At 39.5% G+C, this 266522-nt stretch overlaps 1 protein-coding gene across 1 annotated transcript; it reads right to left on the bottom strand.

Annotated features, from left to right (window-relative positions):
- Positions 1-52605: 52605 nt before the first annotated feature.
- On the bottom strand, positions 52606-216161 carry OCA2 (OCA2 melanosomal transmembrane protein). The gene is made up of 23 exons (XM_030476159.1): positions 215822-216161; positions 195075-195173; positions 194277-194465; positions 190639-190696; positions 189662-189734; positions 181153-181310; positions 179485-179567; positions 178940-179093; positions 164416-164487; positions 163468-163533; positions 162362-162418; positions 161182-161306; positions 156779-156917; positions 147788-147920; positions 137505-137652; positions 135815-135872; positions 134322-134430; positions 119604-119731; positions 115007-115066; positions 114337-114441; positions 102935-103028; positions 90691-90784; positions 52606-53203 (listed from the first exon to the last, which is right to left on the bottom strand). The coding sequence occupies exons 1-23, from the start codon at positions 216088-216090 to the stop codon at positions 53116-53118; spliced, it is 2559 nt and encodes an 852-aa protein (XP_030332019.1). The 5' UTR covers positions 216091-216161; the 3' UTR covers positions 52606-53115.
- Positions 216162-266522: the final 50361 nt, after the last annotated feature.

The raw sequence follows: 266522 nt of genomic DNA, 5'->3' as shown, positions 1-266522 counted from the left end.
GAGGACCCGCACCAGGGCGCACCGAGCGCAGCCCAGCCCATGGCGCACCCTCGCCTCCAGAGACCAGCGGAGGCACTTTGTGCACCCCGAGCTCCGCGCCGCAGCCTCCCCTCCCCTCGGCACTGTCCGGTGCCGCCGCTGCCACCGCCGGAGCAGCCGGAGCAGAGCTCCCGGAGCGGGCCCTGCCCTGAGCCGAGCGCGCCTCGGGGCGGGTTCTCCCCGCTCGGGCGGTGCCTCCCTCCCGGCACCGCCCCCGGTGGGTCCCTGCGCGCGGCAGCGGAGCTGCGGCTCCCGAGCAAGGCCTGGCGGGGGCTCAGGGCTCCCGCGGCTCAGAGTTGGGGCTCCGGGACGCGGGGTTTCCCCCCGCTCCGGGGCTGGAGGCTCCTCTCTGGAGCTGCTCACCTCGGGAAATGACCTAGATAGATATTCTAAGAAAATACGCTTTTCTTACTCTTTAATGAATCAGTTTCTGAAATATGGCTCCGTAAGTAGCATGTGTTTCCACAGACCCATGGGAAAATACCAGTATACCACAGAATTTGTCAATGCAATATGAGGAGTCAGGTTCTCCTTGAATTGTCCATTACAAAATAAACACAACCAATGCCATTTTTATTTCATTGCATTTTTTCCTTCTTCAAAATGAGCATCTTAAAAAGGCTCCAGGGAATTTGGTGCTATGTATTATTTATCCAGAAGAGTTTTCAGTTCTCTGAGTTCCTATGTCACAAGCCAGAAACCAAAAGGCAAAGGTGTTAACTATACTCCTGTTTCAAGATGAGACACTCTCTCCAAAGCTGAGACAGAACTCATTGAAGCAGCCCATGGGAACACCTGACCCTCTAGAAATGTCATTGTGTTACTGCCCATGCTATAGGTTTTCCTTGTCTGAGATGGGCCATAAAGCCTGAATTATTCACCATTTTCCAAACTTCCACTGAGCATATCTTTGCTAGAAATAACTTTCCATAGTTACACCTATTTTCAAATTTGTAAGGTCATAGCTATTATAGTGATGGGGACAATACATCTAGTCAGATTTTGTAATATATTCTATGCTATAAAGCTGAAACATACAGGGAAATTTAATTAGAAATCCACTGTTTCTTCATATGCTATTTTTTCACAGATTTCCTTTTTTCGGTTGTAACCGGTTTTCCCTGTCTTTCTTCTATTCTTTTTTTTCCCTGGCCCAGATGTCCACCAAAACACAGCACAAACAATGACAACAAACAGAGAGAGCAAGCAGAGCTCACTCAAGTATGCAGAGTTAGAAGCACAAGCAGTTGAGCACTGGCAATGTTTCTCTGAGCATGTTGCCCTGATTTCCAGCATTGTAATGAAGTAAAGCAAGTAAATCTTAATCATTAAATAATTCTGGAAATAGCTGAAACAAGCATAACGGATGCAAGGATGTGCCTTTGGCAATCTATACCTTTGCACTATACCTTTGAAAAAATGGAAAACATCCGTTTTCTGTGAGATGCTGAATCCATTGTTCTTATGTGGACACTTAACTGCTGTTGTAGAAAGCTACACTAGTCTTGCAAAATGGAAGAGAACTTAAAAATCTGTCTTTATGTTGTGATTTAAATATCATCTTAATGTCAGAACTCCAGTATATGAAGAAAAAGAAGGGGAAGGAAGATGACAAACGAGAAATCTAACGTGGTGCCTGAGCATCCTCAAGCCACTGCAAACAGAGCCATTAGAAAGGAAGCAACCAAATCTACAATGTCATATTTTTTTAACATCTACACAGTCTTCCAAGGGCAGTATTCAATTTTGGCAACTTTCTCAAAGATTTTTTTGTGCACTTAAATCTTGTACATTAACCAATGCCTTTTTGCAAGTTTGCACTCTTGCAGACTTTTAAACCAAAGAGGAAAAACCTGGGTTTAGTCCTGTATCTCCCTTATGGATTTGGAGTGAGGTTTGTTGTTGGGTTTTTTTGCTGTAACTCATACAAAACTCATATAAGACAGACTTACAAGGGACCTCGAAAGTTTATTCAGTCTATTTGTTTCTCCCCACAGCTGGGCTTGCTATGCCCATGAGGTTCCTAGCAGAGGTTCCTGAAGATCTCCAGCATAGGAGATTCAGCTATCGCCCAAAGCAATCTTGTCCAGAGCTTACCTACAAAAAGTAGTCAACAGAGTATTTAGTCCCTTAAAAAGGATACCTTAGAAGTGATAGACTGGCCTCCTGAAAAAATAATCTTTCTGGGTTTATCACAAGAAAGCTTTAAAAATCCAAATAATAAAGAATATATTAAAACAACACAAGTAACTGTAATGCAAAGGTTTCATAACTTTCCTGTTATCCTATATCTATGCTCTTATTTCTTTACTTCAACACAGCACAAGAAACATGGGAAATATAAGCCAACTGTCCAAATTACATCCCTGGGAAGAATAAAACACAAACATGGGGATCAAAGGGGGCAAAGGACCTTGTTACAAACATAAGATCTCACAGCCTGGATCTAACTGTTAGGTTTCCTTGCTGACACTAGAGCTGACCAAGGCCTATGAACTCAAGCTCAGCTCAAATCATAGAATCATAGAATCATAGAATCGTAAGGGTTGGAAAGGACCTTAAGATCATCTAGTTCCAACCCCCCTGCCATGGGCAGGGACACCTTGCCCTAAACCACGTGGTTCAAGGCTCTGTCCAACCTGGCCTTGAACACCGCCAGGGATGGAGCATCCACAACCTCCCTGGGCAACCCATTCCAGTGCTTCACCACCCTCACTGTAAAGAACTTCTTCCTTTTATCTAATCTAAACTTCCCCTGTTTAAGTTTGAACCCATTACCCCTTGTCCTACCACTACAGTCCCTAAGGAAGAGTCCCTCCCCAGCATCCTTGTAGACCCCCTTCAGATATTGGAAGGCTGCTAGGAGGTCACCACGCAGCCTTCTCTTCTCCAGGCTGAACAGCCCCAACTCTCTCAGCCTGTCTTCATACGGCAGGTGCTCCAGCCCTCTTATCATCCTCGTGGCCCTCCTCTGGACTCGCTCCAACAGCTCCATGTCCTCTTTATGTTGAGGACACCAGAACCGTACACAGTACACCAACTGAGGTCTCACAAGAGCAGAGTAGAGGGGCAGGATCACCTCCTTCGACCTGCTGGTCAAGCTTCTTTTGATGCAGCCCAGGATACGGTTGGCTTTCTGGGCTGCAAGCGCACACTGCTGGCTCATGTTAAGCTTCTTGTCAACCAACACCCCCAAGTCCTTTTCTGCAGGGCTGCTCTGAATCTCTTCTCCACCCAACCTGTAGCAGTGCCTGGGATTGCCCCGACCCAGGTGTAGGACCTTACACTTGGCTTAGTTGAACTTCATGAGGTTGGCACTGGCCCACCTCACAAGCGTGTCAAGGTCCCTCTGGATGGCATCCCTTCCTTCCAGCGTATCAACCGAACCACACAGCTTGGTGTCGTCGGCAAACTTGCTGAGGGCGCATCAATCCCACTGTCCATATCGCCGACAAAGATGTTGAACAGGACCGGGCCCAACACCGATCCCTGAGGGACACCACTCGTTACTGGTCTCCAACTGGACATCGAGCCATTTACCACAACTCTTTGTGTGTGGCCATCAAGCCAGTTTTTTATCCACCGAGTGGTCCATCTATCAAATTGATGTCTCTCCAATTTAGAGACAAGGATGCCGTGCAGGACAGTGTCGAACGCTTTGCACAAGTCCAGGTAGATGACGTCAACTGCTCTGCCGCTGTCCATCAGTTCCGTGGCTCCATCATAGAAGGCCACCAAATTGGTCAGGCAGGATTTCCCCTTAGTGAAGCCATGTTGGCTGTCACCAACCACCTGGTTGTTTTTCATGTGCCTTAGCATGTTTTCCAGGAGAAACTGTTCCAAGATTTTGCCAGGCACAGAGTTGAGGCTGACTGGTCTGTAGCTCCCCGGGTCTTCAATTTTCCCCTTCTTGAAAATGGGGGTTATATTTCCCTTTTTCCAGTCATCGGGAACTTCACCTGACTGCCACGATTTTTCAAATATGATGGACAGTGGGTTAGCAACTTCATTCGCCAGCTCCTTCAGGACCTGTGGATGGATTTCATCAGGTCCCATGGACTTGTGCACGTTCAGGTTCTTAAGATGGCCTCGAACCTGATCCTCTCCTACAGTGGGCCTAAGGTCTTCATTCTCACAGTCCCTGCATTTGCTTTCCAAGACTTGGGTGGTGTGGTCAGAGCATTTGATGGTGAAGACTGAGGCAAAGGAGTCATTAAGAACCTCAGCCTTCTCCAAATCCATGGTAGCCAGTTCTCCTGATAGCTTCTGGAGAGGGCCCACATTGTCCCTAGTCTGTCTTTTATTTGCTACATACCTATAGAATCCTTTCCTGTTATCTTTTACATCCCTTGCCAAACTTACTTCTAGCTGGGCCTTAGCTTTCCTAACCTGGTCCCTAGCTTCTCGGGCAATGCTCCTATATTCTTCCCGGGCCGCCTGTCCTCGCTTCTGCCTTTTATGAGCTTCTTTTTTCCCTTTAAGTTTCCTCAGCAGCTCCTTGTCCATCCATGGAGGTCTCCTGGCCCTCCTGCTGCACTTTCTTCTAGTCGGGATGCAACACTCTTGAGCACGTAGCAGGTGATCCTTGAATATCGACCAGCAGTCTTGGCCCGCCTGCCCTCTAGGACTGTACCCCATGAAACCTTACTAAGGAGGTTCCTGAAGAGGCCGAAGTCTGCTTTCTTGAAGTCCAGCGAGCTTGGGCACGCTCTTCTCACTGTCCTGAGGATCTCAAACTCAACCATCTTGTGATCACTAGAGCCAAGGCTGCCCTGGAGCGTCACATTTCCAACCAGTCCCTCCCTGTTGGTGAGCACAAGGTCCAGCATGGCACCTCTCCTCGTCGGCTCCTCTACTGCTTGAAAGAGGAAGTTGTCTTCCACACAATCGAGGAACCTCCTGGATTGCTTGTGCCGGGCCGTACCGTCCCTCCAACAGATGTCAGGATGGTTGAAGTCCCCCATGAGGCCAAGGGCCTGCGAGCGTGAGGCTGCTCCTATCTGTCTGTAGAGCGCTTCATCCACAGAGTCCTCTTGATCAGGCGGCCTGTAACAGATCCCCACTGTAATGTCCCCTGTTGCCATTTTCCCTTTGATCCTGACCCACAAACACTCTGTTACCTCATCACCCGTCCCCAGGCAGAGTTCCATACTCTCTAGCCTATCACTGACATAGATAGCAACACCCCCGCCCCGTCTGCCTGGCCTGTCTTTTCTAAACAGCCTGTAACCTTCCATTCCGACACTCCAGTCATAGGAGCCATCCCACCATGTTTCTGTGATACCAATGACATCATATTCCCGTAGCCTTGCACACATCTCTAATTCTTCTTGTTTGTTCCCCATGCTACGGGCATTTGTATAGAGGCACCTTAGCCGAGCTCCAAATGAAGCCGACTCAATGGCTGGGGCAGCTGGAACATCTCTACATTGCTCCAAGCACTTATTACAGGTGCTGGCAACTGACCAGGAGTGTTGGGATGGATCAATGCTCCCCTCCCCCAACACATCTAGATTAAAGCTTTCCTGACCAGCCTGGCAAGCCTCCTACCAAAACAGCTCTTCCCCTTCTTTGTCAGACCAGCTCCACCAGCCTCCAGTAGATCTGGCCTCCCAAATGGAGCCCCATGTTCTAAATAGCCAAACCCCTGACTATGGCACCACCATTCTAACCATTTATTAACCTGCCAAATGCTCCTAGCTTTTTTAAGGTCCTCCCCTTTGCCCTGGAGAATCGATGAAAAAACTATCTGAGCTCCAGAGCCCCTAACCACCTCTCCCAGGGCTCTGTAGTCCTTCTTAATGTTCTCCAGGCTACTGCTATCTATATCTCTTGCACTCACATGGACCACTAGAAGGGGGTAATAGTCAGCAGGACTTACTAGAGCAGGCAGCCTCTCAGCAACACCCCTGATCCGAGCCCCTGGCAGGCAACACACCTCCCTCGAGACTGGATCAGGCCGGCAGATGGGCGCCTCTGTGCCTTTCAAAGTAGAGTCCCCTACTACTATGACCCTCCGCTTTTTCCTGGAGGCACCAGTAGCGATCTTCTTTACTGGTGCATCAGCAGGGTGCTCATTAGGTGTGGTGGGTGCTTTCTCATTAGCCCCCTGCAGAACCGCGAAGCGGTTCTGGGTGGGGACATCAGATTTAGGAGGAAGCCCCTTGTTGTTCATTGTCCTCTTCCTCCTTTTTTTGTTCGTTTTTCTCGTGACTAATTCCCAGCTTCCTGGGTTGCTGCCCTCCTTCTTTCCTATATGAGCAGTGCTAGACGTTTGCAGCCCCTGCGCAGTTTGGGCCTGGAGCAAGCAGCCCAGCTTCCTCTCAGCTTCCCTGGCATCTTTTAGCTCTCCAACAGCCTCCCGCAGCTCAGCCACCTGCTGCAGGAGGACCTCCACCAGGGCGCACCGAGTGCAGCCCTGTCCATTGTGCACCCTCGCCTCAAGAGACCAGTCGAGGCACCTTCTACACTCCGAGGTCTGAGCCGCAGCCTCCCCTCTCATCGGCTGTGTCTGGGTGCCTACGCTGGCCACCGCCGGGGCAGAGCTCCCTGAGCGGGCCCTGCTCCTGAGGCGAGGGCTCACCATCCCGCTCGCTGCCCGCTCGCCCTGCCTGCGCCAACTGCCGCGCCACGCCCTGACTGACGTGCCACGCCCTGCTCACCGCGCTCCTGGTCGCTCGCGCTCCCTGGGGTGGGTTTTTCCCCACTGAGGGCTGGTGCCGTCACTCCTGGAGCCGCCCCCTGTGAGTCAGCTGCTCGCGTCAGCTGAGCTGCCGGCTCCCGGGCAAGTCCTGTCGAGGGCTTGAGGCTCCCTCGGTCGCTCTTGCCCCTCCGAACTGAGGCTCCGGGACGCAGTGCTTCCCCCCGCTCCGGTGTTAAAGGCGTCCTCTCTGGTGATACTCACCTCGGCAATTCACCTGACTACCTTAAAAGGTGTCGTCTTCGGTACCACAGCAGGCATTCTGAACACAGCCGTAGGTGCTACAGATACCCAGGAGTTAAAAAATCACTTGCCATAGATTGACAAATGTAATTTATTCAAGTGCAATGAGTGTGCCCCAAAAGAATACAAACTGAATGAGAAAAATGTGAAGGAAGCAAAGTGCAGTCAGTTGGACCCTGGTTGTGCAGGTAATTAAAATGAGCTTCCAGCATTCCCCAAGAATGTGACTCGTTCCATTAGGATATGGCTGTCATAAACTTGCTCCCCCTAGTTTTTTCTAAAGACTTGGTATCAAAATCTTTGAAACTTGTGGCAAAAAAACAATTATACTCTGAGGTGCTGTAACACAATGATAAATGAACAATGTAACTGCAGAATTACTAGTACATTTTAATAGCCAGCAGGGACATATTCAGCGAATCTTGGAAATGGGATTCTTGACATGCCATGGGCTTGCAAAAAAAAGGAAAGGTCTGTGTGAGTTTTTCCTGGGCTTTAGGAGGTTGTACTCCAGTCTTTTCCATCATCTAATGAGTCTGGCTCCAAGCTCATTGAAATAAATATGGCAGACAAAAACATACATGTGATAATTGCTACCACCTTAATTGGGGCTTAAACATTGCCTGCATGTGATCTCCACTTTTTTTTCAAAATGCAAGGGTTTATTTGGAAGGGAGAAAGACAAAGGTTAGAGTCTTTTGCTGATTTTCAAGTAAAGACACATGGAGATGGTGATGTTCATGTAAAAATACAACAAACCTTTCTATCATTAAATATATTTTGTCCATTTCAAAATGTATGCTTGCTGTGCAACAGGCCATATCAGTCATTACTTAAAGAAGCAGAACAGCCAGTAGCCAGGATAATTACATTGAAGATAAATGTGAAGATAAATATGAATCATTGAGCTGACTCCTCCTTCTGGCTCAAGCTCCAACACTTTTCATAGGGCAGTGAGCTGAAAACTAGTGGGCTATTTTTTCCATGGAGAACCACTGTCTTTAGCCATAGCCATTTATGGTTATTTGAGACTCCCTGGTGGTGTTCATAGGTGATAGGGAGTGAACCACATTTTGCTGTTGGCACAACACTTACCCGGTGACCCATTTATGCCTGTGAAGTTTTTATTGAACGCGCTACTCTGCATCTCCTGCTCTAAGCTTATTGAACAGAAGGAAATACAGGCTACACCTTATGTTGACATCGCACAGCTGATCTCACCAGCTTGGACCTGAGTCCACCTGGGACCTTCCACACGCATGCAGAAGGTGGGAACTGTGATCGGTGGGAGGGCTGGGCCAGGAGAGGGCAAGCCCCCTTCTCTGACCAACAGATCCAAACCAGTGTATTACAGAGGAGTGATAAGCTGTGTTTCTTCTGTAAGTATCCAAATGTGCATGGGCAGCAGTTTACATGCCTATTTGTTCTCTTGATGTGTGGCTCTGCTGAGCAGCAAGCATGCTGTGCCTGTGGAGTAACGTAAGCATATCCCAAAGACCCTTAAATTATCTAGCCTGCGCGCCAAATTAGAAACACTGAGCTTAACACAGGCTGCAAAGCTCACCTCGGAAGCTCTTTACAGTTCCAAGCACCACATATGAGACGCAGCTAGCTGAAGCTGCTTCAAGTATGACTAGGCTACAGTAGAAACAGAAATAAATGGACAAGGGGTGGCTGACAGTAGGCATGTGAGCTCCTAACTCATATACAGAGATCTGTTTATTGTACCATGGAAGCCTGTGGCTAAGCTAGGGGTTTATGCAACAAGACTGCCCTGAAGCAGGATAGGCCCAGGCATGATCCTCAGGGGCTGAGCTGCAGTGCTGCTTCCCTGGCTGCCAGCTGCCTCTGAAAGGCACTCAGTAGCATTTGCAGAAGAGTTCGCTGAGTGTTTTGTGACCTAAACTCTGCTGACTTTCAGGAAGTTTAAGGCAGCTGAGCACCCAAATGATTTTTAAAATGGAAATTAAATTCTAAGGAACATACCTTCTGTCCACACCATAAAATGAATGTACCAGATTTATTCTAGATAGCAGGGGCAGCAACAGCAACAAGAATGGGCTAGTTTCAATGTCAACATGTGCTGCTAGAATGCCACAGGAAGAGTCAGCTCTTGGAGTCAAAAGTTTGCGTTTTGGCAGCTACCTCAAATAAAACCTGAGCTGACCTATCTTCACTAATTTTCTTATGCCAGTTATCCAAACTAGCAAACATATATGTTTGAACAGTACGGATACATTTATACTAGTGAATTAGGCAATACAACCCTCTATATGGTTAAAAAGGTATAGTTTGGGACTGTTACAACCCAAACCAGTCAGTGTGATGAAAACAATTCCCAGGCATGGTTCGGGGGTCAGCACATTGCAGGGACCATCCCCAACACACTTGCAGTTTGCAGGCAGGCAACCCGTTTAGGGAGAATAATACAGTTCCACTGCAGAGATGCACGTGACTCAGTACCCATTGACATCAATGCCCAGGATTGTTCCTAAACATGTTTTATTTACCACTATAAATATAGCCTTTGAACACAGCATTTTCATTCTGCTCTACAAACATGCTAGAGATCTCCGACGTTTCTTAAAGTGTTTACTCCTCAAAGTTTGCACAGCTTTCTCACTTCATCTCTCAGTGCAACTTTGCTCCACCCTGAAGAGACAGTGCAAATAACTCCCTATTTAATTGCTGTTATGTGCCTCCAGCTGCAAAGACAAGTCAGTAGCTCACCCTTCTACAAACACTAAGCAATGCTCTTCCACGAAAGGAGTTCTTGTATGATATGATATTTGGGAGTGCTTCCCATGGATTAAAATTCTTTGACTTTGAATTCCACACAATGCATCAAAACAAGACTTATGCACACATCTCATGCAGGAACTACAGTTTACTCCTGGCAAGGTGTTGGTCCAGATGAGCTGCAGATTAGTGTTTCAGGTATTGAAGCAACTCACAATAAAACTAAAGAAGAAATTCAAGGGGATTTTTCATTCGAAGGCCAGAAGAACTGTTTCTTGGTGTGACCAAGTTTAGATGGAAATTAGAACTACAACATATTAGTCATCTTAAAGCTCCTAAAGACTCATGAAAGGCAAATTATACTGCCTGAAAATGTTAAAATCATCTCCTTCTACTTTATATGAAAACATGGGCATAAAAATGGAAATAATCCCCTCAGGACACAATCCAGGGAGAAACAACAACATGACCCTGAGTTATAAACAGGAAGAGATTTTCAGTGTACTGCAGGGGATTTAGTGGTGGGATCCCCATTAATGTTAATAGGAGACAGAGGGATGAAAGCCATGCACGGAAGTGGAAATTTAGCCTTTCATTTCAAACGTTCTGAAAACCAGGTAGCTTGCTACTGCCTGTGCATCCGGCCAGAAGCAGGGATGAAAACAGTTAATTGCTTTCTGATATTTGAGTTGTACTGAGGACACAATATAAGCGTAGGCATCTGGAAATAATGCTCCTTTTAAGAAATCTGGGAGGTAAGTGCCTACAATGCTGTACAGATACAGGAATCCCTCACTCTGCAGCTCTCTGGTGAAAACTAACGTGAACGTCATTTAGATTAGATGAGATTAACCTCCAACTTTTTTGCCCATGAAAACAAGACAATCTAAGTGCGCTAACATACATGCTAACCATTTTTATCAAGACATAAATGTTTCTCTCTGCAGGGCTTTTAAGCAAATTACAAGCCAAAATGAACATAAAGTGCAAAATCAGCTATTCTATTGTAAAGATCTTGTGGTTTTTTTATAATATCTGAAGCTTCTTATGCTTTGCTATGTTTAGCAACATAAACTATAAAACATTCTGGTGTATTCTTCATTCACTGCATTTACTTAGCTGAAGTCTGTCTTTTTATAACAGAAGAGCTGAAATATCAAAAGGAATGCTGGTCTACTGAAATAAATTATAGATTTTTCACTGTTTTGGAAGAAGTTTAGGTTTCATTCACTTCCTTCTTGTGCATCCAAAAATGGGGGGATACAAACAGTGGAAAATAAAAATTAAAGCCATTGGAGAGAATAATAGCAGTGTGTAACAACTGACTCTATATATGGTCATGTGAATACACAGCTGTAAAATATGCAACAAGCTCCAATGCTTCCTTTTCTCCCTTCTGATTAGGGAGTACTGCCTACCCCTACTGACATCACTTGAGGAAAGGAAAAAGGGTAAGTAAGTGCAACGTTTAGGTAAATGGTGGGTGAGCATCTGATAAACTGGAGGGCCGGGCTACCTTGGAGAAATCGGCTGAAAGGAACCAATGAAGTTTGACAAAGACAAAGTGCAAAGAAGTCCCGAACCTGGGCTTGCATAATACCAGTGCACCAGGACAGGCTTGGGGCTTACTGTCTAGAAAGTAGCTTTTCAGAGAAGGCCCAGTGGTCCTGGTGCACACCAAGCTGAGCATGTGTCAGCAGTGTGCCCAGAGATGAAGACCAGAGATGGATCCTGAGCTATACTAGCAATATCATAATCAGCAGGTGTGGAATAATTACCGAATATGATTTAGAAATTAAACTTATATTTAAAAATGTAGCATTGCTCACACATAAAGGAAAAACGGACTTTCAGGGTAAGATGCAGCTGCACATGGTATGCCAGGAATTCACTCCACAGCGGTTCCCGTGGCAACATTGCTTGACGGAGGATGGAGCAGAGTGGAGATTCTGTGGCCAAACTCTGTCCCAACACCAGCAGAGATGGGAACTAGGTGGTACTTAAAACTGATAAGCTGCATACTTGCTGCTCTGAGCCAACAGTCTGTCATCTTTTGACAAAGTGCTGTCGTTTGTGTGAACTTTGCTTCATTATAATGCATTTTAATACGAAAACACACCTCCACCTCCAATGCTACCTGCCTCCAAAGTGAGACCACCCCTCTTTGAGTGTGCTCTTTGAATTTTTTGTGGCATATACCTTTAAAAGCGAAGAGAGGAAAATTTACACCAATAATAATAAAGGTATGTATAACTAGAGTCACTCAAGCTCCACCTTGAAAGTGAAAAATAGTATAAAAATTACTCAAAAAGTGGGGGGCATTAGGGAAGACATCATCGTGGACGAGCCGAGGAAGATCCCATCAGCTGACTACTCTCGACTCCTGGGACCGGTTGACGGGCTGAACCTTTCTTCCCCCCCATAGGGACGCCTTTGGGTAAGACTGTATCCAGTGCTTCCCCGGGAAAATTAGGAATCTCTATATAGAGTTACTTTTTACTTTTATCCTTTAAAGCCAGGCTGTATTATTCATAACTTTGTCGCGCGGTTGTATACCTTATTATTTGCACGTGCTTTTGCAGACAGTGTATTTATCACCGGCAATCCACAAGAACCTGTATCTGTTGCTTTAATAAACTGCACTGTTTAAGTAGCTAATCATAAATTTCTCATTGAACGCGACCAGCTCCCTCAGTGTGGCCATGCTAGTTCGTGAGCACGATTAGACTGAAGGTGCAGTGCACTATTAGTGCATCCGGAATCGTGATTATTCAATATATTGAATGCGACCGGACTGATAGTGGCAAATTGGGCATCACTCAGAATCTAAGCCTATCCGCACCCAGCCCCTCTAATATCTGAGGACCAGCTGGAAAGCAAGGGGGTTTATTTTCTGCCAAATTATTTTACCCCTTTCACGCAACAGCAGGTCAAGGGATATTATTCTGCTTGCTGATCACCTGTGGGGCCACTTCTGGAACAGTGTGTCTAGTTTGGGCTTCCCGTTGCAAGAGAGATGTTGACAAATTTGAGCGTCCAGAGACAGCTAAGTGAGGGGAGCTGGAGCAAACAGCATAAAATATGAACTTAAAGGAGCTGGACTATTTAGCCTGAAAAAAAACCCAACCCAAGACACAGCAGGGATAGTGTCACCAGCAGGACTAGGGAAGTAATAATCCCCCTGTACTTGGCACTGGTGAGGCTGCATCTGAAATACTGTGTTCAGTTCCAGACCCCTCAGTACAAGAGAGATACTGAGGTGTTGGAGTGCGTCCAGATAAGGGCAGTGAAGCTGATGAAAGGTCTGGAGCACAAGTTCTATGAGGAGTGGCTGAGGGAACTGGGGTTGTTTAGTCTGGAGAAGAGAAGGCTCAGGGGGGACCTTATCACTCTCTACAACTACCCGAAGCAAGGTTGTAGTGAGGTGGGGCTTGGTCTCCCAGTTAATAAGTGATAGGACAAGAGGAAAGAGCCTCAAGCTGTGCCAGGGAAGGTTTAGACTGGATATGAGGAAAAATTTCTTCACTGAAAGGGTGATCAGGCATTGGAACAGGCATGCCCAGGGCAGTGGTGGAATCACCATCCCTGGAAATGTTCAAAAAATGTGTAGATGAGGCCCTCAGTGACATGGTTTAGTGGTGGACTTGGCAGTCCTGGGGTAAAGGTTGGACTCGATGATCTTAAAGGTCTTTTCCAGCCTCACTGATTCTATGATTTAACTACCATCATCTAGTATTTAAAGGGGGAAGTTTGCACAGGAGGTGGGGGCAGACTCTTCTCTGATATACTACAAAGAACAAAAGGCAACATTTTGCCACAAAAATTTTGATTGAACATAAGGAAAACAGTGTTCATGGTGAGGACTCTCAAATACTCAAATATCCTGCCGAGATTTTGTGTAATCATCATCCTTGCAGATTGTCAAAACTGGATTGGAGAAGGCTCTGAGCACCCTGATCTAGCTTTGAAGCCAGCACTGCTTTGAGCGGGGTGTGGATTAGAGACCTCCAGAGCTCTCTTCTAACACAAATCACTCTCTGATTTTATATGAGGTTTAAAATACTGCTCAATTCCATAAACAATTCTGCAGAAGAGACATTACTATAAACTTTATAGAGGTCTAGCCCGAGCCAGAATGGCACAAGAGGCCACTGTGTTTATGAACAGATAATATTCAGCAGGAAAGAGGCTCAAACTCACATGCAGGTATCCTTCCTTTTTAAGCACTTTGCAACTGTATTTCATGTTCACATTACTAGTGCAAAGTAATAAGTGTAAAACACCAAACTATCCTATTATGAAAGTGGTAAGGAAAAATTCAAAGAATTTACCTCAGAAGCTCTTTCAAATATCATTTAGAAGCTTTCCTAAAGTGAAATTTCAGCATATAGGAAAACTTTTGCTATAGTTTCTGTTCCTTGTTTGGTTGACCTTTTCCAGGTGGAGAATATGAAAGGCAAGGTGGTGCAGGTCTCCTTCCCTTTACCCCTCTGTAACTCATCCCAAGCCAGGAATGGGAAGTCTCATGCTGATGTGGCCCAGCTGCATAACCTTGTCTCAGGCTTCTCATGTAATTACTCTGTTTAAGAAACAACTGTAAAAAAGTCTGTAGAGCAGAGACAAGGAAGATAAAATTGCAGACAGGTAAAAATTTTGAGACAAGATTATTAGTAGTTCAAGTATTCAAAAGGAAAGCATTGTCGTGGAAGGGAATAAAATCCTAAAAAATAGAAAACAAAGGTGATGCTGAAGGATAGCAGTTCAGCAACAGCACCTATGCCATGCGGCAAAGCAGTTCAACCTTCTCTTCCTGACTAATGCCTGCCTGGCCTGCAAACACTCTTTGGGTGTCTTATTGGAGTGGGGAGCATAACAAACCGTGTGGCTTGTTAAATACAGCTATCTTTTGTGTGTGTTGGCTAAGACATAATTGTCATATCCTTAAAAGCTGTGTATACACTTGCTTGCAGGGTCTCTGCACAGAGCTAAACATGTTGGAACAAGTGGCCCAAAAAGACACCATCACAGGAGTACAATTTTGAGCTTTGTAGCAGTGTTTGAGTTTGCATTTTGGAGTTGGAAAAAAGAACCTTTTATTCTGTCATCTAATTAGTCAACCTGAATTGATGCAAAAGCATGCACGTTGTGTGGACAAAGCCCTTAGGAGTATTCATGCTATTGTCACTGACAGCTTTCGATGTGGTTACTCTGCCTGGGTACTTTTTAATTAATGTCATTCCCAACTAGGCAATTGAAGACTAGAATTTCTCAAGGGTTTGCAGGGCAGAGCCACTCTTCTTTTTACAAACTTTGAGCACTGAGCCATAAAACTAAAGTAGCAACATGGTTTTAGGCAATTTATACATAGCTGATTGCATTTTTAAAATTATTATTCTTAAGCACAATTGTCTGCATTCAGTTTACAGTAGTGGAACTCCTAGAGCTTGAAAATATTTACAAGAAAGAAATAGTAGCAATGTTGTTTCAATTACCAGAGACTGGAAAACCCATGGGTATCTAGTGCACACTACCAGGCACCACCACAGTCTGTGCCAAGGGCATCACGTCATCCTCCAGAGAAACCACTCTCCATATCTTCTACCTAGTTACTTACACTAGAAATCTCTGCCAGATGCTTGTTCTTTGTCAAGAAAGCAGCATTGCTAACAGACTCCTGGCTGTTAGCTCTTTTACTCTATCTTAATTAACTTTCCAGAATTTTGGCTTCCATACCCATTAGAGCTGTTGATGTTAAGCAACTAGACATGGAGTTCTCTTGAGAAATCGGTTTCACAAAACTTGGACAGGTTAAGCAAGGATGCTCTGACTTGTTAAGTGATACTCCTGGCAATACTTCCCTTCTTTGGTGTGTCCTCAAATGGTCAAAATGATGAAGGCTTCACAAGAGCTGTCCTGAAGTTAGTTATAGTTAAAACCTTGGCTGACCAAGCAGCAACAGAGTGGAGGCAGACACCCTTGCAAAACAGCAGATAATAGTCATGAAAGCATCACAGGCTCAGCAAGCCCCATAAAACAGAATTATTCTGGTTCCAAATTTCCTCAAAGAGACTACACTTCCATATCCATCAACTATGGCTGTTGGCATATATGCCACACAGCTAGTATTTTCCCCCTTTCCTGCGGCAGTATGTTGCTCATTGAGGGGGTCTAAACTAAAATCCAAATTCCTCAGCTGAAATTGTCAAGCTGGCTTCTTAGCAGTGACTTACAGAGCCAGATATCATTATTGCTTTGAAAGATACAAAGGGAGGAAACAGAGCAATTAGGGGAGCTTGTTAAACCCTGTCAAGCTGCAGAGTGGTCTATTTATTTTCCTATTGATCCTGCCTTTCCTTCTTTGAGGAATAATAACTCTCATCAAATTCCTCATGTTCTCCATGTTGCACTGTGCCTTAACCTTTGTAATGCTAAAGATCTGGGATTTGCAATTCTGTAGGCTGTCTTTCACTCTCTAATCTTTCACCTAAACTGCTGTGGTGATATTTTTCATGTGTGGTTCTCCTGCTATTACCCTTATCCTGTTATTCTCTTTCTCTTCCACCTCCAGATTCAGATACCATATTTCTTACAGGAGATGATGGCCCTGGCATGACTATTGCCCCTTCTTCTCTGCTTTTCCCTATGCCATGTTGTTTAAATTTTAGTTTGGTTATATATCTGATAAGTATTATCCACTAATATACATGGACAGTGCTTAGCCAATGATCTCCCTTTCTGTAAATATGTCCCAGAAACAAGCCTGAAGTCAGTGTTCACATTATAGGCTACTAAATAAAAGCTTCCTTTAAATATATTTGACAAATGTTGCTGGTGATTTTAGTTTTTAAGGAAGCTACAGGATATTGTGAAGCACTTGGGATAGAAATGGTGTTTCACCATGAGCTAGTTCAACACCAAATGTCATGGGCACTGAATGTGACCATAATCTTCTAACTGCCACCATAGAGCTAGGGTACCAATCTCAGCATCACTGACTATTGATTTAGCTATTCACCTTAGGTTAAAAGTATTATTTTATTTTTATATCCTTGGATTTACAAATACTGAAAAAAAATCAGAGCATTTGAAATCTGAAATACTTTCTGAAGGCATAATTTTTACCATAAATAGCAGCTTACTGCAATGTCTTGGGCTGGTTGTGAGGACTCAGGCAACTGAGATGTTGCACTCTGCCACATGGGGCACTTACTCCTACTATGTACTTGGTGAACCCTGCTGAGGACATTTACTCACAGCAGATAAATCAAAATCAGGTTGAATGAGAGAACCAAACTGGTCACTTACAGTCCTTAAAAAATGTTCCAGGATGGGTATTGGCTTGAACAATGTCAAGAGTGACTGGCACAGCACTGCAGCACAGAAACCTCTGCCTCTAAGCTACTGAGGCTTAAGCCAAATGCACCTGCAGGACAACTGTGTCTTGAAGACCTGAAGGTGTAGAGAAGAGTCTGGCACAAACAGAAATGAATTTCACTGAGAGTAACAGTCACAGAGGAAGGATGGTCAGGAAGACCTTCTAGCCTTTCCGTAGGTCAGACCAGCAGGGATGGTGTCGTTTGAGATAAATATGTATCTAACACCGTGGAAAGGAATGACTTAATTCTACCTCAGTAGATCCAATGGAATAAGAAGAAAGGAAAACCTGCAGTAGATTATTTGGTTTTGCATTTGAAAAGCGAGTTGTCACAGATGGGTTAAGTATGCTTGGCTGGCAGCATTTTTGACGACCTCAAGCCATAGCTTGATACCAGACAGAAGGTTTAAAAACCTGAAAAAAAAAGATTTAAATCTAGATATAAAGGCAGTAAATAATTATCCCCCTGCAAATAATAATAATTAAAAAAAAAACCCAAACCACAAAACCTAAAACAATGACGAAGTTTGATTTATGTTGAAGTAAATGGTTTTGATTGACTTGCAAATATTATTTTTTCTGTGTAACTAGAAGGGGGGGGCATATGTCTAAACATAATTTAAAAGACTAAATAAATAAATAAATGTTTGTCTTCTTTGAGTCTTAGACATTTCTTAATTTGTTATTCAGTCACCAGAATGAAATGTCTATTATTTGTTCAGTTAGTTAAATTTCTGACTAAAAAAACATTATATTCTGGGAAAGGACATATATCCCAGAGTAGTCAACTCTTCCTGTGAAATTATGTCTATGATGAAGAGCACCTGTACCAGAAACCTTTTTTGCTTTCCTGAATTTTTTTATGAATTGGAGCCTTATTTTTCTTACAGCCACCCCTGGATCAAGACAGCTACACTATCATAGCCAAGCTTTTTTGCAATTCTATATAATGAGCCAGAATGACACAAAACCCTCCTTCTTTCTCTTCGTATGCACACATATATTAAATGACAGATGCCCTGTTACAACATGCAGAATTATCACTCACCACTAAAATGGGCCAGATTCTCTGATCGGGTATCATCACTTTGCACTACATTGCAAACATAATCCAGACCTAAAGCCTTGTTAGCTGACATGGTGAGGATTATCCCATTGCAAAGATAATACTTTTGAGGACAGACCAAATCTTAGAGTTCTCCTGGGAGTACTTCTTTTGCCACAAGTATAGCAAGGAAAGAGGGGTGTTGCTAAACAAAGAGCAAATATAATTATTTCCATATCACATCACACCAGGCAAACACTTATGACGCTTGTAGCCTGCCTATAACAGGATTGACAGAAGGAATTTCCCCACACCTAGCAATGTGTGTGCAAGGCAGTGGAGAGTATTGCTCTTGATAGCATAAGCCTTCTCAACTGACTAATGGGGGTATCATGGTTAACCCAATTCTGAGTCTTGCCTGAATCCCCACAGCCAGTCTACAAAATAACAGTATGGTAGTATTTACATGAAAAATGCAGTCTATAGAAAGGACTTCAGATGTCAGATGCTCTGAACTTTTTCAGTACCTGTAATCTGTAAGCAATAAGAAGGTATTATGGGATACTCAGAGATAAAATAGAGATCTATCAAAAAGGTTGTGTATTCAACAATTCAACAAGATTTTTCCAGTGCGTCTTCAAGACTCTGTAACAGAAATCAAGAAATGGCAGCCAAAAATTATTGGGTAAAATACATGGAATTAAGGAGGAAAAGAAAGGGTAATGAGATAATCACTAAAACCTAAGGCAGTGTTCTCATACCTAGTCAGAAGGCAGCCATGCCTGGAAAGGGAAAAGGGGCAGTCCAGGCTGGTTTGGAACTGCCTCAGATTCTGCTCCCTATGAGGGGAGCTGTGCTTATCACAAAAGCCCCTGGAAAACAGCCCGCTCTCTTCTCAAAATGCAGGCAGTGTGATATCCCTGAGCTGCTAGCTGACATGAGTAGCAGGAAGATTAGAGGTCAATCCTGTCTTCAGCTCTGTTACTCTGCAAGATGATGCCAGGAGCTCGGAGAGCAGAGAGAGGATCATTAGCAATGAAATTAATGAGTCAGATATGGAAATTGGGTTCTTGGGTTGGAAATTTATCTGAATTTTCTCTTTGAAGATGGATGAACTTGTGGATAGGAGATGAGAATGTTGGAAGAGTCCAGCTCTCCCTGTTAACTCTGTATGAGCTCAAGCAAGTCACCCAGTCTGTCTGTTTGCCAGTTCTTTTATCTGTAACACAGATAAAAAGAAAAAAATCCTTGTTTTCCCACATCCTGTGAGCATACATGTTTCATATTCTGAAAAAAAGACCATTCCAACTGTGGTCTGCACTAAAAACAAAGACATTTTGTTTTTATTTACTGACATCGAAATAACAGCAACAACAACTGACTGGGCTCCCGGGATAAGTTTAAAGCAGATGAGGAGACCACTTAGCTCATTTTTCAGTTTAGATTGTAGTATCATAAACTGATACATCAGTTATCCCTAGTATAGAAGAAGAAAAACATAATCCAAAAGATATGCGTAATTCCACAGATCCTTCTAGGCCAAGGGCTTCAGTAGTATGGAGAATGCTTCAGGTGTTAATATCAACTGTAATTTACAGAAAGCAGCGGACAGGTATGCCTGCGGCCTCCTTGATGACATGGAAAAATGTGTCAACCTTTCTAACACATGAGATTTCTTCACACTTGTATAAAACATGAGAATACAACTGAATAATGTTCATGTGGATCTTGGCTTCCTTTAACGTTAAGCAGTGACTCACAAACCCACCATCTGAGCACTAATGTCTGTGCTGGGCATACACCATTGTTAAACTCATTCTTCTATTTGGGCAGATAATAAAAGCAGTATGCATGGTTGTTGCTGCTTAGATAGCCCATGTAAAGACAGCAGCAGTGCTCCTGAGTGGGCAGCATCTGAGCACTGCTGAAGGCACTTCACCAGTGTGGCCTGTGCAGAGCCCTACAAAAAAAATCCCTGTAAACAAGCCGCCTGTTGTATGGAAACCAGAATGCTTCCTATTGTAAGAGTAATTTCATTGATTAACTAAATTTTTAAGCATTAAAGTTAAGGACTGTACCCCATTTTCTCATGTAACTACAACTGAAAGTAGCAGAACTAAAAAGTAGCCTTAATTTTAGAGTACTTCAGCTAGTATTTTCAGAGAGGCTTTGGCAATATGTCTGAGCTGTCATATGCATTACAGCAAGTGCCTGAGCTGAAAAAATAAAAAAAGAAGAATTGTTATATGAAGCCCATTGTTCTGCCTTTGGCTGGGATAGAGTTAATTTTCTTCCCAGTAGCTGGTGCAGTGCTGTGTTTTGGATTTATTCTGAGAACACTACTGATAACACACTGATGTTTTAGTTGTTGCTAAGTAGCATTTACCCTGATCAAGGACTTTCCAGTCTCTCATGCTCTGCCAGTGAGGAGAGGACAGGAAGCTGAAAGGGAGCAGAGACAGGACACCTGACCCAAACTAGTCAAAGGGGTATTCCATACCACAGCACGTAATGCCCAGTATATAAACTGGGGGGAGATAACTGGAAGGGACCAATCACTGCTCGGGTCAGGCTGGGTATCGGTCAGTGGGTGGTGAGCAATTGTATTGTTTTGGGTTTGTTTTTTTTTTTTTCTTTCCCCTTTTAATTTTATATCTCTCCTTTTGTTATACCCCTTATCATTATTAGTATTAGTTATATTCTATTATCTATTATATATTATTTATTATATATTGTATTACATATTATTATATTCTTCTTTATTTTAGTTATTGGACTGTTCTTATCTCAATCCGTGGGGTTTACATTCTTTCAATTCTCCTCCCCATCCCACCTGGGGAACAGGGAGGTGAGCGAGTGGCTGTGTGGTACTGAGTTGGTGGCTGGGTTTAAACCGCTACACCCATATACTACATGATCCAAGCAGACAGACAAAATCCAGCTACCTTCTCAGATGTGATTTTGTGCCAACATCAAGTGCCTGTTTAGGAAAGCCCAGTGAAGTACACATTGTAAAACCTTCCCTGTTACTGGATCACTGTGGTGGCCACAGAGAAGTTTTTCACTTATATGAGGAATTTTCTGCCTGTGTTACCACCATTTTATTTAGACATTTATAAAGCTTCATATGGTTAGCACACCTGTGTCATTTGTAGAATTTCTGCTCATGTGTTTATTTCTTATCTGTATGTGTGAGTGAAACAGTGAACTGATTGTCTCTTTTGCTTTTTACTTTTACAGCAATGGTGTAGGAGTGATTTTGATAATTTGTTCATCATTTTCACACAAGTACCTGTTATCGGATAAATGGGGAGATTACTGGGGAATGTATTTTGTTTGATAAATATTCAGACTCAAGCAAATAAGAAAAAATAAAATCAGTATCTAGCTTTGCATTTCTGAAACTAAGACTGAGGTTCCACTGCCTCAGTGTATTTAGTTAGAGTCATCTGAATACCCACTGAATACTTCACTTGGCCACCACTCCAGAGCATTATCTGGACCTATCTCTCAGCCCTGTGTAAATACTTCAGGTATCCTAAGACAGAGCAAATGGCATTAGGCACTTATGTTTACACATCTGCATCCCATCCTCAGTGTTTTTCTTTTAAGGACCAGGACTTTGATGCCATGCACAAAAATAAGGGAAATGAGGTGTCATTTCCTCTTCTCCATCCCCAACACCTCCTGAATCCAGCTTGATGAGTCAAGGCACTGGTCAGAGACATGAGAGTTCCAGATTGAAGTCCCTACTCTGCCTGATTCAGAGCAGAGGGATCGCAACCCTCCTCAAAGACACCGAAACTATCAGGTAAGAGCAGAATATCTGCTGTTATACTTTATGTCAAATGAATAGTCACACAAACAGAGATTCAAATCTACATTCTGTGGAAAGGTCCTTACTTAAATTACCACTGTGATTTTCTTTCCTTTCTATCTTGAAGAATATTTAGCAATGTGAAGTGTAACAGCTGTAAGTAAAGAGCCTTATCTCAGAAGACTTTACAAATGTTTTCAAATACTTCATTTTAGTCACCAAATTGGAAATTCAAACAGTTGTACAGCTCAGATGTTTTTAGTGTCTCCAATTTATTTGGTCTGCTAAAGAAAAGGCAGTTGCAATGGCTGATTATGGAAAAACTTAGCATGTAATCTATGCAAAACATTCAGTGTGCAGTTCTTCCATAAGGAAGTGCACTCAACACCCCCATAAAATGATGAGGGTGTTTGTTTTAGGAAGGAAAACAATTTTCTGTATCTAAATATTTATTCAGTTTTTAGTATTCTATAGCAAAATAAAAGTCAACAAAACCTTCTCTTTTTTTAACATGTCCTTTCCTGAATTAGACTTTTTCATCAGAGTTTTTTGGCACAGTTTTGGTCTTACTACCCACTGCCAATGGAAGATGTCATCACTCTGAAAAAAATCTTGCTGTATTTAACAGGAATATAGTCTGCATTCATCTTTCAAAAAACTGAGTAGAGGTCCTGGGGTAGCTGAAGTATGGATGTTCAAGGGCTTGTGGACTATCTTTAACATCCAGGTCACAGGTATTGACTTTTCCAATCTATGATCTTCCAGATTTCTCTGCCTGATCCTATATTAGCATTGCGCCAGAAGTACACTTTTGAAGCAGACTTCCCTGTTGTACTTTGGTGCACACTGCTGAAGTGTCATCAGAGTGCACAAAGTGGATTGCTCTTGGATTAAAGCAAACTGAAAGATGCATGCCAGGAGCACACCTGAATCACTCCAGCTCCTAACTGGCACCAACGCAAGCAAGACCTAGTTCATAATAAACTCCCCTGACAGGCATCTCTCAGGTCTTCACAAACATCTGCTTTGGTCTGCAGACCTGCTGCTATTCATTTGTTGTATGTACAGCGCAAATGTAGCCTCTGCATCTTTCCTGTGATACAGTACATCCTTACTCTGGAGGGAGCAGTCACAGTGGTGAGGACAAGGAAGATGCGAGACATTATAGGTCTTTTCCAATGTAAACAATTCTATGATTCTATGTTTGGGTAAAGGGCACTTGGTGGCATAGGGTGGGAAGAGGTGACAACTCCCCAGTACCCCTGGGAGGAATGGTGCACCTCGCGCACAGGGCGAGTTCTTCCTCACCTGCCAAAACTCACTGTGCATTTAAGGCACCTCCAGGCACAGCTGGGTCAGGAGCTGTCTGCTCATCACAGGACTCAAGGAAGACCAAGAGAGTAGAGAGGCACACAGCTTTTAGAGCAATAGGAAATGTTGGTAGATGTTGTGTCTGGGTCAGGATGCAACTCCCTATCCCAGCACTGCATGTGAAAAGTGAGGGATGCCAGATTGGCATCCTGAGGGGTTACATGGGTTGGGGGTGGACAGGATGAATGGTTGCATTGTTTGGCCAAAGGCCCTACAAAGGCCCCTCAGAGCAGCATCAGCCATGAAAGATTCTGGAAAACACAACTGCATGACACCATCCAGGCTGGTGTCCTGCCTGGATGACATGTGTCTCCTTCCTAGCCTTCTGGTGTCCTGCCTGGATGACATGTGTCTCCTTCCTAGCCTTCCCACCAGCCTCCAGCCCACCCAGCCAAGCAGCTCAGGGCAGCTTTGTGCCTGTCAGTAGGCACTGCTCTTCTGAGCCCTCATCCAGCCCCTCACCCACATGTCTAAACATAGCACTGCTCATGAAGTCTGAAGCTCAGCCCTATTGCTTACACACAACATAAGAGATGCAAGTATCTATTTTGAGGCAAATTTTAACCCCCTTTTCTGTTTCAAACCATGTTTCAGTTTTTCAGAGTGTCATTTTTTCCCTTGGCTGTTGTCAAGGGCAAGCTAAACCACCTTCATGCTCTTGCAAACCCAGTTCATCACCTTCTGCTCTTCTACTTTCTAAACAACTGCAAATTTCTTAATTTGGACCTAAGTCAAAAGACTGGCTCTGCTTCCTCTTTCCTACACACATGTACAGCAGCAAGTATGGACAGACTGCCAGCTGCATCAGCCGAGAACAGCCCCATCCGTTCATCTGTCCTGTGCTGTCCCTTCTGTCATCATTGCCCATCATGGTGCTGTGACCCCTGCAGGGTGCGCCTCTGAATGTAATCAGGTACAGGCACATCAGAATTAAATTCTGACTTTTGGAGACATCCATATACATGGCCATAAAACCAGTCTTTAAGAGCAATCTGTTCTGCATACAGTCTCTTGCATGGGTTTCATGTTGAAATAGAGGTCGGCCTCCCTTTAAAACACTTCTGTTATTTCCTGCCTTCTTTTGAGGGCAAAGGAATGAATCAGGAGAGCACTATGACTTGGCAAAAATTAAAGTACTTTTCTGTTTTTCCTTTGTTCCTACACAACTGCAGATGGTGCCTGCAGCTTCTCAGATAAGGAAAATCATGTATTTAATTTATTGTGTAGTATACGTTAACTTTGAACAAATGTACTCTACTGTCAATGGAGACTATCAGATATCTTTATTGCTTCTGTTTAAAAAGGCTTCTCTTATCAGCTGAAGAAACACTCCCATCTACTATGCATTTGTTTCTTCTGATGTTAGTTGTCGGCCAGATAGCAACTGCTCACTGATGGGCAGATTTAGGTGTAGGAGAAATTTTTATTTAGACATAGGGAAGCCTTAAAGTAGGAGGATACTAAATAACTATCTAAATACTTTAGCTAAATAGAAGGCTTCTGAAATAGCAGACATCCAGTATTTTTAGCTGTCAGTGGGAATTCAGTAGGTTGAAAAATGTGTCCAGTAATACATTTCTTCTATAAACTAAAGAGCAATCTTGCAAGGAGCTATTGCAGAATTGAAAAAAGTTATGTTTAAACACATTCTTAACTCTTCTGGGAAATTGCAGAAGGCATTTACAGAAAAGCCTGCAGAAAGCTATGTATCCTAATTACAGATTATGTTAACGCAAACCTGGAAAGTTCCATCCATTTTTTTTTTTTTTTTAATTTAACGTATACATTAATTAATTAACAAACAAAAGGAAAGGACTAAGCAGCAAAATCACTTGGCTCTTTCTAATCAGTCTCTGGCTGCATGGTGCCAGTTGCGTGGTGTTAGCTGCAATCTGCCACTGACAGATGCATTAAGGTTTGGAAGCTGTTACTTAACCTAGAGGCAGTGACAGTGTTTGGGTAATTCTGATGTTACCCTGAGAGGATTAGGATACAAACACAAATTTAAATTCTCTTCTCCAATCAGTATTTGAAGATGATGTACATTTGCAGGGGACCGGCTGTCACAAAACTAATTTGGCCTATGTTTTTATTTGAACATATGTGGTTTCTCAAAGGAAGTGGATTGTAGGCAGAGATGAAAGCAATTCAGTGCCTCTGATCTCTGGGATGTCACTTCCAAATGAGATCACCTTCACTGCACATTTTCTGTTTCTGTCACCAATTTGTGGATAGTTAAAGAACTGCAAATGCACTTTTATTTTCAGAGTTTTGAAGAATTAGACTAGATACTTCCTCATTTCTTTTTCTTCAACGTATAATGCATGTCATAGAGACAATCTGGGGCTTTGTTGTTTTCAGGGTAATGTAATTTCCTGAGAACTGAAGTAAATGGTATTTTCTGAAGGAACACACAGTGATACCACCAAAAAACTTCTGTTTCCTCCTCAAATCCATAACAGCACAAATGCATGTAGAAGCCTTTTGAACTCCTTTTATTGTCCCCAGAGAAAAATGGCAATGCAAAGAAACTATACTTTAAGTAGAAAGAGCATCACCACTTTTCAAATGTAAAAGCTAGACTTGTGTTTTTATACACAGTACATTACGAAATCCTTATACACTGAAAAAAGTGAATCTCAGATCAAGTTTTTCCACATCAGAAAAAGTCAAAAGACCTACTGCTGCTCTTATTAGAGGCATGACAAAATTGTCAGTTACTATTTGTTGGTACATTTTAATAAGAAACACGACAATAAGATTCACCTTTCAGGCAACTAATTGAGATGGAAAATATCACCTCTGTTGCTATACTGATATTTCAGTATATATCCGAATTGTTAAGTGCTTGATTTCTTACATCTAGCAGTGTATTGTGATAGCTTCATACATCTAATCTTCCCAGATCATTAAGGAGGAGGGAGAAAATGCACTTTTAAAAAAGAAGATAAGAAAAAAAGTTATGGTATTACATCTCTCTGATAGAGCTGCTTACCCCCTAGTGATTTGGATTTTAAAAATTTGTATCTATTACTTAAAGACATAAAGCATACTAAAAATATTAAATAATACCAAGCATTTCCACACTTCCAGATTGCAGACAAAAGTTTTAGAAAACAGGCAGCTTCCTAGAATGGTAGATTTTCCTGGTGTGATGTTTACAGACCCATATGGTTTTCAAATTTATTTTTAGTACGTTATTCATTTTCCAAATAAAACAAAGAGACAGCTTTTGTCACAACCACTTGCTGTAAAACACAGATTTTCTAACAAGGAAGGTATTAGCAAACAGCATCTAAACTACATGTTATGCCTCCAAGCCAAGTCATCAATAGGTACCACTTGCCATTACTAAAAAAAAAGGATGTTCTTAATGGTTTATAGAAACATGAAGAACAGCTTGAGTGTAAAGAACTGTTTAGTATTTACTGAACTTTGAAAATGCTGTGATTTTACTACCCTTTGTTCTGCCTTGAAATGTTATTTCCGTATGTTAAGCATCAATACTGATTATATAGTTCCACATAGGACCATAACTACAGAATGCCAAACTATAAGTGTGAAAAGATTTGGGGCTTAGGCTTACGTGTTCAAAAATGAATTATGAAAGCAGCTACTTTTTTTCCTTCCTCAGCACTCTCTCTTTATTTCCAGCTGAAATAAACTGTTACTTTTGCATCTCATTGTAAGGTTGGTTTCATAGCTTTTGTATTGCTTGTCCTTGGAGCCTGCTGTGATTTTTTAATAATTCACATTGAAACCTCATATATTGCCTCTCTACAACACTCTTGCTGCTCTCCAGACTTCATCCATTATACTGAACCCACAACAGAAGGAAAAACAATGGAAGAGATGAGTCTAAAAATAACTTCTTAAAAAATAATCTATTTTTTTATTCCTTATTCAAGGAATATTTTTATTCAAGTTACCGCCTCTCTAGGTTTGACATTTTCAAGTTTTCCTTTGATTTTATCCTTTTCCAATGATAAAAACTAAAAAGTAAGAACCAAGATTGTGGGGCTTTGAGACAAATACCAAGTATCAGGAAAGTTAGCAACTTTGCTACACAAAGAAGAGATTCACATGGAGGACCTTTGCATTTGTGCAGAAGACATCTGAGTTTCTAGAGAATTTTTTAAGCCTGCACTGAGCCCATGGAAGTTCTATGGTCCTGTTCAGACAGAAACCTTCAACCTTATAAGTTGTTTCCAGAATCAGGTTTGTAGTTTCAGTCTTAGTCTGTAGAAAACTGCAGGAAGATTATTTCTCCCAGCATATTGAGGTTAATTCATGAACCAGAAAACACTTATTAAACTTCATTATTGTAATGCTGACTTTCAGAAGGTTAACCTTTAAACTATTTAGCTAGTCTGTTGTAAATTTTGGATCATGGCATTCCCTGAAGAGAAAACCTACACTTCTAAAGAAGTCAGATTCACAGATGAAGACAAGTTGTAACATTAGAAGTGATGCAGTGGTAGGAATATATTTAATGTTAGGTTACGTAACAAAAGCTTGTCTACACACCCACAAATGAGCACAGTGGGGAAGCCCACATAACACCCTGCTCCAGCTGCTCCCAGGCCCATCACAGGAGCCATCAGCCCACCAAAGGCCCATCTCCACAAGCCCAGAGAAGCACAGGGACACAAAGGCAGGTGCAAACCCAGATTAAGGGCTCAGAGGAAAGGACATAGACACAAGTCCAGACCCTTCTCAGCGCTGACTCAAGACAGCCTCAGTTCTATGGCCCAGGTTTGAAACCCATGAAGAGGAGTTAACCCCAAATCACCTTTTGGAATGAGGGAGGTTGCTCTCTAAGGCTGAAAGACACATGATGGTGTGCAATGGAAGAGCACTTAGGGATTGCACAAGACTTATTATGGGACATTTAGGGAAGGAGCCAAAAGTGGAGGAAGTGGTGGATTTAGGTGATTTGGGGAGGATCAAGTCTGGAAAAGTAGAGGTAAAAGAGGCTGGTCACCTGTAAGTAGTTGGCTGGTTGGTGCCATTGTCTGGTCATACACCATGTATATGTGGGGGTCTGAGACAAGAGGAAATAGCCTCAAGTTGCACCAGTGGAGGTTTAGATTTGGTATAAGGAAAAATTTCTTCATGGAAAGGGTTATTAAGCACTGGAACAGGCTGCCCAGGGAAGTGGTTGAGTCACCATCCCTGGAGGTATTTAAAAGACATATAGATGTGGCACTTAGGGACATGGTTTAGTGGTGGAATTGGCAGTGCTAGGTTAATGGTTGGACTTGATCTTAAGGGTATTTTCCAACCTAAATGATTCTATAACTCCCTCCTCATGTATGTCCGCTGCTAGGTGACCGGGTGGCATCGCTCACTGAAGCTCAGGAATGTTAAACTCTCTCTGTAGCCAGCATGATTTCTTGAGTCTTTTCCAGCTAAAGCCCTGCAAGTCTGCTCTGCCTTTTGTTCGCTTAGATCACTGCAGCAATGAAGCATAAAGAATACTCCTCTACTGCCATACAGTGTCTGTGTACAAGTGACCAAAAGAAGCATTTTCCCAGCTTTGCCCCAGCTGCGTTTGCTACTGGCACTCTAGGTGCCCAGGGAGGCTTTATTTGCCAAAATAAAAGTGAATAGAAGAAAGGGAGGGACAGCAACTTCTGCTAGTGCAAAGTGAGGGAGGTCTGTGTTATAGCAGAAGTTTCTCCCAGCACTAAATTCTCTCTTGAGAAACTCAGAAGACACTCCATATTCTCTATTCAAGAGCTAGCAAAAGAAAAAGAAAACCTTTACAGGACTTCTCATTCATCTGTACATAAGTGTATTAACGTGGTTGTGTCTTCCAATACCTGAAGGGAGCCTACAAGGATGCTGGAGAGGGGCTCTCCGTTAGGGACTGTAGCGATAGGACAAGGGGGAATGGGTTTAAACTGAAACAGGGGAAGTTCAGGTTAGATTTAAGGAAGAAGTTCTTTACTGTGAGGGTGGTGAGGCACTGGAACAAGTTGCCCAGAAAAGTGATAAATGCTCCATCCCTGGCAGTGCCCAAGGTCAGGGTGGACAGAGCCTTGGGCAACATGGTGTACTATGAGGCATCCCTGCCCATGGCAGGAGGGTTGGAACTAGATGATCTTAAGGTCCTTTCCAACCCTAACTATTCTATGACTCTATGATTCTATATACCCACTATTTTACAGATATAGAAAGTAAGGCAGTGCTTAGGCATTTCCCTTGGAATTACAAATTCCTGTGAGCCCCAGAAAAGGAATAGGAAAATCTACGCAGGGTATTAGTAACAGATAATCACCCATAGGCCTAAGACTCACTGTAACACTGTAACAGTGCGAATCTTTTTCTTTTTTTATTTCGTTTCAGGCCAAATGCAAACCCTACCTGATTAAGTGTATTATTTCATTGTTTCACATTTTTATCCACTGTTTGGTGTTATGTTTTGGTTGGAAATGAAGACAATTAATAATAATGGGGTTTCACAACAATACCTTCAAAATATTTTAATTAACATAGGATAATTTTGTTATGAAATACCATACAACACATAATATAGGAGGTAAAAGGCCAAGAAATGGAAAAGACTGGTAGGAAAGCTACACTCCCAGTATGTAATTACATTAATCTTTCTAATAAAGGCAGTAAAATTACATTTATGTACAGCTGAGAGAAACTACAAATGTGTGTGTGCAACTTAAAGAAGATTGAATGAGAAGCACACAACAAGCAAGTCCATCACATGTTTCTTTCTGTTGCAAGCAGTCAGTCCAAACTTTATGTAAACCCAGGTGAAGATCTCACTTAGATTCTGCCTGCTCTTCATTTTTGTTGAGTCATTGAGCCAGCAAGCCAAAAAACCTCACTGCATTTACAGAATGTCCATCCTTGAAATGTGGGGTAGGAAGATTCCTGTTTGTCCACAGAGCTGAAAAATACCAGTTTCAAAATTTCAGGCTCATGGTGATAACACACTGGTGGCTTGGGGGAATGATTGATAGCCCAGTAGAGTATCAGAACATGTACTTCAGATCTTAATGTACACCTTGTCATTTGAGTAATTCTTCAACTGATTCAGTGATTTTGTAACACATTCGAAATTTTCACTGAGTTTGGCTCTGCTTTTAACCACTTGATAGTGTGACAGAATCTGTTGTTTCGTCTGCAGTGGTGCATGCCATCTCCCAGAAGTCTGAGAAATACCACTTGTCATTTCAAAAGCTATGATTTCCAGCATGGGTTTGTCTCCACTCTTTCTCAGCAACTTTGAAATATCAGGATCATAATCTGCTAAGAAAGAAAAGCAGCTGAATAAATTTGCAACTAATCTTTCTGGTTATTTTGGGTTTATTTCTTGTAATGGTCTCGTACTAAAACCCTGTGCAGCAAGATATCATCAGTTACTTAGCATTTACGGTAGGAGGAGGCTTCTTTCTTCAGGAGATTATTGGAAATTTAGGATCTTATTTGTATGCTTTTGACAAAGATCAACTCACTTAGATTTTGAGAGTGTTATATCCTGTCTCAAGCTTTTTTTCAGTTAGAGAATCTAGACTGTATGAAAACTTCCATATATCCCCAGTCAGATGCAGCTTGTCCCTAAATGCTATGCAATGCGAAAACAGCAGATACCAGCTGGTCAGTGATACCAGCATGATGGAGCCACTGAAATTGCTGAACCTGGATGAGCACATCCACATTCAAAAGTGATTTACATGGAAAGGCATGACATGCTTGGTGAAACAGAAAAGTTAACTGCTGGAAAAAGAAGTTCTTTTTAAAAATTGTTTCCCTCTCTTTTTCTCTGCCTTCTTTTTAGTCAGGCATGATTTAAACTATTTTGTTTTAACACCTTGGAATTCTTCATTTTTTTTGTACCCCATTCAATCACTACTCTGTCAGCAGAACTTGTGCAGGCTTGAAAGACAGAAACACAGCCAACACTGTCTGAAAAATGGAAATTTTTATGTGGCCTCTGGGTTTTGCAGCATTTTTTATTTTTTATTTTTTTCTTTGAAGAATTTAAAATAAAGGAATAGTCACTGGGAGGAATGGAGCAGCATAAAGGTAATGAAGTGTTAATTTGGGATAACTGCTGTATATGATTCTTCTAAGTAAAAATCCTCTGTCAAAAGATGCTCTAACAAAGAAATGATTGAAGTTTGACTAACAGGCATGGCAGCCAAGTCAGAGACATCCCAGACTTTGGGTCTTCAACAGTGTCTGGCTTTTCTTTCCTGGGTGAAAGAGCAGCCTGGAGTTACACAGGGACTGAAGAAAGGAAGAGGGGATAAAAGTCAGTGGAGAGACTTGGAGACAGTCTAAGATAAATGGCAAGGCAATCTCAGATTCCTGTTTGTGATATGAGAGCACTGCCACAGAGTGATGACAACCAGTAGCAAAATTTGAGAGGAGGAAAGCAAGAGTTTGCTATGCTTCAGAAAGTCGGGGGGCGGGGGGGAAGGAATGGGAGGAGCAAGCAGAGATAAAGAGCAAAAATACAAACCAGAGACAAATGGGCCTCTTGGGAAGTAATTTTGCAGCTGGGGAAGGAAGGAAACAGGTTCCCTGGCAGACCAGTCTCCAGCTCTCTCAGCAGCAGCTGGGTAGGCATCCATTCCTTCTTCCAGGTGCCCCACAGGATATCATTTCTTCTGTCAGAGTGAGAAAGTTTAAAAAGCTATTCCTTTTCACATCTGTCCTCCTGTTTCCCTAAATTAGTAAAAAGAGGGAGGGAGGCTATGTTTCTCCTGCTACAGAGACACCTTCCGTTATAGCTGTCTCTTCTTTGAAACAGATGTGATCATACTATATTACCTAAAAAACACCACTCAAGTCCATGCTAAATCTAACCTTTATTGTGCTCACATGATTTCTGTTTTTAACTGCCTCTTGTTCTTGCTTTCCTAAATTGTTTCTGTTTCCTCTGAGATTTTTGATAAGGCCTCTGAAAGGCCCAAATACTGATGTCCCCCATGTGAGTAAGAGATTTTTCCAGTTCATGAGAGTGGTGTAAAGGGACTTGGCTGCTAACTATGCCTTTGGAGAACATTACTGTTTCAGGTACCTGATTATCTGATCTTTCGACACGGAGCATGAACAACCTAAAGTGTATAATGTTTACAAAAAAAAAAAAAAAAAAAAAAAAAAAATCCATTGATCTTTGAAAGATCTTATGCATCACAGAAAGGAAAAGGCAAAAAGCCGGTTTCTGCTTTCCAGTCCACCTTTAAAGTATTTCAGCTACAGATTGTGCTTGATCTCCATCTGCTCTTTTGACATGTCATGGAACAGTTACTTGTAATTCAACTGTCCTTAAAGGCAATCATGATTTTTTCCTGAAATTTGTAGGCCTCCATTGTGCACTGAATGCCTCTCTAACACTCCCTGTCTGCAATTACCATTCTTGCAAACTATTATTTAAAAAGCTCCAGCTTGCTCCTGAAGCTGTTAAAGGGTACGAATTATAGGACCTGCAGCAAGAGTGCGCCAGAGAACATTTGTCAGTGTGTGGACAATTATGAATCAAGTTTCAGCTCGATGGAAATGCTCATACATTGCACTGCAGTCAAATGATGTGTTTTCTTCTTGATTTGCAGTTTACTATAGAAGACTTTTCTTTTCCAGTCAGTTTTGCCTTTTAATATTATGACCTGGCAGTACAAGAACTCAGGACAACAGAATAGGGAGAAATGCATTTGACTTTTTTTTTTTCCTCTTGTAAGGGATATAGGAAGAGATAAATAAGAATGGCCCAAACTTAGTTCAAGGGAGATGTTGCAAAGAGGAAGAGATTGTTCTTTGAGATGAAAAAGCAAAAAGTAATTTCCAGGTATGGAATAAATCTATAAGATCTGCTCTAAGACACAACTCTACTGATAACACAAGGAATTCTCTCAGGACAACTCAAGTTCTGCAGAAAAGAAAAACAGATGAGGCAAAGGTACAAAAGCAATTATTTGGCATGAAGAAATATAGAAAACAAGGAGAATACTCAAGCATGATAATGTCAACAATGGCTTGGTGCAATAGAAAGCGAGAGGGAAGTCTTGAAGACTTGAAGAAACAGTATATCACTATAACATGCAGAAGGAAAATTACTTCATCTAATGCCCAGTTACACAAAGCATATGAATATCTAAAGAGCACTTAGGCAGATACATGGCTATAAAGTAGGAGCTGAAAAGATCTATTGACCCCATCTGACATGCTTTGCAAAGCATAACTCCAGCTGAGCCGAGTGGTGCCATTCAAAGCCAGCTGACAAGAGGTAGTGCAGTGCCCTGAGGGGACTACACTTTGTGAACACAGACAGTGATTATGCTGAAATAATTAACATCTCTAATCAAGCAGAGGATGCAAGGTTCAAAACACTGATTTTGTTCCTTTTATTTAAACTAAAGAAGCTGTTCTTTTATCCTAAACACTGTATCAGCCCTGTGTTCACGCTGCTACAAGTTGCAACACTCGTATTTTTTTACAGTCCACTCTGAACAGAACAAACCGCACAGCATGAACTGATAAAGCTTGACTTGAATATTTTTTTCTGAATGTAAATTGCTGTAGTCTTTAAAGGATTCCAGATCTCCCTGGGGTACATACAAACTACTTTTAAAATTGATTTGATATGATATCTATTTTAAAAGTCAATTTGAAACAGAATATGTTGGTGCGCTAATAGGAGTAAATGGGATTGTGAAACACAGGCTGAAGGCCTTCTTTTTTTTTTAAACAGAAGAAAAAAGAAGTCAAGAATATACGCACACAAATCATAAAAATAATAGCAATACTTATTTGTTGTGTATTGCAGTCACTCTCCATACACATCCAAGTGTATTGACATCACAACAGAGACATACCAGGCAGCTGTCTGTAAGTCATGCAAACTGCAGCTGAATTCCATGCTAACAGCAGCCAGCATATAACATGAGGGTAGAGAGGGTTCCCATATGGAAAAGGTCATAAAAACTATTTTGTATGCAGATGTACACACCTATATATGTACCTATTTTTATATATACATAGGCACATAAGTTTATACGTACATATATGTACTTGCACACATTTTTTGGACAAGATGACTACAGAAGATTTCAACTTACCAGTAAAGTGTCAAAATGCCAGCTGTTGCCCAGCCACTGATGTATTCCCGTTGTGAAAAGTCTCTTCTCTCATCTGAGCTCCCGGAAGCATCGTCTGAGGCACAGAGGAAGTATGCAGTAAGGTATGGCAGTGCATTAGGGAAGTTTTTCATCTCCAAGGGAGGCAGCACTGTCTGAGGGAACCCACTACCTACAGAGGAGTACTAGACCCCCAGACTGTCAGTCCTATGAGATTCTGTAGCAAAAGCTATATACAACAGAAGTCTTTAGAAAAAACACAAAAATTAAAACAGATCTATGCATTTTAAAATCTGGTGGCAAAGTTTCCATTACTTTTAATGGAGCCTAGGATTTACCACCTTTAAAAAAGCAACATGTCTAAAGTATTACCCCACTGAGTGTCTCAGCACAGTGGTGGATGAAAGAGCAAGCAGCAACCTCCCACCTGTATTATACCTCAACCCTTGTAGAGGAACTGGGACGTGTGGAAATTGTAATTTTGGTTGGTGACTGTTTCTGGCTCAAATACCATCCATACATCCTTTCTCTGCTAGCATCTGCAATCACCATCTGCCAAACTCAATTACCTCAAAATAAAAAAAGAATAGCATTACCTTTTCTCAAGGAAAAAAAAAAAAGTAAAGAACAAGGAAAAAAAAGAGAGACAGAAAGGGCATTTTGGAATATCTTAGAGAATTAAATTGTCACATTTGCTCTGAATCATTTATCTTCTAGAAAATATCTACCTGTACTCATCAGTTTGTTCTTTATCTTTTATACCACTTCTATGAAACTATGCTACAAAACAATGGGCTTAAAATGACTGTTCCAGTCATGTTTCATGACACTGCATGAATCAGTCAGTTTACTTGGATGCCAAAAAAAATCAATCAATCAAACAAAAAACAAAACAAAACAAAACAAACCAACAAAAAAAAAAACCAACAAAAAAACCAAACAAACAAAACGCAAAACCCACCATGCTGTTTTCTTGGAAGAGAAAGCAAAACAAAGCTATGTTTTGTTTTGAGGTTTTTTTCTGGATTCTTGGTAGGTCTGTATCTCTTGCGCCTCATTAGGCACTTCCCAGCTTGGCTAGAAAATTCCCAGTGAGCTTATTTTGACTTACTTATTTTTTACAGTTGCCCATTGTGTGAAGATGGACATCTGTGCTCTGGTCTAGACCTTCATTGCAGTGTAGGCTGAGATGAATAGGGACCTGGATGCCATCTACGTTCCCCATTAAAGCATTAGAAGTTATTAAAGCTATATAGCTCTTGAGGTAGCAATGGCAGCATTTGAACAGTAACAGGAACATTTCAGTAAGCAATCAAAGTCTTCCTCTCTTCCCTGACACAGAATTTAAACCCAAACTGTGGTGCTAAAACTTCAGTGTCACAGTGCCTAAAAATGTCTGGTCTCTGCCACAGAGTATCAGTGGCATGACAGTAAAAATTGCTCCACTTCTGAAGTGTAAAGGACTCAAGACTGGCAGCACTCTGAAATGCAGGCTAGTACCACGAGTTACCTCTTACTGTTAAGACAGGAGAATTATGCAAGAACCTGATCTCAACAGAGCAGACGGGTGGTTATGAAACCGTCCGGTAAAACAGGAAAACATCCCTGTAGGCAAAGCTGTCAAGGCTATGAAAATCTGAAAGTAAAATTTGTATAAATAATTGTCTGGAACCAATGAGGCAAGAAAGAAAGACAGATACTGTCAAGTGAGAGTAAGATACAAATTTAAAACCCAAGCTGCAGCAAGTGAGACATGTGAAAGCCAACCATTGCTATAAAGTACAAGATAAGTGGAACAGTGCTGAGGTGATTTTGTTCCAGTAGAAAAATGGTACTCTTAAAAAAAGCTAATCAAACCCAGAATATTCATACCTGGCTACTAAATCTAACGTTACTTCTCAAGTGTTGTTGTTTTCCATTTTGAACACAACTGAAGAAGATGAATATGTAGATTAATCTAATCCTGGAATTAATTTTCATTACAACTGCCGAATATTTGTACACAAATACCATATTGCTGAAACGCACCCTACACTTTTATTTTAATACCGTAAATCCATGAATGGCTCTTTGGAGTTTATTAGTGGAAACTTTTAAAAGGTTTATATTCTGATGTCAAGAGTTACATAAAAAATGTTTCTAAATGGAATGCAAGAATCACCAAAGTGAGGTTATCTGTGCTTATTGCGGGCTTATGAAACCCTTACCACAGCAAAAGCCTTTGGGACTGTGGTTAACCTTTGCCTAACAGGGCCCAACCTTTCTTACCTTTGTCCTTGCTGCCCTGGCAGGCTGAAGAAACATCCTGTCCCTTCCTCACAAACATGATAGTCACTCAGGACAAATTCCCACATTCACCTTTTTCTCCCCTCTCCTTCCTTCTTCCTTCTCCATCTGAGATGAAGACTTTTTGCCTAACCCCTGAATGTGTGCACAGGTCCCAGACGGTTATTTCTGATGATCCTTTTGGCCATCATGGGGCTCCTCCTGCCTTACTCCTAGGTTGCCTTTCCTGGGATCCAAACCACACGGACAAAGCACAGTGACCACCACCTCCCCACAGCTACTGACACTCCCAGGGGTCACCTCTTCCCTGTCCCCTCTCAACGTCTGCTGTTCCTATGCTGGAAAGATTATAAGCCCCATGATCAGCTAGATGTCAAAATAATAAACTCTCAGATTCATTGCTATACTCAAAATTGCCTGTATCAGCATCCTTGGAAAGGAGGTACTCATGGATCTGGAGGCCAGGTCCTTCAGTATCTGTTCACATGAAATTCAGGAGGTAACTCAGCAACTGCTGAGACCTCCCAGCTAGGGAATACAAACAATGAATATTTTGTCCTCCCTGTATCTCAGCAAAGTGTTCCTGAAGGCATTTGGCTTCTGAGTAGAGCCAAGTTTACAAGAGCAAGAAGATGCTGGAAGTGGCAGAGGTATTTTCTCAGAACCCTGAGGACAGTGGCTCTGTGAAGGGAGAGCAAGTTTCACACTTCTCAGCTGGCAGGGCCGGTGAAACTTTGACACCGTACCTCCATGGTGCTTGTTTCAGTTTCAGCTTTGAGGCAGAGAAGCCATTTAGATCCACCCCATGATACGTTACATTGCATTGCAACGCAACTAAATATGCAACTCAGTCCATTAGATTGCTGTAATGGGAACTTTTAAGAGACTGACAAACCAGGCCAGAGTTAAGCTTTAAAAAAACCCAAATCTCACTACCAAATTTATTCATTAACAACTCATTCCTGCTAATGCTATTTTGTTTAAAATCTGGTTACAAGGATCTCTGCTTGCATGTTTTCCCATGGGTGCTATCTGTAACTAGTCTTTCTTTTTCCCTTTAATGGTAAAGTTGTTCGCCCACCTTTGTAAAATGCTTAAAAATTGTGTCTTGCCATCATATTGTCACAAAATATTTAAATGCTGTTGCGGATCACACTGTTTTAAAAGCACTTATATTTGGGTTCAAAGCAAGATATTATTAATTATATCCTAATTAGTGTATCTATAATTTATAGATGTCACAGACCTCTGCTGGGACTGCAGTTGCATTGTTTGCCGATTCTCAAGATTGTTGTTTGCTGGCACTTCTTTGATTTTGTACTATTGTGAGACACAAAGGCTTTCTTATTTTAAGTACCATTGGGATCATTTCCAGCTTATAGGGTACCACTGCATGTGTTGTTTATACCATATATGTCCTGCCAAAAATAGATTTTCTCATTTTAAATCCTCTATTTGGCAGAAGGTGCCAGTCATATGAAAATACTGGTGTGAGAAATTCACTTTTATAGGCAATGAGAGGATTCTGATTAAAAGTGTTAAAAACTTACTTGCCACCACTCAGTAGTCAAAATGTGGCACACTGATTTGTATCATCCTCATTTTTCTATCTGGGATTTCTTGGACAGAAATGTCTACCATGCCTGTACCAATGTAGAGTTGAAGAGATCATATCAGACAAGTGGCCAAAATTTTCTTTTTCCTCAAAGTTAGGAGAGAAATAGAAACAAATGTCAGGGTGATAGTTGACTTGTAAAAGTAGTGGCATCTTTTTCCTTCACCCCAAAGAAACAGAGGCATCAAATAAGCATATGTTTTTACAAAATTAACCCTGAGTAGATACATGAAACCTTAGAAAAGAAAAAAAAAAAGGAAAAAAAAAAGAAAAAAAAGACAAGGAATAAGCAAATAACAAAATGGGCCAATTTTCACTCTCAAGAATACTGTAAATATATATGTAAATATGGAGAAGAGAAAAGGGAGAATAACTCCAGAACGAGTATAGTAAGACAAAAGTGAAACAACAGATGGAAAAAGAATAGCAAGGAGCTAAATGAAGTTAAACAAAAATAGAAGTCTAGGAGATAAGAGGGAAAAAAATGGAAGGCAGAAATGGGAAATGTACACATTTTAGAAGGCAAAATTAAAAAAAAGAAAAGAGGTAAAGTAGGAGAATTCTAGTGGGACTGAATGATTTTCTATGTGAGTCAAAACAGCCTCAGGGAAAGAATAAGGACACAAAAAGGTAATCATACTATGTAGTTACACTGGTAAAATCTCCTGAGCATAAACACAGCAGTGTAGATCTAAGTGTGCTTGTATCAGTTTGTATCAGAGCATATTCATAAAAGAAATGGAGAATCTTCAGGGCAGGAGTACAGCTAACAGTAGCAAAAGTAAAGCAATGATCAGATTGGAAAAAAAAGAGAGAAGGATTTGCACATTCTACTCAGCAGTAGCAGCAGAGCAGCATTGTAATGGTGCCTCTGAAGTTTGCAGAAAGATTTCACTTCTGCAATTAAACAATAAATTCAGCTTTCAAACAAAGGTTTCCAAGCCCCACATGGTTCCCTTTCATGACAAGATACTTCAGACGCAGACTTGGACTGCAAACTTTCTGGTATATTTGCTTTGCAGAGAATATTCTCATCAGCTTAGGCAATTTCATTTGACCCTCCCACACATGGTTGAGGTTCTGGGGAGAGACTTAAAGTTTGGGGTTTCTAACTTCAGTCCTCTTCATTGCACATAAACTCAAGGCAGAAGGTAGGTGGCAGGAATGCCCACCCATACACCACACAGGTATCCACTGCGGTCAATACTGGACTCGGGGGGGTAACCCAATGTTTATATATCTTAAACACATTTTCAAATGCAGTTATGAATCACATCAAAGAGAATAAGTTTGCTGTACAAACTAATCCTCTTTTCTCTTGAGTTTCAGAGCAATTACACTGCATTTGAGGCACCAAGGATTTCAGTTGACTGAACCAGTGCCTGAGCGCCAAGGGCATCTTAGTAGATCTGATAAATCACATCATTCATGCACAGATGAACAGCAGTTACTGCTATGCTCATCCCTTTTTATTATCAATATTTTTGCAGCTGGTTTGCTTTCTTTGATCAAGAATAATAAAGATTCACATGATACAGACCAGGGCCTCTTATTAGTATGCAAAAGCAACTTTCTTTAATGTCTACTGACAGCATGACTACTGAAGTGATTCAGCCTGGTGTCCTTTAGTCACAGCTTTTTGAGGGCTAAGGCTTTCTATGTAACAGCAGGGACCACTTCCACGCTAAACACTGCTGCTCATTTAATCCAGTTTTGAATTAATTGGTTTTCTTTTACTGTGTATTCACATCTAAAAGCGATTTCTATATCAATTTATCACATTTAACAAATCAGCTCAAAGCAGAGTTAGAGCTGTTTTTACCATTGTATTCTTTTTCACACTGAGTGAATACAGAGCATCCATTTTAATTCTAGTGTGAGCAGGTGCATCACCACAGAAGCCCATCTTGATGCAGGGATCTGGAGCAAGATCCTAGGTAGGTCCGTCCTGAAGGCAACAGGTCTCCACAACATTATCTATTAATAAACCCAGTCCAGCAGAGCCAGAGACATTCCTATATCAATTTCCATAATGAACCATAATAATTGGATCCAAACTCAGTAAGAACAGAGCTAAATGTATGTTAACAGTATGTTACAGTAACAGGTAAGCTAATACTTATTAGAGAAAAGATTCTCCTGGAGAAGCAAGTTTGTGTCTCCACCAAGCTACTAACCAGCCATCGTCTCAGAAATATGGATAGAGGGAAGACTATGTCTCATTCGCTTTCTCTCAAAAAGACAGGTCCTTTATAACACAATAGGTTTGCCAGCCAGGGTTTCTCTTGGCAGAAGATACAGGCTGATCTCTCTACATATTGAATCACAAAAGTGTTACCAGCAAGTGTGGAAAAGGTAACCTCTGAGGAGACCTTTCTGCATCAGCTTTCTCTGACCCTTCTTGTGAGTTGCCTATAGACGTATGTGCAGTCAGTCACTGTATGTTACTATACTCTCTTGCTTATCCCACCAGAAGAGCTCCTAGGTTTCCAGAAAAGAAACTAAATTTCAATTTCAGTTGATGGTTTAGGTTTCTAAGCATAATTTCATTTAACACTAGCACAAATCAACAACATTTCCAAAGTTACTGGCTTACAGGGTGAGATCTTCTCTTTAGGAAATAGTAAAGAGGTACATCTTTATACTGTAGAGGTGAGAAAGCTGCTGGAAGACTTGGTAGGGTTTCTTCTCAGAAATAAATAAGAGGAATCAAAAGCTCTTGCTGCTTGGGGAGAAAATGAGCATTTAGCAAAAATTTTCGATAAGACCACCTCAGGACTTCAGACACTTAGATGAGCCATGTTTAAAAGGTCAAGACCTAAAGTTATTTAAGAAAAACCCCCCAACACTCTAGTTTGATGAGAAGAGTTAGAATTAATATGGACCAAAACATCTCATATGTTGAAATATGGATTGTACTTAGCTCTGTGCATGCCAAAGTACTGCCTCAAAACTCTTTACCCATCTTATAGTAATTTGTGTGTATTATACTTGCTATATTTATTCTAGACTTGAGATGGGCATGGACTATAAGCCATCCTTGTACCACAGGAATCTCTTTTTCCTCCACAGTTCCTTGGTTTTATTTACCATTTACACTGGCTTATCCCTAGTTGCATGCATAGAAAGAGAGCCAATTCTGCATGAGATTTTGTGGGTGACAAGGGAATTCTCCTTTGCATAACCACTTACTCCTGCACAAAATCAATATTAAAACCCACCTAACAGCTTTTGCAATGACATAAACAGTATATAAACATATATAAACATAACATACAATATAAAAATATATCAACATGTATATAAAACATATATATAAAACATATTTATATATATTAAAACATATGTATAAAAACATATATATAAAAAGTCACATATATATAAAATATACAAAAATATATAAACATAAACAACAAACTATATAACTGCTAGGGTACCCTGCAAGATTTTTATTGTGCCTGTTACCCTTTCCCTTCCTTATCAGTTGCGGCATGAGAGAAATTGCCTTAAGAGACACTACTGCTGGTAGTTGCTTACAGCCATGAAGCCTCATTCCACCCTCCACAGCCTCTGCGACTACACCAGCAACACATCCTTCCAACAAGCCAAGTGACTCAAATAATTTCTTTCTAGGAAGCAGAGTTATGCAGCCAGGACTTTATTGGTGCTTCTCTTGCATCTGCCTTCTCTGGGGAGCTTTTTTTGTGTTTGCTGGTTTTCGGGGTTTTTTTGCTTTTGGTTTTGCAATGGCCCCTTTGACTGCCCTAAGCAGATGTTTTGAGCTGTCATTGGAGGCAATGACTAACTATAAAGTTCCAGCAAAAGAGAACAACTCAGAGTTAAATGAAGATGCTATCAGGAGCCATTGGGATCTGTGACCCTCAGGATGGTTTGGAGTATGGGGGTTATTTTCATGCTATATCAGCCAGAACTGCTTCCTGAGCAGCCCACCAGCAGCAAAGTCCTCTTCCATTCTCCACTGCAGCCCAGGGCAACCCATTGCAGAGTCTTAGATCAGGTTTCCTGTGAGGGGGAGCCACAAAGCCCATCAAATGCAGATGCAAATATGTCTTGTATCAGAACCGATTGCTCCATCCTGAGGGATTAGTTTGGCTTGTAAGCAGGGCTGAAGAAATCCTCTCTCTTCGTTGCCTCCTTTGAGCTTTGTCATCCTTCAGTTACTAAAGTAAATGCCACTGCTGTGATGTTGGAAGCAGCTCTGATTAATTAATCTCCCCAATATACAATGATGATAAAACCAATAGAAGTGAAAAGCTCACAACCAGCTGCTAGGAACCAACTAAGAAGAAATGTAGAAAAGAGAGCAGGTCCAGCTCTAACTGCCCTGTTAAATGGCAAGAAGATTGCAGAGTGAGCACATGCCTCATCTCCTGCATAAAAACTCTTGCCAAACTTTTCCTCTAGCATCGTCTGAATTGTAATGAGACACAGTGTCCTCACTGTTGCTTACCTCCTGCAATTGAGACTTTTCCGTTCAAGCACATTGAAAAGCTAAATGTGTATTTATGGTATACGAGATACTTGGCACGATAGAGGAGAAAATTTCATTAATCCCCTTATACTCTATTGCTGGGATGTGTTTATCATTGCACAATCAAATGTAAAGCAAGTTGACATCAATTTTACTAAGAATAATAAGCCAAAACATAATGTGAATACAATAAAAAGTGTTGTTGACAGCTTGTTTACAAAATCCAGGACTTTAATGCAGATTTTGTTTTAGCACAAAACCTATTAACATAATAAGAATACTGTCTTCTCCAGACAACCTGCTATCCTCAGCTGCACTTTTTTTGGAGAGGCTGTACTTTCTCAGACCCCTTGAAACTTTGCTTACACACAGTCCTCTTGGCCACTAGTCCCATGGATTTCCAAAGATTTTATGAAGGTTTCTCTACCAATAAATATGGTTGTTCTTCCCACTTCTCAGGACGGATAGATTGATTTTATTAAATGCTTGCCCTTTAGGGACACATTATTTTGTAACCCTCCAAATTCAGAATTGTATGTACAAATGGGGTAATCAGGTACACATTTGAGTAGTTCAGCACCTTTTCAGGGACAAACTCATTCCTTTTCTCCAAGTGCTGAGGGTCAAAGTAGTAGTACCAAGACAAATAAATAATATAAGCTCCAGTTCAGGAAAGCAGTCAAGCACTGTTTCACCATTCAAGAAGAACATAGATGCCTTTCTAGAAAAAAAATATTGTTTAAATATTTCATAAATAAAAACATTTTCCTGAATTAAGGACTTTCTCTGAAGAACATCTGCTTAATACATCAGATTGGGAAAAGCTGCTTCACAAGAATCTACCTGAGTTTTGAGTAATCATGTCTAATATGGCCCATAGAAAAGTCATGTAAAATTTAATTATGTTAAGGGAAATTTACAGTACAGGTTTAAACAACTCATAACAAATGTTAAATCTAAAATACAAATTTTTACAAATTTAAATATTTTAAAATCTCTTGTCTGTTTATATGCAGATTATATAACATATATCCTCTGCTACACAAAAAATATTTCCAATTTCTATTCATACTGTTGAATATTCATTTAGAGTCCTTCTTTTGAAACAAATTTCCAAAACTAACCTGCACTGGAGAAAACTTAATTATTTTTAATCTGACAGTGGAAATAAGATTAAAGCAAGTATTTTATTACACAGGAATAAGAAAGAATTTGTGGAGACTCTAGAATCAGGAAATACTGAATTAAAAGTTTAATATTCAAGCTGAAGGCAGCTTCTTTATTCATCTACTTCACACACTTTTCACTTTCGTAATATTTTTGATGGTAAAAAAGCAGCCATCTTAAGTGGATGAGTGCTATGAATATTTCTGTGACACATGGCTTTATGTCAATTCATGATGTATCCACACATTATTCATTGAAGGTCGTACAAGTTTTTTTTCTCAAATCAGAATTGCAGATTTCCTCACAGACATCCTTGGATTGTTTCACAAACATCACTCAACTCAGCTTCACAAGAACCCTTCAGTGGGATAGATGAAGTGAGACAAAGTTTAAGATCAAAAAAACAGACAGAAAAATCAGGCAGCAAATTGTCAGGTGAAAGTCTTGCTCAGCCTCCACTGGCTCCCAGACGCAGTATATGCACTTCAGATGCTGTCTTAAAGGTTTTAACTGTCACCTAAGCAGCAGATAAGATTTTTTAAAGGCTTATGACAAGGTCAGCTTGGAGGATTTCTCTTATAGGACACCTACGACTACAACAGTACCTCAGCCTCTGGCAAGTTTCAAACCCTAAAGTCTGTCTCTGCAACATGAGAACATTAAAGCTCTTTAACAGAAAGGACTGTGTGATGATGTTTAACATTCTTCTTCCCTTAATCTTGTGTTTGACTAATAAATTAAACCATATTTGGCCTTATTTACTGGCAATGCTGAAAACTGGGCCTATCATAGAATAGTTAGGGTTGGAAAGAACCTTAAGATCATCTAGTTCCAACCCCCTTGCCAAAGGCAGGGACACCTCACATTAAACCATGTCACCTAAGGCTCTGTCCAACCTGGCCTTGTACACTGCTAGCAATAGAGCATTAAATTACAATGTTTATTATCTGGAATGGATCTTGTTGGGGTTACAGCATTGGTGGATGAGAGAAGAGCAACTGATGTCATCAACCTGAAATTGTGCAAAGTATTTGACACTGTCCTGCACAACATCCTTGTCTCTAAACTGGAGAGACGTGGGTTTGATGGATGGACTACCACGGGAACAAGGAAGTGTTTGGATGGTTGTGCTCAGACAGTTGATGTCAACAGCTCAATGTCCAAGTGGAAGCCAGTGACAAGTGGTGTTCCTCAGGGATCGATACTGGGCTCGGTGCTGTTTAACATCTTTGTCAGTGACATGGACAGTGGGATTGAGTGCACCCTTAGCAAGTTTGCCAACAACACCAAGCTGTGTGGTTCGGTTGATATGCTGGAGGGAAGGGATGCCATCCAGAGGGACCTTGACATGCTTGAGAGGTGGGCCAACGCCAACCTCATGAACTTCAGGAAGGCCAAGTGCAAGGTCCTGCACCTGGGTTGGGGCAATCCCAAGCACAAGTACAGGCTGGGCAGAAAATGGACTGAGAGCAGCTCTGAGGAGAAAGACTTGGCGGTACTGATCGATGAGAAGCTCAACATGACCTGGCAGTGTGTGCTTGCAGCCCAGGCAGCCAACCACATCCTGGGTTCCATCAAAAGGAATGTGACCAGAAAGTCAAGAAAGGTGATTTTCCCCCTCTACTCCAGTCTGGTGAGACCCCACCTGGAGTAGTGTGTTCAGCTTTGGGGTTCCAAACTTGTGGAGGACACGGACCTGCTTGAGCAGGTCTGGAGGAGGGCCACTAAGATGGTCAAGCTGGAACATCTCTCCTATGAAGACAGGCTGAGAGAGTTGTGGTCGTTCAGCCTGGAGAAAAGGCTGCCTCAGGGAGACCTTATAGCAGGCTTCCAGTTTCTAAAGGGGGCCTACAAGAAAGCTGGAGAGGGTCTTTTTACAAGGGCAGGTAGTGATAGGACAAGGGGGAATGCCTTTAAGTTGAAAGAGGGTAGATTTAGATTAGATAGTAGGAAGAAGTTCTTTATGGTGAGGGTGGTGAGGCACTGGAACAGGTTGCCCAAAGAAGTGGTAAATGCTCCATCCCTGGCAGTGTCCAAGGCCAGGTTGGACAGAGCCTTGGGCAACATGGTCTAGGTCGCTAGGTGACGCTTCCCTGCCCATGGCAGGGGGGTTGAAAGTAGATGACCTTAAGGTCCTTTCCAACACAAACCATTCTACGATTCTATAGTTCTACGATTCTATGATTCTATGATTCTATGATTCTATGTTGTGTATGTGTACCTTACATCGTATGTAGTAGTTTAACAGAGGTCTTTGAGCTTAAGCAAATTACATTTGGAGTCTTCAATTACTTCAGGTGGTACAGTAAAAAATCTCAATGTGCTATTCATATTATTATTCGGTCTCATATTAGTGCTTCTTCCCACTTTTGCACAGTCAAGACAGAAAAATATCTTCTTCACATACATTTTTGGCCAGTCAAGTCACACAGCTTGGACCCAGAGCTGGTGGATCTACTAGCAAACATTTTGTTCAGAAGTCAGAGTATGTACCCACATTAACTCCCAAAATTGTTTTTCCAACCAGCTGTTAAAAGAAATATTCAGTCACATGTTTCCTGAGATCATAGATTGATCTTTGCCTATGGAAATGCAGATACCTTAAAGACAGAGAATGTATGAAATAGATTACATTACCAAAACTTTAACTACCACTGAAAATCTGAATCAAAATGAAATAAATAACCTATGTGCTATAATGAAACTAGTAGCACAGAGTGTGATATATTTCTATCTAGCAGGTATAGATTACTCCATATTTATAAAACTAAAAAAAAGAAAATAATTACACTTTACAGGTTTCCTTTTCTTAGGCGTTCTGGGAGCTTACTAAATGAATGTGCTGGCTATAATCTGTAGTCATTTCAGCTCAAAAATGAAGGCAGGAAAGACAATGAGAAATAAAACACCCTGAAGCATTAATACTCCAAAGTTGATTTGAGGAGAATACTAAGTTTTTATGTTCAGGAACCCCAGCACTGTCAGACTTGCCATGATTTTTTACCTCAGATCAGAGTTTGTAACTCTTTTCATGACCAGTGCATAAAATGCACAAGAGGTTATAGGTTGGAAAGTGCAACAGGTGAATAAACTAATAGAAGGATAGAGGAAAAAAAGGAGACTATGCACATCACTGGTATTAGAAAATTCAGGAAAAAGTAAGCCTTTTCCCTGTTCTCCTTAACATTGTTTAAGTAAGAGGGTTCCCCCCCCTCGCCTTCCCCCTTAAACTTTATTAACGATAAGCCTTCACAGGCTATCCAGGGAAAAGAGATGGAGGTAAAACAAAAGAGTTAGGGTTTTGTTTGGCAACTGGTGGACTAGAGGAACAGAATGTGAATGAAGAAGGAAGAAGGTTTGAATAGCAGATGTCTATAAACAGAAAATATCTGCTGGACAATAAATTTGTCAGGGAAGAGGGAGACATGGGAGGAAGCAGGAAAATGAGAAAAATCTATAACTCCCTACTGATTTTGCCTCTTGTTTATAGTACTTTGCAGCTGCCTTCTTCCTGTTATCTCGTACAATTAGGGCAGCTCATACATCATGGACAAACCAATGTGTCTTGATTTTCTTAAAATAGCAGCAGGTCTTTTACTCCAGACAGGATAATAGCAATGATGGCCAAAACCACATCTTGTGAAGGCTTTTTTCCCATTACTGTTTCGTTGGGGAAAAACCTAATTGAAACTACTGCTAATAAATCACTGTTGCCTATCAAAGTTGCAACAGCAATCTGGAAAAAAAAAAAAAAAAGAAAAAACCAGCATGTGATCAACTTTAAACATAGCACAGAAAACCTTTTGCTTATTATTTTGAGTAGCACTAGGATATTGCTACTCCTATAATACTCTCCTTAATAAGAAATGTATGAGGAAAGGTTTCTTCTCTCATCTTCCCGCTCTAGAGCATCTATGGGGAAAATTTTAATCCTTCACTCAATAAATCTGCAACACTTGTTGATTTTCAGTTGTCCTTAATAAATCACTCAGATTTTCATATGCTGACTTCATCTGAGGTGGTTAGCACTTATTCTGAATTGCCAGGATTTCCTATTGTAAATTCACTCCAGAAATATTAATTTAATGCTTCAGCTATTTCATTATTTTTTTTGACTTGGTTCCAAATCATTTTCTAAGCATCCCAGTACAACAAACACAGAAGCTTTTGCTTAGCATATTTATTTTCTGTCTATTTCAGGTGCCACTGATTTTCTGCCACCTGGAACCTATGAATACTTTAAGGGTGGTTAATGTAGGGAGTAACCATCTGATAGCTGTTACACTGATGTTTCTATATTTTTTATTAGTATTGTTAAAATAATAGATGGTGTTTGCGTATAACTCTAATTCCCTGCTATTTGATCAACAGTATTTATTTCTTTTACAAAGCCCAAAGCATCCATATAGAAAATGTACCTTTTTAAAGCAGTTCAGAAAGTTCAGTAAAATCAGGAAACAAATACTTAAAGTCATTAACTATAAAAAGTTACACAGAAATCTAGCAACACAGCAGGAAATAGAAGCCTTTTCTTTCTAAACCTTTTCCCACATATTAAATATAAAATCATTCTGAGTCACTGGAGGGAGTCTGCAGCGCAAGTTGCCTGAAGACAGTTTTTGAAAATACTTTGCAAATAGTATTTGACTTCTTAGATGAGATCTTCAACTTTCTGGGTGGTCAAACAATTTTAATTTCTTACTATACCTTTAAAATATGCTTTCTTAGAAACATTATACTTTGTTTTGATTTTTGTTAAGAAAACCAGAATTACTTTCTAGGAGTAGATTTGGCATTAACCAAGACGTGGTAAAAGAAGCTTTCATATGGTCCAAAATAAGCTTTTGTGAATAGCTGTGGAACAAACCATTCAATTAGGCAAGTTTCTTTTTATAGATATGATCTGGAATTGGCTTATTCCCCAGAGAATAAATCATTATATCTTTTCTCAAGACAGTTGGATGTTTCTAAGTCCTCAGTTTAATTCAAATATTCTCACAGAAATGAGAAATATTTGTTTCAATCTTACCTCAGTAACATCTGCTAACAAGGTGCTCACAAACCTCACTAAGCAGTACAGGAAAACATTTCCAGTTTTTCAACTCATTTTGATTTGATCTGTAGTTATGATAGAGAGAAAATATATGCAGCCCAACAGCCCTTAAAAAAATAATTAAACTACTATGAAATAAGGGGTATGGCCCTCCCGTGAAGCTCTAGAGGGAGTCAGGCTGGCTCTGCAGTGGTCTGCATATTTTCAGATGGTCTAGGTTTTGAAGTAAAAGGTTAAATGTGAATGTCTATGGATAATTCAGGGTATCAAAGGCAACAGTTAATAGTAAAGAATTACAGAAAACCCTTACAAGACTGGGAAATAATTGTGACATTCACTGTGGACAGTGTAAATTAATGTAGATAAAGTAGTAAAAATAACCTTAAAATTACGTACTAAACAATGTGAGCTAATAATTATCACTCAGGAAATACAACTTGTTATTGTAAGATGGTCGACAAAAGTACATTCCTCAGCTTATTTGTCAATAACAGTCCAAGAACTGAATTAGATCTTAACAATTACTAGGAATAAAATGGAAAAGCGTTTGTCTTGGCTACTGTTTATACTTCTCATCCTTGCAACTCAAAAAGGTTATGGTGAAACTTCAGAACGTAAAAAAAGGGATGAGCAAAGATATGAGAGTATTTTCATATAAAAAATGAGCAAATAACCTGTGATCTCTGGACTGGAAATAGGCCTATAAAATCATGATTTAGAAAAAGGGTGGCTATTCCTTACACCTTCCCAACCAACAATTTGGGAAAGGTGCTAGAGGAAAAGTGTCATAAAAATAAATTAGCAAAGGACAAGTTCAACACAAACAGCTGGAATATTTTTCCCACAGTGTGCAGTGTATCTGTGGAACTACTTGTGATAAATGTTAAATTTACACAGGTTCAGCAAGGAGCTGGTTAAGTTTGTGCAATGCAACATAAGGATGCCATCTCTCATTCAAGAAGTCTCTGGGTCACAGAAATCTCCGAAAGGTGGGGTGATATTCTATGGAAACATCATTTTATGTTTGCTCTACTCTTGAGGTCATAACAGGCACCCACTGTGCCCCATTGTCAGAGAGATATGGGGCCTGGGCAGACCCTTGGCCGCTCTCAATGCTATTCTTTGCTAGATAGCTCAGTATTTGATGAAGTTCTACTATGCCCCTGTTTTTTTCCTTGCTTTCAGTAATTGCTCTGCTTATCTACTGGAGACTTCTTTTAACAGGCTTTGCTTACATTGCCCTGTAGTGCTATAAGTCATATATTTCTGTCTTACTGCATTTTATGCCATTCAGAAAGGGTAAATAGATCTCAGAGTAGTCATATATTTATATTTACTCTATGGCTTAAAACAAACTTCACCAAATATTCTAAAAGGATGTCGATGAAAATGAGAATCCCGTCATCTGAAATCAGCCATATGCATACTACAGATAATACACTTTTACATAATTTATTACTTAATATTTTGTTCAGCCTTTGAGAGAGATTTTCACTGTAAAAATAAATTCCACCCACTCTTCAAATTCACTCCATTTTAATGGAATCCTATACACTAGCTTTGTCAAGGATGTAGTCACTGTAACTGATGCCCTTCTGATGTGCAGATTATACTGATAGCTATGATGGAACTTAATGAAAAATATACTTCATTACCTTGAAATGTTCTGAAGACCTGGGTAATTTGCATTACACTCATGTAAAGCCCCGTGCAAACAGACAACTTTATCTTCTTTTTACAATTTGTTTTGTCATATGAACTCTCACTGAGCTCGTCCTGGCTGTGCAAAAGAAGCAACAAGGTTGTTTAAGGAAGGAAAGACAGTTTATTTGAATGAAGTCCTCAAGAAAACACTATATTATTTAAAAAAAAAAAAAAGAAAAAAATCGTAGAAGCAGAATGAATTTAGCCTTAAGTTTGGTTGCCTAAAACTGTGATCAATATGATTTTGTAGTCCCAGTGCACTACTTGCCTTTTTTTGACAGGACAAGCAATATAAGAGAAAGAAAATCTCATTTGAGTCCTGTTGACTTACCTCTTCCAAAGTGAGATTCTTCTCACACCAAAGTGTTCCAGACTGTTTGCTAAGATGAGTGAGTGGAAATGAATCACTGCACTTCTATCTTCCTCCTTCCAGCAAACTGTAAATGCAGACATGTGTTTTCATGTCATCTAAAGTAATCGCATTATTAGCATGAGTTTGCTTAGGATTGGCAGGAGGGTTTCAACGTCCCAAGAGCAGGATTAGTTTTTGGGGTTTTTTGACCCCTTAAAAAGAAATAGTAAGATTGTATTGTGAGCCCATAGTCTCATTTTTACACTCCTACCTGCCAAGAGTGTTTTCATGGAATAAAAAAGAAAGTAAAACCTTCAATGGTGTGAGTGAAAAAAAGAAAAGAAAACAGTCCTCCAAAACAGATAAAAACAAATGTGTTTCAGCAGAGGCTGATTTTGCATTCCCTATGGCTTAAAATAACAGTTCTTGCAAAACCAGTGACTGCACCGAGATTGCTCCAATGTGAGAAATGTTAAGGACTATAAAATATTGTGTGAATACTTTTAACTAGGAATCAATGTTAAACTGATTAGCATAAATATTTCTTCAAGTGAAACAGAATTCTAGCCATTACATAGAATCATAGAATCACAGTATGATTTGGGTTGGAAGGGACCTTAAAGATCATCTACTTCCAACCCCCCTACATTTAGGGGTGGTGGTGGTCGTCACTCCTGGTGCCACCCCCTATTAGTCAGCTGCTCACATCAGCAGAGCTCCTGGACAAGTCCTGGCAAGGACTTGGGTCTCGCTTCATGGCTCTTGTGGTTCAGGAAAGAGATTCCTGGGTGCCATTTTCCCCATGCTCTGGTGCTGAAGGCGTCCTGGCAGGAACTACTCACCTTGCAAAGTAAAGTGTTCTTACAAATCAAAAGTCTCCAGATTGAGAGTGAGATAGGCCAAATTCAATTTCAGTGGGTGTTTGCTTGTTTGATTGGTTGGTTTTGTTGCTGCTATTGTTGTTGCTGTTTATTTATTTTTGGGGGGGGGGGGGGGTGATAGACTTTTTACAGGGTTGCACTCACGAGGTTGCCAATTTCTCTGACTCAAGGTAAAACAGACCTGCCAGTAATTCAGACCAGTTCCACAATGGTATTGGGAGATGGGGACTGAGATCTTGAATGCGTCACAGAACTTAATATTCATAATGAGATGTTTGACCTGTTCTGGCAGCCAATTATATAGAACAATATATGTGGTTTAACATATTATTATCAGAGAGAAGGAAATCAAAGCCAAGGTATGATCTCATTCTTCCATATAGTGTATTAACCTGTTAAAAGATTTAGAGTACTCCATCACAGAAGTGAATTAATAATTAAATGGAAAGTGTCCAGTGATTTGTCACATTTTATGTCTGTACTTTTATAAGAAGAGGGGCATTAGTTTATTTTAAGAAAAAAAAAAAGTTGCTCAACACTAGTTAGGAGCTTTAAAATGAAATACAAAGCCTCCACAGAATGCAGTCCCGGTTCCAAAATAATAATTCCTTCCGCAGCAGATTTTCAGAAGATGTGTTTATTTTTAAACGTAGATAATAATACATCCTTTATAGTGTACAGACTTACTGCTTAACTGTCTATTATTACAACTTGAATATTAGTTACTTTAATACAAGTAGCTAAATACAGTGACAAAGACAAATGAAGCCCTAAAAAGAAATTACTGAACATCTGCTACTGTGAATGAGTTTTTCATCTGTGACTATACTCAGATTGTATCAATACAAACTATCAGGCACAACATATTCCCTTGTGATGGTGTCTTTTCAGCTGCACAAGAATTGCATTCATAATTAAATATATGTATTATTTTAATTTTGATTGTCTAGTTCTGCAAATTGTTCACAAAACAGAAGGTTATGAACGACCAAACCCGATGCTGATGCAATCATTTTGATTGATACCATATGTTGGTGTTTTACACATCCTTTTTCTTTTATATGTGTTCTTAGTATTCTGATATATAAACTAAAGTAAAGAGAAAGCTTCTTTGAGTCTTGAAAGTATAAACTGTCATGAGTTCCAACCTAGTACGACATGAGCAACAAGAAGATAGCACATCCCAATGGTACAGGACACAATCATCATGGGGAAACCTAACCTGAAACAACAATAAAATACAGTAAAGATTAATAAAGATACAATAGTTGGTTCTCCAAGCAAATTAGGAAAAGAAAATTTAAGTTATCCTACACATTCCAAGCCTTGAATATGCTTACAGCAGTGCCGAAAGCATGGACGTACTGAGAGAATGACAATGTCTAGGAGTCTAATATTCAAGCTCACATTTTTACTTCCAGCCTATTTAAGAGATAAGAGGTCAAAAGCAGCATAATTTCACTGGTTTCAGGAAATCTCTTCCAATTCACTCTGTCTCAGAATCTAGCATGACTACTTGTTTTGTTTGTTTCTTTTTGTGCTTTATATTTTCCCAGACAACATGCAATTTTTCAGGAAAAATAACAATTCTTACAAATTATGCAGCATAAGAATAGATTTTCTAATGCGTATGACCTCAGATTAGGTGTATAATCCTAGTATGGCACTTTATAACTTAATCTATGGGTGAAACTCATGAAATTGTTTCCCTGTTGATCTGTAGTCACATACAGCTAGTATTCCTCTTCTGTACCTCTCATCAGGTTTAACAAACTTTATTATTAATGGACTGTTGGAAATAAACCCCAGACAGATGTAAAAATGCTAAAACTTTACCGTTCTATAAAAACAGCTATTTATTTTCACCACAAAATAAGCTTTTCAGACCCAGATTTTATAGCTGTCTTTAGACTGACAAACACAGGAAGCAGAGACAGACAGCTGGAAAGGATGCTGTAGAGTAGGCCAAGTCCTACTCTGCTGGATTTGTAGGTCTTTCATATGTGTGAAAAGAAGTGAGTTTTCTGAAACTTAGAGAATTATTTTATGATACTGAGGGCTATGAAGAACCACTGCTGTGATCACACTTACTTGGTTTATGTTACTAAAACCAAAAGAACTGAGGTGCGAATCGATCATGCCACAAACGACCCTCCTTACATGCTTTCTTTTGTTAGTTCCCATAAACCTCATCAAAATATGGCAGTGTTCTCTGAAGTACAGCTTTTCGTTTATTCTCTTACTTGAAGTAAGGCCTACTTATTAGAAGTGAGTATATTAGTTTGTCTTTTTGCATGTTAGGAGCCCTTAGGAAAGTTCCTTCAGCCTGTTCACCTCTGCCATAGAGCACTGATGGAGAGATGTTCATTTCATACATGACAGAAAGACACCATTCTCTGAGCTTGAGTGGATGAATAGCTCCTTCTTTAGGAAGCCACAGCTAGAAGGGACCTCTTTGGGCATTCAGTTTGGCCTCCACTTCCTCAGGGTATGAAACCACCTACATAAAACGAAAATTAAACTTCCTAATGGCTCACTGCAATCTGCAGTGTGACACTACTCTAAAGTGACCACCTGCAGCTGTGACATTACTCTAAAACTTGAGATCTTCATGGGTCATCTTTCTTTCATTGCTGTTTTGATGAGAAGCTGACTGAAGGAGGCATAGACTTGATCAGCAGATCAGAGGTGTTTTCACCTTTAACAGCCATTGATTCAAGTTACTGAGAAGGGAATTTTACCAGAAATAAGGGTCACTGCAAACACAAAAATAATCAGCTCTGACCTATAAAGTTTGCAGAATAATTAGGAAATTAATAAAACCCAAACACTCTAAAGAAAATGTTGGAATTATTTAGTGAAGTCCATAATGCCTGCTCCATGGTCGTTCTTGACCCACTGTCAAAGTGAGCCCATCTCACACATAAGAAGAAATAGAAACAAACCAAGAACAGAAAGGAAACCTTTGCAAGGCTGTAAAAGTGCAAAAGGCAAGGCTGTCAGGGCTGACAGATCATCTTGTTTCTGTCTCCTTAACATCCCCCTGAAGAAGCTGGCATGTCCCTGTGTCCATGACCCAATCAATATTGCCTGCAAGATATGTCCAGCAGGACAGTTCCCATGCCTGGCTTCAAAGGCTTTCTCCATCTCTCTGGGATTTAGGACCTGGTGTGCTGGCCTCTTTCGCCATTTTGGTAACAGGCATTATTATTGCTATTCTGGCTTCAAACACATCAATGTTAAGCTGGTATTTGAACTGGAGAAAAGAGAAAGGGAGAGGAGGAGAGAGAAGCACTGGCTGGGTCCAAGTGGTGAAAGGTATGAAGAATTGTTAGAAAGGGTCATAGGATTGGCACAGCTTTCAAATATTTCCCAAGAAGTCTGAAATGCATTTGGAAGATTTATTTTTCTTTTTTTTTTTTGTTCATATGAACATGTATATATGAACTGTTACTTCTTTTCCAGACTGACTGGTCAGATGCTTGCTTTTGAATGACTCATCACTTGAAAGAGCTGAATCATTATTCAGTCACAAAACTATGATCAATTTGAAAACATTGTAAAATAGCAGAACTAAAGCATCTCTTGGAATTATTTTAGAAAAAATAAATAATTCAATGGCTAGCTAACTGCTTCTCAGACCCTTTCCTTCCTTCTCTCAGCAAACCTGATCCCTGGCCTTCCCTAATCTAACTTAGATAAAAGTGCCCAGATAAGACAAAAAGGCAAAACCAGCAATGGCTGTAGGAATAAAATAGGACAGCTAAAAAAATCCTCCTGTATCTTTCAGTATATCTAATGAATGTTGCCTGCAGCTGTGCCCACATGACAGGCTCGTCATGATTGCTACATTGCTACAACTCTCATAAGAAAACCAGCTGTTGTTTGACAGAAAACAGAGTTTTATTGACCTTGCAGTTAGCAAACAATAAGCTGGTACTGGTAGGAGTGGGGACAGCACAGATCTTAATCTGCACTAATGCAACCTAACAAACCTCCCTGGAGAACACGCAGCAGCTCAGCGGTGAATGGCAATGTAATGCCTTTGTGAAGACTGCCAAGTGGCGGGAAGGATCCAAAAAGATTCACAGGCTACTCAACCGCTGAAAAGAGAACAGAAAAGCTAGCTCCAGCTTGGAGGAGGTCTATGCAAGAAAATGTATGAATTATACAGGGCCACATACAAAGATGCAGGAATTGTCATCATAGCCCCACTACCACAGTGCCAGTGAAATGTCTAGCTGGAGCCAGACACAGCCAGTCTAGGGAGGAATCTCCTTTCATTTGGTGCAGATGTTTGCATAGGGCACAACTACAAAGCTGTTATTCTCATTGCATCGACAATTACTCCTCAACTTGAGGCCTGAATTTCAGGCTCGCTGGCCTGAGCACTAATGTAATTGGAACAAATTCCATGTGGAATTTGTGTACCAGAGAGAAGAAAGACAAAGCTCAGTTAGTAAGTATTAGTTACTGCAGAGTTAATTGATTGAGTTGGTTAAAGCCTTACTACGTTATTACACTACCCTTGCTCTCCCTCAAAGACACAGTTCCTGTTCAGGCCACATACAACACAATGTTTAGATACCTGTGTTTTCTATCATGATACCAAATTTCAGAACACATTTTAAATGACGTAAAAATCCAGCAACTCTTATTTTCAGCACGATCCTTGGAGCCAAAATGCACCATGTCATTCAGTGGCTCCTGTCCATGAAAAAGCATCAGCAGAGTTTAGAAGCCAAAAAAATCTCTCTTTTCATAAAACTTCAGATTCATAAGAAACACGAATTAGCATATTTGGCATAAAAATACATTTTTGTATCTGGCACTAGGCAGGTTTTTCTTGCCTCTCCCTCTTTGCAGACAGCGAGATACACATGGCCTGTATGGTACAAAAGGATCATACCAACTCTGCACAGCCAACTCAGGGAGTTTTCACCACTGCAGAGAGGAGGCAGGGTCAGACAAAAGGAAGGGATGGATGACAGAATCTTGCATTCACTCCACTCTTCCCTCCTCATCTTTGTAGTAGAAGCTTACATGTAAAACTGGTCTAAATGAAGTCACCCAACTTAAATCTAACAACCAGATGTTAGTTCAGTGTGAGATAGTGAGAGCATTTCAAGTGAGAACCCCAGGGATCTGTCTAGGACAAACTTTTACTTATTAATAACTTCAGTGATCCAGTAGTGAAAAGCTTGCAAATTGCCCCAGTGTGAGAGAGATGTCTGTGGAGAACAGAATTCAGCATGTTCTTAACAAATTAAAATGAGAATTTGAAATGAGCAAAATGAAACTCTGTGAAGGTGTGAAGTATGTATTAAAATCCAATGTGGGTACAAAACCAGTGAGGGAAGTGAAGCTTTTCACTGGTAATGACCTAGTTATTTCTGATCCTGCCTCACTGCAAGAGAAATTAATCTAATTTTTAATGAGTATCTACAGATATGAATACTACAGTTTTCTTAGGTTATAAGTTTATCCAATATTATTTGCTAAATAATAATAGTGAAGCCTTTGGGGTCTGAATTGAGTTTTCCCGGACAAACTGATCTCCTACAGTACTTTGCAGCTCTATTTCATGATGCTCTAAGAGCCAGCAGGACCCAGGATGTATAAGACCCAGGTTCAGAGCACTGTTCTGCCTGATTTGGGGCATGACTGTTAAAAAAGAAAACCTCAGAATTCCTTTGGGGGAAAAAAATACCCAAAACATTGTTATTTGCTCTATTGACTGATTCCCTACCTTTTTTCTTTGGCTTTGGGAAGTGATGGAAACTGAAAGGAAATTTTTTTTTATTTTTTGCCTGCCTTACTCCGAAGCCACCAGGAATTTTCCTGTTGATCAATTTTTCTGTTCTTACTCTGTCTGTGGTCACTGTCCTGTCCTATTTCTTCTTTCCCTTTCTTTCAATGCAGACTACCCTATGAGTCTCCTGTCATTTTGATTGTGTCAACCTTTCCATCATTCCCAGTCTTTGACATACTGATACAGTTTACCTGAACGTATGGACTTTACTAGCAGCCTAAAGAGATTCAAAATATGTATCATATGCCCACAGCCCTTTCAAATTTAGACACCTGTTGTAGCTCAGAAAACAGGTGGCTAAAACTGCAAGTGATCATTAATTCAACATTAAATTGTTGTGAACTTCATATAGTCTGGAATTACCTAAAAATTACAGTGTGGTTACCTACTAGTTACCATACACAGGAGTTACTATGTAATTTAAATCACAGAACAAAACCTACAATCCTATTTTCTTCTGATTGCTAAAATTACAAATTTTTTTTTATGATATTCTATCTGTTTTGAGTCTATGCCAAGATTTCCCATAAAGTCCCTGCCAGGAGTGAACCTGAGATAAGGAAAATCAGATCCTGAGTGAGAAAATGTAAAGGTGTTAGGTTTTGCCTCCCACCATCTAGAACATCCTCCTAAAGGTGTTTTGCTGTATCCTCAACACTTTTATGTGCAGAACGAGCAATGAGCATTTTGCTGGCCTTCCAAAATTCTGATTATCTAAAGAAAAAGTGCAGACTTTCACTGTTAGAGAATAGTTGGCCTGCCAGCTCCACCTGGCAGATTCAAATGACTATTGATAGAATATTTGTTGAAGTATCTGTCTCTATCTCTGTGGTACAACTGAAAGAAAATACAGGACTTTCAGAACAAGTGACTCTGATAACTATCCAAAACCATTCATTCACAGGAAGCTAGCAACCTGTATGAAACACCAGGAAAAAAATAAAAGGGAAAACACAAATTCTAGGAAAAAAATACTGTAATTCATTTTTTAAAAATCAACAAGATGATAGTGATTAGATGGCAATGGTATCTGACCTTTCTTCATAAACTAAATACACGATTCCAATAGGAAATGGTGAAATCCTGCAGACAGCCAGGGAAGAATAGAAGCTCAAGTACAAAACCAAACCTGAAAACACAGCTAGAACTAACAATGATAATTTACTGGGGAGGAACAACCTAACACTGATAAATTTGTGGAAGTTATTTTTTCCGCTATCCTTCTAATATCCCTTTAAATGAACAAATCTGTATTAATAATTTGGCAACAGGCACAAGGTATTCAAAACCTTCTATCTAGATGACAAAGGGGGATGAGACAGTAATTTCCCACATTTAGCCTTACAGGCCCCAGGGCCAACATAAATACCTCACATTTAAATGACAAAGAGAATGACTTAAATCAAGCTCACTGGTGTGACAGGATGTAAAGGAAGCTAGATTAAGACCTTTGCACATGATGAGATGCATTTTAGTAATTTTATACAGACCATCCAGATTACCTGGCTCTATAGATTAGGCTTCAGTGAGATATTTCTGCAGAAAAATGTCTTAAACCAAAATTACTTGTTTAAGCACAGGAATAATTCCATCCTAACTTAGAAAATAGATTTAAGTGTTTTGCTGGATTAGGAGTTTTACAGACAAATCAAGTGACCCCAGATATCCCATCTGTAGTCTCTTTTGAAAGATCTCTAAAGGCAGAAAAGCCAATACAATGATAAAACAGTATGATCCCCCCGTGTACCCATCTTTGCTTCACCCATCAAAGTTTTGGCTTTTCTCCATTTATCTGCCCTATGGCATGAAACACCTTTAAGGGTCTTCGACAGATAAGTTGCAGCTTCAAGTAAAAGTTTAGTTACTCTTGACATGAATGATATAATTTCCCAAAGCAACTCACAAGATTGCCCCAAGATAGCACTACTTACTTTCTACCTGACTACCAATGTCAAGAGTGAACCAATGAAGTTCGAACATAGCAAGCACATCCTTTCCCCAAGAAGGTTTGCACCATCCTTCAGCCAATGTGAAAGCCAAGAAAACAGAGAGCAGAGGAAGCTCTCAACACTTTCCTTTTCCTCAGATCTGTATAACCGACATAACCTGTGTAACAACAGAGACAGTATCAAGTGGCCATGACAACCTGACACATCCAGTTTTCCCAGCTGAAACCAACTGTCACATACTAGCCTATGGATGAGAGATCATCTGTTCACACTTATACTTGAAGTGGGCTGATCTTTCCTTAGTTTCCAGAAGGAAGAAATCTTGTGCACATTGGTATGGCGTTCTGGCTTCCAGAGGGGTTAATCAAACCCCCATTTTGATAAACAGAAAGAAGCCTTTGCAAAGGCAAGACTATGAGTCCTCATTTCAATGGGAAGCTGTGCATTCAGACCTTCTGTACTATTAGAGGTTAAAAGCGATAGTTGCAGCAACTCAGTTTCAGTGTTGTTAAATCTTGATATTTAAAAGAAAACAATGTGCCTTTTGTTTTGTTTTTTAAAAATGGGCAAATGCTTGTGCGCTAGCAACTTGAACAATATTTGTGTTTAAGTCAAAGCATCGGTATTGTATTCCAATGTTGAGAAGCAATTAATATCCTGAAAAAACAGATTTCGCAAATACAAGAAAGAAAACACTAACATTATGTACTACTTACAGAAATTATATCGGGTTACACTAGTTTTTTTCCAAATTCCAGTCAATGAACTGGATGGGCTGTAATAATTTAGAAACACCTTTCCTCTTTCTTGTTCAGATTTTTCCCTTCAAAGATAATAAAAATTTAATTCACCTCTGTTTTGCCTTGGTTTGTTTCTAAGTATCTACAGAAAACAGAAGAAACTGTGTGCCATTTTTTTATTATTCCTTATGTTTTCTATCATATCTACAGTTTCTTTAGAGATACAAAGGTCCTTCAAGCAATTTTACTGGACAGCTTTGTATTTAAGCAGTTTCCCTAAGTTTTAACACTGCTAAAATCTACATATCCCTTTAAATGCTTTATACCTAATTTTTTTCAGCAATTCAATCTGTATAGTCCATTTAAAAGAGTATATTGTATCTCTTTTCCATTAACAGATACTCCCAAGAAATACACAGTGTTCAATGTTAAAGCTCCAAAGTGAGCTGTCTAAACTATAGAAGTTTATAATCAAAGTAATGATTCCATTCTTTGCCAGGCAGCATTGTTATGACTATTTGAAAAGAAGTGATCTTACCTGTTGTATGTTGGCAAAAAGGAATATGTCACAGGCTGAATTTTATCTTCATCTTTAGTCAGCTGATTTTTCTCTGTGTTGCAATGTAGCATACTTGATGTTTCTAATGTTTGTGCTCCAAAGAGACCAAAGAATTGCAAACACCGTGTTTATTGTTATTGCCAATATGCAGCTAGACAAATTGTTTACCATTACATTTAACAAAGCTAAATTCTGCAAAATTAAATTTGCACACCTTCTAGCAAATTCTGCTGGCAAATTTAGTTTATATAGTTTCAATTCACATGAGTTTCTGGTCCACTAATGAAAAATTAATATTTTTATTGCCAAGACTGAGTCCCCAGATAGTCCTTAACAATCCATTACCTGATACTTTAATACGAAAGTCCTAGAGGCAGAGTAGGCTTTTATTCATTGGAATGGTTTGTGGAACTGAACAATAATGAGGCCAATGGTTCATCTAGTCACTGACATTAAGTAGGCCTATGCCCTGCATCAAAACTGCTTCCATAAGAAAAAACAAAAAAAAAAGACTGATCATGACTTTCACAATGGAGTGCTGCAATGAATGGCTATAAGTTCTTCAGAAGGGACAGGCAAAGAAAGAGAGGTGGGGAGGAGTGTTTTGATTGTTCAGAGCTTAATGATGGTGGTGGTAGGGTTGAGCGTTTATGGTTAAGAATCAGGCAAAAGACAAACAAGACAGATATCAGGTGGGAGTCTCAGCAACAACTAAAACATTGGTGTGCTGTCAGCATTGTTCTCAGACTAAAGACAAAACATAGCACTGCACCAGCAACTAAGAAGGGGAAAAATAACTATTACAGCTGAACCCAGGACAGTCCTGCACTTGGTTCATCACAACCCCATGCAACACTACAGGCTTGTGGAAGAGTGGCTAGAAAAATGCTCAGCGGAAAAGGACCTGGCAGTGTTGCTCAACAGCCGGCTGAACATGAGCCAGCTTGTGCCCAGGCAGCCAAGAAGACCAATGGCATCCTAGCTTGTATCAGAAATAGTGTGGCCAGCAGGACTGGGTAAGTGATCATTCCCCTGTACTTGGCACTGGTGAGGCCACACCTCGAATCCTGTGTTCAGTTCTGGGCCCGTCACTACAAGAGAGATGTTGAGTTGCTAGAGCGTGTCAAAGATGTTAGCAACAAAGCTGGTGAAGGGTCTAGAGAACAAATCTTATGAGGAGTAGCTGAGAGAATGAGGGTTATTTAGCCTGGAGAAAAGGAGGCTCAGGGGAGACCTTATTGCTCTCTACAACTACCTGAAAGGAGGTTATAGCAAGGTGGGTGTCAGTCTCTTACTCCACGTAATGAGTGATAGGATGAGAGAAAACGGCCTCGGGTCGCACTACGGGAGGTATAGATTGGGTATTAGGAAAAATTTCTTCATTGAAGGGGTTATTAAGCACTGGAACAGGCTGCCCAGGGAAGTGGTGTAGTCATCATCCCTGGAGGTATTTTAAAGATGTGTAGACATGGCGCTTAGGGACACAGTTTAGTGGTGAACTTGGCAGTGCTAGGTTAATGGTTGGACTTGATGATCTTAAAGGTCTTTTCCAACCTAAACGACTCTATGATTCTATGATTATTAGGGGAACAGCTTCTTTATAGACAGGCTAGTTCCCTTCATGTTCTACTGAAGAAGTAAGAAATGACATGATAAAGTGTGGCACAAAGATTCAACATGATATGCTAGTGATTTTTTGAGTTTATCACAACTTCATACCACCCTTGAGTTTATTGTTTTATATTAGCAATATATTTTCTCTCCACATCCTCCAGGCAGACCCCAAAACTAGTTTAATTCTCCATTTGTTGCTTTTGGTTTTGTTACAAAAGCATCACACCATTCTGAAGTCTAGGAAATGCAAATATACGTAATTGATTCAGCTCCTTGGAAAAACCATACTTTTTCCTCTCCCACACATCTGTGTAATGAGGTGTAGTTGTGACTCTCAGCTTAAGAGGATTAAAATCGCTGTGGATGACTAGAAGAGAAAATCGATGAAGAATGTCATCCCTGACAGTACTTTAAGAGACTCATGTACTGATGGTGAGTACAAACCTCAGTATTCCTGGTAGTGAATTGTTCTTATGAATTGTTTGAACAGTTCTCATACAAATATTCTACTAATGAGATAGATTTTTACAAAGCTAGTGAGGATTACTGTGCAAAAATAAATGCATTAGGGCTGCTGAAATAGGTTTTACAATGTTTATAGTTAGTGTATTTGTATTTTATGAAACTAACATTTTGTAAAAGTGAGCTTTTGATGATTATATGCTTTTACTTTGCATTAAGCAAATTTGAGGCTTACCCACAGTTTTGTTGAAATACCTTTTTATAGCTCAAACTTCTCTGCTATAGAAATTTGTCATAAAGTGTTTTGTTTATTTTTGAAACAAATTGTATCTACAAAAATTTTTAGACTACATTATTTTTTACATAGTCCAAACAAACCAAGGATAATGGATATACCAATATTTCTTATGAAAGAGGAGACCTAACAGATGGAGAAGATAGAAAAAGCATAGTATGGAGAGGCAGATAATTACTACTAGCAGGATGTTTTACCATGGGCTAGCTACCTGACCAGTTCACATGTGCTGCAAGTCCATCATCAGAAGCATCAATTGAAGTTCAATGTCTAATTGTTACAGATGGTAGGTAACCATTAAGGTGATCCAAATTAAAAGGTAAGGGGGGGAGAGGGACAAAACAAAACAAAAGCTTTCCTGGATGAATTCTTCCTTTTTTCTTTCTTACACTTTTTCAAGGCAAGTAGAATAAAATTGATACAAAAAACCCAACAAAACAACAAAACCCAAAACCAACCCAAAACCACAAACACACACTCAAAAAACCCACCCACCACAACCCCCAAACATGCAAAACCTTATCTATTTTCCTGGAATAGGTTTTGTACCTTCTCCCAGAAAAGCCACTTTTGGTCATTATCAGTTTAAAACTAATGTCATTACATAAACATTATCATTTTAGCCTATTGAATTGCAATATGTCCACATTAAACTTTAGGGTACCCCTATCTGAGTAATTCTTAGTGAAGCTGAACAACTGCAAGTTGTTATTATTCAAGAGATTTATTAGTGCTGTTTAAATTAATGCAATACCCCTGAGTGTAAATATAATCAGGAAGATCATAGTTTTTAAAGTTATCAAAAATCATAGTTTTTAAAGTTATCAAAAATCACTTCTAAGTTCAAGCAATAAAAAAGCAAAGAATATAGTCAATAATATCACATCTTTTGTGTAGCAAATAACATCTAGTTTGCATAGGAAAATAAAAATCTATTTTGTTATTCCATGAGAAGCACTACTTCCTTTGAGCAATTCTAATTTCAAATGCATTACAATGAAAATAATGTAAACATCAAATTCTTCTTTCTTCTGATCATGTTGGGAGACACCAGGATAGTCTGTTTCACACATTATTCAGTAACAGAGGGAAAATCACTTTGCTTGTTCTATTAAAAATATCAAATTAATTGAGAAAATGAAATGCCACGTAAAACTACAATTCTGATGTAATTCCAAATGTCTGTATGATGCTTTGTCAAGAAAACATGAAGCATGGAATAAAGTGAGCTCAAGCTGAGAAGAATTGATTTATTCTGTTAAGAGGGCTTATTAGTCAGGGTTCATACAGCAAATGTATACAAGCTTCATACTGACAGTGTTCTATGAGTTTCCCAAACTTCATGTCTTTTCCTGACATTTGAGTTACCTTTGTGTTTGGATCTCTTGCAACTTGGTTTTCAAAAAAATGTTTAGAGATATTGAATTTCTCCAAGCAAATATTCTCAATCCAGCACTTTCTGACTAATTCTGGTAAGTGCCAAAGTATTCTATTCAATTAGAAAATCACTTTCTAATTTCAACAATGTTTGAATAAGACTCTTGTTCAGCAACTGTAGTGACTGTCTAATCAAGTTTAGCATGTTGCAATTAACTGGAAACTTGGCAGTTGATGTAATAACTGTATGAAGCTGCAAAAAGTAGGACTTTTTTGGATAACAAAAACAATTTATACCAGTACATATGACATTACATGTGTGAGAATTCAGATGTGTCTTGCTCAATACAAACAACTGTATATGAATTTTTATATGATCTCCTAAGTGGAATAAAGACACTGAGTTAAGGTAGTTTGGCTTTTTATCTCTCTGAGTCACATTTCAAAAAACATAGAAATGACTAAGTACTTCACTAATTATTCTCTTCTTACTATCCTCTCTACTTGGCTGAACTTGTTCCCTTCTCAAACTCCCCTTCCTCCCTTCTCCCACCAACTCACTCATCTCCAGCTTATGATGTACAGTTTGTCAGAACAGGACTAAGTTCCACCTGGCTTAAACCCTGCTCCTTAAACCCACAAGCTTAAACCCTGCTCCTGGGTGTACAGCTCATACTCCGAAATGAACCACCTTCTGAAAGTTATTTCTCTCAACTGACTACAATGAGAGCTGGATGCGGAAATAAAGATATCAACACTGTAGAATGGAACAGTGAGGTGGGATGAATCTTTCCTTCACTGAAAAGCAGATTTCTGAACAGTGGAAAATAATGAAGCCTTATTTCCTATCAATTTGTGTCTGAAATTTCATTGACTTTCTGTTTAAGTAGAAAGCTCCAACTGAAGCTTTCTTCCATAACTTATAATGATGCTCACCTCCATGGATTTTTAGACCGTGTTAAGTGCGGGCTCAGACTGCACTTTGCCCCAGTGGGAATACTAATAGGGTTTCTTTACCTCTTCCCAGCCACCAACTTTGATGAAATTATAGGGATTTTAATTATATTTGAGGAATCAAGCCCCCTTTCCCCACCATCCTCTCCCCTGTCAAAAGTTTTTGAAGTTGATAAGCACATTCAGAAGTTATTAGGTAGGAAACAGAGACACATTCACAGCAGTATGATTGCACGGGAAACCAGATTAAAAGTTAAGCTTTGAAACAAAGACAGGAACAAAAAGCTTTTCAAAAGCATTCTTTTTTTCTGAAACATATTTGTTGTAAGTAGCTAACTGATCTTAAGATGTGCCAAAGGCTTACCTTGATATAAGTTAAGAATGATTTTAGAGAGGGATCTAGCTTTGTATGTGCTCACATTTTATACTTCTAGTCTCCAATTTGTTATCAGAATGCTTATAGGCATGGGAATGTAATGGGGAAGAGAAAGAAATGTGAAGTTAAAGTTGGCATGAATTAATATACATTTTGATTTGAAGTTTCATGTAATCCCTAAGGAATTGTTAAGTTAAATAGAAAAACTTAAATTTGGCTACTAAACTATAAAAAAGAAAAAATATTATCACAATTCAGTTGTAAATTTCAAGGTGATTTTAACTAGTGTGCTGCTCTTGAAACTCCCACAGTATAGACTCAGATTTTAATAGTAAATTGAAAAGCAAATTTCCATTTATCAAAATATTTTAAAACAGCTGTATGACTTAATAAACGATGTCTTAAAAAGTTCAAATAAAAAGAACATTTAAATCACTTTACTATGCAGATGTATATGTACTGAACATGGAAACATTGCTGAAGTAGGGAATAATTTATCACTATTATCTAAAGTGATAATACTTCTGTATCATCTAGTTTGTATTCCAAACAGTTACATGTTTGGAATACTGTTCAGAAATCTCACAAAGCTGAATATTAATATTCTAGCAGTCCACCTCATAACTGAAAAGTCCAATTATTCTTATGATGAAGAATAATATCTGCCACAATACAAAGAACAAGTGAGCTGCTTGTATGTCTTTGTTGAAATTATTAAACATGAAAAATGCATTTGAAGATTTTTTTCTAAACGCAACTACATCATTGCTTGGGCAGTTACAATGGAAATAAACAAGTTGCACAAGTGTCACTGAAGTAATTTGTTTAATGATAAGCTTCAACACGTATTTAGCATTTCAAATTCTTCTGTGCATTGACATACTAATTGCTAGCACTTCAGAATATACACTGACTAAATATACTTTGTGTCATAAGAATGTACTCACTAGATTTTTCTGTACAATATTCAAAGCACAGGGTAATCTTAGTAACCTTTAAGTGACTACTTTAGTAATCCTTTAAGTGAGGAGACACTTAATCTGCAGTCTGACTAATACAATGCCAGAACATAAAAGTCAATGTAAACATATGACACGAGTGCAGATTTAACCAATGGCCTGTTGAATGTTAGTGTACCAGACATGAAGATTCTTTTCCTTGGTATGCATGTACATGCATTTATGGCAGCGAAAGGAAATGGTTCTTTGCTGCCTAGTTACATAACTCAAATGCTACCATAGGATTCTTTCATCTCAGTTTCTCCATGCCCTTTTCTTTGGCCTCAAGAAATACCAAGGATCGCTCTCCAGCTCCAAGAGTTCAATCACTCCAGGACTCTCTTTGCACCCACCCACTAGCTCTCTTTTGATGAAAGCAGAAGCTTTGCCAACTTTCATAGACTAGCACCTCATTAATTATCTGTTTATTCACAGTTCAATGTTTCCAGCTCCATCCTGGTGTCAGCCCTCATCAGCATTTATCATGTTTCATGTTAGTACCTTACTCGCACATGCTTCCCAGCATCAGTAGGGATCTCCTTAGAACTGCCTGTAAAGTCACCTCACAATTCCTGCGTTCCCTTTTGCCCTGGCACAGCTGGCAGCACACAGTCATCTTCATTGCAGTCTCAGTAGTAACATTTCTTTGTGTTCGTCTTAGTTGGACTAACATCACCGAACACGGCGTGTCCAAAACTAAGGCACTCTGAACTAGGCAGCAGTGTGTGCAGTTATCAGAAAGAGATAGGCACTTACATGCATACATAGGTGCACTGAGGTGCCTGTCTATCTTCAGATCAACTTGCACATTTTTTCACATTATACTTGGTAAATCTGATAAAACTTCTCTCTACAAACCTTGTGCTTGCTATGTCCCCAAAACATGTAGCAAGATCTCCCAAGAGTACAAGCACAGGATAGTAATGGAGGTTACATACATATAAACATAAATCACAAAAGGTCAGTTATTCATTATTGAAGGGAAGCCACCTTCAAAGTCAGGCAGAACTGGGTTTAGGACATAATAAGGAGAGCAAAGAAGATGTATCCAGTGTATTTAAAATACTATATGTGTGGCTAAATGCAAAGGAGGTAAGAAGAAGGTATAAAAAGAGCTACAGCTCCAATACAAACGATAGCAAATGAAGAGCAGAAAGCAAATTACCCCAGCATGGGATACCCCACATCTGATCATTGTCACTGCTTATCTGTATAAGGTCCTTCCTCACCTTTGGTAGAGAGAGATATCTGTTATTCTGTTTGCTGTTCACAAAGTTTTGCTGCCACATCTCCATAATAATTTGTAGCATATTATCTTTTACTATATTACTGGGCTAAATAAATTACAATTCTAACTAGATGTGTTCTGTTCTAACCTTCCAATTTGATACAGTTACTGATACTTTAGTGCTAAGCTAACATCCATGCAGATACAATATGAAATCTATGATAATCTTCTGTTTATACTGACCTCACAGGAAGTACAGGGCAGGTTAAATACCTCACTTCAGTGGCCCAAATTAACCTACTTTTTGTATTCATTACTATTGAACAATCTTATACTCAGATTACAAAATGGCTGGACAGGCAAGAAGTTTTTGATCTGTGCTTTTACAGTGCCTCGCCTTTTTACAGTGCTGGGCCTTGGAAAGAACTCAGCTCTGTGGTAACAGCAACTGCACAATTCAGCACCGCAAGCCTAGGTGGAATAGGCAGCTCTGGGCTGAGAACATGCACATTAGCGCAATCCTCAAGTAACTACCTGCACAATAACCACACCTTGTAACAGTACAGCATAAATCGGAAGCACAATATGTTTCTAGAGGAAACCAAAAGAAGCACTTACCAGAAGAAACACAGTGGTCTCCACAAACTGAGTTGGTATCAAAAGAACAACGAAATATTCTGCAATACTGAAAAATTTTGCCTTAACTGTGTCAGTTCACAATCCTGCAATCAGGAGCAATTTAGCTACCAAGCATTATGCTAGCCTCAGGAAATGATAGATAACTCCTACAGTCTGAGGAAGTGAACTTCTGCTACATGAATTCATATAACTGCATCTTATTTGGTAATGTATGTTTGTGTGAATTACTTTTGAATTAAACAATCACTGAAAGAAAAAAAGGTGGTATCAGAAACCAACAGATATTGCTAGATTAACTAGATCATTTTGTTCCCAAAGCCAGACAAATGGCCCAAGAGCCATTTGCTATTTTATACGCAGCCTTGTAGTCACCTATCAGTAAGGTATCATCTGGCAGAAAATTTCTTAAATTAGATTTCTCCTGGCTTACGCCACATTACTGAACCATCTCATAAACTCTGTATATAATCCAACAGTGGCTACAGTGACAGCACGCAGTCTAAATGTTTGCATTAAGAAAAAATACGTCCTTTCACAGGAAGAGATAAATGTACAAGATATTCTGGAAATATCATTAAACTGCAAGGAAAATATTTTTTCTTGTTCAACACTATCATTAGCAGGACTCATATCTGCTCCATAAATGTCTAACCTTTAAAGACGCACGAGCAACGGCTGAGTTTATCAAAAGGGAATGGTCTGGCCTAGTTCTGCCCTCCCCCAAACTCTCTGAAGAATGCCCATTAGCTTCAAGTGAGACATATTAGACCACCAATATGTACTTTCAGCAATCACAGCCTTCAGTGTTTTGTTTTTTAAAATGAGATGGGATCAGCCCTGACAATAACAACAAAACAATTCAGGCTCTGATATTTCCATCTATCTCAGAAACAAGGTTAAGAGCGATAGTGTGTGACATGGATCTCAGCACAACGAATGCAATGGAGATCTCTCATCCATTGCATATGTTCCATCTGCTCTGTGCTTCAGCCAGTCCAGCTCACGAGCCCTAGTCCCCATCATTCATCAGCACACTTAGTAGCCTGAAGCTACTGGACAGTGGTATCAGCTATCGCCTTAAAATACTGAACTCAGCCATCTCCCACACTGAGGGCTCCTGAAAAAACAGGTGTTCTGCCAGTCTGAGGATTTGTTCTATTGTCTCTGAAGGTGTTTACACGGTGTGAACACACTACCAGTTTGGGTTTTCCAGTGTTTGGCTCCAGAGTGCTCATCCCTAGATATACACCAGTTGACACATGTGCCCTAAACTAAAATGGATCAAATCATTCCTTTGGCAAGAAAACACAGGCTTGTTGGTTTTCCACATTCTGCCATGGCTGCTATTAAAAGAGGGATACCTTTTCTTAAAAGCAAGATAGCTTCCTTGGGGTGTATGTCACTAGTTACACCAAAGATCATAGCGCAGTGTAGACAGTGCAGACAGGGCTGAGCTAGCATTACATGTGCAAACAGAAGCAAGCAGCAGTCCAGTCCAAGCGTCATGGAGCTCAGTACATTCCACTTCATTAGCCATGTAATTGTGATTACACTGATACAGCTGATGAAGGCCAGGAACATCTGCATTACGCTGAAGTCACCTGACATGTCCTGGACTGTGGGATTCAACTCCAGATTCATTTACCTAAGCTCAAGTGGCTGCTATGGGAGGAGGCTAAGTTCTCACTGCAGTCAGTGGAGACCCAGCCAATGCAGCAAATGAAAACTACAGAGGTGTCTATCTCACCCTGCCCTGATAGCTGTATTTGCTCAGATAAGGACCTTTTTAGAGATAAAAAAACTCCTGAGGAGAAAAAGATTTTGTTGTTGTTGTTGTTGTTACTGTTTAAATAGACTGACAATGTACTTAAATAATGCCCTCCTTCCACTACCAGTTTACATAAAGATGCATAAAACACAGGCTATCTCTTTGTAAAAAGCCACCTTTTCTGGCAGTGAAATTGAAAGATAAGCCAGACCAGTGTATTCTCTCCCACTGTCATCACAGTTAGGTGGCCCAGTACTATCTAAGGCTTACTTGAAAAGCAATCCCATTCATCATTCACCTCTATAGTAGTAAACAACCCTTTTAACCCTTTTAACCCTTTTAAACTTGGATATTTGGGCTCTTTTTGAAGGAAGGATGTCTTCATTTTATAACTCTACATATCAGGGATTTTCTTGTGTTTACTGTGAACGACATACTTCCTGATGTTCTATAATATACCTATCACTGTGGCTCTTGAATTGCACAAAGACCAAAGACTTTCTGGCAAATTTTCTCTCAGCTACTAAATTAATTGTATCTTCATATAGAGTAGCAGGTTCTAGGCCAATTCAAGTAAGAATGCTTATGTTAGCATGGTTAGAAAAATCAGCTCTTAAATGGAAAGCTAGTTCCAATCTTAACCACTCTGGCATTACACTTCCTGCATCAAATGTTCACAGAAAATAAAAATGAAACCCATTTTTGGATAAATCCTGATCCATACTACAAAAAATAGTTTTAAAATATGTATTAATTGCTTGCTATAAAAATAGTCCTGTTTTATTTCTAGCTAATGAACTATAAGTATGTCCAATGGACTTTGTGTTAAATTAGATAAAATGCTTTAAGAAATGAGATGCCAAACTGTAACAACAAACTAAAGTTGATATATTAATATCTCCATTAGGTTCTCTAAGAATACATTCTCCTTCAAGGCTGGTCAAGTAAACAGAGGTTATTGTCAGAGATTCTAGAAAGAACAGATGTTTTCATTTCAAATTACCATTTTTATAGCCCTAAGTAGGACAGCTCCTAGGTAGCAAAACATGCTTTGTAGACACTAGTATGTAAGAACCTTCCCAGCTGAAGCTGGGGCAAAAGTCATAAATCATACATGCTAAATTGAAAATTCAAGATTTGCTTTATTAAGAGTCAGCACTAGCAACTGCAACAATAGTATAAAAGGAAACTACTACATGAGGAAAAAGATCTTAACTAACAATTTCCTTGTTCTTGTGGAGCATTTTAGGATGCTATCTGAAGAGGCTGCAAAGCTAAAATATTACTGAAGGAATAATTACACAAATTTTATGCAAAACCCATTAAACAAATATTTCATTGATGTGGCTAGCACACCATGTAGGGAAAAACATTTTCAAAATCCCATATTTCCCCATATATTAATATTTTTGGCCCCAGTCTAGCAAAGTACTTAAACCATCTGTACCTTTTTTATCTTAATGGACTAGTCCCATGCTTAAAATTAGGCACATTAGCAGGCAATCTTGGGATCTAGAACTTCTCTTATTTTTGTGTATCAGTATGAATTTGAGTTATGAAGACAAATGATGTCAGGCAATCTATATGACTAAGCCAATGAGAAAAGATCAATTTCAGATTTACCTTTGACTTTCAGCAGAGCTTGCGTTGAGTGGACTTGCTTTTAATTTTAAATTCTTTCAATTCGTTTTTCTGTCATTGTTTTCATAAATTTTTAAAATCTTATGGAAATATTTCTAGTTATCCTGGGATTAATAAAAGCAGTCTTCGTAGTAGTCAGAACATAGAATGACACTTTGTGATCCTGAACTACGTGTAACAAGTTTAGCAACAGTAAAAGTAAAGGAAGATTACATTTTATGTCATGAAGACCCTGGGAAATAACTGGACAGTATTTGATTTACTGCTCTTACACCAGGAAGTTTCTGATAATTCTAATGTTAAATGTCAATCAAATCCCTAACAGCTTAGCCATTAGAATATATATCTGTATGTGTATAAAGACAGAATGTGTTCCCTTTTAACAAACATCACGCTTCTATGAAATCTGTGATTTATTACAAGTATCAGCACACACATAGCAATGAGAATACCTTCATTCCAAAATACTGCATCATTTTCAACAAGAACGTATTTCTGATAACAGAAAAAAATTCAGCTGCTTTCAATGAAATAAGTTATACATAAATAGTCATATTTAATGGTCAAACCTACAAACATTAGGTTCATATCTGGGGTTCAACTGACTAGATGATCCTTATCTAGGGAAAAATTACAGACCAATTCTCTAAGAATTTAAGAAGGTATGTAGGAAGCCAGGCACAGAACCATTAAAAATGAAATTCAGGGTAAAAACTGTAAAATTATTAAAGTCTCATAGAGAAGAAGAATTCTCTGACTACAAGCGTCTCCATGAACTATAAACATAAACAGCTAATCTTGTATTTCTTGTGCAGCAAAAATTTCCATTAGCCAGTGAAACTTTAAGGTTCCCATTTTATGCATGATCAGACTTGAAGATTATAGAGATTATGTCTATCTATAATGCATGATTCTTACAGAAGTTATTCTCATTAAGTTTGAAATTTGCAGTAGGTATGCAACATTAGGTTTTTATTTTAGTATATCTTGGTCTAAATCTGATAAATGCAGAACTTCTTAGATAAAAATATGTTACATGACAACAGAAGCATGAAAATATACTAAAAAATTGCTCTGGGATGAGAATTTTAAGGTGAAGCAAACATAGCAAAAGGGTTATTTCCAATGGACTAAGTGGCTGACTGGTAGAAAATTGTAGGTTGCTAACTAAATATACTTTACATTTGGGAATGCAAAAACAAAACAGTGTCCTTCCTTCAATTTTTACCTCCGATATACACTGGACAACTGACGCCTGCTTGCTGCACATATATTTTTATGTAAAGTGAAATACAACAACCATGAGTGGCCACCTAAGCATCCGTGCACAATCTTTACCAAGACTGCACCGATAGCACGGTAGGAGAATCCCTTTCAAGTTCCCATATTCCCAAGGACTCTGACCTTCATCAGCATATAGCTGTACTCCCCATGAACTGCCATTTTATAGTCATTCCAGTGTTTGGCAGGAAAGTGTACATGGAAAGAAACTAAACAAGGGAAAGAGAGCCACAGCCCTGCTGAAGCCAAGGTCCTGTCCCAGCCCCAATCTGCAGCACCAAGGGCCAGGCCTTCACCGGTGTCCCCTGCCCACCAGCAAACCAGGCCCAGCGTCTTCAACATAAAAATCATAACAAGACCCTCATCAGCCCTGAAACAGCAGGTGGCTGACTAGAAAATGAGATTACCATGTAAAGTCCCTTTCATTTATTTAGCCAGATGAAATACAGATTTGAACCTGGCTCAGACAGATTGTGCTGAAAAGTCCTGATCATTGACCTAATAGCCATTCAGGAGCTTTGGAAGCACTAGGTCTCTATCTCGCCTTTCTCGTTATTCTCACACATATCTATGGGAGATGAAAACACTATCTGCTACTGGGCAGGAAATAGCAAGGGAAGAGATGTGAATAGAGGAACAATAAGGGACTATTCTAAGAAGAAAGACTAGAGAGTAGAGAGTACTCTTTCTAAGAAGAAAGAGTAGAGAGTAGAGAGCAAAATGAACATAAATAAATAGGTTGCAGTACCTTTTTTTTTTCCAGTGTACATAGTTTCTACATTAATATGTTGCTGTCTTGGTTATTTTTGCCTTTCGCATTTTCATTTGAAGAACTTTTGCACCATGTCAGTGTATGCATGATGAGAAACTTATGCTGGGATTCAGCTCTAGATTCAGACACATGCAGATGGGAACTATATGTGAAAGTTTTTGTTGTCTGAGTTCCCATGCTAGATAGCGGGAAATCTAGTCAACACGGTAAGCAGAGTGCAGAATATATGTGTCTACTGCAGGATGAGATAAATCACACATTAGATTTCACTGAGTCTATTGTGAGATACTCAAATGAGTTGCCTAAATGAAGGTATGCAGTGCTTTTGAAGATATGAAGACAGTGCCACTCAGGTTCCAGCTGCCACTTGAGGATGGTGTGGGTCCATTTCTCTTATGTCATATCTATTGGAGCCATGAAGACGTCCTGGATACAGAACTAAAAAAATGTGTGTTTAGGCAAGTGAATAAAGGCTTACATGCCCGCTGGGAACTCCAATGGCATTTCAGATCATCAGCTCTTATCAGAATTTTCAATTCAAGTTGAATCCCATCTTTGATAAACTGTATCAAGATACTCCTGTTACATGAAGATTAGCCAGAATAAAATCATACTGAAATAGTGCGTTCATTCGCTTTTTTTGTTCTACACTTTTCTGGAATAAAAATAACCCAGAAAATTTAGTGCTTGAATTGGTCAATAGTATTTGAAAACTGATTAGAATGGTTTGAAGACTAAACTATTTCAAAATCAATGTGGGTTTGATCTACTTGTTTTCTAGTTGAAGTGTTAAATAAAAAATTGAAATATTAACTTTTAATTAAATACACTCTATTAATGTAGAATTACACTCAGTTACTATGCCTTTCATAAACATACCCCCATTCCTGCATAAATTCCACCAAAAATTGTCAGGATAAATTAATAATTTTACCCTTCAGCTCTCATGAATCAGGAAGTAGTAAATGTAATGTATCATGTACCAGTATTTCTTTTTCATATGTGCTATAGAGCAGCCTTTGTATAAGAGCTGCTAAAAATTAACTATATATATGGTTTACAAAAGGTGCAATTTGCACTATTTAGGTTTAAGATACAACACTATAGGGTTATTTTTAGTCATCTGAAAGAAAGGGTCTTCAAGAAGCAATTCTCATCAGGAGATATCCCTTTAATATGTAAGAACAAGTCTTCCCTTTTCCTCTCCATTGACTGCAGAAGGAATATAAATGATTTGGTTGAATTAAATGGATGAACTCAGGTATGATGAGTTACATTTCAAGTCAAGTATTCTATTTCTAACAGTTGTCTTGTTGTTTACAAGGAAAATGCAGAAAACTGTGGAGTAACAATACCATACGAGAAAATCTGTAACTTCTGTGAGGTGAAGGTTCACCCAAAAGGTGACCAGAAAAGTCACTAAGCAGGCTAAACTTCTTTTAAAATAATATCATATAATTTATACTCATGAGTTTAGGTATGCAGTTTTTTGTGCTGTGTCTTACTACTCAGTATACAGCAGACAAAACAGCCTGCAGACACTGCTCATGTTGGTAAATCACCAGATTTTAAATTACATTGCAAAGCTGCCATGGCCCTGAAAGTGCCCACAGACCACACTGTCCCTGCACAACCTCCCCTCCATTTGTTTTAGCAAACTGTGAATTTTTATACATTCATCTGCATTAAAAAAGAAATTTAATAGTTTTTCCATACTACAAATAGTTCAGAAGTTAGTTACATTTCTGAAAAGTATTTTCAGATTTTCTACGTAATCAGAAAACTTAAAAATTTCAAAACCTGTAATTCTGCTCCATCTGCAACAGTAATTATGATAAGCACTAGTTTATCACACTTTCCTTAATTCTTTCAGTAATGGTTGTTGATTGTATTTATTAATAGTCATATTCACTATCTCAAAACTTATGGAAAAGGTGGCCACTCATTTTGAATTTATTTCTATCTCTTGCTATCTGAATAGTCATAAAAATTAATATTTTTATGACATTTCTTTCTGTGCCTACAAAAGTGTCAATTATTTTTAACCTTTAAACTAAGGGAAGGCACATTATCTGTCACTGAACTTTTGAGTTTGACATCAATTAAAGTTCTCCCATTAAAAAGGAGTTATTAGAACAACATGAAGACTTACACAATCAATCTGTCAAAAGATATTCCTGTAAAACCTTCAAAAAGAAAACCTTTCTTGTCAAACACACACAATTTTAGGTGGCAGACTTTAACTTCAAAATTAAATCCCAAACATCCCAAAGAACCTACCTTGCTCCCTTGTCCATGACAGATAAGAGCAATTTTACATATTACATTTAAGTAAAAAAATGTGACAGAGTATGCACTATACAGAAATACTGCCGTTATATTAGCTACTAGACCAAATAATCCATATCATGATAGGTCTAAAAATGAGACATAACCTAAGCTGTCTTTATTCTTATAGGTTCTATTTAACTGTATATTATAGAAAATATTATTTTTATTAATATACTAATGACCACCTGCTGATTGCAATAGCCAATGGAAATAGTGCATGGACAACAATCCAAAGTCTTCTGAATTAAAATGAGAGGCTACTGATTACAATGAGTTCTCACTGATGCAGGAAAAGCAGAGGACTCCATAAACAATAAACCTGTGTTTGACTTCACCCAGTCACTGCAAATAGGCTTTACTATAAACACCCTTCATCAATATACTACATATAAGAAATACAACAGATTTTTTATTTTTCTTTTAAATTTTGCTGGGTTTTGGCTTTCACTGTTTTGGAATGGTCTCAATTTTGTTTTTTCTCTCCCTGGTTTGATTATTCATAGCTATACGACTCACCTTCTTTCTTTTAACATTTTATTTATCACTATCACTACAGACAAACCTCCTTCTCTTGCTGAGATGAGTATACTTTTCAGACTTAAAAATCCCCTCATTACACTGACAGAAGTAAAAATGGAATTCGATCTATTTCAAAGTGAATCCCCTCCAAGACACATGAAACAAATCAGTAAACAAGGTTCCCACGAATAGTGGGGACAGCATCTGAAAAGCAATCAAATTAATTTTTTTCAAACAGTCCAACCAGCATCTGGGTAAGGCAAATTTTCACAGCTATTTAACAAACTAAATAACAGTGTTTTAATATAGCTTCTGCATTTGCTTTTCAAAAGGCAAGTATTTAGGCCAAGGCAGCAATTTAGAACCTTCCCAGAAGAGACTGATGAAATAAAGCAAAAATGCTAAGATCAATGGAAGCTTAGACAGTAGCCAGTCTTTCTGAGCGAAAAATTGGAAAAGAGATGAAAAAGAATCTTAAGCATAAAAAAGTCATAAAATGTACATGGCTGTGAAACCACTGTTAAAAAAAAAAAAAAAAAGGCTTCCAGCAAGTCCTATATATAGACATAAGTCTATACACAGACAGCTTGCCAAAAGGCAAGATCTGATCTGACCACCTGATTGACAGAAACCACAGCTCTTTTCCTTGCGTAAGAGAAAGAGCCTTGGGTTCAGCCATGCCAATCTCAAAGATAACCTCAGTATGGTTAACTACTTCTGGGCCAGGTGCCACCAAGACCAAGTAACAAGCCACAAACAGTCAAATTTAGTTGTCTGTGAACATACATTCTAACTTACGGGATAGGATCAACTATAAGGCCCAAACAAAGAAAAGTTCTCTCCCAGAAAGTCAGATGGAGAGGAAAGGGCTTTATAGCTCACTGAAGCACTTATTTACTGGTGCATCAAGCAGAGTAAATGGATGACTTCTAGAATAAAAGATACCATGGAAGGAAAACAACTTGTACTCTAATTAAGGGAGTAACAAGAATATCTCCTTCCTAAAGAGAGAACAGCAGTTTCCACTGAAAAATAAAGTCAGACTGGACCAGTTGAACCCTGATGGTCACAGGGAGAGGGGGATGAAGAACGATAGCTGATGTGACTTCAGAAGTAATCTGCACATTTCAGAAAACTATGCTTGTAACAGCATGGACCTGCTGGGTTTTTTTAAGGTTTCTGTTCCATTTCTTGTATTTTGCCACTGTAAAAAATACACCAAAGGTTTCCTGCACTTGTGGCAAACATCTCCTTTTTATAAATACTTTCTTAACCAAATTAACTATGATTAAGATTTTGCATTATTAGATTCCCCTTCTCCCCCCTCACCACTCCTCCCCTCCCCCCCCCCCCGCCCTGTATAATATACAACTCTTTTCCCACTACACAACACACAGGTCAATTGGGTACCACATCGATAAAAAGCAGACCCTTTCCTTTTCTATGTGCTACATAAACTGAGATGGTAACAGGAAGGAATTCAACCCAGCTGTTAGCTCCAAGACATGGTGTGGAAACGCAGCAAAGACAGTTTCAGTCCTGCTTCTCTTCTTGCCAGAAATACTCCTCTAATCTTAGCTATCAAAACAAGCTGGCAATATGATGTGGGCATGATCACCAGTGAGTGCAGTCACTCAAAAGAGACTGTAGACACCCTCTCCTCCCTTCTCACATGGACCTACTCACAGTTTGTGAGGCACTAGCAAACCTTTCATTTAATGATCTGCAGTGAAACATGAGTGCTAGACCACAACGGCAGCAGAGACATAGACACACTAACTCTTGACACATGGCCCAAATTCTCATTAGCACTACTGATGTTGATGAATTCTCTAGGAAAATAATGTGCTGACCTCTTTCAACTACAGAAAAATACCTCTGATTTAACAGGCTCCAGCTTTTTTAAAATTTAAAATCATGACATGCCTAAAAGCATAATAGTACATATGACCTTCACTTTGTGCCTTTTAGCATTTAACAAAAGCATATTTACCTCAATGCAAAAGCAGAAAGGCTGCAAATTAACTCCTGCCTTAATGCTGCAGAGGTTTAATCAGCTAGAGTCTTCCTGTTTTCACTCCAGATGCCCCTAAAACTGGATAAGACCTATTTTAATTATATCTTACATCTAACCATGAAATTCTGTAAATTTAGATACACTACAACTCAAACTAGCTTTAGAGGATCTGGTGGAAATTAAATTCAGTGAAATGAAAAATTAGGTAATTTATTTGCCTTTTAAAAGCTTGCTAGAAAGGTGAATATTCCTAGCTGACTTCAGCCCATATTAGTAGTGTTTAAATATGAATTCTCATGGCCAGACATGTCAACAAAGAAAGAGTTTTTGTTTAAACTCTACCACCTACCAGTGAAAAATTGTTCCCTGCAGATTTTTCTACTAATTCATGTTTTAAGTTTTTATATGACTTCTATTTAAAGAGACACGGAAGAAGCAGTACACTGTTCTTTGTATTTTCAAATCCACTTTTAGGCACAAATCATAATCAGCTACTAAAATCCTGGGCTTTGGAGATACTTCAAGAATCTTTTCATAAAAATACGATTCTGTTCACTAAAAAAAAAAAAAAAAACAGTGTGAAAGTCTCACAGTGCACTTCCCAAAACCTTTCAATCTCACCCACCTAGATGAAGATTTTTTTTCTTCTCTTCAGCTTCCTTTACAGATTTTTAGAAAAAGAAACGCAAAAATATTTGAGCAGTCTAAACATAAAAGTCTATAAATAAAATTCTTACTGCAATATCCACTTATGTAACAACTATCATAGATCTGTAACTTGAAAGCAGTGTTAATTCAGAAAACTTGTACAGACTTGTCATATGCAAAAAACTATGGAAACAACGTTAAAATAGAATCTAAAGAAAGATAAGTTTTTAAATCTTTCACAAATGCTAATCCAATGCAAGAATGAACTTCTTCACAGATCATTTAAATCCTCATTTTAGAAGAGGTCATTTTTTATTAAGGATTGCTCTAATGAAAAGACGATAAATGTGATTTCTTACATATAAGTTAAAATACAAACTCATGGATTAACTAACTGGGGGTTAGCAACAGGAATCATTCCATCCTGAGGCACATCTGATTTACTTTATATGCTTCAATATTCATCTGTATGTAAAAACTCATTAAATTTGAAAATTCAACACAATAGCAGTAGAGAATAAAAAGCCAGATGTTAATAGCAGTGCATGAAGCCTTGCTCCAAGAACATGAGCAGTATGAGTCTCCAAACAGCTATGTTCTAAAAGCCCATTTATCAGCTCCAACCTGAAATGACACCCGAGTACATCTTTACTTCTTTCTCTTTGTTTCTTCTCCCCCTACTTACTTACTTCCCCCTGTTTTCTATCGGAAGGAAATACTAATAGGAATGCTCTTTCCACTCTCAGGAAGAAAGGACTACTATTTCCATGTATGAAAGTTGTCCCTTCATGTTTCCAGAATGCCTCAGCATAGATCCCAGCTTCTTTAATCTATCTTTTCCCTTCCAACTCTCTAGCTTCCCCTTGCCATCCGTACTGAATATGAAATAAAATTAGAAAACGTTGGTTGGAATAGACAAGAAAGCAGTTCGTCTTGCCAAACTTTACTTGTGTAGGAGTTCCAGACTCCCTCTGCACTCAACACAGCTATAAGTATGTATGCAGAGAAAAATCCATCCCATGTATTTTGAATACAAAACTTGGCATTTAATGCTTTCCAGGTATGCTTAGGCAAATTTGTTTAATGTAGATTAACACTGTAGAATCCTACAGATTATATAGGATTCTATATATAAAGTCTTGAAAAATGATTCCTAATATCTATCCCAACAGGTTGTATCAGCCTAATGACATAACTAGTACAGATGCATTGGGGGAGAATTTTAGGTCTTTCATGAAGGAAGACACAATGCAGGTATGTTTAAAACCTTTGCATAAAATTATTTTCTAGGAGTAGAACTATACAAACCCAGCAGGATATCCACTTTCTGACACTGCTAGAAAATATCTAGAAATTATGTTAAAATTATTTTCATTCCAAGTGCTGTTGGGAAGTTATTAAGTATTGATTCTGTTGGTCGTCTGTATTTAGAAAAGGTGACAAAGAATGGATTATGGTCAATGCTACAAAAATATAGATATATATTACATTTACCACTCTCCTCACTGTTCATTGATTAGTTTCAAAATGTTAAATTACTCTATACTGTTTGTGATTTATGAGTTCCATTGCATGACATTTGTAACAGAATACGGTATAAACATGATCACTTCTATAACCCATACATCTAATAGGACCACTAGTGTGATCATACATTCTCCAGTAACAAACGTAATTATTCCATTCATACTGCTATTATGTTTTGCAGAATAAACCAGGATCAGTATCCTGCATTTCAGCTAATAATAGAAATTAAATTCTCATCTGGTTTTAGTATGATCCAAAACAGTCTTTCTCTCTAAGCATTATTTTTATGTGTAGTTCTTTTCTTTACTTACTTTAGTGATATGTAATGTCAGTAAACTAAAAATATCTGCAAGAACTGGATGGATAATTTTATTCATATTATGTATATATATAGTATTTCATAAGAGGAAAAAAAGTATACTTGTAAATACACCAGAAATGTGAAGAGTTTGCAACATCTGGGGAAAAGCTCTTAGAATTACATTCATCATTCATTTGCATGACAGACCAATATTCTTTAGACCTTGTCCTGTAATCTTCCTGAATTTAACCTTTCAAATTTATGAATTTCTGAACACCTCAGAAATTCTGAATTCTGAAGAACCACTGATCTGCAAAAAAAAAACCAAACCAAAACCACAACCTTCTCCACAGATTGCCAGTGTCCCATTTGGTGCAGACTTGTCCCCAATTTACACATTCTCAAAACCCACATAAGCAAAATTCAACACACAGGTTTTGGAGACTCAGCACCTATGCAAAAGAGCAGACTTTGGAATGCAAGGTGTGGCACGGACTTTTCCTTTTTTCATAACCACTTCTATCAGGAGATAGTCTGGATTTCACAGCTAATAAAATGTAGTCCTATGAGGCTAGAAACAGAAGCTTTATGCTAGCAGAAGGGAAAGATATCCTGAAGTCCTATGAGGCAATTCAGAGGTTATATATCAGGCCTCCTAAATGGTGTGCACCACTTCAGAATTTAAAACAATATTTTTAAGCATGAAAAAAATTGATCTGGCTCTTACCTTGATACGGTTTTGGTTTATTATGCAGCTTGCTCCACCCCCCAAAAAAAAAGAATTTTTGTATATCCAATGATAATTTCAGAATCAAGTATCTTCATGTTATGGGGTTACAATGATTTCACTCACTTGAGGTACTATTATTCATGCTTGGCCGCAACTGACCCATAATCAAAATTTATGTCAATAAAAGTTTAATTCAATTTCTTTGTGTATTTCATGTATACAAATATGTGCAGACTATACAATTTATAAAATTTATATCACTTATAAACAAATCTGGGAATCTTCAGCATAAAAGTCTTGAAACTGAGGATTTTATGAGACATTCTTCAATTAATACTGTCCTCCAACACAGGAAAGACACGGGCAAACTGGGGGCATCTCTGTGGGTCCCCAGGGCAGTGGAGGACTGGAGCATCTGCCCCTTGAGAAGAGGCGAGGGTTGCTGGGCTGGGTTAGCTGGAGAAGAGATAGCTTCAGGGGTACTAGCAGTATGCCCAGCACCTACAAGGGATGGCTGAAAAGCTGGAGCTGTGCTCCTTACAGTGGTGTGTGACAGAACTGTGAGAGAAAACTGGCACAAGCAGAAACAAGAGAGGAGAAACATTTTTGCCATAGAGACAGCCAGGCAGTGGAACAGTGCTGTCCCTGTGCAACCCTGCTTTGAGCCCAAGGCTAGATAAAAGACCTCCTAAGGTTCCTTCCAATCCAAATTTTTCAATGGTTCTTCTATGATCCTATGATTAGGTACTACTTCCATGAGCTTACCCCATAATACCAAAGGGATGTGTATGCGTCTGGAGGATTGGTGCTTGCTGTAGTGCCCGATGGAACATTGGATTATTGCAATTGCATTTCAAACCTCTATTTTCAAAAACATAGAGGATGAAACACATACATTTCATAGACTTTAAAGAGAAAGCCATCATAAAATTTTAATACCTGAATCACATTACCTTATTTAAGCTGAATAAGATGGTAAGTATTTAAATCCCAACTACCTTTACTGAAAACTAATTTGCTAATACAAAAGACTTCACAGCAATAAGAGAAATAAAAATCAGTACTTGTATGTTCAGAAGGCCAAGCAATTCAAAAATACGGTCTCTACTTAGAAGACATAGCAGAATTTTAAGCTATATGAAAAACTTCATATGATACATATAAATCATATTTCATGTTGCCAAAGGAAATATCTTCATATTTGAAGGCTTGAAATACTATTTTCCCCCAATTTTCCTAAAAATAAACAACATTTGTTTACATTTCCACTTACAGTATTTCTTGACCTTAAATAAAATCAAAAGAATCTTAAAAAAAAAATAAAATCCATAACTCAGGAATTATTCTTAAAATAGTTTGCACCACACTATTGCATGAATACTTACTTTCGTAGCGTTTGATATAAGCTATGCAACTGTTTAAAATAAACAGCATTCGCTTTATTCAACTGCCACAGATGTCAGCATAAAGCTTAAAAGCAGTTGTTAGACCAACACAGACAATGACTATTCTTGGATAGCTGAAATAAAACTGGCATTCTTCTTAACAAGCCCAGCCTAGAACCTGATATTGGAAGATGAATACATGCTGAACTACCTTTTTGCTTCATTGAGAGATCAGCTGAAAATGAAGTCTATAGCTTTGCCTTTCTTAGCATAATAGTTAATAACATGTTAAAATATAAACTACATTTGTTAAACTCAGTTCCCTAAATCTAGAACAAATATTTTCGTATGTATTCATTGAATCTTTGTTAAATACTTGGAACATCCCAAAATTCTATCTTCTGGAGCTGCACAGTTGATCAGAAAGCCCACAGGTGAGTTGTGTTCAGGGTTAGGTCAAGGGGGAATGACTAAACTGAAAGAGGGGAGATTTAGATTAGATATTAGGAAAAAGTTCTTCACTGTGAGGGTGGTGAGACACTGGCACAGTTTGCCCAGAGAAGCTGTGGATGCACCATCCCTGGTAGTGTTCAAGGACAGGCTGGATGGGGGCTTTGAGCAATCTGGTCTAGTGTAAGGCATCCGAGCCCATGGCCGGGTGGGTTGGAACTGGATGATCTTTAAGGTCCCTTCCAACCCAAACCATTCCGTGATTCTGTGATTTTGTGTGTTTAGATACCACGTTGCTCAATTGAAGTCTCCATCATCAATATTCACACTCAAAATACTTCAGCTGGTTTCATTCTGATCAGAATCAGCCTTAAAACAGCAACACTGTTTCTCATAGAGTGGTGTCGATATCAAGAAAGTAGGAAAAATTAAGGAAAAGGACTACAGCTGTCTAACACATAATCAAGTAGAGACATTTTTATGGCTTTACAGAGCCTGATGTGGTTTTTTTAACAGTTATTTTCAGTATGTTGTGTAAATAGGATACACAGGCGGTAGCAAAGAACATCACATTTGTCCTCCCACATGCATGAATGGCAGTTCTCACGGGAAGCACTATTTCACAGTCTTTATGGGTGAGTGCTCTCAAGCAGGGATAAATGGGATATCCTACTGTAAATATTTTTGCAGTGAATATCTCCCAAGACAAATCCTACGATGAAAACAAGTTCTTTTCTAAGGTATTATCAGAAATGAACATTTTTTGACACTTCCAAATTATTGTTATTCCCAGAGAAGACAGACAATATTAATTCAGCTCTTCAGATGATTCAGGGAGCAATGACAGAAAAATGTAAACCTGAAACTATGTAAAATGCTTTCAGGATCATGCTCAGCTAACCTCACCACTGTAATCTAAATTAGGTCCTTAGACTCATACCATGTTCCTCTGGATAGACTGCATCTTCATGTATCAAATCATCTCTCCTGTATTCTTATTTCATTACATAGAGTTCATTCTTCTCTTACCTATATATCCTGCACCATGATATATTTACAGTCAGCCAAAATTTGCTTGAAATAAAAATAGAGTATTTCCCATAATACCCACTTTCTTTTTGTGTCAAGTAAATTCAGCATTTATCTGTGATTCTTGATTTTTTTTTTTATCACATCATGTATCACAGACACACAGGGGTGATTGGTAGTGCATTAGAACAGGATGAAGGAACATGACATTTTATGTTTGAAATACTATGTATCTTTATAAGGTTATAAATGCCTTTCTTAAAGAGAAAATTAAAATCAAGCTTGCAATTTTATTAGCAAGTGGAAACAGATAATTAAAGCCCCTACAGCAATGAGAATTTACTTCTATGAAGCTGGAACCAGATTTTTCATTGGTAACAAAAAGATTTCTGTGGAATATCATTTTGATATTTCATAGGGTGGACTGACCTAGTGGATTGCTGTATTGCATCAAACAAACTCAAAGATATGTTAGTAAAAATTACAACAATTTTTACAAGATATGTTAGTAAAAATTACAAAAAATACAACAAACAAACAAACAAACAAAAACCAACTTGAAATGAAGCATCTAGATTGGAAGAGCCATCTGCAATGCTATTTCTTTTATCTTATTCCTAGAGAAAAACAAAGCTCTCTCAATTGTTCTACAGTCTTAATTGACATAAAAATCACTATATTAACTGCTGGAAATCATTCATGCAACAAGACTATACTGCTGTGATTTGACCATTTGCCAAGAAAACTTGGGGTTTTCCTTTATGTTAAGCTCGTATTTATGATTTAATGTTTCTCTGATAACTAGATTAAAAATCGTAATATACATATTATCTTTCCCTGCCTTCTGCTAACTCATATATGCTGTCCCTAAGCAATTACCTTCATATTATTAGCACATCTGACGTTTTCTACAGGGCCAAGATTAGCAAAAAATTGTTCTTCTCTCCAGAGGCATAATGCTCATTCACTTGCTCTAATGTTTACCCTTGACCACGTACTGCAAATATCCCACTGCTCTCTATCTCCTTTTTCAAACCCCACTGGCTCACAATTATTTCTGGTTTTACCACTTAAATATTTGTATTTGTGTCCATCCTCCAATTCACTTACTAGATCACATAGCACACCAATTCCCTTTCATCTTTGCTGATTGATAATCTGTTAATTAAAAACACAATGTAGGAAAAGTATAAGAACTTGGGGGTGATGACAATAGATATACTCAGGTAAGTAATGTGAAAACTGAAAGAAACTTGGATTTAGCAGTGAATAGTAAATTAAACAGGAATTTGAAATGGCTTAGATTAACAACAAAAAGGCCAATAGGTCCTTTTTGTACTTAATCTTCTCTTTGTAAAATGGCACAAAAAATAAAAGGACTGTGCTTGGCATATTGTGTTCAGATCTGCCTTCTGAATTACTAGAAGGATAATGAAAAGTTAGGGTGCATATAAGATTTTTTTCAGGAGGAAAGATTAAACACATAGATACAGTTTGATGAGGAAGTTTTCAAGATGGAAAAGAAGGGTAATTTGGATGGACTGACTCCAAAAAAGCAAGAGCAAATTGCTGCTTCTGAGCTTGATCTTCCTATGACTTTCAGTTTTCTTTTAGTCTTAGTATTGTTTCCTTTCCTTTGAATTTGAGTCATCCAGCGGCAGTTATTATTCGCCTTTAGATTTCTGGGACTGGTTAAAAGCTGAATCTCAGAATGGCTGAGCTTGGAAGGCACTGCCAGAGATCACAAGCATCCTGGGGAGCACCACTGGTGGCTTGCCTCCAGCTGGACTTTGTGTGCTGATCACAGCACTGAAAACTTCTGCCTTCTTCACATCCTTTGTCAGGAGGTTATTTCCCCGTTCAGTGGCAGGCTCACACGTCCTCCAATCTTCTTTTTGCTGCTGGTACACTAGCAGAAGCCCCTTTTTGTTGCCATAACATCATGTATAACAGATTCAAAGGTAAAAATATTTTCATGGTGATAAAGCTTATTACAGTATTTTTATTTTCTAAGGGATGTAGGTATCTTTTTATTTCAGTGGAACATAATGAAGTATCACGAAAAGCTCCTAAGGGCCAGAACAGCAAGTTGAATTCATAGCAACCAAGGCATCTTTTCTCACAGGAAATTTTGCTCTTCGTCTTGTGAGCGCTTTCAGACAGAACTGGTTTCTACATGCGTTGACCGATAATGTGGGAGAAGGGAACAAGACCCGAATGTGTTCTGGATAAGATACACAGTGACACTGGCTAGCTCATTAACAGGCAGGACTTGGTATCTGCTCAACCAGCAGTGAACTTTGAACCAGGCCACTTGAAGGTGCTTCAACACAGGGAGGGAGGATCTATGCCTTTCTCCCTCTTTTTTCAGTATAATCTTTATCACCTAAATGCCATCCTACTGGGGCCTCCTTTACAGGCACAGCACTTCCAGCATATGGGCCTGAGTTGCTTGGAAAGTGAGAATGGGAAACCAGGGCTGGCTGTCTTCTGCTTACATCCAGCCATGTCTAGCAGTCTGGAAGGAGACGAATGCCCCCAGGTCCTTGGGGAGGTACGACTCTTGATCCAGGGAAGGAAGCAAGCAGATGTGCCTCTGGAGAGGGACTTTCCCCTGGGTTGCTAGACTTCTGACAAACTACAGCATTCATCACCATTCAGGCATGCACCCCCCTGGCACAGAATTTCTTCTGCTGAAGGCACTCCAGATAGAAGCACCTCAGGCTGGTCATACCACAGCATTTGAGGCAAGTTATCACACCTGTCTATCTCTGTCTCTGGCTAGGCAGCCAAACAGCATTGCACAACACGCCAGCTGGGCTGCCACTGCTTCCCTCTTAAAAAAAGAGAAGAGGAACCATGAACCACACCAAGTGCCACTGTGCAAAGACACATGCAGGAAAGGTCATGAGCGTATCAGCCCTCTTGCAAGATACAGAGCCTGGTTCTTGTTTTTTCCTTTCTCTCCCTACACAAAGAGTCATCATGATGCTTTGCACCACGAGGCATCCATAATCTCCAGAGCCTCTCCACTCCTTTTGTGTCAAGATGTATTCACCAGACATGCTTAGCAGCCCTGCCCAGGGCTGCCCAGACTTCCTCCTTAGACCACCACGTCAAAACGTGGTTTGCGAAAAAAAAAAGAAGCTGCTTCTCGCAAAGTACCCCCTTAAACATAGCTGCATAATTTTGGCTTAGCATGCAGGTAGGGAGGAAGAGTATGCGGGGTAGCTGTATGTATGAACATACTGTGTTGTATGTTCCCCACCTGGGGAGAGGCATGTCATGGGTTTTCTGCACAGAGATACCTGAGAAGGACAAAACAATACTAGCACAGATTGCACTGAAGACATCCTAGCAAAAGTAAAGCAGCAGAGGGCCATCATCTCCCAACACATGGTATCCACGACTTTTCCCTGGTGAGTAAAAGAGGTTTGCAAGATGAGAGAGTAACAAACTGGTAGAAGCACGGCAGAAGACCCTGACTAGGGATGTGAAACCTAATGAGTGATCCTGGGCAAACAGGGAAGGAATGAAGACAAATCACTTCATGCTTTGAGACAACCTTCACATATAAAATTAAGCAAGATCAAAATCCTCAAGAGATACATGTAATACTTCTTAATGCCAGGAGAAGCCTCAGAAAATAATGAACTGGGGCACATTTCAACTGAAACAAATATTTTCCTAAGACAAATTATGAAAGATCACATGATCTGCCTGCTCGGTGATTGAGAAGAAGCCAGAAAAAGTAGGCTTTTGTGTTCTTTCTGCTAATTAATAGCCATTGCTACCTGCCTGTGACCACTCTGGATTCAGTTCTCACATCTTTGCTTGCAACAGCTACAGCCTTCCCTAGTAATCATGTCCACTGAAAGCCTACGTATAGAAGATATAATTTCATAACATGTGTGTATTGTCTTCAATCTTCCCAAAGAATACATTCCAGTAAACACTGCTGAAGAGACTAGCAAGGCTTTATATCCTTGTTTCTGCTTAGGTACTCTGTCAGTGTCGTGGAAGCTTTAAGAACAAATCTACATAGAAGACATATTGTTAATGCTACATACAAGTTAAATCTCCAAATGACATGCCAAAAATCTGAAGTCGAAACATGAACAATCCACAGTTCCATAATTGCTGCATCACCATATATTTTGTATAAGGGCTTGACCTCCAAGAAGCCTGTTAGCTATCACTGTGTACTATGTAAGACTGTACTGCAATCTCAAAGGTCCTGACAACCAAGACTTTCATTTGATAGGCATTCTGTATTTCTAAATCATACCATCAGAAGACGATGGGTGAAGAGTTGAACTGTGCTGTGAGCAGGACATGCTCATAGCAAGAGTTTTAGCAAGAACAGTTCAGACCACCTTCCTTTTTAGGATTATCATTGCCTCTATTCCAGGTACTCCCATATGATTAATCATATTAGTTACGCAGGATTGAAGGCTTTGAAGTAACAATACAAAGGAAAGCTGGTAGAGGTGAGAAACTAAAACCAAAAATGTAAAGAAAAAAGAGAAAAACATATTGGAGTGAACTTAACAGTATCCTTTGCCCTAAATATGCAGAAAAATAAGCAAGGAATTATGTTTTAGTTAAATCAAGTACACTTTAACTTCATGTCTTGTCGTCTGCCAGTTTCCATTTACACCTTTCAACCACAGTCTCAAAAACTGGAGGAGTATGGAAAAATATTAAACTGTTGTACGCATTAAGTTCACCTGGTCCCTTAAAAACCTGCAAAGGAACTTCCATTATTAAACAACAATTATTAATTATTAATTAAACAATTGTTAAACAACAACTTGAGCTGTTACTAGCTGCAATCACGCTTTCACTCTTACATGCTAAGCATTTAGTCGAAAGAAATAATTGCTTTTGGATAAATAGGTTTACTAATGGGATCATGAAGTGAAGTTCTACTCAGTCTAAACTGGGACATTCCACTTTCTCCTGGCAGTGGAATGTCGTGAAACTGTGCAGATGAGAAACTACATTTAAACTGTATTAAATAACCAAGCAAGAATTTAGTGTCACTACAGAGCTTAGGGTAAGTTGAGGGTGATCAAAGTAGGAATTTCTGAGGCTTTGTTTCTCCTGTGGTTCCACACCTTTATGCATTCTATCCACAGTACGTAAAAATATCTGCTCTCCACCCTCATTTCAGTTGCCAAAAACAAATTAGGAACACAGGTCTATTTTATAGACCCTTTCTCCAGATTGTCTCCCTGGAGAATCCACTGTTTGTCTACAGAAAAATAAAATGACATATTTAATGTAAGAAGTTTAAAGTTGTACCTGAAAAACTCCATGAAAGAGAAGCCATAACCATGCTGTTCAGCAATTCCTGCACAAACAACGTTCGCGGATGCTCCAATCAATGTTCCATTACCTGCAGTTCAGAAAACAAACACAAGTTTAGAGTTTTGTTCTGTTTCTTGCTCTTCTACTGTTTATTCTGTGCTAAAGTCCTAGGATGTACTAGTTAGAAAAGAAAAATCGATTTCCCTTACATAGGCTTGAAAAGAAACATACAAACAGTATCTCCACATCCTATAAGTAGCTTCATACTTTGAAATGTAAGTATGGTATTATTCTCTGATTCTACATAAGCCAGAAAAAAATAGGGAAGGAACATAATACCAATCTAGCAGTTGTCAAAATGACACCAGATACTTTCATTCAGAGAAACTTGCTGATTTATGGTTTTACATACAAGAAGGTGCTATCAGAAGAGCTGAAAAAAAAGGGTAAGATGGTTTGAGGGTACTAAGAAAAATTGATGCCTTTTTTCCTTATACAAACTTGATGTTGATAAATTAGTGTCTTTTTTATAGAGAGAGTAACTAATAGCTAAGGTGTATTTTTTTAACAGAAATCTAAAACAATGGAGGGGAATGGATCTGTTCAATATCTCTCTGCTAAGGCAAAAGGATCAACATAGATACAAAGTTTGCTTACCAAATCACAATGATTCTTTAATACATAAAGGAACATACCTTTATTTAGTGAATTTCACCAAATTACATTATACAAGTCCCTTTAGGAGAGGAACACACCAAAAGAAAATAATATCACATGTTCAAAATGTGCACCTATCCTCTTGGAAGAACTACATACTTCTCCTAAGCCTTTTCCAGTAACTGTTTCTTGCTTTTTCCTTTCCCTACACAGAGGGACAATTTGTGTTTTCTCTAAACTTTTAACAATCTGGCAATGTAGAGAAGTCAGGTAATCAGAACTCAGAAAGACCAACCCATTTTCTATAGCTTTCCCATGAGTCATACTTCAGACTTCAGAAATGCTGTATACATGACTTCCACAAAGCAGATGTCTTCAGCAAATGTTTCTGATCTAAGGCACAACTCAGGAAGTGACAGTGACTCCTACATTCTGTTCCTTAACTGAAATTTTGAACAGAAAAGGTAACAATCTAGGAGAAATTTTTTATACTCTGGCAAGTCATCTCTTTTGCCATACCTCACTACATTAACAACCCATTCTAAGCATAAGTCTTCCTTTGCTCATATTGGCACATAGCCACCCTTCTCATTTTGGCCCTATGTAATATTACTGCTCAGTGGAGACTCTTCTGGTCTGACTTTGAGAGAAACCAGTCAGAAAGAAATTAATGCTCTAGTTAATTGTTTTGTCTTAATAAATGTTTCTGGTCACCTAGAGATCAGTTTACCAAATAATAGGTCAGAATAAAGGCAGAAGGATTATTACCTTAAGTGCACACAAAATGAGCAGACTTCTAAAAATATTCTTAAAACATAATAAAGCACTCTTAAATTCAAATAAAATGAAGTTATAAAGTTCAGAAGTAAGGAAAAGGAGAGAAAAGATGTGATGTGGAAGGAACATTGGAGGAAGGAACGGTAGGAGAAAGAGCTTGATTATAATAATTTTGATCCCAGTTTGGATTGAGAGCCATACCAGTGTCAGCAGATACTGAGATAAAGGTTTTTGGCTGTTCATTCTAGGGACAGAGCAACAACTTAGAGAAACTACACCCCTCCAAAGTCACTCAGGACACTTTTTATTTTGGTTTGGTTTTAAGTTGATGCCATGAAAGCCAAAGCTGTCTGTGAAAAAGCCGTTCTGTGGACAAGATGTTTCCAATTGAGTCCAAAGAGAAAACATGATTCTTATTTACTACAGGATGGTCAATTATTATCAACACAAAATAGGCAGCAAACTGAGATTTTCATCCTGGAGCAGAGATCTGAACATGGACATCTGTTGTCTCAGGTGAGTGGTCTAAACAACACTTATTAAGAATAGGAGACTGGTTTTGTTTCTCAGCAGCAGCCTCTTGAGCTGATATCATTATTGACCAAGAAAGAAGCTGAAATCTTGCAGACAATGTGAGATAAGTATTCCCCCCACTCCTTGCAATCCCAAATATATATTTTATTTCAAATATTTAATTGTCCTTTTCTTTCCCCCTTTTCTTTTTCTCTGCCAGGTGAGCTGCTTCCTGCTTGGCTCTGGTTTTAGGGCTTTAGTGTTGCAAAGGGGCTAGAGCTGGGTACACAGGTCCTCTCTGTCTAGGAGGAGCTCTGCTTATGTTAGTGGAACTGCACATCAATAGAAGGGTATATCCCTATGGATGATAAAAGCATCGTGGAGCCTAGGTCACAAATAGCCCTCGATGCCAAGACACAAAATCTGTGGCTTAAGGCAAAAACAAAATAAATTAATACAGCCCGATGTTATTAGAGAAGTCAGGCAGCAACACTTGAGGAATTTTCAATTACAAAACTCACCAGTAGTCTACAGCTTCCAAGATTTCATAACAGGCTTCTGCTCAATATGTAGCACAATCGGACATCACCATCAGAATAATGTTGTTGTACACAAGGAAAATAGTTCTGGCTTCAAATTAAAGAAACAGAACTGAAACTGCACTTTTTCCATGGCTGTGACTAGATACAGTCGAGATCTCCAAACGGCACACATTCTCCTATACTGTACATGGGCTACAGTAATGCCTTCACATAATGAAGTATTATGGAAAGAGTTTCTACATCAGCAGTGAATTGATTTCCCCAAGTAGATCTCACTTGAGAAGAAATTGTCACCTTAAATGTTATCTGAAAGGAGCAGCATTTCTTTTTCAACTGTTCAGAGTTGTGTGCAGTTTAATTAGGTCCTGGTTGAGCAGGCTTCAAAGAACTACAGTGCAATTAACAACAGAGACAAACTTTTGTTTCTCCTCCCAGGAACATCTGTCTCCTCAGCAGATGATTTAACTCAGTAGCAAAACTCTCCTCATTTAACTCAGTAGCAAAACACCAACACTATGACCTCCAAATGACACAAAACCCAAGACAAGGTTAATGTACATGGAAATCTACACACGTTAAATTAATTCCAATTGATGCAAATGAAGAACAAGCATTTTCTAGGACTTCATCCAATCTTGACTTCAGCTTTACATCATTTCAATCTTAAGAATATTTAAGTTTACAAGCATAGCAAAGACTCTTACTTGCTTATTTGTATGCTCAAAATGTAATAACACACAGGTAAACTGTATCAAAGAATAACTTTGGAATAACCAATCTGTTTTTAGAACTCCTATTGTAACTTTTTTTGATGACCCCTACTGTAACTCATCCTTTATCACAAGGCAGATGGTTATTAAGAAGCTGGATTAATTACAATTAATTAAACAGTATATTTCTAACATCAATATTACGTGATATGTATGAAGTAAGCCATACATTTTATCCTGCATATCTATTCTGCCTTTTATTCTTGGTAGACTACATACATTGTTTTCAATACTAACTGCACTTCATAATTCATAAGCATGAATCAAGAAAGACCTTTTTACAATGAAAAAAAGAAAAAAAATCTCATTTTGAAGTGTGATCATAGAAAGATATAGATATGCCACCTGAAGACCTGCCTCGGCTACAGAGAAGATGATGACAGAAGAGGGTCCACACAGCTCATATTCATTTTCCCATGAAACTGCCGTAACTTTGCACAATCGTTTCAGAAGCACAGTAAAAATTCTTCTACTGTTCCTGTCCAGCAAAGGTGATATAAGAGTATCTTTCTGATATTTCTCAAGGTAAATTACTTTGAATATCTTTAGAGAATGTGAAATCAACTCAAAGTATAAGAAAGTATTTGGCAGTTTTAGTTAAGGATAAAGCTATCAAGAAAGATCCAAACCCAAACCCCACACATTAAAGCATTAAAACATTGAATTGCCAGCTAATTTAAATGTACAAGCAGGAAGACGTTGACAAGGTTTGGTAAGCCTGAACTGACTCCTGCAGTATACAGGAGCTGCTTCTTCCAGCCTTCTGCTTCCATTTGTAGCTACTTTTTACCAACCCAGAATTCAGCTCTTACCCTCTGCTACATCACTCCTTCAGAGACTGCCAAATTCACACCCAGAACCTGCAAGCCACACATAATTCACTTCTCTTGGGCCCAGACAGCCTCTCCCTCAGCAGGAAGGGTTTGCCCAGGTGACTATAATCTGCAGTGCACTGAAAATCAATGGTGGGAGAACTGATTAAGCTTACTAAAGGAAGGGGCTGGGAAATCGGGGTAGAATCATAACAGGAAAAGAGAGAGAGTTTGCATCAATAACATGTTTCCTCTCAAACCTCATTCTGAGTTTGATTTTCACTTGTCAGCAGCACATCTATTATATCTAATAGCACCATTAGTTCTCAGGAGTCCCTTTGGTATCTCCCCGTCAAAAGCAAGCCTAACCCTTGGGTTTGCTGCATTAATATGGTTGCCTGGAAAGTCACCTCCAAGTGCCTGGGAGGATTAGTGTTTATTACCCAAAGCACTGAAAAATCAAAGGGAAGGGATTATCATTAATAAAGCTATTTGGCCTAACATGAGCAGCCTTCATGAACAGCAACTTTCTCAAATATAAAGGAGATGATAGTACCTTGTGTAACAGCAAGCTTAAGAGTGGATTGCTTATGGAAAAGTCCTGCTTTGTTGTGAGCACTACAGGCCACTTCCCATCCACCTGTTCTGATGGCAGGTAATAAATTACACGTGTGCTGAACGGATAGACTTTCTGCGTTTTCTCTTCCCTGTATCTCTGGATAGCTAATGCAAAAGCAAAACAACTATCTGTTTTCATTTCAACACAAGCCCTGAAAATAGCTTTTCCCTGGCCTTGATTGGACAAACATTTGTGATGGGCCCAGTTTTACATAGGCACAGCTGTTGACACTGCCTCCTCCCAGACAAGGGTTCTCCCTCTGAAACTAGGAGTTTGCTACGGAGTCCTGAGTAATTTTTGGGTGAGGATTCTCAGTCCTGCTTTTTGCTGTAATCAAACAGTGTCAAAGCAAACTTTACTGAAGGAAGACACCTCCTTGTTTCCCATCCATGTTGAAAAGAAAACTCTGTGTGGTCTCCCATGTGCTTTACATCGTCAAATAAATGTAGACCAACACGTGTGACTTCTTTCCATATCATATTCCATTTCTCTACTGAAGCACAAACTGAGCAAATGTAACAAATCTGGCTGCAGAAGTGCACACTGAATAGTTGTGGTTTTGAGTAGCATTACAGGAAGCACCCTTCCAGCTTTCAGATATTTTCTATTTCACACAAAACTAATCCTCCTTTTTGCCTTTTTTGGCTCATTAAACAAAGCTATTTATATTCATCTGTTAAATGTCTACAAGTTTTGAATATCTTTTAATAATGTAAGAGTCTTGAATATCCTCTAATGTTTTTAAGGTGTAAATTAACAAGCCCTGGATAATTAAACTTTGCAATCAATAAAGAGCTATAGAATCAAGGTCAATTAAACCATTAACAGTCCCTAAACTAATAAGGAACTTCAAGTCATAGGCAGTAAGGGGGAGAAGGCATGAACTTAATCCACATTGTAACATGTTATAGATTGCAGTTTTATGATATAACCATTTTTTTTTATTTTACTGATTTGGAAACATTCTGAACAGAGTTTTTCTGCACAAATGCATACACATGGACTTTTTAGGAACAGAAAAAGAAAAAGAATCAAAGTTTATAGTTAACTTATCCAAAAAGTTCATTGAACTGCATTCAATCCAACACTTTTAATTAGATGAACTTTACCATTTTTATCACCACTACTGTACCACTGGCAGAACAGTTACTCTAAGTATTGCACTATTGAAAGCTCATTTTTGCATTGAGAGGAAAAGGTGAAATTTAAATTTGTCACTTTTCTACTAGAAGTGTGAAATAAATAAGGCAAATTGCTGAACTTCCTGCACTTGTGACTTTAATGACACAAATAAATTCATATGCTTCTTTCAAATCCAGACATCTGTAAAAGCAACATAAAACCTGAGGTGATCACTAAAGTCACTTCTCTCCTTGAAGTCAACTTACCCAGTACAAGGGTAAAATAAACTAATGAAGGATAGTGTCAGCAGTGTGTTCTGACATGCCATTCCCTCATGCGCTGAAGCACATATTCAAGTAGGTTCCATTTAAAGCTTTTAATGCTGCACACAAGCCCCAGTTTGCACATTTTTTTAATCCCCGATTTTTAGGTTCGGAGACTAAAACTATGTCAGCATAATTTCACAGTTTATCTACATGTAGCATTATTAAGGACCAAATACTGAAAAACGGTTCCATGTAGAGAAACCTGGCATAAAAGTACAGTATTCAACTTTATCATAACTTACTTTGAAGCTGAGCAGAACAAGAAAATTTTAGTAAAAGGGAAAAAAAAAAAAAAGGTGTCCCTCCATTAAGTTATTTCAGAATATCATCTGCTTTAAATAAAGATTCTGATTTAATGAAATTGACTTTCCTTTGGAGCCTATCTCTTATTTTTTGCTATGGTTCAAGCGCCTTGTTTAAAACAGAACTTTATAGCATGCAGTTATTTTACAAAGATTGAAAACTGTTAATACAAGCATTTCAAAATCAACAGTAATGCAAGCATTATAATCAAGTGATCTTGATGTTTGGTATAAAATCTTTTTCTAAATCTAAGATTTACCATCCAAACTATAAATCCTCACCAGTACAGCTGAAAAGGCATATACTCCATATAATTCACATTTCACCCTTAATACATACATTTATATAGGCATGTGTGCCAAGCTAACACTTTTCAAGTTTAGAAAAATGTTCTTGCTAAGAAAAATTGACTAGGTTAAAAATAACTTTTTCTTTTTAGTTTTTTCCATATTAACTCAGTGTCTTAAAGCCAAGCAAGCCTCTGATACAGCCTTAATATAAAAAAAAAGTGCATCTTTCAAAGGTGCACAGTCAGTTTTAGCTGTTTTTACGTTTCACTTCCACAGCTTTCTTCTGAATATCTTCCATGCCACAGAGGATTATCTTCAGTAATCTTAAAGATTAGAGAATCTCCTTTAGCTGTGGGGACTCTGGTAATGAGCCTGGCTCTCATACCAGAGGCTTCACAGCACTGCTGGACTTTAAGAATGCCATACTGAAAAAGCATGAAGATGGCCCAGAGTTTGAATGTCATGAAAGAGCTAAGGAAAACAGCAGATGGATTTTTATAGAAGGTTACAGATTGTGCCTGTTCCAGAAAACAGCAAGAGGACAGTTTGGGCACTCAAATATTAATAGAGAGAAAAGATGCCTTGTGTATATATCCAATGATGCAGTTCTTCACGCTATGACAAACCCAAAACCTTCAGTTAACCTCTGAATGAGTTCTTTGTTAAGAACAAGCAATAGTACTGCTATTTACTGGACAGCAATCACAGTTTAAGACCATTACTCATTTCCATCACCACAAACATCACAGAAACAATGCAAAGTATACTCAGAAACTAAACTAGATGTTAGTGTAAGACATATAAAATACCTGCAGTGTTTTGTTTCTAGATCTGCACAATTTAGAGGCATAATACTGCGAAAGACTGCACTGAGGTCTTTAAAGAGAAATTGTGAGACATTTCCTAAATTTCCTTATTTGTTTTGCCTTTCAAAGTCAAGAGCAGCAACATTCTTTTCCTTTTGAAAGACCTCAAGTCACTCTTATTCCCTACAATACCACCCTTTCACTTGGATGATGAGTTTTATATCCATAGAAAAAACACTTGTCTAAATCAGGGCTGTCTCACCCGCAAGATGTATAAAATGAGCCCTGGGTTTCTCATTAAAAAAACTCCTTTGGAAATAACAGGAACTTTCAGTGTCAGTGTCCTAGTTAAAATCAAGCTCAGGTAAATATATTCTCTCCATTTTCCTATGGTTGCAAATACACATTGTATTGTATATTCAATTACACAACAATAAAGTTCAAAACCAAAGCTGAACAGTGCTCCTCTTAAACAACTGCTGTACTTTTATGCCATATATTCAGTTCTTGATAACCATTTTAAATCTTTCAAATTGAAAAGTGTTATACAAATTTGATCTATTGTAACTATAAAATTACTTCAAAGGATCTACAGTTTTTCCATATTATTATTATATTTTTTAATACAGTTTATGTTTGATTGAAGACTATTACTTTTCCCTCATATTGCAAAGAACGGTTGGTCCAGAGATATAAACAATATTCCTATGTTTTTACCGTCAATGTGTCTGAAGCTTTAAAACTAGTTTAGGATATTATTGACCAGAATCAGCAGGAACAACAAATCAGTGATACTCCACTGCGCAAGGCCCTATCTGCACCAGGAACCTGATGAGGGGTGCCAAGAGACAGAATAGCTATAGCACTGGACCACTGAGAGAAATCCCACTACTTATCTACACTGTGGGATAGCTGTAATAGCTGTAATTAGCACAATGTCCTGTGGATAATGGATTTTATTCACACCTGGTTTTTGACCCTGTAAAGTTAGAAGAAAAGTGCCAGCAGCCCCCTTTTCCCGTCTCCTTTCTTGAAGTAGAGCTTATAACCGAGATTGTGTGGCTGGAATAACGCAGCTGTAGGCATCCTAGATTAACTCTTTCTGCAGAATTGTGACAATGATGTTTCAGGAAAATATATAGAGAAGGAAAATATATAGAGAAGAAAAATAGTGCAAAACTAGACACTATAGAAAATATTCCCTTCGGACCACAGTAATAGTCACTGCAACAGAGAAATACTTTTTACAGTTTTCTACTCTAGCAACTGAGAACTCACAAGGTAGGAACTTTCAGATATTAATTCAATCTTTTTTTCCTCCTTTTTTCTTCTTTTTTCAAAAACATATTTTTTATAAATCATGAAAAAGGAGATAAAAAAGACAAATAAATGCCAGCTCTTTAAACGTCAAATGTACAAAACCCCTTCAAATAATATCTTAGGTATAACCTCTTCAGTTCAGTAAAGAATCTGGTTCTACATAGTTTTAACTGTGTAGAAGTCTAATTCTGAACAGTCTTAACAGGTGGATTCCTGACTGTGCATTTACTCAAACTGAGTTGAATCCTTTTTTCATGTGATTTTAAAACTCATGAGCCAATAGAAGCAGTGCAATTAAAGCTCCTTTTGTTCTGAAATTGCTGTAGCTAGCAGTCTTCCTTTGTCCTCCAAAATTTCAGGGCAGCATTCCCTAGACATTATTGGAAAGTTTATATACAACTCAGTCTCAAAAAGTAGTATAAGTAAGTCCATCATGTACTATAATAGGAAGCATTAATGAAAAAAGCTTTATTCAATGTCCTTTCGTGCAAAAGAAGTACAGATGCAGATTTGTCAGAACACCACAGAATATAAGTGAAGTTACTTTGTGGTTTGTTTCCTTTAGTTCCTTTTAAATTTGCTGTTTTCTTCCCCTTCATGGTCAAAACATAATTGAAAAACTGGCAGTAGTACATAAAAAAAACCATAAGCAATACAATTTTTCCAGCTACTTAGTCAAGCTGACCATTAATGCCAAGAAAGATGTGAACTAATAGGGTTGTTCAGGATTCAGAACTGACAAACCAAAAGGCTCTAAGGCTCAAATTCATTTGACCTGTCTTTGGGCACCCCTCTCAGCTACTGAAGTTCTGCATAAGAGGGGCCTGATGTGCTCTGCAGAGAGCATCTGGCAATTTCAGTCGATGAATAAACATCTGCCTCCCAGACATCTTCATCATCAAACAGGGAGTCTGAGGCGGCCAGATTCTGAATTTACAACTTAAGTTCTTAGAGATAGTTGAGACAAGTGTAATCCTAAATTTCCAGAACAAGAAAAATTACCATGCTTATTTCTTAACCATGTAAGATTGACCTGACCTGAAGAAAACTTCTGCCAGAAAAGAACCAGCAAAGTCTGGGGAAGACCCAAAGATTTCAAAATTGTGACCATCTCACCAGGAACTGCCATGGCCATCACTTTCCTTGGTTTCCTTGATTAAGAGACAAAATTTTTCATCCCTTCTCACTTCTAGAGACACATTTTACACAGCAAGGAGCACCTATGCAATAGTCAGTTACACTGTATGTCTGAGCCCAGTGCCGTGAAAGACAGAAATTTTATAGCAGCCGCTGTCTTTCAGGAGGCACTGCTGAAGATGACAACAACGCGGCAGTTATACTGGCGAAGGTCTCTTCATCTTGCTTGAGACTGACTCAATCCTTCCTTCATTTCCAGTACATCTAAAGCAATGAAGGAAAATTACTATCTTTTCTCATCCTATCATCTTCCAATCCCATAGCTGCCTGTACACTTTGTGACAGTAGAAAAAAGTAATTGTACCCACTGGAAATTTTTCAGGACAAAATGTTGCATGGCATTTTCCAAGACAGGCACAAATGATGATGTTCCCTTACAGACACATAAACTGTGTTTACCCTGAACCCCAGAAATGCTATCAAACTACCAGAATTGAAGCTCTGCATTATGCAGTAAAAAACTAACCCTAAAATATGTAGTTATGTCTCTTCTACAAAATGTCTTGTTTGCCAAGAGCCTTTGGTTACATAAGGAGTGATAAGATCCAATCTTTCGCTATAAACCTCAATGCTTTCTTGGGGCTACAAAATATTTTCAAGAAAAAGCTTTTCCACACTTTTCATACCTTAGCAATAAGCTGCTTTGCATTAGTTTTTTGTTTTGACATGGGAAAGTCAGACGCATCATATTAATTTTCAGGCTAAGACTCCTATGAGACCTTTGCCAGTACAACTCAGCATATGCTCAGCTTTATCCTAATAGAGCACAGTCTGGAGACTAAACTTTTGCTAATAATGATAATGATCTAACTTTTTATCCAAATATTTGTGTGAAGCCTATCTGAATACCTGAGCACTCTGTATAGATCTCTAGTGGCTCTAATTCAAATAATTCCAGTGATACTGTTTATATTTTTACTTTTGCCTCACACTGCGTACACACAGAAGTCTCTCTTAAAATCCTGGCAGCCCTTCAACAAATCAAATTAAAGGAATTTGGGTTAAGATGATAACTGATACTTCAGGAAAATCAGCTGAGACTTGTAAAGGCTCTTAGGCTGGTAAAGTGCCTCCCACTTAAAATAAATCAGCATAACCTGGCTAACTTTATATTCCTTACCCTTTTCTTTTTTTTTATCCTAAAGTTTAATGAAATCAGACTATGTTGAGTGATTAGCAAATTGTGAAGAAAGATGACATCTTTATGGCAAACATAAAGCTATCTATATAAAGATATGCTGATTATTCAAATCACTGATTTTAAAGAGCAACAGATTAAAGTCACAATATAATGACGAGTTTAGGGATCAAAACACAGCCCAATACAATGTAATTAGCATTAAAATTCTCAGTAGTAAAAAAAAAAACTAACTTTATTTCTCATTAAAAACATACATTTTAATTGCACTTAGTACACTTGCTATTTGGAAACATTATGTTATAACACCTTCATAAGCCATTTGCAAAATATAAAAAAAAAAAATCAAGTATAAACATTAATTTAATTAATTTAGAGATTAAATTCTGAGCCCACAATACATACATGGTACATTTACAATTAAAAAAGAAAAAGTAATGAAAGCATCTGCTTGTTTTGTGCTAACGCACTGACAAATCAAGAAATCCCAGTTAACACTAAGATGGGCACTAAGAGAATGGCTATTAATTTTCATTATTTGAGGTACATTTCCCAAAGACTTCAAAAAGGCTTTCTTTAGAGTGAGGAGTGTGAAATAGGTCAGCAAATGGACACTCAAACCATTTCTGTGAGCCAGTCAGAAAACCTCCCAGTGATTTCAGCACACTTTGAATCAAGCCTTCAGATCTCAGCTATAACACATTTTCTGCATCTTTTCAATGAGCAATGATGGGTGTCTGTTCTGAAAGCTAAATGTATCTTTGTATTTTCTCTCACAAAAGATCAGAACCCTATAAGCGCCATCTGGGCTGCTTCTTTATGAATCTGTACTTTATGCAGAGATGGTCTTCAAACACAGACTGCAAAAATCCTATTGTAGCAGCAGACAGTGACTGGGATCCCAGGAGTCCTTTGAAACCAAAAGAAGCTGGGTCAGGCCCTCTCTATGCTTTCATAATAAAATCATTGAACCTATTATGCTACTTTATACATACCATAATTGCATAGCTATTACCTTATGACAGCTTTCTGACACAAACTCTTACCTCCAAGGCATGCACCCATGGCCAATGAAAATATTAATGGTTTCATAGGCAAGTTAACATCAGGATCTTTACTCAGGTTGAGAAGTACAGGGATCTGTGGTTTAAGAAGAGAGAGAGATTCAGGAGACATTATCCAACCACCAGCATAATATAAATAGAATCCATTAAATAAACCACCAGCAAGTCCAAAAATAACCTGCAGGTTTTTTCTTTTTTTTTTCTTTTTTAATTACAATGTTTGCTTAATTACTATCATATTCTTAATCTGAGCTCATTTTTCCCCACTGGCTATGCTAGTCCCACAAGCCAAAGAGAAGGTATCGTCAATGTAAGGCCAAGCCTGACACAGGTGCTGCTGACAAAACTGGGGCTCTCTTAAGAATATGAGTGCTTTCCATTAGATCCTTCTAGTTCAACAGGGAGCTGAAAGTGACTATAAATCAATTCCCCATCCATTTCTTGAAACCTCTATCCCCTCTTGAAAACTATAAACCTCGAAACTTCTTGAAACCTCTATCCCCTCTTCTTGCTGGAGAGAGATGCCCAGACCTTCACATTCAAGATGGCTGTAGACTATGTGTCAGTAACTAAAAAATTCCGAAATACTTGTTACAATCAAAAGTGCCTGAACTGTTAGGGAAAAAATGAATTCTTAAGCAGAGCTGATATTTACCAGAGAAAGTATATTTATTTCACTGGGAAATATTTGCAAGTTTAATGAATATTATTTAATCATAAAATAAAATAAAATAAAAATAAAATAAAATAAAATAAAATAAAATAAAATAAAATAAAATTCTCCCTGAAATGTCAAATGCCTTTTATAGGGGGACATAATGGTCTTCATTGGGCGATTGGTACAGAGCCCAAAAATACAGCAGGCAGGCTTTCTAGTAGCACCAGATCTCAGTCAGTAACACACTTCAAAGCTAAACAACCTTCATCTTAGTTGGGAAAAAATGGTTTGAGTTCAAATTAATTGTGTAACTCCTTGGTTTGAAAGAAAGGTATAATCAGTACCTGTAGAGAGAAGGTCATTAGCAAGGGGAGAGGTGATTATGTTATTAACCTGGTTTTAATGTGTACAGAGGTTTATGGGATCAAAAGGAAGAGAGAAAGAATAAGCAAGAGATTAAACAGGAAGGGATTTCTGGAAATAACTGTGATATGTCTCAAAATCAGTGCTTTCTCAGAGTCCAGAATTTTCAGTAGTGAATAGAGTTAGGACTTTTAATCCTCCAATTTGTCATTTGAAAGTATTTCACAGGTCCCCCTCAAGGGGTATGATCTCAGAGATGGAACAGCTGCTTCCTGAAAAATGTTTTCACTTTGATGGCTGAGTGATGCTCACCTTTACTGACTGCGTATGTTCTTTTGGTATGGAGCAATACATAGGCTTTATGAAGAATTAAAACCCTTTCCCCATCTCTTCTGCCAGTGGTGCTAATCATCCCTCTTAAATCCTCTAATTGATTAACCTAGATAAGTTAATGTCTAAACAATTATTCTGGAATTGTACATTGCCTGAAGATGTCTATTTCCATTTTAAGGCCTAAAGAAGGGTCTGCATGCCCAATATCCTGCCTGGTTTTTTTCCATTAAACAGTAATGAAAGATTTAATTTCTCCTCACCATTTCTCTCAAACCATCACTGTTACAACATGATATGCAGTTCAAACTGTCGTATGTATTTCAAAACAATGCTGTGTTTCAACATAACCCAAAATTTAAACACAAATACTGAAATCACAGGAAAGCCATCTTGCTCAATCAAAATAAAGCATTTTTTCCTACCACATAATTTTGTCCAGAGAACTGAAGCCGTTCATTTAGTTCCTCAGAATCATTTGCAAGTATCCTGATGTACTACAGTAACTCACCTGTTGCAGGACACAATCTGAACCATGCAGACTAACACCTTTTAAATTAGACAACTCCTTGTGCTCGCCCTGCCCAGCACAGAGAAGGTGGTTAGGCAGAGGAGATTAAAACGTTAATCCTATTTTCTTGCTTTGAGGTTGGTCCTGAAGCTGTTGCCAGCCAGCTCCCAAGCACAGAGTGAGTAATACCATTTTCACACTCCGCTGGTGAAAACCATGCAGAAAGCAAAGCCCTACAGCCCTCCAGAAGCCACCTCCCTAATGAGGGCACTGTGAAGGACAGGGGAAGGGAGAAGTAAAACAGAGATCACAGACAGGAATTCCATGAGGTGATTCTTTCCTAGGTATTTGCAGCCACATATGCATAATACTCCCATCAGAATATTTGGTTCTCTGTTCAGTGAAGGAGCTCAGCATCAGGAGCTCTCAGTGTCCTGAGAATCTCTACTGATTGAAGACACAGAAACCCCCTAAAAGAAAGTCACTGAACAAAGGTTTCCACTCACTGTGTCTTCTTTTAAACACAAAGACGCATTCCAATGTATCAAGAGAAGGTACAACTGTATAACGTAATTGAATCTCCCTTTCTTTTCTTTTTTTAAACCCAAAAAAAGTATTTTAGGACCCCAAATATGCATTTGAACCCCCTTGGTTTTATTGTTCTCTCCTTGAGAGAAACAAAACATTGCTTTTGCGGCAAGGGACAAACATTGAAACATGCCTTAGCAACACATATGTGTGTACACTTAAATTAGAATGTTTCCCCTATTTAAAGGAATTGATCTACCAAAGAATAATGATTATAAGTCATATAGGGAATGGAAGTCCTAGGGACCTCTGACACATGCCTGAAGTTAGGTTTAATGTGCACATATCCTTTGTAAATAACAGGTATGTCCAACAAGGAATGCTGTGCCATGTTTCAGTTTTGAATAACGATATGAAAGACAAATGTAAAACACCCAGTTAAATTTCTAGTGTTTCAGATAGTAATATTAGGTCGACTCATAAAGTACACTAATTTTTTGCAACCATTATGGATTACCATGTGTGGCAACTGCATGCCACAGAGTTTCCAAAAGTCACTGGCGTCTAATTCTTTTGATCTGAAAGTAGGCATAATGCAAACAGATTGTTCTAATTTTCATCCCAATAACCTTCCCTCTCCAGAAAAAAATGAAGAAACTTGATCATCAGCCAGGACTCTTGAAGAGATGTTGTGAAACAATTAAAGCCAATGAGCTTTTCTCATTGCTTGAACATTTACATTTTAAATAGATAAGGATCATGCACAGGGTCAGTTACAAAGGAACCTGCCTCTCTGTTTTTCCCCAAAATCACCTTTAACACTTTTTTGTCACATTCATTCATGCAATTATGTGTTAGGCAACAGTTTTGAACTATCAGTATCTCAAACCTCAGCTGTTATAATTGACCTGAGTGCTAAAAACAGAAATGCAAAATATGAAAGGGGTAGGAGGAAACTTTTCACTGTAGTTTTCAATGTTTTTGGGGAAAAAAAAAAAAAAGGAAAAAAAATTGGTTCTACAACTCTTTCTGATTCCAGCCATAAGCATTAACAATAGCACTCCAACCTAGAATACTTTGCAAATTGGGGTATAGTTGGCTGTGATACATACATTTGTATAAATATCTTTGTCCTACTGATTTAACTTTTTTTGAATGCAGATTTTTCCACGGTTTTACAAAGTGCTGCTCAACAGCAAAAAAAGCAAAAGTTAAAGCTTATGAAGCCTCATGTTTCCTTCGTTAATCCCTCTTCAGATTATGTGAACAGCAACCTTATCAATATTAGAAGGAGAAAAATAATGTCTTATGAGAAAAATAGCTTTATTTTCTCACACCCTTTATTTCAACAGTCTTAACCAGGATAAATCTCTATTTGACTAGTTTCTTGAAAACTTGCTAATTTTGCTGAAAAGTTTGATATTGATGCACTGCATACTGCTGACTGATTGTCAGGATTTAGATAAAATGAGTGAAGCAGCTCAATAAAGCAAATCCATATCCCCCTTACCCACTCATTGTAGACTATCTGTCTCCACGTATTAAAACAGAAAAGCTCAACTATAAGAAATACTGATTGTACCTGGGAAAAGGAGGGTGTCCTCAAAGACTGAATACAGAAAGGAGAAAGCCATTCATCTTGATTCTGTATAAGGTGTTATGTGTATTATATACACAGGATATAAGATAATGCAAAAGAACAACACTAGTGTCTATAGATGGTGGCACATTTGTCTATATAACTATCCTAATAAAAATCAACCCTTGTGAAGAAAATCTTTGTTTATAACATATACTGTGGAAGTACATAGTTACAAATATACAAAGAATAAAAGTGGAAATGTATGTAGTTTCACCTATCAGCTGTGCAGTGCAGTAGAAAGCATCACATTATATTGCCCATTTTGTCTATTTGTGCAAAATGACAAAGAAACAGCAAATCACGTCTTTATTTTGGAGATTCATTGCTGCTCTACACCATGGGATTTCACAGCACACGTTTTGCTAAGAACTGCATGTGGTGAAGATGTCTTCTGTGAAAACTGTGGAGAATATGCATAGATAAAAAGTGAAATATTTGTGGTTTCCCAAATTATTGTCGATTGATCTGTCTCTGCAGACAGACACTATCATGAAGCATTGAAATGCTGGACACAGAAAACTCTTGTAGGGTAGAAGGCAAAGAAGATTCAAAAATAAAACTTACACTAAGAACAGGAAATACAGAACATTCATACTGAAAAGGAAAAAAACCTGATAGTTTCACAGGCAATAAATAGTGGGCCAAAAATTACCTGGTTTCTAACAAAGACCTGTCAGAGACTAAGTCACCTTGCCAGCCAGGTGGTTAAAGGAAATTGTTTATTACCTTATGTTGAGGAAATAGTATTTAAATGCAGCTAAAACAGGAGATTACTATGGCTATATTTCTGGTAATAAAAGAAAAATATAAATAGATGGCTCCAGCATATACAGCTGATAAAACATGTCAATTAAACTAAAAAGTATACTGGTAATAAAATCATGTCCTCTAACATTCTAAGGGCAGAAATCTGTGGCTATTTAAATTAGAATACTAGGAAAATGCAGGCTTTAAAAATGAGTAAGTGTGCCTGTCAAGGAATATCATTGTGAGTTTAACCTGTTGAAAAAGGAGGAGAAAGATCAGACAATTAATAGAATGGCACATAGACCATCACTACATGATTCACCACATTTATTCTTCAGACAAAGAAAGCTGGATATCCAACATGAAAAAAACCCTTGCCATTCAAGAATTAAAATACGTGAGACTTATTAACTAAGCACCCGGCTTATGAATTGTATATGCACAGAAAATTTTGTAGGTGTTTTTAAGCAACTCCCAGATGTATTGATATATATTAGATTTGCTGCTGGCAACATAGCCTTTACATATAGTCAGAGTTCTTGCGGTTCCCCACAAAGTATGTCTCAAACTCAAAATCTGGACACTGAAATTGTAAGGGACCAGTTTGTATCAGCTGAATATACACAAGTCCACAGGGCCTGATGGAGTTCATCCTCGAGTACTGAAAAAGCTAGCAGATGTTATGGCAGGACCATCTACCAAAGGCCTTAGGAGTCTGTGGAGGTCCCTGCTGACTGGAAGCTAGCAGATGCTGGTCCAATCTACAAAAAGGGGGTGAAGGAAGACTCAAGGGACTCCAGACCCATTAGTCTAACCTCAGGTCCTGGCAAAATTATGGAAAACATTATGTGAGTACTGTTGAAAGGCATTTAAAGAATAATGCAATCATCAGGCATAGTCAACATGGATTCACAAAGGGAAAGTCCTGTTCAATTAATTTGATATCCTTCTATGATAAGGTGAGAAGGCAGTGGTGTAGTTTTTCTGGATTTTAGTAAGGCTGTTGATACTGTCCCTCACAGCATCCTTCTGGACAACCTGTCCAACTCTGGGATGAGTGGGTTCACGGTGAGCTGGGTGAAGAACTGCCTGAAGGGCAGAGCCCAAAGGGTTGCAGTGAATGGGGCTATATCTGGCTGGTGACAGGTCCCCAGTGGTGTTCCTCAGGCTTCAATTCTAGAGCCAGTTCTGTTCAATGTTTTTGTCAAAGATCTGGATGCAGGAGTTGAATGCATCATTAGCAAGTTTGCTGCTGATACCAAACTGGGAGGTGCAGTTGACTCTCTTGAGAGACAGGAGGCCTTGCAGAGGGATCTAGATGGATTGGAGCACTGGGCTATGAATAATGGAGTGAAATTTAACAAGTCCAAATGCCAGATTCTGCACCTGGGACAGAGTGACGCTGGACACAAGTACTGGGAGAGAAGTGCCTGGAGAGCAACAGATCCCCGCAGAAAGGGATCTGGGGGTGCTGGTTGGCAACAGACTCCATAGGAGTCAGCAGTGTGTGCCCTGGAAGCCAGGAGGGCAAACCGCACCCTGGGGTGCATCAAACAGAGCATCACCAGCTGGTCAAAAGAGGTGATTGCCCCACTGCATTCAGTGTTGGTGTGGCCTCACCTTGCGGACGGTGTGCAGTTCTGGGCCCCATGATTTAAGAAGGATGTTAAAGTCACTCGAATGCATCCAGAGGAGGGCAATAAAGCTGGTTAAAGGGCTGGAAGGAGTACCCTATGAGTGGCTAAGGACTTTGGGCTTGTTTAGTTTGGAGAAAAAAAGGTTGCAGGGCAACCTCATTGGTCTCTACAGCGTCCCCAGGAGGGAACGAGAAGAGGTAGGTGCTGAGCTCTTCTCCCTGGGATCCAGTGATAGGATGCATGGGAATGGTTCAAAGCTTTACCAGGGGAGGCTCAGGCTGGACATTAGGAAGCATTTCTTTACCAAGAGGATGGTCAACACTGGAACAGGCTTCCTAGAGAACTGGTGGATGCTCCAAGCCTGTCAGTATTTTGTTTAAAAGGCATTTGGAAAATGCTCTTAATAACATGCTTTAGCTTTTGGTCAGCCCTGGATTGGTCAAGCAATTGGACTAGATGATCCTTGTAGGTCCCTTCCAACTGAAATAGTCTATTCTATTCTATAATCCCAAAATATTTTGCCATAGTACATATTTTACATATTGACAAGAAATGATTGATGTTCCTATCCCTTGCAGGCAGCTATCACAATTGCCAGGCATGTTTATGCAATGAAGCACAATAAACACTCCCTCATATAAACATCTATTTAACTAGGAAGCTGGATTTTCACTTTCCGGTGTTCAAAGAGAAAGGAAAAGTCCTGGTATTACAGTTCATCAAGCAAATTTCTGTATCCTCTTCTTCTTTTGGGGCAGTTAATGATCTTTGTATTCAGGACAAATTATTTAAAACAAGCAGTTGGAAGATACTCTGAAGACTGCTTTGCCTTTGTGAGGCTTCAACGCTGTATTTTAGTTTAAAACAAACAAATTCACCAAGACACAAACAGTAAAAGTAATAAATCTATGATGAGCTAAGTGCCTTCAGAAACTCATTCCACTGTTTCATGTATGCAATTATCTTTCTACAGCATCCTCTCTAGCATAAAATACTTGCAGTATTCTGAGCTCTTTGCAGAGATTTCAGTTTAGTGTCCTCTGTACGTGAATTCCACGTGGTACTGATATTTTTGATGGCAGGTTTATACCAGATTTACTCTTGTCTAGAGCAAAGAAGAATTTGACTAACAATGGTGTTGAATTGAAAAGGTGCAGGGTAAGGTGCTTCAAAGAAACTAATCTGATTTTTGTAATTTCAGAATTTTTTAGTAAGAGAGAAATCTTCACAATGCTGGTGCTGAATGCTTCTGAAAATCATCAACGTGTTCAAAATGTTTAAACACATGAATATTTTGCACTTTAACATATTTCCATCTTAAAGTACCTGAAAATATTTAGGTTTTGTTCTTAACACTGCAGATAATGTGGTGTGTTTATGTTTTAGGATAAGCAAGAATCCTTATATATGCCCCTGCCCATGGCAGAGGGGTTGAAACTACATGTTCTTTAAGGTCCCTTTCAACCCTAATCATCCTATGATTCTGCGATATGTACTTAGAAAACTTTTCTTCTAAGAAAGCATTTCTTACCTGTTTTCATTACTTCATTTCATAAAACAGTTTATTTCTAGAATTCTTTATAATGCTGGCTCAGACATATTCATATTCTAATTGCCTATTTTAAATATGGATCTACACCTTCCACTTTTCACATCTTGTTAAGGTAAGAATCAGTCAGCTATAAATTTTAATGCTGTCAAATCTGAAACTTAAAAAGGACCAATCAACTTTGTCCAAATCCAGATAAAGTGAAATTTTTAGTCTCGAGATCCATTAATTAGACATTCACATTTGTTTCCTTGCACAAGGCAAGTCATTATGAATCTGATTATCCCACTAGTACAAAGAAGCTGAAAGAAAAATTTGGGCAACCATACTTCAACTTGGGTCTTTTCAAGGAAGCACAATCTCTCAGTTACAGAGCTATCTACAGGTTTTTCTCTTTTTCTTCCCTCCAGTTACACACCTTACATGTCAAGCCTCAGGCTACAGTGGAATTCCATATTTCTTCCATTACTTAGGCAGGTTCTGAGTCCAAATACTCTACATATCAATTGTATGGGCTACTTCTACATGACCAAGTAACGTGGTGTAATAGGACATGGAAAGAGTTGGAGCTGAATCTCTTCTTATCTACACCTTCAGCCCAAAGGGGTCAGTCACCTTACACTGGAGGCCCTTACTTCTGTCCACTCTCATGCCATTTCTGAGTTACTACACTGAATGCGTGCAGCCCATCCCATCTCCCTGCTCCAAGTCTAGACAACATGCACTGCATAATGTTGTAGGGAAAGAACGGAAGACCTTATGCAGCAACACAGAGGCAGTGTTGGGGACATCCCATGAATGAAGTGATGCCTGTCTTCTTGCATCACCCCCGCCCCTGAAGGAACAGAGCAGTAGGACTTTCTAGGCACTCTTGTCATTGCAGTAGTTTTGCCCACAGTCACCTGGAGGCTCACAAACTCTGGGACTGGCAGGACTGTCTCATCCCTGGAATATGGGACAAAAATCATGGTATACTCACTCTTCTAATGCAAAAGATATACTATTGGTGTCCTTGACTGTAAGCTGCCACCAAGCCTTTAATCATCTCTGCATGATATTTTAGCAATCCCTATCTGTGTACAAGTCAAACAAGCTGTCATCCTGTGAGCCTTGTTTCCCATAACTCCTACTAGTCAATGACTAACTACCTTGGGGTGAGCAAATATACTACTGGCAGAGGTCTCTGATGCCATCCTCCAAACACTCTTTGCTTAGTCAGAGCATACAGCTGATATCTATGAAACCACCCAGAGTTTTTGTATCTTTAGGTTGAAAAACTAGGAGGAACTCAGTGGATCCCACATCCCTACCCAGTCCATCAAGGCTATGACTACAAAAATCACAAAAGAGATTCCCCATTGTCATGCAGATATTTGTTCACCACTGAAGGAGACTTATGGAGCCCTGGAGGGACTCAGCACATCTGTCTTCTGTTATTATGAGTGCAGGCTCAGCTGTGAAGCTGGAACCTTTTGCCAGGAATGGACAGGATAGGATCATTCATGGCTACACCGTAGCAGATGCCCCGTACTCCTGTATCACTAGGGCATACGAAGCCAGACTCGTAAATAGAGGTATGCCAATATGATCATCTGTTTCTGAGTACACACTTGGGGTTGACTTCCAAGATGCTGCTCCCACTCTGTGAACATGTGAGTGAAATATGTGGCTGAGTAAGTGAATTTGCTGTGTGGATGTTTATCTAATATTAATAATCACAACTTTATTATGTAAATAGCAAGTCAATAAATAAAAGGAGATACAAGAAATACTTGTTGCACTGTGTGTTTATTACACACATGCACTAGTCCCCAATTAGTAAAAAGCCATTCTACAGAAGAGCTGGGTCTAATATATGTAATACATCTCATCAAAAGTTCATAAGTTTGGCATATACAGTAAAAAATAGCCTTTCAAAACCAAATAGTGCTTTTTTTAACAGTAGGAACCACATGCCAAAGAAACAAAAATTATTTAAAATGAAAGTTTATACAATCTTACATAAAAACTTGGGACTTAGTTACTTAGGAATTTTTTGTAAGTGTTTTCTAATGTAGAATGACAAAGACCAAAGTGCAAGCCCATTCATTGAGGTAGATGACACTAGATCTCAACATTAATACCTTAACACCTCAGCTACTGACTGCTTTTGCACAGGTGAGAATATGCCTTCACTTTTCTTTCTTCCTGCCTCCTCTCTCTGCCTATTTTTTAAGAAAGAAAAAATTGTAACAGTTTCTTAGGTTCAGCCCAAAATAGAATGAAAAATATATACATTTTAAACGTTGAAAATATTAGCAAGGATCCTTCCCCTGTCCATCTGTATTTGCCTCCCTCAAAGATACAAAGGAAGTGGTCTTCAGCCATCCCAAAATATTCCTACATTTCAGTTCCATTCATTCCCCAAAACACACTTCTTTAAAAAAGGCTTCCTTTCAAAACCTGTAAATGACCCTTTGGTCAATGTGCATGTAGCTGCTTTCTGGTATTGCTCCAAGCCAATTTTCATAGAGTAGCTGGATATGAGGCAAAACCTTCTAAGCCAAGATTTCTGCATTACGGCTTAAGAGCCCTCAAGTATTTGCTGGGAGTGACTCATACTGAAACAATTCCATGCCTATTGCTTACAGTCTGTTGTTAAATCAATACAATTCCACACCACAGTAATCAAACTAAAATACCATATTAATAGACAATGATAGGGCAGTCACAAATCTGTCCAATCTGTCATATGCCCTGTAAGAAGTGCTGTAAACCTTGACACAGGTTAAGGACGGAAATGACCATCCACTAACAGTGGAAGAAAAAAGGCACAGAAAAATTATACTTAGCTGAGAACAAGCTGTAACAATGAATCATTCCTATGATATAATGAATAGATTATTGCTCTTTGAACAGAGAGCTTGATTGAATAAACCTGTCTGAGCATGCCCTAATTTGTTATAATTTGATACTTTTCTGATATTAAAACTCAGCCTCTGATAAGTATCTGTTATGCTTAACATCATTTGCTGGTTTTTAAACTAATTAGATGAGTAAGGTAGCAATAAAAGGATCAGGTGTTAAAAAAAGCATTAGCATACCTACACAGAACATAGAGTGAAAGCAATGATCGCAGTGGACAGATATTGACAGTTTCCATCAAAAAGACAATTTTACTATTTGGCTATAGATATGGATATGAGAGAGAAAGTGAAAAAATGAAGCCTAAACAGTGCCACAGCTAACTGTAGCTTCTAGCAGCAATGGCCAGCTAAATGCCTAAATGGTACAAATAACCTTGTGATAATGGTCCAATCTCAGGGGATAAAGTAAACTACAACACAGCAGAGGTAAAATAAAAAGCAAATCATAATCAGCAAGCTCAGCTCCCTTGCCAGCACCAGCAGGAGGATGTTCAGGTGCTGCAGAGACCTTACCATTGTAGCCGTGAAGGGGATATTGTCAATAACAGAGGAGGCCAAAGCAGACACCCAGAGCACTAAAATGATGGCCACCACCAAGCGCTGGTCCTCAGGAACCACCTGGAATCAGGAAAGATCAAATCACAACTTGGATGACATGCTCTGTCACTCACACACACACACACGCACGCACGCACGCACCCCCATGGCATAACTGCACCTTTTTCACAGTTTCCATTTATATTTATTATTCCTTTAGGCTCTGAGAGGAAAAGCATCTTAAAGAGCATAGCCCAACACAATTACTTTTTCCAAGAAAATGTGAATAAACAGAAATACAAGGACTGATATTTCTAATTACTTTGATTTCACACAAGGAACACATTGTGCAACTGTGAATTTTCACCTTTAACTTTTACACTTTTTTTAACTTTTGTATTTTGGGGTGTTTTTAGACTACAGAAAAGGCTTCTCTTTTGCATTTATGGCTACATTTATTCTGGCTGCGGACAGATGCATCCTTATTAAAAAACACCCATGCCAAATTATGACATGTTTTCTTGATATTGCTGATGCAGGAATGCAATCATCAGCATTAAATTCAAAATGAAAGTATTATTCATTATTCTATTGGAGTAAAACTGTTTTCCTTACCTGCTAAAAAATGTAAATATTTTAAACATACCTTTATTAATAAAGCTGTCTGTTCTCCTATATAGTCTATTAAGTGCAGATGAGCCAAAGCCTAAAAAAAATATATATAAAAAAATTGATATCAACTAGTGAAGTCCTGGATGCAGCTACATTTTTTTCAAGGAATGTAAGAAAATACAATAATTCCTTCCCATTCACAAGGTATTCATCTCATGTAGCTTCTACAGCAACTTTGCAGTTGGTGGAAAGAAAAGGCATGGCAGAAACTGGTAGCTGTATTTGCAGAAGTGGGGTTTAGTGGAATGACTGGTAGTATTACTTGAGAATGTGGGACACAGGCATCAGAGAACAGCTGAAATTTAAAGATTACATTCTTCAGTGGATACGTATTTTCTGAATACCCAAACACGACTGATTTTAAACCAACTTCCCCAAAAACACAATATAGATAGAAGTATATCATTTGTTTAAGGTCTGATGAAATCAGGCATCTTGTGCTCAGTCTCAGAAATAGGAAAACAAGATATGTATTTCTGTTTAACAGCTTTCTCAGACCCATAAAAAAACCCAACAGTACCTATCTGCTAAAACCAGCCCAGAGATCTTGGGTGAATGGAAACAGGCACTGAGGCAGCAGCACCTGAAAGGCAGGAAAACCAGCTCTCCAATACCTAAGTCAAGCACCTGAATAGACGAGGCGAGCCCTGTAAGCACTGGACCCAGAGTGCTCTGTCCTCCCTGTGAGAGCTGCTCCCACTTATACAGGTTACTTAGGCCGCACATCATGCAACCATGGTTACTACAATGGATGAAAAGACATTGGAAGACTCCAACCTAGTGGTGATGGCTCTGATTTCCCCTTCAGCAGACAGGAGGATACAAACTGAGTGTTCACACCCAGGAGAATGATCTACTTCCTCAAAGCACAAGGTAAAAGGGTGATTTTAACTCGTGAGAGCTAGCCTGTAATTTATTTTGGTTTTGTTTTCTTTTCTTACAAGTGTCCAGAATGAAGTACTATTTTCAGGTTAAAAAAGGTATATCTATTGCTATGTTCTATTTTATGACTTCTCAGTTTCTAAGGGGGATAAAATTATTTTTGGCTCAGCTTGGACCAAGCTGTTTGGCTTTCTTTCATTTTTTTTTTTCTGCCATGACAAAGAATCAGTCAGCTGCAATGCCTCATTTACTGACTGCGATCCAACATAGAGCCACAGAAGTCAGTATTCACTCAACACAACCCCATATAACCCACACACCTGGCAGTCAGACAGAGCCCTTCAGAGACATCGGTGGAAAAAGCAGCATTCAACTCACATGTTGTCAAATTCCATGACAGAGATGGACAAAGATCGTAATAGGCACAGAGTGCTGTGATATAAGACATAGTAATGTCAGAGTGACAAAGGGGTTGCCATTCAGACCCGCAATTCCTGTGCCTGCAGCTCATTCAGGAAGCAGCTGAATGTTAGTAGTTTGGGTATCACTGCATATTAAATTTGGCCCAGAAATTATATTTCCTTTTAACAATGCATTTCACAAGAAAAAGTGTATCTACATTTAAAGACATACCATGCAGAAAACAAGTGATAAGACTTTTAAACAAACACCTACCCATAACCCTGACATTTAAAAAATAGGTATTTTTTCATTATTTTAGCTTCTCAGGAGAAAGTTTCCTAAGAAATGAATTGTTGTTGATAATTTTAAGTTCTTATTTTCATTCTAAGATATCTGCGTTGCTTTATCAACTCAAACGTTATGATAGTGACTTTTTAAATGTTTGCAAAAGCAATACACTTAATGAACAGTAATATTTTTCTGCAGTTGCTTTGTGTTCACACTTCTAAATAAACTTTTTAACACATAGTTGTGAGCAATTAGACCCCAGAACTACATTCAGTTAGTTAACATTGCTACCTTATTACTTAATTATCTATTAACAGAACATATTACTTTTCAGTAACACCCAAAATTTGTTGTGGAATCCAGACATGGTACTTCAAAAGAGATATTCCGGAAAGAGGGAAGGGAATAAAGGACACACACATCACTCCTGCAAGACAGTCAGTATGCACGTAGCCTGTCATGTCAGAGATTATGACAGTACTGATCAGATAACCAGCTTCAGGATGCCTCTATGATACCCAGGCACCCTGCCACTGGCCTCCCCTAGGTGTAAACTGCACAGAGGGTCTCCTACATCTCCCCATGTCTCCTAAGAGGAATAAGTACTACTGTACTAATTAGTGTCTTCAGGCATACTAGTTTCTGTCTGACAGCTCAAAATAGAGTTGTACTGCAGAAAAATTCATGTACCATTTTAGATCAAAGTTTATTTTAAGCGCAAAAATCTGTATAAAATCCTTTTATGGATAATATGCCACAATGACTATTGTAAATAAACTCTGCCTGAAGCAATTAAGGTAAAATGTCAATTATGACTATAAAGTGAACAAAATACTGTATCCCTGAGAGGGACACTTATGTCACAGAAGATTCAGACAGATTTTATAGCCTGTAACAGCCACTTGTGAACAAGGACTAAAAAGACAGTTGTACAGGTGAATTACCCGAAGTATAAAATAGAAAGCAAGAGAGCTTCAAAGAGTTTCCAACTTTCTCACTGCAAAACAGTTACCAGACTGGACCGATAAGCACCCAAAGGCAGAATCTCCAAGAGCTCCCTCATTGCTCTAGAACTCAAATCACATTTTCCAAATTGACTTGCAGCCTAAGTCCTACTCAGGTTTTTAAATGAGCCTTGTAATAGTAAAGGGAACATTTATAGCAGTAGGAAATAGCTTCAGAAGGAACCATCCAAGGTGAAGGATCACCAAGGGTGAGGAATATGAGCTGACAACTGCTGAATGCCTAGATCATGAAAAGATTTCTTATACTTCAATGCTTATCTCTGTTTGACTTGTTTCTTCTTGACATTGTTAATCTAAATGAAAGGAAAATGCCTTGGCAAGGACTGTCACCTCCTGCAAATCCAAAGAGTAATAGATTCGGATCAAAATTAGCAGTGATGATGCACAGAACATTTTTCTCATTCATTTATGTGGAAGAATTTAATGTCTCACACTTTCTTCTTGGTTATCTGTACAAGTTTCTTTCATGACCTTAAACTGGTGCTATTCTAGAAAAAATATTTTTTCATTATCAAACTATTCACTAGTGACCTGAGAAATCATAAAAATGAAGTTCAGTGAATTACAACAGTTGCATCTGAAGTCTGATGGTAAATGGCAAATAACTTCCTGTGTGTTTTACTAAGTTATTGTGCAGTCATGCAGCACTGAAATAAAAATCAGAAACATTCAACCCAAGCTAAAACAATAAATACATCAGGGAATGCAACTAATAAACTGTTACAGCAGCAGTAGAAAAAATGAACATGGCTTCAGTATGGATTCCCTAGAAGAGCTAGAAAATGCAAGGACATATAGAGCCTGCTAAGATAGAGAACAAAAAATTGCCTGTACTAATGGGTGTATAATAAATCAATATTTTCTGGTGAATTTTGAACCCAGTAGCTCGAAAACAAACCTCTTAATCAGAATTTCCATTCCTCTTCTCGCAGGTTACCAGATTTTGACTTCCAGTTTGGCATTAATTAGAGTTAGTTGGATTATTCTATTTGTTTCAAAATTTGTCCCTTTTACTGTTGATGATTTCTTAATAGGTCCCAACTTAAAAATTCTTGGTCTCTTTGCAGTTACTGGAGATGGGGGAAGGAGGTCGTGTGTGTAAATTTGTTCTTACAGGCTTCTCCCAGGCTGCTCACTCAGACAACTCACTAGCCATGGCAGTGCCAGTGGTCACTTGGGTTTTGTCAGCCATCTTTATACAACATTATTACATCATTTAAACACAGCAAATTACAACTGAAAACTACCGAGCATTCTAAAAGCCTAATTGGCCAATAAATACAAGTATTCATAAAAAGAATTATCAAAACATTTGGGGTAAAAATAAATCCTCTTGAGCTACACAAAAGCATCAAACAGTAAATAAAATGGGATACAAACACGGCTGGACTGTTTCTGATAATCAAGCAGACAAACACAAAGAAACTACACAGCAAGATAGCCAGGCATTTCAAGTACTGAGTGTCTTTTCAAATTGCAGTTCTAATCTGAAATTCAGTGATATTATCCTATCAAACCATACTCCCATGAAATCTCTTAGGCCATTTGGTAGCCAGCATGCAGTAGACATCATTAGGAACATTTTCCAACTCTAGTTTATTTTTGTTCTTTTATTTTTCCTATCACTTGTCTAAATAATTGCAAAACAAACACATAAATACATATAAACTATGCACACACAGACTGCCAACATACCTGGAAACTAAAATTCCACATATATAAAAATTATCATATCAGATATATTCAGCAAATGCAGCAGCAGAGTGAGCGAGACCAAGCTTAGCTTGAAAAATTAAGTATCAAAGAGGTTCAGCTAGCTTCCACCACTCTGCAGTTTCTCTCTGTTCTACCATGACTACAGTCAATCTACAATATTCCAGCGGGATTGAATATGCAGAGGCATCTGCCTAGGAACATAATTCACATTTGAAATCGGCTGTAACTATTCAAGCTTTATAAATCAGAGACTATTACCTCCATGAGAACAAACAATGCTGCAAAGAAAAGGAGGGTTGCCCACTCAACTCTGTTCAGTATCATCTCAAAGTCATGGATGTCTGCTAGCACAAGCAGCCAAATGGCTCCCAACATGGCGATCCAGCCTGCATGAGAAACAGAGAGAACACTTTACACTTAACAGACTTTTTATGGGCTACCAAAGTAAAAGTTTGAGTCTTGCCATTTTCAAAGTGACTCTGTAACAGGGAAAGTTCACAGATACTGCAGCATGAATGGTCTCTGCTTTCAAATTGAAAAAAATTAGAAAAGGAAAAAGGCAAATAAGGCACATTTGGGTGACCCCAATAATCAGTGGTTGAATCACAGAGAAACCTTTAGGTGTTTAGGAGGTAAACTGAAGGATTCTGGATCTCCTGACAGATTGGCTGCAGCCCCAGGGCCTTTAAGATTCACTGGCTACCTGCTCTAGAAGATAAATGAAGGAAAGAAAAATCTCTTTAAAACAGAAGAGGAACTGTCTTTAAATAGCAGAATACGCTTTCTCCAGACAGGATCCCTCTATACCTCCTGAAGTGTTTTAAGGCATGTATTTAGGTAACTGATTGAAAATAAATGCAAATCAAATGCACGATCAGCTAGAAAATATAATTAACAGATCTCTGGTCCGAGCAAGGCTCATTTTCTCTCTGCACAGCTAAAATGCTTTAGCTGTTTTATTCTTCTGGCACATTTATCTTAAACAATAGAATGGGATTTCAGATATAAAAGAAAAGGGGGTTGGGTGGTCTTTTCCTCAGAATGCTGCTCCTCTTTCACACAAAACCGTAAGATACATAATTTAAGGATTTTTTTTAATGCCATAGAAATAAAGCCTTCCATCTCTTCAAGTTATTTTTCTCTTTGTTGTATTTCATACGCCTCATCGTACTTCATATATTCACAGTCAGAAAGTGATGGATTCACAGAAATGCAGAAGAAGTGAGGAAGAAAGAAGAATAACAATCTCTGCTGGCAAACAACTTTAAGCCACAAACTTATAATCAAATAGCAAATGTGACTTAGGGAGAATAGGCTCCTGCTATGAAGTAGATAGATGAATAAAGTGAGCCCTCTCCAAAAGCCTTCAGCAATTGGAAGAAAACTCAGAGGTAGAAGACCGATTCATAAAATTTTAGGCCATTCAATTTACAGTTTATGCATAAGTGTTTTTCCATTTAAGTTAAAAGAGGAAAGAGATCAAAAAACATCCAATAGTTTAAAATTAAGCTATATTCCATTTAAATCTTATTTAAATATAAAAGAAATAAAGACCCCAAAGGTTCTCACTGTTCATGAAGCTGTAAACATTCTCCCCCAAAACTCTATACAGTGCCACATAAATATTCCCTAATCAAAGACTGCATTTTGCTCTCTCAAGTACATTTTAGGAGCTTTCAGTGGCACACTGCACTCTTTAAATGAGAATTTCAGTTTAACTGTGATCAGTAAGGAAGATCTGCTGAAAATACCACAGCTCAGTGTGGGCAACCAGACCTGTCTGAAAGCTAAAAACAGCAGCTCAGGAGTTACTCTGGCTGGTCTGTTCAGTTAGGAGATCTAGACCAGCTAGCTTGACGCTAGCTCTGGCTTATCATGCTTTGAGGTGGGTTTATATTCTGCTGCAGTATTTGTGCCACAGTGAAATCATACTTCTTGCATTGTTTGGCTCCAACACCAAAACACTCTCAGTGCTACCAAACTCTTTAGCCATTTACCTGTTCCTGTCCTCTCAAGCATGTCCAAGTGCCATCTTCTTCCCAGTTCAGCTTTGCTTTTGGTGCCCCTAACCTGGCTTCTGGTCCCTCCGCTTGGCTGAAACCACATTTTCCAGCACTACAAAAGATTTCTCTGTTCCCTAGTTCTCTCCTCATGACCATTCTTCTTGTAAAACTTCCACACCGCTGCATTGCTCTTTCCTTCATAAGTGGCTCTCACAATAAATTTTTCTTTAGCCTGGTGCAAACTTAATGCACAAGGAGATACAGGGAAATCCTTGCAAGGGAGCAGCTATTAAGGACTAGGAAATGTAATAGCTTGTCAGCAGAAATACCACCATCTAGGTGGAAGCAAAACCAAAGTTAAGCAGAGAGATGAAAAATGAAAGAATTTGGTAACACAAATTTTGTAGCTTCAGCTTCTACATTGTTCCCAATACAGATTTTGAGTAAAATCTGACCTGAATGCATCACTGGATCCAAGAACCATGTCTCACAGCCTGCTCTGCTCACCTCGAAACACAGGAAAGCTGACATGCTGCAAGTCTATTCCCTGCTTTGGCCACAGTGATCCCATCAGAGTGCATAGCCAAAAATAGCTCATGCATGAGCATCATACTGCAAGGGAGGAGAAGATCAAAAACAACCACAAAAGAGAGCAGAGTAGGAATAGCTAGTCCCAAATTTCCTCGCAAAGAACGGCATTTTACCACTCGCTGGAAAGAGACTCTGGAAATGATCTAAGAGTGGTAATACTTGTACTGCTGTGGATGAATGCTGGATTCTGGCATAAATTGAAAAAGTATGGGTTGGGGGTTTTTTTGTGCACTGGACTCTAGGTATGTGTATAGACACTGCAAAACCAGTTACAACCACAGGGACAGGAGTGCTCCCAGAGTTCCCAAAGTAGCAAAAGAAAGTGAAGAGAGAACTGTCAGTTCCTACCTACCACGCCTTTTTTCTAGCATAGTTGATTTAGTGTCTTTCCAAAAACAAAGCGAATCTCTCTATGCAAATTAATAGTTACTCGCTCTGAACACAAACAAAGGGGTCATGGAAATACAATGCCTTTCTTCTGTCTTCTTGGCTGTTCTCTGAATTCCAGTAAAGAGCATTGGACCCAACTCCTCCTTAAATAAATAAAGATGGTGGCAATTCCTGTAAGAGGAATACTGTAAGAGGAAGTAGATGTGTGCAGATCAGGAGTTTATTAGCAGAATTTTACTGATATTTTGTACAAATGTAAGTGACATTACATTTTGTCACATACCTTTTGTATGTAAGTACATTGAAGTGAAGAATTAAAGAACAGCAATTTCTCAATAGTTCTGGAACAATCTGTAATAATATCTTGGCATTAGTTCTACCCTCCTGCCTCCAAAAAAAAAAAAAACCAAAAAAAACCCAACTTGAACATGCAATATGGAGATACCAATTATTCACTAAAGCTAATGAAATACAGTTGAATTGCACAAAAAGTGGATAGAGCAGGCATTTTCTAGCACCATGAGGTGTTATCAGCATGCATTAGCTCCACACATGCAGCTTTGCAGGAGAGAACAGTGCCCTGCCTTACAATATTGTTGCCTAGGAATATTGACAAACAAGGGAGGTGTCCTTCTCCAGCAAGTACAGCTCTCCAGACATTCAAATACCTCAGCTGCCAGTTCTGACTGCAAGAGCTTGTTTCAGTCTACAGGAATGGCCTGTTTGGAGTGTATTTGTTTTCCTTGCTATGCCTGCAAAGAGAAGTTACTCATCTCTCGGAGTGCAAAGAGAGGAGGAAGGAGGGAGTCTTTTTAGGCATTTGGGGACTTCATGCAAGGTGTTTGTTCACAACAGCCTTTAGCATCGTGGTTTGACTTCAAGCACCCCCGCAGCTGGACAAGAGTGAAGTCTTCTTCCAACGCCTGAAGGCCGCAGTAGTTAGTGTACGCCATAACTTCTTGATTAACTACACTCTACCAAATTGCTTGTCAAATTTAACTGCAATGTTAGTGGCAGCCTGCCTTTCTAAGCGTGCAGGTTGTCTAAGGCTTTTCCAAGGCCTTTCTAAGTGTGGTCATGACAGTGAACATACTAGATCAGTGTTTTATATATTTAGGTAGCTGTGCATCTGGATTCAATTTGAAGCATTCCTTCCTTTTTGAAGAACTGAAAGTACTAAGATACATTAACAACTAGCTTCTCTCTTCATTTATTTTCTAGCTTATTGGGCCACGAAAGAGAACCAGGCAGAAGAGAAATAGAAATAATTTCAAAAAATAACTTCTCATTACTATAGTGAAAGCAAAGCCCATTTACGGTTCCACAGACCACTTCCTTTACTGCTTCTCAGTGCCAGTAATTGATGCTCTGGAAATATAACATGGAGAGAAATTGAATCTAAATTCCATTTCTGCACTGCATTGGTACCTGTTGAAGACTGTGAGGGTTTCTATTTATTTTAGGAAAAATAAAATTAAACTTTATTGTAAAATGCACCTTTCAAATTTATAGTGCATTCTTCATAGAAAAGATTCCCATGTCTTCTGCTTGGGAGGAAAAAAAGTCCAGTAGAAATAGCTTTAGTGCTTTGCTTTTCTCTTCTCATACACTTACCCAGTAGGGAAAACCACCTTTGGAACAATAAATAGCACATGATGAGCAGAATACAATTGCAGTCCTATTTAAAAAAAAGCTTATTTTGAAATAATTAAACAGAAGAACTTGAAAATAGAAAACAATTTAATAGAATCAAATGCAAGTCTAGAATATGTGGGAGGAAGGTAGGTGAAAGAGAAGAAATGAAAGAAAAAAATTACTGTGTAATCTGTAGGCTTTTTACATGCTCATTAAGAAAAAACTGTATTCCTTAGTAAAAGTAATTTTGTCTGACCTACTACCAGCTGAAAAGCATAATAAGCTTCCTCCTAACAATGTGAACATGTAGACACTGTATGTTCACTTTAAGTGCATAGAATTTGAAATAATTTATTGAATAATGAGGGTACACAAAAGTTTCACTTCTGTGGAAACTGAAATAGCATTTGAGACAATTGCACTGAAAACCAAAGCCAGGATAACATTGCATGATCTCAGTGCTGGCCTGGGAAAAACAGCATGCTCCTCAAAAAAGATGGGCGCAGGGTACTACATTTAGGCAAGAAGAGTTAAAACTGTACAAATCCAGTGCAGGAAGCAACTGGACACCTAACAGTCCTTCAGCAAAGATCCAAGAAATACAGTGGATCACATCTGAGCCTAATGACCCACTGAAATACAGAACCAGAACTATAAATAGTAAATCCTGTGAAGCAATCTCTGATCTCTTTATCCCTCATAAACCCTGACAAGACACACTTTAAGATGCATACCCGTTAGGAAATCCAAGGCAGAGAAGTAAGCCCAATCAACACTCTGAAAAGTTGACTTTTGAGGAAAAAATTTAAAGAATCCAAGATATTTAGCTCAAAAATGAGAAGATTAAAGGGGTCCTGGCAAGTCATTGGGTAGATACCAGGCTGTTTCAGAGGGCAGACAGAAACCTGTTTGTGGCAACAGCAGCGTGCAGGACAAGAAGGAGTGAGGAGGAGGTGTAATAGCAGTGAGGAACCTTCAGGTTACACAATATGCAGGGTTACAGATTTATAATGGTTGAGAAACAAGCAGAAGGGTTTTTTTTTAAATCAGCTAGACCACCTTCTGCCAGATGGAAATATAATACTTCTATCTGCAAATGATGGACACATTGATTTTTTAAACATTTGCCACTGAGCAAAGTATGACGTTCTTTTTCTGAGATCTAAACAATTCTCTATTTGTCAAAATGGCCACAGCAACATTTCGTGAACTGCAGAAACCCTTTTAGCGCACAATGTCCATTACAGGCTTACCAGCTAAAACACATTTGGTGCTTACCTTTGAATAATTGGTTATACAGCATGTTTTCGAATATATGAGGAATTCCATTGCTGTGTTCCAACAGCTTAATCAGACATCTGCCTAACTCCACAACCCCTCCAAATTTCGCCAAAGGATATGTGCCAGTCCTTCATATACTATGATGTAGTTTTAATGTTATGTAAAACATATACTCAATTTTACTTTTATACAAGCATATAGAAATACTGGGGTGAAAAAGTTAAATCAAAGACATTTTCAGTAGTGCTTGCTCTACTCATGGAATGCATTTCATCAGTAGTTGTGAATGTGAATTAAAATGTCCTGTATTTCAGTTTCTGTAATTTGTTTGTTTTATTTTATCAGGCATCCCTGAAAATATACATTCTGAAATCATGCTGAATGTTTATAAGTAATACTTGCTCTCAACTGATAAGCACTGTTTTATCTTTAATATAGTTAGAGATTGCTATAGGTAGGCACTGCATCTACAGAGAGGTTGTGATGACAAATATATAGCTGTGTATATTCCACCAATCCATAAAGCTAAAAAATTTACAGAGCTATCTCAGAAAAGGTCACTGTAAATAAACACACTCTATTGCCATAACCTTGTTGACTCCTATGAACCAAAAATAATTTGAGAAGATGCAAATATCAAGATAAAGGAAAGGTCAGCTTTTCCAGAAGTAAGCAATAAAGATCTGCTATTGCAGCTTTTGTACAACTGCTACTGTTCTTGGGTTTTTTTCCTCATCAAGTGTATGGGCAGCTGCAAGAACTGAGGATATTTTCCATGCTTAATTACATGTTTGTAAAGATGACTGTGCAATTTCAAGGGCAGAATTTTTTTAAAACGATCCTATAGGAAATTAAGACTGCAAGGATCATAGAAAGCAGATTTCTCTTATTTTCAGGAGCAAAGTGTTATGCTGAGAAGGAGTGGTAAATGAGATCTGGACCAGACTTTGTGAGTCTTAGTCAATTTGACTACATCAATTTAGCTCTATTGCAACATTTTCGTTATTACATAATCATAAGATTTATTTTTAACTCTTATTCAGGATTTTTTCAACAAATCTCTATCAAAGATATCACTTAAATAGCTACATCCATTCTCAATTTAAAACAATTCACATCTTCACTGTGCAATTAAAACTCCATACTACATACTCAGAGGCCAGCAGGTCAGTCCCACGCAGTGCTCTTCTTGACCTCAATGTAAAAGTACTAGATATCTTAAACTAATACCACTGCATGCCAGAACAGACAAAATAGAATCATACAGTCATAGAATCATAAGAAGGTTTGGAAGGGACCTTAAAGATCATCTAGTTCCAACCCCACTGCCATGGGCAGGGACATCTTCCAATAGACCAGGTTGCTCAAAGCCCTGTCCAACCTGGCCTTGAACACTGCCAGGGATGGGGCAGTCATAACGTCTCTAAGCAATGTGTTCCTGTGTCTCACTACTCTCATAGTGATCAGCAGATGAATGAAGCAAAGGCAGGGAGGCAAAAAGCGCTAAATATGCCAAACTTCACTGACAGTTATACCACTTGGGCAAAAGGGCTGCAGATGAGCCTCTGCAAGCACAACTGCAAGGACCTGGAAGGGTCTCCAGAAAGGGCTGAGGACTTTCAAAGAGGACTACCTAAAACCATGGCTCTGAACTTAATATATCTTACTACATTAGGCTGAACACTTGTCAGATGCTACAGTCCGTTGTTCTGTTTACCATTATAAGGTCAGGAACTAAAGAAATTGCTTTGGTCACTGAGAGCAGTGCCACAGCTTCATGTAGGTGGAATGTTATTGGAAAATAGTAAGAAGAAAGAAGCTGACACAGACAAGAGTTCACAGAATGAGTAACTGCAGCTAATGATACTAAAGGACCCAGGTTTATCAGCAACTCAACTGTAGTTTGTTATAGATGACAGAGCAAACTTAGGAGACTGTCAAAACTCATTTAGGGGTAACAAAAGCACAAGAAACAAGTGTGTAACATACATACAACATACCACATATGATAACATTGGGTATAATGCAGAGCTGAAAACCAAATTTGAAAAAGTGAAGTGTAAAGCTTTAGAAAACATATAAAAATGGGCTCAAGTGGACCCAAGTACAGGGAGGAAGAAAATATCAAACAACTACTCACCTGCTGGTAAAGAGGAGGAAGAGAACCCTATCACACTCATCCCTGTAAAGACCTGAAGATATCAATACTATGTTGTGTCTCTACCCAGCCCAAAGATGTAAACCTTAGCACCCTGCTGAGCATCAAAGGGTGACCCTAACATCAGAATATAAGGGAAGGTATTGAGAGTATTTTGGGGTTTTTTTGGGTTATATTTACACTTTTAACTGTATATTGTTAATGAGTTTTGTATTAATTAGATTATTTGGACTGTGTTAGTATTATCATAAGAGGACTAACAATAACTGTTTGTTGTGTTTTGCTTACACTGGTAGAACTTCTAATTAGACTAACAATAAATTCTTAGATCCAGGTATTAGGAATATTCCCTTTTGTGCCACAATATCACAAGCATAACATCACCACTGATACTTTGATAGTGGGAACCTACCATATACAGAGAAGGCATCCCTAATCTAAATGTTTTGGGGACCAAAACCACTTACTTTACTGAAATGTGTGAAGGAGTTTCCAGGCAACAACAGATTATTCAAGTGATATTTTTAGCTCTATAGAAAAGGTCCATAAATGTTGCTTCCCAGGTTTTGCATGTCATTCCTTAATTTATTAAGCCATGTTGGAAAGCTTTACAAAGTAATAAAATAAAAATACAATGAAAAGAAAAAAAAGACAAGGAAAATTAAATCTTGATTGTAACAGCTTTAAATGCAATGGATAATTCAGTATCACTTGAGGCATTGCTTAGCAGGCAATACCTACAAGCTCTCCTCAGCTAAAACTGATTAATATCACAGAGCCTAGGTAATCTGGAGGTAAATGTTAGATTCAGTGACAAATTAAAGAGCAAATGTGCACTTTTTACAATGAGCATATAGTTATACAAGATGTGAAATATGAGATGTGCTAAACTTAACAATGTGGCTTTTAGCATTAGGCCTATACTTTCTTAAACCTATGTCATTCACCAGATTTTATAGCTTAATAACTGACTGTCTCACCACTATTTTCTGTTTTCTTAAGCACTAACCAGTTATACACTAGCTTATTAAATCGATCTGGGTTTTTTTTCAAGCATTTTGTAAAATAACTCCTCAGTAACATTGAGTAGCTCTATAATGAACCTTTCATTTTAACTATTGCACAAATTAATCTGAAATGAAACCTTTCCAAAATATGAATATTTAATCTTTTTCTCCCTCTCTATGTGTAAAAACACTTAAATTTTTAGCCAGGTTTGTTTGTTTCTGTACATATAATTTTATAGTTTGTAAACAGTGTCAGATTTATACAACTCCACTTTCATACAGGATGGTAGCATAACATGTTTTAATCTATTTATCACTGATAGCCAATGAGAAAAAGTTCCAGAATAACATTTTAAAGTGTGAAAATAAGAGTCTTATGGATGCTTCGACATTAACACCCCTTTCAGCCTATTGGGATCTGTCCACACCTTTCTCAGCCCTGCGCTCTTTCTCCATGACTATTTATAAATCTTTTGGACCTGAGAAGTTCTGCTGCACACAGTCAGGCCGGATCTTTCTCACAGAGCTGTGAGGGAGTGGTCCAAGTTTAAAAACACTTTCACCATTCTAAAGAAACTTCTTAGCACAGGTTCAAATGCACATACATTTTCTGTCCAAGGGTCCAGATAAAAGTTGAGATAGGGGGAAGCTTATTAGAGTTCTTGGGCAGCTTTCTAGGCTGCACATTCAGAAAAAAACCCAACCATATAACTACATTTATTTCACCTGTTCAATATTAGTTCTTTTTTTTTAGCTTATAGCATTGAATAACTTAATCAAATATCTCTAAGTCTCTAAGTTTAAGGTTTTTTGTCATTGATTACAGCACTGCTAACTCTCATACAAGCTTTTACACATACTGACCCTGCCAATCTGTCTCAAAGTTGCTAGGGAAGAATCATTGCTGCAGTGAGTTCCATACGGAAAATGTTGCAGAAGAGAATATGGATGAAGTTAGTTGTTAAAGTCTTTGTAGGCTGCAGTAAGAGAAAACTGGCTTCAGTGTTTATAAGCCAAGTAAATACTGATAGGGAACTTCCAACATTTTGTGATTCAATAGCAAATTTAAGCAAGTTTGTGAAGCTCTCCATGGCAGTGCAGCCCTTTCTTTATCACTAAGCAAGCTACCAGACAAGTGCCACTCAGTTCCAACTCTATTATAATGATTGGTTCACCTATGTAAATGGCAGTGAAAATTGTGCATGTCCACTTAAACAAAAGCAGGATGAAATTTAAGAGAAATTTTATGGGAGAAACTTCTGATCCAGTCCACTTCCCTGAATTTAAGGTGTCACACCTCTCTGCGGGTTAAAACAGATTTTTTGCTATAATTTGCATAACATTCTCTGTAGACATGATTTAGGGGGTTTTGTTCTGCTGAAGCCCTTTCCAATTAAGGCATTTAATTTCTCATGTGAATTTCAACATTTTTTCTGTAAATTATGGAAATGAGTCAGAAAATATGACAGCTGGTATCCAAAGGAGTGACAATATAACAGGAATCCTTTGTATTGACAGCAGCTGAACACGTTTCTCCTTTAACGCTCTGGCAATAAAATAAAAAGGAGCTCTGCACAATGTGCCCTACCAAACAAATAAAAGCCAGTTTAAACTAAATGAAAACAATTATTTCCCTACTTTGCCACTATTTCAGTCACAGTTTTAAAATGTTTCAATGATGGAAGATAGAACTAGTTAAGATAAATTGCAAAAAGAGACTTTCAGATCCTCAAAAGTATCTGAATTTGCAGACCAAGCCGACGGACTGAAGTTAAACCACAGTGAAAATAGAAGACAAGAGAGAGTTTTTCAAGAGAAACCAGATTTAACTATATAAATGAGACCTCATCAAACAAGATAACCTTTGTCTGTAAATATTGAGTGAAATTACCTTTAGAGAAAGGACAACATGGAAAACTTAGACTTAGGATATTTGCTGGACAGAAGTGAATGCTGATTTATAGAAGTGGTCCTGGTACCCAGAAAGGTCATAGTAATCATGTTAGCTAGTTAAAAGAATAAAAGTGTAATTTTTTTTAAAGTTCATAAGTTTGGGGTTTTGGCTAACACTGCTTTGGTTAGCAATACCAAAATTAAATTTAATTAGCAGTGAAACCCCCAAATAATCAATTACTAAGCCAAATGCCTATCATAGCTGTTGTGGGGTTTGTTCCTAAGCATCTATGACTACAACTCAGTATAGCTTGAGAAGATGTCCTCTGGCATCTAAAGAGTGATGTAGGGTAAGGTGAATCATTTAATGAATTAGACCTTTATAGTTCAGATGAGTCACAAATGGCAACAAAGAAACCAGAATGGGCTCAGGCAATAGGTGAAGAAGCAAAAAAAGCCAAGATAGTTCCCTCAAGCTTTATGATTTGAAACTCCCTCTTCCTCTGGGGCTGGAGCAAATAGCAGTCCTAAATCATGGAAGAATTCAGTGAATCCAAAAATCTCTCCCTGTCCCCTTGCATAAGTAATTAATTCATCAAAGGAACATGAGAACAGCCATAGGTGGTAACACCATAAGTTCACCTATACAAGAATCCTGTCTCCAAGAGGGAAAGTAGCAGCAATAATGTGGAATGAACATACAAATAAGGCAAACATAAATTACATCTCTCCTGTCACACCTGCCCAGCTTCCAGCAGTCTGCAGCCAAAACAGAGACAGCATCACTTCTCTGAAACAGGCAATACCTTGTTTGCTCTTAGGTTAGAACCTTGTTTCTCGGACATGAGAGAGGCAGTCTGTTGCAGCCCTCTAAAAGGAGGAGAGGACCTTCCCCTGCCTTGGAAACTACTCATCCTGGCCCTGGGAAAGAGGCTTCCAGAGGTGGAAGGAAGCAAGAGCAAGGCAGGCCACAAGGAGTAGCGTGCCTGCGTTGTGTGCAGAGATCACTGAGAGGGGCAGACAAAAGCTGGGCCACAGGGGTGATGGGTCCCTCTTCAGGGATACTAGAAGCTATTGCAGAGTTCACAACAGCTCAGCAACTCATTGAACTGACTGAAACCAAACCAAAGAGGAAGGACCTGCCCCACAGAAACAAAAAGAAGTAGATTACAAATTGGTTTTGTGTATTCTTTCTGATCCATTCACTTTAAGCATCCTCTATTTAAAAGGCGGGGGGGGGCGGGGGGGGGGGTATCTAGTTTACATTTCAACAGACTCTTGCTTTATTTTACTTTTAAAATCTTTTGTCTCTCTTGGGGGTTCTCACTATAGTTCAAAGCTCTAGACATGCCTGCCTATGAGTTAAAGTCAAAATAGGAGCCAGGTACAATCCTCAAAGGGGCTTTACTTTGATCTTTTTTCACCTTCTCTCAGATGCTTTATCAATGCTTTATCAATAAAGTAAAATCCCAGGGGGATGAATGAAAGCACTGTAGAAGTCTGCAAGTTTGCCGTATCTGTTTATTTAAAGTCTTGGTATTAATCTTTCACTAACATAGATATTTCATAGAATTAGGCTAAATAAATTGATGAACAGGTACAAGAAATCTGAATAGGAAAATGTTCTGCATTTGAAAAGGCAGCTAAGTATGCAAATTTTATTATTTAAATTAAAATGTCAGTTCCCTCAAATTATATTAATGATTCCAAGTTCATAATGGAAAAATTGGATCAAGGCTGGGGACTGATAAAGAATTCTATAATCTTTCTAATTGTCTCTACCAAATGCAATTAAAAGTTATTAGATTTCTAACACTTCAGCCTCTGTATAAAACATTATTCTTGTAGAAAATTAAACACTGAACTACAATCTACTTACATTTTTATGAGAAAAACATATTGAACAAATTTACCCAAACCACCAGAGTACAAGATGTACTGTATTTTAAGAAATTCATTTCCATGCACTGGAGGACTAAAATCCATAGAGATTCACAGTGGCACTTCTTCAGTAATGGTAAATAAATGACAGCTATGATCAAGGTAGTGGAATTCAGGAACCAATGAGATCTCGTTAGAAGTTTGCAGGTTCCACTAATTGTAAATAGAAATTATATATATGCTTTAATAACATTTATTCATTAATCTGACAGGTTTGCCATGAATACAGAACATGGAGAAATTATACAGAACACATGGAGCCCCTATTTACTTTCAAGGTTGCAGCTGAAGATCAGCTAGTGAATAATAGAAACCTGCATTGCCTGCCAACCATGCCATTTGTTTTCATTTATTTTACTGACATAAAGTAGGACGAAACCAATCATCAGTTACTGTTTCTTCTAGTATTGACTCCAACTGCTTTGCAGTTTTGAAAGAATATCTTACCAGCAGCATATGCAACCACTGGTATGTGGTCTACTGGCTTTTCAAAAACACTCATAGATGTTGGGTTTAATTCAATAAATCCTACATGCTTTGGTTCCCACTCACCTGAGACAGAAAAGTAAGGGTGAAAATTGATTTCTTAAATTGTTGATGTGAATGCCTTCCTTATATTCTTAGCCACTGTCACTTCAAATGACCTCAAATGTCTTCAGTTTCTGCATCTTCCTACAGCTTAGTAATACAGCACTTTTGCTGTTAAAATACATCGTGTACCTTTTAACTTCTTGACAGCCACTAATCTTTATAGGCTGAAATTGCCCATTTCCATGACAAATACTTTGGAACAAGGAAGCTGCTACAGCAGCTGCCACACAGCACTGGCTGAAATGGGGAAGAAAGCCTGGGTGACATTATCCCTTTCCCAAGCTCATGCTGCTCCAGGGCACCGAGACTACCACTTCATGCCAACAAGGACTTGCTGGGTGGATTAACACTGGCAACTTTGCCAAAGTCCACAGCGAGTTCCCAGTTCCCCAGAGCCCCTCTTGGCCGATCTGTTCTGAAGGGACAAGGTCTGAGCAGTGTGGACACAAGCCATCCTGCACTTCTAAGGCCTGAGGGCTGGGGATCAGTCCCTGGAATAAATGCATTTAGCAGCAAAGCTATACCTGTTAAAACATGTTCCTCCGGACACAGCAGCGCATATCCTCCCACGACTTGATCACCATTGTACAGCTATAACTAGCTCTGGACTGGGCATAACTAATACGGATTTCAATGCAGTATCTGTGTATGATGATTGATTCTCTGACTTATTGATTATGAGTTATTCCTCTTCAAGACTTGCATCTTTCAGCCACTGGGATGAATGTACACAGTGGGGTATTCAGACTGCATGAAAAAGACATAAATCTGAAATTCCGTAACTTTCAAGTGCTCAGCCGCCAAAAAAAATATTTCTAACTTTTTATAGGGCAATGCACAAATAGGTTTTATGACTGACCTTTGGTTAGACGTGAAGGTTAATTTGGTTCTTGTTTTGGGATACGCAGTGCCTGTTCTCACACAGGTATACAACTAGCTGTGTAAAAACCTGCACATATAGGTCTATACATAGAAAGTCTGCATACAGCTACTTTCATTTCACACATATACAGTGTCTTCCTGATCTTATTTTGGAAGATGATTTATTCTGGTGATAAATTAATGGAGACTGGAAGTTGTACGAAGAGTTATCTATACTTAAGTACTAAAGCCATACTACTTCTTTGTTCTTCCATGGATAATATTCTGATCTTTATAATGCATCTTGGTCATTCACTCAAGCCTACAGTGCAATAATGCCAAGGTCAAACTTGCTCATTATGTAATGTTTAGCCAGCTCGTTAGCACTGGGAAGTCAGAGAAATGAAGTCATGAGCATTCTTTGTTATTCCTCCTGGGGCAACTGGGATGTGTCTGCATTTCGAAAACCTGTTCTGAGAAACTGCTGTTCTGATTAGCCTGGTGGAATTGCAAGGCCAGAGACATCTGGAAAAGGGCTTTCTGAAAAGATCCAGGCTCAGAAAAATATTACTGTTGTTTTCGGAGAGATTGTTTGTTTTACTTAGAATAAAACTATGAAACTTACCGAGATCTAGGTAGATGCCTGGAACAAATGAGTTGAGAAAAAACATAAGAATAACGCATCCCAGCACAGTCAGGCATTTGATGAGAAGAATTTTGTCTGTTATTCTGTGCTGTAGACAGGGAGGGAAAAATAACTATTAAACAAGGATCTATCTATTATGCATAGAGTTCACAAAAGTATGTGTGAAGTGCAAACTTCTGTTCCTGTATTGTGTAATTCTCTTCAGCATAAAAGACAGAACTATTAGAATTGAAGCACTTCATGCATACCTATAAAAAAAATGAATATGTGGCCAGATGTGATCTGATACAAGTAGCTAGCACCTGCCTGTATACACTCAGCTGTGTTCAGCTACCCTTATCACAACTTCGTTTCAGTAGAAGTAGGGTTGAAATGCAATTCGTACTACAGAGGGCACTCCACGCACTCTGTGATTTCATGATGCTGGACAAAATCACGCTTTTTTGCGCTTATGCTTTGAAAACCTATAAACTAGACTAGAGGTTAGATCTTTCATGCATCCTGCACAACTCTCATGGACATGCGAAGCCCATAATCTTTATGGAGCTTCTAGACTTCCTTGCCCAGCTCCTGCACCCCTGTGCTGATCTTCTCATGCTCTCACCCTCAGACCCAGCGCTTTCCACCATGACTCTGCTTCTCTGCTCTGATCTCATCTCACTTTGCTACCAATCCAGGGAATCACCATCTCCTACCCTGAGTCCTGACCTCGATTCACGTACTTCAAAGCTCCACGAAAGTACAAGTAAGTCTCTGATCTTTAAAAAGGTTGTCTTTAATGCAATGCCTTGAAAAAGGTGTAAAACCTAATAAGAAATTCTGTTGGTTTTGTTCTGGTTTGGTGTGACATATAGGACAGTGATGTCCCAGTCAAGGACTTGAGCTCCCAAACGCAGTCTTGGCTTCATTAGTGATGCCAGTGAGGTGGAAGGATGTGACATTTAGACAACTAAATTTAGGTGAAATTAACCCTAGTACAGAGTTTACATTTCATCAGACCCAGCTTCAACATAAAGACTTAGCCAGTGATAGCGTATGCACGTCAAAGAGAACAGGATTTATCCAAGTGGTTTATCCCTCTAAATAATAAAGCAGGCATGTCACAGACAGTGTAGTAAGCTAGAGTCAGTATTCAGTACATCAGCAGGAGTGTACCCTATCATCATGTATCATGGTTATAAACAACCTATTGACACCTTCTGAGTCTTTCTGACCACGGATTAAAAATGTAAGAAAACACTGCTGAATCATTTATTGATCCTTTAAATGATATTTTTCTAAGGAACAAAAGTATAAAACCTAAAAAACCTCACAATGTGGTTTAGTAACCCCGTCCCACTGAGAAGCCAGCCAGCTTGCCTGCCAGCTTTTCTGCTATCCTGAGAGTTATTAAATTTGCATCAGATTCAAAGCACTCTCTCTGTATAAAGGCATAGGTGCACACATACTGAGAAAAACTGCCATCTACTTACTTTTTTCTGGAGTTCCTGAATATTTGTTTCCCAGTTTTTATCTTCTTGTGAAATTTGCCTGAAAGAAAAAGGCACCTGCTTTTTTCCAGAGTGAAGTTAGAGCTTTGCCAAGAGTGCTGGAATAAATCCCTCTCATCACAAATAGATCAACTTTTCCCTCATATGGAGTAACTCATACCACAAAGGAATCATGGCCTTCTTACAGCCATCATCAAAATTCCCATGAGCATTTGCTTAAGACTCCACTTTTGTAACATGCTCCACTAATACACAAACTCTTTGGTTCAAGAAGAGTGCCACAGGCTTGGAAGGAGCTAGCCTCCAGAGTATGGACCTCAGTATAGGATCTGGCTATAAGCAGTATGTAGTTCCCTTCACAGTTTCAGGAGCTGATGTGTACCCTGCTGTGACAAAACAAGGGTTGCATCCTAACATCTGCAAGTCAGAACACACGTATTTTACATTTGCATTTTATAATGAATTTTTAAGATCCAAATATCATGTTATCAGCATAGTCAGCCCTCCAGCAAAAAGCCCTGGGATTCGTAGTTCAGGAGTGCTGCTGTTAATACTAATGAATTCTTACATTGCTGTAAAGGTACTGTGCTAGAGGAATCCTGATTTTTAAGTTTAAATATACAATTTTTATTTATACTTCAGAAGTGTCCTCTTTAGAGTACTGTAAAGTCTAATAAACTGTTATAATCTTTTTAAAAGAAGGCAATCTTAACAGCCTTTTTTGTCTTTAAATATTAATGCTGTCACTCCATTCAAAGTACACAATACCAACAAAAAATGTGAACGAAAGTCATATTACTGAAATAGTTTAAGATATCATATTTGCATGGCCTTACTCATACTGCCTATTTGACATGCTTATTAATTAAAAATATTAATTTCAGTTTCAGTTTAGTCAATTCTATACTTTTAGAGTATTTATCACTGCTATTTTCAGTCATTAAATCTCATAGCATAACAAATGGTTTTGCTGGAATGTACACAAAATAAGGTTAACATTTTTGTTAGTCCTAGTTTCAATAAACTTCTTTTCTATACATAAACAGTTAATTACGCCTGCACTCAGGTTCACACTGAAGATTTGATTATGAAATAATTTTAAAACAAACACAGAAATTCACTGGTAACATGTTTTTCAAACTCAACAGTTCACTGAAGAACATTTGAATTTTTTGGTAAAAAACCAAAGTGTAGCATTTTACGCTGAAGCCACTATTGCAAGAAAAAGCCTAATGACGTGTTTGTGATTTTTTTTAATACCAAAAGCTACCTGAAATTTCTATGCCTTTAAATTCAGGTCATATTGATATATATTTTCCAGGCCTTACACATCGGTTTTGTCCTAAAATACTTTGTGTTTTACTGAGGTTGAGGGTGACTCTTCATATCTGCCCCAACATTTATATAAAGACAAGAATATAGGTCTCATCCTAATGAAGATCCCTGAAAGCCTCCACTTCCAGCTCTGACTAAAATTACTAGGTGTGAGTCCTTGGCTGGTTGAAGCAAACAGAAATATTAACCCTGACATTAGCAAAGCAACGCTATCGTTCCTAGATGTAGACTGAGATGAGCAGGAGCTCCCTACCAGTCCAACAAACTGCCTATACCTGCAGTTTGTCCCCACTGAGGGTCAGAGCAGGGGAGGTGGGACATGCTGGTCACCACTCACCTGTGAAACGTCCTCAGCTGCTTCTTCAGGAGCATCTCTAGAGTCAGCACCTTCTGCATCAAGAGGCATTTCACGGCAGTTTCCTCTCTGCTGGCTGGGTTAATGCGCTGTGCTGTCAGTCTCCAGACATAGATCTCATGTTTCAGCTCTAAAAAGAAGCAAAATCACTTATTTTAGAGCAGGTATAATGCGTATGAAACATTCGGAGACACACAAAATATGTGTAAATGTACCCTGGTCTCAAAACTCAAAATTACTGGAATGGTTGCCCAAAAAATGAATGCTTTTACCCTTCATTTTGCAGAGCTGAAGGGAATGAAAAATAAATGGAAATTTTTCAAAATTTTAAAGGTCTTCTAAAAGGACTTAATTCTTAGGCACTGAAAACACAGCTACAATCACCTGTTGAAAGATATCTGGTCCTGTGTAGTTCAGACAAGCTGATTAACACTTGCAATCAGCCTCCAAAATCCTGTCAGGATTTTCAACACTTTCTGATTTTATTTTTTTTCCAGTATTTTCAAGGCCTTGCAGAATGATTGAAAATGTGTGTTCCTGCTCAGGAAGGACTTTAGACCTTAGACTAGGCATGCCAGGAAAAAAAAAAAAAAAAAAAAAAAAAATGAAGGCAAAAAAGCAAGCTTTGGATTTTCCAGGAAATCACTAAAGAAACAAGAGGAGAATATTCATTCAGAAACTGCACAAATGTTTCCTGATGAAGCAACAGGATGTTGAATTTACTTCAGAAGAAAATGTCCTTTGAAAATCAGAATAGTGGATACATCTTTTTATACTGCGAATGCTGTTGTGGTAATAATTTTATGAAGAGGTTTTCTAGTTAATCCTACAGAATGAGGGATTTTTTCCTATTTCGCTTTTATGCACAGTCTTATCATGATAGCCCACTATCATGATAAGTTAGGTGATCCATATCTATTGGCTATTGGTTTTGTTTTGAAGGAAATATAAATCAGGACCCTGAGGTCAGTGAGAACACTGAACATAGCTAAAACCCTTTAGGCCTTTCTATACTTCTTCCATTTCAGGTCTGCAAACCCATTCAGACAGCAACCCCTGGAACATCTAGTGTTTTATGACATGCTATGTTACACATGGACAAGGGCTTAATGCAACTTTAAGATCTTACCTTTCACTTTGAAATTATGTTTAGAGCAGCATAAATGCAGCATTTGGCTGCCCCTGGATGGGAAGGTCTCACACTCTGTTCCCCTGTGCCCATAATTTTCTGTCCCCTACTAGATGGGGCCTCATGGTCACGTTACACCAGGGTGAGCTCGCTCCATGCACTTGTCCAGCAAAACCCAGTTTGCAGGGTTCTTACAGGGTTGCCTTTATGGTGGGTCAGCCTACCATCCAATTTATCCTACCACTGCTAGACCTATTACTAATAATTGAAATGGTATGTGTGTGTGGCATGTACCTTTCATGATAGTTTATAAAGCAGCTAAATTAACATGTAACTGCAACTGTAAAAGCAGTAGTTGAAGTGATAGAAGCAAAGCAAAGTTTAGTATGCTGTAATCTGGAGTAAAAGAAGACAAGAGAGATGCAGCTCCATCAGGGAATTCAGCCCATTATGGTATACTAAAGCCTTTGTGAACATGGTACATTCATAAAGCCCACAAGGCACCACAGCAATATACCTAGCATTATTATTTCACACAAGGAAAAAAAAATTTTTATTTTTTCTTTTTTTCCACAGAAAGTCCATTTCCAACAAGAAAAGAATAATTTTTAGATTAGTTTTAGTATCAAATAAAGGATCAGCAACATGTAAACCCTATGCCACAGATACGACACCCTGATCCATTGAATTTACTGGAGTTTCAACTACTGACCTGAGCTGTAACATTTTACAAAAGATTTTCTGCTTTTTAGCAAATATTAAATTTCATTTTAAAATGCTTATTATTTCTGCAGTCTGACAATTAATAGTCAGATTAATTTTCACTTAATCATGCATTCCCTCCCACCTGACTGCCAGTGACAAAGACGACATCCTCAAAAACTGAGTGTAATTAATTCCCAGTCTCAGAATCTGAAAAGGCCAGTCTTGTTAATTAAAGATACTCAGAAGAGCATGACCAACCTTGATGAGATGATAAGAATTATCATAAAATGGCAATTTTTAACTTGCAAGTGCATTAAATACATAACTACCTTTTTGCAACCAACACAGTTTGCACTGCTGGGGCGTGACTAATGACATATGAAGCATGTTCCTCTGAAGGGGGGGTGTCTCCACATGCGTTTATAGCTTAACTCTTCAGTAAAGCAATTAGGTTTCTTTGCTAACCCCTCAGATCAAGAATACTTCTGTTTAAAGGTTAACTGAAAAGCAAATTAAGTACCATTAATTCTAGCTTAATCTAGTAATAGCAATATCCATAATTTGTAGGGTTTTTTTTAAATCCCTGATTTATGCAATTAATCTTCTAAGCATTGTTAGGCTGTAAGTGCTATCTCCATTTTAAAAGCACAGAAACTAAGTCGGAAAGGTGAAAACTAAGTGTAGAAAGAATTCACTTCTAGGAATACTCCAGCTCAACAACTCATGCCTTAATCCTAGCAGCAGCATCCCTTAACAGGACACAAGCATAAGGCTCTAAATCTGAGGGGAAAGAAAAAAGAAATGCCTGAAGTGTTCTTGTCTGTATTCTTTTGAGTAGTCCAGTTCATGTGTAGTGGTTAAAGGTAAGCAGAGGCATAAACGTTGCAGGGTCTTCAAAACCACAACAAAACACACTTTGCTTTATTCAGCTAAATCCTTGCAAAGGAATGTAAAAAATCTGCACAACTCTGCATAAAGCAATATAGAGCATTTATATAAGCTTTTCAACTCAAGAGTCCAACAGCTGGGGCCCCATTTGGTCACCAAGGCACCTAATACTGTTTCGGTTGGCCAGAATGGGATTGCATCCATGGCACAGGATTTACACGGCGTCCACATCCCTGCAGTAAAGCAGCTGGAGCCTGGCAGAAAACTGCAAAGCTCAGATGGCACCACACACTTTAGTCACCTTCCAGGAATCTTCTTCCAGGCAAGCTGGGGCAGGCTGCAGCAGCCCCCGGAGTTAGGCTGTTCAGAAAGCTGTGAAATATAGCAAGTATTGTTCTCCTTCAAAATATAACTGGAATCTTTCCTCAAGGCACTTTGGGTTCCCCCCTATAATTTTAGCTACTAAAAGAATCTACAACACTACAAGCCTACTGCTGCATTTTATAAGAGAAAAGTAAATTTAATACCGCTATGATGGTCACATAAGAGTCAGATGGAGTAATCTGCAGATATTAAAGAGGATTAGAATGGTTTTCAGAATGGTTGATAAAGACATACATTACTCTTCAATTGTTTTGTCCCTGAATGAGGGATGGGATCTCTTTCAGCTCTGTTCTCATCTCTGGGTAAGTCAGAGTAAGTTGCTCTAAAGCAACGAAGTTATTTCAGTCCTTATGGTTTTGTCCCTTAGTTTCCTCTACTGCAATTCCTCATCTTTTAAAAGCAGGACTCAGAGAATCACAATATTCAGTTCTTTTACCCTGAGAATGGCATAGGGTCATGGGAAATAAAGGGCCAAGTGTTTTATGCATTTGATTATCTAATATTCGAGTGTAGTTTGTTTCAGAAATTTTTCATTAGGTTTGAAATCTTGGAAAGTAATTTTGGTTTACTATCAAAAAGTTTTAACTCAAAACTGTCAGACATGAAAACCAATTTAGTCAATATTTTCCATTAAAGTCTCACAATTAAAAAATCTGTTCAATTCACTCTCCTCTGCTCAAAAGTGAACAGGTACATTCCAACTACTGCTGCAGCAAACATAACTACTGCTGAGGTCCTTTCAATACTAGGAAAGAAACAAAAAAAAAAACCAACCCCAAAACACAACAAAAAAAAAAGTGCCACAAGAAACCACTTACAGATGGTGTTTCCAAAACCCTATTACAGAAAAAATAATCATGAAGAGAAGCAGCCTCAAGAGGACAACTCATAATCCAAAAGATAGTATCTCATATAATGCTTTTAATAGGATAAAATAAAGAGCAAAATAATGAAGCACACTTCAGACTCACCATATATTTAGCAACTGGTTTAAATGTATAAATGGTGACTAATAAGTTTGGCTTATAGCAGGAATAATTTAAAAATCTGTCAAGGTTACTTTTTTTATTTGAAACATCATCACAGTGAAAGCTCTCTGCAGCAAATGGATACAGAGCATATGTTAAATTAGCCTAAATGGTTCTCTTAAGCTCTGTATATCAGGAAGATCTTATGAGCTTCAATACCATCAGAGTAAAGCAAAAAATTTTGTCACAGCTTCATCAAAACACGTAATGAAAAGACCAGGTCTTGCCAACCAGTGTATATCTGTACAGTCATTTCACGCTTGTGGTATGTACACAAAAGTCGAAGGGGAGAAGTGCTGTAAAAGAAACAGGAGGTATCACTTCCTCAGTTTTTACCTTCCATCAGTGATTTTTTGGTACTAATCCCTTCCATTAAAAATGTTTATAATAAATTGTGAAGTGCTGCTCTATTGATTCAAAATGTCACCGTATTATACTTTCTTTCTGCATAAGGTAGGTAAAGTATTATTACAGCTGCCTTCTTTTGATGGCTATATTATCAATGCACTAAGCAAATAATATGAGATTGTCATATTTCCCTTATTCTGTACTCTCTATTCTTTGAACTCTAAAGCAGTTCAAAGGACTTATACAGGTCTTTAAACATTAAATGATTTAAAATGTTTAAAAAATATAAAAATCTTGAATCTGTGTAAAGTAAAAAAACCTACACTTATTTTCATTCATTCATTTTTAATGATCAATTAAAACAGCTGTTTGATGTGCTAATACTAAAAGACAGATTTCTGTTCTACATTTTTAAACATAAAAGCATGACCCTGGTGGATCCTGATATATTATCCAAAAAGGAGTATACACAAATTCTGCAGGAACTATAAGACTACCTGTTCCTGTGAGACTAAAAGTCTTACATTTCTTTAAAATGAAAGACAAAATATGTACCAGAAAGATACCGTTTTATATCCCAAGATAATTTGTAAGAAAGCTGCATCTTTCAGTTTAGCATGCTATCATCCACAGTAGGAGAGTTAAAATGTTAACTATTAAAAAAAAAAAAAAAAAACAAAAAAAAAACCCCACACCAAAAAAAAAAAAAAACACCACCACAACAAGAAAACAAAACAAAAGCAAACCAAGAACATTTTCCTGTTCCTCATTGTTCTTGATGATTTAAAAAATGTTTCCCATATATTCCCATGATTTAGCATCTCAGGTGAGGACAGTAAAGTGCAATGCATATTCCAAAATTGCTGTCCAGATTAAACTTGGAGTTGAATGCTTGAAAATGTCTTGAAATATTCCTTTCCTTGGACGTTGTTCTCTGTATAATCTGCTGGCTGGTTTCCTCACCTGAACCAACTTTCAAGTGAGCACAGCCCCCTCCTTTTGTTACATTAATTACCAATAATGCTTTTCGGGCTGTTAGTAAAGTATTTACATAGGTACAGACACACCTCATGATTGAGGTTTGTTGATGTACTTAATCCAGCTAGGTACTTGATGTACCTCTCACTGATTCTACCAAGAAATGGTTCCTACCGTTACAAAAAGGTTACTAACTAAAATAGGGCTAAGGTCTGCTCTCTGACCCTGAGCAAAACACATGGCTATACTGATGCTACATAACACCTTACCCTCGGTGCACCCTGTGCCCCTGTGGTGTCCTTGTGGCCCTGGACATTATTATTATCATTATTAGCTTTTTTCAGTTCAAACTGAAGCAGCACTGGGGTTATCTTGCAAGTCACCGCATTAGCTGTTCCCCAGCACTAAACCAAAATGTTGTACATTAGACTGCAGGGCATGGAACCACTGTTACAGAATAGAGGGGCCACCGTGACATCCCATGCCCTGATGAAACAACAAAGCGGTTAACCCTTTAACCACAGACACCTATCCTGAGGACCATTCATCCACATCTCAGAGCTGTGACAGGCAAAGGGGTTCACATGGACGAAATAATAACAGCAGCACTGAGCTATGCCTTCTGCTCAGTTACAATTACAGTTGACAATGCCTGTGCTTGGCCAATTGGCACAGAGGGGGAAACTCACCAGACATTAAACGCTAAACAAGTTTTTCAGTTTTACCTTGTTTTCCCTCTTGACCACCCCCTTAGCTTTGCCATTCTTCACATGGTTTCATGCAAAATGAGGACCAATGTGAGCAGTCTGTACTCGAAGGAACAGGAACAATGCCTGGACATCTTGCAGGCAGCACAATCCTGTCGGTTGTACATGTCTGACAACCCTCAATTATCACTCCCCTACTTCTTTCCTCTTCTAGACTTTCTATGTTTTCACTGCTGGTTTTGTACCTCTTTTTTTTTTTCCCCCCTCCTCCTCTCTTTTTTCCTTCTCTTAGAGAAGCAGCTGTAAAGCTCCACATGGAAGAAAGAAAGAGATTTGCTCATCTGGTCACCACATTTCACATTGTGAGAAACAGCATTGTGTTTTCCCCACATTAAACACTTTACGCATGACTATGATTAATTAGAAAATTCCTTCTGTTGTCAACTTTCTATGCTGACTATCATGCTACCATAGCAGTGTTTTCCCAGCTGCTGCAGACAGTGAGCCACGCCAGCAGGAATAACAGTCTTCCCCCTCTCCTGTTGTCACCATTCCTCTTTCAACAGTGGGTCTCTCTTTCAGCCAGCAAAACAATCAGAAACTGGAGCAAGCAACACAAGAGAAATTGGAACTGGTGCCAAATAAGTTGTTGTGCTAAGAGGAAAATCTTCCTTTTTGGCAAAAATGTCAATGATAATACTTCTCACTAGGCCACGTGACACTCACTATCCTGCGGATAGCAACCTTCCCAAACACCATATCCATATCTCCACAGCTTGATAGCCGACACATAGTAGCGTATTGTGCTTCCCGGGGACAAAATAATGTATTGTTAATACTTAAGGGAAACAAAAACTTTGGTTTCAAGATTATTGGGGGGGGGGGGGGGGCAAGTTTAATTCCTGTTACACTCACATATTATTTCCCCTTACATACTCTTTTAGGAAACTATATATATATACACTTTTTAAACCTTCTCAGCTTTCTACCCTAACTCTAGCATCTTTTCCTGCATCACACAAAACAAGGTGCAGGTTTAGCAGCTGAAAGTTGCACCCAAAAAAGGCCTCAAAATATCCCTTAATTTTTAAAAAGCATTTGATTTTCTCTCTCACAGCTGAGTTCTTCGGATTCTTTTTTCTTTTGTAATGTGCCCTGCTTCAAGCCACTGCAAGTAGATGGTAGCTCCTGGGGAAGGAACATGTGCTTTTTCTGCTGCACAGGTGCTGCAGCTCAGTCTGAAAGGCAACAATTTAAAGACACTGGTAGCACACAGCATTGAAATTAATCTGCCAGTGTATCTTCAGAATAACAGCATGATCTGTTCTTAAAATTAGTGCTTATCCATTCTCAATAATACATGGAGCCTAAAACAACACAAAAAAATCCTAAAGTACGTGGCACACGTGGCGGGGCGGAGGGGAGGGGGGGTGAGAAATCTGGGGAGTATAATAATATACCAATTAGGCCTCACATATCTTGTTTAATTGCTAATTGGGGGCAGGGTGAGGGAAGGCTGGTATTCAGTTGATTAAAACAGCTGCTTCAAACAAGCCATTTGAAGTTATCACAGAATCATTGCAACCTGAGATGGAAGGACCCCTGAAAGCACCTTGGAGCACATTCTGCAAATCCAAATCACAACAGCTACCTCCTAATGGAGCAGTGTTGGTGGCTTTCTCTTCCCCTTTCACAGAAAATTTCAATAGAAAGAGTAGCTCTTCAGCATCTGCTGTAATTGAACAGTTACTGATTAGCTTCGCAGCAATTGGCAAGCAGCTGATTATAACACATGGTACGGTGATTAAGAGACTGATATATATGAACATACTAAGCTGCAAGTAACAGATTACCAAAAGATGAACTGAGGGAAATATGCTAGCCAGTGTTTCATTAGTACAGTGTTTAACTGGCAGAAATATTATGTCAGTGAGTAAATTGTACTATTCAAATTATTTAAAGAAAAAATGTTATGCATACTTGATTTCTTAGAAATCCAAAGTAAATGTTTTAAAAGTTTATAGATGAAAGGAAAAAAAAAAAAAAAGAATCCATTTTCCTAACTATCTATTCACAAAATAATGCCATTATGTCAGGACCAAAATTGCTCACAGCTGACAGAATGAATTTTCTGACTGTTTACATATTATTTATCTCAAGACACCTTGCAGGCTGGCACTTTTAAAGAAAATTTAAGTATATAATAAATCTAGTTATTCATGGAAATGTCCACGAAGCTATGACTTCTGTTGGAACATAAGAAATTACTAAAAGCAAACTAATTCTTTTTAACTAGTAAAGTTGGGAAGTTAAAAAAAAAAAAAAAATCCTAATGCTGAATACCAACAATGGAATAATATATTTCCAGGCAAAAATAAAAGTAATCCTTTTTTATAATAATGTCTAATTACATAGGGTTTTGTCTGGGAAGTTGCAACAGTTCCATTCCTCCCCAACAAAAAGATAATTCCTTTCCCAGGGATGATCTTTTCCCCAAAAGATTCTCATTCTTGAGCCCTGTGTAGAACAGGTAGGAACTTGCTTTGTATTTACATTTTGATACAGAATCACAGAATGGTTTGGGTTGGAAGGGACCTTTAAAGGTCGTCTAGTCTAACCCTCCTGCAATGAGCAGGGACATCTTCAACTAGATCAGGTTGCTCAAAACCCCATCCAGCCTGATCTTGAATGTTTCCAGGGATGGGGCATCTATCATCAGTCTGGGCAACCTCTTCTAGTGGTTCACCACCCTCGTACTTGTATCTAGTCTGAATATATCCTCTTCTAGTTGGAAACCTTTACCCCTATCCTATCACTACAGGTCCTGCTAAAAAGTCTGTTTTTATCTTTCTTTTAAGCCCCCTCTATGTATTGAAAGGCTGCTATAAGGTTTCCCCAGAGCCTTCTCTTCTCCAGGCAGAATACCAACTCTCTCAGACTGTCCTCACAGGAGATGTATTCCACCCCTGTGATCATCTGCATCTCCCTCCTCTGGACTCACCCCAACAGGTCCATGTCTTTCTTGTGCTGAGGACCCCAGAGCTGAATACAGTACTCCAGGTGGGGTCTCACAAGAGTGGACTAGAGGGACAGAATCACATCCCTCAACCTGCTGTCCACACTGCTTTTTATTGACCCCAGGATACAGTTGGCCTTCTGGCCTGCGAGCGCACATTGGTGGCTCACGATGAGCTTTTAATCCACCACGAAGAAGAGAAGGAGGAATAGGAAGATGAGCCAACTATCCACCTGTTCAGATTATGCATTTTAGTGGCACAAAGCTTGCTAAGAAATTATAGTGAATTATTTCCTACCTCGTAAAGAAATTGTGAACATTTGGGGGTTAGTGTTACGTTTCACCACCTGAACAGAAGCCTGAGAACAAAGATGAATACTTCAAACCAACTGAATAGAAAAGCATAAAAGCATGAAAGCATAAAGGGACTAACATAGTTAACAGCCATTGAAACAGCTTTAGCAAGACTTCTAGGTGAGGTGAGAAACCTAAAAAAGACATAGATTTATTCCTACTGAATTAGAGAAATTATACACTGGGGAAATTTAGAATTGGAAGAGACACAGTGGCAAACTGGAAAGACCTTGGAAAGTTCTTCTACTCTTGAGGAAATGTCCTTCGCAGACCACAGACCAGGAAAAGATTGCTGAAAAAATCCAGTGGAAGAAAACCAGCAGTGAGGCAATGCTATGACACTGTGCCTGTCATAAGGGAAACCTGAGATATTTCTAAAGGTTGTGAACTCAGCACCTTGAGCAGATGTTATCAGTTGTGATACAGAACACATTGGCATTCAAGCCTATGGCTATAAATTATGCAAAATATCCTCATAAATTTTGAAAGATTCTTAATAATTCATGTCAACACATCAACCTTAGCATCAGAAAAAGATCCATTTCTAGAAGTCAGAAAATATCATGACTAAAAATAAGGCCGAAATTATTAGTTAAAAAATGTATGTTCAGAGACTGCAGGAGAGCAGGCACTTTAAGCTGAGGACAACACTGTAATAGGCACTATTCGGCTTCTATTTAGCACATTCAGTGTAGTGATAATAAAAATTTTTTCACACTCCCACTTACCAACAATTTCACTCGGCTCCTTATTGTAAAGTTTTTTGTTCCAGTAAAGAAGTCTGAGGAAAGGAAAGGAGACCAGAACAACAAGGCAGATGCCAACAAACATATGACCTGTGAAGGCTGCAAAATCCAATCCCTGGAAATAAAAATGAAAGCCTAAATTAAAAATCAGTTGCTTCTCTATATTTCCTACAGGGAAAAGTATTCAACTATATGTACCTTAGCAATCAATAATAAATATAAAGCAATAAAGTCAGTTCCAAGTCAGTAGAAGCTGTATTTCATCTGTTTCAAGGAGAGAAGCCACATTACAATTTAATTCAGAAAACTAAAATATAGCATTACGAGTTATTCTGAAATACATTTAGTGTTCCTTACATTGGTAGAAAATCCCAAACTGAATAATTAACTTTCACTTTTCACTTAAACCACTGTAAGTTCATTTTAAATCACACTGAATTGCAGAAATAGTTAAACCTTAATGACCATCTTTTGTTTTAAACTGATAACATGGATTTTTACAATAATTGTATTATTGTATAATTCCATACACTTCACAGTTAGCCATGCTTTGAGTAGACGTTGGACTAGATGACCTCCAAGGCCCCTTTCAACTGAATCGTTCCATGATACCATATTACATATACCGTAGTGGATCAGGGTTAGCCTTTGGGCTGGGATTTTCTGAAATAGTCCTGGCTAGCCTGTCCAAAAGAAGCTGTCTATGAAGCTCCTAGGAGGATCACATCTAAGTACTCTGTATCAAGGAACTGTCTTATATAGAGCAAAGGTTGCCTGAACCAGTGATCCCAGCAGAGCAGATCTTTGACACTTGGAAGAAAGCATGGTCCAAGCCCTGGATAGCTCAGGTTGTCCAAAGTGAATTTTCAAAGAATTCACTGATTTCCCAGACACTCCAGAAAGTCATGGGATCTCCCTGTGCCACAACTCTATGTAGTGACTTGTCTTCTACCAAACACCTGTGTGCTACCTATAGATCCTTTGTAATGCCAACACATATTAAAAACAGCTTCCCATGCAGCATCAGATGATACTACTCCTGTGCGTTAAGACTATTGGAGACTTACTACCTTGAATGTGTGTTCTTTTATATTGTCTCCTGCTAAAAGAATTTATGTGGAAATGTCCCAGCTAAAATGTCTCCAGTTCAAAAAAGGAAAAAAAAAAAGTTCTCTCTCTTGTACCCCAGGGCCTAATAAAATAAACACAACACAAGAAACTGATTAAAGTCATAAAGAACTGTTGTAGCCAGGTAAAGATTAATGCTTTTTTGCAAAAAATCCATAGTTTTCAGACACTTAAGTAAATCTCAAACCATAAATATGCAGACAGAGGATTAGAATTTGATCCTATTAAAAATACAGGTTTCAGCTTCATGAGCTAAAGAAAATCATCCTTAGTTGCTATTTAATAGTAGATTCCTTGTCTCTTCTACTCTCCAGCCACTAAAAGATGAAACTGTATACCAGTTCATTCACTGGCCTTTCATTATAACTCAGCTACTGCCATTTCTTTTATGAAAGTACAAAGAAGACTCTTCAGGAATTGGAATAAGATTATTTTAAGAATTGGACAGAAAAACATGGTACCACAAAGGAAAATAATATACCTTCATCCAGTTTGCCTAGGTAATAGGTCAGCCAGTCAAATGTCTGACATCTCTGCAAGACAGACTTTACAAGCCAATTTTTATAAATGCTTAGAAAGATTGACCTCTGGGCATCAAGTCAAGAATCAGAGCTACAGAAGTCATTTCTATGAGGGGAGAAATCAACATTCATAGCTCTAGGAAATTTACAAATAGCAGTGAGAAAAAATAAAATAAAATTCTGCAAAGGCTCAATGTTTCTAAGACCTCCTGCCAAAGTATACAAAGTCCATATTCCCCATGTGTATTTCCTTAACTACAGCCATTTAAAATTGATAATAAATCTAATTTATATAGGGGTTACCTCTAAGATTATAGCCAAAAAGAAAGATCACAAAATTTTGGCCAGAAAAAACAGAATTCTTAAAATCAAGGTGAACTGGCCTTGGTTCAGAAGTTTCTCAAGTATCAACAGTGTGCCATTAAATAGTTCAGGAAGTATGCAAAATAAGCATTCACTTGTGTTTGGTCTCTAAAATGGCCTAACAAGAGGTAGGAAGCTGAAAGGAACTAAGCTGTAAAAACACTGAAGCTACATCAAAATAGCAAAATCTGCCTAAATCTGACTGAAAAAAAAAAAAGTTATCCTCTGGGGGGTGTGGGGCGGGGGAAGCCAGACCCAAAACCCCAAACCTAAACTGGGAAACAGCTGGTTGGGGGCAATAAAGTAATTAGAGGTGGTCAGAATATACTCAAACCAGAATTATCAGATCGAGGAAAATTACTTTTAAACACTCCACCTAGTCTTGCAAAAAGCAGTGGAGATGAAGCTTTTCTTGGGCTGGCAGCAATGTGCCCACATCATGAATAGGGATGCCAGCTACCAGCAGAAATTCTCTGCAGAGATACTCAGGCATAAAGATAACTGCTGTTGTAGGAAATAAAAAAGAGAAATTGCAAGCCAAATAATCCTTGAAAATGCTCAAGTTTAAATATGTAATATCCCCATCACAGGTCAGTGGAACTTGAATTTAAGCATGTGGCTCATTGCAAACAAGTGTAAAGATTTACGAAGTCACTTACCTGTACATTTTTAATATCACATCAACAATTGTGCTTTGTTACTGAAGTGCCACAATGCAGAAGCTTCTCAAACAAAAAATACAGCACAAGAAATGTGTCACTTGAAACCCACAAAACTAATTTCTCTACAAAAAGGAAAACCACATCAACCTAGAAGGCGAACTAAAATGCTGAGGTTAAGAAAGAGGTTTCAGGTCTGACTGATAATTCAAAGGAATTGAAATGAAAAGGAGATCACAATACTCTTAAAAGAAAAATCAGGATTAGCACAGCTCTGTGACATAAGAACTGACATAGATGAGCCTTAAAAGGGATTTACAGACACCATCATAAGACAAAAAAATTGTCTACTAGATTTTTTGGCATCCTATCCAGGAACTTACCGAAAGTTTTCAAAGAGAGTAGCTAAGTTACTTTCTTTGACTATCTCAGGATTTTGTTAAACTTCCTAATACCACCCCATTGATCTTTCTCATTTCTGAGGTCCTTGGGGAAAAGAAAACTTGCTGCTCTGCTGCTAACGCAAAGCAGCTTTCCAATTCCACTGAAACAAATCGTTTTCTAACATGGGCTGTGCTTATTTCAGGAAAGAGCTTGCCTGTGATAATTCAAGGCTGGATTCAATTCTCTTCCCATCCCTTGCTCCTGGCTTTCCTCCCCATTAGCTCCTTGCACTGATCCACATGAACCAGCGAGAGATAATGCATCCTGATGATCGCTAGCCTTGGACAACTGGTACCCCACAGCCATGAGGAGGCTGAGGACAGCCAAGTGCACTCTTTTTTATGGCTGATATCATAAGGGATCCCATTGAAAAACAGACCACTGCCCCCTCTGACACTTTGTCCTGGCTGCTTAGCACCAGCCTTTCTGCAGCACACAGAATATGCTTCAGGGAAGGAGAAGGCAGATTTCACCTTAGACATTGTCAGGTAGCTAGTAGTCAACTAGCAGCCTCTGGAAAACTTTAAGAGACTAAATGGTTTACATTGTACCATAGATACAACAGATGATGTCAAGATGGTGGCACAATTACTTCATCAGTTGCTCCTACTCCCTTTCCCACACCCTAGAAAGGGCATGTAACACCTCCACAGAGCCTACGTTCTTACCCTTTGTGGCTGTGGATAACACATTTTATACCTCCTGAGTCCTCTGCACTGCTGGGGCCAGGATTCAGCATTGTAAAAACATAGCAAAGTGCTCCACATGTCTGCTGCATACAACAAAATGTCATTTTCATAAAGATTTTCTTTTTCCTGCACAATAGACTGAAATAGAATTGACATGCACAATAGGCAAGAAGCACTTTTCTCCCAGGAGATTTCAATCCATGAGATAAATACAATACATGCTTCAAACGTCCCTTACTTGAGGCTATGCTGATTTTGTTAAATTTCTCCCATTTCACAGTCAACAGAAAATCTAAAGATTCCGTTTCAGCAAGACAGCAGCCTAAAGGTTCCACTGCCTACAGATTCAGGACTGAAAGAGAGTGGGCATCTTTCCTTGGTTTATAGTTTTAAATGCAAAGTCAAATATATCAATTTCATATTAGGGGGAAGTATCACACTGTTTTGCTAAAACACTAACTTTCTGTCATCATTATTTATTTCTTGTTTTTATTGCTTTGGGAAGTGTGAAATTAACTTCTAGTAATTCAGACCTTTCCAGAAGAAATCTGCCATTTCAGAGCAAAGAGAAAGCAAAAAATTATAGCTAGGTGCAATAATTCAGGGAGCAGCAAATACTTTGCTTCTGGCCAGAATGGCCTTTATTTAATATTTTAAAACTCATAAAATGAGGAAGAGGAAGAGTAATTTATTATTTCTACATTGGTTTAAACATCTCTTCTAGCTGAGTGACTGAGATCTACATTGTCTCAGGGGGAACAGCTCATGTCATCTCTGAGCCGGAAATCACTGATGGTCTAACACAGTTACATAAAGATAATGCTTGTCTAAGACACTGACAAAACTCCTTTTTTATCTTGATTACTACATGCAGATATGGGAAAAAATCTGAAATCAGCCATAAACCCATAATTTTTATTTCATATACCTTACCTAGGATTTAATTTTTTTGTGAGAAAGGAAATCAACGGAACATCGACATAAAAGGGTAGTTTTAACTACTCTTAAGCTTGTATCCAGCAAACTCAAAAAAAAAAAAAAAAAAAATAGCTCAATAAACTATGGGAATCCATTTTCACAATCTTCCAGTGCTTGAAATACCTTTATAGATTCATATATAGGATTTCCTCTCTACCATTTTTCAGAATTACCTACTTTTATTCATAAATTTTTGGTACCACAACTTTTAATGAAATATAACCAACTAATATCTCATCATACTAAATATCAGCGTGAAGGCTGAAAGTCTCTGAAAAAAAGAACAGGAAAACCTGATGGCTGTCATTTTCCAGGAAATTCCTGTTAAATGACAGGAATAACTCTGAGTGTGATGCTGAAACCCCAAAATCCTCAGCAAACATCAGATTAATAGTACAAGCTTTATCACATGCTAACAAAGACAGTAAATAAGAGGATATAATCCAGTGGCTAGCACATGCTAAAACTGCCTTTGCTCTTAGCATTATAGCTTTTTAGGCAGATTAAAGCTAGATGCTCTAGTGTACACTATGTTCACACCATCATTTTGCTCTGGAGACTTATTCACCATCCATTCTCTAAAGAACTTGTAATCACAGCCTAAGCTTAGAGCACAAGCTATTTCTGATTTCAAAGGTGTGACTGTAGATACTTGTGAAGTTACCAAATATAGAGCACTTAATGTTCAACTTTCTGAAAACAATGATCATTTCGAAGTGGTTCGTGCCCTACTGTGCACATAAAAATGGAGTTCCCAAAATCTGAAGCATATATCTCTTCAAGAAAAAATTATGATTTTGCTAACAATGGCCACTCAGTAGCAGTACTCTGAAGGTAATAAAAAAATTTGAAACATGATCTGTGTTCACTGAATGATTTTCCATTTGCTCTTAATGAAAACTGTTATTTGCCTTCCCTAAAATCAAAACATAAATGCTATTTTGTGAAACTTCTTCTAATTCCAAGAACAAGCAAGAGTACAACAAAACTTCCTCTCCTCATATGCAAATATTCCACTGATTCTAGCTATGATTGAGGGAATATGTTGGTATTATAAATTAACCACTGCTACAAATAAAAATATCTTTTTGGCATCCACTTGCATCTTAAGACAAATAAACAGAATTACCCTTACATTTTAATGAGTAAACTATAACAAAATGCTTATTTATTCAAATATACTTTAAATAAAATATTCTTAACATGACATGAGTTTTCCCTAGAACCTAGGGAGAAAAATCTCTCCACCACTACAAAGAATAAAGCATTTCTAATACTAAAACCCAATAGCAGCACCGAAAATAACAAGGCTGCACTTCATATTGTATTGATTTAAAAACCAAGGTTTCCTAAGAAAGTGTAAACTTGCATAATATTTTACTAGGCTGCTTTTAGAGGCTGATGTACAACAGTAAATGTTCAGGAAGACTGGCAAAATGCTCCTACTGATTGCACCTAATAAAATGGAAAAAACAATCACCTACGTAGTGCAATACACTATTCAGCCTCCTACAGAGGCAGTTGTCCAAGTACTCCTGTACTTACTGTGCAAAAATAACACTGAAAAGGAAGTGCAAGAGGATGAAAAGGGGATTTTCAATTTTTTCAATTAAAATATGAAAGAGAAAAATTTCCTAGAATGGAAAAAAACATGACCATAATACTAAAAAGATGTAAAACCCAGGTATTTTCTGCAGAAAACATCATAATAGTATAAAAAATACCGTATGAAGTGCTGTTTCCAAAATGCCTTTATTGCATTCAAGAACTTTTACCTCTAGGACGCTTAAAAAAGTTACTTGGTACAAATATAGCAAGAGACACCCTACACATTTCAGAGACAGATTTGCAGCTGATCATATAACCCATCCTCACAGCAAACTTTGCTAGAAGTAGTTACTGAGACAAGACAACAATGTCTATGTTTCTTCTTCTGAATAAAAGAGAGCATGCTGGAGCAGGTGGACAAATTAAGAATTGAGCTATTAGTTCAACAGTGCAGACTGTGAGAGGCCAGATGGTCCAGCTCTCTCCCTGCCCTCCCTCTTGGCTTTATCCAATTACTCCTGCCAGAGCTCTCCCCAGCAAATCTTCTTTAGGAGGAGTGAGCTCTAAGCAGTGAGGACATAAGCCAGTCCATGCCACTCAGCCTCAGAGCCAAGGATAGGTCTTTGACCATAGACTATGATCTATATAAAGGTATTTATATAGATAGATATAACAGTTGAGGATATAGGAAAATAACAGTACAAGTCCCATGGTCCTGTGTCAAATCTGATCAATGTTCTTACATCCTTATTTCTGTGGTGCAGTAAAAGATGTGAAAACAATCCAGACTGAAAACATTTGGAAAGTTTTTGTGCTTGTTTCAAATACCGAATTTGCTATAATGCCACATTTCTATGATATTTATACATCTCTGTCCTGCTAAAATTATCAATATCTCATTCAAGAGAAACGTAAAATTGTTTCCTTTCAGTGTGATTGCTTAATTGCTTCCCATGTTTATATCCACTTCTAAAGGTTCTACAAAGATGAGTTTCTGAGTATTTAGGAAATGACCTGCCTGGCAGGTGGTAATTATTCTGTTTTAAAAAAGAAGTTTTAAATAGTTGCACAGATTTCATATCTAAAATGTAAAATTTAGCTATCAGATCTTCAGCCATGAATATTACAGAGTCTCCAAAGTCATCATCCAAACAAACTGATTGCAGCACATTTCAAATATTTTGAAGGTAAACATTCAGTTTATTAAATACTATGAACTTTCAAAGACATTTTTCAACCTGGACAGTACTTAATTAATTTGAATGTATTCAGTTAATTAGAAGAGATGCTTTTTTGGTACAGCAATAGAAACATAACTGACTCCAAATTGAAAAAAAAAAAAAATTTTTTTTTTTTTTTTTATTTTTACTGTAATTCCCTCATCCCAATTTCATAGGTATTTTCACACTAGCACATGCACTACTTTGAATTCCTTTAGATTTATCTATTTTGGGGGTTTATGACAACTGGCCAAAACAGAAAACATGGGCTTGGCATCCCTACAGATGTGCCCATTACCTTACAGCCCTTTCCATGGTGCTGCTTGGTGGGGAGGGAGGCAGGGGTAGGAGGAGAGCAGAGCTGCCCCATCCCAGGAGTTGCTGCCCCTTGCATCCTGAGCAGACTGCCTCCCTGCTCCTCCAGTACACCAGAGATGGGTGATGCACCAAAGGATGTTCGGGAGCACAGTGTCAGAGACAGACATGGGATTTGATGTCCTCCTGTTCAAGGGTGGCAAGGATAGCTGAAAGCATGGACAACTCACAAACGCCAGCTCCACCCAGAAGCTGAAGGTTGCAAACACGTACACCAGCCAGCAGTGGCTCTGCCTGTCCACAGGGCAGAGAGAGCCATGTGGATGGGAGGAGATGGTGGAACGAGGACAGTCCCTCTAGCAGGTGTCTGGGGTCCTGCAGTCCCATCCAGCACCAGGCCTTCCCTTTGGCACCAGCCACCCAGCAAAATGAAAGAAAGAAAAGCCGAGTATTGGAAGTTAAAATCTGTCATTGCAGCCTGGGGATACCAAAACATTGACAGGAGGTGGGAGCCAGCTGCGGACCATGCTGCAGGGGAGGAGTGCCCACTCTCCTTTCACCCCCTGCATCCCTTTGGGCTGTATCTGAAGGACAAAGTCTCTTGCAGCAGGGTCTACAGGGGCAACATAGCCTCTCACACTGTGGGGTTTTGCATATGGACAATTATTTCTATTTTGAAATTTCTGAAAAGGAATCAAATTGTCTCATTATTTTTAACTTCTGAGAGAAAGCCTATTCTGAAAAAGAGTTTGGATTTTCATCTTCATTTTCACCTTTTTTTTTTTTTTTCCAACTTGCTGCCCTTTCTTTACAGCCCTCCATTGTTTTGCTTCTTTCTTCACTTTGCCATTGACAAGGAAATCCTCTGCACCACCACCAAAAAAAAGAAACTGGTATTCTTAACCCATATCAAAAAGTCTATTCTTCATTGCAATTTTGTCTCCAAAATATCACTCTGTTCTGTCTGATTGTCATACTAAGAGATAACATGGCAGAAAAAGTGGATTATTTTCTGTTTATTTTGCTGTCTGGGGTAAGAGAAGGTTTAACATTGTGTCAGTCAACATTTATACTTAATTTTAGTAGCCAAACAGCTTGCAGTACATACCTTTTTTCTCAGCTCCCGTTTTGAAACAATAATCACATTTGGAGGATCCCCAACAGCTGTGGCAGCCCCCCCAATATTTGTGAAGATTACTTCTGCAATCAGGACATGCCTAGGATCAAGATTAAGTACTTCGCAGAGCCTGCGGTATAAAGAGAATGAAATTAACCTCTTAACCTAAGACTAAATTACCTTAAACATTAAAATTACAAATTATATAAATTATAATTATATATATTGTAAAATCTATAAAGTACAGTCATTTCACTGAAAAATTGCAGGATTTTAAATGTAATATCTACATGTGTATACATTGTTAAAGTTTTAATTGTGCTACATTATACGTGCTACAGTAATTATAGCAATGTAAATGCAAAAATTATAGATTCTTTTTTTACATTTATAATTCAATAATTAACAAAGCATTTCATTAAAAGTAATCAACTATTAAGAAAGTTGGAGTACACAGAAAATAGCATTTCAAATTTTCAGCATCATACAGCTTTTGAAACCATGGTCCTCAGGCTACACTGACCTATGGAAAATTATTCTGGGCAACCACAGGCTCTGCACTCAGCATCAGTTATTAGCTTTCTTGTGGGAAGCAGGGGTGGGGGGTTGCACAGGCTGCCTCTTAGCCATGAATCATCTATTAAAGACCTCAGCTTTCAGCCTAAGTTTATCTGGTTTATTCTGTTCCTATTTTTCCCCTTCTCTAAAGCTTGATCATGAGTATTTCAATTTGTCATGCAACAAGAGCAGAAAATACAGATTCCTCATTATTAAAAAAAAATCTCAAAATGTTTTTAGCTGTTAAGAAATATTTAATGCTTCTTTAGTTATATGCTTCTTCCATAAGAAAAAGTAAAATGCTTATTAAATAAGAAGCATCTAAAAGTGCTATAGCAAATACTGAGATTGATTCAGTAACCTCATGATCCATTTAAACTCAGAGCTCACTTACACACAGTAATCTTCACGCAGATTACTTCAGCTCACACAAATTACTTTTATGCACAGATCCACACAATCTGCTCATTTGTGAAGTACATGTTTGACTATAAACTTGGGCCGTGGTATTAGAGGCTGAAAGTTAAGGTCACACTTAAGCACTTTGGAATAAGGGATGACTGCTTTCCTGCTCACATCTTATCAGAACATTGCTCCAGTGTGTAAAGATGGAGGCTACACTTGAATTATTGCCCCCTCTACCTACTACAGGATGCGGGGAAGTGTAGGCAGCAAGAATGCTTTCTCAGGATTGCTTTCACTATAGTGCTGTCACACATTCCCCTGGAGGAAGAGCTTCACTGTCCAGTCTAAGTCTGTTATTATTAAACCTATATTTCAAAGAGAAGTGTATATTGCACAAAAACTCAACTCGATACATTGTTGTGACTTAACCTCAGCCAGCAACTAAGCCCCTCACAGCTGCTCGCTGACTCTACCCTGGTGGGATGGGGAAGAGAATCTGAAGACTACAAGTGAGAAAACTTCTGTGTTGAGATAAAGACAGTATACAGGTAAAGCAAAAGCCCTGCATGCAAGAAAAGCAAAGCAAGGAATTCATTCACCACTTCCTATGGGCAGGCAGGTGTTCAGCCATCTACAGGAAAGCAGGGCTACATCACGCTTAGCGGTTACTGGGGAAGACAAACGCCATCACTCCAAAAGCACCCCTCCCCTCCTTCTTCATTCCCCAGCTATATATGCTGAACATGATGCCATATGTTATGAAATATCCCTTGGGTCAGTCGGGGTCAGCTGTCCCGGCTGTGCCCTCTTCCAGCTCCTTGTGCACTCCCAGCCTACTCACTTGTGGGGTGAGGAGCAGAAATGGCCTTGACTGTGTGTAAGCGCTGCTCAGCAGTAACAAAAACATCCCTGTGTCATCAACAGTTTCCAGCACAAATCCAAAACATAGCATCATACCAGCTACTGTGAAGAAAATTAACTCTACCCCAGCCAAAGCCAGCACAGCTCTTAGGCTGTCACCAACAGAGTCAATTTAAAACTCAGAAAAAACAGTCAGATGACACGTGTCAGCACACAAAATCTCCAGAACAAAACAACTATGCAAAAATACACTATTTCTCCAAAAGCATAATATTATGCAGTTAAAGGGTGCTTTGTAGTATAACCAGACCAATTGCATCAGTTGTGGTATAAGACCATCGTTGTTGTTGTCATTTTAACTTCATCACTCCTTGATTTCTGAATGTTTCAAAATACAACCTTAACTTTTTTTTAGTGATTCTTTCTTTTTGATGGGCTTAGTGATAGCTTGAAGAAAACCTCTGATGCATACCAAGAAAGGCCAAGCCCAAAGTGTAAAACCAGCAGAATGTGTTAGCTATAGAATAGAATCAAACTTCTTCTGTTTACTTACCCTGGTTGTAATTCCCCCTGTGAAAAACTATCAGCCTTTTCTAGTTCCTAATAACAAAGTATCTTGAAAATAAACTATAGCTGAAAAGGGGTAGTTATTAATTTTTTTAATCAGCTTACTACAAAATGCAGAGTGGAACTAGTATTATGTTTTATGCCTTATCTATGGAAATTAAAATCCTTATATTAATAGAGTCAGTAGGATTTTCTGCAAGCTTTATCTCCATGGCAATGACAGCACAGTGCAACACAGTGAAGCTGTAGACAAGGGCTGAAGACAATGGCAGTAAAATTAAAAAAAAAAAATAAAATAAAAAAAAAAACCACCTCCAGCATGAAGCTTTTAGAAATAAGCAATTAGTTAGTTTTACTAGGGAAGACAAAATTTTGTTCTAGCCTTGATAGTGATTCAAATATAAATGTTACCTACATACTGAGCTTCCCGTTCTTCAGTGTTACAAACTTTTTTAGTATAAAACTAAAGTACTCGGGGTACCTTTAGTATAGAAGTCTGGTCTCTAAAGGGTGGCTACAAAGACAGAGGCTCTCGCTTCACAAGGAACCACATGGAGAAGACAAGGGGTAATAAGTACAAGTTGCACTGGGAGAGATTTCATCTTAACATAAGAAAAAAAAAATCATGGTGAGAAAAATTAACTGCTAGAACAATCTCCCCAGGGATGTGGTGGAGTCTCCATCACTGGGGGTTTTCAAGACATGATTGAACGGAGCGCTAGATAATCTCAGCGAGACTTCCTTTCCTGCGAAAGGTTGGACCAGATGTTCTTTAGAGGTCCCTTCCAACCTGAGCTATTCTATGGTTCTTTGAAAATGGAATAAATGCTACGATAGCAATGCTTATGAGCAGAATTCTTTCATGGTGCCTTGATGTCTGGATTTCAATCTATTCCAAATTATAGTTAATTCAAAATATTCTGCAACACGGCTAAAGAAAACTTGGTGTTTAATAGTTCCAGTGTTGCTTTACTACTAGAGGTGAAATTATTAACTGCAGTAAGGCAAAGTGATCTCTTTAAAATATAATCAGACAGAAGACAAATGGGGCTTTCATTCACCAGCTGTTTCCCAATCTAAAATAAATTCCACTTGCAAAATTGGTTTTTACTGCTTTATGCTACATTTTAAAGTGGGAGCATATCTTAATAGAATTTTGTGTACTTTAATGTGATAATGACTGCAAGCATTACATCACTCAGGATAATTTTGAAAACACAATAGGTGGTTCCAAAACTGAACTGGATTAACCATATTTGCCCGGCCAGACACAGGTTAAATTCAGGTTAAACAGTAATTTATAACCACATATTGATTAAATTTAGTTGCAAATCACGTGATATTAATTTACAGAAATCTGAAGTAATTAAATTCCCAGTTGTCTATTAAAAGTTCTGAATATAAAATCTCAAAATGTGGAATTAACTAGTGCTGTACCAGTGTCATGATCACCAGCAGGAAGATCTGTCTTCATATTATGAAGATAGAAATATATGAAATTCAGTCTCATATTTCAAAACAAAGCTGTTGGTTGAAATCTGGAGATTTTTTAAATTTATTTGTGCCCAATATTAGAAGAGATAATTACTTCACTAAAACATAAATTACTATCTAAAATTGTATATAGATATTAGCTAGCAAAGGACAAGGCAGTTTTAATTAAAAAATTCTCCCTGCTTACAGGGGGTAAAAAAAAAAAAAAAATCAGCTAGTGGGGAGCATTTGGTGAAATATGCTATTGCAGTTCAAGTATGAAGACAAACCAGAATAGTTAGCTGCCAAAGCAGAGTAACAGGCTTCAGATATGTGCTCTTTATTAGCTCAAAGAGAAAAGGCAACCCATCTCTTTGAAAATGTTAGCTCTTCACCCTACTACAATAGGATCATTTGAAGTTTTGATTTCCATTTAGACTATCAAAAAAAGTCCAAACAAGCATTTGCACATGTCTACTACTGATTGCTGGCTATAAAAGACTAAGTCCAAAACCATAACAATAAAGTACCTTATGGTTACTGGAGTAAAGAGCAGCATAGTGGTAACGTTGTCCAAAAATGCAGAAAGAATTGCAGCAATGAGGCACAGAAATGTAATCATGGCCCACACCTTGCCTCTAGAGAATCGATAAGCCTAATAAAACAAACAAACAAACAAAAAACAAACAAAAAAAACCCCACACAAACAAAAAAAAAAAAACCACAGAAACAAAATCAAAGGGATTAGATGATTCCAGCTTAGTTTTTTTAAAAAAATTATAGATAAAATAACTTCACCAAAGATGAGGCAACAGTGAGCTCAGAGCATTTACTACTCCATGCACCTCCACCACCACCATCTCCAGTATTAATAAATTTAGCAAGAAAACATTTCATGGAAGTAATTGGAAGCAAATACTTTCATCATGCAGAGGAAGAAACAAGTCTGAAGAGACACCATGGCAGGCATGAAGAGGGCTGTGGCAGGAGCAGGGCTCAGCCCCCATCTTCTGCCTGCATACCCTGCATACCCATATCTCCACACGCTGAGATACCTTCTCCGTCCTCAGAGCAGGATGGCCAGGGCTACACAGTCTGGGCATCTATGTAGGCAAGGGTTGTGTCCACTCATGTTTTGTTTAGGGATTCTGTGCTCAAAGCAGTCCTCCTTGTGATCTTTGTTTTCTTTCTTTCCACCTTTCTCAAGAAAATTGAGCTTTGCAGTAGGTGAAGTAGTCCCTCACTGTGGGTAATACTTGCTTTACAACCAATCCATCAGAATTGCCCTTTTAATGTAATCTCTGGTTCTGCTACTGTTCAAAGGTCTGTGGCCGTTTTTCATGCATGATCATAAAGCTAATGATAACTCCCATATTTCCTCTCCCCCTGTCAGGCATAAATACAGACTGCAGTTGCAGTGGAACTGCAGCCCTGGGGTAGTCCTGGGGAATAACTCAGCTTTATATTGTCCATATGCTTGTGTAGCCTAGGGGGGCCTTTACCTTTCTCTTGTAGAAACAGAATTGCCTTCAAGGCTCCCTTTCATCTCTAAGAGATTTCTCAAAATTACAAGTTGACCACTGCCATTTCTAATGTGATAAGTAGACACTGCCCAAAGGTTCTTCAAAGACAGTGCTTGGTGTAACACAGCTGATTAAATATTAACTTGATTAATCCAGTAGTAATTTAGGAGTACAAAACCAAGCCTACCTTTACTGCACAGTAGTCAAAGAAGCCAGTCTCTGAAAATATGGCCACCAAAACCATCTGCCAAAAAATGAGGAAAAAGAGAAAAAGTTGCAACTGAATTATTACACAAAAACAAAGCAATGTGGTTTGTGAGTTCTTATCTGACACACTTTTGAGAAGCTGATTACCTTCATATTAGGATATCCACTACAGCTCCCAGATATATCTTGTCAATGGTGAAATTTAGTTCTCAACATAAGCAGTCTGTTAATGTCATACTAGTCTGGTTGAATTTAGTTGTAATGACTAAGTGGGCATCATACAGTAAGTACTCAATGTATCTCCCTTATGTCATTAACCAAGAAAAGCCAGTAAGTGTCTTTGCTTTCTGCAGTAACAATATAGAGAGCGAGGAAGATCGCAGCTCCAAGAACTACTTGCATTTTCCCACATTTCTGTGAAGTGTCCTGTCCTTCCATCTTTGTTCCCAACAGATTTTTTTTTTTTTCTCTGTGGGGAAGGCAGGAAGCAGGGAGCAGTGTCAGGAAATAAATAAACTTAAGAATGGCAACAGATAATTGTAATTTTGTCTCAGTATGTTGTATATTTTGTGTTAGAGTTTAATAGCATTTGGACAAATCTTTTTACTATAAATAGCTCTGAGCAAAGTGTTTAAAATAATATATGATTATAATCTGATCAGGTATTTTTCCTCGATTTCTGCTTTGCTTTTTTTGTGGCTCCAAACATAGCACTAAGACAAAGAAAACGACTTTTCCAGCAGACTGTGCTTGGGGAAGGTTTTGAGTAAACAAAATTAACCAGATAAATGAGAATGATAATACTTGGCATTTAAACAGGTCTTTCCATTTATAGACCTCAAGGGTGTTTTTAGTATGTTACACACAATTTTACAGATTTTGAAAAAAATGGAAAGGAATCAACATTTTCGAAAGGCTCCTTCAGAGGTCTGATCATCCACCTTTTTGATAAATCCCTCAAGGCCCAGACTTTCATCATACCATGTCTCAGTAAAGTACAATTAACAAAATGTTTAAAAGGGAAACATCTCTATATTGAATGTGATTAATTCAACACATTCAGAGCAAAAGATATGTTTTAGTTACCATTCCAAACAGCAGCGCCAGTGTCTCATAGTCAATCCACTCCACCACTTTGACAATACTTGGCCTCTGCAATAAAAAAATACCATTACCAGCAAATGCCACGAAATACCTAATTTTTTATTAGCTATGAAATATAAACTCCACTTAATTAATGAACCATTTATATAAGCTAAGATGGAAATAAATGTGTTCCTACAAGGTACACAGAAAGGACTCTTTATTATTACCATTATTACTATTATTATTATTACTAATTCAAAGTACTGCTGGCATCCTAAGTGGGTCATTATCAAAAGCCTACATTAGGCTATTGGTTTATCAAGTTGTTCCTTACATAACGTTGCAGAAATAAAAGACGACTGAATTATATAGTACACCCTAGTTTCCTTTCTGGTAAGGGAACAGAACCATACCGCTTCACCTGTGAACAAACTGGAAGGAAATTATGGAAATATAGCAATAATGTGGTGACCAGTTATGAGAAAAAACAAAGAAAATCAATCAAAGGTTTCATTAAATATCAACTAAGAATAAGCGGGGGCTGGGGGGAGGAGGAGGGAGAGGGGAAGGATTGGAAGGTGTAAGCAGGAGGTGTAATTATTCAGGGTAGTATAAGGCAATGTATTTCCATTTAGGTTTGCTCGGTAACCTAAAATTACTGAAAATAACAGTGTTACAGTAATTCTGCATTAAGATGAAAATAGTTGTACTCAGCTTCCTGCAAATTGTAACAAAATACCATCAGCTGACCTTTTTCTACTCTTCTTGACTATACCCTAGGCTGACTTGTTTTCCTCAAGATGCTTACCCATCCCAATATCTGCCCTACCATCTCTTTGTCTTGAAAAACACTGCTCTGTCATGTGCCCAATCATAACATGGGTAAACACGGAAATTTGTAATATCATACACAGAAAAAAAGTGAGCACTTACAGTTTGGTAACTTACCTCCCCAACAGTAGCTAAGGCGGCTAAAGCTGCCAAAGAGCCCAGCATCGCTGCAAGGGTCCTGTGGACAATCTACAACAAAGGGTAAGAATTGACCAGAGACTCTATAAACATCTCCTTACTATTAAAAATTAGGAGGGAAAATGATTAAAAAAAATCATGTCGTCGATTATTTTCTTGTTTGGGGTTTTTTTTTCCTTATTCCACCCCATTCCCATTCAAAAAGAGCTGACTAGAGAATGGCTGATTATTTTGCCTTGCTGTAGGATGTTATTAAAAAAAGAAGCCATGCCTGTGCAAAACCCTGATAAGTCTCAGTTCTGATCTCAGGGCAGAGAAGGGACTTCAGAACCACTTTCTTATATTTGACAATGAGTGACCCAAGAAGGAAAGCAATTCATCTCCCTAACTTAAGGATCAAAAAGCCTAGTCCTGTTGGCTTCCCTTCACAGCCCATGGAAAGAAGACAGAAAGTGATCCACCTCATTCTTTATAGATGCTTGTTCATCTCCAATGTCTATAAAGTAATTCCCAAGCAGATAGCTCAGACCTGGAGCAGATGCATCCTACACATACAGAAACATACTAGACTGAGTTTCCAGGTCTAGACTAGACTGAGGTCCAGTTCTGGGCATAGATAGATCTGTCGAGCCTGTACATCTGCTTTATGTCTCACTCACACAGAGTTTTCTTCCTTCATGAAGTGTTTCTTTACATCAGCATTTTCAATACAAAGTGTTTTGGCTTCAAGCATAAAATCTACTGGACACCTTTGCCACAGCCTCCTCAGGTCCTCAAAAGCTGCTTTCACCAGTGTATAGACTAAACCAGCCTTGAACAGTGCTTCTCCTCTGTCTCTAACAGTGCTTCTCCTCTGTTTCTTTAGCATACAAGCAATGCATCTGAAAATAGCATCCAAACCTCTGACCACACCACAGACATTCATTTAATACTGCAGCAATTACTACATTATATGGACATTTGTCCACATCTATGTATCTAATGAACAAATTGCACTTGAAATTCTAAAGGAGAAAGTATAAAAGCAAGCATGCCCTGAAAATGTGCTTTTTCCTCCAAGTGCTCATTTGTAGTTGTTTAATCGACTATGACTGGAAGATCACAGATTGTGTAAAATAACTCAGTTAAAGTAAGAATGTAATTAATGAAAATCACACTACAAAAGACCGTATCTAATTAACAGCATTTACTATTAATGTGTTCAAATATTATCCAGACACAAGTAAGAATTATTTCTCAGAAAGAAATAAGGAACTCTAGAAATACTGCATTTGCTGATAATTTCACAAGAAATATTTTGCTGATAAGAAACAGTAGGATGTGGACCTCTCAAGGCCCTTCAGCCTGCCTGTAAAGGAAAAGAAAATAGAAAAGATTTGGCTTTGGTTTTTCTCTTTGAACATAGATTTTTTACAGTAATGGTAAACAACTAAGCAATTTACCAAATTACTAGAAAAATAAATATATAAATCATTGATTTAGGAGTCAAAAAAAAAAAAAAATCTGTCTCATCCTCCTATGTTTGTCTTCAAAATGCACTGGAGAATAACCTATTCACAGTGACAAAGCAGGAGATCAGACCAAGGATTTTATGTCCCAATGACCTAAAAGTACATAGCACATCTTACAGCTCCCACCAGCTCTCATTGAAATGCATGTGATGTCACTGTTCCATCTTTGATTTCCAGTTTCAGAGGATTCATATGAACACATACATATGGCCCTTCTGATTCTGCAAAGGGGGGAGCATTTGATAGCTCTTGTGGCTGACAACGTATTGCAGCAATTATACCTTACAGTTCTTTCCAACAAAAGACACAAAGCAGAGGTCTTGGTTAGGGAGGGGGATCAGCTTTTTACCAGGGCAAAGTATGTTCAAGCGTAAGCTACCAGGGAATCCTCAGCTCTTCTGAGACTGGAGACTTTCTCTTCGTCTAATCACCGTACATGTTATCTCTTTGGCAATTCTCAGAAAGATATCATGTTTTTTCTGAGATTTGACTGGCTTTAGATTTCTTTGCATATTTTCACATAAGCATTTCTCCCATCCTCATTGTATACTTAGTTGCATACATTGTGCTGACTGCATTTTCAGCTTCCAAGAGTTTGCTGTCACCTATGGGTGAAATTTGCATTAATTTCTGCAGAAAGATGGCAAAAAAATGCTGTTCAAATGGAGTTATTCTGTCAGCTCCTTCATCCTGGTGATATTTCAAGAAGGATATACAAAAGTATATCCTGAAGAATGAACACAGATTATTCAGGTGCAAAGCTCTATTACAAAAAACTTGTAAAACGTACAATTCTTCATTCCAGCAAACTATCAAGTAGAAGTTATACGGTAACATCAAGCCTAGAAAGCACACTTACAGAAACTCCAAGACATGTAAATATGTAGAAGTTGAGGTTTGGGAAGGTTTAGGAAAGAATGGATTACTCTTTAATTTTTTCACTATAAAGAAAACTCAAAAAAAGTTTGCAAAGTAATTTTAAAAAAGCTTGCAAAAGGAGAAATTAAGAGATACAGCTTAGAAGTTGTGACACACTTTGAACCACGCTTCCATCTAGTACACATTTGGAGGGCATTATATTAAGTAAAATTTCATTATTAGTATTATTTTGGAAAATAGTACAGATCTGATCCAAACCTTTGGAAGCCTGGCAGGAGGATGAGTATCATTTCAGAATGAATCTCAGAGTGTACCCATAAACAAAAGCTCAGGTACAAAAAAGCTCAGAAATAAATTAAGACAGATTTAACCACAGGAAAGATGAGAGATCTGGTGGAGTTCTGAATCTAAAATACATTTGCAAAGATCAAGTGAGAAATAAGACGTATTCGTTTGATCCTTCTCATCCTTGAGAAATTGCATACTTTTCTGTATTCTCTAGTAAGCAAAGACAGTCACACTGAATCCCAATTCATAGCGTTTCTCTTTTAAATATGAATTGCCTATAAGATCATAAATTTGAGTTGGCTGCATCAGCCTGTACAATCATTGTACAATCTAAGAATGGAAACAGAAGGAACTGGTGGGCCAAAAGTTACTTCAGTAGCAAAGGTGAACAAATTCTGATAAAAGACTCAGTGTAACGTGTACTCATCAAAGACACTGAAATAGCCTATACCTCTTGCGGATCTTATTATGGTACCTACATTTGCCTCTCTATTTCATCTCTTTTTTTCAAAATCCATCTCCCAACATTGATAAACTCTTCCCTGGACCACTGCTCAGCTACATGGTACTCATTCCTTTGACAAAAGCCATCACTAAAATTCTTTCCATTATGCATATCTCATAACAACCCTTCTTCTGTCCAATCTTCCACTCTCTCTACAACTTGCCTCATACCTGCATTTCTGTTTCCACACTCTTGCACAGGAATACCTCCTTACATGCTCCCATCCTCTGTGACCTTTATTCTATAAAAGGCCACATCTCAGTGACCTCGTTTTCCTCTTACTTCTTCCATCACACAACTGTGAATCCTCACATTTCAATGATTGTCAGTTTTAGCACGCTCTGTAAAATGCGCTTATTATAAAAGTTCCTTGCCTCATTTCCCAGAAAATTTTCTTAAAAAAAAAACCCCCACAAAAACAAGCAATGGCCATTTAGACACGAAAGAGAGAACAGACAAGGAAGATACAAGGCTTTTAGTCTATCAGTTTGCAAACTGGAACTCCCCACCTCCCAGCCCAACTACAAGCCTTATAATTTCTTCACAGAAGGGTCATTTTCACCATTAACAGCATCTTTATATTTGTCTGACAATTGCCTAGCAATGCTGACTTAGTGAAACAGCAAAGGATGATGTTTGCCTTCTATAAAGGGACAATTATCTCAATACAAACTGCTACTGAACACAGTGCAGCCCAGATTTCACTCTTCACATTGCATGACTCAGTCATAGAGCTCACTGATTGAGGATATCACTAGGCTGAGAGCTGAAGAGATTTCAAAAAGGGAATGTATATTTACAGAATTATATAGAAGTAATGAAAACACCCAAAGCTGCAACAATGGAGGCTCTCAAAGCCATCGACATTGCAGGTGTGGCAACAGCAACATCATAGGGTCATGCTATAGGGTCAGTTCAGAATGGGCAAAGATTGAGAAAAACTTTTATATTATTTTGTTTCATAATTATCTATAGAAAGTTTGTCTTATGATTGCTTACTGTGTGATAAAACACAATGTGCTGAATGCTGGTTCTGTATGATTGTTCTCATATTCTTAATTAATAGTTAATTTTAAGGTAAGGAATGAAAGCAACCCATATCATTTACACCACAAGTCTTTGTGCTTGATATTAATTAAAAATATACTTTTCCAGAGCTATAAGGCAAGATGGACTTAGACAACTTAGACCTTCTCCAGATTAAAGTTTCTTTATCTCTCTGAAAGTGCTTTGGAATGTTTGCACAGAGTTTATCAAATCTTTTGTAGACTGCAACAGCATCACTATGAAAATGATTCAATATTCCAAACACGTTATCTTGTACAGTGCTCCAGAAGATAAAAGGAAATTATTTAGAAACCAATTGAATGGTTACCTGTATGCTATTTCAGAGTACGCATTTCCCAGCTCAAATCCAGGGCATGCATATTTCCAGAATGTGCTTCTGAAGATACTTGATAAATGATACATCATAACAAACATTTTATTTCCACAAGTCCTTATTTATAAGTGATAAATGGTAGTTGAAAGATGACTGTCAGTGACTTTAATGTAAATCTTCTAATGCCTCAATTCATTTCTTATCCACTTTTTTTTTCCAGTAAAGCTTGTTGTATTGAACTATTTATTTTACTGATAAATTAGTTTCATTCAATAGAGTAACAGCATTGCTGTATTTGAACAGGAGGCAGTTATTCCCAAGCCTATATCCACATATGTGTTTTATGTATTTTCCACCTACCTCGAGAGTAGCTAAGACCTTCCCTATAAAATCAACAGCCAAATCCCCCTTAGACTTTATAAAGTCTCTAGTTTAATTCTTTATTCTCAGGTGACAAGGAGGGAGAGAAGGGGAGTAAAATTTGTTCTAGGATAGCTTTTTTCCTGACATGTTTTACGTCTGTGCCTTCTCATGTTTTAGTAAGGGTTTATTGGGTTAGCAGTAGAAGAGGTTTTTTTCAAAGACAAAGAGTCTTGATTATCCTGAAGGTAATCAAGATAGTATTAGCCTGACTGCCTCTGAAAAGAATTTCCTCAGTCAGATCCCTTTTTGGAGATTATGTTATCATTTGCTGTCACATACTTCATAAATTTGGTGGTCTGTTTTGCCTTGGACTATTCCAGTTGTTTTAGCAAGATACAGATGAGACTTCAGTTTTTCATGTTAAATGTATTTGATCCAATTACAGTTTGGAAAATAAATGCTGAAGCCTGAAACTGACATCAGATAAATTTGCAGAAATGCAATTGTAATTTAACTAACTAATTTAGCTAACTTTTCCTAACTCTGTCAAGCAACAAAACTGAAAATTTCAGGTTATGTTAGAAAACAACAAGGGCCAAAAAAAGCCTTGCAATACTTTGAAGTGGATCTACTGCAGGGCAGAGTTCAAAGTTGAATGGCATCAGATTCTCAGTTCATAAAAATTTGCTTTACTGCTGGCAAATTGCACAATTTGGGCAGAATATGGACCAATAGACTAGAAATACAGGACATAGTCAGGTACAGATGAGATCAGAGTATCAGAAAATGAGGGTCAGTGGAGCCAAACATGTTTACTTGATTTTCTTCATGCTCACCTATATTAAACAGACCATTAACCAGTACCAGTTAGTGAAGGTATAGCAATGTACATTCCCTTCAGCTGGTGATGGCAGCTAATGCTTTACCTCCTCACCCTCCTGCTCTTGTTTTGCTCCCTACACAAGCTCTGCAGAAACAGTAGTGCAAGTTCTTCAGCTGTGAGGCACTCTTCCCAGCACATGGGAACCCCTTACAGTGGATGTGTCTCAACAGCTAGTGCAAAATGAATGATAATGGAAAATTAATTGCCTTAGAGTTACTTAGTTAAGCAGTAGCAAGTAAATTCTGTGAGGATTTTAATGAAGCAAAAGGAAACTGCTGGACATAGTTTAGAAAGTATGACATACTGATGCAGTATTCAGAGGTGGACTAAATCAGTTCTTGAGGCAGCCACGTGGGGTACAGCTGCTGAAAGATTATGTGCATTCCAAAGTGATTACAAGCATTACAAAAATCAGTAACAGCAAGAACGTCTATTCCTATCTTTGTCTGCAGATTAGGACACTGTGTATTCTATACATGCAGACACACGAATCATAAAATATGACTTTTTACTATGTTAAATTTTTTATAAAATCTTATTATTAATATCCTTTTAGTAAGTACAAATATATCAAAACTGCATCACAGTACATAAGTATGCCTTGCTCGAAAAAAACCCAACCAACCCTTGACCAACAGCTTCCTCATTTTTACAAGAATTCAATGTTGATTCAGTATAATGGTACTACCATATGCATGAAATATATGCCCAAGATCACTAAAGAGCACAGACTGGAGAGGTCTCTGGACTTGGAAACATTAGCTGCATATTTTAGTACTAACACGCATTCTTATTAATTGCACCATAAATGGCTGATTCTGGTAACTTGGGGGGGGGGGGGGAAGAAAAAAAAAACAAACCAAAAAAAACCCAACAAAAACCCCACGACATTCCCTATACATCAATAAGCTCTTTTTACAGACAAATTCCTAGCTCTAAAAGACTTGTTTGGGATTTTTTTAATAGCAACATCAGATTCCATAGCAAACTGTGTAACTCCTGAAGAACATCTACACAACCCCAAGGTAAGAAAGTACCCACCTATGACATTCTGCTATAATGTCTGTTTTCACTCACATAGCATGCCAAATCACTTGCTAGAATTCAGTGAGAGTGGAGAAAGTCATGGTATAAACAACCCTGCCTTAGGGAAAGGCATAGAAGGCAACAATTTGCCACTTCCTAATGCAATGTTTCAAAATATAAGATAGCACTACGCAAAATTATCTTTAAACAGAAGGTGATTAAAAGTAATACTACATGGTATCCAAGACAAGTTAACACCTGTATTAGTTCGCCTTTTTTCTGTGGTATTACGGAAATTGCATGGAGCAAATCCCAAAAAGTAAACCTATTTTACTTCCCCTGTGTGAATCTTTGTCAGTCTTCTTTCAATATTAGGGTAATATGACCATACAGAATTACAGCAATGCATTATGAACAAAAGTACCGCAAACTGCAGCACTCACATTACCTTTATATGAAGCTTTCTCCTCTAGCCAGCAAGTTCGCCTGGGGAGTCTTTAATCGCTGACATCTCCTCTCTTTCTCACTCCAGTTTTCTTCTCTGCCTTTTTCTCACATCTTCCTCCACGCCTGCCACCTACACTCTCTCATGCTTTTTCATTTACTTTTGCCCTTGCTCTTGCTGAAGGAAGACACCACTTGAGGCCCAAAAAAGAAGCTGAGTGGTTCTCATCTCTGTTTGCGTGCATTAGAAGTGTATGTGTCCTAATACCTTGTTAAAATTTTAAGTCTTCATGGCTCTCTACCCCTTTGGTTGCCATAGGCAGAGTAGAAGCTGAACAGCAGCATTCAATTAAGCTAATTTAATGTTCTATTGCCTGTCTCAAAAAAGAAAGGAAAAAAACCAACCCACAACAACATACACAGTATGCAAGAGAGGGCAACACGTTTGTGCTTGACAGTCTTTCACAAATTGAATAAAATGCAGTTCAAAATTAGTTTTAAAAAGCAACAGAAAATAGAAAATGGACATTTGGAAATTAGTTTTTACACTTAGTGTTGAAAATATGACTCTTATTATTTCAAAAAATTACATTCTGCAAAAAGTGAAGCCTGGGTGATAATATCTTTTAAAGTAGACAATCCTATCAATTCCTTAGAATAGCAAGCAGCACCATCCAGTGGCAACTTTTTCCTAGTAATTTCTTAATTAAGGCCAATTTACATAATACAGAAGTACCATAGCACCCAAAAGAAGGTATTTTTCCTTAAAGCACACATAATCAGAGAGAGCAGAGCCAGACTTCTACGAAGATAGATCTAACAATTAGGCAACAGTCAGTGTAAAATCAATATTTATACTGAATTCATAATACAAAACCATTTTTACAACATATTAAGCTGGGAACCAGCTGGGGATTTTGCTTGCTGTTATACTGCATTTTTGTTTGAATTTATACTTATCCTGTACTTGTCTTACAGCACTCTGCTGCTTTTACACTCCTTTTGTTGCACTTACAGCTGATAAAAATAACTGTAGCTTAACTAACTGGTATTGGCTTTGTCTGTTGGAGCCTCCTTGTTGGTGGCAGTGGCTCTACCCAAGCGGTAGAAATCCAGGCACCTCAGGGGTACTGATCCAATGCTCATCACAAGGAGCAACTTGCAGTGTTGCAAAGGAGCTCCTGCACAGCTGCTTTAGAGTCATTTTGAGTCTCTCAAAATGCACAGAGGTCACACCCTCCTCCTAAATCAGAGAAAGCCAGGGAATGACCATAAGTCTTGATAGTCCACACAGCTTAGTTGCTTTCTGGGCGAACATCTAGGGTGAGTATTTCACTCTGGGGGGCAGGATGGATGGATCCACCCCACATCTGGATCCGCCTGTTCAATCCAGTCCTCCAACACTTATCTCAGCAGGTTTTGCTGCCTGTACCTGCTCCGCATACCTTGATACCATTCCCAATGCACACCCTCAGTTTATGTCTTAAAAGTATTATTCGTGGAGACTGCAAGTCTGCTCTCATATTGCACATTTTCAGCTGGTGGGGGTGTGAATAAAAAATAAACTAAAAAAAAATAGAGTATACTTTTGAATGGTAATGGTGCTTTACAGTTAAGGGGATTCCAAAGCAGACCCACAATCACATGCTGCCCCTGGAAGGATGCAGCTAGCCTGTACCAGAGGGAGCTAGGTTTTAATTCAAGCTGGTTTTCTACTGGACTTTATGGTTTAGGTTTCACTACACAGGATTCAGGTTCCATGCAACGCTCAGAGTCACAACACTTACAATTTCAGGTTTAGGCTGGGAAGTTCACTCTCCAGGCCCTACCTCTTGGCTCCATTTCTACCTCAGTGTAAAACACTGCAGATAACCAAGACAATACCAAGGCAGCCTTCTCTCTTCCCAGGTCAGGACAGTAGTCTCTCAAGGAAGGAACAGTGGGCAGGAGAGCATCCTTGCCCTGCTGGAAGATGGCCAGCACACCCAGGGGCACTGGCTTTCCCTTTCTGCCCCAATCATAGGCAGTTTTGCTCCTTCCCATCCCCAGACAGGGGGGCAACTGAGGGCAAAATTTTATTCTTGCCCAGTGAGGTATGGCTCAGACTCTTCACCAAAGAGGATAGATGGTTTTGTTCTGATAACTCTACCCTGATTTTCTGTCGACTCCTGCAGCATTTTAATTCCTCTTCTCAATTTTTCCATCCTAGCACAAATGAAAGCAATAGCAGCAGGAATATCATAGCCCTCACAAAAGTCAGGGAGAGCAGCAGCTACAATTTTCTTTTTTACAGTCTTTTCCAATAAAGGCCATGGATTTTCTTCTGTCCCTTTGCTACCAATCTTTTGGTAGGATATATGTGCTGGAGGGAACACTCTAATCCACGCTCTTCTCTGTCTATATTTAAAGACAGATCAATAGGAGAATGGATGGGAAGTGACAAACCATGTTGAGTAAGCAGATCATTAGTTCCTGTGGCTCCTCATTGGAAAAACTCTCCCTTAAGACTAGCCTACTGCCATCTCTTAGTATTACATTTCATATACCAGTGAATATCTCTTCTGTTCTCCTATTCCCTCTTTGAAGCATAATGTTCCATGTACAGATAAACAGCCTCGTTACTGGAAATAAGCAAAAACTGGACTGTGTGAGCATAGACAGCAGTAATAACAAACATCTTATTTCATTCGTAAAAATGCTTCCTGCGAGGAAACATTGGTTCAACGAGCCCACAATAGTAGAAAAATGGTCAGACTGAACCACGTAAAAGTTTTGCTATCTGCAGCTAATTTCTGCTGGTTAGATACTATTAGAAATCACTCTGCTTTGAGTTAAAGAAATTAAGCTTAGGAGATGTTTATTCATAATTTAAGCTAGTTAATAATAAAAAAGTAATATGGAGAGAAACTGACACTCTCTATTCCCATTAAAGTAATAAAAATTATGATTATAGGCTAATAATTCATGCTAGTAAAAAGCTAGAACTTTTAAAGCCAGACCTTGCACTTTCAGGTATTTCTTTTTTAAGGAGAAATACAGACATGTAAATGTTATTCGAGATGTCAGATCATTAAAATGATTTGAAATATCTTGGCAAGATCATTCACAGGGCTACCTACCAGACAAGATATGAAACTGAACCATAGCTCCTGTGATTAAACAAGCCCTCTGGAGGCTCTTACAGAATTTCTGATACTTGCTGGTATCACTTTTCCGCCATTTGATGTGCTAGTATAGCTTTTTTTTTTTTTTTAATAAAATGAATGTTTGTTATTCTGTATTTTCTCCCTACTAAATAAAATGTTTTATAAAATAGCCTTTAAAAGGTCATTACCTTCATATTTGTTTCTGCTAGCTTATTTAAGCATCATAAACAGCTAACACTGCATTTTAAACCACAACACAAAATAAATACATTATTAAAAGAAAATATTGGACAAAAGCACACAATAATCATTCAAATTAATGAGCTCTGTCCTTTAATAATAAATTTTTAACATTATTCCTTACCTATTTCTAATTAATGTAGCTCCAACATAGCTGCAAACATGCGGTTAAGAATTACTAGAAAGAGCTTTGTCAACTCAAGAAACTTTTCGAAATACCAATAAAACTTCATGATATTAACAGAGTAACCAGCGTATTATCCTATTCTCTGTGTATGCAAATACAGGCAAAAGGAGAAAATCAAAACTATCTTACAGTATTGAAAAGAAGAAACAATGAGATTTTATCCACTCTACTTTTCCTTGTCTATGCTGTACCACCAGAAACTACGCACCACTTCTTACTGAATCTGGGTGAATGGGGTATAAAGTGTCAGTTTAGTTATAAACATAGAAAAAAGCTTTGCTGAAAAAAGAATGAAAATAAAAGAAGGCAAAAGACAAAATGCATTCTTAGCTGAAAGAACAAAGATGTTTGGAGCAAAAAAATGTAAAAATTAAAATTTCTAAGGTTTTGGGTTTTTTTCCCCTCGAGTTCTTAATCAAAAGAGGCTATGCATCTTGAGGATCAAAACTAGATAAAGCCTATCTTGAATTACATTGTGAACTAATTTAGTACAGCAACATCAGCGTAGAACTCTGTACATCAGCACTTTACACCAGATGTCCCTGTAGACCAAAGTGAAAGCATACTTATATCCCATCTTAACTATGTTTATCAGTAAACCTGAAGGGTCAGATGGTAAAGCTGAAATCAACAAAGGTAACCCTGGCATACTTTTTTCTGTTTTTAACATACACTTGGATTAATTTCCTGTGCTGTGTAGACTGTGTGTACCAGAAGCAGCAGATGGGTTTTTCTCCTTTCTTCTCGGGGAGAAGGGCAGGGGAGAGAAGACTGAAATGCAAAGAGGCAACTGATCGAAAGAAAAATCAATTTCAAGAGAATGAATGTCTAGTTACTGAAGGAAAAGATGATTACATGGGGAAAAAAAGAAAAAAACCCACAGATTTCAAACAGAAAATGTAACTATGAGATGTCCATCTGAAGAAAGTTAAAAGCAATATACCAAAATTTCAAGGGACAGAGTTGGATTGAAGAAAATACTCATATTTGTAGTAAGCTTAAAAAAGAAATCATTAGAAATTAAAGGGGGAAAAAAGGCATCTTCTTTTACCAGAAACGTATGCGCATTTCATGAATATGTAATCAGTTTCAAAAGAAATAACACTTAAAATAAATATCTGAAGAAATGAAGTTCTGTGTTTTATGAAGAGCAGCATGCCCTGAGACAGTAAGAATTTTCCACTGACAAGGACTGGCCCATGACATGCATTGACCTCCTGGGGATTTGATGCCAACATAGAAGCAAAGAGCTGCCTCAAAGCAGAATTTACTCTGTATCTTCACAGTGGTGAAAGTTTTGAGAAAATCACAGTTTACAGTAAATCCACTTCATTTTCCAACTGGAACCTCTTACTTCATCAGCTTTTCCCATCATCTGTATCTGCAGGAGGTGGAAGCCCTTGCAGTCTGTTCTCCTGCACACTCCCTGGTGACTAAGGTAGCAAAGGGCAAGGGGAGAAGGGGAAGGAAGGATTAAAAGATGAGGACAGTGGGGTTGAGGAGGTTGTGGACACAAGATCTACAATTCACGTTCTGAGAAAAGTGCTGTGCAGGAGGAGCAAGAGGCACACATTCAAGTGGCTTTTGTGAGTCATAACAGATAAAATGCTGCTTCTTTCTTCATCAATGTAAGAAAATATGTGAAAATATAGCTCTAAAACTTGTTTAGTGTGTCCACACTGTCTGAAGTTGAACCTGTATTGCCAATAATAATGAATAAAACACAGGAAAATAATAAAAACTTGTAAAAGATGGAGAGCAGCAACACTGAATGAAAATCCATGAGAGATCGCTCCCACAGCAACACCAATTGATTTCTCTAACAGTGATAACTGCTAATGGAATAGAGAGAGCAATGTGTGGAGAAAGCAGGACTTCAGGCACTAAAGTTATAAATACTGAATATAAGGTAACCCACTATTACATAATCTAACAATATTTACATCTATCTCTTGCAAGAGATCTCTGAGGGAATCAAACAACAGTCAACTTCTGATTCTATGACAGTTATTTCAAGCTTATATATTCATAGTTTATAATTTACTCTGGTTGTAGCATTTGTCATTCCTACAGGTATTATGGAGAAAACGGACAATATCATGATGCAAAAGGTGACTTCTCACATTTTTAAATTCAAAAATTTTACTTTTAAATATCTATTTATATCTTTGAATTTGAATAAATATTTTTTCTGCCTACAACAGAAATTTTTCCTTAATATTTCACAGAAACAATAAGTTAAAAAGTTGTTTAAAAGCTTTTCCTTAGAAATTACAGGAAAATACATGCTTCGCTTGCCTTTGCTTTTCAGTTTAAGCCTTTATTTGCTTTTACACATAAATTGTTCCAAAGCAGCTTTCTAGGATGAAACACAAAACCACCCTCTACATACATTAAAAACCTGATTTTTATTTTTTTTTTGCAATTGCTAAAGGTTGCTTACTTGGGTTTTTTTTAAAAAACAAAAGCTGCATTTAAAAGTATTAAGATTGTTTTGGTGATGTGCTGCATGCCTACCTATATTTATAGTAAAATCTAGTCCAATCCTCCTCCACACTTAATATTATATCTCTTTGCTCATTTATAAAGTACATAGAGGCATTTTTAGCTTCATAAATAAATCACTATTGCTGAACAACATAATCTAAATGTCTAAAGTATCTGTCATGTTGTGTGTAACCATTATTGATATTTGATTAGGTGTTCAACTATCTTAAATTTCAGCTGGTAACAGGATGGATAGTTTAAAATACACAAGGGATGTGGAAGAAAAATGAGCATGCTGGGACATATTTGGAATGGAATACCTTGAAGTATTTGATTTGATTTTGATTCACTTCTGTGTTTCATACTAGTCTAAATCAGGTGTGATTCAACTTGGACAATTCACTGACAGAGTGGATGCTTACATGAATTAAAAAAAATAAAAAAATACTCTCTCCCTCATCTTATTTCAAGACAATCAGACAGTAAATGTTTTCAGTTCAAAATAGTCAGTTGGAGCCTTGTGCTGTTTCGGGCATGTTTTCCATCCTTAGTGCTGATGCAGTGCATTTTCATTGGGTTTGGTATCTCAAGGCTTTGGAAAGATGTTGCAATATATATTTAAAGTTCCCTGTCCTTTCACTTCTTCATGTTAACTAATACTCAATTTCCTTATAAAATAATACAGTAAAAGAATTTCTAAATGTCACTCATTAAAAAGTGTGGTCAGTTTAACTTTTTAAAAGTACACTACATTCATAGTTTGAGGTGCCTTAGAGAAGGGAATAAGGTAAAAAAAAAATACAATCTTTGGTTATCTTAAAAAAGAATTAACTTAAAAACAGACTTTCCACTCCTTTTATAGCCCAGACTTATTTTCACTTTCAGAGCCAAATTATAATTCTGTTAAAATGTTAAAACACTAATAGGTCCTAATAGAAAAATACACAAGATCACTGTAACATTAATATAACTTGCCAAACTCAGTTACAATTCAGAACAATTTCCTCACATGTATCTTATTCATGCCACTAGCAACAATGATAGTATACCAAGGATTCACATACACATTTTAAAAATATATTAAAGCCCATCAATGAAACCCTTCCTTATGCTCCATTTACAGTGTAGAGGAAAAATAAAATCAAAGTACAAAACTGGCTTACTTCCAGTATGATCAGCACGTAGACACCTACTAAGATGATGGACGCAATTGTTACTTGTGCCTCTATATTTGCATGAAGATATTGATGCTTCATGGAGAGAGGAACACTTCCAGGCTCCTGTAGGAAAGCTTGAATGTTTATGAAGATGGTGCCTCTGGGGGGGGGGGGGAGGGGGGGGGGAGAATAAGAAAAAAAATAAAAAAGTGAAGTTTTGCTTATTTCTGGAATGAAATACCATTGGTTTTATTTATGCATTAATTTTATATTGAGTACCTACAAATATTTGTGTATGTGTTATATCTTTACAACTGCAAGCAACTTTTCAAACGTTTTCATTCTACACCTCTAAATAGCATTGTTTAGAAAGCAACTTAAGTGCAAACCAGCCTTGTAAATCTATTTAAAAAGCAATACGAAGTCATCCTTTCCCGCCCCTCTGAAACAGACAATGGTAGATTATTTTTAAAATATTAGCTATTCTTTCATAGCCTGGTCTATGCAAACTACTATTTCAATGGATCATTTCTCAGTCTCTCTTAGCCAACCTGTTTGGTATCTGAAAGGTTCTTGTTGTGATGATTTGCTGATTTCTTCTTGAACTTAAAGATAGAGACCAGTTGTATGCCACCTGCAAGAAATTAAGAACATTTGGCAATATTAAAAGTCAGTGAAAGTGATATGTCTCTGCTCTAGGGTTTTATTCCTTTTTGTTCTCTCTCCTGTCCATTTAGGAGAATTTTCTGTAGACAGGGCATAACACACATCAGCCTAAATTAATCCACCTGGTTGAAGCAAACTCATTCCTCACTCAATCAATGAAGCGAGAGACACATCCAGGAGGTGCACCAGAGACAGGATGCTGAGTCACACTTTACATTGACTACAAGAAGCATCTAAGACTCAGAGACAACAATGTGGTTCACTCCCAAAATCTGCCTGGGAAGAAAACTAACATACCTAATGTACAGATGATGAAAGGCCCAGGAGCAGTGTCATACCCCCAGACATGGTAGAATTTCAGTAAACAAAATTACTGTTTGCTGATCTTCTAGAAAAAGTAAATTAAAAAAAAAAATCTTCAGAAAATAAACACTTTGTCCATTACTACACACTGATAGTCATGCAAGTTTAGCAAATATACTATAGGCTTTTAAAAAAGATAGGCTGTCTTTTTTAAAGAAGAGGGACTTAGAGAAGGGGGACCTAAATCCCAAGCCTGTCCTGACCCTCTATGCTACAAAGTGCAGAAAAAACCAGCTCAATCAGCCAGCGTGGGACATCTGGCACAGAGAAGTGTCTGACGAGCAGGGAAGGTTAATTTGGGTAGCTACTCTTTCAGTCACTTCAGGACCTCTGCTGACATGCCAGCAGAAGTGAGCTACTGCAGCCAGCTGTGCACTGGGCTGCCCCACAGCAGCATGAAGGCTGCATGGGGATTGCTGCTGACAGCACAGGTTCAAGCAGCCTCCTCGTCATGGGGCTGGGTGGTTTAAAGAGTAATTGCCATTATGGTATTGTTTGCCATGTTGAGGTAGTGGGTCTAATCTTTTGCTGTAGACTATGAGATTGGGTGAAAGCAGGAATATTGATGGCATTGTTCAGCTGTGCTGTCACTGGTAGAGGTAGGCCATCCCATCATGTAAACATAATGAGAGGCAGTTTTTAATATGTCAATGCTATTTATTAAGTGATGAAGCTTATTTTTATGTTTCAGTGATAAACAATGACGGGCTGTAAAAGATCCTCCTTTGCCAAGTTCTCTGGAAGAGAGGAGCAGGAACTTGTTACAAAACATCAACAATGAGAAAGCCTTAAGAGAAATAAAGCAAATAAATGTGACACGTTTAAGGAAAGAATTTGCAATAAAATCTGAAAATGTATTTTAGTGAGTGCGAAAAGGCACTTTGCACTTTTTTCTTCCTTCTAAGACAACTTTTGAAACTTTGCCAATTTGAGACACAAGAACTTCCATGCTAAGTGTCAGTCAAGGGGCATAAATTTTACAAAATTTTAATACAGGAAGCTAAAGGAAGTCTTACAAAGACAAAAGAATGTGTAACTTTACTGTTATTAGAACAAGTTTTTTAATGCTGACATTGACACACCTCACAGCAGGGAAAACCACAACCACTTAATCTGCACAATGGTGATGGAAATATAAGTGATAAAACACATCTCAAAAAAAGAAGTGAAAGAAAATGAAAGACCATCACCTGTTGCTGGCGTCTCCTCCTCGATCCAGTATCTTCGGACTGGCTGATTTGTACTACAATGTATTCCTCTGTTTGGTGATCAACTACATCTCCTACAAATGGGCCTCCTATGTCTAACTTCAACAGAGAAGAATCATGAAAATCGGTCAGATTCATAGCTGTTAATAAAGTTGTTAAGGTGTAAATTTCCAGTAAAAATTGGAATAGGCTATGCAAATATCAGAACGAAAAATACAGATTAGTCAACTTGTATTGAAAAACACATTCTTCGGCTAAAATGCTTAAGAAACTATGAAAGGAACAAAATAGATGGCTACTTCCTCACCAAGTCGGACTGCTTTGGCCAGGTTCTGTCCTTTTTGTAGTTACTTTTGAGATCACCAGTGCTTTCATGTGATGCTGTACATGTACCAAAATCCAAAATAGCATACAGAAATACAAACAGAGACAGAGAAGTAAGACTCTTTAAGTGTTTTTGCTAGATGAAAGGCAGCATCATTTACTCAGCAATTTAAACATTACAGAATTTGTATTGGGGAAAACACTGTGGAAGCTCCAACCACGGGGAAACTAAACCATAGTCAATGTCCTATTCATGCCAGAGGATTTGCTTTCTGGTCAAAATTTTACTCACCAGATAGAAGGCCAAGGTATCACCAAGAAAATAAAAACTTTTAAAAAAGGAGAAGGCTCGATTTTACACATACATGTTTTGTTGAAATCACGCAACTTAATCACATGCTGGGGTATCTTAACACTTCTAACATCTGACATTTAATTGAGCACACAAAAGAGTGAACCTGTTCCAAAAAAACCCCATAGAAGATCATACCTACTAGAAGGATTTTCCCAGAAAGACATTTTTTGTCCACAAAACTCAAGAGATTTTAACAGGAGAAGAAAAAATACAGTATAGTTAGAGGGGACACAAGGCAGTGCTGTGCCCTGCTTCCCAGTGAGGCCCAGCAAGGCAACCAGTAGTAGACAAGTCTCTTGGGGAGAGCTGGAGAATATAGGGAAAGTTTTGTGACATTATGCATGCAGGGGTCCTTTATCTTTAAAGGAGCTGCATCTGTCCACATTCTCGGCAGGAGAAGTGGGTCTAAAGAAAAGATATCTCACAATAACCCAAAAAATACCCTACCAGATCTCATGGTGTTGCAAAGTAATATAACTGTCACCCTGCTTAGCATAGTGAACATGCCTCTGCTTAAGAATGAAACTCCCAATCTATTTGCTTAAAGGAACAATACAGAAGATAAAAAAATAACCTTGGATGCAACAAATCAGGAGACCAACTCTCATCAGGAGAATTTACACACACAGCCCTTAACAAGCATAAATACAAATTACAAAAGTTCTCTTCTGGTTCTGAAGGTTTTAAGTATGATTTGGCATCACCATTTTTCTGTGGCCTAATTAATACATAATACTAGTCTCCACAGGAACTATAGCTATAGCTTTAACTACAGACATTAATTATACCTTCTAAAAGGCCAGCTGACCTAAAGTCATTAACCCAATGATTTGGGACACCTCTTGACAGTCTGCCTTTTATTAGCAGTGTAGCCAGTAATTTATGTCTTGAAAAGCTTCAAGTGCATATAATTATGGCAGCTTCCCTTTAAGCAATACTTTTAAAATAAATCCTGTAATTACCTAGATGAGACATTCAGGAGCTATTATAAAGGATGCTTAAAATTAAAGGGGGGAAGAATTAGACCTTATTTTCAAGAAGAGTGGTTCCTTCCTTCTTTTCCTATAAAGATGGAGATACTTAAGAAGTTTTTCCATTCCTTTCTGTGCATTTATAAAATCATCAGAAAGAGCCCTAGCAAAACAGGTTCTCCTTTGATTGCAAGTGGAACTGAACATCATTCACCAGTCTGTCTGCACTGAGGCTCTGAAATCCCATCAGAGTTATCTTTCTCCAAACAATATTTAGAGACTCTGTCATAATTCCATTGTTAGACTGCAGCAGATCACAGCTTTTATGAAAGGTGGAATCAAAATAAACCAGGAGAAAGCTTCAGCCACACTTATATGAATCAAAATGCAATTTTTTTATTAAGCTGCTTTTCAGAATATTTTTGTTCTGCCTTATCTTGATTTTATATTTCCCTTAAATTGCCAGAATGTAATTTCCTCTATATTTTAATCACTCAGATGTGACTAACATGTGGGAAAACTATCTTTTTACTGCTAATATCCCCTTTTATTCTTCTGGGACTTTTTGTCTTTTCTGAACTTTTTTGTAATGTGGCCTCCAGTGTGTGCCTCTAAAGCAAAAAATCTCCCTGACAAGATTTACAGCCAGAGCTGTTATTTTTTATTTCACTTCAGCTAAGCTGCCTCATTTTTATGTAGTTCCATTCTTGAAATTATATTACTGCTGTGAATTATCCTGTCAAGGGATTTGGCTTTGTGTATGCTTTGTGAACCATTACACAATGGCTGTCTGTATTTACATCTGGCTCCAGATTGGGTCCACTGCTCAGAGCTAAACCTGTTATTTTCTGATCTCAGTTTTCTGACTAGCTGCTCCTAGAAGGTACTGAAGAGCGTGTAAGAGTCACCTCATGTCATTTTACTGTTTTTTAGCTTATGTAGCCAACACAACAGAATGGGGTGCTGTAGCTAAAAGTTTGAATTGGTATTCGTTCACCACAGTTTATAGTTTTGTACTTGGACATCCGCATCTGAGTTGGTTACTCCTGTAACATCAATGAGAAGAAGGTGCTTTTAAGATGGAATTCATTTCTTCATTTTAGACCACCACAAAAAGATGAGAGGTATTGCTCATGAGAAGCATTGGTTCTTTCTATTAACTATGAAGGGAGCCTGGGATGAGTCAGGTGTAGCTGAGACGAATCACTTCTTAAATACTGAGTCTCTGCTCTACCCTCCACCATGCCATGAATTCAGTACATATAGAGCTAGCTGAAAAGCCATGATTGACAGATTCTCTTATATTTGCATGCAGACGGCTGACTTCATGCTTTCTTTAACATCTGCTTGTATATCTTACTCTGCCTACTGTAAAACATACCTTGAGAATACTATGTCTATTGATTATTTTTCACGAAGTTTCTGAGGTACCCATATACTATTGATCCCGATTTATGACTAGGTCACTCATGCTGGTTTCTCTAGGATATTACCGTTTTAAAGAAGGCATTTTGCCTGGATCTTAGCATCTATTTTAACGTGTTGTTCCTAACTTACTTAGGTTATTTCTGCTTCACTCTGCAGTTTTCTCTTTTGATGTCCTATCCCTGTTTGTAGCTTATGAGGTCATCCCTTCACAATATACCAAGCTGAACCACATGCTTTTCTGCACTTATTGGTTTCCCCATCTGAAGAATGTAATTTTTTTTTAATTTTTTTTTTCCTTTTTGGAGTGTCAGCAATTTGGTTCCATTTTTGTCTATATTGGATCCATCCTTTCTCTCCGTGTTCCATCAGTTCTAGAAGTTTTGTGAGTCCTTAATAAACTTTCTTTTCTACAATATTTTCTCAACGATGCCTTGAGATTCTGCTTCTTCACCTGCCTTTGCATGTTGTCCTGGTCTTCATTCATCTACTTAGCAGCTTGAACATTGCCTGCAGGCCAAAATGCTTAGTACATTTCCAACAGCATCAACAAACATAAATGATTTTTAAATGTGTTCTGCAAGGAAAAATTATGGAGGAATATCTTACAGTAGAGAACTAGAGTTGTTACAAAATAAAAATTTTAAAAAAATCAAAGGGGAAAAGAACTAAAGGTATTAAAGAGGTTGTTTGATTCGTCAAGTTTACTTACGCTCCCTTGGAAAACACATGTTTAGAACTTCTGTGGAAGCTGAAAAGTCTAACAAAATCTGACTATATTCTTTGCCTCACAGCCTTTCTTTCTCTATATACCTCTTGTTTGGGGAGTGGATATGGTGATTTTCAGTGTCATTAATGGTCACAGCATGATTACAAGTTTTCTTAGTGACCTTTTCTTGCTCCATGATTAACACAGTTGCAACAATCATTCAAACTCATGCAACTTTAGGAAGGAATTTGATAATAGGGTCATCTTATGTCTGCTCAGTATCGAGCCTCCCCATAAATTTCCATACGTGGAATTGTTCTAAATAGTTCCACTGAATCCAAATGAAATGAGAAAAATTCAACATATTACTTCTATTGAGATACATCTTATAATTTCTGAATTTGAGATATTAATCCTGGACTGGACATGATGACATCCCTCAGAGCTACTGAAGAGGGAGGTAAGTAAGTCAGTGAAAATGGCCACCAGTGAAAATAGTCAATTTGATATATCTTGTTTTGTCTGATTTGGACTAATCAAAGACCCGTTCAGCCATGAATTGAGATGATGTATTTTCATTAAGTTTTGTCTTGCATGTAAAGAGCAAGTGAGTAAAGAACCCTTTAGATTGGGTGCTGTGCAAATATATACCTTGCAAAATGTCAGGCCTTGCTCCAGACATTTTGCTGAGGAGATATCAAACATTTAAAGCAAATAACCAGATCACGACTGAAAGGCTTTAAAATGTATTTACAAAAATGCAAGCTCATTGTCCAGACTCTGAAAGAATTCACAATTCACTCCCCATTTATGATCATGTTTCAGGTCCAAGAAAAGGAAGTTCTGAAAACCAGTCTGAAAAGGGAAAATTAAATTGGTTCACCTAGGCTGATCTAGCTTTCCCTCACCTATAACAGGAACTGGTACAAGTACAGAGGCTGAGAGGGAAGCAAACAGTCTGGTTACTGAACCACTCATTAGGGGCAGAGTAAAGATGGAAATTCACAGCTCAATGAGGTACATGTGAAACCCATTGCACAGACATGGGATGGAAGAAGCTTTACCTTTTCTTGTAAAAAGGAAATATTTCTAATATGAAGAAGTGTAAAAATAATAATAATTTTATCAGGTACAGTGGAAGAAAAAGGCACGGTATCAGGGAGGCAGACACTTTTTTAAAAAACAGTGTGATGGAGTACAGTTTAATTGCATAATTCCTTAAGAGCATCAACAAATACCCATTACTTTTTAATTTCATAAAGCCCAGTTCAGTTCAAAAAGTTAATGCACAGTTCTGCTCCAGCTGTCTGTTCCCCATTGGAGAAAAATTTAAAAGTTTGCTTAGAATATGGCAGAAGTTATTAGAAACAAAGGAATGAACATGGAGTATATTTAGCTTTTCAGAAGATTCTTCAAGCCTAAAAACCTATGTAAGTTGTGGAGAAGAACAAGAATATTTCTTATTCACTGTTTGTTCCATCAGTTAATGGACAGAAGTTATCTGAAGGTTTGAATGTCCAAACAGTTACAAAATATAAAAACGTTTATGTTTTAAAATAGGTACATGTAACTAAACTAAGGAATGCTGGAATTTCAGACTCTATGTATTTTCTTCCAGTTTTATAATCTGCTTTCCAAAGGCACATCATCTTATTAATTATTGATGCTCCCCATTTAACATGCAACCTTTAAGCAAAAGATCTGAGGAAAAAAAACCGAAGAGCTTCACACGTTTACATCAATAGGGGTATCAAATCCTGCTTCTTGCAGAAAAGAGTCCTCTAGCCAGGCATCTAAACTTAATTTTTTCTGGTACTAGAGAGCTGACTGTTAGAACTTTTAAGAAACTAAATCCTACGTGTTGTCAAGAAGGAACACTATTACCACTATTTTGAAAAACTATACTAAATCTACCGAGTTTGTATTTTGTGCCATAGGAAAATCAGTATTAAAAAAAAAAAAAAGGGCAAAAAAGCAATCTTAGAAACTCAAAAAACTTCTGTTAACTCACAGGAGGCAAGATACTATTTTCAAAAACTGCATCCAAAACACCTCAGTGTTGTATGCCAGGTTTGTACCCATGGTGATAGGCAAAGCAAAGGGAGATACAAGTGGGCTAATAGAATATAATATAATGGGAAAGAAAACAGCTGGAGTAAATCCAAACAAGAGATAAAGGTGTAGAAACATAAACAAATGGGAACTAATGGGAACTAGAGCAAGTGAAAAAGTGCTAAAGAGATGTCACCCCCACACCAGCTGATGCAGGTCCCTCCCAGCGCCAGAGACAGAATGTACTGTCTCTGAGCAAGCCTGAGATCTAATGGGTATGACAGAAAAAACACAAATATAAGTGACACCAGGATGACAAAGGATATGAAGTCCAATGGGGATCACTTGATTTGGTTTTAAAAGATATTTCAAACTTTGTTTGAATTTTTCTTCTGTATGCAGACAAATTTTATGCATGAGCACACATCCATAACACACACATCAATGTGCATCGGCACATGGACTTAAAAAAAGTATAGAGTGGTTAGTACCCATATGACACTTCTTAACAGCTTCTGAGGCATAAGCAAGAGGTAAAAAGTGTTCATTTGCATAATTTGGCATCATATGAGTTAAGAGACTTATTTTCCACCCAAAGCAGTCTCTCACAATAACCTCTAGGGGGTTTGTGACAAGGACTACTGCAGCACACCTGTCAGCTTACCATGAAATTCATGTAGACATTCAGAGAGCAGCGCCTAATGTCCACTGGGAATACCGCAGTCTGTCAACCAGCATAAATCACATCTTCGACACTGCTCTGTGAATGGTTAATCTTATCCAAGCCTAGACAAAAAGCTAAATAGTTTCTTCACTATGCAACAAAGTGGACGACAACCACATGAGCTTACTTCTGCGCAAATGAAGACCAAGAGTGAGATGACATTCAGAATTGCTGGTGCCCTTTCCAAACCTCATTTAGAAATGCAATCTTTCTCCTTGACCCTTCTGCTTGAATTACCACATCACTCTGAAAATGAAGCATGGCTCTGCTGGTTTGCTTGCCTCTCACATATTTTTCCCCAGCTCAGTGACCTCAGGTAGGAGACAGAATATCCAGTTTTCAACACACATGACACTAACTAAGAAGCTTCAGCTCCACGTTTGTCAAGTAAGAAAGGGGAATGCTATATTCTGACTATCTGACAGCTATTTTTCTCAAAGCATCTTGACATGATAGGTAAATGTGAAATACAGAAACACCTGTTTGAACTCAAATCCCAATTCCACTAGCACTTCCCTGAAACAAAGGAATAGCTGGTTGCAGACTCAGTGTGTACAATGCAGCAGCTATGGTTCCAACTCAAAATCTGTTGAAAGAGAAGAAATCCCTAAGCTACACTATGACAGTTGACTAAAACTTGAAGACCCAACAACGCCCTCCTTTGGCATACTGGGCCATGAAAGTCGTGAAGTTCAACACCATACATATGTAGAAGCTTTCAACAACTCTTTCAAAGAGGGATGTCAACTGGATGTTGATGAGAGTTTATAATTGAAGTTGTCACGACCTACTAAATGTTCATTTGCTTTCCTCAAAAAAGCAATCTCAACTTTTAATTACAAATGGCCCTCAAACACTAATGTTTTCTTCCTCATTTACCCTACTAATTATTGCATTATATTGTGTCATTATTGGTGGCAGAGAGAAAGCTAATAATTAAATCAATTTTAAAAGGACTCTCCCTGCTCAAAGCGATGGGTCTTTGTTCTGTCCCTGGGCCCATTTAAATACTTAAAAAAAAAAAAAAAAGAATCCAACATTTAAAAAATTAAATCCTACTGCACCTTTTCAAAACCGCACACCTCACAGGAGCTTCTGAAATATAAGTAAACCGCCTTTTCACACTAGTGAAATAAGAACCAAGCAGATTGCAGACCAGACTGATTAAAGGAGAAATATAGTGGGAATAAGAAATGTAATTTATTTGCAAAAGTTTTTGTTTGTTTAGTAGCTGAATGTTCATCCCTTAAAGAATTTTAACATTCAGGTTTGCATTTACCTGTGATGAATCATTTTTATTTTGGGTTGTTCTATTGCTTGTTCTTTTGAACAGTTTCTTGGAAATCTGTGGATTTAAATTCACTATTCAGCAATTTTGCATGGAAAATTTGTAAAGGAATCTGCACCCCCACTGAAAAATATCTACAGATCTACAAATCCAGACATATGATTGGGCTGAACTTCTCTGGAAACATATGCATGAATCATCTAGTCTGTTGCTTCTAAAGTTCACCTGGTAACATCATGGTCCATGTATACCCTCCAGACATGTTACAGATGACAGTATACACCTGGTCTGGTGTGTACTAGCTCTAGCCAGGTATATATCCTACACAAGGCCCTAGTATTTGCTGGGCCTTGATCCCACTGGATCTGCAACCTACTTCCACACTCTTGGCTTCATGCAAGCTGGACACAAGGACTGGGTGGACACCACGGGGTGCCCCAGACAGGTGCCAGTCAATATGACTTGGATAGGGAGCACGACTGTGGCCTGCATCAAAGGACAAGTCTAAGTGAAGCCCAGGCTCTGAGGACACCCAGCTTTCTCAGGGTTTAAGACAGAAAACAACCACACACACAGTTCAACCAGCTTATCAAGGAAACTTCAGTTGAGTTTTGTGGGGTTTTTTTTTTTAAAGAAAGGATACAGAAACTTTCCAGAGGTGATACAGCCAACATCTGCCAGGACACACCTTGATCTGGATAAGTGACAAATAAAATCTAGGGCAAGGATAAAAAGCAAACATTCATTAATAACACAAAAACTGCAAAACTGAAAAATACCTGCTAAGATTATCTTAAATACTTAAAACAGACTCTTTCAATCTGTACATTAAATTGTAAGATTGCTTTCAGTATTTTCAGGTATGTTTACACCACGTCTGAAAAGCAGCCTTGGGATACTTAACAAAGATGAGTAATATTCTTTTTGTAAATTTACTGCCAAAGTCACATATTTGATGTATTTTATCCAAGTGTCTCTTAGGACAAAATTGTAATCTTGAGGATCTATCTGAAAAGCAACACCCATATCTGAGGAAATACAGTGTGTCATCTATTTTGTCTCTGCTACAGAAGCCCTGCTAGCCAAAAAAGAAGTCCTCACAGCACGTAAAAGGATAAACTCCTTTTGAAATGATTCTCAAGTCTTGCAGTCTAAGATTTTGCTGATTTTGAAGATTTTGAATGGGAGGGCAGCCTACCTCCCTGTGGCCTTCTAGCTTTCACACCATGAAGCACTACCACTGCTGTTGCATCCTCCCCAGCACAGCTTTTCTTATGAACATTCCTTGATATCAAAAGACTCATAGGCTCATCCCAAATTCAGTGAGCAAGCACAAAGGATATACAAAATTGAGTGCAAGCTGCCTCCTCCAACTCAACTGCTTACACTACCATACTGTCCAGGGTCGTGGCTAGTGCGTCAAACAGTGGTCTGATTAGGCATGAAGCCCTGAACAGTATTTTCATTTTTTTGCCATCTGTCTCTCACCCTCAAGACATTTTTCTATTAGTGAAGACAACATATCACACCTCATTTTGAACTAATTTTAAGGAAATAATAGAATGATTCTGTGATTCTATGAAATGGGGGCCAGGGGAGGATTACAAATCCAATACTTACAGAGCAGACAACTACGAAGATAAAAAGGCCTGAAACTTTTAGGAATTTTAGACAGCATCTGAAACATAAGAAACATGAATTTATTATGTGACTAGTTTAAAACAAATCTTTTCTGTTCTCTTAGTAGCTCTGACATTTCAGAAGCATCATGGTAAGCATTCATGGGTGATACTAGACCACATCAGAGTATGGACACCACAACTCAGGGTCAGCAGGGGCTTGGGAAGCCTTGATGACTATAGAGGCTCTTTCCCCAGGTTTTCTGCCTGCTGGGTCTCATTGCACAGGAAGGAGGTTTTACCCCTCAGGAAAGCTGAATGAATGCTGCAGCATGAGATGGTGCCAGGACCTGGAGCTGCTTCTTCACCACTATTGCCAGCCCCTGACAGACTCAAAGCTCCATCAGCCCACGCTGGTCCCTCCCAGGGAGGCAAAGGAGCATTGCCATCACACGGAGATGGCATGACTGGGCAGAAAGCACAGGTTGTTGCATAGTGGGGTGGTGTCATGAACGACTTCCTCAAAAATTGGACTTCTAATATACATCCTGAAAAGTATTGGGAAAAGACAGTTCAATGGCTTAAAGTATCTCCTGGTTTTAACAGTGCCTCTTTAAACCAAATATACTTCATGAGCATCTCTAGATAAACCAGCTAGCAAAATTAGATATTTTTTTCCATAGAATGTCTGTGCCCTTTGAATGCCCAGTTCTGGAGATGTGATGACATCAAATTTTCTGAAGTGTCAGAGCTCACTGGGTTAAGAAAGAATAAATCTAAATTAAAATTAAATTAAAATGTGGATGTTTAAAATGCATGCTCTTGAATAATAAATCTCAAGATTTAGCACTCTTAAATTGCCATATTTTTTAATATTACCATAAAAGGCGACTTTTAACTAATTATTTTCTGGCTGCCCAACAGTATGTTACACAGATGTCTTAATTTATAGAAGTCTTTTTGGTGATATGCCCTTATTACATCTTTTCATTAAGTGGAGGTATTGATGTTCTTATTCCATTTTTTTTTTTTCAAAAGTGAACATCCAAACATTGCTTTTCTGACAGAATGACAAATGTAAGGTTTGATTTAAGCCTGATGACAAGCAGGAAGGAAAAATTTTCAAGTTACTAGAAAAATTAGTTGAGAAGGGAACAGTACAATAAATAACTGCATTGATAAATGCTATAGAACAAAATATTAAAGCAGAGTAGTCTGAAGAGAGTCAGGAATAATTTTTAATCACAGTGGAAATAAGTCCCTATATTAAGTTCATTGACTGAAAACAACATAAGTGACTGGTGACCCGTTTTTGAAAAACACTTTTTTCTAAAGATCACTTCCGCTTTAAATTTCTCTAAATAGGCAGGAAAAAAAACCCAGAAGATAATAAAAATGTGTTGCCACAGGCAAACAAGTACAAAGGGGCTAGAATAACCTATGAAATAAAAGTGCTAGCAACTTTGTAAACTTTTGCATAGCATGAAAATCTAGAGAAGGCAGAGCAAGAGGGGATAGAAACCAGTAAGGTGACTTCTAGAAATGCCAGGTACCCCTGCTCTACTGAAAAACAAGGTGGCAGAGAGGGGGAAGAAGATAATAAAGGCTTGAAAAGAGAGGAATGACAACAAAACTGTCATCAGCATTTCATAACTGATAGCTTCTTTTTTTGTATTGTGTGATTTATGGAAAATACCTAATGCCAGCTTAGTCATGCATCCTCTATCCTGCTTGTCTATTGTCCCTATTTCTACATTACAATTCTATTCTGCTATTTTTGAGAATTTATTACGTTATGAATTACTAAAGTGCAGACCAGATTGGTTTAGTTTTAATGTACTTGATATTTTCTGTTTGCACTTTGAAATTTTACCATTATTATTAATAATTATTAATTATTATTATTATTGAAACAAGAAACAACAGTAACCATTTTAAGCTTTATATCTCATAACCACTTAGCTATAAATAACAGAAACTCATCTAAAGGAGCTGGCAAGGTATAATAAAGAAAGCTTTTGAAAATGGTCACTTTATTAAATGTAGAATTTAGAAAGCCCTGTTCCTCCCATCTGTTTGTTTTCATGGCATTTTATATTAGGGAAGCAGCGCTTTTAACAGCTTACAGTTGAGAAGTGATCAGCCTTTGACTCACCCGTGGCTTGCAATCTGTCTCTTGCTACAGCAGTAATCTGGCACAGGAATACAAGCAGAAACCCTGTGCCAAATCCTGCTCTGATATATGCTTCCAGCGCAATCCTATTTGACTTCAGTTGGAAATGGATGAAGTACAAATCTATGAAGGATTTCACTCCCTGTTCTAAACCAAATGACTTTTAGTCTGGTCTGCATGAGGTGTCGGGCAGTTTAACTCCATTTACTATCTCAGCAGAGTTATGCTGATTTACAACAGCCAAAGAGCTGGTCCCATGTGTACAAGCTGCACTCTAGCAATGAAAATATTTCAAGGGAAGTTCTGCCAGAAAAACACTCTACTCCCCACATTATAAACCTACATTGTACTAGAAACAATGGATTCTACACTCCCACTCAATGCCTTTGTTCCACCCAATACCAGGGAAATCTACCATGAGCATGAAGAAAGTCATCTGTCAAACTTCTTCACATCTGCTTGTATTGCACTAGTTGCAGCCACTGAAATTCTCCTGCTCCATTTGTTGAGTAGCAGTGCAGGAGAGCGGCACTCCACACAATACCACATGCACAATGGAAGGAGGAAAACAATTGTGAAGTGATGAGCTAAGACAACATAAAAATTGGGAAAAGATACACGGACATCTCATTGGAAAGGCTCTGTGGACCAACATGGAGATCTGCAAAGCTATTTGCAGAGGCCAAACCAAACTAGCAAAAAGTATTGAAACTCTGGAAGGGGCAGAGAATTAGTATCCAAGATTAAAGGTTTTGCTGGTTAAATCTCAGGCAAAAATATGCTAAGAAAATTTGAACTTAACCTCTTATCACATTGGTACCTCTTAATGCATTATGAGATTCAATTTCCTCTATGCCTAAATGTGGTGGAAGACTACTTTAAGGTAAAGAGTGAAAAATATTAAAGTACTTAATGATAGAAAAATAATCAGTTAGATTTTGGATTGTGTGTATGTGAAAAGCCACTATAACAAATACAGAAAGACTGTGTTAGATACATACTTTAATTAAAGTGAAGCATTTTATAAAAGCAACAAAACACCAAAAAAAGCTGTGGAATCAACCAAGGGGATTTTAAGGAATTGTTTCAAAGAAATGTTAGAAGCAGTATAGAAGGCATTTAATTACAAATTTAGAATAGGTGTTATGATTGATGCTTGTAAGAATGAGGAATTATTGATCATTTGGTAGAGGTTATATTCAATTTCACCAGGTTTATTTAAAAACTGTCATTGGCAAGATACAGCCTAATCATGGACTGTTATTTTATTAATTTGCAGAAAATAAATAATATTCTAGATATCTATACTTAAAAACTAATCCCTGCAGATATTAAAAAGACAAGAAAAGAAAAGACAAGACAAGACAAGACAAGACAAGACAAGACAAGACAAGACAAGACAAGAAAAACCATGCACAAAGAAAAAAAGAATGGAAAGAGAAGTAAATTAAGGTTTGAATTCAGACCTCATCTTTGATAAATTGAACTTGACATGAAGGTTGTCCAAGATTTCATATCTCTCAGAAGAAGCAGATCTGGACAAGCACGTAATTTCATTTCCCAGTTGAAACCTTTGCTCAAATTCTGCAGAGCTGTTGTCCCATGAATCGTCATCTGTGGTAAAATCTGGATTATGAAGAGCCATGCACTGCAACCTGTCACACATTTTCAGGAAACATAATAAAACAAGAGAGTGGTTTATTTTAACAGGTAGTAGATGTAACTGACCTTGCATATCCTCAGGTTCACTGTGAGAGATTTAATGGAAAAATTCCTAGACAAAGATTTATTCAGTACAGACTGAGCTCCCCTTGGTGACACAGCTGGGTAGACTGGGAGCAAGCACAAAGACCACGTGATGTTTAGGTGCACTTGGGAGAACCGGGTCTCTGATGCACCAGGCAGATGTATCTCAGGATTTGGTGTGTAAATCCCCTATTATGACCCCTCCTATAGCTCTGCTGTGTCTTTCACTGTACCTGATGTAACACCACATGGAGGAAATAAGAGCAGACAGTCTGCAGTTGCCTATCCTTAGGGCTCTCTAATCACCCTAACCTCAGACCTTACATCCTTCCCTTCCGCATTTACAGCCCTTTTCTTTCCACTCCAGGTCCTTCAGCGTAATTCTCTGTTCACAACCCCTGCTATTCACTTTATTTCCCAGCAGGTTTGGTGTCAGTATATAAGAAAGAACCATGCACGATTAAATAGAAGAGAGCTTAGAAAAAATATTTTGAGTAAAATGAAAGTATCTATCTCACCCATTTTCCTCTGAGGAAACCTTCAGTAGTGGTGTCTTCTCTGTAAAGCCAGTGTTTTTTGACCTTGAGCTGAATAATTTGGAAAAACTAAAGTGATATCTTTGGAGGGGAGAAAAAAACAAAATCAAATACAATAAAAACAGTAAGTCTGAAGTACAATGATTCATTCCAGTTCTACATAATATTTGGTACAAGTGCATCTAACTAGTTAAATGTTCTTTAAGAATGGTGTTCACCTAAACTAAGGTTTTCATGAAGTTTGAACTAGTCATGGTAGTTACTTCCTTATGGTCATGGGGGACGCTACTTTTTCATATAAATTCTCATTAATATACTTCATAAACATAAAATAATAGGATCATTTCTGTCCTGTAAAAGTCATTTGAGACATGGGTCACCAGAAATCTACTAATATGTACAGCAGCCTCAGCACCCTTTGTATTAGGGAAGAAAGCTTTGTCCTGCAGCACAATCCTTTCCAAACAGTTTCTGTCAAGTCTTGGTCCTGGTGCTGCAGAAAATTAACAGAGCGTAAACTACCTCTTGCCATACTGCAGCTTAGCACTGTTAAGAAGTCTTTTGCTAAAATATAAATCCCAGATCTTACGAAACAGCTGAATAAAATAAAGCACAATCACAGGGGTCTAGGTTTGGGGCAGGCTTCTGGGAGAGATTAAATAATTGAGCCATTTTGCAATACTCAAGACCTGGCTCTTCCACAGACATTTCCCATCAAACCACCATTATTCAGACACACTCTGATTTATTCTGTTCAAAACTGCAGCCACCCACCACCAGAAAGTCCCAATGAAATCTGCTAGACATACAGTCAATATGCAGATAGTATTATTCCCAGAGACACTTAGAAGAAACCTAAAATTTCTTCTGCTATTGCTGGATTGAAAGGGGAAAGAAATTATAAAATCATAGACAACTAATTAAATATACAAATATGTCTGATAATTCAATCTTCTAAATGCAAGGACAGTCCAAAAAGAAGGATCTGTGTATTTAACCTTACAGCAAAGACAGTGGAAGACAGTGGAATTTCTTGCAATTTGTAGATGTATGTGTGAACTCACACTTCGTAAAATTAAAACCTCAAGTTAATGCTTCAGCTTGCTTGTTTAGCACTGCTATCTATCTATGTAGTGCTATTCTAGGTGTGGAGCAACTGGATGTGATTATCATCTTCGAGTGGCACAAATGTCATTCAAACTCTGCTGTAAGCACCGTATTTGCAATCTCAGCAGAAGAGAATGAATGAGTTAGAGAGACTGAATTATCCAGTACCTCAGGTCAAATGTTGTGAAGATTACAATTCAGGTGCTACATTGCACTGACACTTCATCTGTGAAGAGATGAGTGCATACTCTGAAGCGAAGTGCTTCCATTTTTAAATGGGAGAATACCATTCGCACAAAAAGTTTAAGCAGAGAAACTCTGGTATTTTGAAGCAAGTGCTATTCTAATGTTATCATGGCCTTAGATGTAAAAGATTACCTAGAGCTTTTACAAAATATAATCCATAAGGGTAGCAAAAACACTATCAGGACTTTAAATGTGTGCTCACCGAGCACTGCTGATATGCTCCTGATATGCAGGCTAATCCCTGCATCCCAGTATACTCAAAGTTTGCATCCAAAGGTGACAATTTTAATGGTGGACCTTGAACTTGCACAGTCAGAAATCTAACTCATGCAAAGACCAATTAGCTGTTTCTGCTTTTAAACAAAATTATGCCACTCTCCACAAAAAAAGGCTCCAAATAAAATGTATAGTATGATGTTCTGATCTAACCTCATATTGCGCACACCATTAACCTTTGCACGCTTATTTTTCTTCTTTTTCTCCTAGCACATGTGCAATCTGAGATTAATAACCAGAAAACTTTCTACAAAAACTTCTATTTTCTTCTAATTGCCACAGCTTGGTACCAACACTGCTTTGCATTACATAGGCATAGATATATCTACTGACAATCCCCCACCTCAGCAGGTCTTCACCACTATTGTGAATGACCATTACGCGAAGAGAGTTGAAGGACAAAGCAACCACAGCAATGGCAACTAGAAAGAAAGAATAAGTTTGGTGGAAGGTTGTTTAAATGACAAAACCTGAGGTAAAGGATTCAGAATGTTAGTTAAAGACATCACTTTTGTTTTCTTTTTGCACAATTGTTATCCCCAACTGCCAGTATTGGTCTTGCCACTTTTAAATGGAACTTTAAAATGTAGAGCTTTACAGATTGCCAACAATGGCAAATACAGTAAAAATGGAAAAAGTCTTCAGATAAAGTGAAAACAATTAATACATGACAACATCAATTTGCAGAGAGTAAAAACACATGGACAAGAATAAGCAGCAGGAAACAGCCAGGCTCAACAAAACAAAAATAATTAGAGAAAAAACAGAAAAGCCTCAACTCCCCCATGATGTGATTACTCTAATTAGAGAATGAGAGTAATACAAACAATAAAGCTAATCAAGGCATATAAGAATCTTGAAGGCTGAAAGCCTAGAAGGAAAAGTTGTAATAACATCATGAAAAAATAGCATGGATTATAAAAACAAAACTCATCCCTGAACAGAGAGCCTAATGCAAGCCCCTCTGTGCCCCTCGTACTTCTGCAGAGACATTATTGGTGAGATTTGGTCATCCACTTCATCAAAAAATAACAGAGATCATCTGCAAACAAAATCTAGGAAGGCCCAAAGACCTCCTGCTATTAGAGGAGCAAGTCTACAGAGCTCAGAAACCTTTGCATCATTCTTGGTGCTCCTCAGCCCTGCAAGTGGATGGCAGTTGACACTGTCTAAATAATGGAAAGAAATCAATGTGACACATTTCAAAATCTAGGATAGTACACACTTTGAAGGTTTCTTCACAATCAAAAGAGTAGAAACTTTGGTTTTATCTAGATGCTAGAATGGAGTGCAATCCATCTTTACTGAGCAATTCAGCAACATTACCAAGGAGCTAATCACGAGGTCAGCTCATTAGTCCATTGTGGATAGACCCATTCATAGGATAAGAAGACTGCTCTGGATTTATACTATGTACAGTTGAGTAGCTGGTAAGATGAACACCAATTGTGTTCGCTGTTCTTCTCTCATGGTTCAGACTCAAAAATCATTAGCATTTTATACATCAAACATGAGAAGAGACATGAAATAACAGCATTTACAAATGTACACATTTATATGTAGATAGGCATATGGATCTTCACACAAAAAACTACCATTCTCATTTTCCCTTTCATTCAAAATTCATGGGAGAAAACTAAAACCAAAAGCTATGGAAAAAAGGACTTTTTCAAAGACTTACAAAGTATCACTCGTATGGAAAGATCCATGTAGAACTGACATCAGGAAAAGAAGAGCTTATCCTGCCTCCTGTAAAACCACAGCTTTGGCCACATTCTTTCTCACATTTGTTACAACTGGGCAGGGTTTTATTTTAATTAAGAGAAATCTTTCAAATAGAAGATTGTGTTCTTAACCACTTGGCTACTTGGCTACTGCTGTGAATCATATACTCAGATTTTGCTTCTCTCTGCAGGAGTATATGTTTGTTCTGAGGAAGTGTGTTTTCTGAGCTGGTTACTTGCAGTCAAAGTTATATTTTCCAATTGCTAATCTTTCAAGCAATTACAATTTCTGACTGTCTCCATAGTAACCCAGAAGAGGAACCAGCATTGTAAGAAGGCTGTCCACACCCCAGATGAAGCCCTAGTTGCCTGACAGCAGCTGGAGAAGGATCTCACTCACAGCATGAAAAATTATGATGGTCCAAATGCAAATCCCAAGCAGCTATTGCAGAAGCCCCAAAACCTGTGGCTGTGCCATTGCTCCCACGTGAGCAAGGTTCACACTCTTTTGGTGGCAGTTTGTACTTTTCAACAGCTATACAGCAAAGATACAACCTTCAATCTCCTACACTCATTTGAGCAGTTAAAGGAGAAGCAGGCTTCTCTGCCCTCCTGGCCATATGGAGAGGTACAGGGAGAACAGGAGAGGAAAGGAAGAGATGTGGGAGACTGCAGTTGCTCTCACTGATGGGCTGTTGACTCCTCAGACATTATCCAGAGTCAGTGGCTGAAGAGTGCTGCAGGTTCCACCTACAACACACAGCTGTTTCCCATTATCTGCAGGTGATAACTTCCAAAGTCCTCAGGGGACTTTGGATGAAGCCCATAAAGAGAATTTGATTCCTGTTGTTGAGCACCAGACCTGCCCCACAGCCACATTTTCAGGCATTTCCTAATGTGCCACTTTAAATGAAAGGAAAGGGAAGACTTTGTAGTTGCAAGTGTTGTTCAGCAATAGGCCACCTTTCAATCCCAAATACATTACAACAGAGGACACCAAAAGATGTACACACCCAACAAGAAGAACCTGAGAAAGAAAAAGACCATACTCATCCTAGTTAGCTTGCAAATACTTAAAATAATTACTAAGTTTGGCTAGAACCTATTATTTAACCTTGTATTGAAAAGCTTAATCATGCCACCCAATCCATTTTCACTTCCTATAATAAAAAGCATACATTTTAAACATCAGCTAATATAATGCTTCATCTGCCATATGCTATGTCGTGCATGCAACTATCAGTAAAAGAGCTATTTCTCTGACAACAGAAAGCTATAATTCTCACTTCTACAGAAAGGATTTGGTGAGAATTGAAGAAGAGGTGAATATGGAAGCATAAGTATTATGCATCAACAGTTTTGAACATAACTTATTGGAAATTTCACTATATCAAAAATTAAAAGTAGAATCTCTTCAGGGAAAAAGAGTATTAGCATGTTTCCCTGAATGGAGAAAAAAGGAAAAGGAAAAGGAACAGGAAAAGGAAGGAAAGAAAAGAAAAGAAAATAAAAGAGAAGAAAAGAAAAGAAAAGAGAAAAGAAAAGAAAAGAAAAGAAAAGAAAAGAAAAGAAAAGAAAAGAAAAGAAAAGAAAAGAAAAGAAAAGAAAAGAAAAGAAAAGAAAAGAAAAGAAAAGAAAAGAAAAAGAACACCACACCAGTTTTTGGCCCCATTTGAAACACATTTTTTCCACCAAATTTGGTATTTGTCATTTTCTGTTAAAGCCCACTTTTAGACAATGGTTCTATGGTACAAATTGTGCTGACTAACATCATAGCATTCAGCTTTTAAACATTTGCTGTGTACTAAGCAGCTGTTAACATACATCTGTCAACATCCTGATGTATATGTGCCCACACAAAGACACAAGCCTCTATCATGTCTTCTTCTCAGTGGCAGCACGTCATGAGGAACTGTTATGACTACCCATCACAAATGAAGCATAGTCAACTGATATACTAAGAGTCAAGGGAAGGATCAAAGACTCCAGAGCTTACATCTCTAAACAGGCTCCAGACATTTACTGATGACTGCTTTATGGTAGCATCAACTAAATTAGCAAATAACCTCTAGGCCCTTTAAAAGCATTCACCATTAAGATGTCAGAAAAATTTAGCAATGAAAGCATTACTTAATACCGACTCATTTTCTCTTTGACCTTCCTAATTTTCTATTAGACAGGACTGTACAGAATTCCCCAGAGGACTGTGGTGCTGGCGCTACCTGGCAGCAAAACATTGCAAGAGGCACAGCCAACTGGCAGGTATCATATTGAGAAGCGTCTGCCATGCTAAGACCCTGGTCAAGTGAAAAACATGCTTAAGAAATATGTAGTGAAATGTGTGCTGACATTTTCCAAGACAGAAATAGTTCCTTATATAGGGCACACACAATGTGCTTGCTTCATTCACTTCTGCATTTAGAGAGTGAACACATCCTGCAAGAGCATGTGGTAGCAGTCTTTCCTCCTTCATTTGTGCAATATTCTGCTATTTTAAGAAACAGGGCAATTTTAAGTTCAGAAATAGCTTGGAAATAGAATGCTTCCTGTGTTTGGGGGTTTTTTTGAATCAAATCAGGCTTTCTAAGGTTATCGTACTTCCCTGAAAAATGAAATTTTCAGATACCTCCAGGACTTCATAGATCCTTTTCATCAAGAGTCTTTGCCTGCCTCTGTCAGGGGAAGTCTCCACCAAGAAGACATCAGGATGTGATTAACAGATCAGTGCATCATTGCAGTGGGTGAAGCTAAAAGAAAGCACTTAATCCTTAAGCTGCCTTGAAGTTCCTCCAGTTAAAAGGACTAAGCTGTTCTCCACACATTTCCCACTCCCATGCCAATGCACCACAAGGTCCGGCCACCCTGTGAGAGGAGCCAGGAACAGAGGGTGGCCGTGGATCTGGCAGGGCCATGACCTCCCTGACCAGGGACTATCCCATAGCACCCAGCAAGGGAGCAGGAACAGGGCAGGGACGGGGACCGGGACCAGCCCAGAACTTCATGACTACCCAAGGGCCACAGTGATGAGTCAGGTCAAAAAAGCCTGCCCTTTGAAGGACTGAGAAGTTGCACTGAAAAGGCATAACTGCTGTTTCCTCTTCTCTATTTTCTGCTTCAGCAAAGAAATTGGAAAGCTACAGGAGATAGCATTCAAAAACTGCAGACATTCTGAAGGAGAAAATACATTTCAGGAGCAGCTGCTGCCAAAACAGTTTAGCTGTTGGCAACTGCCAGCAAGCTGCAAATTTGAAATAGGCACCAGTAGCTGGTGTGGGTAATGGTCCAACTTCCGAAACTCCAGTTTCTACATGGATTACACAGATAACCTGTTAAGAGGTATTATTCTCAATTGCTGCAGGGCATACTGAAAAATGAATCTGCTATAGGGAAGCAATTTATAAGCAACACTTTAAGCATGGTTACGCTTGTAATACTTTAGCATATTCTGCAAGCTTGGCTTTTAAATGCCAGCATTTCTCTTTGGCATTCACAATGGGCTTTTAGCTAAAGCAGCTCTGATGCTAACTAAATTTATGACAAATAAAGCAAGGTTCACACATTTTTTGTAGTCTGTGAGGCAATTCCAAGAATCTCAAAAGTTAAGGAAGTTGTCACAGCTTAATGTTTTAACTTCATATCTGAGCAGACTCTTTTAAAGATGCAATACAGAGCACTCAGATGATGAAAATATGAACAGAAGGGTAGGTCTGAGAAAAAAATGTATGATGTGACCATCTCTAGAGAAGGTTATTCGTCAAGCATTGCAGTGATATGATACTGTAGTCCCAAAGATTTGGGGGAACGTATGTTGAAGTATGCAGATTCAGACTACCTGAATTTAAGGCCGAAAAAAGAAAGGAAGTGCTATTAAAAGAAGACAACTGACCACCTCCCAGGTTGTGGAACGCTTTTCTACGCAATGGTGGGACAGGATTATCTTGTTATAATTTCCCTTAATCCAAGCAATGTAGTGACCTGTCACATGTAATTATGCGTTGGGCTAACATAGTCTTGTAATATACTCTTACGCCACTCACCTCAGTTCTGAAGATTGAAAAGAGTAATTAGTGAGCTATACTTAGAGAACAAGTAATGAAGAAGCTATTTTTCTTTTCTTTTCTTTTTTTTTTTTAACATTGGTTTTAAAATTGTAGTTAGTTCTTTCATTCCAAGAATTTGGAGATTACATTTTTCATATTTGCAACTTTTAGAGAAAAAAGGTAACTTTGTCACTAAAAACGAAGTTTTTCCATTGCTTAGGGTTAAAAAAAAAAAAAAGCCAGACAGATATACAAAAAAGTTCATCAACAACATGAAAAAATGTGATTTTCTCTCTCTGTGATTCTTGTGCCCAGAGAGTCGGTAGAGGTGAAGGCAAGCAGCAGGCCACTGCATGGCTTAAAAATTCAAGCTGCCACCAAATTCAGCTTTGTTTTAAAAAAAACACTTGATGGATCCCAACTACTGTAAGCTTGCTGGGGCTTGTATTTTGCCCTTTGGTCACAATAAAATGAAACAAGGCAGGTTCAAGAACCCTTATATCTGGAAAGTAGTTGGTTTCTCATAAGGTGTTACAATACAACTAAGACAACTTCTATGGCCTTTACGAAGATCCTGATCCCAGTGGACCAGCCCCAGCAAAAAAGCTAAAATTTTCTCCAAATCTAGAGAATGAGCCATGGTGCTCAGAGCAGACAGAGAAGAAACAGCAGTAAAATTTAAAGATAAATAATTTGCAGGGAAATATATAGCTATCATATATTGAAATAATGGGTATTTTTTCACTATAATGAAAGTCCTTCTATTTTTTTATTTATTTTTTTTTTATAATTTTAGTTATAATGGTGGTATTAAGAATTCTTTTTCAAGTTCTGGCTGAGTATACGGCACTGCAGTTATCCATATAACTTTTACCATCTAAAAGTCTGATCTAGGATAGTTACAGTCACTGGTAAGAGAGAGACCTCTTCAAATTATTTTCATCCTTCTTGCGTCCTGTGTTGACTATACAATGAACCTGGAGAAATAACTCTGAGATAACAGAAAGACTTCTTCACTAAATAATGTATAAGCCCTCACACAGTGTACTAAAAAGTACTTTTTTCATGGACTTTTTCTTTGCTGTTAGATGAAGTCTCTTTTTCATACAGAAGACTTTTCACCAGAAAAGTTATTCAGTGTTGATTAGGAATACAAAAAACTATTAACAAGTCCTTCCAAACATAATTTCCTCATAACTTACTAACAAGTAACTTCCAAAGCAAAGTAAACCCACATCACTAGTCATTGCATTCCACCTCAAATTATACCAGAGACAAATATTTTTAAAGCAGTGAAAATCCCAGAGGAACAAATTAAAGAAACCAAACAGAATAAAAAGGTAGCTGATAATAATACAATATTTGCTTTTACATTTGAAGAATAGTCAGTGAAACCAAGAATATCCAAGAATTAATCCAATAATAAATGCAGTTTTATCTCACAAAGACAATGCTCTTCCCTTCACTAATATCACTGTAATATATATGTAATATATATGCAGTTAACAAGCCTCAGGAAACTCATGCCACAGTATTGGGTTCTGTTTTGCTACCAGACATCTTTTTCTACCTTAAAAGGCCTCAGATATCTATAGGTACCTGAAGGCTACCACATCAGAGAAAGAGCTATCTAATTTATATTAACAAGCAGCTTTAAAACACAAATTTTTGATTCAGTGTCATGGGAGATGAATTTGAAACACGAAGATCTCAGTCCATAAAGATATTCAGCTGAGATCCTCAAAGAAAAAAGAGGAAGGAAAAAAAAATAAAAGGATTATAGATAGTGCGTTGCAAAGAAACAGAATTTCCTTGTCTCATGCAGACAAATTTTACTCAGCAAGTCTCTCCTCAACTGGGGAAAACCGATCACAAAAACTAAGAATAATGATGTAATTTCAGCTTCTCCCTGATCTAATGTGTATTCCTTCTTCATGTAAGGACATACTCCTGTGCACTGAAAAGTCAAAAACCAAAAATCATGCTCCTCAAGATTCAGAAGGAAATTCCTTTTCCTACACAGCAGATGGCTTTGTTCTGGCAACACTGTTTAACTATATGTCATATTTCTTGATAGCAAAGATTTTCCCCCTGGTCACACAGACGCTAGACTCTTTGCTCTCAGACATGGTGTTCCCTTTGGCCCTATACAGAGTGACACTTTGGCTACTCCATAGTCTCACAGAGGGGATTTCCTTCCATCTTTCTCCTGAAATAACATATTGTTGATGAGAAAGGTCATAATATTTTGATATGAATGGTCTAAAAATCACCATCCCAAAGATAAATAAATCCTGGATATTGATCACCAGAAAAAAGATAGGATTCTGTTCAGTGGCTGTATGGACAATAAGTCTTTGCATACGGAGGAAAATTTCTGGCCATCCAGACATGAGGTGACTAAATAAGACCTAATTCTGTGCTCCCAAAGAAAAAAGGAAAAGTGGCAGTGCTCCTGGCTTTAAAAAAAAATATATATATATATAAAAGAAAAATATTCAGCAAGAGGTTATCTGCAGAGAAAAGGAAACCCCATGACGGCCCACTGTCATCAGCTTCTTCCCCTTATTAAGGCAGAAGGCTCCAAGCTGCTATACAAAGAGACAGATTAAAAAAAAAACCAATCGGTCCTTGCAAATGAACCACATTAAACAAGCAAGACAGATTTATCTGTCTTCAAAATCAGAATTGAGATGAAGGATGAAGGAGCTCTGTTACTGGTCCCACCCTGGCAGAGATGCTGTGGAGTACAGCTGATTTAGAAATTTAAAGATAGAAGAAAGTTTACAAGTGTTTCATTTTTGAGGCAGATACAGCACCTGAATAATATGTTAATTTTCAATAAAAAACACTTGTTAACATTTTAAAAAGCATGAAAAAACCCAAGGTTTTAGTAAAAAAAAAAAAAAAAAACAAAAAAAAAAAAAAAAAAAACAAAAAAACAAATCTTGTCCTTTGCTATGTGTTAGACCAGACAGTTATTGCAGCTATTTGATTATAAACTCAAACAGATCAAAAAGGCTTAGTGCTTTTGAATCAACAGCACCTCTAAATAAAAGAAGCCTGAAGCACACATCAGAAACCTGAATGTAGGATAAAGTATAGTGCTAACAAAACACAGTTTCTCACATGCATCTTTTGAATAAAACAACTTCAGAAACCGTTGCCAAGATAAACAGCTACTGTACTAAAAACTGTCTTTTTAATACAGTCTGCACAGGCAGTTTGCAAAAAGAAATTATCCATAGAGTGTGACATAGCAAGAAAACTGAAGGATACTCTGACAATATGGCAATGCAAAGGAAAAAGGTAAGTGGATATTCTAGGCAGCAGAGCAACATACAAAGTCACAAAAAAAAGAAAAAAGAGAGAGATAAACACTAAAAAGCCCATAACCAAATATTGTTCTTAAAAGTTAACGTAGAGGTAGCTCTTCTGCACCTAAAGGATCAATACAGAATAGTGGTTGTTCCTCTACACAAAAATAACCACTTTAAAGCTCAAATAATGGAATCACATTTGAGTCGTGGCACTTAGAAGTAGGTTACAATTGCAAAGAAACGTTTTAAAAACAAACAAACAAAAAATGCTTATGAAAGGCAGAAGCCCATAGAGCATTGTCACAGAGCAAAAAAAAATGTACTATTTTAAGGTTATGTAATGTGAAAGTTAATCAGAATAGTGGAAGAACTAAAGCTACAGGAATTATCTCCTCCAGAAGCATTAGAAAAAAGCGTGGGCTGGAGAGAAAAAGAATCATGACACATGGCACAGCTAAAAGAACAGATTTTAACTTCAGACAAAAAGCACATAGACATATTAAATTTTAAAAAGGCCATTGATTTAGAAAGGAAGGATGGACACCATCAACATTTGTTCTACATTGCAGGAGGTATGGTTAGATTCTCAGCTCTGCAGTGTTATACCAGTTTAAATATTAATTTATTTTGATCAATAACCAAATGCTGTAACCTCAAGAAGGACAAAGTATGCTCCTACTTGCAACTTTCTTGTTAATGAAGACTAAATGTGATGTAGAACATGATACCATGAAGACCTCATCCCTGAAGAGATACATATGCAGCACAGGTAGGATCCATATGGAAGCTGGTGTCAATATCTAATTCTGATGATCTCAAACCATTATATATATGACCTAAATCTCCCCAGATTCATAGAGTTTCACAAGTATGAAGAGCCAGAAATGTCTTTCCTCCATCCTGTCTGCTTGAGCCTAAAACATTTCTTGGATTGACATATAAAGAAAATTAAATGATCAATCCTACCCTGTATTGTAAATAAATTGAATAAATTGGTACATTTGTCAACTGCTTTTGATGTGGAGTCCCTGTGTGTTCTGCCTCACAGACATCCAGATTTCCATCTGAAGGAAAGCATGACAGGTCTAATGACATCAGTGGAGCTTTTTTCAGCTTTTGTTGACAGACCTATAGGTTCAAAACTGTGATTAGCATGGTACTGATCCATCCAAATCCTTCTGACAATCTATCATTCTTTTCTGCCAAGGACAGACTGTCTTCTGTCAAAATAGAGTAGTTTGAATATTTCTGGTCCTATAATCATCTTCAATAATACCATGCAACTTTGAACAGGTTTGTAATGGGTGCTTGTTGTCACTTTTTTTGTAGTTAAAACAACTGTTTTACACAAGCTGAAGTTCAACGTTTTTTACTTGGAAACATCACTATTCCTTACAGTTCCGGCTTAGCTCATTTTTGTGCACAGGCTACAATTTGCCAAGTAGACATGAGCCAAAACCAATGTCTAAAATGCACAAATTCCATTGCGCCACTTCTGTGAAGAGCATTTACTCTTGTTGGCCTGCACTGGAAAGCACTGGGAGGCACAACATGCAGCACACAGAGCAGCTTGGCAAAGTAGCCACATGCTGCTGATGGGTGCAAAATTGTGTATTTACATAATATTATGACATAGCCCTGCTGTTTTAGCTTACACAATTAAACACACATCCGAGGAAAAAGAAGCGCATTCCTTGTTACCCTTCATTCTGGGTTTACTCTTCCTTTTGTCAGACAGATTCGCTAAATTCAGGTTCATGCTTTACACTATAAGAGGTTTACATGATGAGCCAGCTGCCAATAGGACCCTAGAGAGGGTTGGAGCTCACATGTCATTGATGTGGCTGAGGAGGTAGAGTTGCTCCTATCACTCCTAGATTAGAGACAAAAGAATATTTGAGGCTGCTTTTACTTTTTTATTTTCTCAGCAGCAAAGAAAATAAATTGCATAAGACTGCAAGAGTGGGCAAAAAAGTCACTGCGAAATACTTACGTACCCCATTCAAAGAAATATTGTATTAATCCAGGATTACACTTCTTACAATAAATTCATCAATACCATAGGGTTTCCTTCTCAAACAGCAAGTGTAATGCTTGACCAGACATACCACTTCAATATAACTGCCAGCACTGCTGTCTGAGAGAAATGCTTTCATACTCCAACATTGCCAGAGCTGCACTTCAGGCAAGGAAGCCCTTAGAGAAACTGCTCGAGACTATCAGGGAGTGAATGGCAGACAGACTGTGTTTACTGTCCTTACTGACTAGCACAGAAAAAGGAGTAGCTCAGAAAATGTGAGCAAAACCTTCAGCCTTTCACAGCTGCTTCTGAATGATGCTAATTCATAGACTGTACTGAGTCAGTATCTTCTGCTGCACCCCTGAAAACTGTGAGTTGCTGTAACTGCCAATCTGTTTTCTACTTCACCCTGCCCAAAAGGAATCACATAAAAATGTGCAAAGTTAAAAACTAAGTGCATTACTTCTGAACCTACCCAGTCCTGGCAGACCTGCCTCCAGCTCATTGTGCTGTCCTAGACTTGGCTCCAACCTCCTATGGACAGAGCTCTGTATGGTCTCTGACTTCTGGTGGTCCATTAGCACAATTATTGCAAGTTGCCCCTGCAGTCCCATTAGTACCTATTAAGCAGAGAATTGCTTTTGCTTGGTCACTGTCTGTAAGCATTTTGGTGACTCATTTATCAGCTATTGCTGTATTTCAGAGACTAAATCACTTGAGCTCCTTATGAATAGGAGGTTTTTAAAAAAGCCATATGATTTGCCAGACTACAAGCTGTGACCTTTTTTTTTTTCTTTAATTCACTGGCTAATTTCTTCCATCTGCATTAATCTATTTTTCCATCAGCTACATTCAGTTTAACATGAATTTCAGTTCTTAAATATATGACCACCACTACCCTGGAAATTTTCACTGTCCAGGGTAGGACAGTGAAATGATTTCCAGTACTCCTAACAAAAGAGGACAAACCACTCTGATGTTAATTAATTCTAATGGGAGAGACATTTAAAGTGTTGGGCAAACTGAAACACATCTCTATCACCAAGAAGAACTATGCTCTAAAATATCTGCTTCTAACAGTAACCTTTGGGGGGAGGGGGAAAAAAGTTCAAGCCTTAAAGCTAAATGGTCCAAACTTACTGACGAAAGTCAGATTCCTCTCCATGACTCCTATTCTCAACTATTTTTGGCTGCACTTTCAGGGTTTGTCTTGCTCTATCCTTCAAATTCAGGGCCTGAGCCCACGGAAAAGTTGCCATGTTTTCATGAAGACCATTTACCACCCAACTACAATGCCACAATGGCTGCCTATCTTCATGTCCATCTGATGGAGCCATACATGTAAAGGCTATGGATTTCCAATGGTTTTTTTTCCTTCTCCTCAGCAACTGTCAGAAAAGAGTCCATTGTTCTTCCCGATATAAGGTTTTTGCACATGCACACCTACACAGCAGAAACTTAGGGACAAACCTGAATTCGCATTAATAAGCATGATTTGACCACCTGCTAGTACAAAGTTCTCATTCGGTTGGTTAGTATGTCAGAAATCCTACCTGAACATACGTACATCAGCCAGGAATGAAGCACACCAAACATTTTTTTAAAGAAAAAACTTTATTGAGGGGTACTGAGTGACTGAGTTGTTTGCTTCATCTTACATGGATAGCTGCTCCTCACATCAGCTACCCTTCGCCCCATGCATGCCCTCCTGCTCAACAGGGGCTGCCTCTGTGCAACTGTATTGGGTCTGGCTGGGATGGAGTTAATTTTCCCAATAGCAGCCCTTATAGTGCTGTGCTTTTGTACTTGTAGCTAGAAGGGTGTTTTGGCTACTGCTGAGCAGTGCTCACACAGCATCAAGGCTGTCTCTACAACATTCCCCCTCACCAGCCAGGACAGCTGACCCAAACTGGCCAAAGGGGTATTCCATACCGTATGATGGCTGCTCAGCAATAAAAGCTAAGAAAAAGGAGGAAGAAGAGGGGGGAGATGGAGAGGGAGGCTGTGTCTTTCATTATTTATGGTGTTTGTCTTGCAACTACTAAACGTACTGAAGCCCTTCTTCCTGGGAAGTGGATGGACATTGCCTTCTGATGGGAAGCAGAGAATAAGTCTTTTGTTTTCCCTTGTTTCTGCATGTGACATTTGCTTTTGCTTTGTTAAACTGCCTTTATCTTGACCCATTATTGGTTTTATCCATCTTGTTTTCTCCTCCGCCCTGTCCTGCTGAGGAGGGGAGCAATAGAGAGGTTTGGTGGACACCTGGCACCCAGCCAGGGTCAACCCACCACAGCAACACATTGGTTTTCAAAGTCTGGATGTCTGATTGGCTTAACCCTTCAACCATGTAATGTAAAAAAAGCATCACTAGCATTAAAAGCTTCTTCCCTGCTTAAACAGAGGTTTGCATGAGGAAACAGCTGTCCAACCCCAAAGAGGATTGAAGCTTGTATGTTATTGGCATCTTTCCACAATTGGCCTAAGAGGTCTAAAAAAGACAAACCCCACAAAACCATATTACTAACCATTAGGAAGAGAGCAACTGCTTGCCAAATTCAACAGTTTTGTGCAATGTCACAGGGATTCAATTGAAACATTGGATCTTTGGAGGTTGGTACACTGCAAATTTTTCTTTGAGTGCTGAGTTCAGTTTTTAGCCTGGCAGTTGGAAAAGTGTGAAGCAGTTAATTAGTAGCCCCCTAATTCTTTCTACAGAGCACTTAAAACCAAAAATTAAAAAGTGGTGGATTTTTGTTTATGGAAATGTCCTATCAGAATCAAAAAGCATTCGAGTGGCTACATGGGAGTGCTGTGGTTTTAATCTGCTGATGATGGAACAGAAACTGTAGTACATGACCAATCTGAGATATTTTAAATAGTTACAAGAAATAAGCACTGAGATGATGAATAGTACACAGCAACACAGAGAAATTAAATAACTCTGAACACAGGGAAATCTATCATGAGTGAGATCTGTTTCCGGTTTGTTTTGTTGTGGGTTTGGGGGGGTTTTTTGGGGTTTGGGGTTTTTTTTTTGTTAATTTTTCCATTAACAAGAAAAACTAAGTTAAAATCAGCCTTTTGCTGAAAACAGTTTTATTCAAATGAAGCAAACACTCTGCTTAAGTTACACCATACAACCGCATTTCTGTCTTCCATTACCACTCCAAGATGCTTTTTCTAGGAAATGAGGAACAGTGATTTCGAAGGGAGTAGCAGAACTTCTCAATAACTTATTTATCTGTGTATTGTGCATAATGTTGTCTTTCTGTTATACCTTCTAACATTTGAGCTAAGAGTGTGCTAGAGCTGCTTGGTTTTAGTTTTTCAGTTTTTTGAATGGTATTTTGTGAAGTAGTAGGGACAACAGCAGGGAGCTGTAATCTGAGCTAAGTCAGAGAGTCTCAGCAGTTCCATGCCTCTACACAGTTTGCTCCAGACAAGCTGTGTTGCAGCCACATGCCTCCATGTTAGCGACAAATGCTTTAGAGACTATATTCAAAACCAAACAAACCAAATTAAATCAATTAGTAAAATCGCAAACCTCCTAAATATTATTTATTCACTGCAGTGCCATAGCACTTAAAGATCCTCGTGGGGAATCAAAATTCAGAAACATTCACTACAGATAAGAAATTGAAAGAAAGCCAGAAGCATCACCATTCAGGCAGCAAGCAAGATCATCAGAAGCTACACAAGAATAATGAATGTGGCTGTTTGCTGTGAAGTCATCTTTCTGTCCTGGACTCTCTCTAATGTTTGCGTGATTGACATGAAAATCAGAATGGTTCCTACACAAACATGCAATTATGGTGTGAAAATGACCACTTTCCCTGTTTGACTGTTGAACAGAAGATGATCCCATTTCATTCTAATAGCCAAAGATCAAAATTAGTCTTACAACACACAAAAAATGTGTTTTGAATGTTTTTGAGGGTTTTTTCCTCAGTCTGTTTCCCCTGTCTTAAGATGCTTTTAAATTGCCACATAAATTTTACTTATCTAGACAGTAACCATGTCTTCTTGACATCTAATTCTAAGTCTTGTGAATGTCATTTAAAAGTAGCAATACATCAACATAATTAAAAATCAGAATTGAGATTTATAATCCCTCACTCCTAAAGGCATAACTTCACTTTCATAGTGACTTTTCAATATAAAATAGCTTATCCTCTCCCAGCTTCTCTAACTAATAGGAAATACAATTGCAATCTTTCTGTTGTATTGCTGCAAACTGAGAATACAATACATAGTTTTAACTCACTGACTTCCTCATTGCAAACAAATCTCCCTACTGATGCTGGCACCACCGACACAGAGCAAAGGAAGAGTTAAATATGGTTGATTGATTGTTTTTACTTTTTCTTGCATAAGTGAGCATTGCATAAGTGAAACTGCAGGACAGGAGAAATGCTGAGAGAAATAGTTTTGTTTGATGAAACACAAATTCAAGCAGATTCCAAAAAAGAGATTTTTTCTTTTGTTATCCCAAAGATGAATCTTCTTAATGAGGCACAAAGATTAAAATAAAAACACCCAAGGGCTATTGTATTAAATGACTAGCAAGTTCCAGGGCCGAATTCATCCAAATATAACTTCAGCAGAGTAACAATAGAGCTTGGTTTCATCACCTTGCTTTCACAGCCTAATTTCTCGTGAAAAGTTCACGACATAATGAATTGTACAACTGCCAACCTTTTTTTATTTTTCCTTTCCTAAGAAGATAATGTTATTATCTGACCACCTAAAGGAGGTAAACCAGCAATTGTGTCAAAGAAAGAAATGCAACATGAAATTAATGCCACAGGGTCTAGTTACTCTATTACTCCCCTCTTCCACCACCTTCCACCACTTTTACATTCCAGTGAATGCCCTTCTTTTCTCAGTAGTCTAATTTTAAATAGCAACACGAACTAATTTGCTACATGAGATTAAGAGTTAGTATTCATCTCATGTCTATAGTTGGCCTTCAAGTCTTCTTAACTCCTAAATCAAAAACAGCTCACCTCACCCCGCTCCTGGGGATCACTAAAGAGGATTTCAGATTTGGTTGATATAAAACCGTGCTGTTAGGCTTTTTCTGTGGAAGTAGCACTGATGATGATAATGACACCAAGGCAAGCAGGGGCCTTTTTTTGGCCACATCCTGTATGTACAGGGACAGAAATAGCTTGTGCTACTGGAGATTATCAGAGCTGGCCTGAAGAGCATTGCTGATGCTGCCACAGAGCAGCATGAAATCTTCCTGCAAGGTAAGGGGCTTCCAAGCCAAAGAAGGTGGCTTGGACCAACGTCTATCAACCGCAAAAGCAACTTTCACATAACTGTAATGAAAAAGAGCCTGATCAATCCATTGTTTAAAGGCTGAGGAAAATAAGAGAAGTGCAAAGTCAAAATCCAGACTTCAGTGTCACTTTGCAGTACTTTAAAACCTATCTTTCTGATAGACAAAACTACATCACAGTTCAGTGAAAATGTACACCCTAGGCCAGGCACATTCCCACTGAACACCACTGGAGCTTCATCCATAGTTCACTCAAAGAGGCATGGCTGCATTTCCCACAGCAAGCAGGACCAAAGGAATTATGTTGCTCACAAGAAGGCAGACAGGCTTATTTTAAGGGGAAGGATGCTCTGGAAAGACAAAGTCATCAGAGCGGCCACTGTGGATGGCCCAAGCCTCCTTACACAGAGCCAAGGGAGCTTAAAGCAATGCAGTAAAAAGTCAGAAGGTATTGGTCTTCAATAGACAAAGTAAATAGGAAGGCATTTTGACAGGCAGGCAGCCTGTACACTGACCACAAAATAGCTGCAGGACTGTGCTGCAGTCAAATGGAAATGTTCAGTCCAGAAGAAGGTGGACATCCATGTTCCTAGGAAAAGGGTCCTGCCTAACTCAAGAACACTTGCTTCAAGGTTATTTTAGGGACTGAGATAAATCCCCTGTTCTGTTAAATAGATTCTTTGGAAAGTCTTCTCTCAGTGTACATTTGAACAATTTAGAGAACCTAGGAATCTTATCCCTGAAAGATAATTCAGCAATTTAAGTTAAGTAGATGCATTAAAACAAAATCATACAGACATGCCAATTTAGTGAACCTCTTCGTGGATAAAAAAAAAAGGATTTGGTCTCCTCTTTTTTAATCATTAGTAGTTTTCTTTGCAAGCAAAAGAACAATTTACATTAAAAGCTAATTTTCATTTTAATGAACTAATCAAACAACTCGTGAGTTTGCAAAGGTTTATCCATGTTTTTATCTGTATTCTGTTGAGCAGTCCCAATGATTTAAGGGTAATTACTCATACTAGAGGGGTCACACAGTATTTTAACTGCACCTCATGTGCATTGGCTAAAATACATGCTAAGAAGAGCCAGAGAAGATTCATCTCCATGAAAAAAAAATATTGGAGGAAAAAGAGAGGCAAAGATTAACAAGGATAAATTTCAGGAGATCCTTTCCTGAGACCTAATATGTTGCTATAGAAGATTAGATATACATTTGTATGTAAGGGAGCATGGGCCTGGCTGTTTAATTGTACGTCTATTCTTAAATCACAATGACTACAGTTTACTCAACAGGAAAACAGTGTTATCAAAAGACCTGGCGGTACTCCCTGCACCTGCAAGAAGGCAGACTCCCCTGTGATTTAGTATTTTTCATCTCTGACACCTGTGACCATGATTTCCAAACTGTAGTTTATAGGTTCACAGTAAGTTGTGTATCACCAGTACACCGAAAAATAACAGAAAGAAGTTTAGCCAAAAGGGTGATAGCTGGTCCATAAGAATCACAGGATCATAGAATGGTTTGGGTTGGAAGGGACCTTTGAGACCATCTAGTTCCAACTTCCCTGCCATGGGCAGGGACACCTTCCACTAGATCAGGTTGCTCAAAGCCCCATCCAGCCTGGCCTTGAACACTGGCTGGGGTGGGGCAGCCACACCTTCTCTGGGCAACCATCATGGCAAATGGCAAATCATTAAATAAATTGTACTTTTATGTTTAGTTTTAATTAATTAGTTCTTTAAAATCTGATTTAAACATTAAACTGCTTTGAAATCTACCCTGTTTTTTCCTGATTTCTAGCAGTGCAACAAGTCTCCAGCATCAGGTTCTGGAGATTGTGCTAGCACTCTACTTCACCACTGCAATGTGAGCCATCTTGCTCGATGCAGACACCCCCAGGCAGTGTTTCAAGGCCTGTGCTCTGCAGGAGCTTGGATTAGGTACAGCATTGTTCTCGCTTTAAGTTCTGTCAAGTCACCTCTACAAATTCTCAAAAAGGTTGACAGTCCACCCTGGCTGCCTTCCTGGCTGCCTTCCACACACTGCTGTTGTTACTGGTGCAAAGCTTGCTCCATCGTGCTACCAAAGGGGTTTAAGAAAGTAAATGTGTGAACAAGAAAGCGTTAAAAAGCCACCTGCAATATTTTTGGGTCTATAAAATATTTCTAAATACTTACAAATAGAATTGCTGATGTTGTATCTGTCACAACAGGAAAGACTAGCACTCCCACCCCCAAACCTGCACCTCTCCTGATGGAGCAGAGGATGCACAAAGAGCACACGCTTGATATGTGGTGTGTCAGCTGCCATAGTCGTGTTATTATTGCCATTTTAGTATTTGCAATTTAGTTGTAGCGGTTCCATTTACAGCCTTACATTGTGTTTTTCTGAAAGAGGTGAGGGGTGGGACATGAAAACTTCTTTATCTCTGTGTGTTTTGTGACACCAAGTAGGGAAGGAAAGGCATATGTCTGGTCTTGAAAACACAGTAAAATTGGCCTATGGCTGCTATTAAAGCTGAGATTAGTTAAATATCCATAACCCCTCCATGGCAATTAAGACTGCTTTGACGTCCCATTAAGCTTCCTGTTCTCTATGTAGGTGGGAGAAACAACATTCACTCAATGAACATGCATATCTGCTCTGTAAGGTAATAAAAATTAACTTTAATTAGGAGAAAAAGATATTCTATTTGTCCTTATTCTTACCTTCCCTGAACGGGGACAGGAGTGAAATCCTTCCCCAGAGCAATGCAGACATCCTCCCGTATTGCTGGATTTTCACACAGGGTCTGTTGCTCTCCAAGACTTGCTACCATGCCATGATACTCTTTCAAAAGCCGCAGCTCATTGCAACTTTTGGTCACTGGTTTGGCTGCCACTTTTGCAGTTAAACTGGTTTGACGTAGAGATGTCTGATTCAGCTCCATCTCTTGTTGTCTAGGAATAGTACTTTCATCTTTATTATCCAAGTACATCTGTCCCTGGGGGGTGTTCTCCTAAAGAAAGTGAAAACAAATATATTAGGACTAAATTGAATTGACTCAATGTTTACTTCAGTACATGTGTGTTAAAAATGCCAAGCAGAAGACTTTTTGTTTACCTTTGGATATTTCTCTTGATGGTTTATTACCAAAAAGAATAATTCCGAAGTTTTAACATCTTTGCAACTTCAAAATTAGCCGTTATAAGACACATTGAAATACATAGAGATGGGTCTTCTACTTTTTCCATGTCTACCATGACTTTCTCCCACAAGTTTCCCAGGACCTTGCACTAGCCTATCCCACAGGATAAGCAAAAATTATCTCCGCATCAGTGGCACAAGAGCCACTGGTGCAAAACATCTTCCCAGCTTATAACACCACTGCTTCACCACCATGATGCAGGATTTCTTCAGCAGCTGTGATGGCAGCAGCCCTGCAGAAGCCACCTCTCTCCTCCCAGCCCTCAGGCTCCCTCGGAAAGCTCTGTCATGCAGAAGCTGTTGCAGCTGATGGTCCCTAATTAAGCAGAGCAGGTACTCGAGTTTTATGAAAACAACGTGCCATTTCAGCACTTGCCAGAGGCATTTATGAAATGTGAATCAAACCTTGATGAAAATTAGGTTCTATTAGATGATTATTAATGGTGATTATAATAAAAATTAGTGCATAACAGTCAAAAAGCTTTTATGTTCTCATCATTAAAATTCAGCGTGAAAAGTTATAAAAAACACTTCAGAATCCCCCAAAGTGCACAAATCAGGCATGAAGGCCGAGTTAAAGATCAGCCTGTCTTAAACGCACACTGTGGAGTCTAATCACAGGAATATTTCAGAATAAAGTGCTGAAGCCACCACAGAGTACAGCAAGAGCTCAGGAAACAGGCCCATCAGCCTCTGATGTCTCTGCAGTGGGGGGAAAGCAGCCTTGTCAGAGCACATATGGGGCAAAACTAGCACAGTAACAAGGAACAGATTCTTCTTTGGTTCCAGCAGGAGAAATTACTAGAAACAGAAATAACAAAGAGTTCCTGATGATTTTGTGCAGTTTTGACTTCTCAAAGCTATAACGCTATCGGCTTTACAGAGAACCTGTTTTTAGACATGGCTGACTTACATCAAGAGACATTGAAAACACTTCAATTTTCAATGGATAATACTTCTCCCTTAGATATTTTCATAAAGGGACAAGCCCTTTCTTCACTTAGTGCAAGGAACACAAGCGTGGCAGATGTAATAACAAATGCACTGTCACTGAGCTGGTCCAGGACTTCTCCACGGCCTGAAAAGCACTGAATTTTGGTGATCCAAGACAAAAACCCAAGTGAAAGTCCTGGGAAGCCAGGCTTACCACTCCTGCACTGTGAGATTTAAAGCTTTAGATGTTGCAAGAGCCAAAGCATACCATGCGGGAGCCACCACTACCCCAACAACAACTTTTTGTCATGTCTGGTAGCCTGCTGCCCTACCAGGCAGCCACTTTTGCCTATTCTAAAATCCCAAACTGCCTTCCTTCCTAATAAATAACTTTGAAACGCAAATACTTCCAACTCCAAATGGAAAAGATCATTGCTCTTGTCTTCAATATTGCTTTATATTTTTATGTACTGGCTTTATTAAGACACTCTGTAAATCATAATTGAGATATCTGCCCACTTATTCCATTTTTCATAACATTTGGCTTGTCTGAGTGCCTGCTGTGAAAATACACAGATTTTTAAATTATGTCAGGCTGTGGAAACATCAGTAGTAAACGTACAGCAACTCAGGCTGTACCAGTTCTTAAAAGATGAGAACCTGAACACAACCTTTAAAATTGACCCTGTCTCACCCCAAAAGTGGGAACCTTTTATCTGTAGGTGAGTAAGGACTAGATTAGTCATGCTTTCACATGTACGAAGCCTTAGTATGAAAGACATTAGGTTTCAGAAATAATAAAAACAAAAGAATGCCAAGGACAAGAAGCTTGAGAGAAAATCTGATGCCTAGATACAAAACCAATAAAACACATTATTGCACATTCACAAAGCTTTGCAAAAAGATAAAATAATACAGCATCATTTTGCCACTAGAGACAGGTTTGATTGTAATTACCTACGTAGCTAAAACATTGCTAAGGCAACTATCACCATGGTACCTAAGCTTCTAAGACATCGGTGCATTTACTATTCAAGAAATTCTCAAACGATCACATTTTTCTGTAGTTAAAGAACTTTTCTTCACTTTTATTTCTTCTTCCTTTTTCTTCTCTTGCAATGCATCCATCAGCAATGAGACATAGGTGACATGTGACATGTGAAGGTGAGAAGAGATTTTAGCCAAGGAAGCTATGCAACATCAAGGGCTTTTTGCCACAGCTAGAATTTGATCCAGTAACCACACATCCAGAGTTTGACTATAAAAGCGCTAATACAGTGTTTAAGCCATGTTTGTTATCCCTTCTCATCCTTTTCATTCAAGGGATCCACTTTTAAAGTCCTAGTGCAGAATTTATATTTTCTTCAATTTTTCAGGTGCTAATAAGATCAACAGGGTGCATTATTTTATTTAAGAGGATTTGAGTATTCTGCTTTTTTGTTGCAAAACAAAATGCTGGAAGCAAATGATGTAGCTGTTAATACATCATCATTTAAAACGTTATTTTCCTCATATCAATTAAGCACAGCACAGCATTTTTGCAATCAAAAATTAAGTAGAATTTTTTCTTAGGGGCCATGAGACTACAAAATATCACATCTGCTCCAAGTAATGCCTAGAAATAGCATGTTTTCTGTCTTGCACATCTTATTATCCAGCAAAGCCTCTCTCCCATCAATACTGGAAAAAACATTACACTAAGCAGCCTTGCCATTATCAGGCAGAAACCCAAATCCTGGAAAAGAAGTAGCTGAAGAGGGAGGGAGTGGTGCTGCTGTGCAGTGTGCCTGCACACCTGCCTTACCCAGGAGAAGGAGAACATGGTTTTTGAAGCAACGCTCTCACTCAGCCCTCAGAGCTTGGATCTGCTGGGAACTTCTCTGCCAAGGAAATTTCAGACCAAATCTCACCTGCCTGGGAAATGTCTCCGTAACATCTGAGACTGAACAAACTTGTCTCTTGCTCCAACTCCTCTCTCAGCGTGCACCTGTGCCAGGCACACTGCAGAGGCCATAGGTACAAGCTGCTGCGAGGAACCTCCAAGAGTGTCACACTGACAGAGTGCACCTCGCAGACATGCCCCCAAGCCACCTTTCCATATGTGCCTCTCCCTCCAGATACGCACCTCCTGACAGCTTCCCCACAAGTCAGACAGCTGATGTTGTGCTGGCCTTCTGTGGCAAAGACACCTTAAACTGGTCTCAGCAGCAGGGAGGAGAGTTGCTGTTCCTAGCCTGTGGCCCAGAGAAACGTATCAGGTCTTCAGCACTACATCTCAGAAATCCTCCCCCAGGAGGCTTGTCCTTGCATAGCCATTGCATATCCCTGACCCTGCCATTCTGGGGACAGGCAGATGAAAATGCAGCTCAAAACCTATCCCTAGAGCCACAATCTAAAAACAAGACACTGTACACACACACATGCTCCCGCATTACCACTGCCAAAACACACTTATTTATATTTATTTATTTTGAATAAAGACAGGGTACTGCATCATCTAATGTGGTGATGTGCAAACAAGAATTCTCTGTATTTCTTAATTAGTGTGTTTTCTTTTATAAATAGAAGGTGCTTCTAACTGTAGGAAGAAGGTAAGACTGGATTGGGCATACAGGGTGTAACAAATCACTTTGACATCGGGATTTCACAGTATGTTCCAGTGAAGCTGTTTTCCATGGAAACCCTGCCAATCCTACATACAGGATCCCCATTATCCCATAGTGTGGTATTAGGGATTGCATATCGCACAGAATAACACTGCACAGAGCAGCCCTCGGTATGGGAGGCACAACCGAGTGGGAAGACAACAGAGCATGGTGTGCAGAGTGGGGCTTCAGGGCAGGTCAAGCAGATTGTTACTACCGACTCTTCCATGGTTTGAGGGTCATCTTTTCTTGCCACCCGTCAGTGGCAAGAGGAATGATGTGGATAAAGCTTTATCATTATGCACCAAATACAAATAAGACTGACTGAGGCTCGTGTCTAATATAAGACTCTCTACTTACGTTCCCCATGAATTCTTGGCCCACAGATGCAGGGAGGACTATTTGGCAGGTGGAAGCAGGGTGAGAGGCTATAGGAAGCTTTGTCTCCATTGCCCTGCCCAAGAAGAAATTGCTTAAAATTGTTCCCATGAGAGCTGTTCCAGGTGGTGGCTCCCAGACACGAAAAAATGTTAAAGCCCAAATACCTTATATTCTCTCTCATCGGGTTGGGTAATGGTTTTAAACTAAAAAAAGGGGGGTTCAGGTTGGATGTAAAGAAAGCATTCTTTACAATGAGGGTGCTGAAATACTGGAACAGGTTGTCCACCTTACAGTGGAGTTAATGCAGCAGTCCCTGGTGCACACACAAGACCTCAACTTTGTTAGTGCCTGGGCTGCTTGTCTCACCCCACTGCTCGCAAAGTTTATCAGGGCTGATGGGCATCCAGCACAACAGCTTCCCCTGAGCTTAACAAGATGCAGGAAAAACCTTGCTGTGGTCAGAGTAAATTCCCCAGTCTCCTCTGCACTCAGCTGATGCTGCTGCAATCCAGCAGCCGCTGTGCCTGGAGACATGGCCTTGCCTCTTGAGGACACTAGACAGCTGCAGAGCCCAGGGGAGATGTGGGAGTGGAGGCCTTGCAGGATGGAGGTCTGTTGCTACCCATGATGATAATGATAGTCATGATGGAGAGGTGTGCCCAGGGGACAAACTTATTGTACAGGCATGATTAAAACAGCTTAAGAGGGGACAGCATTTGTGAGCCCCAAAACAAAACAAAATTAACATAGTGGAGAAACCACTCAAAGGCCAGCTGACAAAAGAAAACAATACTTTCTGTTATTTTCCTTTTTAAAGTGCAGCCCCATGGACGGTCGCGTCATTGCAACTTTCTGGGCAGCAAACCACTGTACAGGAGCAAAAGCAAGCAGCCTTGGGGAAAGAAATAGTATTGCCCAGCTGCATCCCAAGAAAGCATAAAACCATCAGGCTGCACTGAGTAAAGTAGCTGAGAAGGGACTATGGCAAGTAAGCATGACAGAACAGATGTAATGGAGAAAAAACAGTGTGACACAATGTGGCAACGCTTTCAGAAACCATGCTGCCAGCAACACATGCGAGGATGAGCATGTCTTCCCTGGGTCGCCTCTCAGTGCCTGTGTCGGGCAGGACAGGCTTCATGTGCGATGGTCAGAGCTGTGGTACCAACACGCTGCCGTTCCTGGAGCGCTTTAGGGGTAGTTCTGCGGGGCAGCACCAAGCAGCAGCAAGAGTTTCAGTGCCCGGAGGCTTCACTCAAAAGGGCCGCAGCCTGAGCTAATCGGCCCCGGCCCGGACACAAGCCCTGGCAGACCGCCACAAACACGGGCACAGGCTGACCCCTGCTGGCAGCCTGACCGCCAGCCAGAGACGGGTTTTCCTCGGCAAAAACGCACTTAAGGGGATTCCATTTGTAAAGCCGGGTGTCGAAGGAGGATCCGCGATCCCGGCCCGCCCCTGCGAGCGCCCTGGGTGCCTGGGAGGGGGAGAAGGGCCTGGCCGTGGCCGGATCAACCCCAGCAGTTCCCGCCGCAGCACTCCCCGGGCTGTACATGGGTATATGTACGTATATATTCATGAGTGTATATAATTATACATCTATATTAGCCAGTGGACACTCATTCTCCGTACGCAGGAATGGTCTGATAGGGCAGTCCTTCGTGCGATAGGAAGTGGTTTGTATGTATCTTACAGTGATGAACAGCAGTGGGGCATGCACAGGCTGCCGTGATCAGGGGAGCCGGATTTTAAGAATTCATCAGGAAAAAAAGCAATTTAAGAAGTTTCATCCGGTTCGACTGAAGGTGTCATTGACACAGAGACTTACATCATCATCCAGGCAGTAACTGATCATCCTGCTCGAAGATTCATTTCCCCACGTAACCATTATCCTATGCTAAAGAGCCCCATAAATTAGGCATTATTAAAGAACATGCTCTGTCCCTGCATGTTTATGTTCCAATGCCGTGCTCTTGCTCAGTGTTTAATCTAAAGATTTGGTTTCCAGAGCCTTTTAGAAGGAGTCTTTGTTGAAGGAAGAATTTAAGTGAAGAGCTATCAGCTTGGTCATTAGGAGCAGGGAGTACCGCACACATAATGGCAATCAAACAGGCCAGCTACCAAAAAAAAAAAGAATACCGATAAAACAGTAATTTCCTTTTTCCTTTCTTATTGCATCTGTCAAAGAGGACAACACAAAGCCCATTCAAATAAATAGGCAGACGTTTAGTGTCTAATCAGATACAGATAAGTAAGTTGCAATACACTGCAATGTTAGCTTCCCCTTCTCCACCACCTTTATGTCCCACGTCCCTGTAGAGCCCATAGAGAGAGACAGGCACTGTCCTTCAATCCCCCATCCAGCTCATGCTACAGTGGACTCCTGGGACAAGATCAATGCAGCATGCTTTAGAAGTGTCTGTACCTCTCCCTGACTCTCAAGGGACCTGGGCCTGAGGGAGATGTGTGTTGTAAAGATATCTCAGCTTCAGTGAGCAAATTTCCAGCAAATGTCACTAGCTTAGCATCAGGGACTGGAGTCGCTGAGAACATGAAATCTGCTGCACTAAGTAATGCTGTATAGTTACTAAGACCAGTGTTGGAGCTTGGTCATTTGGAGACTTAATGCTGTCACATCAATGAGCCAGTACATATACTGAAGTAGATTTTTTGCTGGTAAGATGAGAACAAGTGAAGGGGGAGGGAGGGTGAATGTCAATATTAATACAACAAGCCACTGAACAACTTCTTCAGCCAATGTTGCTCAAGTGTGACAGTTGCATCACCTGTGATGCACACTCACTGGAACAAAAACAATGCCAACACCTTAGACAAAAAGGAGAGAAAAGCAGCTAAATACTATCTTAAGTTTATGAGCCTGGAGATTCAGAGGGCTGTGTTAGAAGTAGTTTGTATTGTTTTTCGGATTTTGGTCTTACTTTGGCTGGGGAAAAAAAAAAAAAAAAGAGATGGTAGAAGAGACTTGCAAAATATAGGTGGAGACCATTCAGTATATGCAGCTTGCTCTGATTAAAAGATGTTGATAAACCAGGCAGCTCTGAAGTATCCTTCCTGTCATGACCCAAGTGTAAACCCACAGAGGATTTTCTTCTCTCCTAAAGCTACAAGAGTTGCTTTTTATGCCTTAAAGTTAATGTTTCTGCATTCTCTTAAAAATAGGATCAACAGCAAATGCCATGTCTCAAGAAAGCTAAACAGCCTGCTGAGATGTCCAAGGCCATTCATGGGATCTATGTGTAAGAATGTGAAATGATTCACACCTATGAGTAAAATTCCAGCACTGTAGCTTTGATAGAGGATTTTTGGCAGCTCGGTACTTCTCTTTTGCACTTTCATAACCCATCATTATGTGGTCCTGGGAAGACAGTGAGATCTCATGGTCTCAGACCATGTTGAAGAGCTTCTGTGAGTAACTGCTTGAGGTCTCAAGGTAGAGACAGGCAAGAAATTCTTGGCCCTGTGGCACTTGCGAGGGTCTTGGGTGTCCCCAGATGCTGCAAGCAAAGGCAGAACAGGGTGAGAACCCAGGCAGGAAAGCCTGTTAGGAAAGACTATTCTGAAATCTTAAATGTCTTCCAACAGGTCTTCAATGATTATTACAGATTGGTGATGTTGTTATTTTTACTTCAGGTTCTTTATCCTTCAGACATGTCTGACTAAGTATACAGCAGTGCTCTATCTTGTTATTTGGTGCATATAAAGGTCTTTACATCTTTCTTTTATTGTAACGAGCAAGATGGTAGGGAGGAGTTGATTGGTTAACACTATATTTTGAAATTATTAAAATAAGCCTGGCTAGTTTCTGCTCTGTTTCAGAAAAAAACCAGAAATTCAGGTTTCCAAGTGGAAAAGGAATACCTGTATCAGGGGTTGTTTTTTATTAGTTTTATGCCTGTACTCCACTAATAAATGTTACAAGTTCTTAACAAATTATTCTACAGACTTTGAAGCTGAACACCAAGCTCCCTAAAACAAAGTGCAGGAAAATATATATTATTGCCCCCTGAATGACATGTCTAGATGATTGCTATTCCCACAGTACCAATCATTCTTATGTCTAACTTGATAAACTGCAGGTGCCTGAAATTGCCGCAGCAGCTAGAATACTGATACGCAATAAGCGTTCATGTCACATTTCTCCTGTCCGCTGTTAGCCTAAATTTACTTCATTGAAAAGAAGATGATAAGGAGTCTCTTTGCACAAAGGAATTAGAGCCTCCATATGCCTTGGCAGCTGTAGCATGAAAAAAAGATAATACCCACAGGTGCGGAAGAGCAGAGTTCATGATATTGGTGGTTTCTCCTTTATTCCAAACGCGCAGCAAAGTACAATAAAATAGATATTTTCCTACAGGACCCAAGTGCAAATGGAGGTAGCAGTGAAATAGACTTGCAGTTTTGAGCTGGTCTCTTTGTCCTAATATTATCAGACAAGTTTGGTTTGTGTAATGCTTTTTGGTGCAGTGACTATTTCAAAATGAACGTAAATTTTTTATAGCCTGCTAATATGGCTGGAGTTTTAACTTCACTGCAGGTAAAAATAACCGCTACATGATTCGTTGACACTGGCCATAGTGCATCCAAGATAATTGAACCAAAAGAGGGACATTAAGAGAAGTAGGTTAGTATTTTGTATAGATACATTTCCATATTCAATGCTCAAAAAAGTTGGAGTTTTTGTTTACTTTTCAAAAGATGTTTTTATTTATTTAACAAATTGTTTCTTTCCTGTACTAAGTAGATTCATGGCTAAGTTCAGAAATTGATTATCACCACAGGACAAAAATATTTCCTGTTTTACAAAGCAATGAATGCAAAAATAATACTATCCTGAGACAATCATGGCAAATAGCACGGCATTCCAGGAGCCTGACAGTGACCGTGTGAATGGGCACAGCTGTACTGCTTTCAAGCATTGCTAGTTCATTAGTACTTGTTCTTCTTTACAGATTAGAAGGGATTTGGTTCTGTTCATATCAAAGATTTGCTTTGATTTTAGCTGGGACAGGGTCGGACCTGATTGAGCTAATAAGTCTCAGTTCGGATTAGAAACGTCAGTGCTATTCTAATGACCTGCTCTGATGTGAATTAAAAACTGATCAAGCCTATACTGAGTAAGCAAGGGTGAAAATGTAAAACAGACATATTTAGAACTTTCTTTTCTGGGTCTGGGCACTCCGCTAGCACCTTACTGCTGTAAACAGCTTTTTACGTGCCCCGTGTTTCAAATGAGCCTGTTTTTATGTACATTCATATTTCTTAGATGCAAACAATGATGCCCTAGAAGGAAACACAGTGTCTTCAATGAAAACCGGTGTTTCTGTGCAGTAGGGGGCACTAGTTCATGTGGTAGTCCTGGCAAATTTGTTAACTTCTCTCACAGCTTTAAAGCATTTTTGCAAGACCAAGAGGCTGAAAGCGCGGAGTATGAGATGTAGATTTGTGAAGCTGGCAGCTTTCTGGAGTGTTAAAGCTTATGAAAATCCAAATCCAAGATAAAATGTATGGAATGTGAGCCTTGCCTTGGGGCTTTATAAAAAAATACACTGAGGCTAGTGAGAGTTCTTCCACTGCCTCCACTAAGCTTTGGATCAAGCCTTTCAAAGATGTTCGGCCAATGTGTGAAAGTACACCTGAGTGTGTTTCCCTGAACGGGGGAACAAGGGTGGCCTCTCTGTTCAGATATCTTAAGCAAACCACCCCTAACAAGTGATTGTGTTTGCTGGCACTCATGGAAGACAGTGCATTCCTGGGCAGAAAGTTCACTGCACAGAAGAGTCATTAGCGAGCCCTTCTGTGAATCCCTCCAAGCCTCCAGAAAGTCTGCTGCAAGAATGAATTTCTGAAGGAGCTGCTTAAAGATCTGAGGAAAACTTGGCTAGAAGAATAGCCACATGATCCTCCAGTCCCTCAAGTATTCTTGGCTTTCAGACACTAAGTCCAGCGTGACATGACAGCTTTACACAGTCAAAAAACCACCATTCACCGACAGATCAATGCGATATCGTGACAGATAAACAGAGGGGAGGAGGGAGATGTGCACCCACCTTCCCCTTTCTTTCTTTATTCTCATTCAAAATTTTTTAGCATCTAACAGTTCAGGTGAAAGTGAAAACGTCCCACAGTGACTCTGGCTGTTTGCAGGGCAGCACAATGGCTGCAAGCAAGTTGCCCTGAGCATGCGTGAGCACCATGATCACCTCATGCCAGGGCAGACCCATGGGCACAGCCAGCTCTGAACTTTCAGAAAGTTCACATGAGTTTGTTTCACCTCTAGCTTTAGCCCTCCAACATTATATTATCCCTTAAAAAAATCCTTCCTGAAAAATAGCCCTTGAAAAATATAATTTGCAGGTCATAGAGCTTGACAGAAGGCTGGAAGAAACTATCACCTTGTGTGACAATTGGTTCTATTCTGCTCTCTCCTTTTATTATGGTGGTGACACCCTATTCCCACTGTGGCGCATAGATACAAATAAGAAGGGGAAAGAAGATAAAACTGTTGGGCCTGACACACACTAATGACTCTTCTCTCTACCATAAAGCTAGAGCAAGATACATTTGCACTTACTCTAAGTCCTATTTTCACTGTCAAAGAAGTGTAAATGAATGCTAGGTTTGGTGGGAATAGGACTATTATCTTCAAAGAGATAATTTGACCTATCTAAACTTCGCAGCAGTTTCGCAGGAATACAAAATTTTCTTTACCCAATACAACTTGGAAATCTCACCCTAGCAGTCATAAGAAAGTGGAAGACAATGACTAGATAATTTCATGCATCCCAAAGCTTTAATTTAATCATGGATTGTAGTTCAGGAGACATATTATTCAAAGATATGTATGAATTTCACATCGAACTACAGACATTTGTTTCTTTTGCTTCATGCAAGATAATTGCTAGATTATGGGTAATTGTTAGATAAAGAAGTCTTCTTTTCATTTTTCGAAGTTCACAAAAGTTACCTCACAGCAGAAATAGTTCTCAGTTAACACAGCAATAGAAAATTCTTAATTATTAACTTTCTCTGACATCCAAGTAGTCTGTATTTTAAAGCTAAATATCAGTTATATGAAAGTAAATCAAGTCTCTCTGATGCTCGGTGTGGTAGCTCAGTAAGTGGCTAAACAAAATCAAGTCATAACTTTGTTCCTTTAAAAATGTTAGGAAAATCAGCAACAGTTGTTTAACCCAATATTGCTGGAACTGTTGTGGGAAGGTTCCTTTTGAAAACACAGACACCTTTAGCTTAGGGTTATATGCCCCAAAATTATTGAGATGCCTTTTATGTAATGGACAGCATTGCCATTGGAATTATTTATAATTTTATGATAAACTGGATTTAAGGCATCCATCTGGACCCATTCAGAGCAAGCATCTCTACAAACAGACCTATGCAAATAGTAGGTCTAGGAACCAGGAATGCAGTCTATTTACACAAAATACAGCTCTCTAGCAAGGAGCCACAGCGCTGCAAAATGTTCCAGCATTTAACAGACAAAAAAAGCTTACAATCTCCTGCACCATGTACACATGTAGTGAGTAGGAATTGAGATTATTGTTTTCCCTCCATGTAAGAATCTGTTACCCACCAAGTGCTGGGTACAGTGCTGGGGCTCTTCTTTGGAAAGGAATCTGGAAGAAGGGAGGCAGTGCAGAAAAAAACTCAATGAAAATACTTCAAGGGCTGGAGAGATGCCTTATCAGTAACAGACCAAAGGTACGCGATTTGTCCCATTTCTTCAGAAAAAAGATGGAGTGATGACTCAGTTATTAGGCCACCTTCCAGAGAGAAAATATCTGACACTAAAAGACTCTTGAACTTAGTGGATAAGGCATCACACAAACTGATGTCTAGAAGCTGAAGTCAGATAAATTCAAACAGGAAATGCAGGACAATTTTTGTTGCCCCCCCTTTTTTTTTTTTTTGTCATCACATTGATTAACTACTGAAACAAACTACTGAGGACAGCAGCCTGGCAATATCTTCTCAACGTGAGTTATCATGGAACATCTGCTTAGACAAGGCACACCAACGCTTTACCAATGCTTGTAAAACTGACTGAAATGTTTGAATGTGGAATAAAAATGTGAGAGGTGGAGCTGAGAGTCCCCCTCAAGCCCTAGATGCTATGAAAGTCCAACTCTACAAATTTATTTTTAGTCCATGATCTCAAATTCATTTGAGGTTAATTTTCCAGCTCAGGAAATACATCAGTGTCAGTACCAACTGGAATCTGGTTTTTAGACCTTGGCTTTGCAGATCTTTGATAACAACCAGGGAAAACAGAAATGGTTATCGCAGTAGAAAAGTTGTTTCAAAAAAATCCTTGAAGTGATCTGTTCCTTTTGGACCTATAAAACCGTTCAGAGGCTTAGGTGAAAAAAAGCCTCTAGTTATTGAGAATTTTTTTGTATATTTTCATGCTTAAAAAGCAATGCTTCTGCCAGCAATTTTTGTTGAATACTGTTATTTATAGAGCCACTTCAGCAATGAAATAGGAAGCTGAAATCACTCTGCATGCTTTGGCAGCCCTTGGCATGGGAAGGATGTCTGAGAGGTACTGAGAGGTATTCAGACTATCTTTTTTTATTTTCTCAATAATAATAAAAAGATAATAAAAATCTGTCTTCAGAGCTTCTCTATAAAAGAGAACTCATTAGCTGAGAGACACACAAAATGCAAAGAGCTCATTATGCTTTTGAAGATACCATGTTTAGCCAGACATTGTATTCTAATTGGATTTTCCAGCAGCAAAAGCAGAAGACTCTCAAAATGAACCCTCCAAGGGAGTCAAGGAGTGACTTTGCTCTTTCCCTTTGAGCCCCTGTAGCCAACAGGGCATCTCAAGGTCTTTGTTCTTCATGACTCCAGCCACAGTGGAGCAGCTCATTCACTCACCCTGTAGTGGAGGAAGCTCATGATGACTGCTGGTGCCTGCAGCCTCCCCTCCCAGCCCCAAACTGACGAACCTTCAGAAATACCTTCCAATAGGCCATGCCAGAGAGGAGCTTAGTTGTGTGCTCTTCTCATCAGCCCTACTCTTGTTTCAAACCTGGAATATCTCAGCCTCTGCTTCTACTTGGGAAGGTACTAAAAGAGACCCTCGCACCCAAGGCAAGATTGGTGGGGCCAGTGGGACCCAAAGGCACCAGTGCCTGGGGAGCTGCACTGCCAGAAAGGCAGCCTTGCTTGTTCTGGCAGGCTCCTGCCCCTCAGCGCCCACCCATGCACACATGCTCTCCTGCCACACAAGCAGGACTGTCTAATTAAGTCTTACAGAGGATGTCACTGACCCATGCTGTTGTTTTAATTCACTGCGTGGCATAATAAGGGATTCTGGAAAATGAATGCAGAGTGGCTTTTCTTCTTTTTAACACTTAGAATACAGCAAGCTTCTTTCTCACCTAATTATATGATACACACCATAGAATAGTTCAGGTTAGAAAGGACCTGTGGAGGTCTTCTAGTCCAAACCCAGGCTAATAAAAAACTGAATCCAGGTTGCTCAGGGTCTTGTCCAGCCAGGCACTGAATATTTCCCAGGCTGAAGATTCCTCAGCCTCCATCTGCCTGTTGCTGTGCTAACACACTCTCATTGTGAGCAAAAATTCCTTATATGCAAGCAGAATTTTTCTTACTGTAGCTTGAGCGTGTCACTTTTTGCCTTTTACTGTGCACATCTGAGACGAGACCTGCTCTGTCTCCTCTAGAACTGCCTTTGAATATTAAAGACAGCACTAAGATACCCTCAAAGCTTTCTCTTATCCAGGCTCTCTTAAGAGAGATAGAGATCAGAAACTCAAAAGCCTGCACATCACACATTTCATATCCCTGATGTCTGTGTAAGCAGTGAACGTGGACTGGCATGTGCAGCCAGAGGAAGCAAGGACTGGGGGTTAAAATGTAGCCCTACCAGAACATATCAACTTTGGTCAGTGCCACTAACATCTAGGGTAGCCCCAAAAAAACCTTTTAAAACCTCTGTCTCAGATTTCCTATATCTAAGCATTGCATCAATAAACTTACCACATCGGACATTTGAAATTTTTAGTCATTTGAGATTGAAACGATCTTAAGCCACAGCAGTATTGCAAGTCTATATCAGCAACAACATTGTCTGTGGTCAGCCAGGCAAAGAACAAAATATTCCATTATAAATTGAAAATGCATGCTAAATACACTTACTCATGTTTGCACCAAGCACATAAAGCAGAGGGACAAGACTGCCAGCCCAGCAGCAGCCCCATTCCTGCCAGCTCTAAGCCCAAGGGATTTTGTACAAGGTAAATGGCTTCATGCTGTCAGAGGGTTTTGTAGAACTCAGACATTTTTTTGCAGCTCATCAGAGGAGGAAGCTATGGGAAAATGGCTTACTGAGGGAAATAGCAGACTCCCTGTACTGTTATCCATAAGAAATGCATCTCCAGAAACATCTGTCTCAGAACTGGAGCACAAAATCACTTCCAGCACAACAGCTACTGCATAATGGCTGCCTGCTGACCAGCTAGCACATGAAGCTAGCAAAAGAGAAATGGCAAGGTGTGTGATGATGGTCTTTGGATGGGAACACACAAGTATGTCATCATTGTGAACGTGGGAGCATGGTCATGGTGTGCAGGCTCTGCTCCCAGTGTTGCCACTCTGATGATCCTCACCAGGACCTCTGTGTCAGACCTGGAAAGGGGTAACCACAGGAGCACCTGCTGCAAAACACCAGACACATTCAGTGTAAAACCGTAGCTCTTCCGGCAATAACATCTTTGGGTATTCATATTCCAAATCTGCTTTAGAAAAATGCTTTGGATGAAACCTTCATTTCCTTAAAATGAGAAGAACTTTGTCCTTACTGAAGTCGGTGGCAAATATTTCCTTCTTTGTACCTCTGGCAAAACAGAAAACTAGACACTTTTGAAATCAAAACAAAGCTGTCTGTGGTTTCATAGTTTCAGCCAGGCTGCAATGACTTGGCTTCACTGTGGTTTCTACATGCATGCAAATGAACTCATTTACCATTATTTAATTTAGTGAAGCTAAAGCACATATGTTGTGGCAGAGTTGAGACTTAAGCCCAATTAAGCCTTAAACAATAAGATAAGAAAGAGATGCAAGAAGTGCTATAAGGAACGGTGTAAAGGGAATGGACAAAACAGAGTCACTGCTGACATCCTCAGTCATAAAATCTTCAGTACATGCAGGCATTTCATCAGGATCTTGGACATGTTGCCTAGGATAATCTTACAGGAGCTTACCCAAATACACTGGGTTCTAGTGCTCAAACAGCTTGTATGTCCAAGACAAAAAAAGGGCCATGTAATGAAATCTGATGCATAAAAAACGTTAGCTGAAAGTGGTATTCTCAGGTATTACGATCACACAGCCTTTATAAAGTTATAACCCTCATATATTTGCCACATACCAGTGCTGGACTGTGTGTACACAACACCAAATATGTCCCATACTAGCCAAAGAGAAGAGACCAAGTGATGCACTGCATAAATTAGTACTTACCTAATGAGAAATTCCTTGAAAATAGAAAAGGGGGTGTAGAAGGAGTGTATCCTGATACATCAGGACCCTGCTCAACCCCAGACCAAGTTAGGTGTGACTGTATGTAAAGTTACTCTAGTTTTTTTGATGGCCAGTTACCCTTTAGAGTATTGAGAGATTTTCTGGCTCCTAGCTAAAGCATCCAGTGCCCCTGCAAAGGAGGGCACTGGAGGCAAGGCATCCTCTCCACCAGGGCAGACCCAGCTAAAACTGTCATGGCTGGCATGAAAACGTTCACTGCTTAGTGGGTCTTGGGAGCTAACAAGGATGATGCACAGAAAATGTCAAGGAGAAAAAGAAGAAAATTCATTACCACATGGTGCTTAAATAAAAACCCATTAGATTATCCATTGATATCAAAGACCATATTGCTCATTGAAATTACTCAGCTTCCTTCTTCAGGAGAAAAACATTACAGCATTGCATAGTGCTAAGAGGGAAGGAGTACTCCCTAACCTGACAGTTCCTCTCTATGAAATTCTAATGCATCACAGGTCACCGAGGATACAAAAATGGAGCAACAGCCCTTAAATCCTTAAAGCAAATATGACTTCTAATTGTAAGTGGTTATGGGCATGTGACTGTTACATCTACCTTTTCAAAGAAGATGCCTCTTTCAGTCTAAATTCACATTTAATTTTTTAAACTCCTTTTGTTACTTGTTTTTCATTTTTACTCAGCTAGGAAAAATGCTCACAGGCAGGCACAAGCACAAAGCAGTAGCTGCTGCCCAAACCTACATATGCAATGAAAAGCCTGCAGCCTAACAAAACAGTAAATACACAATGGCAGAAGAAACTCTCCTTTCATTCCCTTCCTCAGTTGAAGTCAGGGATATAAAAGAAGTGCTTGCAAAAACATTTCTTTTGTTAAATGTACATTAGATTGTAAGACTGTCGTAAGGATACGTTATCACATTAGGATGTGGTCTGTGGAGAAAGAACCACAGTGCTGCTGCTGAAATACAGCAAGATTAAGGTTAAGACACAGCTCAGCGCATCTGTCATAGACAGCCAAGGTCATGCTTACAGACCAGTTATCCCAGGATAGCTCAGAGCTACCCTCTCTTGCCGCAAGTCCCATGTCCTGCCTTCCCCAGTCTCCAAGGATTTGCAGCTCCTGAGCAGGTGATAGTAGCTTTGTTCTCCACTGCCCTTGTTGGAGTTCCATGACATGAGCTTGTCCAGCCACCTTTTGAACCCATTGAAAACGTCAAGTATTCACAACTTCCTGTTGCAAATTGCTCCTGGCACTTGACACTCCACTGCAAGCGACATCTTATTAAAAGTTTTTTCCCTGGATGACTGCAGATATTCTGGTTAAAACCAGACTGGAAGAGGGACTCTAAAACATCAAGAATACCAAGGGCTCATTTGGAATACAGGGGAGCTGGATTAAAGTCTGTGGTTCAACACTAGATATGCATCTGAATGTCACACCAGCCCAGCATTTGACCTGACTTTGGGTATTTTGCTGCTAATATGTACCAGAACAAGCTGTTGGAGTTACACCAGTTTCTGCAAACTGCTCAACTCTACCAATTTCTGCATATCTCTTGGGTTAGGGAAAAGGAGACTTGTCAGCCTGTGACGAGGTATTTATTTCTTCTGGGTAAGATGCAGCTTGAAGTTTCTTTCCCTGGAAGATCTGAAGCCAGCCAAAGCCCTACTGCAGAGGACACAGAATCAAGAACAGTTGAGGTTGGGAAGGACCTCTGCAGATTGCCTAGTCCGGCCCCTGCTCAAACCAGGCCTGGCTTCAAAGCTAGCTAAGGCAGACTAAGATATTAACATCTGAGATACCCAAAGTAGCCCAGCGTTTGAGCCAGGTGCTCTGTGAGTATGTGAACCCAACCTAAGAAGGGAAGGGGCTCCTGGTAGCCAGTAGGGTACAGCTTTGGGGAGACACAGATATCGATTTTGTGTCTTCTAGGGCTTAGCACAGCACAAGAACCAGATTGTCCTTCATGGAGTCCTCATCTGCCTCTTATTCTTGAATTCTTTATTTCAACACAACACCAACGGTAAATGTTTCTTAAGCGTCACAGTTTCTGATGACCAGGCACCTAATTCCCTTTCCAGAAGGTTTTAGGCAGAACTGGTTATCTCCCTCTCAATCCATAAGGTCAGTTTTCAAAGCTAATAAACGTCCTCATTTTACCAAGGCACTTCTGAAAAGTTCATCCTCCACCCCGTGTGTGCAAGCCACCACCATAGGCTGGTCCATCTTCTTCAAAGAAGATGGTGAGTCCTGCAGCAAACAGTACCAAGCAAGGGCCAGACCCCAGTGCACATGATAGCAGTAAGAGTGTTCGGCTGACTCCTGTCTCTTCGCTGACCAGCCTGACTGTTATGTAAAATTCCTCAGACACCAATGAGGCCTTCCCGGTTAGACACAGACAACCTGGATGCAAAATCCACTGTGGGAGGAGGTGGGGATTTATGAATAAACCTCCCATTTCCCTCCAAGCTTACAGCAACCCACTCCGATTCTCTCTCTCTCGGAGTCTTCCTCGAGCTGTCACATGAAGAGTCATCCATGGGCAGCAAGTTTGCCAAGCTCCAGCTCAGATAAAGGATATCTGTCTCATACTGGCTGTAGTTAAACACTTTTTCTCCTGTACTTTTGAACTTCTTAGCCTAACACACCAGGGAAAACGATTTCAATGGGAAACTGTATCTGCACAGTAAAACACTGGTTTATAAACTAAATTAGCCCCATTCACTCACTATGAGATTTTAAAGCAAACCAAGCAAGGGCATACAAGCACAAGACTGCCACTTTTGCAAAATATGTATTAGCAGTTATAAAAGCAAGTATAAAACACCAGTACAAAAAACGAAGGGGCTCTAGCCTTCAATTGATTGTAACGAGTTTAGTGTTGAAAAAGTCAGGTCCTTTACTGAAGCTTGAGCCATGTTTGAGGGTATTTAAGGCTCTCCCAGTAAGTTTTCTTGTGCCTATTAGTGAGTGAGTGTGTTCAGCTGCCTTATTTCCTACAGAAGCACTGCTGAAGTGTCTTTGCCTCTCCCTCCCTCTGTCACCAATTTTCAGGACCTTATCTTTGAGGCATGCAGCTGTCTCATCCATGTATATCCTGAGGCTTACGTTGGGTTTTTTCCAAGTTTTCCAGTGGTATTTGTATTTAGACTCTGTAATTAGCCCGATGTTATTCACAACTGTCAGGTAAAATTCGCCCTGCTACTGATGAGACAAAGCAAAAAAGTTTAATTACCTAATCAGGAAAATAGAAGATTAATAACAGAAATTTATGACAGCGCATTTTGGGTTTGAGAAGGTAAAAGAAAACATATTGCCAGAGATACCAAAAAGCTAGAAATTATTCTTGTTTTAAAGAGCCCCCTTAACCAGAAATCTTCCTGCGTATATTCTTGAACACAAATGACAAATATTCAAAAGTGCTTTATGGTATGAACATTACTGATGATAAATGACACTGCTTTGACAAATATTTCCACCTACAGAACTCTAGTTAGATTGATTAAAACAAATTTCTAAATTACCATCTATCATGAGATCTCTACAGCACTGTCAAAAGTTGCTTCTACAGCAGGAATTCTACCAGGAACTAAAATTTAGTATCCTTGCAAAGAGCCACAATGACTAAAATTAACTTACACTATTTGTAAAGATCAATTACTAAGGGTAGATGTGCAAACAGAGAAATGGCTCCTTCAACATCATACAATTATTGGATGATGTCTTCACAGATGAAGAGATATTGCCTCAACTATGCATATGCCTATAGGTCTGACATAAGAGACGATGTGTTTTAAGAGACTCTAAGACTAGTCTGAGAATAGTTTGTAGTGCTACATCCTGAACAGTTGCAGCCTCTCTCCAATTTGTACTTAGTGTATCCTTTGGCGTTGTTCACCTTGAACACTGCCCTGTTCCCAAGAAAATAGAATAAAATCTTATAAATTTGTGGTGTTTGTGTTATGACTTAAATATAGTTCACAAAGCACTTTAACCAAACCAGTTGTTCTGCTCAAAAAGAAAACCAAAAAAAAAAACCAAATTACAAGCTTACAGACCTACAAAGCCATGACAAAAATGTATTTCTAGAACAAGCAATTACAGAATGCTGCGTTTCATTGCTACTCTAAAAGAGAAACTCTTTCAGAGGGAAAATCCTCCATAAACACCCTTTGCTGTTCAAGGAACATGGACTGTCACATTTGTATTTCTGCTTTGATTTAGTTTCAAACCAAATCCTTTCCAGCAAACTTCCCAGCACCCCTGCTGAAGCAGCTCCTGCACCATGCAGCTGGAAGAGGCACTTTGCTGTGCTCTCCCTGCTGCTGCTCCTCACAGAACACAAAATACATCCCACTTGTACCTCATGCCTCATGGGACAGCCACCTCCCTGCACAGTAATTAACAAATCCATATAATCAGGAATCCACAGATCCAAAAGAAGTCATGTAACCATATTGCCTTTCTGCTGCTGGACTGGGGGGAAAAAGTATGCTTCAAGTCCCCCTGGTCTGAAGACAGGTCAAAAAATTAGATGTTTAACAAATGATCCCAAGAATAATGGAAAAGAAAATATTACACAGTCCAGTGCAAGGCCTGAGACCAGAGCAAGCCTTTGGCTTTAGGGCAGCCCTGGAGTATCCCAGCATGAGCAAGTGTCTCTTCACTATATTTGACTAAACATTGCTCTGGGGTCATTATATCCACCAGTGAAAAATTATGGCACCAACTCTAATCCTGCTGGAGAAGAGTTCTTTGTAGGCAATCTCTGTGAAGCTGCTGAGAACTGCAGCCCAGCTGTGGCAGTACCTGAATGAGACACTAGCTCATTCCTCACATCCAAGCTTCTAGTGGCTGAGCTGCAAGCTGCAACATCACAGCAGTGTTAGCAGAAAGCAGTTTTGTTGGGCTGAGTAGAATTCAGTAGCTGGGAGATAGTACAGGGAAAAATAAAATAAATAAAATAAAATAAAATAACCAATAAAATAACCAATGAAATAACCAATGAAATAAACAAAAAAACCCCTGCTGTCCCTTTTTGTGAAGCAAACAGAGAGATCATAGCCCAGCCTATTAAAAAAGAATAATCAACGCTCTTGTCAATTTTGAAATTACAAGGCTTATCACACCAAGATGGTTAATGTAATTAAAACAGAAATTTTCTATGCTAAATTAAACTAATGATTGTAATGATACGTGTAACCACTAGAACAGGTTGCACAAAGCCGCGTCCAGCCTGGCCTTGAACACTGCCAGGGATGGGGCAGCCACAGCTTCTCTGGGCAACCTGTGCCAGTACCTTATCACCCTCACAATAAAGAATTTCTTCTTAATGTCTAATCTGAATCTCCTCCCTTTTGGTTTAAAGCCATTGCTCCTTGTCCTATTCCTACATGCCCTTTTTAGAAAAAGTACCTCTCCAGATTTCTTGTAGGCCCCTTTAGGTACTGAAAGGCTGCTCCAAGGTTCTAAGATCTCCTCAGAGCCTTCTCTTCTCCAGGCTGAACAGCCCCATCTCTCTCAACCTGTCTTCACGTGGGAGGCGCTCCAGCCCTCTGATCATCTTCATGGCCCTCCTCCCCAGGTCTGTCTTTCTTATCTTGGGTGCCCCAGAGCTGAATGAAGCACTCCAGGTGGGGTCTCACAAGAACAAGTAGAGGGGGAGAATCACGCTCCTTCAAATGCAGCTCAGCATACATTTGCCTTTCTGGGCTTCAAGCAGTCACTGCCAGGTCATGTTGGGCTTCTTGTCAACCAACACCCCCAAGACCTTCTCCACAGGGCTGCTCTGAATCCACTCTCCACTCAGCCTGTACCTGTGCTTGGGATTGCCCCGCCCAGGTGCAGAACCTTGCACTTAGAGTGAACGGATGGTTTTGGCAGCCCTATGCGGCTCTTCTAATGGACACAGAACGTTTCTTTGTTCTCTCTGCCAAATTGAAATGTCAGTGGTTTCATTCCTCTTTCCTGTTTGATCTGTTCCTAGCTGGACACGTAGATTTTAGAGCAGATGATGATCCTACAGTGACCACATTAAAAAAGCAAACATCTGCCAACCATTAGCACATGGTGGTTTCTGAGATAATGCTCAATTTGTCCCTGCTCAGAGAAGTGACACACACAGCGTGTGCCTCTCAGAAAATAGTAGGATTATTGCAGTATTCTGGCTCTTTGCCCAAAAATTGTAGGAAAAGTCATCCAACCTTTGATACACAGATATAAGTAATTTTCTTTTGTAAGTGGGACAGGCTGACAGGGTTTTGTAACGCTCTTGAAGAAGAAACTGGGTCATCACCATATCAATAGGCAAACTTTATTGCACTATTAACACAATGTGGTAATATTTACTCTTGTCTCAATTTCACTTTTTCCCTTTGTTTTTAATTGAATAAAATAACCCTAAGTGAATACAGTTGCTACCTTCCCCTAACACATATAATGGCTATGTAGCTATTCTACAAAAGTAATTTACCAAAACCCCAGCAGTTTAATCTATTCTGTGAGAAAGACGACAGCCGAATCTTAACAGTAAGAACCTGAAGGCTTTCTGCTGTAACAGGATTTAGCAATAACTTTTAATTGGCAGTTCAAAGTTAATCCTCAGGGGAAAATGTGATTTGGCAAGAGCACCCAGTCACAGAAAGAAAAAAAATATTCATTATACTGTGGAGTTTTTTTCTCAGTATTTCTGCAGCTACTGTTATTGGGAAACTGTATAGAAATAATTGTTGTATTGTCTTGGACTAACAAGTCTCTTCTTATATGATACATTTTATCCCTTTTGTACGTTATTTCTCTATTAATGAAAAAGAAGGCAAAAGTTTAAATTTCTCAGTTCTTCCAGTAGGCTATAGCTTTATTTAGCACACCTTCTGAAGAGAAAATCGTAGGCAAATCCCTTAGACTAACACTCTGCTCTTTCTGTCTCTCAACATTTTCACATGTCCGCAAGCCTACATTTTTCCTCTTTTCCTCTTTTTCTGCTCAAATATCATCCCCAAAGGCTTGTGGTGAGGAACCGTTTCTCCTCCTAGATTTTGCTGTAGGAAAAACCTGTAAGCCAGGCAATTCTTCTCATTAACTCACCAGGATCTGTTCAGCTCTAAGTTTCAGTAATTCTGTCATCCATGGTTTCCCTTCTTTGTTCCAGTGATGTTTAAGACTAACTCATGGTGACCTGCTCAACTCAGAAGAAAGCATATGGATGCTTCAGGAGAGAACTGATGAGGTCCAAATTAGCCTCCTATTGATAGATCAAGGTCTACATTGAAAGCTAAGCTTTCAGCAGCAATTCAGGAGTTCCCCTCGTGAAGCTACCAGGAATTCTGACAGCAGCATATGAGAAGACCAACTTTTTTTTATGAGAGTTCAGGTAGCAAATAAGAATCTGTTTTCTAACTATGACTATATTAAGAAGTACAAAAATATTCCTACACTTCAGCTGAACCACATCTCTTGAAAGCTGCAGCTCTTCGACATCTGTTTTATATATGTAATAGATTTTATTCTCAAAAATATACATACAAATATTCCCCATAAAAAATATATAGCAACATTTAAGTGACTAATCCCCCAACCTCTTGCCTTAAGTTTCATTGAAAACTGAGTGTTCACACTTAATCTGTAAAATCTCAAGCTCTTGGGAAGTGGTGAGACAGTTTCACCTTCTTCGTCCTGCAGCAAATGCAGGGCTGAGAAAAACAGACCAGCCCATTGTTGGCCTGCAGACTGCCCTCCTGCTGGCAGGCTGCTCCAGCAAGATGACTGCAAAAATCACAACAGCCTGTTACAAATACAGCCAACACAAGTAAAATTGATGAAAAGGAATCGGAGTATATACCTGCTTCATTCATTTTTTATTAAATCATTTTACTTCAGACATGTATTCACTCCACAACATGAATGTTTTATCTCAACACACAGACCTAAAAATATTTTTTAAACATGAAGGTTCATGTGTTACAGAATCAGCTAGCTCCGAAAGTAAGCCTGAACCACTTCCCTTGCACATAAATTGAATAGGAGGTGCAAAAAAAATATCCATTAAAAATACCAGTAAGTTTGAGTCTCAAAAGAATCTACAATCTAAAGTAAGTTAAAACAATCATTTAAATATTAAATATTCTGGGCAAGGTTAATGTTTGAGACAATGTAAAGGTAAAAGGAAATGTAACTAAAAGAACCATTGAATATTGTAACATATACTCAATGTGTCTCACTGATGTTTTAAAAAGCTGAATGCTCAGGTACACATAAATGCTGTTGAGAGATCCTGCATTATTTGCAAAGTTTGACAAACTTTTAAGATGTAATATTTTATTATTTTTTATTACTACTTAATTTATTAAATTTTAATTGTATTAATATTATTTATTTTATTTTATTGTTTATTATTTAATTTTATTAATATTTATTATTTATATTAAAACTCATCCTCTCAAGATAACTGAACTACAACAAACTATTCTAGAAAAGATTTTTTGTAGAAAAGTTGTATTTTACCTGCGCTTCTGAAGAATTCCTGAAGCAGTTCTTTTGTTTGAAAATAAAAACCTCTGAAATGAAATAAGAAAAAAAAAAAAGAAAAATAAAGAAAAAAAGGTGCACAGATGTTAAAAGAAAAAGAGACTTGGTTCAGCTGAGGCAGCTGCAAGATGCCTGGTGTTTTCTGAAGAGAGAGTTTATTTGGGTAAATGACCTTGTCGCTATGGAATTCAGCTCAGTTCTTTGTAGTAAGCATCTCTGGATGGGGAGAGAGTGACATTGTATCCTGTGCATACTCATAAATGAGGCAGGAATTCCCAGATTTGCCATCATGTGATTTCAGTGAGGAACTAGCACTTGACTTAATCCCAGCACCCACTACTCCCTGCCCAAACACGGCTCTTTTGAAGCCTGAGATGGCTGTAACAAGTGACAAAAGAGAAAGAGCACACCAATCACTATTAGCTTCACTGAGCAGACACTTCAGGCGCTGCCCTGACTTTGGGCAGGAAGCAGGACGAGAACAGAGCAGAAGTACTGTTGTGAAACTGCCACAAAAGTTATAAAAGAGCAGATTTAATAGTTTTCACTATGAAAAACTGGTTGTATTTGAAAGGGTGGTGAAAAATCACTTTTTCTGCCATTAGAAAGTACTAAAAAATATTATCCTGACAAACACTCATTCTCATTCTTTATTCTGGAATTTCAAAGATTTACGAATTACACTGCAGTACTTAATGCAATGTTAATTAAGCCAAACTCTTTTTACCAATATCAGACAAAACCTGATAAAAGATAATACAATCTACATTCCCCATATATTATATGTCAACTGAGGAAATAGATGCTACATTAATATGATAGCAACAAGCAGAATAAGACAAAGGCAAAAAATACAAAATTCATTCTTCGCAAAGAGAATGATGCTATTGACATTTTGCCTTGAAGAACTGCATGCCATTAAGCAGTAATGATGGTTTTTGCTAGATGAGCCTTCCTAAAGAAGCAATTGTTCTTGAAACATGAGTAACCATTTTTGACCTTCTAAGATTCAAGGCAGAGACGAACATTTCCAGCTCCCTCAGGATTATCCATAAGGTCATCAACAGTTATCTCCAATGTTTTCATTTGATGTGCATCTTGGATGTACATCCATAGCTTGTCTCTTCTCTCTTGTTCCTGGGAGAGGTGCTTACTATATGAGTGTGGTGAGGAAATGCACTAAGGTGGACCATTTTGCAGTTTCTGTTAAAATTGTTCCATTTGTGCTGTTGCTGGAGTTACTTAATTGTCCAAAAGTATGCTTTTCAAAGTTCGGGCATTTTTTAACCCTAGGCTATAAAGCATAACTAATAGATGCTCTTTTATTGTAAAAATAGGTTCCAGTTTGTTCTGATTGTCTACAAACACCAACATGACAATAGCTTAGACTCTAGGACATTATTTACACCCCTATAACTCAAGAAGTGCCTGCTCATGCTTTGTGAATACAAATCTATTTATACCTATACTCACAGGACAACTACTCCATGACTGCTCTAGTGTGGTAGTAGACCTGCCAGTGAGACAGGCCTTCTTAACCACAGAAAACATAATTTCCATGAAAATATTAATTTATAGACAGATTATAAATATACAAGTGTCTTCCCATCCAATTTTATGCAGACAAGTGATCCCAATTATCCTTTCAAAGCTTATTTGATACAAAAAAGAATCCCTTTATTAAGATAAATTATCCACCTCCAACTTAATAATATATTTGTGTTTGTATTTCTTAGATGCTTCAGCCATGGCTGAGGATCCCAAAGCAGGAGATGCTTCAAAAATGCAGAGAAATAGTAAGTTTCCCTCTATACAGATGATGTAAAACACAGAAGACAGAAAACAAGGTAAGGAGCGAGTAAGACGTTGATGATCTGCATAGCAATTGTAGTATTTCAGGAGGGCACACATCAAAGGGATGCAGACTATTTTGCTTGCCATAAGAGTTCACCAAACACCCATCACCTCATTTAACCTACATTTCCATCAAAATTTGTGCTACAACACTGAGACAGCAGTATTAACTGTGGAAGGCCAGGCAGAAACCCTGAGAAGTCAAAAGAAACGTTTCCTGTGAAGTTTGATGTTAGATAAGCAACATGTTAGATAAGCAACTCCATGAACTCTAGTGGTAATTTGGAGTCTGCTGTGCACACAGAAACTACAAGTTCCCGCTGATGACATGGACTTGCTGTACTCTTCCAGGCTTTTGGAAACTGCATACACCACTGGGTTGGAAGGAGCTGCAGCATTTCCCTCCCAGGTTATAAAAAGCCTGCAAGAGTCAAGCCTACTTAGATGAATGTACTGAAGGGATTAACTGAAGTGATTCTCACCAGTCTGCAGCAGCAGCAGAATGTTGCTCAGCATAAAAAATAGGAGGTAAGTATCCTTAGGGAAAACAGACAAAGGCAAACTCAAGACATTCAGGACAAAGCAAAATGGGAAGCAGAAGAGCACTTTATGGTAGAAAGGGGTTTCAGAAGGTTAGTTGCAGATCCTGTGCAAACAGTAGCTGAGCAGACCTGAAAGACCCCATGGTTCAGAAGAAGACACCAGATGGACTTCAGTATTCTGAGTTATGTCTTGAGAAGCTGAGGCTGATGTCTGAGCAAGATGAGAAATGGAAGGAAAATGCATCTAGGCTTTATTATTATTCTCCTAGCTCCATGAAGCAAGAGCAATAGGAATTTCAGCAAAAGTGTATAAAATCAGATAGGGCTCACTTCCCAGAGCTGTAGGGCCAGCAACTAGGTCTTGACCAAAGCTGTGGCAGAAACCCAAAGTATGAGAATGGCCTTATGGGTTGTAGAGATGCAGGTATTAATACAGAGACCAAAGTATAAAGGCTAAATCAATACAGTGAGTCCAGTCAGTTGTTTAAAAAGTCTGTGCCTAGAAAGGAAATCAAAGGATGTCTGAGGGGAAGAGGCAGAGGGGAGAATACAACTAGTGCACGGCTGGGGCAGACAGGCTCACAAATTAACATTTGTTAATTTGTTAAACATAAAGCAGAAAGCGAGGTGTCAGCAAAAAGATCCAGATGAACTTATCCAGAATTGTGTGGAAGACAACTTCCTCTTTCAAGCAGTAGAGGAGCCGACGAGGAGAGGTGCCATGCTGGACCTTGTGCTCACCAACAGGGAGGGACTGGTTGGAAATGTAACGCTCCAGGGCAGCCTTGGCTCTAGTGATCATGAGATGGTTGAGTTTGAGATCCTCAGGACGGTGAGAAGAGCATGCAGCAAGCTCACTGCCCTGGACTTCAAGAAAGCAGACTTTGACCTCTTCAGGAACCTCCTTAGTAAGGTTTCATGGGATACAGTCCTAGAGGGCAGGGGGGCCCAAGACTGCTGGCTGATATTCAAGGATCACCTGCTACGTGCTCAAGAGTGTTGCATCCCGACTAGAAGAAAGTGCAGCAGGAGGGCCAGGAGACCTCCATGGATGGACAAGGAGCTGCTGAGGAAACTTAGAGGGAAAAAAGAAGCTTATAGAAGGTGGAAGCAAGGACAGGCGGCCTGGGAAGAATATAGGAGCATTGCCCGAGAAGCTAGGGACCAGGTTAGGAAAGCTAAGGCCCAGCTAGAATTAAGTTTGGCAAGGGATGTAAAAGATAACAGGAAAGGATTCTATAGATACGTAGCAAATAAAAGACAGGCTAGGGACAATGTAGGCCCTCTCCAGAAGCTATCAGGAGAACTGGCTACCATGGATTTGGAGAAGGCTGAGGTTCTTAATGACTTCTTTGCCTCAGTCTTCACCAGCAAATGCTCTGACCACACAACCCAAGTCTTGGAAAGCAAATGCAGGGACTGTGAGAACGAAGACCTTAGGCCCACTGTAGGAGAGGATCAGGTTCGAGACCATCTTAAGAACCTGAACGTGCACAAGTCCATGGGACCTGATGAAATCCATCCAGGGATCCTGAAGGAGCTGGCGAATGAAGTTGCTAAGCCACTGTCCATCATATTCGAAAAATCCTGGCAGTCAGGTGAAGTTCCCAATGACTGGAAGAAGGGCAATATAACCCCCATTTTCAAGAAGGGGAAGGTGGAAGACCCGGGGAACTACAGACCAGTCAGTCTCACCTCTGTGCCTGGCAAAATCTTGGAACAGTTTCTCCTGGAAAACATGCTAAGGCACATGAAAAACAACGAGGTGGTTGGTGACAGCCAACATGGCTTCACTAAGGGGAAATCCTGCCTGACCAATTTGGTGGCCTTCTATGATGGAGCCACGGAACTGATGGACAGCGGCAGAGCAGTCGATGTCATCTACCTGGACTTGTGCAAAGCATTCGACACTGTCCCACATGACATCCTTGTCTCTAAATTGGAGAGACATCAATTTGATAGATGGACCACTCGGTGGATAAAAAACTGGCTCGATGGCCGCACGCAAAGAGTTGTGGTAAATGGCTCGATGTCCAGTTGGAAACCTGTAACGAGTGGTGTCCCTCAGGGATCGGTGTTGGGACCGGTCCTGTTCAACATCTTTGTCGGTGACATGGACAGTGGGATTGAGTGCACCCTCAGCAAGTTTGCCGATGACACCAAGCTGTGTGGTTCGGTTGATACGCTGGAGGGAAGGGATGCCATCCAGAGGGACCTTGACACGCTTGTGAGGTGGGCCGATGCCAACCTTATGAAGTTTAACCAAGCCAAGTGCAAGGTCCTACACCTGGGTCGGGGCAACCCCAGGCACTGCTACAGGCTGGGCAGAGAAGAGATTCAGAGCAGCCCTGCAGAAAAGGACTTGGGGGTGTTGGTTGACGAAAAGCTTAACATGAGCCGGCAGTGTGCACTTGCAGCCCAGAAAGCCAACCGTATCCTGGGCTGCATCAAAAGAAGCGTGACCAGCAGGTCGAAGGGGGTGATCCTGCCCCTCTACTCTGCTCTTGTGAGACCCCACTTGGAGTACTGCGTACAGTTCTGGTGTCCTCAACATAAAAAGGACATGGAGCTGTTGGAGCGAGTCCAGAGGAGGGCCACGAGGATGATAAGAGGGCTGGAGCACCTCCCATATGAAGACAGGCTGAGGAAGTTGGGGCTGTTCAGCCTGGAGAAGAGAAGGCTGCGTGGTGACCTCATAGCAGCCTTCCAGTATCTGAAGGGGGTCTATAAGGATGCTGGGGAGGGACTCTTCCTTAGGGACTGTAGTGGTAGGACAAGGGGTAATGGGTTCAAACTTAAACAGAGGAAGTTTAGATTAGATATAAGGAAGAAGTTCTTTACAGTGAGGGTGGTGAAGCACTGGAATGGGTTGCCCAGGGAGGTTGTGGATGCTTCATCCCTGGCAGTGTTCAAGGCCAGGTTGGACAGAGCCTTGAGCCACATGGTTTAGGGCAAGGTGTCCCTGCCCATGGCAGGGGGGTTGGAACTAGATGATCTTAAGGTCCTTTCCAACCCTTACGATTCTATGATTCTATGATTCTATAACACTGAAAGGCTGGAGGAGGCTCAGTAGTGTCAGCAGTGAACAGGACACTGAAGACCACACTCCAGCATACACACTGACAATGGAATTGGCAGAAATGCTTCAAATTAATGGCAGCTTATTGGCACATGAAGTGCTGTGGCCTTTGCTATGCTCGTATGTGGGTTTGTGATGTTCTCATTCTTTCCATGAATATGCTGGGCATAGAAAGTGTGAAAGCTGGGGACTCAATGTTGTTGGATTTGCTTATATTGCTAGTAAAAATTATTTTGCTTCCCTAATTCTATTAGTAAATTTAAGAAAAAATAGGTATGTACAAATACATCATGTATTTGTACTAGAGAAAGTGGCGCTTAGCATATGCCTCGAGTCTCTGAGCATAATGCATTTAACATGGTAGTGATGTACTACATGGAACACCATACCTTACATTTGCAGAAGAATTTGCAATGGAAACAAAAAGATATGAAAAAAATACTAGTAAATTATGAAATCACATCTAGGAAAGACTGCAGAGAGAAAGCTACTGTTGTCAGTAAAGGTAAATTTGTTCTTGGACACCTGGGGTTAAAAAATTGCTTTTGAAGAAGTGTAAGGGATGGATATCTTCAAGTACTTGCATGCGAGTAGAAGAGTATGATGACACTCTTATAATATACTGCTTCTGAGAAAATGAGATCATTTTACAAGGCTTAATGACAAAACATCCAGAGCAGCCTGTTTGAATAACTCATTGGAGTCAAGTAGCGTTTGGGCAGGTATGCTGTGTTTGCTACACAGTGTACACACTAGTTTTTCAAAATAGGAAAATAAGATTTAGTTCTGCCAGAGCATGAATATTTTACTTTAAAATCCAGTAGAAGAAACTGTCATACCATTTCTTCCCTGGTTATTAGAATAGGTATGTGCAAATATTGTAACATTTTACAATTCAGAGTGGTTTCATTTTATTTAGCATGTGACTTCTATTTCAACTTCTGTAAACTTAAATATTAACTGTGCTTATGAGTTAAGTTTCTTGAGACGTGCTTGATATTTCAAAATCTTGGTGCAACAACCCATTTGTTGTTAAGCTGTCCAAGGTTTGAAATTCATTAGCTCTAGAAGCCCCTATTAAGTGCTGGAGATCTCTTGCAACGAATGCTGTGCAATGAATGTCTCTCATGTCTGGAGATTCTGGAATTAAGGCCTGTGCCCCATCCTCCAGATTTTCTCTCTCTGCTCACGAAAAAAGCTGAGTCTTTTTTGAGTCTTAAAAAAAGATGCAAACCCCAACAATGTTAAGCAACCTTTTATCTTTGCTGCTGAATTGAATTTCTCCTGAGGGTAAAGAGTGGAGAATCTAGCACGGAAGTGCTCATGTGGTCGTCTGCTGTCCTTTGCTGGAGGCACATAGGCATCCAGCTTGATCAAAGAGATCTGTAGTCAGCTTTTCAGAGATGAGTCATGCCAAATGCCACAAGTCCAAGGACTGAGACCAAGTTCAATTGCCATTCTTGAATTTCAAACCCCATTTCAGGAGTATATGAACTACTATAGCATGGAGAAGTTGTATAACTTGCTGAAGAAAGAAAAAGAATGTCAGACTTTTTCTTCCAAGAAAATCAAAAAGGAAGTATCCTTTATGCAAGGAAGCAGTTTTTGTCATTAATTAGTGAACCACATAAAAGTTTTTTAAGCCTCCTTCTTTGCTTTCCCATCCTAACAGAAGAGTCTTGGACGCCCTTTTACAGTTACCTGTGGCCTGACTTACAGCATTTCTGAGTAGTCACTTGTTGTTCTTGAAAAAACACTGTTCCAAGAAGTCAAAAAAATTGTATTTGCTCTTCATTTGATTTTAGATGCAAATTCCAAGTCTGAGGATGAAAACATCTCAACCTTGCAAATGAGGAATGGATTTCTGGTCCTCCTTTCCCTTTTTCACATTTTACTTCCTTGTAAAACCAAAGATGACAGTTTAATTTATTATAAAACTTTAACATTATGAAATTGCAGAAGACTGAGAGAAAAATCCCTTCCCATGTTCAAAATTACTTTATACTGCCTGGGTAAATTCCTGATACCTCTAAAACCAACCTGTTAATAACGACAGAAGCTTATTGAGTCCCATCAGGGACTCAATATACTCATAATCATAATCATAATCATGGTATTTGTTTCTTGACATCATGTTAGTCAAAGAAGTCTTCAGGACAGCATATATTGGTACTTGCCTCCCCTGCAAGTATCTTTATCAGCAGACTATGTGCAAAACTAAACCATGCAGCACTCTTCTAGAAAAAAATGGGATCTCATTGATAAAATATTTTCATTTATTAAAAAAAATGTTCAAATGTGTAGTTTCCTGTAGATGTTGCCTTTTGAGGTTAATCTCCCAACAAGTATTACAGTTAAAAATTATGCTGTTAACTAAAACATGTAACATGATTCTTCTGCTCAACTGGGGTTCAAGGGTGTGAGATAGGTGGAAAAATTTTTCTATTGATTCTGCTCATTTGTATGTCTGAAGTGTGAATGTTGATGAAGTATCTGGAAGGCACAGTTCTTAAGCTTTGTGTTTGGTCATCTGGTGGCCAGTGAGTATGATTGTGCAAAGAGCTCACAGAAACACAGAGCAGAATTGTCTCAGTTGTTTCTGACTCTCATTATCGTTACTCAGCTCTCTGCAGTGTTTGGGTGAGGTGCACTGGCATCATGACTTGAAAAAGGTTTCAGAAGCATTTTGGGAAGTTTGTTTGGAGGACGTGGAGTCACATGCATGATATAATACAAAGTCCTCTAGGATTCTCTTTTGTAAATGGGTCAGTGTTAAACGAAAAGAAACTTAATTCTCATTGGGCACTTGCATACACTCACTGCTGATGCTAAGCCTTAATAGGGATGGGATACAGCAGTCCTAGAAAGTGAAGTTCAGGACAGGAGTACATCTTGTTTCACTGTGACAACTTTATCCGAGTACGGGGGCAAAAATTGCCAATGCCGTTCAGTCTTGGTGGTCAGCTAAGCATTGCTTTTCTGTTTAGCAGCAACTCATCTGGGAAAAATAAAATGCAAGAAAGTGTAAACTCAAAATGCGTGAAATTGGGATGCTTGCAGCCATAGGAGACTGATCTTCCTTCTCTCTCCTTATGAAGAGTTTGACTTGTGGCCAAGATATGACAGTTAATGCTTCTTCCCAAACCAGCATACCATTTCAAAGGTCCAAAAGGGGAGAAATTGAAAAATGACCAAGTAGATGAAGCTGTGCTTTGTTTCCCTAGAAAAGACAGACTTTTGAATTAATCTTTCCATGTAAAGTGTTTCACCACTATTTTGAAGAAAAAAATGCTCTTTAGCAGCAGAATATGATCCGTTTTGATTAAGTTCCTTCCATGTTGCAAGTGAAAATTTTTCTGACATTTGTTCTGATATGCTTGACATTTGCAGATGAACATGTGATTTGTTAGCCACAAATGATGAACCATTCAAATGAAACCATTCTAATCCTTCGACCTGATAGTTAACAAATGGGGCAGGTTTGCTTCATTATGGCTTTTGATACTCTCCCCTTATTTGTAACGTTCTTTTATAAATGAACTAAAAAGACCTCTTAAATGAGGTGGAATTAAAGCTGCAGGTAAAGTGTGAACATCCCTCCTAAACTGGAAAAACTTTCTGAGTAAGGCAGCTGTACGTGTCCTTCCTCATTCTGCTGCTTCTCAAGTTTTTCATTTGTTTTATCCCATCGACTTAGAAGCTTCCCTTAAAATAACTAAAGAACAGGGTCCATGGCCAAAACAAAGCCGATAGAAGGGCTATCTGACAGAGAGACAGGAATATGGTGAAATATTTTATGTCTATTACAGTATTGTTAAGGGATGTTAAGAGTGTGGCCAACTCTTCAAGCCACTCTGGCCCAGGACGCTCCTGCCCAGCTGTTGAAGCCTGCCCCAGGGGTAGTGATGTGGCTGCCTCTTTCCCCTTTCAAGGTTCAGCCGGTGGCCAAGCTGTGCGTATATCCCAGAGACACACGTGGGCATGGACATACACAGGACACAGACGTGGCCAGTCCCACCCCAATGGCTAGGGGTTAAAGACACATCTACACACACACATCCCCTGCTCCAGACCCATTTTGCACATGACCAGCCCACTTCATATCTTTTGCGCCTGACCTCTCTGTCCCTCCTTGCTTCCCTTCCCCTGCATGTCCCTCATCAGGGAGAACAGTCCCACCCACTCCCTCCAACACGGTGGACCGTCAGGTTTGCATCCGTATCGGCTGCAAAGTCCCATTTTGCCTGCAGGTTCTTGCTAGTCCATCAATTACTGTGACTGACCAGCTTTATTTCTGGTTATTTTGTCCATTAACACTAATTGCTCAGATTTCAGGGTTCTCTGTGTTTGTATCCCTCCCTTTCCTTATCCTCCTGACTGATAAAAAAAGCATTCCCATACTCCAGACATCCTTATCAATTAGCGTGACTGACCACGTATGTTCTTGTCCTGCTCTCCCCTGTCATGCAGCAGTCAGGTTTGTCTTTGTTCTTGTTTGTGGCTCCTTTGGCCTGAATACCCTCAAAGGAGAGGACAGTCTACTTTCACATACCCTTTTGCAAGCGTGGTCAGACTTGCTGTGCGGCAGAGGAATTAGCTGTATGATGCCCTATCTGGAGATGATTGCTGAGGTATGGAGAAGTGGACATCCAAATGTCGGTGTTGATAGCAAGCATACAAAGAAGCAGATTTATGCCCAGCAGGGTGAAATGTTCTCTTCAAGAGCAGTTTCACAGTGCTGGTGTGTGTCGGATAAGGACTGGGTAGACAGCTGGAAGATATGTAGAGAGGCACCCAGCAGACTGCATGTGTGTTTGGGAAGGGTATAGCCTGCAGGCAGTAGGCTCCCATATAATAAGAACAAGCTCCTTCCTGCAGAGGAGAAAGCTATAAGGGCAGGCTGCAGGACCTCCAACCATACCTGAAGGTAGGCCCATGCTGACAGGATTTGTGAGGTCTAAGAGAGTTCGAGCTTTTTCCAAAGGTCTCCACCTGCAGGTGCATTGGACAAAATTTTGTGTATTGGGAGTGGGCTATACTGGCAATTCACACACAGATACTGGGTACTGGCTTTTCTGGATATCATGATGCATGTAAATGAAGCTGTGGCCTGAAAGAAAAGTCAAGAGTGTGTGTAGTCCCTCTATCTGTAGTCAGAGTCAAGCAACATCGCAAGTATTTCTTGATTAGGCAATACTAGTGGATGAAAAGGTGTAAGAACCATAGACTAAACAATTCAGCAATGGGGAGCAGTTACCAAAGGAGCAATTATCCTTCCAGGGGAATTTCATTGGCATTCAGTGGCAGAAAGTCCATTATAATCTGATAATGAATCAAGCCTTGGCTGGAGTACTCCTGGATATTCTCTAAAACACAAGCATGGTCTCTGAAGCAAGTAGAACGGGAAACACATCTCTGGCTGTGTTAGAAAATGGAGGTGAAGGAGTGCGGGAAAAGAGCAGGAACATCTCGTGCAGAAATGCTGGATAAAAACACCATAGTAAATATTTCAAGACATAAAACATTGCAATAATAAAGGGAATGATCAGTTGTCCACAGTTACCCAAAGCAGGTTGAGAAGGCACGTGACACCCCAGCCCTACCCTCCCACTTTCTAACTTCAGAGACACTTACGCACTAGAATGCCCAGCCTACGCAGATCATGAATTTTGGCCAGTAAGAGTTTTAAAAACCTCGTTAGACATCTTTTGGTGATGATGTGATGATTCTTCATCTACTCTCAGTCAGGGTAGATGCTCAAACCAATTTCTTGAGTCCTCTCTATTTATTTGTTATTCCTGCAATGCTCTATTCATTATCAGCTTCTCTAAAAATGAATTTCTAGTAAGTAGAATAGAATCTGCAATGGTACTCTGTGCATCATGTTCTAACCAAGTTGCCCTGACACAGCCAAACTTACTGTAGGCAAGACCCTTGAAATCTTTATTAGTTACTGCAAGTGAAGACACTGAGGCTTTTCAGATGCCTCGTTTCCCAGACTGGACCTGCACTGCCTCAAAAGGATCTTTTTCAAAACACCTTCCTCAACCAGATGCCAACTTCTCTGCACACACAGATCTCCCTGACCCCGTCAGGGCTTGCTGATCATTTAGGATAGAGACAGGCTGCCCTTCTGAGCTGAGAGAGTCCTCTTGCAACTTCCTGTGGCTCCAGCCAGAGCCGTGTGTGTGCTGGGACAATGCCACAGCTCCGGCTTAGACTAGCATGGTGGGATGAGTGGTCTCCTCCACCCCACGTAAGCCTAGAACCTCACAGCACCTGTGGCCTTACAGCATGACTGCTCACAGCTACATCAGATTGAGTGCATGCTGCCTCCCCTGTTGCAAATGCTCAGTTTAATACAGAATCACAGAATCATTAGGGTTGGAAGGAACCTCTGGAGATCATCTGGTCCAACCGCCCTGCCGAGGCAGTGCCACCCAGCGCAGGTTACACAGGAATGTGATCAGGTGGGTTTTGAATATCTGCAGAGAGAAAGACTCCATGACCCGCCCTGGGCAGCCTGTCCCAGTGCTCTGCCACCCTCAACATAAAGAAGTGCTTCCTCATGTTGAAGTGAAACTTCTTGTATTTTAGCTTATGACCATTGCTCCTCGTCCTGTCGCTGGGCACAACTGGAAAGATTTTGGAACCATCCTCCTAGCACCTGCCTTTGGATGTTCATATGCATTAACGAGACTCCCTCTCAGTCTTGTCTCCTCTAGACTAAACAGGCCCAGCTCCCACAGTCTCTCTTCATAAGAGAGATGCTCCAGACCCCTGACCATCTTTGTTGCCCTCCGCCGAACCCTCTTGTCTTTCTTGGAGGAGCCCAGAACTGGACAGAGTTCTCCAGATGTGGCCTCACTAGGGTCAAATAGAGGGGAAGGATCATCTCCCTTGACCTGCTGCCACACTCCTCCCAGTGCACCCCAGGACACTATTGTCCCTCCTGGCCACAAGAGCACTCTGCCGGCTCACGGTCAACTTGTCACCCACCAATACACCCAGGTCCTTCTCAGCTGAAAATCCATACAGCAGTGTGGATATCCCTGTTGGCCTGGGGGCAGAAACAAAATGGTGGAGCAATGAAGCAGCAAATGGCAGGCCTTCAGGCTGCTCTGGAAGCAATGCGTGAGTTAAGCCATTGCATTGGCTTTTTTTTTTTTTTTAACAAGGACCATACCTGCACTAAAGTGAAAGCCATGCAGAAGGGCTTCCCCTCCATCTCTCCCTGCCCTGGCTGGACTGTGGTGCTGCTCTCTTGGGGTGGGACTGACCTGTACACTGGATCGATAAAGGGACTCCTTCCTCATTCCCTGCCCTAAAGTTGTTGGTAGCTGGTTTTCAACGGGATCATTTCCTTTATGTGGTTTATTAGGTGGCTCCACAACCAATTGCACTGTTCCAGTAAGATAGGGACAGGAGAGCAAGCACCCCTAAGACAGCCCTGCTCTTGAGGTCCTTCTTATCATCCATCTTTGGTTGTCCCCCAGGACTGCAAATACCTGCCAAGATGCCTGCTCTCCCCCTGGGTGCAGGGGCTGTGTGCTGGCCACGGATGTTTCTCCTAAGGCTGCAGGGAGGGAAACCCTGCTGAGCTGTGAGCACACTTGCTGACAAAGCACAACCTCATGGACAGCCACCTCTTCAGCTGCTGGTGAACAGGATGTGTTGAGGCCAGAGGCTGGCTGGCGGGGGAAGCAGCGGAAGCACATGGCTGAATGTGGGAAAGGGTTATGCCAGGGGAGCTCCTGCAACACATGGGGCCCAAGGCACCTCCAGCATTTTAGAACAGCTTCATTCTGTTGTTTCCAATCATTTTTATTCTTTTTCCTTTGTTTTTCTGGCTTGTGGAAGCCTTTCATCTTGACCCCATTTGCAGACTTAAGGTTGGCATCCTAGACAGCTCCTTTGGTGGAAAAGACGGCGTTCCCTTCAGCTCAGTGAACTGAAGTCCAGCTTCAAGGCTTTTACTGTCAGACCAAAAATGACACAGCCCCATGACATAGATAACTAAATGTTAGTAGACTCATTTTACCAGTTCAAATTTGTTCAGATTATTACGGTAGTGAGTAAAGTAGCTCACAGAATCACAGAATCACAGAGACATTAGGGTTGGAAAGAACCTCTGGAGATCATCTGGTCCAACTCCATTTCCAAGGCAGGGCCACCTAGAGCAGGTTACACAGGAACGTTTCCAGGTGGGTTTTGAATATCTCCAGAGAGGGAAATTCCACAACCCCCCTGGGCAGCCTGTTCCAGTGCTCTGCTACCCTCACCATAAAGAAGTGCTTCCTCATGTTGAAGTGAAACTTCTTGTGTTTTAGTTTATGGCTGTTGCCCCTCCAGTAGCTCCTTGTCTTTCTTGTACTGAGGAGCCCAGAACTGGACACAGCACTCCAGATGTGGCCTCACCAAGGTCAAGTAGAGGAGGAGGATCACCTCCCTTGACCTGCTGGTCACAGTGCTCCTGATGCACCCCAGGATACTATTGTCCCTCCTAACCTCAGGAGCACACTGCTGGCTCATAGTCAACTTATCAACTTATGTACTGGTACTTTGGGTTCATCCTCCCCACGTGCAGTACCCTACATTTGCCCTTGGTGAACCTCATTAGGTTTCTCTCCACCCAGTTCTCCAGCCTGTCAAGGTCCTGCTGAATGGCAGCACAGCCTTCAGGTCTATCAGCCACTCTGCTCAGCTTCATATCATCAGCAAATGTGCTGAGGGTACACTCTACCCCTTCATCCAGGTCATCGATAAACAAGTTGAATAAGACCGGATTCAGTATTGATGCCTGGGCAACACCACTGATTACAGGCGTTCAACTGGATTCTACTCCACTGATCATAATCCTCTGAGCGCTGCCATGCAGCCTGTTCTCAATCCACCTCACTGTCCATTCATCTAACCCACATCTCTGCAGCTTACCTATAAGGATGTTATGGGAGACAGTGTCAAAAGCCCTGCTGAAGTCAAAATAGACAACATCCATTGCTCTCCCCTCATCGACCCATCTTGGCATGTCATTATAGGAGGCTATCAGACTGGTCGAGCAAGATTTACCCTTGGTAAATCCATGCTGACTACTCCTGATGACCTTCTTTTCTTCTATATGCTTGGTGATGACATCCAGCATGAGCTATTCCATCACCTTTCCAGGGATGGAGGTGAGGCTGACTGGCTGGTAGTTTCCTGGGTCCTCCTTCTTGCCCTTTTTGAAGATGGCAGTAACATCAGCCTTCCTCCACTCGTTGGGCACCTCTCCTGTTCTCCATGGTTTTTCAAAGATGATGGAGAGTGACAGAGCAACAACATCTGCCAGCTCCCTCAGCACCCATGGGTGCATTCCATCAGGGCCCATAGATTTATGAGTGTTAAGTTTGTCTAACTTATCTCTAACCCACTTATCTATGACCAGGGGGAAGTCTTCCTTTCTCCGGCCTTCATATCTAACCTCCAAGGTCTGGGACTCCTGAGGGCCATTCTTAGTAGTAAAGACTGACGTAAAGAAGGCATTGGGTAATTCCGCCTTCTCTGTGTCTTCTGTTACCAGGACACCCATCTAATGCAGCAGCGGCCCCACAGTTTCCCTTGTCTTCTTTTTGCTGCTGATATACTTGTAGAAGCCCTTCTTGTTGTCCTTGACGTCCTTCGCCAGGCTCAATTCTGAATCAGTCTTGGCCTTCCTTGTCGCATCCCTGCATATGCTGATGATGTTCCTATAGTCCTCCCTTGGCCTGTCCCTTTTTCCACCTCCCATAAATTTCTTTCTTGAGTTTAAGATTTACTAGGAGCTCCCTGCTCATCCATGCAGGTGTCCTGCCTCCTTTTCGTGATTTCTTCATTATGGGGATACAGTGATCTTGGACTTGGAGGAAGTGGTGCTTAAATACTGACCAGCTCTCTTGGACTCCCTTGTCTTCTAGGGCCCTATCCCATGGGATTCCTCTAAGTAGGTCTGTGAAGAGGCTGAAGTTAACCCTCCGGAATTTCAGGGTTCTAGTCCTGCTTACTGTTTTGCTGCCCCCATGCAGAATTCTGAGTTCCACCATCTCATGTTGGCTACAGCCAAGGCTGCCCCCAACCTTTATATCATCAGCCAGTCCTTATCGGTTTGTAAGTGCAAGGTCTAGCAACACACCTTTCCCCGTTGGCTCCTCCACCACTTGTAACAAAAAAGTTATCTTCAGTGATCTGCAGGAATTTCCTGGACTGTGCTCACTGGGCTGTGTTACCCCTCCAACAAATATCTGGGTGGTTGAAGTCCTCCATGAGAACCAGGCCTGTGACTGGGAGGCTATTTCCAGCTCCCCATAAAAGGCTTCATCACCTTCCTCCTCCTGATCAGGTGGCCTATAATAAACACCCACAACAGTGTCCCCCATATTAGCCTGTCAGATGTTATCAAGTTCAGTGTAAGGTTAGGTATCAATCATCTATCCTGGAGCCAGTATCAAGCTGACCCAAATTTTGTGTTACAGGCCTTGGCTACTTGTGACAGTCTGCTCCACACACACACAACCTTTATTTCCTGTAACTCTGCTCAAAGGCGATTTAATGGATGTATCTGGTTGTGATGGCTGCATCCAGCTCAAAGTGGGTTTGGGGGAGACAGAAAACAACAAAATAGCCAAGGGCTAATATGAGCAACGTGACCACCATAGTGTTGGTCAAGGCCCGACTCAAGTTTGGAAGGAACTAACATCTGTAATCTGTATGCAAATATGATTGTAAGTCAATTATCTTACTCTTTAGATAGTTAAATAGTGGACAGCCCAGTGCCTGCTGAGGTCTCCTGCACGGCAGTGGACTGCATGCCAAGATCTCCCCTTGAGTAGGGATGCTTCTCGTGGTTACTCCTCGAGGTTGAGAGGATCCTTATTGTGTCAGGTACTCGGTAAGTGATTAATAGCATGCTAAACTTTGAAATCTTGGCTAAGTGATATAAGGATTGACTGTGCACATACAATCCTTCAGACATAAACCACTGACCAAGTCTAAGACTAAGTCTGGATCCAGCCACACTGTCAAGTGCATCAGTCTTGGCTCCAGGTGAAATCACTTTTGGCTTCAGCCCCTGGATTTGCCTCTCAGTCTTGGTTCAACAAATAAAACTGCCTGCATGCTGCAGGTAGTCAATACTATTTTGATGTTTGCTTCCACGATGGTCTTGTTTGGTCCCAGGCAGTTTTCACTAGTGTTAAGATATCCATGCATAGGCATGACCAGGGAGGAGAAGCCTGTGGGAGATTTTCAAGCTTCCTCTGTGGTTAAGGCACAGGACCAGAAGTCAGGAGATCAAAGTTCCTGTGTTGTCCAGAAAAGCTATTTCAACACATAGGCTGCATTGATAAAAGTGGTCTCATAGGAGTACTACACACATTTATTTGATGGGACTAAGGCTTTACTCTTGCTAGGCAGTGCATTGTAGAGAATTGGCTCATCCTACCTAGAAAAGGCCACCATCCTGAAAAGAGAGCAAGGACAATCAACCGATGCTCACTGGTCTAGGAAAATGTACATCATTACGTTCATTAAAGAAGCCTCAAAGAGGTGAGCACTGGGTAGAAAGAAGAAAGACCAGGCAAAAGGTGACTGTGCTTATTTGCGTCACAAGAGTTGGGAAGGATGTGGTCAGCGTAACCACAGCCAGGAAATGCAAGTAGGATTAACCTTATAAACAAATTAATGTTGATCTGGGTATCGTTTGCCAAAGATATAAGAGTTAGAGAACATAGAGATGGCTAATGGAAAACAGTTTGAGCAAATATTTGTTTACAATAGCTGGCCACAGAAACGGCTCACATGCTTAAAGAATGCTTTTGGGATATCCATTCATGCAAGACTTTGAAGGGAGAAGTAGGAAGGACAAAATCCCTAGCTAGAACTTGCTTACAGGCTGTTTAATTCGAAAGACAGCTGTACAAGCTGGTTTTCTCCATTAGGGAGTGGTAGGAACTGTCTTATCACCTTCTCATCCCTTACAGAGTGGTGACAATTGCTGATAAGGCCTTACAGGAGATGGTAAAACAACTGCTCTGTGGCATCTCTAGGAGATTCAAGTTACTTTATGGCCTCAAAACTACTCTAAGAGTAGTGTTTGCAGGAGAATTCAGTGCCCCCTCTACCCCTTGGAGCCTAGACCCAACTTTCCTGCTGCTTTTCCAACAAAGGCATATTGCAAATACTTTTAGCGTTCATTTTTTAAAGCCCTCATTCACTGATGTGGCTGGTCTTGGGGTCATTTCATGAGTTTTCAGAAACTTGTCTGTTGCCTGAAGAATCCTAATAATCCTAATAATATCCTAATAATCCTAATAAGATTCTAATAAAATCCCAACCATGCTACTGCTGTGTGAAATGACACCTTCCTACCACTGAGATGGACTTCATGTTGCCAGCATTGAGCAGTCCTCAGCACCCTGTGTGATGAGATCCACCCCTCAGAGATGAGCATTTGCATGTAACTCAGAAATGCAGGGCCAGCAATGGTCCCTGGAGGATGCCCAAGCTGATGGTGCAGAGCTGGTTTCTTTTGGTATGGCTTTTGGTCTGACTGAGTTACATTGGTGAATTTTTACTAGATTGTTATTTAGTCATTATAATCCACAGTTTTCTGTTATAGGATACTGGACCCTTAAAGAAGTCAAAGGCCCAGGTCACCCATGGCAAGTTACATCTTGAAGAGACCTGACAAAATCTGTGGCTGGCACAAAATGTCAATATAGCAGATAGAAAAGCAGAAGCCAAAAAAAGGACTTGGGGCATTACTGGGTCTGGACCTTTTAAATAGCCCTGTTGATGTTAATGTGAGACATTTCTGTCATTCCCAAAGACGTGAATGCTCCTTTCCCATGAAGAGTAAAAGGTCAGAAACAAAAGCTATGAAGAGAGATGAAACAGTGCCTTGTGAAATACTCCTCTGTTCAGGACTGAAGTGGAGACAAGGATTTATGGTGAGATGTTCTTATAGGTGAGCTTATGGGAGCCAGCTATGCTTTAAGAGCCTGGAAAGAAAATTCTTTTCACCTGTTTGGCAAATGTTGAGTTAAACCCTGTGGAGGCAGAGGTGCTTCTGCGCAAACAGGCATGATGGATTCTGTGAAATGGGGATGTCTAATAATTTTACAACTTTCCTAGCAGAATTGTATATAAAGTACGTACGTATCATTAATTATCAGTATGTATCATTTTTAATTATACACACTAATGGCAAAAAATGGGAGAGGAATATGTAACTTTGATGGGAAAAAAACCCTTGTGAACTACTATTAAGCTTTACTGAAAAATCATAGCAGTCAAACACCTTCTTTTATGAAAAATTCAGAAAACTTCCCAGTTCAAGCAAATTAGTTTCACGTCTGTTAGAGACATATTCTCCACCCTGTCTAACACACAGAAATAATGGCTCCATAACCCCATTTAGGACTGAGGTTTGCCTCTGCATGGGCACCAACATAACTATCCTGGAGTAATTATTTTTCTCGCTCCACTCCAGGCCAGTGCAGGGCAGGGAAGTGGAGAGGGGGCATACGTGGTTACTCTGGAATACATGTGGAGATCAGCATAGGTGCAGAGAGATGTAGAATTTGGAGCCATTCAGTAACTGTTTCTCTGTGGAGAGAGAGAAATCCGCACAAACATTTATCTTTGAAATCTGGAGAGATCTGCACAGATGAAGATTTATCTTTGTAACTGCTTCAGCTGACTTATGACTAACCATAAGCATATGGGATGACATTTGAACATGGAGCTCTTCTTGTGCAGTGAGTACTGTCTCATGCTTGTTTTTACCTCTGTGCTCATGTGTAAAAGGGTTTTTGCTCTTGTAATTGCATCTTCTTATACCAAGAGTAACATAATGGTCCTAGCAGCCCTTCCTGTATCACCTGGATGCTGCTCTGCTGTGCTTGTGCCCCTGAAGCAAAGTATGGATGTGCGGCAGCTCCCTGGCCTGTGAAGACAAGTAGCGTTTGACATGCGGGGCTGATGCGGCTGCCAGGGCTGTGGCTGGGAGCGGGAGCAGTGTGAGGCAGGCAGTGAAAGCCATCTTTCAAGGCCCAGAGCTGAAAGGGTACCATTGTTATCTGCATCCCTCCCTGGCTGCATCCCATGACCTGGTGCGTGGAGCCTTTCACGGTGGATCCAGGCACAGAAAACAGGGCTGGGATGTGCGCCCATCTTCTTGCCAGCAGCATGCTGTGATCAAGGATTGGAAGTTCATGGGTGCTCTGCTCTTCCCTGGGGGTCCTCCAGCTGCTGGTGAGGCATACTAGGTGCTGGGCTGACCAGTGTGATGAGAACTGTAGCTTGATACGTGAAACACTCAGAGACCTCCAATACAGCGCAGGGTAGGTTTGTTTACTATCACTGGGGCCTGAACGACAGGACCACCAGCTCTGTCTTAGCCTCACCCTAAAAGAAAAAGATGACAGAGTTGTCTGCCTGGAGAGATAGATTTCCTCTGGTTTTCCTTGCTGCAGCCGTGCCTGGAGAGACTGCTTGTTCCTATGTGCTCCAGGAGATGAGTCTTTCATTTAAGTTTGCTAGTTAATTGAATTTGGTTTGTTCACCTCTGGCATACATCAGCACAGGCTTCTCAGATGGGCAGTTCAAGATGGCAAATCAATATTCAACTATTAACTTTCCACTCAGCAGGCTGTGTTGCTGGAAAACTGTACTGCTCCTGTTCAGTTACTGCAGAGGAAGCCAGCCCGTTGTCACACTCACTGCAGCTAGATGATTTGATTTGCAGGTATAGACCAGATTTCCCCAGCCCCCCATCCCCAAGTCTTTTACCTTTTGACTTTCCCTCTGAAAAAAGTTACGCTGTTTCAGGCTGGTGTTCAGCAAATGGGCTTTTCTTCCCCTGTGTTTTCACCAGTTCTGCTCACTCTCACAATCCTGCTCCCCTCCAGATCTCCTTTCTGTTGCAGACAGGCCCTCACAGGAGTAGGAATCAAGAGGAAGAGACAGGAGCATACAAGAGGAAGAATGGTAACTAGAGGAGAAAGGGACAGAAGAGACAGACAAGGGAAGAGCCCAGCCACAGCTGGGCTTAGGCTTGTCTGAGCCTGGTGTGTACTTGCCCAGTGCAGCTCTGGGAAACACAGAAGTAGCAGTATGGCTCCAGGGTGGTTGGTATGTGCGGACACTTGCCTTAGTGGAGCAAATTGTTCATGGATAGAAAAACCGCTTGCAAAGGCATCTCCCTCTTCCCATTCATTGTGCAGGAGATGTAGGCATCACCCTCTGGAATATTGATAAACTGTGTCACCTAAATCTCAGCGTCTAAGGTGAAGGTGTGTATTATCCGCATTTCGGGATGTGGAGGCTTAATACAGTTGATAGGAGTCTAGAGGACTTTAATCTCACCCTGCAGTGGGCAACTGGCTGTAGTCAGTATGGTTGAAGGAGGTGATCCTGCCCTTCTACTCTGCTCTTGTGAGACCTCACTTCGAGTATTGTGTACGGTTCTGGTGTCCTCAACATAAAAATTACATGGAGCTGTTGGAGTAAGTCCAGAGGAGGGCCACGAGAATGAAAAGGGGAATGGAGCACCTCCCGTGTGAAGACAGGCTGAGAGAGTTGGGGCTGTTCAGCCTGGAGAAGGCTGCGTGGAGACCTCATAGCAGCCTTCCAGCATCTCAAGTGTGCCTACAAGGATGCCAGAGAGGGACTCTTCATCAGGGACTGTAGTGATAGGACAAGGAGCAATGATTTCAAACTTGAACAGGGGAGATTTAGATTAAAGAAGAAACTCGTCACTATGAGGGTAGTGGTGAGGCACCGGAACAAGTTGCCCAGAGAAGCTGTGGCTGCCCCATCCCTGGCAGTGTTCAAGGCCAGGCTGGACAGGGCTTTGAGGAACCTGGCCTAGTTGAAGGTGTCCCTGCCCATGCCGGGGAGGTTGGAATGAGGGGATGTTAAGATCCTTTCCAACCCTAACCGCTCTATGATTCTATGACTCTGCTGACTGCACTGATCCTTCATCTCTAGGAACTACACGTGGCAGTTTAGACCTGTGGCTTCTGTGTAGGCACCTAGAATATGCCAGGGCATACCCCGTCTACTTTAGGCTGGGATGATCTATCCAGTAGAAATGCCTGTACTGTTATGTAAAGTGTAGGAGCGTGGCTAGGCTGGACACTCAGCTTTCACAGACGAACGGCAGCACAGAGGGAGGGGAAGAGACGGTGGGTGGAGGAGTTGCCTCTCCCATGGGTGGAGGGTACTGCCTGTGTGACCCCTTGCTGCTCCTCTCCACCCTCAGCCCGCAGGGCTGAGCAGGCAGCGCTCTCCCGCCTGGAAAGCCGGTCAGGAATGTGAAAGCCCCTCTCTGCTGTCTGAGCTGTCCACACAACAGCCAGGCTGTTTGCAGGCACTTCATTTCTGACTGAAAAACAAGTTTTTCCTCCACTTCTTGTGGGGACTTGTTTAGATCTTATTTATGCATTTAGTTATCTTAACTTCAAAACCAGAATTTCGTCCTTAAAAACCTTTACAGGGGATGTTGGAAACCCTATTTTTGCTCTGAAAAGACAGATAACGAAACCAGAACGAAGCCGGGTTTGCCATCCAGCTCTGATCAGTTCTGTGGAAACCCAGAAGTTTAAATCTCAGTATTAGAAAAATGATTAAGTCCAGACCCCAGTTAGCTCCTGCTTTAGTGTATGTCTTATGGACATGAAATCCTAATCACTACCATTAATATGTTGGAAAGACTTGCTCTGAGTTTACTATAGCTCATGTTTTGCCTATGGCAATGCACATTACTGGTGGAGCATCACGCTTGGTCAACAGCTGTAAATTGCAGAAACACCTCTTAGTAGAGCTATTGCCGAGGTATCTCCAGAGAGGACGCCTTTAACACCGGAGCGGGGGGAAGCACAGCGTCCCGGAGCCTCAGTTCGGAGCGGCAAGGGCGACCGAGGGAGCCTCAAGTCCCCGACAGGACTTGCCCAGGAGCCGGCAGCTCAGCTGACGCGAGCAGCTGACTCACAGGGGGCGGCGCCAGGAGTGACGGCACCAGCCCTCAGTGGGGAAAAACCCACCCCAGGGAGCGCGCCGAACAGGGCGGGCGAACAGGGCGTGGCACGTCAGTCAGGGCGTGGCGCGGCAGTTGGCGCGGGCAGGGCGAGCGGGCGGCGAGCGGGATGGTGAGCTCTAGCCTCAGGAGCAGGGCCCGCTCTGGGAGCTCTGCCCCGGCGGTGGCCAGCGTAGGCACCCAGACAGAGCCATGAGAGGGGAGGCTGCGGCGCAGACCTCGGAGCGTAGAGAGTGCCTCGACTGGTCTCTTGAGGCGAGGGCGCACAATGGGTAGGGCTGCACTAGGTGTGCTCTGGTGGAGGTCCTCCTGCAGCAGGTGGCTGAGCTGCGGGAGGCTGTTGGAGAGCTAAAAGATGCCAGGGAAGCTGAGAGGAAGCTGGGCTGCTTGCTCCAGGCCCAAACTGTGCAGGGGCTGCAAACGTCCGGCTTTGCTCACATAGGAAAGAAGGAGGGCAGCAACCCAGGAAGCTGGGAATTAGTCACGAGAAAAACTAACAAAAAAGGGAGGAAGAGGACAATGAACAACAAGGGGCTTCCTCCTAAATCTGATGTCCCCACCCAGAACCGCTTCGCAGTTCTGCAGGGGGCTAATGAGAAAGCATCCACCACACCTAATGAGCACCCTGCTGATGCACCAGTAAAGAGGATCGCTACTGGTGCCTCCAGGAAAAAGCGGAGGGTCATAGTAGTAGGGGACTCTACTTTGAAAGGCACAGAGGCGCCCATCTGCCGGCCTGATCCAGTCTCGAGGGAGGTGTGTTGCCTGCCGGGGGCTTGGATCAGGGATGTTGCTGAGAGGCTGCCTGCTCTAGTAAGTCCTGCTGACTATTACCCCCTTCTAGTGGTCCATGTGGGTGCTAGAGATAAGAGAGTAGTAGCCTGGAGAACATTAAGAAGGACTACAGAGCCCTGGGAGAGGTGGTTAGGGGCTCTGGAGCTCAGATAGTTTTTTCACTGATTCTTCAGGACAAAGGGGAGGACCTTAAAAAAACTAGGAGCATTTGGCAGGTTAATAAATGGTTAGAATGGTGGTGCCATAGTCAGGGGTTTGGCTATTTAGAACATGGGGCTCCATTTGGGAGGCCAGATCTACTGGAGGCTGGTGGAGCTGGTCTGACAAAGAAGGGGAAGAGCTGTTTTGGTAGGAGGCTTGCGAGGCTGGTCAGGAAAGCTTTAAACTAGATGTGTTGGGGGAGGGGACCATTAATCCATCCCAACACTCCTGGTCAGTTGGCAGCACCTGTAGTAAGTGCTTGGAGCAATGTAGAGATGTTTCAGCTGCTCCAGCCATTGAGTCGGCTTCATTTGGAGCTCGGCTCAGATGCCTCTATACAAATGCCCGTAGTATGGAAACAAGCAAGAGGAATTAGAGATGTGTGCAAGGCTACGGGAATATGATGTCATTGGTATCACAGAAACATGGTGGGATGGCTCCTGTGACTGGAGTGTCGGAATGGAAGATTACAGGCTGTTTAGAAAAGACAGGCCAGGCAGACGGGGAGGGGGTGTTGCTATCTATGTCAGTGATAGGCTGGAGAATATGGAACTCTGTCTGGGGACGGGTGATGAGGTAACAGAGTGTTTGTGGGTCAGGATCAAAGGCAGAACAGCTATGGGGGACATTACGGTGGGGATCTGTTACAGGCCGCCTGATCAAGAGGACTCTGTGGATGAAGCGCTCTACAGACAGATAGGAGCAGCCTCATGCTCGCAGGCCCTTGGCCTCATGGGGGACTTCAACCATCCTGACATCTGTTGGAGGGACGGTACGGCCTGGCAGAAGCAATCCAGGAGGTTCCTCGATTGTGTGGAAGACAGCTTCCTCTTTCAAGCAATAGAGGAGCCGACGAGGAGAGGTGCCATGCTGGACCTTGTGCTCACCAACAGGGAGGGACTGGTTGGAAATGTGATGCTCCAGGGCAGCCTTGGCTCTAGTGATCACAAGATAGTTGAGTTTGAGATCCTCAGGACAGTGAGAAGAGCATGCAGCAAGCTCACTGCCCTGGACTTCAAGAAAGCAGACTTTGGCCTCTTCAGGAACCTCCTTAGTAAGGTTTCATGGGATACAGTCCTAGAGGGCAGGGGGGCCGAAGACTGCTGGTCGATATTCAAGGATCACCTGCTACGTGCTCAAGAGTGTTGCATCCCGACTAGAAGAAAGTGCAGCAGGAGGGCCAGGAGACCTCCATGGATGGACAAGGAGCTGCTGAGGAAACTTAGAGGGAAAAAAGAAGCTTATAGAAGGTGGAAGCGAGGACAGGCAGCCTGGGAAGAATATAGGAGCATTGCCCGGGAAGCTAGGGACCAGGTTAGGAAAGCTAAGGCCCAGCTAGAATTAAGTTTGGCAAGGGATGTAAAAGATAACAGGAAAGGATTCTATAGGTACGTAGCAAATAAAAGACAGACTAGGGACAATGTGGGCCCTCTCCAGAAGCTATCAGGAGAACTGGCTACCATGGATTTGGAGAAGGCTGAGGTTCTTAATGACTTCTTTGCCTCCATGTTCATCAGCAAATGCTCTGACCACACCACAAAGTCTTGGAAAGCAAATGCAGGGACTGTGAAAATGAAGACCTTAGGCCCACTGTAGGAGAGGATCAGGTTCGATACCGTCTTAAGAATGTGAACGTGCACAAGTCCATGGGACCTGATGAAATCCATCCATGGGTCCTGAAGGAGCTGGCGAATGAAGTTGCTAAGCCACTGTCCATCATATTTGAAAAATCCTGGCAGTCAGGTGAAGTTCCCAATGACTGGAAGAAGGGTAATATAACCCCCATTTTCAAGAAGGGGAAGGTGGAAGACCCAGGGAACTACAGACCAGTCAGTCTCACCTCTGTGCCTGGCAAAATCTTGTTAACAGTTTCTCCTGGAAAGCATGCTAAGGCACATGGAAAACAATGAGGTGGTTGGTGACAGCCAACATGGCTTCACTAAGGGGAAATCCTGCCTGACTAATTTGGTGGCCTTCTATGATGGAGCCACAGAACTGATGGACAGGGGCAGAGCAGTGGACGTCATCTACCTGGACTTGTGCAAAGCGTTCGACACTGTCCCGCATGACATCCTTGTCTCTAAATTGGAGAGACATCTATTTGATAGATGGACCACTCGGTGGATAAAGAACTGGCTCGATGGCCGCACGCAAAGAGTTGTGGTAAATGGCTCGATGTCCAGTTGGAAAACAGTAACGAGTGGTGTCCCTCAGGGATCGGTGTTGGGACCGGTCCTGTTCAACATCTTTGTCGGCGACATGGACAGTGGGATTGAGTGCGCCCTCAGCAAGTTTGCCAACGACACCAAGCTGTGTGGTTCGGTTGGAGGGAAGGGATGCCATCCAGAGGGACCTTGACACGCTTGTGAGGTGGGCCGATGCCAACCTTATGAAGTTCAACCAAGCCAAGTGTAAGGTCCTACACCTGGGTTGGGGCAATCCCAGGCACAGCTACAGGCTGGGCAGAGAAGAGATTCAGAGCAGCCCTGCAGAAAAGGACTTGGGGGTGTTGGTTGATGAGAAGCTTAACATGAGCCAGCAGTGTGCGCTTGCAGCCCAGAAAGCCAACCGTATCCTGGGCTGCACCAAAAGAAGCGTGACCAGCAGGTCGAAGGAGGTGATCCTGCCCCTCTACTCTGCTCTTG

This window comes from Strigops habroptila, chromosome 2, assembly GCF_004027225.2.
Source record: "Strigops habroptila isolate Jane chromosome 2, bStrHab1.2.pri, whole genome shotgun sequence".
Taxonomy (NCBI): Eukaryota; Metazoa; Chordata; class Aves; order Psittaciformes; family Psittacidae; genus Strigops; species Strigops habroptila.
Note: the sequence above shows the minus strand (reverse complement) of the source record. Positions and strands in the feature narration are given on the sequence as shown.

Excerpts from the sequence above, each read along its gene's own strand:
- OCA2 (XM_030476159.1), bottom strand. The coding sequence starts at position 216,090 with ATGTACTTGGATAATAAAGATGAAAGTACTATTCCTAGACAACAAGAG. Across the intron at positions 179,568-181,152 it reads GGAGGAGACGCCAGCAACAG|GTGGCATACAACTGGTCTCT; the intron begins GTGATGGTCTTT and ends AATTTCTTGCAG. Across the intron at positions 134,431-135,814 it reads TTCAGGAACTCCAGAAAAAA|CACAGAATAACAGACAAAAT; the intron begins GTAAGTAGATGG and ends CCCTGTCTACAG.